This window comes from Molothrus ater, chromosome 16 (genome assembly GCF_012460135.2).
Source record: "Molothrus ater isolate BHLD 08-10-18 breed brown headed cowbird chromosome 16, BPBGC_Mater_1.1, whole genome shotgun sequence".
NCBI lineage: Eukaryota > Metazoa > Chordata > Aves > Passeriformes > Icteridae > Molothrus > Molothrus ater.
Window position 1 is genome coordinate 9841210 of NC_050493.2, and position 288358 is coordinate 10129567.

At 39.8% G+C, this 288358-nt stretch overlaps 9 protein-coding genes across 20 annotated transcripts; 5 read left to right on the top strand and 4 right to left on the bottom strand.

The window, feature by feature from the left end:
* Nucleotides 1–6446: 6446 nt before the first annotated feature.
* On the bottom strand, nt 6447–48231 carry PARN (poly(A)-specific ribonuclease). Of its 3 annotated transcripts, none has more exons than XM_036392084.1 (24): nt 48161–48231; nt 47805–47882; nt 46883–46962; nt 46463–46530; nt 46295–46376; nt 45589–45649; nt 45120–45285; nt 44850–44915; nt 44060–44098; nt 42209–42251; nt 41499–41579; nt 39643–39699; nt 38732–38809; nt 37603–37646; nt 37073–37115; nt 35322–35397; nt 34134–34244; nt 33979–34048; nt 28382–28437; nt 25632–25718; nt 20893–20967; nt 15211–15400; nt 8886–9079; nt 6447–7344 (listed from the first exon to the last, which is right to left on the bottom strand). In XM_036392084.1, the coding sequence occupies exons 1-24, from the start codon at nt 48177–48179 to the stop codon at nt 7292–7294; spliced, it is 1917 nt and encodes a 638-aa protein (XP_036247977.1). In that variant the 5' UTR covers nt 48180–48231; the 3' UTR covers nt 6447–7291. The 3 variants fall into 3 exon arrangements, with proteins under 3 accessions (XP_036247977.1, XP_036247978.1, XP_036247979.1); XM_036392085.1 differs by having other exon boundaries at nt 48174–48191; XM_036392086.1 differs by lacking the exon at nt 48161–48231 and having other exon boundaries at nt 46902–46962.
* Nucleotides 48232–48349: 118 nt separating this feature from the next.
* Nucleotides 48350–57735, top strand: BFAR (bifunctional apoptosis regulator). 7 transcript variants are annotated; one of them, XM_036392088.2, is made up of 8 exons: nt 48350–48887; nt 52035–52364; nt 53174–53372; nt 53713–53882; nt 54507–54651; nt 54909–55079; nt 55528–55730; nt 56546–57735. In XM_036392088.2, the coding sequence occupies exons 2-8, from the start codon at nt 52099–52101 to the stop codon at nt 56736–56738; spliced, it is 1347 nt and encodes a 448-aa protein (XP_036247981.1). In that variant the 5' UTR covers nt 48350–48887; nt 52035–52098; the 3' UTR covers nt 56739–57735. The 7 variants fall into 7 exon arrangements, with proteins under 7 accessions (XP_036247981.1, XP_036247983.1, XP_036247982.1 ...); XM_036392090.2 differs by having other exon boundaries at nt 52087–52364; XM_036392089.2 differs by having other exon boundaries at nt 48350–48729.
* Nucleotides 57736–58385: 650 nt separating this feature from the next.
* PLA2G10 (phospholipase A2 group X) lies at nt 58386–67953 on the bottom strand. The gene is made up of 4 exons (XM_036392093.2): nt 67568–67953; nt 63013–63178; nt 61396–61502; nt 58386–58979 (listed from the first exon to the last, which is right to left on the bottom strand). The coding sequence occupies exons 1-4, from the start codon at nt 67614–67616 to the stop codon at nt 58819–58821; spliced, it is 483 nt and encodes a 160-aa protein (XP_036247986.1). The 5' UTR covers nt 67617–67953; the 3' UTR covers nt 58386–58818.
* Nucleotides 67954–87512: 19559 nt separating this feature from the next.
* On the top strand, nt 87513–115353 carry ZC3H7A (zinc finger CCCH-type containing 7A). 2 transcript variants are annotated; one of them, XM_036392557.2, is made up of 24 exons: nt 87575–87593; nt 88575–88610; nt 93744–93847; nt 95029–95068; nt 95833–96030; nt 96568–96726; nt 98357–98437; nt 98524–98565; nt 99382–99409; nt 99919–100199; nt 101867–102074; nt 103041–103105; nt 103851–104043; nt 105686–105847; nt 106476–106672; nt 106908–107005; nt 108013–108194; nt 108710–108786; nt 109346–109479; nt 109873–109978; nt 110442–110550; nt 111423–111556; nt 111892–112055; nt 113373–115353. In XM_036392557.2, exons 3-24 carry the CDS (start codon nt 93780–93782, stop codon nt 113560–113562), a joined length of 2916 nt encoding a protein of 971 aa, XP_036248450.1. In that variant the 5' UTR covers nt 87575–87593; nt 88575–88610; nt 93744–93779; the 3' UTR covers nt 113563–115353. The 2 variants fall into 2 exon arrangements, with proteins under 2 accessions (XP_036248451.1, XP_036248450.1); XM_036392558.1 differs by lacking the exon at nt 88575–88610 and having other exon boundaries at nt 87513–87593.
* A 341-nt stretch (nt 115354–115694) lies between these two features.
* Nucleotides 115695–143782, top strand: TXNDC11 (thioredoxin domain containing 11). Of its 2 annotated transcripts, XM_036392553.2 has the most exons (12): nt 115695–115848; nt 120282–120498; nt 121220–121317; nt 123193–123322; nt 129438–129531; nt 130634–130746; nt 131693–131893; nt 134332–135115; nt 137562–137707; nt 138366–138475; nt 139931–140011; nt 142701–143782. In XM_036392553.2, exons 1-12 carry the CDS (start codon nt 115703–115705, stop codon nt 143326–143328), a joined length of 2748 nt encoding a protein of 915 aa, XP_036248446.1. In that variant the 5' UTR covers nt 115695–115702; the 3' UTR covers nt 143329–143782. The 2 variants fall into 2 exon arrangements, with proteins under 2 accessions (XP_036248446.1, XP_054372494.1); XM_054516519.1 differs by lacking the exons at nt 115695–115848; nt 123193–123322 and having other exon boundaries at nt 120417–120498.
* Nucleotides 143358–152044, bottom strand: SNN (stannin). Of its 2 annotated transcripts, none has more exons than XM_036392555.1 (3): nt 151970–152044; nt 150982–151102; nt 143358–146060 (listed from the first exon to the last, which is right to left on the bottom strand). In XM_036392555.1, the coding sequence occupies exon 3, from the start codon at nt 145984–145986 to the stop codon at nt 145723–145725; it is 264 nt and encodes an 87-aa protein (XP_036248448.1). In that variant the 5' UTR covers nt 145987–146060; nt 150982–151102; nt 151970–152044; the 3' UTR covers nt 143358–145722. The 2 variants fall into 2 exon arrangements, with proteins under 2 accessions (XP_036248448.1, XP_036248449.1); XM_036392556.2 differs by lacking the exon at nt 151970–152044 and adding an exon at nt 151492–151652.
* Nucleotides 152045–189707: 37663 nt separating this feature from the next.
* Nucleotides 189708–197493, top strand: LITAF (lipopolysaccharide induced TNF factor). The gene is made up of 4 exons (XM_036392862.1): nt 189708–189772; nt 193819–193998; nt 194386–194542; nt 194847–197493. Exons 2-4 carry the CDS (start codon nt 193821–193823, stop codon nt 194953–194955), a joined length of 444 nt encoding a protein of 147 aa, XP_036248755.1. The 5' UTR covers nt 189708–189772; nt 193819–193820; the 3' UTR covers nt 194956–197493.
* Nucleotides 197494–198553: 1060 nt separating this feature from the next.
* On the top strand, nt 198554–271403 carry LOC118692613 (uncharacterized). Its single transcript, XM_054516598.1, has 68 exons — nt 198554–198584; nt 201820–201870; nt 202496–202656; nt 203637–203707; nt 205647–205812; nt 206371–206508; nt 207296–207485; nt 208501–208628; nt 213511–213614; nt 214921–215086; nt 215318–215500; nt 216217–216369; nt 217622–217766; nt 219207–219365; nt 220104–220222; nt 221223–221504; nt 222525–222680; nt 223124–223308; nt 224059–224241; nt 224376–224467; nt 224649–224818; nt 225086–225245; nt 225589–225668; nt 226209–226389; nt 227060–227215; nt 228419–228552; nt 228662–228820; nt 229402–229582; nt 230051–230262; nt 230788–230976; nt 231855–231994; nt 233271–233433; nt 233545–233631; nt 234656–234775; nt 235297–235514; nt 237170–237363; nt 238558–238860; nt 239574–239803; nt 240817–240969; nt 241638–241988; nt 243889–244239; nt 244731–244862; nt 245504–245653; nt 246123–246239; nt 246896–247069; nt 247766–247973; nt 249017–249183; nt 251772–251909; nt 252562–252724; nt 253393–253514; nt 254885–255025; nt 255910–256023; nt 256406–256534; nt 256962–257123; nt 258780–258944; nt 259860–260025; nt 261305–261489; nt 262027–262119; nt 262393–262597; nt 263428–263615; nt 264297–264394; nt 264721–264905; nt 265965–266167; nt 266590–266779; nt 267425–267534; nt 267745–267752; nt 269905–270045; nt 271301–271403. Exons 1-68 carry the CDS (start codon nt 198554–198556, stop codon nt 271314–271316), a joined length of 10665 nt encoding a protein of 3554 aa, XP_054372573.1. The 3' UTR covers nt 271317–271403.
* Nucleotides 271404–275810: 4407 nt separating this feature from the next.
* Nucleotides 275811–277720, bottom strand: RMI2 (RecQ mediated genome instability 2). The gene is given in 4 exon segments (XM_036392455.2): nt 275811–276220; nt 276757–277046; nt 277048–277213; nt 277450–277720. Coding segments are annotated over 4 exon segments (876 nt in total). The 3' UTR covers nt 275811–276071.
* Nucleotides 277721–288358: the final 10638 nt, after the last annotated feature.

The following is a 288358-nucleotide window of genomic DNA, read 5'->3' on the forward strand; positions in this document are numbered from 1 at the left end:
GTTTGACAATGTACAGCTCTCAGACTGTCAGATGAGCTGTTTGTCAGTGCCCCCAGCCTTCCTGCTTGCAGGAATCCCTTTCAGCAGCATGGCTGAACACAATCCTTGCAGTACGTTAACAGTCATCATGCCAGATTATTCATTTTATCTTCCACTTCTCATAAATACTCTGCACATGGAAATGTGGTGCTCTACCCATGAACACACTGAGATTACACAGGTTGCCTGAGTCATACAACAGCCTGTGAGAGGTAAAGAGACTGCAGTTTTAAACACAGTGATAATTTCAGTTCTTGCAGAGAGAAACAACGTGAAACCTATTTGTCAAAATGAGTAATGGAGCAATAAATACTGATTACAGTTCACAAATCTACCTTAAACTGTGCGACTGCATTTGAAATTGTACTCCATTATCAATTCACAGCAGAATTTTTATGCCAATAATTTATTCCCAAAAGGTAAAATAGACACAAGCAAAACACATTTGCATGTAATGCAAACATTCAACATTTTTCAAAGCTTTTTTTACTGCATTTTCAAATGCTGTGTTTATGTGTGTGCTTGCTTTCAGAAATGTATTCAAGAAATTAAAAAGTGGTTCATTTAACATAAGCAAGCATTTTGTATAGAGAAATAGATGAGAGTGTGATAGCCACCTTGAAATTTGTTGTGCATTACCTTAAATAGTTGAGATATGCTTGGGATGGAAGGCAGGGAAGTACCTTTATTTAAGAAACTGGAATTCAGAACTTTTCATAATTCTTGTCTTGTCTGAACTCCTGTAGAAGCAGAACACAGAACGTTCCAAATTCCTTCTATGAACTGAGAAAACATCTTAAAATTGAAAATTTATTAATATATCTTATTAAATTGAAAAGCATCTACTGAGAGAAAATCTGTTTCACCAAAATCCACAGACCTGAGTGCCTGTTTTGGCAAGCCAGAATAAGAAAGTCTGTGCTTTTTAAGATGCTGGAACCCATGCACAAAAGCTTCGAGCTCTTGCTCATAACACACATACCCTAAGATTAGGCATCATATATATAAAAAACCCCAGACAAGGATCCTTCAAATATGAGTTTGTACATTCAGCAAGTCTTTGAAAACTGCCAGACTATACTGGGAATCCTCCCAGAACACTGAAGCCTTTTTTTGCCATGACAAATAGTGCACTTTCCTCAGAAAATGCTACTTTTTACTGTTGCTTATTAGACCTATTTTATATGTTGGAGTAGCAATTTCAGATGCATGTCTTTCACAGATTACTTTCAAAGTAAAAAACAGCTCCACCCTGCTAATATTTGAGTGCAACTAGTATGGAAATATATTAAATTGAGCATCATTCTATTCTTTGGTCTTCTTAGAAATCCAACAGTTTTGTAAGAGTTTGTATAGCTGCTGCTATATTTTTTTCAGGATAAACTACATTAATTTAGATTTTGTTATGAACTAGTACTCATATGGAATTGACTTACTGCTACTGTCATCATAAGGGTTTCAAAATATCTTCCAGAGTGGTTGTAAGGAAAAGAGGTGTTTGATAAAACCATCAGTCTAAAATGTTTTCATATTTAGTTTATATTTAGTCTAATTCTTCTAGTTCTTTCTTCAAAAAGCAAAAAGAAGGCATAAAAAGACCAAAAGGTATTAAACAAGTGATTCTGCCACTAAATCTCCATTTTACTTTAGACATATCCTCATCCTTAATTTCATATTAGACATGAATTAAATGAGCAATTAGATTTTAAACTCCTGTTCTTGGACGTGATTACAACCAAAGGTCTGAGTCTCAAAAATTCTTTGGCACATAATTGCAAATATCTGTTAGAAATTATTATTAAATGTTATAACCACTTTAGATCACCTTAGAGCTGCATCCTCTACAAGACAGAAGAATTTGCTTCAATGAAGGAACATGACTGAAGTACTAAAAATACAGTGATCTGTTCTCTGAGAATGGAATATTAAACACTTCAAGCAACACCTCATTTACATCCTAAAATTTGCCGGTTCCCATTAACTTCTTCACAGACCCAGCATTTGGTAGACCATCTTTTAATCTGTTATAACAATTTCAATAAAAGCCCAGGGGAGTATGGCACAGCCCAGCAGAAAGGGTTACCAGTCTATGGTGAGGGAGTCCAGTAATACTGAGGGGAAATTCTCTGGCAAATCATCTCTTTGCAACACTGCATTATTCATTGAAGACAGCGTGCTCAGCACGGGAGCAAACATCTGAACTATGATTTCCACTTTCAGCAGTTCTACACCATTGCAGCAACTTTCTGATGGTAACTGGCAGCTTCTCAACAGCACATCAAAAATTGGATAACTGAAATTAAATCGAGCATATGAGAGAATTGGAAGGGAAGGCTGAAGCATAGACCTTTTCTAAACAGAATGGAGGGTTTCAACTTTAAATTGCTGTGGGAATGTTAGCAAACATGTATCAGTTATTTATTGCAAATGAGGCAAGCAACTTCCCCTAATGCAAAGATTTTAAATTTTAGACACATGCATATGCTTGGAGCAGACTTATTTTTGAAGTAAGAAGCATCCTACAATTAAGTCACCTAATATCTAATAAAAAACAGAACAACAAATTAAAAAAAAACCCCACCCCTGAGTATATACATGAACTAAACATGTTCAGTCATCATTAAACATTCTAAGTTTAAAATCCCATCTGAAAGAAATATTCAAAGTTATAATACATATTTAGAATCAAATAAAACAGCCATTCTTACCTCAGGAACAGTGCAAAGCTTTTGAGGCTAATAAAAGGAATTGGTAACTTCAAAAGGGTTTTTTTAAGCAATCAGCTTTAATACAATTGTATTTTCAGTCATTTGATGGGTTGAAAACCCATTAGATTAGGGTTCAAGTGGCTCAGCTCAGCCACAACCTCCAGACATTCATGTTCAGCTGCACACCACTACCTACCCCATCATCCAGGGTCACTCTGGTAATAAACCACAACAAACTTGTTTTGTTTGCAAAACTTGCAGACTGTAGACTGCTCATGTACAACTACAAGTATCATCTCTTTTAAGAAATTCATATAAGTGCAGGGAAATCTAACTTTTCCCAGTTTGGCTGAATGTTTTCTATACTGCATTTCTGAATAGATGTGTTCCATACGAGTTTGCCTTGAGCTGGGACTGACCTGTGCTCTGCTATAGCACTCAAGGAAGCACATAGCTGCCAATAATTACCCTGATGGAAAAAAAACATTTTAAAAATGAGCTTCCTGCATACCTATTGCAGCAAAAAGAACATCCTAAATATGAATACATTGACAAAACTCAGTCTAACCCACCATCCATTGCTCCTCATCCAATGAACACGTAGCAGTATATCTGTAAAGCACACATGCAGTGTTAGTTTAGTGTAAGTTTAAAGCTGTAACAGTACAATACAAACAAGCAAATGTTTATTCATTTACTAAATGAATACTGTGCAGTAACTTGAGGAATCTTCTTCAATGTACACATCTGCTCAGCTGGCAGTAGTCTAAACACATTGGAAGCCAAGAACTTTTGATTGTCAGGAGTCTTTAGGCTCCGACGCTGAATTGCAGAGGACATTTTTGTCTGCATTACACTTACTATGATTTAAAGACAGTGAACACATCCAGGGTACCAGACATTTTCTGGGCACCATGACAGAACTTAAAAGTTTAAAGAAAGAAAGAATTACAACATTTACTTTCTCCCACAATCACCAGAAGTTTTAGCTTGTTAGCTCTCTCTTGGTTTTACCACTGGTTCCAGAATAAAATTTAGGTCTCCATCTAAATCATCTGAAGCTTTTAACTTTTTGCTCCAAACCATAAGCTCAAATCAGAGACCAAGAACGGGCTGTTGCATTCACAGCAATCTTAATTTCATATAAAATTCATTCAGTCTCTTACCTGTCCCCACTCAAAGCCATGCTTTAGGGACACTGACACTCTTCCCTTACTCTACATGTTACAATTCTCTATTTCTATTTACCAGCAACTTCCTACATCCTGTGCTGCAATCCTGGGCATTTTGACTCATTAACACTTCCTGCCCATAAATACTTGAGATGAATTCGAAAATTATTATATCAAATACAGTTTAGTGTGCTTTCTGAGGTGAGCAATGAAGTAATCCATTGCAACAGATAAATTATCACTGTCAAGTCTAAGTTCCAGCCAAATAAGCCAATTCTCGTTGCTGTGCAGTGGCAGGGTTTCAGCTCACCTCCCTCACGTTTCTCCACACCATTTCGTCAGATACTCCCATGTTCAGGCCTACACTTCCAAGTGTCTTTTTTTAAACACTTCTTACAAAATTCCGTCATTTTCTCAAGGCAATTCCTCAATCCTCTCAACACCTACTTCCAGCACTTCTATCCATTGTTGCTTGTTGCTTCCTACACCCTCCTCAGCGTTCCCCAGCTCCGTCCCCTCAGAGCCGGCGGTGAGGACCGGCCGCTCCTGAGCCTGCCCCAGGCGGGCACGCGGGGAACCCACCGCCGCCCGGCTGCTGAGGAAAATGTTCCACCTCAGCACTACCGAGGGCAAGGACATGTCGGCTCCTTCAGTCAGAGGGAAGGCACAAGCACAATTCCTGAGGGCGGCTGCAGCCCGCAGCCCCACACGGCCGGCGGGGAGGGGAGAGGCGGCGGCCGCGCCGCCAGCGCCCGCCCGGCCCTGAGGGGAGCGGAGCAGCCGAGGGCGAGAGGCGCCGGGACAACGCCGGGCCAGCGCCCTCAGGCACACGGCGGAGCTCGGGGCTGGCCGGTGCAGGGCCAGGAGCGGGACTCGACGATCCTCAGGATATTGTGTGATTCACTGACCTCTGGAGTCAGCAACAGCACAAACCCCCAGCGACCAGGAAGCCCCAGAGCCATCACAACTAGTGATGACAGCTTTGCTTTCCCAAAACAAATTCTATGCACGTATTTTAAACATACATTATGAAATAAATGTGGATCTAATTTAAGCTACATTCTTTCCCTCCTAGAATTAATGATTTCATTTAAGGCACAGGGAAGCGGACCAAGCTCCACACAACAGCAGGGTCTGGTGCAGGATGAGCGGCGTCAGCCCCTGCTCAGGACACCACCAGCCCTGAGCTCTGACACTCATCCAGCCACATTTAGTGTCAGAAATATTACAGGCCCATCCAGCACCGTTCAGCAGCTTACCCAGGTGTCAACCGGTAAAATCAAACACACGTGTAAAGACTAGGGCATGCAACAATCCTGTTTTCTTAAGTGGTATTAATTACTGATAGAGATCAATAGCATCCAGCTTCTCAAAATGACACCTGACAGGAGGTGCACAGAAATAGTGGGTACAGCTGTTAACCTTTGTAGTGTAGCCTACTCTGAAGAAACAAGTTTTAGGGGATTGGATTGTAATGTAATTAAGACTTACGTATTCCCTGCAGGTACGTAAGCATTGCTGTTCAAGAGCAAAGATCCTAAAGGCCTCAGGGTACAGACTCCAGGTGGATTCTCTGTGACACTGTTGCCCTCTGTGTCTCTTGAGCAGCTAATGCCTTGCCCATTAACCTGTACTTCTGACAATCCCCTTAAATGCTTCTGTGCTCTTTTGTCATCATGACTCGAGCTCTGTCCCAAATCATGCCAAGCCAATTCTTTAGGATATACAGTTAATAACTCACTCCAACATTTGGATAGAACACCATGTGATTTACCTGAATCACCTCAAGGAGAGATGAAGACTCCATTTGACTGTTACTAGGTGTTGCACATATTCTGAGAACTAAATTTACAATTGGTTTGGATACTCAAGGTGAAAGTGATTTAAGTATTTAGTTCCAAGATCGTGAGTCTTGGGGAAGAAAAGTCTCTGGATTCTGGAGAGCACAAGAGTTCAGTTACTAATTTTCCCTTGCATCACTAATAACAAGTCTCCTTTCCCACATTTTAGTGTGAGAATGTGATGATAGAACTGCTATTAAACAATTTAATTACAGTACTTCTGGGAGCATTCTAAGGTTAGAAATGCAACATTTCACATTTAACATCTTGAAATTATTTTTCCTCTTGGCAATGCAAGTTCACAATCATTTAAAAACCCACAAATTTTGACATACCTTCAAACAGGTTATTCCATGTTTAACAGACAGTGGTTCCCACTCTAGTGTAAATATAAGATAATGAAGCCTTCTTAATATTCCACTCTTCCACAGGAATGGTTCTGAATTTGCTGATTTGTAGAATTCTTTTGTTTTCACCCCTCCAAGGGAAACACATAGCAATTTAAATCTTATGACAATAGGCTTGCTTTTCTTGGTTACGTTTCACAAATATCTTGAAAATAGTCAATGGAATAAAAGGGTCTGCTACTCACAGGATGACAAAAAATTGTTATATTAGGAAGAAGGAAAACAAAAAGAAGATCTCACTCAAACCATTTCAGACGCTAATAAATAAAAACAAACCAGTTCCTAAGAAAATGTCTTTAATTTTCATGTTATGGAAATACATATTTTGGTTTTATTTCCATGATACAAAAATTTAAATATCAAACATTTTCTGAAATCTACCAATGCAGATCATTTTTAAACAAATAAAGGGCTGGTGCAGTTAGCAGGTTTATCACATTTACCAAAAACGTTTTTTACAGAGTCAGGATTTAAAAGTGGGAACAACAGATGTGAAAACAAAGAAAAACTACCTCCCACCAGGAAATTAATGTTTGAGAAACTTTTAAGTTACAGTTTTTTGAAAGGGTAGGTATGTGTAAGGCTGGTATTTAGATGAATACCACCTGCACTGGAGGTGGGGGTAGAGAACAGAAATTCAGAAAATGTTCCTGGATAAAGTAACAGGTAGAAAGCAATAAGTAAAACTGCAGTTTTACCTGTTTCCAGAATGCTGACAGCATACTGAAGCTGCCTGAAAAAACAGTTAAATATTAGGAGAGATGTGGAAACTCCCCAAGCAAAGGAAACAGCCTAGCACAAAATCACAGAGTGCCAGTTCTTGTACAGTTCACAGCCAGCATGCCAAGGGAGGTGACCAAAGGACATTGAGTCTTGCTTCTTAAACCTAACATCAGTTACAACAGCAAGGATTTCACAGGATCAACGACAAGTCATATACTAGGTGATGTACACACGAGTAAAATTGACAGTGATTGTTCAAGAAACAGTTTAAAATAATTAAACTGATTTTCAGGACACATACTGCTTTGTTAACACCACTTTATTTAAATAAAGTATGGCTTCCAAGAGGTGTATTCTCTCAACTGCTTTCAATCAATTCCACTTTTTAAGGCAGTTGTTTCCTACCATGTTTCAGGGACCTCAAAAATTCCAGTGGAACTAGTTGTGAGGCTTCCTAGAAGACAGAATCATGGAATAAAAATTACATCAAGATTTTGTCGTTGTTGTTGTTCTTTCAGAGGATATTAAGACACATTTTCCTAAAGAGGGAGGCTCTAGATACATTACTGGCAAGTCAATATTTACAAAGAGGAACCAAGAGACTGTTTATGAATAGGTACTTTTAAAAAAAAGGGGAAAAAGTAAAGGTTAATTTCAAGTTTCTTACATAAATGGTAAATAATGTATTTTTAACCCTAGTAATTAGGTAATTTTGGTTTTGCAATTACTGGGATGATAAAGTTCAATACTATTTTCCCAAGTGTGCTTGTCATTATTTTTATTTAGGCTGTTAAGACAGGGAAGAATATTTCCATCCCAAATTAACTGGAGAATAAAGATGAATCATTAATACCGATAACATATATTCCCATAATGCCAAATAAGAACCTGAAATTTATACTCAGAATTACAGACACTCTTGTCATTTTGCATATGCTTACAGGCCCCAACTGCCCTACTGAACAAAAAGAAGAAAATAATTTCCAAGCACAGCTTTTGAATCAGCTAAGATTTTACTCTACCAAGTTGGGAGAAAGGATGTCTGGTACACAGTACTGCTTTCTGGATAAAAGCTGCTAGTACAGTTATTGAAACAAAGTTTTAATTATGAATATTTGAATATACTTCAATAAGGCAGTGCTCCAGATGACTAATATGGTATGGTCATCTGGACCAAATTAAAATATGATTTAATTTTTATTATAGTCCAATTTCTGCAAGAAATTGCTAACAAACATTGAAATAGAATCAACAAGAAATAGATCAATAAAATTAAAATATTTTCATGTTTAAATTCATGTGATCGAAGGATAGTTATTTACTTTTTTTGCACAAGCTGCACTAACTCACAAAACAGCAAAAATTACAAGGTGAAACATAATCATCTGATTGTAACCTGTCTGCATTTAGTCAGATGTTCAGTTCAAAGTATTTTGGCCAAAAAAAAAAAAATAGGTATTAAAATCTGAAAACACCCACCTTCACATCAACCCTAGGTGAAAAGTTTTCAGTCAAATGAAGCCAAATAAAAATTATGGTTACAAACATCACACAGAACACTGAATGAATTAATGCATACATCAAAACAGAGTGCCTTCAATTTTGCTTACAATGCAAAACACGTTTAGTAACCTTATCTACAAAGTCACATTAAAAAAAAAGAATACCTAAAAAATATTCAAAAAGCTTTATTTTAAGGAAGAAAGCAAGCAAAAGTAATAAATCAACTACATTCTGATTCCTTTGGTTGGTTGTGAGTTTTTTGGTTTGGGCTGAGTTCTTTGCTTTTTGATGTTGTTTTGAGTTTGTTTGTTGAGTTTTTTTACAATTTTTATGTGATGCAGTCTTCAGTTTCAAGAAGAACTTTGAATGTAATGGAGTAAGTTACTGCTAGAAGCAATGACTTTCAAGAAAAGAATTTCAGTTCTGTTCAGGCCTAGAACATTTCCAAACAGAACAGAAAACCAAGTGCATTAACATGGTTCCAGCACTTACCTGCTGGAATTTGTTCTGTCTTGATCTTTTTCAACTTTTTGGCTCTCTTCTTGCCATCTGGAAGGGACTCTGCACAGGAGTCTGTCTGATCATTTTCTGGATCTTGGCCTTCTCCCTCTTCCATATCATCAGAAACAGTTTCTTCCTCAATAGGACTCATGCTTCTCTTTCCCACTGTACTGGTACCTGTAAAACTGGAACATAGAAGAAAGATGATTGTGAAAAAGTCAAGAAGACATAGGTACACAGGTACACACTGCTGTACGTGAAGGTAGAAGAATGAACTGTCCTAAGTGGTGTACCATGAAATTACATTATCTGAAAGATTTGGCCTAACTATAAAATTCCTCAAATTTGCTATCTAATCTGATCTTCTGTAGATCAAGGTATTCATTTCTGTACTACTGATGTCTCAGCTACTATTCTGATGAGATCACTCATCTGAAATGTAATTAATCAGTTCTCTATCCCTGCACAGTTTTACATTTTATTCTCATAGTTAAGCAAGCTCTTTAAAGCACTGTCAATAGACACCAAATCATGCACAACTGAAGCCTCAAAACCACATCTTGAAATTGAAGGAGTCTACAGGCTCACTTCACCTCTCTCCTGGAACTACAGTAGTTTTAAAAGCATTTCTATATAAAGGTAGAGGAAAATATCAAGCTCCACATATAAAATTTAAATCTGGCTTTCAAGTGCAGAGTCCTGTTATTCATGGGACCAGTAAAATAAAGAGCACAAAAAACTGCACACTCATTTAATTAGCAGCATTTGAATGAAGTCTGACTAACAGAGTATAAAGATGAACTCAGAGCTCCACTCCATTCAGCACATACTGAAATAACCTTGTGTAGGCTTTTGTTCCACTGCAATGCTATTGTTAAATTTCCTTAAAAGACAACTGACAATATTAAAATCAAATTAGCATGAGTATAAAACAGAATGAGGTAGCAAAGGGGCTAATTAAAAAGCAATTCCCATTATAAACTTCTAGATATGTAAACACCAGCTAATTAAATGTCTAATATAATGCTTTTAGAACAACCAATTTTATAAAGGGTAGTTTTAGATTTATGAACTTTTATTTTTTAATTAGAACTACACAACATGGCTGTATGCATCTAAGCCATGTTCTATTCTGTGAGTTAAATAAATCTTAATACTAAGTTATAAAGTAAAGCTTTACAAGGTATTTTTTTTCTTTTCAATCAACAGCAGGGAATTGCAGTGTTTCAGTATGGTTTCAGCTAAAGGAAGAACTGTTAAATTTTGCAGTATACTTTTGGCTTTGAAATGGAATTTCTTCAGCTGAACATTTTGCAACATAAAACAGAGTCTGTCTGGGATGTCCAAAGGCAATAAACAAAGATGAAACATATGATTACGTCTCATGCTCTTACATCCACTTTAGGAGCACAAACACCATTTACTTTGATGAATAGCTGGTTTTTCCTCCAAACATTCACACACAGAAGGCCTTCTTGCATGATTTCTTACAAATCATCATTTTGAGTCATACCATAACCACCACCAATAAAAAGCTGGATAGAACTGTTAATCCTATGTACACACTTCAAGATTGCAAAACAGGCAAAAACTAGGGTTGGAAAGAAAAAAAACTAGGGAAGAAGTAGCATTAGGAAATGAAAAACTACTATTTTTTTAAAAATAAAGTTTAGAAAAGCTTGTAAGAATTCTACTTTGGGGAAAGCCATTCTGAAAAATACATTAGGAAGAAAAATCTCAGGAACCACAAATTATGATCGCAGGATTTCTTCAGCACTTGGCTCTCAGAAGGGAACTTGCACTCACTGTAGGAAGAAGATCCCTTCTTGAATGGTCTTATGGCTGAATTTAAGTTTTTCCAACATGAGACTCCTGTGAAGTTATTGCAAATAAAGAGAAACAAATTCTTGACCTTCAGTGCCCATTTAGCTGCGTACCAAAGAACAACATAAAAATTAATTTTAGGCCTTATGGTCCACCTGCAGATACCTTATGGGGAAAAAAAAAGCCCACCACCAAAAAGGGGCAGCACAAAATACAAAATAAACATATTTTATAATGAAGAACCATTGTCTTCCTTTCTCCCAAATAATTTTATTTGCTATTCATTCATTGATTGCATGGCTTCTGGAGGGGAAAGAGTTAATTTTTTTATGTCTTGTTTTTCTTTAACCTTAAATAAGATTTAAGATTACAGCAACATTATTTATGTACCTAGCAGTAAATGAGTATGGTTGCATATACGAGTTAGAGCACTACTCCAAGTTCAGTTTTCTACTTAGAACAGTTATTTTGGACGTGTCCACATTTCTGCCTCAACTTCTTCATTCAGCTGAGAAACAACTGAACAAAGTTAAAGACTGGAACACAATAATAGCTTTCAGTCATTGCCCAATGCAGACAGACTTCTTCTATGATCCTTATGACCATTTAGAGACACAGATTTACACCATCCTCTAACCATGTAACACTCAGGTTTCAAAACACACCTGTACAACAGCTGTCCAGGCAATAACTCATTTTATTTTCTAGAGAAGATATTTCAAGATGTACTAAATAGCAGCAATCCAAATAGTACTATGGTAATTAAATTGAAAGAATCAGCATGTGGAGGGGAGCAAAATGTAGGAAAACAATTATGATGATGTAGCATTTAGCATTTTCTGTTTTGGAAAAGCATGTCTGTTTTTTCAAAGAAACACTTCATCACAATGAGGTATTTGTAACTGGCCTGGATATATGAGTTCCTACAATTTCAAATAAATTTCATTTACACAAAACTAAGTTCTCTTGACACTTGAAACAACATTGAGGGGTGGGAGTAGATACTGATCCATCATAAAAATCAGTCATTTCAGCTGAAGAGCAGGTGAATTCACCTAAAATAACACTACAAGCAGGAACACTATAATAATTTACTTGCAGTATTTGTTATCTATACCCTTAATACCTCAGCTTTTGCAATTCCTATTCCTTAGCAGGTAATAAACCACTGTAAACAACCATTTCTGTAATAAACCAAAAGAATCATCATCAATAAACCAAGTAGAAACACTTGCACATTTCAAGAATTATATATCTTTGGCAAAATGAAGACATTCAATGAAGTGGTGCTACAAACAGCACCCTGACTTGACAGAAGATGCATCACTCACAGTTTTAGGCAGAATATTGTATCCTTTCCTTGTACACTGTCTTTTGCCATTGCCCTTACTCTTCCTTACTCTTTCCAGATGATGATCAGGAGAATAAGTAAGTACAAACAGGGCAGGGTACCTAGTTTTCCATAGAGCAAACCTATTTGACTTTTCCTGCTATGGTTTAACACTGTTTTGCTAAGGAAAAGCTCTTAAAGCCATGCATGTAACAGTCATGGCAGAGCTGGCAGGCAGTCCTTTGCTAAGCACAACACAGCCAGTTCCATCTGTTTCCTATGTGTGTTCTGAATAGCAACAGTCTGGACAAGGGGATCTTATTTACTACTTGAAGTTTTGTCAAATGCAGCAGTTTTTCATCAACTTCTCCATCTTACATTAATAATTAGGCATATTTCCATTGAAATAAATTTTTCTATTTAAGGGTAGTATTAAGTTATATGCAAGGGATACATATTAATTATAAATTATTTTACCTTGTGACAGCTATTAATACTATTAAACTTTATTTTCTGAAGAGAAGTTCCTCTACAATATAGAACTACTGTTTTATCAACAAGACAAGAATTAAAGAACCTTTGTTACATATTTATCAATCTGTCAATTTAAGACAAAAGTTCCTTACAAGAAATACTCAACAACTTCCTTACTGAATGAAAAAGTAACCAGGACACATTGTCATCATGGAGACAAACTGCTATCCTGCAGCTGTGCTCCTTGGCAGAAGCTGATGCAGCAAGCTCATTAAATAATAAATAAATAAAGGATGCAGTAACATGAAGCTATTATAAGGGATCAGCTGCTGGATACTTCACAGTATCCAGCTCAGTTGAGTGCTCAGCTACGTAAGACTTCAGCTAATCTGGATAAATATACATGCATTCATACATAATTGTCCCAATTGTTTATATAAATATTGATATTGCATTTTATATTAAAATTATTGTATATAATAGATAAAATAGAAATATTTTATATACCTTTAGATAGAAATATTTTTATATACCTTCTTCTGGAAAACAAAGAGTTCATCTTGAGTGAAATCAAAGATCATGGTTTGCAGTTCCATGTTCTATCTAAACAGGTTATACTTCAGAGGAAGCATTTACAAAACATAAACTGACAAAAGAATTTAATAAAACCAGTAAAAAATAAAACTAAATGAAGAAAAACATGTCAAAAGACCTGCATGAGAGGCAATGTGGGAGAGAACCAAATCACTTTACTAATGGAATAATAAGAGAACAAAAAATTATGTAACATCAATTATAAGAGATCTGTCAGCAAAATAAAGGCTGCTATCCAAGGCTATCAAGTTGTTGATCATGTGAAACAAAAAGCTACTTCTTCTAGAATTTTACAACACTAGGTGAAAAAAAGGTATTAAAAAATTTCAAGGAGAATAAGTGCTTAGACAGATAACTCACTGGGCTATGTCAACTTTTAGTGAATTTACTGAAAATTTTGTTCAGCAGTTTTCCAAATGACACATTTGCGGTGCGTCGTAAACTTCTGTGCAAGAGATCAGCAAATCAGCTTTCTGCACTTCCTGCTCTTCATGAGCTGCCATCGTTACCATCTGCCTGCAACCTGAGAGGTACCCAAACCCCAGCACTCATTGAGAGGAGGCACTTCCTCTGGCAGGAGCAAAACTAGAACTTAGTGTTTCTTTGCAGCAAACTCAAGGTGTAGTAAGTACTTCCAGACTATTAAATAGTCTACCACCTTAGTTACAGAGCTAAGCCTTAGCCACGTGCAGGCTGGTGCCAGGAGAAACCTTAGAGCTCCTCATCTCCACAGCATGGGCTCCCCAGGATCCCTGAGTACTACAGTTCCATTAACCTAACTTCATTTGATATGGATTGTATCATCATTCCTCCATATGTTTTTTTGAATCAAACACGTCTATAACACATTTAGAATACCCAGCATGACAAAAGTCATGAACATCGGACAGCTTGCCAAAATACACACCTGCAAAATTATAAGGTTGAGAAAAGAACAGAACAATTTTAGTGAATTTGTTACTCGACAGATTAACATTTACAGGAAGATATAATGAGAACTAGAACTTAATGTAGCATTCCAAGAAAGATAAAGCAGAAATACCTCAGCACTGGTTTTATTACCACCAAATTTGGTTTGTGTAACCACAGGGCAGGGAGGAGAAGAGACAAAATCCCCCCAAAAAAAACCAAAACATCTGCTTAGAGAAGTGTAACTTACACACTCCATTCAAACTTATTCTCATGCAGAATTCATAGAATTGGGGGGACAGTGCAGGAGAAGGGAGGGCGAAGAATGGCAATAACTTGGTAAATTATTTATACAATTATATTAACACTAAAAATCTCTTCACATGCTCAGCTACACAGATGACTGAGAAAGAAGCTGACTGTTACCATCATATCCAAAACCTGTCATTAATATCAGCAGATAAATATGGAACAAGAAATACACACAGCAACACAGGGAACATACTGTACCAGAACCAAAAGCATCATGTCCTGACTTAATTTTGTCCTTAAATAATGAACCTAAGCCCTTTTCAAGCTTTATACTAAAAGCTTAATGCCATGCAAGTATCATCATTTGCCATCCTATTTCTGAAGCATAAGGACAACTTCATCAGGACTGCTCTAGAAGAGAATTTATACCATTCTTTGTGGCACTATTATTACCATGGAATTTATACCATTCTTTGTGGCACTATTATTACCATGGAATTTATACCATTCTTTGTGGCACTATGATCACCAGCCCAAAACCAACATGGTCTTTAAAAGGATATATGATGACAACTAAGCGTCCACGTGACACAAGCCATTCACAAGTGTCATAAAACTAAAGAAAATAATTTCGAAATTTTGGTTATAAGATATTATGCTGCTACATCAAGCTCAGAAGCTGTGATGTGACCTGCCCTCAAGATCCCAGCATTTAAAAGTCTGATCACATTTGGTATTCATCATTATTATATGATGAAATTCCTTCTGTTGCTTTACCTATCATCTTGTGACTGCTGATGTACCACTGCTGATTTATATGGAAAGAAATACCTACAGAAAAAATGTCCTGGATTAGTTAAGAAGTACCTGAAAATGGCTTGGTTTTGGATAGAAATGCAGTGAGAACACGAGCTGGCAGCACAGACATCTCACCTGTTAACACAGTAGTATCGACTCTGGGAAACGTAAGGTGTGCACTGGGTTTTTAACCTCTTCCTCTCCATCTCCTTCCAACTATCTTCTGTACATTTTCTCTTGGCCTGTTTTTCTTCATGTTTTTTCTCCACATATTCTGCATATGTCTGGATCCTATAACTTTCAGCATACCGGCTGGTGTTTACAGCTATGGAGGAGGAGAATGATATTATATACAAAACACTTAAATGACAGCATGCCCTCTACTGAAATAACTTATTTTGAAAAGCAGAAGGCTGCAAGCTATTTGTTCTGTTCATAAAACAATTTCTAGTTCCATTGTTAGCAATTAAAAAAACATAACAAAACAAACCCAAAATGCCATATTCTCTAGAAGTCACAATGTCTGAACTAGATGCTCAAAGCTCTTCTCAAAGTCAGACTTTGTGCAAAAAGAGTTAAATCTACTTAAGACATTTCTTTTAAATTAGAAACTATCAATTCTTCAGTCATAACCCTCTTCCAGATTGCTTGTTGGCAAGAAAAGATTTCCTGGATTTTTTCCCTTTTAGTCTCATTACTTAACCCAGCAGGTTTATTTTGCAAGCCTGCCAGGAAAAGACGACATTTGCAAAGCCTTTGCCAAAACTCTGTTGATTGCTGTGAAACATAAGCTTATTTGAGCTGCATTTTTGGTTGCACAAGATATCCATGGAAGAAGCACTTAACTAACAGCCAGCTGTTCCATCCTTGTATCTTTCTAATGTCTGATCTCCCTTTAACCGAAAAACACTTCGAGTTCAAGGTAGAAAGATTTCTGTCAATGCAAAATTAGAAGCACTTTAAAACTAAAGAAAAAAACTTTCACTGCCTCCACTCAGTAACAATTTAACAACATTCCTTCAAGCCCCAGCTCTTCACAGCTCTCAGCCTTTAGTCTGCGAGCCAAGCTCTGGCCTGACGCCATCCCTGTAACAGATGAATCAGCAAATTAAACTGACTGTCAACTGGTGTCTTCTGCTGCTTTCAGCCTAGCTCTCTGAAAGAAAGTATTGTAAACCAAGCAGTAAACCAGTTTAAATGTAAACAAAACAAAATAACCCCCCCCTTCCAACCTCAGATTGTTTTTCTGCACATTTTAAAATACTGCCATTGTAGTGGAGACAAAAATCCTGATTTTATTATCTACTTCCCATTTTTTAGAACCATTTCAGATGCATATCCCACTTTGGGATTCTAGCTGAGCTGTTATAAATACAGGTATTCTGTGCTACCTCTGGTGCAAGCACTAGAGATGGCAAGCTCCAACACCAAATTTCAGAAAAGGTGAGGAAGATGGGTGGATGCGTTTTTTTCTCCTCTTTCAGGACAGATCATCCACTTTGCTGTGTAACAGTGAAATATTTGCTGTATAACAGTGAAATGAGATATCTATAATACCTGTCATGGTATACAGATGCTGCTGCTGCAACATACATAAGACCAGGCAGGAGTGTTGACTATTTAATTTTAATCCCAAGTACAGACAGCAGTAGTCTGTATTATTAACAGCCCCATGAGATAGTTGCACTAACCAGCAAGTGTCAGACATACCTCCTTTCATCTCCCTTATATTTGTTTTGAGCTTTGAAGGATCTGTTTGTAAGAATTAGGACAATATTTATTGCCCATGAAGTTATGGGGCAGGCATCATGAATGAATTAATAAGGCTCACTGGAGTTTGCTGCATGCCGGCCAACATTCTTCGGGGGAAAATTTGTTTAGTTAAACTCAAGCGTGTTTTTACTTGCTAAAATCAAGCACAAAGTTACCATGGATCATCTGATACATACTCATTTGTTAAAACACAATAACATTATTTGTTTTGCTACAAGATATGAGCCAAAGTTATGGGTCTGCCATTTAATTCCTTGATAAACTCAGCCCTTTCTCAGGGAAGAAAAACAAATCATTTGAGGCCTAAATATAATTCTAAAATAAATCTGTGCAAGAGTCAGTATTTTTGTACAAAGTCAAGTCTACTTTCTTGAAATAAGGCATGTATTTTACAGCAAACCATTCATATGGTACATAAACACAAATATATGTATATACATATATAGCATATATACTTAATATAAAATGTTACATGCTGAATATTTTACTTCATCATTGAAAAACTGAAATGAAGCCATATGGAGAAGTCTAAGGAGCCACAGAGATAAAACAATATTGCATGGTCTTAAATTGAAGAGCAGCTCCTCTGATGCTTTTTTGATGGATGCTGTCCATATTGCCAACAAAGCAAATACAGTCAGGTCGTTCTGCACTCCCAACAGAAGAAATGCACTGCTAGAATGCTCTGTGAATTCTAAAAAACTAAAGAGAACTCAGGGGGGCTATTTATTTATTTCTTTAAATTTTAAGAGATGAGACAAATCTTTCTGTGACAAACCTGACCAAGTAACCAACACCATGTGGCTGCATTTCACATTAAGTGCAGCCCCAAAGTTTCTGTCTCATAGCAGAGTAAGAGTAATTGCAAATTATTTTAGGAAAAGCATTTCTAGAAGATGGCACCTTCCCTCTTTACTAGGGAAGACATCAAACAGGCTGACTGCCATTGAGTGGTCAAGAGGAATGTTTACAAAGACACCTTTTTGTCAAGTCCTTGCTTTTATGCAGAGCAACATCCTGACAGATGGCCACTGATAATATTAAGCCTCTTAATAAAAAGACAAATATGTTGGTGAACCGTGTAGGTAAAAGAAAAGCCACAATACACAAATACAATAAACACACAGAGCTATAGAGATTAAGGCTGCAATTCTAAACACTTAAGCTTATGAAAGACTTCAGTAAAATTTCACCTGTGAAGCCTTTAAGTGATGCTGCATTAACCTTATCTGATCGTGTTCTCCTCAAAACATGGGAGCACTGCCTCAGCCACAGCAACAGTATGCACTTATGAGTAGCTAAGGTGGCATTTTGTTTTACTCTCAATACTCACCATATGGTTCCACAGCCTTATTTATTGACTACTAGGGCTATTCATGCCACATGTAACAATCCAGAAGTTTGCCATGATGACAAAAGTGCACATGCATAGTCCAGTATTTCAAAGTAAAACTCAGGAATGGAAGCAGCAGTGCTGTGTGCCTATTTTATCAACAGAAAGCAGAAGACTCAACATCCCAAAGCAGAAGGCATCTTTTAAATTAACCTAAATGGAATTAAATTGTCCCCTACACAACATTCAGGGCTGAGTTCTTCCACAGCAAATGTACAAACTTACTCCCAGAGAAGCCATAAATCCTAAAGAAACATGTACATGATGATGTAACCATGGACATTACCAAGATGTAAGCACAATTCAACTATATTTTGTTAAATATTAGTCTAACTTTCAATGTAACATTAATGGCCCCTTTTGTTAACCTATATACAGTTTTCAGTCTTTCAAGCATACCTGGACAATTTCTGCTGCAAGGCATTAAAATGTTAACATATGTGACTGATTAGCTGACCAGAGTATCTCAAGTATATTTGATAAGAGCAACTATCTGCAGGCTGTACCCAAACTGGTAACACCAATTGGTACATGGTGCTGCCCATCCCTTTGTTCTCCTCTCCTGTATCAGCTTAAGATAGAAGGTGCCTATACAGATTCTAAATAGCACCTCAAAATCAGAAACCTCTTCAAGAGATAAGCACAGAAGTACACCCACAGGAACATCTTGCCTTGTATTCATATTGTTTCACAGTCCTCCAAGGCTTTTTACAAAGTCCAGAAGATGCAGACATTTATAGGAACAGGTTAAAAACCAGGTCAACATTATAGTTTTTCCTAGGTTCTTCACTTAAGCATATCTCACTAGATCACAAGTACAAATAGTGACTTTTATTACTAAAACAATTCATTAAAGAATTTAAGATGAGGGAATAGAACAGAATTCATTTTAAAATGCATTTATTACAGAAAAAAGCAACAGCTCCCAAACCAACAAAATACCAAGAATTTTAAGCAATTTTACAGTACAAATCACACAATTTTTGATAACTGAGGTTGCTTTAATTTATCAGCTTGGTTGACTCACTGCTTTCAGTATATGAATTTCTATTAACCTGATTTCATGAAAATCTATGAAAGACTATAATCACCTGAGCTTTCAAACAAATAACATTTCCCAGCATGTAGGCCACAGAACAAGCCTCCTTGCTTGTCCAAGCACAAAAAAAAAGACACAGAGCAGTGCCAGAAAGATTCAATTTCAATAATTCAGTTCTTCCCAAAATATGTACTTGCTATAACCAAAACAGAACAAAAAAACCAAAACCAAACCTAACAACAACTACAAAAAGTAGTGGTGATCATGTATATGCCAAGCATTTACACAATGGATAAGTAACTGAGGTGACAGCAGTGGGGAATTTACTGCAGCAGCATCTAGGAAGGCTTTAATTGACATAATTCTTTATCTGGAACTTCTCATTAGAAGTTATTTCATTCTTATATATCTATATATGGATGAAGAAACAATGGCTCTTGCTGCTATGGAGCAATTGCTATAAGGAGGCTGCTGGTGAACCCTCAATATCCTCTGCAGAGCTATGAGTGTATGAGGAAGTATGAAAGACACTCCCAGGATGTTCATAAGGAATTACAGAAATGCACTGATTGTACATCCAGGCCCTGAAAGCTTCTTTAGTTGGGCTTAGTAAGGATAGATGATGTAAACTCAATGGGGTTTTCTAATCTGTTTTATTTCTTTTTTTTATTTGTGGGAATTCTGTCTGAATAGCTCTTAAGTGCAACAAAATTTTAGCCAGTTAATCAGAAGTGTTACTTATACTGCTGATCTCACTGGCCACACAGCATTTGATGCAAGCATTTCAGTAAATGGGGGTGAAAGTACCAGAACATATCCCAAATGATCATCTATAATGGCTACTTCAGCCATTGTTCCCTGAAGTAAGGTCATGGGTCAGAACTCAAATAAATGCCCAAAAGAACCAGAGAAATCACTAAGAGCTTCTGGATTCAGCTACAATCAATCAAAAATCTTTTTAAAATTCCACCCCAAAGCCACCCCCAAAACAACATAAAATCTCCAAACCACAAACAAACCCAACCTAAAACCCAACACACCAAGAAGACTGTTTTTCCACATAACTACCAGCAATATTTTCAAATATTCAAATAAAAATTTTAAAACTTATGTCTGGAGAGACTGCACATTGCTCATACACGGAGTGTAGGCACGTTAACAGTCCAAGTTCTTTGGACAACTGTTCTTTTGTGTGTGCTCTACAATGCACCAAAAGGCTTCTCACTGCATTTATTCCTTGTAAATGTAAACCAAACCAAACGTGCAGCAGTCCAAAGGGTACTTAGAGGTGAAGACCACAAAGTCTTTGACAGTTATACTCTGTGCAAAGTAACAGTAAATAGCCTCAATAAATACTGCACCAAGTGAAGAAACCAGCACTATTCTACATACAGCTTTAAGTACTGGGAGGATCATGGAATGAAACACAAAACTCTCAAGCAAGTCCAGTTTGGGCTTGTCTTTGCTGCCACACACGTGCTGCTGCTGCCATGGAAGTCCAGTTCCTCCAAGCAAGTCAGTGGTTTTGCCATTAGAATCAAGACCCTGCTGGCTCAGAGCATTTTGCAGGAGCCAGTTAAAATCTTAATGCTGAAGCAAACCCAACACTCACCTATTTGTACTTGCTCTGGCTGGCTCAGTGAGACAAATGCTGATGTATCATCAATCCATGAAACCTGAATGTTACCTAGAAAAGCAAAAGAAATTTTTATGACTATTTTTATTTTAGACTCAGTCACAGATTTTTATCTGATATGCCAAGACATAAAAAAGCCAAATAAGAGTAACTGCACTTGAGAAGGCTTTTGTCCACTGTACAGGTGTGTAGCTCATACCCAGTTGCACAAGGGCCTGGAACTGTTCAGAAAGTCAGGGCAGCATGAGCACCCTGTACACCCCAGACCCTCACATCCTCCCTTTGTGGCTTCTACATGAGTCTATGAAATAAACTGAAATGATTTTCTAGGAATTGCAGCCCTTTATTCAAATAAATAACAGCACTTTGAGTGATGATAAATTCCAGTCGAAAGGGGTAAGTGGAGGATTGATCACACCAATGGAGAACTCCACTGTTGAGATACTAAATTTTCAAACTCTGATTTGTTTGAATCCCACTATACATAATTTCCTGGATGTGAACTAAAAACTTAATTTGAGTCAATATGAGGACAAATGCACAAAATCATGGACCTCATTTGGAAGCTGTTACAATGGAACAGTGACTGGAAATGAGTCCCCCTATTCATCAAGCAGTTAGTGCATTTTCTATGTGAATGGCTTAAAATGTCACATTAGCACTAAAAGAGCTCATAATCAAGCAAAAGCAGAGGAAAGGATTCCCATTCCAGACACAAGGTCTTATTATAGTCTGAAATCCATTTACATCTCCTGTCCTTATCTAAGTGCTTTACTGTTAGTACAATTCAGATATTGAAAACTGGTGCCTTTTTTTCACGTAGACTAGAAAATCAAGTTATATATAATATTACACCACCATTTAACCTTCAGACATTACAAGGTTAAAAACAACGATGCAAAATGGCTTAAAATACATTTATTCTCAGTTGTTTAATCTATTGAAATCTAATTTAGTCTATGGGTTACAAGGTTATAGAAATCTCTTCTGAAATCCAGCCAGATTATAAACAGATTTTCTAATTATAAAAAAATAAAAGCCTAGCTAGATTTCATTCGCATGCTATACATTTGAGTAGCCAGCTATTTAGGAGTTTAAGTTATAATCATTTTGATCACTGCCAAAACCCTAATTAATTCAGTATGGTTTCTGACATCTCCCTGTACTGAAGGGCTAAGGTTGCTATTAAGATGAGCCTACACCGTGAAGTTAGAATTTCTTTAAACATATTTTAGGGCACATAAATTCAATTTCTAATAATTTTGCCTTTGAAGAATTTTGCTGCCTATGGGTAAGGCTCTTTGGTGTAGGGAGAACATCCTTTTGGCAGGACACAAACATTTCACAACACAAGCAAGGCCTGAGCTGTGACTGCAGCTCAGAACTGCAGTGCAATTTGGTATATAACCGACATGCAGTTTCCTTTAAAGGACAGAAATTACTGTACAAATTCATATTGCTCTACATGCATTGGTAAGTCTTTGCTCTAAAATTATTTGTGTATAACATTCTCCAATTTTGTATTACTGATTACAAAATTTGCTAAACAATCATTTCAGACATCCGAGACCATATTCTGTTGTAACTCTGGAACACAGAAATGCTGTCCAGATTGTGTCCTTTTCCTATATATACAGTTTATTAATTTCAACCTACCCGAGCAGACTGAAAGATAGATCAGAAAGAAAAATTCTCCTGAATACCTTGCAATTGTGCCCTCAGTATAAAATAAGATCAGTGATAGACAAAAAAAATTTCCTAAAGGAATTCAGCTATTATTCAGAGTGGACTTCAGAATCCATATTTTCACTAAGTGCCAAATGAAAATAAATTAATAAAAATCCAACCTATTGGTGGCACATAATTTCAGTATCAGATCCTTATTTATTGTTGCAGAAGGGTTGATGCATTCCATTTGACTTCTGACTTTGTATTTTTAGCTAATAAAGGGTTTCAACACCTGCCAACATATCTTGCTTTTATACTCAGATTTATACATTTTAAATACAGAATTTAAACAAAGTCAAACATTAAATAGCAGACACTGAGTTCCAATCTGAAGCAAACCTCAACAAATGCTCTTATGCAACTCTCCATGCTTAAGAAATGCTCTCTTCAGACTGCCACATTTCATCATTATTAAGAAGTAAGAATTTAGGAGAGATAAGATTAATAAATTAAATCATTCAGCAATACTGCTAAGCACTCAGTAAATATTGTGCATTTCAGAAGTATGGTGAAATGCAAATAAAGATCTGGAAAGCAAATGCAGCTGCAGTACAATATTTAGCAATCACCAGAGCCCTGTGCCAGCTCACTGCAAGGCCAGTGCAGATAAGCCATGGACAGTAATGTAATGGAACACCAACCCTAGAGAAATAAACCAGGAAATTTCTCTCTCTGCACTTCTAGAATACATCAAGTCTTCAATACTTTGAAGAATGCCACTGGTGGACTATGACATGAAGGTGCAAGTAAAATGTATTTCTTCTATAAAGAAATTTGAAAATTCTCCATTTTTTGAGTATTAACTCAAACATGCAAATAAGATTAAATCCACAGAATAAAATCATACTGATGGATCACATCATTGAAACATTTTCCTTTTTATACTCTGTTCTTGTACATTTCCTACATGACTTCTACTGGTAATTAAGCAGTAGCCTTTATAATACTTCGATAGTATGAGTTTTAATCAAAAGCCCAAAGACATTAATTTAAGTAGAACTTAAGGCTATACACTAAAGCTGTATTCCAGCAAGTCCTGTTTTAATGACTTTCCATTTCACATCAGCATGACCAAATAAACAATGCAAATTTAAGAATCTAAAGTCTTCTAAGAGACTGCATAGTGCTGCAAGTACTTGTACAGTGAAACTACATTCACCCCTGAGACTATAAAAACATCTTGCATGAACAGGTGTCCACTTGGTATGCAGGCAGTCCTGAAGGATTTCAGAATCATGAACACCCCCTTCTAGAGTAGCAAATGCAAACCAGTTCCAAGTGTGACACTGCAGCCCTTTCAGCTGTTTCACCATATTTTGTTAGAAGCTCCATGGAAGATTATAACTCTGCTTGTCTTCATTCTAAAATAATTTTTCTGTAAAATTCGACTAATACTGCTTGATTTCAAGATACTTTGTTTTAACTGATGTAATGCCTTAGGATAATTCATGTCTGCTACTGCCTTTTTTTTTTTTTTTTTTGTAGCTTTTGGCAAATCACTCAACCTCACGCTGTACCACTCTGCCCCCACCCACCTACAACTGGAAAACCATGGGTACTTCTGTATTCCAGAATTTTGGAAGGAATAATCTGCAGTTTGTTTTGAGATACCATGGCAAGAATACTTTAAAAATATAGATTAATTAATTAATTACCGAACCTAAAGTTTTTAAATAGCAATATTAAAACATTCAGCTCTAAAATCTGCACAAGTGCGGGAATTGGCAAGTCCCAAAGCGAGCCTTGAGCTGTGTGTGAGCGCGCCCCCTGGCGGCCGTGCCCGTCCCACGCACGGCAAGCGCCGGCAATGAGGGCACAAACCGCCGGGAACCGAGGGGAGGAAACCGGGAGCTGAGGGCACAAACCGCCGGGAACCGAGGGGACGAAACCGGGAGCTGAGGGCACAAACCGCCGGGAGCCGAGGGGAGGAAACCGGGAGCTGAGGGCACAAACCGCCGGGAGCCGAGGGGAGGAAACCGGGAGCTGAGGGCACAAACCGCCGGGAGCCGAGGGGAGGAAACCGGGAGCTGAGGGCACAAAGCGCCGGGAACCGAGGGGCACAAAGCGCCGGGAGCCGAGGGGCACAAAGCGCCGGGAACCGAGGGGCACAAAGCGCCGGGAGCCGAGGGGCACAAAGCGCCGGGAACCGAGGGGCACAAAGCGCCGGGAACCGAGGCCAAACCGCGTTCCTCACCCCGAACAGCAGCTCCGCGAGGATCCTGCCATTTCTACATTCTCTCTTCCTACATCTCCCAGTCGGGGCTATTAAATCCTAGCCACTCCACTGACCCCTGCTGCAGTGAAGACCGAATGCTCACAAGGAACTGAGGGAGCTGGATGCAGCTCCAGAGAACCTGCACAGACAGAGTGCCAAGCCACAAGAGATAAGGTCTCTTCTTCCACATCATCTATTAGCTCAGCTGTCCAGGTACCTACATTTCATACTTAGTAGAGCAACAACAGGACTACTGGTCCAGTTATTAACTACCCTTTTTGCTGTTTCTTCTCACTTAGATGGTTCACAATCTGGAAATCAACTTGGCTATTTTCAAGCTTAATTGCTCGCCTAGACTCACATGCTGGAGTTTGGCTTTACACTGACTGCAGGATGAACCTTGTTCCTAAAGCCTCCATCTGTCCCACACCAATCCCCATTCTGTTTTTCCACCTATATAAATTCTTGCTTCCTATCAGGAGAGACTGTAAATAAAAGGATAAAAGATCCACAATATTCAACAAGCACCAAACTAAAGATTTCCAAAGAGCAGTTAATAAGAACAGTAATTTTCAGCACATCATTACAAAGTCCACAAGACATGAAATTCAAAAATTACACAAAGAGATTCATCATTACCTATACCAGGAATAAGTCTGCACCCACAGACTAAAAATAACAAAACAAACCAGAAGTTTACCTTATTAATAATAACAAAAAAAACCAAACAAAAACCAGCACCACCACCACCAAGACAGACCACATCACTCACCAAAGGCACTGAAAAGCTGGTATAGGTCACTAGTCTTCCACTCTTTGGGAAAAGTAACATGAAGAACATGATCTCGTTTGGGCTGCACTACAAAACAAAAACGCTTTTGTTAAAATAAGAGTCACTGCTAGGATCTTTAGAATATCCTAAAACAGTCATCTAATGTGGTCCTGTAGCTTTTTTCTTCCCTTTCCTTTTTAAATACGATAACAGGCCAAGATTTATGAAACTGCATCAGGTACAGTGAGAATGTGCCTGCACTTAGGCATGAGAGATATACTAAATCCTACTAGCTCATCTGCTTAAGAAATTGAAACAGCATTTCCTGCAGTGGGAAATGTCCACAAGTGTAGTCCTCCTCATCCCTTGCACCAAACCAAGTTCCAGGACAGAACTTTTCTAGTTTCTGATCTCCTCAGCTTTCAGCATTAAAACAGGAGAGCTTTCCAAGGTGCATCTCATTCATAGAGCAGGTGTCCAAAATCAGACCATCAGCCACTTGTTATTGTTAAGTGTTTTAATCTGTTTCACCTAAACAAGTGGATTATTCTGAGTTGACCAGAAACTCCCTAATGATAAATTACAGGTGTACATGAGCACTGAGGGTGCAGTCAGGCTGGACAGAGACACAAATAGTTAAAGGAAAGCAGTCCCTTCATGAGCACAGGTGAAATCCTGTTCCCTAAGTCTGCTACTTAATCAAAAAGGACACAACTTTTTTAAGGACTAAAATTCAATTTTTTTGCACTATACAAGTGAAACAGCAAAACCCCACAAGCAACTGATTGATTCATCACTGTACAGCTTACTGAACAGAGGGAAATTCATAGTTAAATTATTTGTATTCCAGTAGTAGAAAGTCATGGCATGAACAATTCCACTTTCAGATATTACAGCCCTTTTATATTGATTAGAGAAAATAAAATATTCCTAACTTTCTTGTATCCGTTTATTCTTAAATTCACAGTGAATCTGCTCTTAAAATCTCTAACCTCTCCTTACTCAGGTGAAAAATATTTGCTTAGTTTTCTTTTTTTCCAGTAATTTTTTGCAGCAACTTCATTCTTTTAAATGAGTTTTTAACACACAGTACGATGCAAGTCACATTCACATATTCAATACTAGTTAACTTAGCACATGTTACTGAAATCCATTATTTCAGGAAAAATTGCACAAACTTGCTATTTCACTACCTGACAAACAGAAACACACAAATTACAACAGTCACCTAGTCAGTTGTGCCTCATCTCTTTTTTAAGAACACAGACCCCAAGTGCACCTCTCACAGAAACCTGGCTGTACTCTTTAGGTGCCTTTGCTTCTGTGCAAAACGGTCCCCCAAAAACAACCACCAGACTGCTTCCTCAACCCACATTGGGGTTTCCATCTCAGAACAGCAACTGAAGTGGCTAAACCAGCCAGCCCAACGTGCCAACCCTGCAATGCTTTCTGTTTTGAGCCTTAGAGAGCCTCCTTGGCTCAGGTTCTCCTAGAATATCTGCATCAGGCTGTTCTACAGGAGTGGCTTTCAGATAAAAGAGACAGACTTTCAGAGGCAGACTCTTTTTTGGCAACCCTTCTTGGCAAAGTATCAAAACAATCCTGTAAGTTGGCCAGCAAGTGGAAGTAGCATCTTTACAAATTAGTAGCTTTGGCACTCTCTCAATGACCCAAAGTATTTAGCCATTCTTCCACTCAGTATCAAACAGTTGGGGAAGGAAGATGCAATGTAATTAGATTACCATTCCAGCAGAGCCAGAGCTCAGTGATCTGACCACCTAACTGAATTTAAAATTAAATTTATGCCCTTACAGCATGTACTTTCCAACAGTTACTTCCATCTCTCTACAACTGCATTCTGTTACTATTACACTGGCATCTAATAGAGTCACCCTCCAGTCAAGCTTTCCAGTGCAAGGAGTGGAAAATGTGTCCACATCAGGACTGCTTCCAAATGGGTATCATTTGCAAGACACTGTGTATCTGACTCCTCAATATAAAAGTAAGCTTTTATCTAATGCAGGACCAGACTGACCTCCAGGGCCTCACATTTTCCTAAGTGAAGGCATCAGTGGGAGCCCTCATCCAAAGTTTTCCCCCTCATAATGAAACATCCCCTAACAGTAAGGACATTTACGTTAGTATTTAAATGTATTATCAACTAATTACAGCTCCAGGTCTGTAAATTGAAAAAACCAGAAAGGTAAAAATGTTTTAAATCATATTTTTCCATTATCATAATCCCATGTGGCTAAAGGATCCTGATGTTCAGGCTGAAGTTAAGGAGAGGTACTACTGCACAGCAATTGAGAAGCAAAGTGGCCACAAGATTTTCAGAACCATTTGCTACTCACTAGTTTGCATTTTTTATTTACTGCTGGGGTGAGGGGACAGTGTGAAGATCCCATTTTTTATGTGATATGGTACATAAGAATAGTAACCCAAAACAACAATAAAGCTGTTAATTTCAAACTCTCATTTAGTTACATTAACTTAATTTGTTCTCTTCAGTCCCCTTTATAATGCAGATTCTCTGGTCAAAGTTGAAGAATTTCTGGGTTTAGTATTTTGTTAAAGGAAAACAAGGGAGCAGACACATTTAAATCATTTCATAAGTAGCTAATAACCTAAACACAGCTGATAAATATGCTGATATCCTTGCTTTAGACATACACAATTAATCTTTACACTTCCTTCTCCAGGAAGGGTGTCAGAATGGTACTACTTTTACAATGAGAGAAGCTACTTACAGTCTGGTCCTTCCAAATTGAGATATGGTATGTCCATTACTCTCATAAGAAAGAGCCTAGAAAGCAAAATGGAAAAGAATCATTAGCAAATTTCTGCCCGAAGACCTCTTCCTTTTTATAGTTTTTTTACATGTTTCTTCTAAAGAAGCAGAATAACCATCCCAAACTTATCCTAAAGTACATTAAAACAAAACAGACCCTCTAAGCCCAATCTCTTATCTAACAACCCGATTCAAATTACTTGGCATCATGCCAGGAATTTTACTTATTCAAGAAAACAAAGGCAAAAAGGCCCAATTTGTTACTGCTAAAACCAATAAGGACAAGTGAGGACGGGACATTTGACAAGTGGCAGCTCTGTGCAGTAAGAGCCCCTTGCACAGTGGGTGGTGCAAACATTGCCATCATTCCAAATACACACAAATCTCCCCATTTTCTGAACACTTCAACATGCTTTAGACAGAACGGATCTTAAAACCCTAAAACTGCAAAAGCCATCATGACTTCTTTGGAGATAACTGGAATGAGTCTTTTCCTCTCTGACATGTATCTGAAGAGTTTCTCAGAACATTCAAGAAATGCTTTCAAGAAAAGCTCTTACTCAGCTCTGAAAACTATTTCCTTCCACAGTAAGATGAACAGCTTAAAATCCTGTCACAGGTACAGATGCCACTTTGATGTTACAAAACATTTGCTGTGTATAGTGTTCACTGGAAGGCTAAAATAAATAACTTTTTCATAACTTTAAAAAGCTTCTAAAATGCTTTTCAGATTGCAGTTACAGCATTCAACTAAGTACTAACTGATGTGAACAGACATAATTCTGTTCTGTAATTCCCTAGAGATTCTTTGTATCACACCACAGTCACTAGTAGCTCCTAACAGTTTGAATATCATGCCCTTATGATTCCCTGTATCACTGATAAGTCTACTGGAATGCAGTTGTTACCTTGGTTTTGCTACCAACAGAAGAAAGAAAAAAAAAAGCAAACACTGGGGTAAAATGTACTGTATGGCAGCTTTACAGGTGAGCCACAGGGTGTGAGAACTGGCACCACTTGTGCCACACACTGGCCCACCTAATTTATCCTCTGAGTCTCAACAAAAGTGGGAGGTTTTATTTAAAAAAAAGGGGTTTTTTTAAGCTGACTTATTATTATCTGAACAAACTTTTGCCAATTTCTCGGAATCTACTACTTTTGAAAGCACTCAAATAGTTAGTTGAGTACCTTTTCATAAAAATAAAGATGAAGTCTACTAAAAACACAACAAACACTTCTGGGGAGAAGACTAGTTAAGCTTCCCTCCCTCAGGTTTTATCATATTGAGGAAAGCAATACAGTGGCCAACTGCAAGAACACACTTATGCCAAAAAATACATTTACCTGAAATTAATTAGGATTAATTTTTTATTCCCTGAGACAAATCTACATTTATTTGTTTGGCCAAACAATTATGTCACTAAACAGCACATACACACACACTCCCTGCAGCCTAAATACTGATTTTAGTGCACTTCAGGTGTGGAACAGAAGTAGCTGCAGCTTGCAGCACTAACTTACACCCCATGGATTATGAACACTGAGCTCCAATAGAATCCATAATTAAGTATCCATAACTCTAAGATTCCTCATCTATCTGCAGAACATTTAAATTGATAAGACTTTTCTGTATGACACCATGAGCTCTATATTAAATTAGCTGGATTCATGAAGTTGTGAGTTAGTGCTGTGAGAATCAGTGCCATAGCTATACTTCTTTAAAAGCTAAGCAGACCAAGCTAAAAAATGTTATTTCCTACACTGTTTAGGGGCTACAGCCAGATCACACAGGCAGAGGACAGAAATCCATTTCTCAGTAAGAACTCTGGGTATTTTGAGGGAGCCACTTGGAAAACAGTTGTTTCTGTGGCAAGTCAAAGAGAATGAGGAGAGGAAGGCCATCATTGCCAGTCACAGCAGTGCATAAACAGTCTCAAGGAGTCACCATTGCTCCTCTGCACTGAGCTAGGATGAAAGCTTTCACAGGTGTGTGGTGAACTGTGCACACAAACAGATCTAGCTGAAAAAAGAAAAGAGATTTTTTTTTAACCCAGCTCAGTTTACCACTCCAGGTCAGTGACTACTTCAGCCACACGTGGCTGCAAGCACAAGAACAGCAACTCTTTATTCCAACAGTGAGAGTGGGAACTCATTGGTCAAACTACACAAAAACACACCAATCTCTTTTTGCAGTAATTTTGCAAAGAAAAGTAAATTAATATAGAAAAGCTGAGGGATTTCCAGTACATGCCAGAGAACACAGCTCTCTATGAGAAACTCTCTACAAATATAGCACAAACCCAAGTGATTTGCACGGATTTTGGTTTCTGGTATCCATTGTATAAAAACATTTCTAAGCTAATTTCTATTTCTACAGACCATGATGCTATTCATCTCAATAAAACATGGTGTTCTCATTTCTCTACACCTCTTCCACCCCCTGCCTCCAGCTACATCAAAAGAATAAACAGCATTCAAACAACCCAAGGAGATACAAAAGAACATTGTCATTAAAAGTTTGTGGGGCTTGTGGGTGGGGGCAGGAAGAAATGGAAGAGCCATTGACCTAAACCAGTCAAAAAATTTCAAACCAACTCGAAAGTATGAGAGACAATAACAGTATCCAAATTATACACATAAGAGTTTAGATACTGCAATAAAGAGTCCCATCATCTCAACTCATAAATGTTCATTGGGGATTACTCACAGCAGACAAACAGGATTTTTCAAAGATGTTGTATATACAATAAAGCATAAAGATTACAGAAATGCATCTCTGGAATTCCTGCTTTATTGAGCTGTTTATCATATAACTTACTGCATTATGCCTAAAAGAGCCAAACAACCCTAAGGGAAAGTCTGTTTTTAATCAGTTCCACTCTCACAAAAGCCCTAAAACTAAAGATTTTACCTATGTTCATCATTAGTCTATATGAACATTAACATATATCCTGGCCATCATTGTTGAACAGCCAGCCAGGAAGTTCCATAATTTTGCTGACATAATGAAAGTTTTTCAAGAGTAATTTTGATGTCCATTACCTTCATTTGAAAGCTAAGTTCATAAAAATCAAAGCTTGATTTTTTAATTTTAAATTTACTAATTTAAATCACATTAGTGACAAGCCCATTCAAACAGGAAACATTTCCAACGTCCTAGCAATGACGTGAAAGTTTAATCACTAAACTATACTTAAGTATTAACATCTAATACACAGCTGTCTTGAAATTAAGACTTTATACACAACCCAAAAAATCATGGTCTATTTTAAAAAGTTCAAACTGAGAACACTGCTTCTAAACAGCTGCCTTACACTAAACTCCTCTGCTCAGCTTCTTTCAGGAAAAACTTGTGTCACAAGGTATAACTGTCATTTGTTCACCTTACTGTTTGCATGTTGTAGTTTGTGTTTTGCTTGAAGAATGTGACTACAGCACAAAGGAAAAGCTTTCCTTGTTCTGACTGCTGCCCACAGCATCAGGTAGAACTTCTGGAGGAAGGAGGAAGATAGTTTTTTGTCTCCCCAGCAGGAAGAGCATGCTCAGCGGGGGAAAGAGGCTAGACCATAAACTGGAGCCAAGTAGGTCCACAGGAGCTGGCTGGCAGCCCAGAGCACACCTGCCAAAAAGCCCCAGGAGCAGCACACTCACCAAGGGGTATCAGGGAACTCTGAAGTGCAGAGCCCTGGGTGCTACTACAGGGGCTAAAAACACCACGTGCTGCACACAGAGCCCTGCAAGGACTGACTGAACAGAGCAAAAGACTTGTTCATTTAAACACCCCACAGCTCTGACTTCTGACATGTACTTAAACATTCTTTATCTAAACCAAAAAAAGAAAAAAAAGAGTTGTCTTATTCTGGTTTGCTAGTTTTACATTCTAGGAGAAAGACAACTAGCTTGAAAAGTACAAGCCTTGGTCTGTTCACTGTAAGGAAAAGGTGAGAGAGTCTCACCTCTAGGCTCTGACTTAGGTGATGTGGCAGATGTTAGTTAGAATATGGCAAAGCTTCTAAAATTATGTGAAGGTAAGACATGGTAAGTCTTCCAAGTTTCCATGATTTAAAAATAATACACAGCTTTTCTAAAACAAGAAGCTACAAGTTCTCAATAATGGCAGAATGGACAAACACTCTTTTCTTGCAAACAGTAATTTTCATTTCTTGCTTAAAAAAGAAAAAAAAAAAAAAGGGGGAGCTGTTCTCCCTACAGTTTGTTAACTCTTCCTTTCTTTACAGTCAGGCAGTTAACCCTGAAGCCAGAACAGACACAGCAGGCTTCCTCTCACTCACTCTCACAACTTTGAAATGCCACTCCTAGAGGAATGTCACACTTCAAGAAAACAATTAATTTGAAAAGCTTAAATTGAATGTACTATTGTGACAGCTCTAGAAGTTGCTGTTTGTACTTGTTGCAAATATGCATTTCTAGGAAGAATTTTGGTTTCTTACTTAAACCAAAAATTATCCTGCTCAATTGGCACTTACTACTTGGCATGTGTGTACCAAAAACCTAGTGACAAATCCCATCCTAAAATGAAATTGTGCTGATCAATTCTATCTTCACCCTCACATTCAAATCAAGCAGTCACTGTGGGTCCCTGTTTCATCTAGGGAATATTTGTAGCATCTGCTAAAATATATGCAGTTGCTGACTCACATGTCTCAGTGTCAAGAGAATCACAGAGCTGCTGTCACTATAAAGATATGATTTTCAGAACAGTGAAAGGTGAAAGCCACTGATCACAATTATTTTCTCATATGTGTGGGCCATCTGAAGCTAAAATAATTAATTTTGCCAACTCTTGTATTACAGGTTTGAAAGGATGGAATTTCTCCTGAATTTAAACAGAGTAAGCACTAGAATCTTTTTAATTTCAAGTCTTTTTTCTTTATGTGACAGATTGCAGCATCTTTAGAAGTTTCCTAGGGTAAAATCTACAGATTAATTACGTAAAGGATTGACTCTGTGAATAAAGAATTCTAGATTCCCCAAGTCTTACTTCAATTTGTTCAAGGAGTTTGCAAGAAGATTCAATTCAAAAGCAAAATACTGCTTACAGCATCATCCCATAAATCATACATGTATATTTCTTATGCCATCTTAAAAATGGGTTACCCAACAATGTCAATACCAATGCTTTGTGTTATTTGGACTGACATTACCATAGGGATATTTTAGTTTTTCCAGCCTGATGAGCACACTCAGTTTTCACCAGTTACTGAGGGTCCTACAACATAAAGAACACCTGACCAGTTTTTCTTCAGTTCCACCACTTCCAAAGTTTACTCCAGAAATAATGGCAAAGCCATTAAAGCAGTCCAGGTACTCTTCTAAGTTTCCTTTCACAGGTCAGCAGAAAGTAAACCATCCTCCTCAAAAGAAGAGGTATTTATTTCATAGCCTCTCCAGCATTACCAGGATGAATCAGAAAACCAAAAAAACTTCAGTTTAAAGAAAAATGCAGCTAGCTATTGATTCCATGGCTAGAGGTAGATCTGCTGCAGCTGGTGGTGTACTTCCTTGTTTTAGCAGGTTTTTCATACAACTACTTACTTGTTAAAAAAAGGTTCAATGAGTTTTGATCTAGCAGACACATGGTTTTTCGGAGGACTGAGGAATGAACCTGATGAATGAAGAATAAATTCAGTATGTAATATGCAGCTACAGAGAGCACCAGGAAGAAGGTTTGGAAAAGATTTCACATGTACCTAGGAAATTAGCCATGGAAATGAAGCACAGTCCAGTAATGTAAGCATCATATCCTGCTTCATGGAGTTGTTCAGATGCTGTATCGTAACTTGGAAATCCTTCTGCACTTTCTGAGGGGAAAAAGGCATTTATAAATAACTGTAAGAGAAGATAAAGCCAGCCCTGTATGCTTACCCACAGGCTTATTTTGTTAGAGCATAACATCACTTGGGGAAATTTATACAACTTGCGGAATCTTTGAATATTCTTAAGTTCGTAAAAAAACAGCTTTGTTTGGCATTTTAAAATTAGAATAGGTTCATAAGATGGAAAGTCCTTCCTATTAAAAAGCCCTTAATCCCCAGACCTGCTCAGCCAAAATGGAGCATTAATTGTAAGACAGTGACAGCAGAATTCCCCACAAAGAGTCTCTTTTTTCCTGACTTGCATTTAAGAGAACAGTCTAATTAAAAGCTTCACTATTAACCAGATAGATAGGTCAGATTTTTCAAGATATTTAAATGAAGACTAAAAGGAGTGATTTAAAGATGTCTTTATTGACAAATGCACTTGGTGTTTATGCTCTGCACATTCAGCAATATAAAAAAGTACTGCTCATCATGATTTTGATCAAGCATTGAAACTTTCCCTTTCAGCATACTCCACTCTACAGTATTGCTCTCCCTTTTCTAAATTAGCAGCTTTAGAAAAATTCCAGACCCTTGAGCTAAGCTTGCCCTTTGATTAAATATCCTTCTGTTCACCTCAAGGCAAAACCCCCTTTTTCCTACTAAAAGAACTTTAGTAATTTCTAGAACACACACAACTGGTTGCTGCTGTAGAAGTTTTCTTATTTTTGTTTGTTCAAGTGCCTCCTATAGTGCTCTGGCTTTGATCTAAAGGACAACCATCAAATGAAAGTTTTAAACAAATTTCAAATTAATCCCCAAAAATCAACCTAAAAGAAAACAAATCCATCATTAAAAGATGATGAAATTGCTGTTCACTGAACTCATCCATTCTTTTCTGTCTAGATTCCTATTAAGTTCCAGGTATACTTCTAAATATAATTGCATTGTACGTACAGTGCCTTCATTTAAAGTCCCTTCCTCAAAACACTGAGTATTAGCAGGGAATTTATAATTCAGATCAAGAACAAAAATCATCAAAACATTTCAGAAATAAAGAGCATTTTGATATATCCTTACCAACTTTAGGAGGGCTGAATGGAACCTCTTTTAAACGTTTTTCCAGTTCTGCAAGTGATGTATTATTAATGAGCTCCTGCAAGAAAAGCCATCATTAATTGCCAATGCCAAGCACATTTTCCCTGGAAACTGAAATCAAACAGGATCAAACGAGAATTTACTGCTGCCACCTGGTGTTCTCTAAGGATTTGCACACAGCCCTATTTCAATGCACCAGAGGTGTGGCAAGACAAATTTCAGTTACCTTGCCTCACTTGCATCATAAACATTTATTAATGCTGCTCAGAATTATTGAGGGATTATGCCAAAGTAGTATTTCTATTTGTATCTGGTTTCATGCAGGGTACATGTGACAAGGGAAAAGGCAGCACAAACAGCAGGGCAAGCATTCTAAACACTGATCATAATGGTTAAGGTATTCAAGGTGAGTATTGAAATGTGCTTGCTGACTGGACATTCTTGAATAGTTTTAGAAGTGTAAATACTGCTGATTTAAAGTAATACAGACAGTGAAAGGAGTCTGACAATCAGAAATTTGCTCCTACACATCAACTTAGTTGAGCAGCATTCGTGAATCTACTGATGAATTATATGCATAGAATAAAGAGCCACAAAGATGTATTACAGATGAATTCCTTACTGAAGTTCTTAATCAAATATATGTTGTCAATCAGTACAACAGAAACATGAAGAATCAACAGCCAGAGAAAGCAGAACATCTCACACAATCTTTCCTAAAGTTGTCTGAGATCTATGAGGACCAGATTTCCTTTGGTTCTCAATCAAGCGTAGCTGTTTACACTCATCAAGTCTGCAGACTGAAAAGTTATCAAGAGCTATGTACAATGAACAAGCTCCAATGATGCATTCATTTGGCATCATTTGGCAAGCAGGGTTTCATAACAGCAGGCTAAAATCCCAAGTATCTGCTGTAGAATCACAATATCACATAGCTGTACCAAACATAAAACTTGTGGAGGTTTCTTACTTTTCAGAATGCCAAACCTCTATTCTTACCACAGCAGTGTGCAACACAAACCTGACAATACCTACAAGTGCATTTAATAGCACTTCTTTATGCAATGCTCTGGAGTCACAGAGCTATGCACAAAGAGAGATGCTGCTTCCTCAGCATGTTTTTTAATTAATTCAAGGGCACCTGGGAAAACAAGAGCTTATGAACACTTATCTCAATACTTCTTTAGAGGAATAAAACTCAGGCTGTAAGAGATTTTAAGAGAAACCTGTAATTTTTTTTCCTCCTGCTGCCTGCCCACTGAGCAAAGGCCACAAGAGAACCTAATGATGATAAAGCATTTTTCCAGACAAATCTAAGTCAGCATTCACAGTACTCTAAGGCTTTGAATATACAAGCAGCTTCCAGATCCTATTTGTTCATGAACAGCATTTTTTATCTCCTGAGGGGACATGCTACTTAACAAGAAGAAAATAATCTACCAATCACATTTTACCTAGCAAAAACTTGACATATTTTGGAATTCAAAGCTGCCAAGTTACCATAATGCTTCAAACAAAATTGACAAAAGCCACTAGTAGGAAAGTAAAAATTTGCATTCTATAAATTCTGTAAGTTTAGATAAGGGGTAAAGAAAAATCATTTGTCTACAATAAAAGGAGTGTCACAGAAAATATTATTCAACATCTTTCTCCACAAAGAAGTACCGTTTGTTTCAATACACATGTATTAATGCAATTTTGTATCTTCAAATCATTCTATAATATTAACTTACCTTAAAAGGTTGTGTACTTGCCATCAGTTTAGTATCCAGTAACCTAGAAACAAAATAAGAGCTAAATAGGTTGTAACAGAAGAATGCCCATTTTGCCAAACCCTCAAAAAATGTTTTAGTGTGTTAGCTGGGAAACAGCAGATACACCCTACTGAAAATTACTGTTGGATTTGGAACAGCCAAAACATTCCTTGGCTTTGTTCAGCATGAAAAAGGAGAGCAACCAAGGAACAGCAAGGGATGCAAACAACCAGTAGCAAATAAATCTTGTTCCAAATGAAGCGTAGATTCAAAACACCAAACATGATGCCAAACCCAGGGGAACAGCAAGGGTGCATCTACTGCCAAGAAGTGAACCAACAACACTGCTTTTCTGGAAAAAAACTGCTCAAAATTACTTTAAAAATTGTATTTATCTAGCTTGATCCCAATTTCTTTTCCAGTAACAGCTAGGGTACAGGGCTAGGACAAAAAACATCAGCTTGCTACAACTATACTGAAATGGATGAAAGTTTGAACTAAGAACTTACCGGGGAAAGACACACGATGTTACTTCCTTGAACTCACTTAGGTCCTAATTTAACATTAAACCAGAAGATAAAATCCAAGTCAGTGAACTGTTTGCAGTCTCAGGAGGACAGAGAGCAGTAGCTACAATTACCCAACCAGCCTCTAAAAGTGAACTACAGTTACTGAATTCTCACTGTAAGAGATGTATTTGTCAGCACTACCATAGACACCACCTGCAATTACACACCAGTACAGACTAAGTATTTCTGATTTGTCTGTCATTAGTAATAAAATGTTCTCTCACTGCCAACACCTTATCCTGTTTTATACCTAGACTACTTCTGATTCCAGCCCAGTTAACTGTTCTAAGTGTTCCCAGCATTTTGTATTTCAATGGAATATCAGCAGCCACACCAGGTATGCAGGGACTGCCTACAGGTTTAGATCTGCCAAGGGTCAAAAACACAGCAACTACTGACAACTGTTTACATTCCAACAACATCCACGCTGGTCCCAATCATCTTTTTCCCATCTTATGATCAAGTCTTTCCCCAAACACCATGTGAGCCATCCTTCTAATAAGACCTTTGGCTTCCTCAGACAATGCTTTTGGTGCCAATACACTGCTTAGTTTAACTGAATAGTCCAGTCATGAACTGTTAGAACAGCCCTGCTGCAGTCTAAGTGTGCTCCCTCTAATTATTCTGACATTATAACTCTTCATCCCAGTGAACATCATCCTGCTACAAGACTGCTTATCACTTTAGAAAGTGTACTGTATTATTTAAAACCACACATTTCCATTTTGTAAACTACAAAGGAGAAAATGCCACATAATTGTGCTGAAGCTCCATACCAGTATCTTATAACACATCAGTCAAATATACCTGACATAAGCAAAAACCACAATTCTACTATCTGATCTGAACATTTTAAAAATGCAAAGGAGAACAATCCATCTAAACTTTCTACATAAATATTTATGACAATAAGGCCAGAAGTACCAAACAGATTTTTTTAAAAGACTTTTCGACACTTGTTCACAGGCTGACCAATTCTTCCATTCAGAAGAAAGCGTGCAGATAATATTAAAAGACAAATACATTAAGGCACTTATTTCATCATCTGAACACTCAAAAGATTACTTACATCAGGTAGGGGGCAATAGAACTGATGTATGGTGTGCATAACATCCAGCAGCATGTTGTGCCCAATAACAAGCTTGCCCTGTGAAAATAACATTAAATGCCTGGTTTACACAGGGCATCTGTGAAAACCTCTATCCCAGATGCCAGCCAAGGGCACATGGGAACAAGAACACATCAAACCTCCCCATTTGCTCTCTGCCTGCCCCACACACTCCTTCATTCTCTCAGAGCAGCCACTCCTTTTTCCTCTACCCCACCATTTATCACAGGCTTTCACAGCACCTTCATATGTTGAGAAGATGCACTAGAAGAGCTACTTGGTTTCCAAATGTCATCTATTTAAGATTGAAGTCAAGGCATTTCTCTGTCCATTACCTTTTAATTTACTTATACAACAACACACAATATATTCCTTATGGTTATAACATGCAATAGTTATTAAGGGTATGGTCTGGCTTCTCACAGTGCAGAACCTTTCGTGCCATATGTTGTACAAGCAAGCTCTTTGAAAAAGCTCAAGCAGTTTTTTAAAATGTTAACTTTCATTCATTTGACATAACAGTCCTTCTTTGACAGCCTTTAACTGCCAAGAAAAAAAAAAAGGAAAAAAACACCAAAATCTTTTCAGAACAGAGAAAGAAAAATCCACCAAAGCTCATTTACCTCAGAGCTCTAAGAAATTGCTATTCTTGACTCTTACAGATACTAAGATTCTTCATGTCATTCTTTAGTTTGAGCTTACTTAACCTACTACACTCAACCGCTGTAAGAAATGAAACAACATAAACTTAAAATGCCACTTTAACTAATATTTCATCTTCTCCTCCAAAATGTAACAGCAAAAGAATCCTTTCTTTAAATTATTTATTTTTTCTCACAAACAAAGGTAGTTTAAAAATCACATTAACTTACAGAATTAGCAATGGCATGAACAACTCTGGAAAATCCTACAGCGTCATTCAACTCTTCCTGTAAGAAAGAATCTGACATTAGCGAGACACAAATACAAATACTGCTACAACTGTACCTGCAAACTGCCAGAAGCCCCCAGTTTGCCTCAAACAGACCAAGAACAGACATGAAGGAAGTATCAATATTTGGAAGACACAAAAGGTTAAAGCAGGATGCTGCTCACAGAATTTCCATTTTACATGTAGCTCTAGTTCACTGTCAAGTAGGATGAGTCACAAGCTGCTGTCCTGGGTTGCCCCAAGCAGCCACTCTGCCCTTTGCTCACTCCCCTCACCTGAAATTCAAAAGCAGACAATAAGATTTGTGGATATGGATAAGGAGAGGCCATCCCCTCCAGCCTCCTTGCTCCTGGGGGAGGGTGGGAGGGAAAGCCTTGGCACCGTGCAAGTGCTGTTCAGCAGCAGACAAAACACACGGATGATATCACTGGTGTTTTAGCCACAAAGCAAAATACAGCAAAATAAAGGCTGCTGCAAGGAAGGGAAACCTCTCCCCAGCCAGAGCAGCAACAGCTGCAGTCAGTTCATTGTCAGCACACGATCTCCAATAGTGCTCAGCAGCTGTGACACTGCAAGCAGCTCCCAAGGAATTAAAATTAACCTAGGTACTTTCAGCTGTACTTTTTACATACATTGTTACATATGCAACAGGGTGAATCCTGATTGTCACTCCTATTAAATCAGCCCATACTTTTACACTACCACAGATTGAGGAAGAAACATTCTTCATTATTTATATAAACAAAACCAAGGAGAAAAATTAAAATGTGCAACTCACATTATATAATGCTGTAGTTGTATAGACTGACTTTTGATTAATTTGGGAGGTTCTGACTACAGCACAAACTGCTCTGTAACAGATTTTTCCTTCTCAGGTCTAGGGAAGCAATTTCTGCCTTGTGTTATCTGTCTTTATTCAACCAGAACTAAAATTCAATAAAAACATTCACTGTTACTTTAGTTCAGCTCTGAATGCTGCTGTTTGAGCAAGTAATACCCCCACTAAAAACCCTACTGTAGTGGTAAATTGCTCCCAACCTGCCTTCTGGATAAAGAGATGTCATATTAGTTAATGTCTCTTTAGAGATCTCTTTTCCTCTTAAAAGGATATCTGCAGAGAAGTATTGTTTGCTCCACCCAAACTGATTTTATCACAAATCACAGGAGTTTGATCAGGAACTCCCACAATTCAAGTCTTATGACCTCCTGAAATCTGCATCACTCAGTAAGCAAAATAAAAGTCTAATAAGCAGTGAGAGTGTCTGAATACACCAGGGGTGACCTCCTGGTCAGTTTGTTACCACAGCAGTGTGGTTCTATCAGGAAAAGGCACATTCACTGTAAAGGACACTAACTCAGCCAGCCAAGAGCAAGCAAGCTTTGTAAGAGAAGGGGAGACTCTGAATCCAAACCATGTAACAACTTGCTCAAGAATTTCTGCAAGAAACTGGTGTTTCCTCTTACTGAGACACACTTCTGTGAGAGCAGAGAGTCATATAAGGAGGTAGTCACAACTCCAGAATACTCATTCAGTATTCCACAAATTCTGATTTCAAAAAAAAAACTTGAGGTTTTTTTTAAAAAAAAAAAAAACAAAAACTTGAGTCTTGCAACTCTTTTTGCTCTGTTGCAAGGCCTCAGTTATCTAGTAGAATTTATAAAATCAAATTCAGCCAGCCACAGCGAACTAAAGGGAAACAATACCAAACCCTATCCTGCATTTTTGCATTGCTGAGTGAAGTCAGATATTCTCACCCTTCCTCTCTCACACAAACTAATGGCATTGAATTTATTTACCTGTTCTTTTGCTTGTTTCTGCTGCTCTCTTCTTTTTCGTTCCTCTTCATCTACCTTAGTAATAACAATATATCTCTCCTTCTAAAACAAAAAATGTATAGTTTGAGGAATGACTCTGAGAAGTTCAGATTTAAGGCTGCTGCAAGTTTCTGTAAATTTACATTGTAAAGAAAACTGTCATACCTCAGCAGCAGTTACTTGGCAACACAGCTGTTTCTATTGTGGGCACCACATTATCACCTACTCCCAGAAGCCTATTTCAGAAAGCTCTATTTGCTTCATCCACCAAACCTAATTTTTCCTAAACCCACTTTTTACTTCTCAAAAAAGATTATCAGCATTTCCTTGTAAATAGTTTGTTTCAAATACCTTTTGAAGCAGAGATCTATGCTGGGAAGTGAGGACACAGCACATGATGCTGCTGGTTTTCCTCTGAGATCACAACCTGAACTAATACTGCACATCAGACCCACTGTATTTTAAAACACCTTTTAGTATCCATTTAAAAAGTAGTATTAAGCCACACAAATAGATGCCCACACTCCATATGTTGGTCAGATAGAAACTAGTTCACTGTGTTCAATTTCAAATGCTTTGAATTTGCATAAAAAAGCTCAAGTTAGATCTAAAAATCAGGAGAGATGGTGAAACTGAGAATACAATTTCCTTTCAACAGAACAAATGTTAGAGGCAGTAACAGGCCTAGCTACCTTATCTGACTCCAGAGTTTCCACGTGGATACCTTTTGGATACCTACATCAAAACAAATGAAAAGTAAATATTAATAGTTATTCACTTGGCATTTAGCATATTGAAACCACAACAGTAATTTAGTAATTTCATGTTTAATTATTTCTGTAAGTCTTAGGCATAAAAGAACTATTACACGTTTCTCTTTAATTTTAATTGTGCAAACTTTGAAGCAATAGGCTAGTTTAACTGGCCTCCTTACATTACCTAACAGCAACTGGCACTTACACAATTTCCCATGCTATTGTGGAACCTGTAATTTCTTATTTTGGTGATATTAAGTAAATATCATATAGATATTTCATTACAATCTAGAATCTTTGCTTTCAAGAAATCCAAAACAAGAATGCTTTCATTTACTTGCAACTCCAAGACAGCTTCTTTGAAGACGGCATCTCTTTACTACATCACTTATTTGAGGACTTATTAACAACCCTGAACTTTCTGCTACCAGTAGATTTTAGTAGGAATTATTAACTCAAATGTCATCACCTCTGCTACAGGGTTGCATCACACCACTACAATCACATTTAATTTCCAAATAACACCATACACAGAGCATCCAACTGATAGCAAAAGTAAGAGAATATTGCCTCTTCCTGCTTAACCAGTAGCAATTACTCTCATAATCTCATTATAATGAACTAACCACAACTGCACAACCACTTCAGAACCAGCAAGTTTCCCTGGCCTCTGGCTACTCCCAGATTTAGTACTGGAGAGCACATTCCAAACACTGTTGTGTCCTTTCCACCCTGACTCCTCACACAGTTTTGATCTCCATCTCATTTATGAGCTGCCTCATGCCACAAACCTTGGATGCATCAAAACGCTGATGCACAAGAGAATACTTCAATAGGGAAAACGACCTGTGAAGAGGCCAGGACACAAGGGCAATCAATAACTTCATTCTTCTGCTTTAATTAGCTCCATGCTACCTGCACAGCTTGGCTTTCTCTCTCCAACACACACACACAGTGTACACAGCTGTGCTCTCAGAAAGCAACACTGCTGAATGTTAAAAAAGCACAAGAACACATTCTTCCATCCACTCAGAGAAGATGTAATGATAAGTATCAGACAAACAAAACTACATGCTACAGGAAGCTATAGACATGGTAAATGACACTGAAAAATTGTTGAAAACACAACTGCTTTTTTCAGATTAGTTCTCGAGCTCACTTCTTGAGATCCTATTTTCTAGAGATAAGCTTTATTTTATCTGCTTCCAGTGTAAGTATCAGAGTGGCAGATTCAGTGCTGAAACACTGAATTAACTAAATATACAAAAAAAGACTTGCATATTTTCCACATCTTACTACTGCAGTCAGAAGAGTGAAAATCTTACTCTAAAGCCTTGGAGTTTCCCCTAAGGCCTTAAGAGATACATTCAGGCAATATACAAAGTTATCAGAAGTGTTTATGCTTGGCATCCAACAGAAAACTATAACCATACCAGTACCTACCACAGAAGTGCTATTTTTTCAGTTAAAGCCCACAATCTATATAAGCACATGCACTTTCTGCTCACTAAAAACCTAGCATGCTGCATTTGTTACATAATTCTAGGCTGTGCTGGTCTATTCAGAGATTTTACATAGGATAAAACAAATACTAAGCTTTAATATCTAAATTAATCATTACAAATAATTTAATGTAATTCATCTTCAGAACATTACAGAAGTCTTCTTTTAAAGGGAAAAATAAAGTGTAAATCAATCACATCAAGGTTACGTAGATATATATCTTACCCAGATTTCTTATCAAAAGTACTAAAAATATACAGCAAGGCAGTATTACCAGTAACTTACTTCCAGCTCAAGGTCTGATAAATTAATTTCCTTTGAAATCTAAAACCAAAAGACAATCATGTTACTAACAATCCTTTTACAGAGTGTCTCCTAGCAACAATTTCCAGTTTAAGCTGCTAGTGTTCATTTGTAGAAAGTTTTTTCAAGCAAGAGTCACTGCTAGCAGAACTATAGGCTAGGAAGAAATGGACTGAATTCTGATGTTCAGCTACCAAACTGTACAAGCATTTACATCATGTTTTAAGGTCAGCCATGTATCCTCTCATCAGAGAGTATTCTGTAGTCATGATCACTCAGTACAGATACAGTGATGGTACCTTATCCCCAGCTTCACCATGTTCTACTATTCCTAAATTAGTTTTTAACTTTTTTTTTTAAATAATCATACTCTCCAAATATCTAGTTTCCAAAGCTAAATAGAATTTTGGGAAGGAAACCTACTTAAAACAGTCACACACTGCCAACTGTGAACAACCAATAGCTCAATAGGTTTTAAAAGTTTCTTTATAAAATGCATCTGGATCACTTCAGCAGTAACAAAAGGCAGCTCACACATAAAAGACATTTCTTGACTATACTTAAGTATTTTGCCACTACATGCAGAAATTACAGCTCAAAATAAATTACAACACCTGTACACATTATCACATGTTCTTAACATTCAAAAATTAGTCAAATGTAGATTTTGCTACAGTTAACCCAAGTAAACATATTCTTCCCTGTCACTCCCCTAATTCCATATGACCAAAATAAAAAAATTTTTAGAAGAAATGCAATTTCAGAAACTCACCCTGTACATGGCTCCAGTTCCAAACTTTCACTTTCTTCATTCTTTAATAAGTCTTCTATCTGTTCCCTGGAAGAAACAGATTATTTGCTTCTGCATCTACTACTCTATTTTTTGGAAGTTTACAGCTCTCTCCAAAAGACAAGAAATAGCAAAAAGAGCAGCATTTTACAAACAGTCAGATAAGAGACATGGCTTCAACATGTGAAAATATCACCACGGTTCACATTTTAATTTTAACAACATCAGAAGATATTAAATAGGGCTACTTACACTACTTTCTCTACAAATTTTTTCTGATCTTCAGGAATTGTTACAGGGCACTTTGTGGAATTAGGAGAAATGTATGACAGAGATCCTGCACCATTGGCTTGAGAACGTTTTTCATCATACTGTTCCCTTAGCTGTCTCTCTTCTTCCTGGTTTAAATACGGAATTCCTAACAAAAACAAAGGAAAAGCTCATCATAATTAGAGACTAATTAGAGATGTACAGGGATTGAAGCATTTGCCTCTGTTACACCCCTGCAGACTGAAAGCAAACCTTCCCTTTCAGTGATTCTTGGAAAGGGAGTCACCATTGGCACAACAGTAGACTGGATAAGAATAATTCAAGAACTTCATTACGTGTTAAGACAGTATCATGGATGGCAGCCTTTTTTCTTTTGCAGAAAACAATGAAAGGTGTCATCACAAATTTTGCAGGCATTGAAAGAAATTGAAAACAAACCAAAACAACTCACCGTTGCGAAAAACTTTATTAAAATCAAATCCTTGGTTTGCTAAAAAATCTATACTTGAACTCTGCAACAAGAGAAAAAGGCTTTACAATTGGTAAAAGTAGCTGTGGCATCACTTAAGTTATTTTCACACTTTTAAAGAAATTATACAAAGTCCAAAGCCAAGAACAACCAAGTTTGTGACCCTAAAGAAGCCACTGAGAGTTTAGGCTCTGCTACTTTTCTTATTGATTTTCAACTTCCATAAGGTACAAGAACCATGAATATGGTAAAGAATAAAGATGAAAGAACAAACTATGTGGAGAGAGGAAACAAAAGAAAGCAAAATGTGGTTCAGGAGAACAAATCTGAGACCAGAAAAATGTTGGCAATTGCCTAGGAAGCAATGAAAGCAAGATAAGCAGATGAGAATAAAGGATTAAAAAAGCAAGGAAACTGGAAGTTCAATGAGAAGAGGGAAAAAAATAGAATCGTCTTGCCAAGTTGGAACATTATCTCAAATTCCAGAAATCACACATAACAAGTTTTAAAAACCGAAGTCAAGGATATTCCCTTCAAGCTCTCATTTTTGGGATTGCTCTTAACTGATGCTTATTTATTTTATAAGGAAAAAAACCCAACCCAGAAACTTACATTTTTCTACCTTTTAAGCTGAAGTTTGTTTCAGGTATACCTTAACCAAATAAAATTAAACTGCTTTTCTACTAACCTGACAGACAAACTTGACATCTGGTGAATTTCTGTTAAAGGGTTTTGGAAAAATATAGAAATTAAATGACTTCATTATATACCTGTAGAAAAGATGAGTTACATGTCAATACAGCTTTACTTTAGAAAATCCTCAATTAAGAAAACAAGAAATAAGAGAATAACATACTTTTCTTCTGTGTCATCATATTTAAAAGTGCAAAGGCCAAACTGAAAGAGCAAAAAATCCATGGAATGCTGTAAAATGAAAGAAAAATTTTGCATGAGAATAAAACATGTACACATTTAAATATTACCAGGGTGCATCCAAATATGATTTCTCTCCATTTCAAAATAAAGTGAATCTTCTTAACCAACGTTTATTTTGCTGGTAATTTGAAAGTAGATACACCAGAGTTTTTCTGCTAGTTTTCATCCCCATTTAATCATCTTCCTATTGGCCCAAGATAACTTTAGTATGCAGCTCCATTCCACAAAGAGACAAGAACTGAGGGAAGTTCCATCTCTCTTTCCTCCTGTTGGTCATACAAACAAGATGCTGCACCCACAGCAGCTTCAGTTTTCATTTTAGTCCATGCAAAGACTTTACCTTTTTAAGTTTCTGATACCTTTCTTCTGGAGTGTCAAAGCCATTTGTTAATGCACTAACTGAAGGCCCATCACTGATCCCTGAAAAAGCAGAACATATTTTGCTTTGGGTAAGCTTTTCAAAATTAACCACAGCAAAGAAATGCAACAACTGGCAATTGCTTTCACTTAAAGCATGTATTGCGATTATTTAATTTGAGAAAAATACTACTGCAATAAGCCACTCATTTTAATAGGGGCATTCTAGAATTAAAACTCTTCTGCAAAAGCTCTCTATTCTGGCTCCTATTCAACATGTCAGTAGCAGCCAAGACCTACTAGTACCTTAATGTAAATGGGCTTCACAACACAATGCAGGATCAAAGCCAAACTAAAAATGGGAAGAGTGTTACCCAGAGATTTATTGAATAACTTAGTCACCTGAAGCACTATGCAACAACTGTACTTCCACAAACACCACACGTAACAAAACCTAGTCTCATCAGTGAACTGAACTCTGCATCCCAAAAGTGAAGTACCGACTAAAGCATCTCTCTGCTGCCCATACTCTCACGGTTTCACAAGCACACACCTTCTTAGTGCTGCCTTTCCCTGTCCTAACACTTGCGGGATCTCCCTCACTTATCCCAGTCCCAACGTGTGCTTTCATGGCACACATAACACCTTCTGGTTTTGTTACCTTGAGCTGCAACAACTATCAGTTGCCATGCGGAAAGATTTCTGTGGGAGCACAAGTATGACATTTATCTGACCAAATCCTTGCTATTGCACATGTAACAGGTGGTTTAATCACTTTGTGGTAGCTCAGCTTTTTCAAGCCAACCCTGAGACACATCACAGGAGTGAACTCAGGCAGCGAGGTCAAACCACCTCCCCTCAGAGACTGCCAACAGTTCACAGTGACAAAACAGGTGCAACTGTACCTGAAAACTCTCCATCGATGGCCAGGAAGTCCGACTCTTCAATGGCTTCATACACTTTGTTTAGGTTATCCTTAAAATCTGCGGGTAAAGGGTTAAAACACACTTGAGACTACAACCGACATCCTCCGGGAGCCCGGCGCCCCTCAGGGCCTGCCCGCCGCCCCCCCAGCCTCGGGGCCGCGCCTCCCCGCCCAGGGCTGCGCCTCATGGGTGAGCGGGGTAATGGGGACCCCTTCGCCATGAAGGAGAGGCTGAGGCCGGAGCGGCCGCCAGCCCAGGGCAGGGACACCGGGACACCGGGACAGCACAGCGCCAGCGGCACAGAGCTGGGGACGCAGGGCCGGGTTGTCACTCACTGCTCCTGATCACCTCCATCCCGCGCCCCCGCCCGCCGGAGCTCGGCCCGGCACCGCCCGCCGCCGCCGCCGAGCGCTTCCGGGGCCGCCCCGCGCGCCGCACGTGAGCGCGCACGTGAGCCCGGGCCGCCGCCATTTCCTACCGGGGCGGAGCCCTCAGGGCCGCCCCGCCCTGTCCGCCCGCGGGCTCGGCGCCTTCAGTAGCTTGGCCTGTGCTCTGAGCGGGCCGCAGGACCGGAGCGGCCGCAGCAGGGCTGCCGGGGGATAGGAAGTCTTACACCAGCCGTGGTTCTGTGGTGAAATGTCACGGATGTGGGCCTCGCCCTCAAAACGAAACTAGCAGCAGCCAGGAGGAAGGCATGGGACTCTGCCTAGGAGACACCGGCAGGACGGTGGAGAACTGCTAGCGATGGTGCCTTAAGGATGATAATTCCAGCGGAACTGGAGGTATTGCCGTATTACAGAAGGAGCGTTCTCCTGTTAGAAGCGGCACTTTGAGAGCTCGCTGCAGAAGAGGAGCAGGATGGGCCCGCAGCAGCGCCGTGCAGGGAAGAGCTGCCCCGGAGCAGGTGCTGCACAGGGACACAGGGCAGGAGCTGTGGGCACTGGCGCCAGAAGAGTTCAGAGGTTGTGCTGCAGGGCTGCAGTTCACATGGCTCATAAATCATCTTTTCCAGAATTCCGGCATAATGGAAACAAATGAAAAATTCTCCACAAATTGTGCGGGGTAATTTCTGCATACAGAAAAAGATAAATAATTATGCAGGATGTAATGGAGAGAGCTTTTAAAGATTCTTCAATATTAAGCTTTGCCTTTTCAGTATAAGCAATTTATTCAACCGACATTCCCAGCAATTCATCTAGTATGATTACATGACTCGCAGTAAGGTGTTAGTTAAAATGGTAGAGAAGTTTTTATTTTGCAGTAAATTGGCTGAAGCCTAAAATTTTTATGTTACTCCTCAGTTTTTTAAGATGCATTTCTGCACTTTCTAATTAAAGTGTTTATGGCACTTTAAAGTGGTTGATGGCTGTTTTAGAAGCCTGACATTTTCCCACAAGTAGCTGACAAATCTGGGAACTCTTTGCTTCCCTCACCCACAAAATAAACTGCAAGTCAAACAGTAATATACTGTAATTAAGTACTTCAATAGGAGTTGAAGTACTGTGTCTTACAGATTAGACATTTTTTACTTCAACATGTATGCATTGTTATGTAAGTGGAAGGAGCACCTAAAAATGAGAGCACAATATAAGCAGTTAGTTCAAGATTCCATGGCCTTTTATATGTCAAAAGTTTTATAAACTGGAACAGAAAGGCCATGTTTTCACATCATTCAAGTCTGCTGCACAGACTATCAAACATTTGTATGCTCTTTTACTTCACTGAACATTGAATGTGAAACTAAGTGAAAAGACACAAAGAAGTAGTAAAAAACTATATTCTAGAACAAGTATTCTGGGCCGCATTTTCATCTTGCATACTAGGCTAGATCTAGATGCACTTCCTCACATCTAGAAGAGGTTGAATTCTTTCATGCTAGAGTAGTTTAAAGATCTGTTGATTGGTTCTCTAGAAAAAATCTGGATAATATGAGAGAGAAAACAATGAGAGACTATTTTCTTTCTTGAAATAGGCTGGAATAATTAAATGTCATTTGAACTGGGCTTGTAGTTTGTATCAAACTGAAACAGAATCTTAAAATGTCACTTTTGACAGTTGAAAAAATACATCTCAGAGGAATACTTTAAAAAATCACAGAGTCAATTAGATTGGAAAAAACCTCTGGGATCATTGAGTCCCACCAGGGACCAAACACCACCATTTAGACCGTGGCACTCAGTGCTTTGTCCAGTCCTTAAACGCCTCCAGGGACGGTGATTCCACCACCTCCCAGTGCAGCCCATTCCAATATCTGGTACCCTTCTTAATGCCTAACCTAAACCTGCCCTGGTGCAGAGTAAAGCAAGTCCGGTCACTCATTCCCTGGGAGAAGAGGTCCATCCCCACCTGGCTACAACCTCCCGTCAGGGTGTTGTAGAGAGTGAATCAAATTTTTTGGACTAGTAAAAAGAATTTCAGTAAGGGAGCAGAGACTGATAGAAGTAATTGTGCATGTGTAGATTGACTCTTACGTGGTAAGAATAGTCTCTGTGCACGATGCGTTAGCACTGCAGTAAAACTAGCACCTGAAAGTCTCATTTACTCCTAAGATTACACCTCGAATCTCTACCGTAAAATCAACCTTGAATAATTTCTGCGAAGGAATGCTGTCTGGGTGCGCAGTGTACAGTAAGCAAGCGTACCTCAGTTCTCACGAATACAGAAGTGTGTGTATTCCCAGAAATGGAGCGTAGCAGCGCTCATGTCCGCTGATAACGCCTGAAATAAAAGGCGAGCGGCGGCGGTGTTGGCCGGCGGCCGTGCCGAGGGAGGAGCGGCGCTGCCGCCGTGCTCGCGGGGCGGAAGCGGCGGGGCGGGCCCGGCCCCTCCTCGGCCCGGGGCTGCAGCTGGAGCGCCGCGGGGCCCGAGCGTGTGCCGGGCATCGGGCTGGGGCCGCCCCGCCGGTCCGACCGGGAAACGCCGCGGGCCCGGACCCGGACCCGGACCCGGACCCGCAGTGCTGTGCCTGAAGAAGCAGCGCGGGGTGCAGAAACTGGAGCTGGGAAGAGACAGGAGAGGAGCTGGGAATCATTCTGCTGCTGCCTCTTACTTGGCGCAGACTGAGCGGTGAAATATTTTTCCTGTATTTTCCACAGAAATTCTCTTGCCTCTTTCAGGAAAACTAAAAGGATGTTTTTAGGGGCAAAATCTTGTCCTTATTTCTCCTCTTAAAAGTGCCGTTTCAGTTTTTAGAAAGCAAACAGCCCGTGCTTTGCCATGAAAATACAGATTTGGAAGTCTAAGGATTCTGATTTCACTATCGGTTTCTGTTTTTGAACTTGTGCTTTTTTCGTAATTTCTGTTTTTTACCTGCTTGCGTGTTTACCTCTTCGTGTTTGATCTGGGTGACAAGTTGGTAATTTAGTGGTAAGCAGGAGCCACAAGGTGGAGAGTGTAATCATGTTTTGGTTTGGTAGTGTCTGAGAAGAAAATTGTCTAGTTCTTGGTGTCTTCTAACATATCATGAGTGATGAGTGAATGATCTGGATCAGTGTTTTTCTTAAGAAATATACTGCTGACTAAGAGAATGGAGTAGGAACATCAAGCAAATATATTTTTTGTAAACTTGCAACCGTCTTAAACTCTTATCTGTGCATTTTCTGTAATGTTAACAAAGTAACTACAAGTAAAGTTAATGTGGAGTTTAGACCTTGGCTGACAAGGTGTGCAGGTCAATCCCTTATGATTATGAAGCATATGACTTGGTGGATCAAACTTTTTTTTTTTTTTTAACATTGCCCAGCAATGTCTAGCATTGACCTCTGTTAGTAATGTTTTATTCCATATGCTCTGAAAGAAGAGGGATGAAGTGAATTAGATCATTACATTATACTGGTATTTTATTTTTGTATCCTGATTATACTTTTAAATTATATTTTCTTTGACTGGTTTCTTTTACTAAAACTTTGATTAAAGCTACTGTCAAAAGTCATAGTGAATCATAGTGAATTATTTTGTTTCACTTTCATTTTATAACATGGGAGAAGAAAGCATAGGGAGATTGAGCCCAGCTATTTACATCTAGAATCTGCTTTTGATTGTAGTTGGCAATGAATATATTGTTGAAAAAGTAGATCATGTTTTATTTTGGGGAGGGCTGAGTTACTTAGAAAATTTAAAACCATCCGAGTGTCAAAAGCGGTGCAATGATAAATCACATTGCTCACAATTCTAAACTTCTGTAATAGCTGTTTTCATGTTGCTTTGCAGAAGTAGTGCCTTATCTGGTTTGAAGATCTAAGAGAGCTTTCTGTTGTGTAAGGCATAAAGGAAAATGGAAGAAGGTGAGACTTTACGAGGGGAAACAGAGAGGGCAAAAGTTGAACCATGTGCTACTCCTGGCCTGGGCCGGCAGATATCAGTCAGTGAGTTCCTGTGCCACTGCTGCTACGACATTCTGATCAATCCCACCACCCTGAACTGTGGGCACAGCTTCTGCAGGCATTGCTTGGCCTTGTGGTGGGTGTCGTCCAAGAAGAATGAATGCCCGGAATGCAGAGAAAAATGGGAAGGATTCCCCAAAGTCAACATCCTCCTCAGGTGAGGGAACTATTTTGTGAATGTCTTTTTTCCATAAATGAAACCACAGAAATTAGCTGTCTGGTTTCCTCAGTTTGCTGCAGATACAGATAACTGGTAATCTGAACTGTCACAAAGAAATTTAAATCCTAAAGACTTTCAGATTGTGCACTTGTAATGAACTGTTCAAGCACATGGAATTAAGGGGTGTGGTTGCTTGGTTTTGTTTTCAGGTTTGTTTTGGGGAGGGCTTTCCCCCTCCCTTCTACATTTTTTGGGAGATGGAGAGGCGGGAACCTCAGTCTTCTAATATAGCTGGTTGTTTTCTAGTAATTCTGAGTTAGATTGATCTTGGGTAATTGTGTAGTAATTTCTGTAATTGGAATTGTTTTTTGGAAGAAGTGTGATATTGCAGAACAAAACTAGAAACATCTACTTGCTGTCTTGAATTACTCACAAGTTGTTTTGTTAATAATACTTTTTCTGGGGTTAATAATGTTTAAATAAATAGATGGTAGGATTGATTGTAGGTTTTTATGTTGTCTTTTGTTTAGCATTTTTTAATAATTGAGGCTTGCCAGTAGCACACAGAATTCTAATTTTATATAAGAAATAACTTGGGAGTTATGTGATATTTAACTTTAGAAGCTAAGGAAATGGTTTTTTGGCAGTGATTGATAAAATTCTAAGTTAACTAAGCTTTAATAACTAATTTTTTCTTGCTTTTAAGTCTTTATTAAAGGCTGGAAAACAAAAATCCAAAAATTACTCTGTTTTCTGAATATTAAGCCTCAATGGTTACAGTATAATGACAAATTTTTTTCTATCAGGGATGTTATTGAAAAGCTATTTTCTGATGCCATTGAACAAAGAAAAGAAGATATTCAACAGAACAGTGATGTAGCACGCAGCTTAGCAACTTTCCAAAAGCATGGGAACGACCAGATGCCTACAGTTCCAAACACAGGAAGAATTAATCCTCGAGGAGGGTTTTTCTCAGGCGTTCTGACAGCTTTAACTTGTGTAGCAGTAAGTTTCATCTGGTTGGTTTTCCCTATTTGCTTCCTTAAGCATGCAATCAAATATTCTTGAATTACATGCACAGTAAAAACATTGTGAGCACAGAAGAGACTCCAGCTGGGCAGAGTAAGTAAAGTGGCCTTCAGAGCTGTCTGTCAGGAACTACAACTGCAGTGTACAGCAAATGGAAGTTAGTGGGTAAAACTTCAAAATACTTTCTTAAAACCTGAGTGTTCTAGTCTCCATGAAATGGAAGACTCTACGTGTGGAGCCTCTTATTGTGTGTTTATTTATATCATTCATGTATTTGCTTTGCAAGTAAAGAAGCTTTGTTTATTTCTCTTTGTAGGTGGTTCTACTTGGCTATCACTGGAGTAGCAGAGAATTTGAAGATGATCTTCTTGTCCACAAGCCTGTTGCTAAGTGGACTGCTGAGGAAGTGATACTGTGGCTGGAGCAGCTGGGCCCGTGGGCTTCACATTACAAAGAAGGATTTTTACTGGAGAAAGTGAATGGAAGGTGAGAGGCCTTGTGGTCAAGGACAGCTATTATGTGATTGGACTGTGACAGATTCATTAGGGGTGTCTTGTTGTGAAATGACCATACTGTGTGACATAGATTGTGGGAACATTCTGTTGATGTATCAGAATAAATTTCAGAAGAAATTTTAACAGTTGCTGTTGAAAACTTTTAGTAGTAGATACTTAGCAAGCTACCTGAAAAATTTCTAAGAACTTGTTAAAATGCTGACAATGCAGACTGAAATGATACCAAGAGTAAATCTACTGATGTATTATCCACCCCTTGCACCTTTCCTTTCTTGTGGAAATGTGCATGTGCTATATATGCATATGTATTCCACCCAAGAGCCGTGCTGAAAGCAGGCAAGAGGAAACTGGAAAAGAATGAAATTTAAAACCCAGGCTCTGAGATGCAGTTGGCATAGAACACTTGATAGGCAATGTAATGATGATCTTTTAAAGTCCCAAAGTTTGCCAACCCAAAGTATTCTCTGATTCTTTAACCCAAAAGGTGCTACCTTGTATCAGTAGCTTATTGTTTCAGTATGCAGTTGTGTATTTGTTAGTCATCTTTTTTGGTGAATAGGCACTGTTTACATTCTTAATTCTTCTGCTTTTGTAGACTCCTCCTAACACTGACTGAAGAGGATTTCACCAAAGAGCCTTACAGTATAGAGAACAGTAACCACAGGAGAGCTATTATAGCAGAACTGGAATGTGTGAAAACTTTAGGTGTTAAACCACCACAGAACCTTTGGGAATATAAGGTAAATTTTATATAAAGGGTGTCATGTCATGTATATTAATTATTTTTAAAGTAATACCTTTAAAAGAAGATTCTCTTAAAACCAGGAGGAGTGTTAAAGTAATGGAATTACCTGTGTAAAAAGTGCTAAGTTTACTGACCTGTTGTATTTGAAAAAAAAAAAACCCTTTGAAAAATGATTGTCAGAAAATCTAAATGGCATGTCCCTTTCATGTTATTATTTTACTGATTGAAACTTAATAATTTGATATCTTTTAGGCCGTAAACCCTGGAAAATCACTCTTTCTTCTGTATGCACTGAAGAGTTCTCCAAGACTCAGTATGTTATACCTGTATTTGTTTGATTACACAGAAGCTTTCCTACCTTTCATCCACACAATTTGTCCTATGCAAGAAGACAAGTATGAAGATACTGTCACAAAACTAGTTGTAAGTATTCAAAGCATTAAATATGCTACTTGCTTTAGTTATAAGCATTTTAAGACTAGCAGCATAAAAACACATGATGTAATTATTCATCATTTCATCTCTACACTATGACTTTAAAAACAACAGATCTACAGAGTAAGTGGTTCTTTGATTTTATTGTATGCAATCACCAGTGTTGCAACCATTATCTTTAATAGGATTGATTTTAGGCTTTTAAGACTTTAAATGTGTGAAACTGATTCTTCTCAACCTCACATGAGTACAGAAAGTGATGTTCTAATCTAATGGAAATTATTGCATTACAGTATTGCCTACTAGCAGGTATAATGAATTACTGCTTTCAGTGTATAAAACCCCCAGCTTTTCAATAAAAGACTAGTGAAAATAAGCCAGTATTAAGTAAGTTTAATAGAAAATTGATTAACAGTCTCTTTATTCTAATTTACAGGACCTTAAAGATCCTTCTTGGAGGCAATGGAGAGAATTCACTGTAAAGTATTTATTTTTGCCATACCAGCTGATAGCTGAATTTGCTTGGGATTGGCTAGATGTGCATTACTGGACCTCAAGATTTATAATTGTAAATGCCATGTTGCTTTCTGTTCTGGAATTATTCTCCTTTTGGAGGCTGTGGTCAAGAAGAGAATTGAAGTAAGTCTTACAAAGCTTGTGGAAGAGGGTGGAAGTACACAGCCTTAGAAAGTAACAGCTTTACAATTTCACAGTTGCTCACTGGAATATCTTTATTTCTGTGCATGCTTCCAAGGGTTTCTTAGAGGTGGTTTTACTCATCAGATGTAGCAAATATGGAAACAGCAACAAGCATGTTCTTAACCACTGGGAGATATTAAACCTTACCTTGAGAACTACCTCTTATGGTGCCTTAAACCTTACCTTGAGAACTGCCTCTTATGGTATTAGCTGTCAGCTGAGAACTAAATAAATTAGAATTTAGTCATGAGACAGTGTAGTTATTATGGGATGAGTCCTCAGAATCATAAATAAATTCAGTTATGCTGACACTAGTTCTGATAATTTATCAGAATTTCTGTTTTCTGTTCCTACTTCAGTCTTAATTCAAACGTATTAACATTCATAGTTGGTGTGATACTTGGAAATGGTATGGGAGAAATTCTTGTTTTGGTGTGCACTGGGTTTTCCCTTTGCCAGCCAGTAGAGGGCAGAGCGTGCCCAGAGCGGGAGCAGGGGACAGCCTGCGGCTGAGCTGTGGTGGGAACTGGAACCTGCTGGCTTTGGGGTCTAAGTGCACTGACACTGCTTCCTCCTCAGATCTGCTGCTACTGGGTTCTAGGGAAGCTTTTCCTGGAGTGCAAAATGGTGTTTTTTACAGCTACCCGAGGACAGGCTAAGTAATGCAAAGCTGTAGCACCTGTTAGGTTTTCTTACAGCTGGGTAAAAACAAACCAGAAAAGTTCCTCTAAGCCTTTCCCTTTCCTTTTTCACAGGACTATTCCTCACAGAATGTGGAGACATTTCTGGAAAGTCTCAACCCAGGGACTTTTTGTTGCCATTTTTTGGCCTTTTATTCCTCAGTTTGTCTGCAATTGTTTGTTTTACTGGGCCTTGTATTTTAACCCAGTTATAAACATTGATCTTGTGGTTACAGAAATAAGGCGTCTGGAGACACAAGTGCAGTGATTGATTGGCATTGGAACTCTTGAGCTGTTTAGCTTCTAAAAATGGACATTTTGAATAAACTTTGCTTTTCTTCTTTATGTATGTGGCAGTGAAAATCGTGGATTATGTTATTTTAAACATATGAAAAAGCTTTAAGATAAGTTACTCTTAAACCAGCTGATTCCAAATTGGAGGATGAAGGAAAAATTAAATTTCTGTTGGAAAAAAAAAAAAAGCACATTCCTGTATAGCCATGTAAAACTCATACAGTCATCTCATATCTCACCCTATGTGTATCAGATAAATTTCTTTATTCTGTCCTGAGCATTCTGTGTATTTTCAAGCCTGCCTTAAAGTCAGTGTCTTCTGCACTGCTACAGTGATTTTTCTTTTTCTTTTTAAACTTAGCATTTCATACCAGCAGTGTGTTCCTCAACTTCAGTTTGCCAAAGGAATGCCCTTCCTGGATAGGCTTGATTTGAAAGAACTTCATTTATCTCAGTCTCCTTTACATGTAGCACTGTGACTGCCCTATACAGTCTCACAGTAGAGCTTGTTCCAAAATTCCTGCAATTGAAGGCAAAGGCTACTTGAATTTTCTTGTGTCTTGGAAAATGTGATAATTACCATGGAAATTTTTTATTCAGCTCAGTTAGACTTCATCAAAGTTCCTTTCATTCTCTCTTCTTGAATTCTGTTGCTAATTCTTAAATATCTCACAAAAAAGGATTATTTTGGAAAAGTGACCTGACACTGTAATTACTTATGGCAATATAATGTGTGTATCTATGTCTGTGAGCAAGTATTGACTGGAAGGTTATTTGTGTAAGCAGGATTGACATTTGTAAATGTATGTTCCTTTGACTGAATCAAAAGGTAAGATTTTTTTTTCAAGAACTTTGTGCCCCTGTAGTCTGCATTGGTTTGGTTTTTTTGTTTATTTTGTTTGTGTCAGTAATGTGAACTAAATTTGCCTATGAATATTTTTCATGATTAAAGATGTCTCTTGAAATCTTCACTATTCCTATAGAGAATTTGGGTTTTGATTTTTGTTTGGGTTTTGATTTTATTTATTTCTTTTAATATTGAAGTACACGTCATTAGCTTTGACTTGTGCAAACTTGTTCTTTAGCCCTGCATCTTTGAGTAAGTTGAGGTGGGTGAAAGTAGACATAAAACATTCCTGGATCTATAAATCTTCAAATCAGCAGGTACAAAACAGTGTATTATTTATCAGTTCAGGATACTGATTTCTCTTCCCAAAGGGTTAAAGGGTTAAAAATATCTGAAGTGACCCTAGCTAGAATCAGCTTTACATCCTGATGAGGTGTATGTAATTCTGAGCTTCATAAACTCTTGCTGTGCAGGATCAAACACTTGTGAGAAAGCCACTTGGTCCCAGCAACTTCTACATTTTTTTCATGTTTCTGTTTTGGTGATGATTTGCATTTGCATTTTAAAATCTGGCTCTAAAGTTCTAGGGGTAGAATTCCTCCCTGTGCTTGCAGGAAATTCAGGGTGTACATAGAGTAAGGAGTCTGAGCCTTATGAAATAATCAGCTGTTTAGAAAACTCAATTTAAAAAGTAAATGCTAGGAAAAAACCCCAATCATATGATTCTTCAATGCAGGTAGCATTACTCCAGGTGAATGAAATTCAACACTTAAATTAGGCTTTGTAGTAAGTGTTTAATGTAGATGAGAGGGCTCTTTGTGCTGACACTGCCACTTCATGAACTTTTTCCAGTCAGTTCAAAGTTAACAAATGCTAAGATTTGTTAGTGGAGAAGTTTGATTTGTATCTTATAGCCAGTGGAGGGGGGATAAAAAGTTGATAGTGAATGATATTATCAATCTGAAAAATCTGTGAATCTGAATTAAACAAAAATTAACATTGTCAGTTACTCCTTAAGCTGATAAACTCAGATTTCTATTTAGTCAATGATAAGTGTGTGGGAGAAAGTAAATAACAGGAAAAATGTTTACTTTGCCCGTTTTGAGGTGGAGAGGCTGAGATGGAATGAAGGAGTATCAAGAAAGGGGAAAATCATTTCTTGTCATTACTGTGGCCAAAAAAAAAGTCATTTTAGATTTAAATATATTCAATAGTCATGTATCTGATACCTGCACAAAGGCTGAATCTCACCACACAAAAAGTCTGGCCACAAAAGGTATTTTCTGTGGTAGGGAGCTTTAGAAAAACATCTGGCAGCTTCACGGTCACATTCACATGCCATTTTTTGACATTTATCTTCTAGTGAGTCTGAAAGAAAACACAGTGAGTTTGATATTAGTCTGAAGAAATTAAAAATCCCCAATGGAATACCAAGAATTGCTCCCTCGTGTTCCATATTTGCAGTACAAATGCCTTACATTTCAAGTGCAATAGGAACTGAGCTTTGGTAAGACTGAGAATCAGTCCTAGTGCATCAGTCACTAATCACTGATCCTGGCAGGTGAAATTACAACAGCCAGATAAAGTCTTAAATACTCTTCTTACAGTTTTTTAATAAAGGAACTCTGATAATTGATCTCTCTTTAGAAAGTGGTATGGGATCCTCCCTGCCTTTCCTCTTGCTCTAGTGAAACTTGATTTTGGGAAGATATTCCATTCACATACCCTTTATAATCTACTCTAGGATATAGCATTAAAAATAATACATGGGATAGATACATGGCATGCAAAGGTGTTCCATGTCCAGCCTAAACTGCCCACCTTTTTTATTAAGGGGTTCAGTAAGAAGTTAGGGAAACTGTGTTTGTGTGATTAATCCATGTCTTGTCATGTTTGTTTTATAATTGTAGTGTTGTAACTTAACAGATTTCTTGGCATGAGTGTTTCTTCTTGGCATGAACATTTTCTTCTACAGCAATGTATTTTGGGTTCAGTGTGCCAACCCAGAAGTGTGTGGTTTTTTTCTCTCTGTAACTGTCTGTAAACTGAAGAATCCTTGATTACATTTTGTCTGAGTGTTTACCATTTTAAAAGCTTAGCCAAATCACTGCTTGAGATTTGTCCAGGAGCAGAACAAGTGTTCAGTTTGTGAATGAACTCAAATTCTGCCATGAAAGGGAAGTATTCTTAATGTAAATGTGTTTATGCTGCAGCTAGCTACTCAGTAGCACAGGTGGCATGAGCAACATGACAGGATAAAAAATGAAAACATGTTAACTGAGAACTATTGCTTCTTTCTTCTCCTGGTATTGCTCCAGACTTTATCTTCTCCATGCTATGCCAGGGACTTGGTTTCCTGACCCCATGCCTCATATCTTGGCCAGTATTTTGAATATTGTCAGGAGCAAAATCTTTACAGCCAAATCAGGGTGGACTGTAATGAGATTAATTAGTGTGAGACAAGATGTTTTGTCCATCTGGGGCAGGGCAAGATTTGAGCAAGTAGAGATTCTGAGTGAGGTAGACACTTGGGCAAAGCAAAGATTGAATATGAAAGAGGAAAGGAAGTAATGTCCAAACTTTCATTTGTTTTCAGGTCAGGAAAATTCTAAATTGAGTATGAAATGAGAGTTTTGTGTTCTCTGTAAATGGCCAACTGTTGCCTTTAAAACATGGTAGTCAGAAACTCAGACTTGTTTTAAACAAGTTTATGTAAGGGCTTTTGCATTTCTGTAGTGCAGATAATAACCAATTTTTAAGCGCATTTGCATTCTAGGTAGAAGCATAAAATTATATCCAAAGTAACTGACTGAGCATCTGATTTTAAAAACAAAACAAGCAAACAAAATCCCAAACAGCACACAAACAAAAAACCAATATAAAAATGTAGCAAGCAAAAAACCCTGTAAATATTGGGGGCTTGTGAGAAGCTACAGTTTTAATGAGTCTTTAAATATATTGAAAAGCATTTGCTAAAACTTTGGGAGTTATGAACAAATAATGCAAAAGAAAAGCTGCTTTTTCCTGTTAACCATTTTTTGGAGTTTTTCTTTCTTTGTGATTTCTTTGTCCTTCCCTTACCTCAGCATGGCAAGTATATTTTGGAACAATCCAACAAAATTTATCAGGATGTGGTCAGCAATCTGTTGCAATTTGTACACTTGTGTTATGTAGATATTTTCAAATTAATATTTGTTAATTTAAATTCCAGAAATAAACATACTCATCAAATATTTTATTACCTCATTGTTTGAAACTGTAACCTATAATTAGCAATTCATCAGTGCAACTGATCAAGGATAAATATGCCAAAAACATGTCCATTATAAACTTACAAATAGTGGGGAATATTTTCTGCTAAGTAGGGAAAACATCCTTTTTAAACTGTTACAATTTTCCTGTCTCCTGTTTGTAGTTGCTCTCCAGCTGGAGACTTGCAGGGAGTTGCATAACATGGGTTCCTCAGCAAATGTAAATGCTGAGTAAAAGGATGGTTGTGGTTGTGTTTTCTGAAAAGGCAATAGATGCTTGCAGCTCACAGTTTTGTTTGCTTATGTCAGTCAGAGGGAGGATTAAGAAAAAGAAACTGCATTCAGTTGATTGGTTTAGCTGTGCTTTCTGGAGGCACAGTATATCCTGGCAAAAAAAGTCACAAAAGGAAGGATGGTAAACTAAGAGTTTTACAGTTAATTAAGAAAATACCTTTCTAAAGAGATAATTAGTAGAACTAAGAAACAACCAAACGAAACCAATAACACCAAAAAACTCCCAAGTGCTCACTCACCACACACAGCAGAATTGTCTTTGCATTCCCAGTGGTAACTTTCAGTCTTTGGCTGACACCCTGCTTGTTCTGCCCTCCCATAGCAGCAGTCGTGGTGAAAGCAGCACCTGAGAGGAACAGAGATGGTGATTTATGGTCACACAGTCTGGTGGGGTTTATCAGTGGGTTACTACAGCTGTGGAATAATAAAACACTCAACATCAGTGAGTGTACAAGCATTACCTGCTCAAGAACCAAACCAGGGTAATGGTTTAATAGATCACCTGGAAAAAATTACTACTTTTTCATGTAATAAGTGATGAGAAAAATGTCTGATATACATTGAGCTATTTGAATCCACAGAGCATTCTCAGTTACATGTGAGAATGCTTTTCTCCTAGCCCCTTCCACAAAATGAACTGTTAGCTCATTATCATCAGAAAATTTGGAAAGATGCTCAAAATTATTGTTTCGAAATTGTTCTTGTCATAATTGGCACAAAGAATTTTTAGGCTTTCTATTGACATTGTGAAACTGAACAGTACAGGTAAGAATTAATGGCATTTAATGCTTAAAAAAGGCATTAAAATATGCTGGTGTAGTGTCTCTGCTGTGGAATCACTGCAAGCCCAGAAAAGCAAGTAGAGGACCTGTAATGATGCAGCTTGTAAGTTTTTGCTGCAAACTAATGACATCCTTTCTTTTTGACTTGCTGGAAGAACTGGAGTTATCCACAAAGGGATTCATTCATTCATTCACTCTTCATTCATTCATTCATTCATTCATTCATTCATTCACTCATTCAGTTTCCTCCTGACAGACTAAAACCATCAGATTATGTTAGGTAGATGGTGTTTAGGTTGCCTGAGGAACTTGTGTCTGCAAAAGGAAAAGTTAATGCTGTGAGCTCTCACTTTGCAATTACTATTTTTCCTGTGCTTATTAAGTAATTACTTGGTCATTCCCCACAAATCATTGTGTAAAGATCCTGTGGTACAAAACAGTTGAACAAGACAGCTCAGTAAATCCATTTCATGCATAGAAATTTTTAAAAAACCCCAAACCACACAACAACAAAACCAGAACAAAACCCAAAATCATCTTCTTGTCAGTTAATGTTCAATTATAAGTTACATTGATGATAGTCAGTATGCTATGATTTAGTACTAAATGGAAAGGTTTGGGTTTTAGAATTATTTTTCAGCAGGTTGAATTTTGCATAATTCTTATGTATTATTTTGAATACTAATAATGGAATGGAACTGTCTAATCTAATGGAAGATAGTAAAATCAAAAGATTTTTTATTGCCTTTGTTTTTTGATTTTTACTTTAGATAGCTTCAATGTTTGAACTTTAAAGCTTCTCCAACAAGACTAGTTATTTAACTCTTTGCTGAAACACAACAGCAAAGAAAGTCAGTTGTACTGTGAATCCTGTACTAATGCAATAAGAATTTGAATTCAAGGCAAGATCGTGTAGATCTACAGCAACACAATTTGGATGCCTCAGAATTTCTTAGCAATCTGAGCTGTGTTTAAACTTCGTTCCCTCTCTCAGATAGGCCTAATTTATATTTTAGTCCTTTCACTTGCCATCTGCATTCAGCACCGAATCGTTCAGATAAATGGTTGTCTCACCAGTCCACTCTGTCCATGGGCCATCCCTTTCCCCCCAGGCCGCAGTAGCAGCCGTAGCGCAGGTAGGCGAAGGGCGAGCGCCCCGTGCTGCACCGGATGGCCCCGGCCAGCTCCAGGATTCCCCTTCGGCTTCTCACACGGCCTTCCCCAACAGTGCCCTTAGAAACTGCAAGAAAAACTGTTATTCAATCCAACATGCAAATATAAAATAGTTGGGATCGTTTGGGTTTTTAAAGAGTTGATAAGAAATGACAGTACTTGAAAATAATCCAGTTTTATTTTTGACACTTTGGGGCCACGCTGCATGACCCAGTCCATAGTGAGCAGAATACTGAACCCTGAGAACAGCTGCAGTGGTTTCCTGCCATGGAGGCAGTGTACAATGGCAGACCAGTCATTTCCAGCTGCTGAGGGCCAACGTGTGTTCTGTGGCCCAGGCCCACCCAGTTGCTAAGATTAGCTGCTCCAGTGTTTTCTCTTTTACATAATGTGCAGTTTTGCCTATATTATTTTGTAGAATGTAGTGCTTTACATTGGAAGGAAATGGTCCTTTATGATAGGGTTTTGGTTTTCCTCATTTTTAGACAAATAACTGGTGGGGATGGTGTGGTGGATGTAAGGCAGGGAAATAGATGGGTGCTTGGAGTTTTTTCCAGAGAAATGAGAAAGGTGGGGTTTAGTTATTTTCCTGTTTACTTTTCTTTGGGGTTGTTGTTGAAGTGATTCTCACTGCTATTTCTCCGGAACAAAATTTACTTTAGGAACTCTATTTTAACCATCCCATATCAGTACTAAAGCAAGAGATCCCAAGCAGCAGAAAACTGTTGAGACTCTGGGTGACATTTTTAGGGGTTCATGTCATGCTGAGAGATTGAACTAACACACTGAAGACCCCAATGGTGATGGGCAGCCTTTCCTTGCAGTGCAGGCTCCAAGCTATTTACAGCAAATTTTAAGAAGCTGAATGGCTACAAAACAAATTCATTTTAGAAGGCTTCAGATTAGAGTTTCTTATTAATTAAACTAATTACATATTTTGGTATGGGGAGAACAGTTTATAAACCTAAACTCCAGTACTGGTTACAGATTACAAAAGGCATTAAGATTTAATAATTGATAATACCTGTGATGGAGACAGACAGCAGAAAAAAATAGATTTCATTGTTGAAGGCTTTGATAGTTACTTTCCTACAAAATAACTATATGATTATGCAGTTTTTATATAATCTGCATAAGCACATAATCTATTATAATAGCATAATAGAGTAATCTTTTGTAATAGATTATATCATAATAGATTATATGATTAACTATAATCAGTTAATGGAAAATATGACAGAAAAAATACCGGTCCCAGCACAGTTGAGTAACTTGAAGTGTGTGGGATGCTGGTGACCTCTGACACTTGTAATGTCATGAAACAGTGGAATTTAAACACCTCATGAAATCACCTCAGTAAGAAATTCAATTGGTTTGTGTGTGAGAATGGTAAAAAGACCACTTTAGGAAGAATCTGAGGCGGCATCACTTTCCTGACTGGTGACCACTCCCAGATCTTGTCTCTCCTGCTTTCTGGGCATGTGATCTAGGGGCAGAAGTGTTGAAACAAGGGTGTTTAAACTTGCACATGCAGCTTTGGCCATTGATTAAAAGCAATCATATCCTGAGGAATTAAGAAAAGCTTCCTTGCTATGTAGTTGATTACAGTTTCATTTCAAAACTGCTGGGTTGGCACTGAACTTCCTTGCTGAGACAGTCCACAGGATCTGTTGTGCATGGCTCCTGTTCCTAAACATTACCTGTATGTTTAGTGGGAACTTTTGGTTCTGGGTAGCAGAAGCATCCATTTGGTTATAAACAGATTTGTTTTATGATAGCATTGAGAGTGTTATCTTCATTGTCAGTACAAGTTCAGTAAACTCTGAGCTGAAAACCCTGCAATAAGGCCACAGCATTACAAGTGACAATTGGTTATGCTCTTCAATGTCAGTAATGGTTACTCTTGTAGACAGCCAGTAATGTCTGGAGGAACCATGGTTAATGGCAGAGCTGTGTTTGCTCTGCATGATCTTGGAGATTCTGAAAAAAGTGAAGAATTTTTGTGTCTTAGTTCCTGGTAACTGGGGAAGGATGGTGTAGGAGAGATACACAAGTCATTAAGAAGAAAATAAGAATTTCCAAATCCTATTCCTGGTTTCATCAGAGAATTGTTTGCTAACCTGGGACAATTCCCAGTCCCTTGATTTAAATCCATGACAAGTAGAAGTGATGAACTCTCTGACCTGAGGAGCTCAAGTATAATATGTCATGTGTCTTAAAGGACAGGACATAAACTTTTTGTCCTTGTAATATATTTGTGTCACAGTATCTGGACATCCAGTTGTAAACCAGCATGGCATAGATACTCTGAATGTGATACTCTGTTTCAACAGCTTTATGAGCTGAGTTAATAAAAGCAATGAAATACCATCTGTTTCCATGCACAGAGCTATGGAAACAATCAGAGTATCAATATGTTGATGATGATAGTATATATGCTGTTTTGTGGATTTAAAAAGAATTTTTAAGCCATTCTTTCAAAGACTGAGGGTACAGAAACATTTTTTATGGTAAATATGTGTAAAAATTCCTTTAGGGATATCTCTATGCAGTCATAGTGCTCCAGTAGTTCTCAACTTGATACTTGGGAATAAGCAGACTTTCTGATGCATTTCCAAAATCTTGCAAAAAATAACTGTATGCCTTATAGAAACCTTAGGTTTTGCTTATCTTTTTACCTCTTGTTTCATAAGCCATCAGGAATGGCCTTTTTCACCTCATTTTATTGCCCACACAACTTACATGCTATCTCCACAAATTCTGGTCACATGTAAATTTTCTGAAAGGTTAAATTTGCCTGTCTTGATACTTTGGACCAGTTGGGAAACAGGTGAATTGCATTTCCCGTGCTCCTGACTGCCCACGGAGTGGGTGATTGAGGTGCCTGACTCAGAGCTATCGGAGCGCAGCCAGGCTCTGTAATGAGCACTCCAGGCTGGCAGAAACAGCAATTTCATTGCTTTCCTTACTATTCTTCTGGGGTTTGTCCCATGCAGAGGAGGAAGTCTGGAGGATGATCAAAATGCAGAAGGAATCAAAGGGGCAATCTGAGGTCAGGAGTAGAATTGGGGCAGGGAGCTTGGTGGGCCCTAAGTTGGCCCCATTATGCAAGCACCTTACCTTATGGGCTTTAATCACAGGACTGCCTTCCCCCAGACCCTGCTCCATTCTGTGCCCAGAATCTGTTCTAGGAATTAATTGAGGCTCTTTAGGGTCCTGCTATTTGCAAGATTTGGTGTGGTGAATTTGCAAACTGTGTAGGAATGTATAAGAAAACCTGCAAGAGAATCTTTTACTTAAGACAGTTGATTGCTATTCTGGAAGACAGGATTTTATCCTTACAGCTGTCACAAAGGTTCAGCATGAAGTTAATTTAATCACTTTAAAACAATGCCTATTGATGTTTACAAATAGTAGGCTCCCAACCTGCTGAATATCCCGGGGTTGGAGTACCAAGCTACCACAGCACTCAGTGAGAACCAGGCTTTGAGTAGTTGGAGTTCCACATCATTTTATGTAGTTGTAAGTTAAATTGGGTTCTACCATGTCACCATGGGAACCTAAAATTAGAGGATGCTTTTTTGTGTCAGCCCACATACCTATCTGAAAAAGAGGGATGATAATATAGTTTCAGAGAAATTAGTACAATCAGATAGTGTACTGATGAATACCTCAGAAAACCTATGAGGAAATGGACTGTGAATTGTTACAACCAGTCTTTAACACTGATTAATAAATAGGATGTAGGAAACAAAAAAATAATTAAATATTTGCAAAGTGACTAATTGGCTGTGTGAAGGTGTGAGGCAGGGGTCCTTTAATTATATTCTCACATCATAACTCATTCATGAAGACTGATTCATTGTTCAGAATAACCCAGTTAGGGTTTTGTAGGCAATCTCAGTCCTAGCAATTCCTGCTTCTGAACTGCTTAGTAACTCAAGTGCTCCGTGGCAGCTCACTCCAATACCCAGAGAAGAGCAGGGGTAAAGCTACTGACTTTATAGAAATATTGTCATTGCACGTGCAAGCTGCAATCTGATTTGAAACACGGAATTTCGTTAGCGGAGTTGAACATTACCGATGAACTTTTACAGAAGTCATGTGCGCCCCTCTAGCCCCGCTGCCGTGTGCAGGTGCGGTCTGAGCATCGGCCGGGCTGTCGGGGCGGCTCCGGCCGCCGCTGGCAGCGGCCAACCGGGGGTTCCCTTGGGCGAGTCCCACCCTGCTGTGCCCGAGCGCTGGCCACCTGTCACAGGGGCTGCTCTCCCTGGAACACCGGCACCTGCCGGGAGCGTTCCTCCCAACACTCCTTTCTGTACCCGTCTTCCCACCTGCCATCCCCATCCGGCCGGGTCCGGCCAAGGGAGCGCATCCAGCAGAGCCCGCGGCCGCTGCCCTGGCGGGCAGGACCGTGTGGGTGCCGAGCTCCGGCCCGGGGCCCGGCTCTACTCACCGGCCGCCGGCAGCAGCAGCAGCAGCAGGAGCGGGGGCAGCGGCGCCATGGGCAGCGACGGGCGGGGGCGCGGGTCCCGGCAGCGGCGCTGCGCTCGGCGGCGCAGTGTGTAGGTGTGAGCCGCAGCCCGGCGGGCCGGCTATAAAAGGCGGCTTTCTGCCCCGAGCCGGGTCCCCCCGAGCCCAGGTCCGGGCTGTGCTGTCCATCTGGCCAGAAGGGAGGAGCTGCCGCTGGCGGGAGCTGGGAGCTGTCACTCGGGCAGCGGAGCGCGGTGCAGGCACGGGGATCACACCCCGCAGGTCTCTGATGGGGCCGCCTCTCCGCTCCTCCACACCTTCCTGCTCTGGCAGCTGTATTTTCTTTTTGAATTACAGCAGTTCCTTGGTAATTTAATCCAGATCTAGAAGAGGAAAGCAGGAACTGTGTTGTAAGTTAGTCTAGTGGTTAATTATAACCAGGGCTGAAGACGTGCTCTATCTGGAGTCTGCATCAGCCAGACTTCATCTACTGATTGCTCCTTTCCTTGGATGACTAAAGGACAACCAACTCCTAAACCGGTTGCGGGTATTTGTAGCTTGATAAAAACTTTTTAATTGTACTGCAAACAAAATAAACTCTCAAAGTGAGTAATTTTTTTATACATTGTATATTTGCATATTTTTCCATTCCCTTTCCAACTCTTGTATTACTTTGTAAAACATACAACTAGGTGTCTTATTACAAGCAGTTTCATTGCTTCTCTCAACACACAGACAGTACCACTTGCTTTTGTGTGATTTTTTTTTCTGTGTTCATACTTTCCAACTATTTCTTCAGTCCTTTTATTATTACACTGAAACCAGTGCATTTCCTGTCAGTTGTTCAAGCAATCAGGAGCCCTGAAATTTAGAGTATTGATTTTGTGTGCATGTGTTTTGTCTTGTGGTGCTTATACTTTTTCTTGTTTTATTGGCATTATTATATTCCACGATATTACCCCCATAGGATCCCATTGAGGCCTACACTGCTAGGATATGGAAAGAGAAATAAAACCAGTTTTATTTATGGAACTTACAAAGAATTTTTTATTTGTCATGTCATCTCACTATTGGAGAGAAGCTGGCAGTTTGGTGGGGGGGTTTTGTGTATGGTATTTTCATCAAAGAAATGAAATAGTTTTTTTCATGCACATACGGAGGAATAATTCTAATTTTGCATTAAAATGCTATGACTTCTGCATTATAACATTTGTCTTTATTCAGGAGAGGTAGAAGATCATATGTGATATGATTCCAAGAAACAAAAAGCATGCACAGACAGATCAGATTTGTTTTTGTAACGCTCTCATTAATCCAAGCTCTCTGAAATGTTTGTGTTGGCACTGAAGTGAGGGTAGCATGGGATAAATGTGGAACATTGATTGGAGGCAGGATGTTGATATGCCATTGAACACCTAGTGGGCCTTTGTGCAACCCCTGCAGAACACCAGGCAAGGTGTGGCAGCTCAGCCAGGACTGTGCATGGCACTTTGCAAGGCGGAGGGTGCCTGTGGGAACTCCACACAGCAGAAACAAGCAGGATTCCCACGCAGGGTTCTCTGCTGGTGTTCTGCAGGGAGGGGAAGGTTGCTGGAGGCTTCCCTGATGCCTGCAGATCTGTACCAAGCAGCCACAGGTGCTGTGTGCTGGGACAATGCTGCCAGCCCGTCCCTCTCCTTCCACCCCTGTGCCTGGCTCTGGCCAGCATGGGGAGCACAACTGTCACTGTGTGCCCCAACACAGCTGGAGTGGAACAAGAGTGAAGTGGCTTGTGCGGCAACCAGAAAGGTGCTCATGAGCCTTGTAAGTGCTGGTAGAAAACCCATCTATTGGGGATTTTTTTTTTTTACCTTTTTTAAAGATTTCATTGCTATTGCCATCAAGTGGGTCAGGACAATTTTGCTATTACTCATGGAGTCACATCGCTAATTACTGTTACCCTGGTCTGGCACTGTCACTTACACCTCATTTGTTTACCCACTCTTCCGGTCAATAAGTCACACCTATTAGAACACTTCAGTGTGTCCGAGAGCTGCCTAATGAAACTTCCACTTGAACACTGTCCCATCCAGCATACCATTGCATATGACAATGAAAACAGTATCCAAGGGAGCAAGATGAATAACATTTCATCTTGTTCTTCAGGACGCTGACTGATGCAATGGGTTAGTGCAGCTGATATGTTTTTCTCTGAAGAAAGGAAAGTAGCCTTAGAACCACTGAAAAATCAAATGAGACTGAAATGCTCAAACTACACGGAAAGTACATAAAGTTGTGTAGGGACTGAAACTGTATATAGTGATGAAGTAAGGAATGCAAGTCATGAGTTCTGATTCCTGTGAGTATAGTAAAAGTTCAAAGGAGAACACCCAGTGAAACTGGTGAGAGAGGAGGAAATCTGATAGAAGGAAATACTTTTATTGAGGCAGAGCTAGATTGTCCAGTTAATTGCCAGGCATATGGCTAAGAAAATATACCAGTAACAGACTGGAAGTTCCTATGGATTACAATGATTGAGTCATATTTTTAAAATTAGATTTTGTTCTCTTTAAATTTCTTAATTAAAAACTTATGTAGCAGTGTAGACCTGTCATATTTCTTTTTTGCAGTGTTTCTTTTCTTCTATTTGAAGCACTTGGAAACTGGCCTAAGTCCTATGTGACAAATGGCATTTTCCCTCTCACTGATGAATTCTTTCTGTCTGTCAACTGGAGCTGTGCAGAGGCGGGGAGAAGTGTTTGCTTTTCAAATATACTTTCTCAAAAAAGGCTGCATGAGCCTTTTGACTGCTTTAATTGTTTTTAAATCTGAGAAATAGATTAATCTAATTGTGTACTGAGGAACATTCTCACAGCATAACGCTGTTATAGGGAAACTTGTTAAATGAGTTCTAAAAGCCTCATTTCTCAGGGTGCAGGATTATGTACATGCAGGAAAATGACAGAATAGAATAACCCAAAATGTTAAAATGTTCATGAAAAGTGCTACAATGGTCTAAAATATAGTTAATGTAAGTGCAAGTTATCCACTACCCTCTGATCAGGTGAAGGTAGTGATCTTAGGAGAAGTGTAACAGTAGATTTACTGCTGACTTAACAGCTGAAAAGCTGTATTTTTGTATTAATAATAGTTCCTTTAAAATTTTTTATTTAGTAACAGCAGTTATTTTTCCTGAGTAATGAAATAGCATGGCACCTACCTTGGTCAAATTTATAAATACTCTGCATTTAGCTTGTTGTGAACCAATGTAAAGTTGCTGCTGATGAGTACAGAAGTACTAGGGTCTGTAGGTGTCCAAGCAAAGTCCTAAAAAATGCCTAGAGCATTTTTTAGCATATAGCACATAGCATTTAAGCCATCAGGCATACCTGCTGCCTCACTGAATCAATGAACTAATAAAGAATGGTGAAAGAAATTATTTTCCCATTTTTAGAGATGGGAATGGAGGCAGGATGAGTTGCTTAAGGTGCTTTATGATGTCTGTAGCAGAGCTGGAAAACAGGAATTTGATGTTTTGCATCCCATGTTAAGTCCCAGATTAGGTTCTTCTGTGGCACTGTCTCCTGGAGGAAAATAAGGAAAGAAGCACATGCCTTACTGTGAGGGTATCAGAATAATTAGAACTGAAGAGTTGCTTCCCAGCAGTTAAGTCAAATGACTGTGTTTACTTGTTGCTATACTTGGCAAATGCCTCAGAGTTATCCCACATTTCTTAAACATTGGACTGGGACACAGGTTTTGCCTGGAATATGTCCTTTACAAGTGTATGTTCCCTCAGATATTGAATGTCCATGTAGTACACAACTTCTTTATCATTGTTGTCTTCGGAAAAAAACCCAAACCAAACAGCCTTAATTATCTGAGTGTTTGGAAACATTCAGTGCTTTTGTTCCCGTTTTTGGAGGTTTGGCTGGGTTTCCTCACTTTCATGTCCTTTCATCTTCTCTTAATTCCTTTTCACAACCAATGCTTCCTGTTTACCAATGTTTTCTTCAGCTCATGTTGTTAGAAATGTTGTCCCAAAGCATACAAGAGTTATAAAGCCAAGTTTGGAGAGACAAGCTCCATGTGGAAGATTAGAAAACATTCTGCTGAGCCATTTTATAGTATTTTGCACTGTAAATGTATTATCTCAAATCCAGTTCTAGCATACACAACAAAATCCAACTTTAAGACTCTACCAGCCTATAGCATAACTTGTAATGTCTCTGGTAACAGTAAGTCTCTGAGTGGCACATTATGTCCCAAGAGAATTTTGGGGATCATGTCTGTAGTGTTGTCCTTTCCTACCCTTTGGCAGCAGTGTCACTCTGTCCATGCTGCAAAAACACCATGCAGTGTGTCACTGCCCATAACAGACAGCTGTGTGCTGGAAAGGCTCTTATTACAGAATGTTCTTGAAACTGCTATAATGTCTGCAGAGGAGCTGAATTACTCCTACAGTTTTCTTCTCTCTTCCTTCTAGTTTTGTTTTTCTCCTGCTCCCCATTCTCCCCTCTGCTCCTTTAGTACAAGAGCTGCTAGCACAGAGTCCATTCCATCCATCCAACCACCCAGGCAAGCAGTGAGATTGCAAGAACACCCTCAGAGCATCACCTATTTACCAATGCAGTTCTGTCCATTTTTATGGCATGGAAATACATTGCCTATCTTTGAGCAAAGGCACACACTGGGGATGCTGGGGACTCTATAAATAACTTGCAGCTTGCTTAGCTCTTAGGTTCTGACAGTCATCTCTGCCTTCCAGAAGATTTGCACTCTCGAGTAAGTTCTACATTCAGCATTTGGATCCAAAAAAAGACTCATGGCCTGCTTCTTGTGGAACCCAAGGCTACTTCTTATTTTTATATCTTGAGAAAAAGACTTGGCAATGCAATGTGTGCATGTTTCTAAAACAAAATTTGAAGTCTCCAGCATATCTCTGGAAGGATATTTGACTTGCTTTCTTTATATAGGTTACATCAACTTGGATTCTTGAAATGGCTGATGTAATGACCAGGATGATGGGATAGAGTGACCTCTCAGCACATTTGTAGGTGATACCAAATTGGGGGGAGTGGCTGATACACTGCAAGGCAGGGCTGCTACTCAGACAGACCTAGTCAGACTGGAAAAATGAGCTTTTGGGGACCTCATGAAGTTCAGCAAAGGCAAATGCAAAGCCCTGCAGCTGGGTTGGCATAACCCCCCAAGTGCCACAGGCTGACTGGATGGAGAACAGCTTTGTAGAAAAAGAGCTGAGGGTTGTGGTGGACAAGCTGAATGTGAGTCAGCTGTGTGCTCTTGGAGCTAATGTGCCCAGCTGGCAACTGGGCTGAGTACCACTGGTAGGTTTGGAGGGAACTGATTCTTCCCCTCCATCTGACATTTGTGACACCACATCTGGAGCACTGTGTCTCATTTTAAGAAAGCCACTGACACACTAAAGCAAGACTACCAAACTGCTCAGGCAGCTGCAGATCATGACATACAAGAAGATGAGAGAGCTGGATTTGCCCAGGATTAAAGAAGATGGTGAGTGGAGATCATCGTGCTGTGAAGCACTTTGTAATGGAAGGGTGTAGAAGAGATGCACATTCTTGAGCACATTTTTCCCAAAGGTGCTCAAGAAGCAATGAGCACAACCTCAGAAATTCAATATGGGAAACAATTTATTTTTTTCAGGATCAAATACTGAAGCAATTTGCCCTGAAAGGCTATGGCAACTCCATCTTTTGAGATACACATAACTCATTTGAATTGACTAAAAGCAACCTGCTTTAATGGGACCTGCCACAAGGAGAAAGTTGGACTACACAACTTGCAGCAGTCCCTTGTCACCTACACAATTCTGATATTGTGATGTGATAGAGATACCTTCAAATTAGCAGTTCCACCCTGCCAGGGAAGGAGACTCAAATATCACTTCCTTTTGCCTAAAGGTTTTTATGAAACCATGGCCTGTAGGCAGGGAAGGCAGTAGGCCTGTTCTGCAGTAACAAATTAATTGATACTAATTTTTTCCATATATCACCAAGTAAAAGATGCAAATGCAATGGGGAAATCATCTGTGCTGAATTCAAAGAGACTTGAGATTTTGCCTGCTTTTATTATCTAGACAGCTTTGTCACAAACAGAAGCAGTGCCCTTTTCATACTTTCCTACCATTTTAACTCACTGTTATGAAATCCCTTTTCTATGCCTTTGTCCCTGTTGACCATTTCTGAATCTTCTTCCAGTTCTATTTTTACTGAGGCTGGGGGGAGGCTGCAGAATTGAATGCAGTATCCAGGGTAGAGACAGAACATGGACTTATAGAGACTGCAGACTATATTTCACTATATTCAAATGAAAAGGAATTCACAGTTCTGTGTAACTTTTACCATGTCTACTGGCTTTTTCATTGTCTCTAAATGTTTTAAACTGCTTGAAAATAAAATTAAGATATTTTCATTACCTGTTTATTTGTTCACTTCTTAGTTGTTTTGTTCCTCACCCTGTTAACAGTGAACACCCTATTGGTCTGGGCTGCTTGTCTTGCAGCTTTCTTTCAGGAGCATCTGTGCAGTTTTATGGCAACTGAACCCATCAAGATAAAATCCCTAAATAATATGTTCCATCAAAGGAATGTAGGCCTTGATTGTTCCAGGTTAATCTGCACAAGAGCCCTCTGTGTTTAAACACCATCCAGACTATTTTGGGAACTGGGAAATTACTGAATTTATTGTTGAGGGTCAAAAAATCCCTGGAAGTACTGAGGGGTAGGGAACACGGGGATTAGCTAGAGAATTTAGGAGTAGGAGAACAGTGAGTATAGGAAAACCTGTATCTTAAGACATGTAAGATCAAAAAGGTGCTGGATAGTGCTGAAGAACTGAGTATGTGTCACTTGTCAAGTAGGTCCTGAATCTCTCATCTCCAGGTCTCTGTGGGATGGAGCCCAACTTTTATTCTTTACTTTTGCAGAGTGGTTTGGATGAGGAGTAAGTGAAGCAGAGAACTGTCAGCACCAACATAATGATTTGCTATATCTGAATAAACCAGATACTTCAAATCAGCCACAAGATGCAAGAGTCATTTGCTGAGAGCAGGCACAGAGTGCCAGTGCACAACAGGAAGGCTAATGCTCAATAAAATGTTGTTTAGGCACCAGGAGGTGCTTGATTTTCAGTGAGAAGTGGGGACTCAGTATTGCATTGGAATGCAACAAATGCCATGGGTACTATACAATATAAACAAATTAGAACAATTTATATAACCTATAATTATAAAGAGTTAAGCTTATGCTTCTTTGGAGTATTAATTACTGTCTTAAGAATACAGTTTCCGAAAACAAAGAAAGATTTTATAATTCTATAGACTTTGTATTTCCTTTAAAAAGATCAGTTATGGACAAAAGAAGACATATTCAGGACACTTATGAGCAAATGACTTGCAGACTCATTGCCACAAGGAGCTAAGGAAACAGTGGAGTGTGAAGGAAGCTGCTGAATTGAAATCCCAGTACCTTCTACATGTGACAGTGCTCAGGGAAGATGATATTTAACTCATCATCAATCTTCAATGACAAATAGAACTGTTGCATAATTTCCATAGTACAGACTGAAAACCAGCACACCAATGGGCATGGGAGTCTTCAGATTTGGTCATTCTTTTTGATTTTATTTTAATACAAGGAGGATGATCGTCTGGTGACCGAGCACCAGAACAGATTGCCCAGAGTGATTGCAGAATTTCCCTCACTGGAGATATTCCAGAACCAGCTGGATGCAATCCTGTGCCACGTGCTCCAGGATGACCCTGTTTGAGCAGGGGAGTTAGACTGGATGGCCCACTGCAGTCCCCTCCAACCTTACCCATTCTGTGAGTCTCTGACCTGATCCAAATACATAAATTGCTTCCTTGGTTTAATATAAAACAAGTTCCTCATGGTGATACTATATTTACAGAATTTCATCATGAGCCATCTAGAAAAACTCTTATCTATAGATCCTGTGACTAATAAAGTTCATAGCAACCTAAACAAGTAGAACTGCATTCTTTCAAATAACATCTATGAAGACTATTGTTCCTACATATAAAGGAGAAAAGGTTTTAATTGCATATGAAATGCCATTATAAAATGAAGAGAGCAAATGCCATGAAATGGCAATATACCAAACAGAAAATGCCTCCTTGCATTTACTGCATAGAATGAGGGAGTTTGCTGTACTGTGTGTACCAGGCCTTGCTGACTGACATCAGGATGTGCAAGACAGAAAGAAAAAAGGGAGTGAGGAACCAGTCCCAGGAAAGCTTTAAAATTAGTTTTTTTATCTTCAGCTGTTAGAGGTGTGAATCTTACTAAACAGATTTAAATTCTTCTGTAGTACTTATCCTACAATACATATATGTAGCATCCAATCAAGGGTGATCTCAAACCAGCAGTCAAAAAGTGGCTGTTGGTTTTACAAAGTAAAGTTCACTCCTCTGACTCCTTTGGTAGCTTTCTAGTTTCAAGCCTTCACTGAATAGCCTTTTAAATAAACAGACATTTTCCTAAATTGCCATATAGCAGTCTTCAGAAAAGTCTTTCAGATGGTAGGCACTAAATACATTTTTACCTTTTTAGGGTGTAAACCAGCACATTTTAATTGTGTCTCAATTACTTAACCAAAAGTATCTTCATCTAAATTATACTGAATAATAAAAATTTTATCTAGCTTCTTTTTGTGGCTATGATACCTCAAAAATAGGAGTAATATGGTACATACAAAATTTTATGCTGACCATATTCAGATTACCTTTTAAAATAAACAGCTTATGCATACTTGACATTTTTACTTCACAGAGCAAAACAGTTCTGTGTACATGGAGTATTCAGAATTTTGTGTGTCTGCACATAGCATCTGCATACTGAAACGTAATGGTGATTTGATGCTGCTGTGAGGCTCACAACCATCTAATTTCCTAATTCTGTTTGCAATTCTTTAATGCCACATTAATGTTTTAAAGTTCCTCTAGTTATCTCCCCTCTCAGAAAGAAGAAAAGATAAACCCTTATTAGTTTATGCACCATGTAATCCCTAGGAAGGATTTGCCTGGGACAGATAATCTTCACTTATGCTGAAGTCTTATTTAGAATGGAGGGTCAACTTAATTATATAAACAGGCCTAATTTTTATTCTATAAAATACTAGATTGAATTTTTGTTTAGATTGGTTCTTTCTGACAGCCACACAAAAAATACCTGTATAGTTTTTATCAAAAAACCCAACAGCCAATAGTGCACATCACTCTTCCAAATGCAGGGACATTCACAGTAGAGATGCTACTGAACATCCCTTTTCTTACCATCAACTGGGCTTTTTCATTTACTTATTTTTGTTGAAGCAACACATAGTTTGTCTATGGATGTGTGCAAACATGTTTTGTATTTTCATACAATAAAGTTGAATTCAAATGTAAAGCAATGTAAAGCAGTAAATTCTCTGCAATGACTTAATTCCTGTTCCTAGGGGAGAGAATGCATCTTAAGATCTAAATAATACAAGCACTAAAAGATCATTCCTTTCATGTATGGAGAGAAACATTTTCTACCATAGCACACCTATTGCATCCCCCCTCGCTCGGTTTTCTGTAATCTGCATAGTTCGCTGATTACTGCACAACTGGAAGGACTGGAATTACGTGGGTCCTTTTATGATCATTATGACAGCAAGTTGAAGGAAGAGGAGGAGCTGCAGCAGTCCTAATTTTACTTGAAATACTGGACTTAGAAACCTATGTGAGAACACCAAGCATCACAATCCCTTGGAGAAGGGTTGGCCTTGAAACAAGTGTCACTGCTTACTGCTGTGCTGCTCCTTTCAAGGTTTTGGTCTTTGAATTTTGTTTTTCATCACTTTTTTTTTTTCTGGCCTCTGCCCATCATTTTTTTATCTTTGGCTTCTTAAGTCCCTTGTCATTTGTTCAAGGAGCTGAAGGTCAGATCATTTAATCTGACTTGTATGCCACAGGCCCTGAAATTTCTTATACTAGCCCAAGTCATTTCTCTTTGAGCAAGGCATATTTTCTACCTGCTTAAAGCATATAATTAAATTTGGAGTCACACAACATTAGAAGATAAAGAACTTCCTCTTCTGTTATCAGAAGAGCATCTTGTAAGGGGCCTGTGTCTGGAAAAAGGCTGAATGGAGTAGGCACCAAAGGCAGACAGGCCAACCTAATTAGGGAAAAATTTATTTAAAACTGATTGACTTACAGTAAAATGGGACTACAGACATTCAGAGTGTGTCATATTTTTATAGTAAAAAAAGAAAAAATAATAAATACAACTTTTTTAACCCCTCAGAAAAAAGGCAGGCTGTTAATTGAAATATTTGCTCTAAACAATGATTTGGACCTTTGAGAAAAGGAAGCCATGGTAGTAAGTTCAATACTAAAATGTTTCAACTGACAGTCAGAGAAGGTTTAGTCTTCAGAAAATATAAACAGCATTTGTTACAGGTTAGGTTCTGACCTCAGTTAAACCAGTACATACCTAAAAAGTAACAAAAATGTATAAAATTATCTAATGCCTGAGATTCAGCAGTTTACAGAAGAAAGTACATTTTAAATTAAATAAATAATCACAGCTGCATAAGTCCCATCTTACAAATTTAAGTAGTGAGACTCAGGATAACTGAAATTCTCTACAAAGTCAGTGGCAAGCTGAAAATGTGAAGAGCCCAGCTGCTTATCAATTTCTGTGCTAAATTGTGCTAGTTCTGCTTATTGATCTAGAATAACAAGGCTGGGTTTTAAAGAAAGGCTGACATGCCCAGACTACATGAATATAGAAAAGCCTCAGAAGGCAGGGAATATTTCCTTTTAAAATAGCTTCTAACAATGCTTTAGCATAATTACACATGCTCCAGACTGAGGTTTGGAAGAACGTTAACTCTCCTGTCAATCAAAAACCTCCTTTTTATGCAGCCCGTGGGTGGGGTGCCATATTTGAGAGTGCAGCATTCAAGTTAAAACCTCAACCATCCAAGGTTTGTTTTGAGTCTTACAGCACACAAACTCAAACCTTAAATTTTGTGAAAGCCTACAATGTTAGAAACACAAAAATGGATTTATAAAACATATTTCAAAAGCATGTAAAAAGTGAAAAATTGATTAGAGTGAAGTATGAGAAACAGCAGGGCTCTGCCTGTTGTAGCAACTTCAATCTTAATGGCAGAGCAATTGTGTTGCAACTACAATTGTTCTTGAAAACATGACTCCACATACCTATGTGCTACCTTGCAATAGCTGTGGGCACTAAGAGTGTGTGAAAGGTCTTTGCTGCTCCATCTGTGCCATTATGGGTAATGGCTGCTGTAAGCTCTGTGTGCCTCTGGATTCTCTTCCATACTTCAGAATTAGAACTCCATGGGCCATGGGTACTGAGCTAGTCTGTCAGTCCACTGTCATGGAACTCTCATCACTTCTGATAATGCCAGTTTGTAGGAGTAATCTGTATATTCTGGGATGCTTCCAATCCAGCTGACAGCTGCAGTTATGTCGGCACTACTAAATTAGGCAGTGCTAAAACAGTAGTTCACACTTGCTTCCCAAAAGTCTTGGGCAGTGTGCTTACTAGGGAATACTGACTATTTCAAAGAAGAGGAAAAAATGCTAACTTTATTTTTAGATATATTAATTTCTTCAGAATAATTCTCTGAGGAACGACTAATTTCCAAGCATTGTGTTGCTTATATGGCAAATCAATTTTAGCCTGAGATTTTATCATTTTAGGCTCATATTGGTTTGAATGCAGGACAGGGGGATGTGATGCACAATTCTTTATGGAAAATACTTTCCTAGGATATCTATGGCAGCATTCATAGGGTCATAGAATGGTTTGGGTTGGAAGGAACCTTAAAGATTATCTTGTTCCAACCCCCTCTGTCACAGGCAGGGACACATTCCACTAGCACAGGTTGCTTTAGGGATGCATTCAAAGAATTCTCATGTTTTCCTACTCTACTTACGTGATTTCCTTAACTTTCTTTAAAAAAGTTTCCTAATACTAGAAGGATGCTAATCCTTCTAGTTTAACAAATTACAGTTAAAATACTCTTTACCCTTTTTGTATTTTAAAACACTTATTTGCCCAAGAAGAGTAAAGAATTGAAATGAAGATTGCCAGGAAGGAATGAAAGGTGAATTCTACAAAGAAGTTTAATCTGGAGAAGTGTGAGTGTTTTAGAAGGGTGGGAGGACTCTTTTTGCCCCTGCCCTCTGAAGAAGATGCATTTTGAATCCTGTATTTTGGTAACGATTGTAAAGAAAACAAAGAAAGCTCTTATCAGTTTGATGCTCAGCAATATAAAACCAGAAGTAAGTACATTGAATGCATCAGCTAACTTCATTCTCCTGGTGTTTTTGCAGAGGTATTTTCTTTGAAAGATCCTAGTCAAGTCCGTCCACTCCTTATTTAAAGTTTTATTTAGATTCAGAATTATTCAGTATATATATAAAATTGTTAGTTTTGTAGCATGGCTTTTGTTTCACCACATTTCAGGAGACATTATTAATTTTTTTTCAGTATTTCTGCAACATAAGAAAGCAAAAAACAAATATTACTGTTAGGGACTTCAAACTCCAATTGCTTGCAAAGTGTCAGAAGTGAAGCTGAAGAATTCCTTAAGTATGTTTTTATACACAGACAGCTTGAAGATACTTTGCCATTTGGACGACTCTTTGACCTTTTGGAATAAGTATGACAGTTAAGATAAGCTGATGAAGAAATGCTTATCCTGTTTGCAGGAATTAGGGTATTGGTCTATAACTGAGCATCATGGTGCCATTCTCTATAGAAGGCCTGAGCTTCCTCCATCGCACATGGAGAGAGTTGAGAATTCAGAAGAGCCAATATGATCGTTGGGAAATTTCTGGTTTAGCCACATGGCTATGGTTAAGCGAGGAAGAGAGGTGTAACATTCGGCCTCTTTGACCTAAGACTGCAGCAGATTCAGTGCTGATGTGTTAAGAGCTTTCAGGATACGAGAGAAACAGTTTAGAGGCTTTGAAGATGTTTAACCTACTTAGCTCACCTACGAAAAGGATAATCTGCTTGCCAGCTTCAAGAGGATTATAAGCAACCCTTAGCAGTCTCCTGCAAAACTTGCTTCAGAGAGATCACTCATGCTCAGAGCAATCCATCTCACCAAGTGTGTGATTTAGCACTTCATTGTGGCTCACAACTGAGCCAAACTGATTGTCCTGGTGCACTGTGCTTTGGTTTGTTTGATGGAGCTCTCTCAGAGCATGGGACTCCTTTGGGGAATAAGACAGGAAGGTGTCCTCCAACCATGACATTCAATCTGTGTGTTCACACTAAAGCTGTTCCAAAGTTAACCCCTGAAATGTGCATTGAGGCTGAGCATTCAACAGCTATACAACATTTACTTTACAAAAAGGCTTGATTTGGATGAGTCTGCTTGCACACAGGCATGAGCACGTGCAAAACCAGCAGCACCAACACACACCTTCCTCTCTGGTCTCCCTTGGACTGCTTGTACTAAATATACACTCCTAAAAGGCACACTAACTTTCCTTTGACATTACCAAGAGATTGAGATCTTCTAGATCCTGGCAAAGCTAAAACCAAAGAAAGGTTAATTCTGGCAGGGAACTCCCTGTGGAGAGAGGTATTCCTCAGTTCTGCTGTGTTACTTGGCAAAGCACAATTCTTTAACTGAATTAGACAACAAACCATTGGTTCCCCCTCCCCATCTTCTTTATGGGCAGATTTAAATCTTATATATAACCTGTGATAGAAAAGAGATCAATTCACTTTACCCCTATTCCATCTTTCTAGTTATAGCAGAGTTCTCTAGCATTAAAGACCTGCTGTAGTTAACCTCTAAATAGAAAGCAAAGCAATATGGATGAGGTCAGGTGAAAAATCAAGATATTGAAAGTAACTAAAACATAGCTCTAAAGTATGGCTGCATGAGCATTATGCATTGAATAAAACACTTCCTGAGTTTCATGCTAGCAGTGGATGCAGTGACAGTCTCTGTCTTCCAAAGGAAGTAATCAGACACACCTTATATTGTTAAATTAGTTAGTGCAGCCACAGTTACAGAAAAGCAAATGTTAAAATTGAGACATGATGTAAACAGCTGAAGCTCATGATAATGGGTTAGCTAGTTACAACAGTGAGTAAATATTATATTAGCAAACAGGTCAGAAAATAGGTGTAATTTTCCTCACCTTAATCTCTAAAGCCTGTTTATTACATACAAATAAGACAGCACCTCTGAGAAAATGGAATAGAACAAAATAATCAAATAACATAGGACATAGATTGCTACGTTTAATCATTCCTAACAATAATAAATGACAAGGAAAGAAGGATTCTTTTTAAAGGGTAGGAAAAGTTCCAGTTTTTCTTTTTTTAGAGAAACTGAAAGACTAACATAATATTAACAAACTGAGAAGTGTCTCTGAAAGAAGAGTTGACAAACTAAAAACAACATTATGTGCTTATCCTGCACTTTCAGAAAGGTTCTTTATCTCACTGGACATGAAGTGAGAACTGCTCACAGAACTATCTGAACTTCTGATTGCTCATTACCTGTAATAGCTAGGATAAGTAAGTTATTGTTAAATCAAGAATTGAAGCAAGGTATATATGATTCCTATTGAAATACAGCCTTTTTGTCCACACAGCTACATTTCTCCAATTGTAAGAAATTTTGCACAAGTATGACTCTCTTAAGCAAATAGTAAAGCACTTTAAAAGATTTATGGATCTTCAGAGTATGCAATGTCAAGGCTCAGTAAGGTAGAAAACTGAATTTAATTTTCAAAGTTCTCTGTCTGTATGGCTCTGCAAATGAATCTTGAATTTCATAGTCCAGCAAAAAGCTTTATTTGCAAATTTTTACATACTTTGGACAACTAATGCTTAGGAAGGCTATCTTAGCTAGGCACCTTGAGTGTGACAATTAAAATACTAACTACTGCATTTCTAGAACAGTGTGCTGGAAGAGATGGTTTGGCTATTTGCTGTAGAGACATTTTCAGGAATGGTTTCAGTTTTGCCCCTCTCCAAGTGTGTGTGTCACCATCAGGAGACAATCTAAGCTGTAACACCACCCACAGCCAAACAATTCTGTCTCTTATCCTCCCCCCTGCCAAAGTGAGATGGTGCAGTTTGATTTGCTGCCAAACATACTGAGAGGTTTGAGTAACTTAGACACCTCAGAGAGTAAAGCTAGCTGGGGAAAAAAACATGGATCCATCTCCTACCTGGCCATTATAATTGTTACCACCCTTGAGAGAAGATTTAAACACAGAGACTGGCAGTACCCCACACCCTTTTTGTTTTATTTCTGGCTAACAGAAGATCTCTAACCAGTCACCCATTTGAAAAATGGTTTTGTGTTCTTTCTGCTCACATTAGAGCAGTCATCCATGACTTTGTCACAATGCAACGTATTTTACTCATGACTCTCTCTGAGGCTGTCCTGAGGCCTGAAACTAATGCTCCTGCTGGTGGCTGGCATTCACATCCCAGCTTAGCCCCGCTCAGTATGTCTGCTTTCTGTGCTCAAACACTGCACTGAAACGGCTTGACTCTTTTATTATTATTATTATTATTTTAAATTCAAGCCATCCTTTTGAACGTTGCACCTTCCAGCGCAGAGGAATGGTTGTTCCCGTCCTGCCGTGGGCCGGCTCAGACGCGCCCCGGGCGGGACTCGCTCCCCCTGCTGGCCCGTGGCAGAGAATTTCCCCTTGGATCCACTGAGACAATCCCGGCGAGGCGGTACCGAGTGGCTCTTTAAGGGGGTTCATTTTTGCTGCGGATTACGATTGAGACATTGGAATCAATCCAAGATATTATCTGTTGTAAAAAACCTACAGGTGTTTCAGTGGCTTCCACCAATTCCAACAAAATTTTAACGTGCGAGAAATCTTAATTTAATGTTAAAAATGCTAAATAGTTTCCCAAGGAAACTAAAGGTTCAGTGCAACCTCGGGTTCATACCACAAAAGTTACAGTTTAACTTGTCCTGTGACTGTTGTCAAACATTCTGCTCCCCCTCCACCACGGTCAGTCTCCCAGCGACAGCAGAAATCAGTCTCTGCCAGGGCGAGAATGGTATGGAAAAAGCAACTGAACTTCAATGGTTGTTAGACTGACAAGTCACAAGCACAGCTTTGCAGCATCCATTTGTGTAGCTGGAAGATTCTGATACACTGTTTAGCTCAAGTCTGAGGGTAACCAAGTTATACTATATAGAGGTTTATGAAAGAATAATCAAAAAAGTAAAAAAAAAACCACCACAACCTCTTCATTCATACACAGGTAAGTGTTGTCTGCTATAGGATATTTTTTCTTGCATGGATTTAGAAAAACATATAGACTGATGTAGTTCTGATGTAGTTTTTAGACAGTAAAAGCTGTCCTATTTTCATGGCTCAAACCCATAATTTGACTGTAAGTGCTGGAAATTATAATGTATAATTTCAATAGCATTTAAAAAGAAAAACCTGTTGCTGTTCCAGTGATGCAGTGGGTCAAGGTTTTCAAAAGCATGGTATGCACATGAGAGAACAAATAAAGTACCACAAAGAGCATAACTTGCATGCTATACTCAATTTTTTTATCACAGAGATATTAAGAACCCATCACTACCAACAAAAAAGCAGACACAAACCCTAATCCTGGCAGCACCTTTAGTGAGAGTCCTCCTCCATATGCTGACCAGCCACAAGAATGTGCCACAGATCCTCCTGTTCTGCACAGAGAAATGCTCACTCACCTCTGGGCATCCTAAGCAAAGAGCTGTGTCAAGTGGTGGCAGCAAACCGAACGACAGCCACTGCAAATTGACTTTTAGAATGGATTACACTAGAACTATATTTAATATACACATGATTACCTTGACTAAACAGCAGTATTTCAGTTAAGTGACCATTGGAAGAGAACTGTGCATACTCCAATTTAGTTCAGTTAAATTTTGCAGGTTTCTCTTCTCATAAAGTTTTCATATGGTTTAAGTATTTCACTTTGGTTAATTCAGGTCAGTACCCCCAAGTATGACTTTGCCAAAGGGGTTTTCCTTTTCATACTCTCATTTTGTATAAAGCTCTGTTTTGGTGAAATTTATAGACTGTATACATTCTTTGTTGTGGAATATTTCCTTGGGTAGTAGTTATAACATAAATTCATGTCTGATCACATCTGACTCTTTTTAGACATGTTTAAAGGAAAAAAATGGAAATTTGCAGCTTTAATTATTCAAGGAGATTTTTTTTACCTCCCCATGACACATGCAGAGCTAGAATAACCATATATTCCATAACCACTGTTGGAGGAAAGAGAGCAATGTCACCATCCATATATTTAGTATGTAATTCTGAGCCTGGGAAAGATCAAGAAATCGATTCAAATTGAAAAAAAATTGGAACAGCAAAATCAAAAGTATTTTGAAGGGAGTACATTCCTCAAATTATCTCCACACATAAATATTATTCACATCAGAAATTCCAGTGAACTGTAATCCTCATGTCATGATAAGGACTTCCCATGCTGCAGATTAAGGAATACACTGGAAAAATGTTCTTGTCTTCCACTCATCTGGAACTATCATTCACACAAATGTAATCCTCTTGAGCAGCGAGCACATAATAAGTATGGGTTCCAAAACAATTTATAATACTTGAATCATAAAAAGTCAGACTGGTTTTGTCTCCTCTCCAAAAGTTTGTTTAGAGTTCAAGAGAAGGTCCTTTGCTTGCTTTGTTTCATAAATTTATTCCAGATTTTATGGAATGTAACTTTTAAAGTCAGATACTTGTTCAATAACCTCCTAATTCTAACCCAAAATTTATTTTGTTTTCTAACAGTTTGAAAGGCAGCATATTTATATAGACATTTTAGTAATTGAACTTTACCGGATGTGATTTTCAAGCTCACATTTGCAGTCTGTATTACATCTGAAATATTCCCAAAGCAGTCAGGAATTCCCAACAGGCCATTCTCTCCAGATGAATAATATGCAGCAAATCTCACAGCAGTCTTGGAAAAATCAGCAGCAAGATTTATGTAATACCTATAAATCAAAAGGATTAACAGCTAAGATTAATATTTTCATTGAGTTACTACCAGCCAAAAGGTTTTGCCTCAGCAGTGGTTTGTTGTTCTGGATGAGAATGATCACACTGCTTGCTTTCTTAAGCTGCTTAGTGTTTAAACAATTGCAATTTGGAATTGGATAAGCCTTCTTACCATTTTTATGGTCTATTTCATGGTTTATGATCCATGGATATAACTGTTCTTCTATGCATGATCTTTTTTTTCTGTTTCTCTCATGTCCCTTTAGATCCTGCAGTAAGCAAAGGGCCAATGACTCTCACTCACCATGACTCTCAGGGATCTGTTAAATGCCATACCATACACTTAAGCACTACAATTAATACACTTAAGCACTACAATTTAATATTTGACTGCTGTGATTGAATTGTCACAGTCTCAAGAATCACTGGAGGATCAGCAGGAGGTAATTCACCCTTTGGAGCTGAGAAAAGCCTCAAGGCGAAGCTTCAACACTTTGGACACAGTTCCTCTAGGATAATTAGACTGGAACAATGTTTAATACATTAATTTATTAATAATTAATGTTTTAGGCCTCACAAGATCAACAAACTTTCCATCAGCATAACTTCACCTGATAAACTACAAATTGGCTGCATTCCTTTCTGTCTTGATTAGTGGCAGTTTAATCTTCATACTATACTGGTTAGAACTTCTAAAGCAATCCTACCATACAGGTCACATCAGTTACCACAGTATTTGTGGGGGTATCTGTACAAGACTGGTCAACTGCACTACTGACATTGCCATCACTAATGCTGAATAAAATGAAACAGAATCAGAAAATCCTTAGTTGTAAAGAACCCATAAAAATCACTGAGTTCAGCTCCTGGTCCTACACAGGACAGCCCCAAGAATCCCACCATGGGCCTGAGAGCCCTGTCCAAACATTCCTTGAGCTCTGTCAGGTTTGGGGAGCATTTTCAGTGCCCAATTACCCTCTGGGGGAGAACCTTTTCCTTCTATCCAACCTAAACTTCCCCTGACACAACTTCAGCCATTCCCTTGAGTGCCACCACGGGTCACCAGAGCAGAGATCAGTGTCTGCCCCTCCATTGGCCCTCATGAAGAAGCTCCAAGACCACACTAATGCCTGACTTCAGTCTCCTCCAGGCTGAACAAGCCAAGACACCTCAGGTACTCCTCAAACGGCTTCTTCTCCAGAAGCCTTGTGCTCCCTCAGGGACTTTAATCGGGCAAAGGCATTTTCATTTTGTGGGTTCCACCATGAGAAACCCCAGGTCACAGCAAGCCCCGGGGCTCACTCGCGCTCCTCTCAGCTGAGCGCGGCTCCGCCGCTTCACCGCGCTGAGGGCAGCGGGGCGCGCACGGCGGGCGCGCACGGCGGAACGCGCACGCGCAGCACTCTGCCAGCCAGGAGTGACGTCACTGGGCGGAAGAAATCCCGCCAGCTGCTCACGTCAGGCGACTTCCGGGAGAGCCAACAGGGGCCTTAAAGGGGCGCAGCGGCTCCGGATAGTGGCGGCCCCAGGCTCGGTCGTACCGGTGTCTACACAACCGGTCAGACGGCACCGCCCGCACAGGGCCACAAACCGGGCGGGGTGGGCTCCGGCCCGCTGAAGGGAAAGAAGCGCGGGGGCGGGGCGGCAGGCAGCCAACCAATCAGCAGCCAAGAGCTTCCCAGGCGCCCCCAATCAGAAGTAGCGCTTCCCAAAACAATCGTGGCGAGCCAATGGGAAGCCCTGCGCCGCTCGCGCTCGGCTCAGGCCATCCCCGGGCTGTGCCCGCGGCCTCCCGGCAGCAGGGGGCGCGCGGGGGCGGCGGCGCTGCGCGGGCGGCGCGGAGGAGGCGCTGCCGCCGCTCTCGGTGTCGTTATCGCCGTCGCCGCCGTCGCGCCCGTCCCGCCGGCCCCGCCTCCCGCTGCGCTCCCGCGGCCTCACAGCAGGTACGGGCGGGGGGAGGGACAGACACACCGCATCCCGGTGCCCCCGCGGCACCCTCCGCCCGAGGAAGGAGCGCCCAGCCGCGGCCGGCCCTGTTGCCGTTCCGCCCCGCTCCGGGCGCGGGGAGCCGGTCCCGCCCGTCCCTTCCCACCCCCCGGGGCCGCCGCTCCCCGCCGAGGCGGAGCCGCTGCTTCGCCGCGCCCCTCCCGCCGGGGGTCGCGTATCCTCCCGGCCGTGGCCGCTGTCGGTCCCGCCGGAGCCGCGGCCGGGCCGGGCCCCCCGGAGGGCTCTCCCCCGCTGCCGGAGCCGCTCGGCGCGAACAAAGACGGCGGGCGGGCGGGAGGGAGCGCTGGGGCAGCACAGCCCGCGGGTGGGAGCTCTCCTGTTGCGCCGTGACCGGAACAAACCCCGCGGAGCGCTGACAGTGCCCGGCCCGGGCCCGTCCTCTGCCCGCGGCCCCCCGGGAGGAGTTTCGGGGCTTTCCGCGCTGACAGGTGCGGGTGACCTGTGCCGTTCCTGCAGCCCGGGCACGGTGCTGGTGCCTCCGGTGTGCCGGGCAGCCCCGGCAGGCAGCGTTGGAAGTTCTGTTACCGAAAGTCAGAACTGTCTTACGGGAAGTGGGAAAGAAACCCCAAACCAACCCCACAACCAAAACCAGCAACGAAACTCGAATATTGTCGATTGTAGTGACCAAAATCGAGTATCAAAGTTTATCTTGGTTTAAATGCTGTTGATAAATCTGGATTTATTGGTGAGATGCTCTTCCTGCGGTTAGGTTTTTAGATCTGTTCTTTACTGAAGTATCTGAGAGAGCTGTAAACCGAAGTATTCAAGCTCTGCTTCTTAATCTCCTAGGGAAGTGAAATGACTTCACAAAGCGTTTTTGTTCTCTCCTGTTTCTAACATGGATTTAAAAAAAAATGTAGCAAATCAGTGAAAATAGAAAATAAATCTTGAAAACTATCTTATTATTTTGTGGATAGGGAAGAAGTGGGAGGAGATGCAACTAAATACCGAAGGTAAGTAAAGAGTGGGAAATTAATAGGTCTTAATTTACTGCTATATGTTCTGTTTTCTTTTATTCAGATATTTCGTTTTGATTACAGTCAAGTTCACTTTTTAGAAATAAAAGGTGGAACTGTGTGATGTCTGTGTTAGGTGTTTTTTTGAGCTGACATAACAGGATTCTGTGATTGTGGCCAGAAGTGCTAGATTAAGCAGAGAAGTTGGGACTATTGAAATGTGTGTTGTGTAATGTGTTTCCTGTTTCTCCCCCAGCATCTTGCATGTTTGAAATATCTCATAGAAAAGCTCAATGATGTGTAAACATGAACATAAACTCTTTTGTGCTTTTGCTGTCTGAGGAACACATTTATTTTGTACAGATTTTGTATTAAGGTCTCTATTTTCCCTTCCTTATTTTGATGCCACTCCAAGTCTGATGAGCAGTTTACAATCTCTGTCAGGCATGCTTTAGTTTGCACTGTCGTTTATTATCTGTAATTATGCTTTTAATCTGTAGATGATTGGGATGGGCAATAAAAGGGCTTTGACAAGTCTGCTTTCTGGCAAGGTTTATTCTGTGTGCTCCATGTCCAGCTGGACCCTTGGCTGGGCTAGAGCTGGGGGTACTGGAGATGTTTGTGTGGGTGGCATCTCTTGAGGAAGCGATTTGGGTGTGGCTGTTGATGCCGCTTCTCATTGGCTCTGTCGAGGCAGAGTTCTGCTTTCCTGTGCCCCTGGGGTGGGAATTACCCCTGTGTAGCTTTTGGATCCAAATGCCTGAGTGTATTGTGCTTGTTGCTGCTGTTAGTGGTGCAGGAGGTAGCGGCAGAGATAGGCTTTGCTTCTAGTAGGTGAGAGGGATTTATATTGCCTGCCTCTTAGTCATATCTTCACTCCTGCTGTTCTGTTTCAGTCTTGCTCTTCTCTTTGCAGCATTCCCTTCATTCTAGGGTTTAACTTCTCTCCTTTGGAGTAGTTTTCCTATATGGAAACAGTGAACTGTTGTTGGTGTTGTTTTATAGACAGGCTTCTGGTTTCACAGATTCTGACTGAAGTTTTGACATATGATGGTGTAGATGATGAGTTCATTTCTGTCAGAGCTGAGGGGGAGAAGGCTGATGCTAGGATACAGAAGGGGTCTCTTCACTTGGTGTAATTTTATTCGCTAATTCAGCTGAACCACTGAGGCTGGTGGAGATCTATCAACTGCAGTAATGACAAAATTTTCCATGTGCTTTGTACTATAGAAATTTGAGATTCCTGTCACCCAGTAAATGTGTGAATAGTGAACTCTGTGATACATGGCAGGAGGATATTCTCCTGTAATTTAAAAGACACATCTATGCTCTATCCTTGCTTTGTAAATTTTAGTTCTGTGGAGAGAGAAGTGAAGCAAGGATCACTGACTTCCAGTTGTTTTCAGCATTTAGGCCTGAAGGGGCAAAGAATACTTACTTGAAGTATTTATAATAGCCAGAGCCATAAATATCTACAACAAAAAATAACGGAATTATTTGGTCAGCTGAAGGTCATTCATTCCCAGAGGGAGTTGTTCTGGTCCCCAGATGATGTTATGCATTTTCACAGCATTCTCCATTCATCTCTAAAGAAGCAATGTGCAAAACTCTGTGCAAGAGGAGAAAGGATCAGTCCTTCCCAGTTTTCTGTCCTGTGGGACTAAATTTTCAACTGGGGGAACTTGTGTGCATGGCCAACTGTAGATAGTTGTTCTCTGGTCCTGCAGTTTAGAAATGGAAAGGCTCAATTCTCTGCAGTTTTACACAGTGGGACCTTCCTTTTTACAATAGCCAAGGCTTTTGCTCTTTCTACAGAAAAACTAAATTTCTGCATTCTGTATGTATTAATTCACTTGTGTTGCAGAGATTTACTTTGCAGAGATAGTCTGGCTATTGTACTCAACACCCTTGTGCCTGAAAATGGCACCTGGTATGTGCTAGATAATGGGAATGTCCTTTAAAATGTAACTGGAATGCCTTAAAAGTGCTAAAATACAGAAAAGAAAAAACCTATCTTGCCATGTGCTGGAAGGAAGGCAAATAGCCAGTAAGAGCCATAAGTGGCTTTGTGACAAAGAGAAGTGGAGGTGTTCCCCTGCCTGCTCTGGCACAGACCTGTGTCCTTCCTATCTGCTGCTTGCATGGGTGGACCAGCATCTGTCCCTGGCTCCTGGCAGAGTCCTTTCTGTCACTTGGCTTCTGCTTCTGAGAAACAGCATGAGTTAAAGCCTGTGATGAAGATAAAAAAGGATAAATTGTTCTTTAAAATGTCTAGGAAGCTTTTTTTTTTTTTCTTTACTACATTTAGTAAATTGATCTTGTATAGCTCCATTCTCTCATGGCAGCAGTCATAGCAATACTGCATTTAATGCAACAATTAGTTCTGCCTGTGGTGTTAATCAGTGATATATTAGCCTGCTTTTTTTTTCAGCTCTTGTACTACTTTTTTCTTTATTTTAGGTTGTTTCTCTCAGAGAATTGCACAAAGAGTAAAACAAAAGTACAGGTTTTGCTTTTCTTGTAATTTTTCAAGCAACAAACCAACATTTAGACTGTTTAAATGTATGTAAGTTTATTTTTCTTTAAATTCTGTCCCTGCAAATGGGGAAGGGCTGTTGCTATATAGATAGGGTTTTCATCTTGGAAAGTGGATGGATGACATTAAAAGGCAAGACATGATTGTCATTTGCCTTGTATATAACTGAGCCTTAATGTGTTTCTGGATGTTTCAGAGGATATAAGGAAAATTTGGGGGGAAGAGATACTGTTAAAGGTGCTATCTGAAATTATTTTAAATCCTCTGCAAAATCATCAAATATTGGGGCAATTTAATTGTCAGAGTATTCTAAGAAAAGATAATTTTTGCCTGAATATCTTGTATGCAAATGAGTAGGGAAAAAATAGAAAACTGCTTTGAATAATAAATTTCAGCACTCACATATGTTCATCATTTGCTAGCTATTCTTATGTATGCAATGCCAGTTTGTAACATTTCCATTAACTTTATTGCTGTGGAGAAATGGGATCTGCACATCCTCAGGTTCAATATATCATTCTTTAATGTTCTGTTAGAGGTGATAAATAAATCCAGGTGTCACCGTGTTGGACTTTCCTTGTGTCATTGCAAGTTGGGGTGAAATACTGGGATTTCTTAAAATTAGTAAAGCTGAATTTAATTTTGCCCAGATTGTGACATATGCAAGACTCTTGTGTAGCAAGGTATTACATTGTCAGCTATAATTCACAGGACTAAAATGTGTTTTTCAAAGCTTACTTCTGAGGGAAAACGTGCTACTATTCCTACATTCTTTGGTTAGTGTGGTAATTTCTTATTCTTACAAGACTTTGTTTGAATTCTAAAACCTAATCCATGACTGAGTAAATAAAAACTATTCTTTAGGCATTTTAATTTCTTCGTGGATATGCTGTTTTTTATTAAAACCTTTATCATATAGCAAAAGCATAGTATATATTATTAACTTATGGAAGAAAAGGTGATGCATAAAATGACATGAAAAACAGTTAGTTCCTCTCTGGAAAATAGATTACTGAGGGCTGTTTATATACCCAAGCAAGCAGTAGCTGAGAAATTCCTGTTAGGGAACTATCAGAGCAGTCCATGATATTCATCTAAAACCTGAGTTTTAGTTTCATGCTTTTTTTTAAAGCTTGCCCTTTCTGAGGTCACAGTGGGAAGTGCGCTGAAATGGGGACCTTGGAGTGCTTCCAATAATTTGTTTAGTGACCTTAAGAAAATTATTCATTTTTATGCTCATTTTAGGAATGTATTACAATAGGAATAACTTGTAATGACTTGAAGTGGTCTAGACTTCATGCATTCGTTAAAGGGGCTTTGAAAAGGTTTGTAAACATTATTAGAGCTGAAGATTCTTCAATTTGTTTCCTTATTCCAAGTCATTCAGAGAAAGTAGGGTATCTTCTGCAGCATGTTCCTGTCCTCAGCTGGGATTTTTTGGAGTTTGCTGGGGTTAGTTTGCTTCTCATTTTACTTTGTTTTCATTCTTCTGCCACTGATGTGAAACGGCAACCTGGCACAAAATACTGGCTTTTTTTAACTTAGTTTCAAGACTACCAGACTTGTACTGCGTGTAGTTCAGGTTCTTTTAACTATAAATTCCTACGAAAAGTAATTTTCTTCACAAAACATACATAGTTCCTCTAGCTAAAAGCCTTTTTCTGAACTTGAGTATTTTCAGACTAAAACTTTATCCTACTGGTAGTTTTTTGGAAAAATGAGTTGTATTCTTACATCACAATTGGGCATAACCAAGTACAATTGTGACAGCCTTCAAATAGCCTCATATTGAAGGCTATGCAGATCATTTTAGCTTGTTTAACTTGAGCATTTGTAAATCCAGTCAATTAAAGACACAAACTGGAAAAAAAAACCCAATGATTGAAACAAATTGAATTGAAATGTCAAGCTGATGATGTGGAATTACCTTGAAGTAGTTCAGTTTTTCAAGTGAAGTAGGTAATATTTGCTACTGGTAAAGTATCCAAGGTTCTCCCCTTGGCTGACTGGTGGATATTCATAAAGCAGCAGTGTTTGCTTCTAATTTCACCTTAGTGCTTGGGGGATGATGAGATGCTGTAGAACCAGACTTCATGGTAGCTTTCTCATCAGTTTGGTTTTTATTAATAAAGATACCAAGAACTTGAGTTTATTTCCACTTCAACAAGCAAATAAAAGAGGTGTAAAGCTCTTACAAGGGGGCAGTGTGGACCTGAAGCTCAGTTCAGCAGTAACCCCTGCAAAGATGGGCTTGTAGCTTGGTGAGTTACACTGACAGGACTCTGCATCCTCTGGAGGAAGTGAGTGGGAACCAAGGATAAATTAGAAACTGGAAGAAAGGTTCTCTGCAGCAATATTGAATATTGTGTAAGTGGGCACTGATGGGGGGGACGTTGGTTGTGACCTGGGGTTTCTCTCTCTGTTGCTCTGGGTGCCTCAGCTGTGTCAGGAGTTTCTGCAGTGGTCTCTGAAGCTTGGTGCAGAATCACCTTTGTTCAATGTACATCTTAGTGTTGATGTGAGAGTGGCTCCTTCTGGGCCAGGTGCACATGGGGACACATTCTAACAGCCGTTTATCTCTGTTCCTTTTTGAGGAGTGGCATATCCCAAAAGTGGATGTTCAGGATAACATGTCCAATGTCTCGGAAGAGAGAAGCACTAGACAACAGGACATTAAGAAAGGACTCCAGTTTATAGAGTATGATTTTGTGGTTTTTATTCTTGCATTTTCATGTACATGTTTATATATATTTCTATGAGATGGATGGCTCTGGAAAAGGCCTTTTGTGCTTTTCCTCAGAATGTTTGCTAGCACTAACATGTTAAACAGGGAGCAGCTTTAAAGAAAAGACAGCACTTCTCTTTGTTCCTAAACAGAGCAAATGCAAGGTGAGAGGTTATTCCTTTCCTGCCTTTGAGGAAAAAATAGCATTTAATCTTTTTTTGTGGGTAGAAAATGTTGGTAGCCTGATAATCCACCTTAAGAGTAACTACTCCTAAAACTAGGTTGCTACTGAGAGGGAGGGGTTTGCTCACCACTACCTAAATATTTTAACTTTCTGGAGCTAAAATTTAAGCTATTGAGAAATCATTGAGTAATTTTCATTTGGGTCAATGCCAACTTTTTTTTGAAGATCCTGGCTATCTTAAAATCATTTTGAAATTTCATGCTTGTTCGCTGCTCATATATGGCATTCTTAGAAAACAAAAACAAACAAAAAAATCAACCAACCAACAAAAAACCCAACAAAACTTTCCCTCCCCAAACTCCTGACCATTTAAAAACTGTTTAAAAACAGAATCTCAGTTAACCTGTATGCAGAGGGAAAGGATTTTTGCTTTTCTTCCTGGAAATGTAGAAGTAAAGGTCTCCTTTCTGTCCTAGAGAAAATCTCTGTTGCATGTCATACAGAAGGACTCTTAAAATTCCTGTTGTGTCATTGGTATGATTTAATTAAAATTGATGTGGGTTTTTGATAGATAATTTGTCATTTTATAGTACTTATCAGAAGATTGCAGTTCTCCTCATATATAACATGGTTCTGCAGAGGAGAGGAGAGGAAGGATTGCTCTTAAACAAAGAGCAGTGATGTCTAAAATTCTCAAAGCATTCAAAACCTTAACACATTTTGAACAGCAGAGTTCAGATTGACCATGTAACTTCAAAAGAAAGTAAGCCATTAGTAATAAGACAGCTCAGTTTTTTTAATCAAAACTCATCTACAGCACTTTTCCTTGTTCAGTGCAAGCTATGGGCAATATTCAGAGATTTGCCTGTTACAGAAGCAAGGCTGCTTTTACTAAGAACCAGCATTCCTCAGTGTGATTGTCTTTTAAGCAATATGTATAATAAGTGAAGATTGTAATTTTTTTTTCTAGATCCACTTTGCCCTATCCAGGGACGCAAGAACAGTATGAGGTAATGATATTACTTTTTAATTTCTAGACTGGTTTTTAAATTGATCTGTGTTATTATAGTTAATCTTGGTTTTAGTCATCATTTAGGTGATGATATAATATGAATGGTAATTTTAAAAGTCTTAAAATTGAAACTGGACAACTACTAACATTATGATGCAGGTATTCAGATATTTGGGTGTCCTCAATTTACTCATACAGCAGTTGAGATGAAGTATTTCTCTACTGGTACTGTGGATGAATTTGGGGCATTAATTGAATATAACAATGTGCTATTCTGAGTAAAGCTCAGAGTAGCAGAGCAAAAGTAAAATAAAAGGATTTCAGTACAGAAACCCTCAGAATATATTTTATTTCTGTATGTGTTATGATTTTGCATAATTTTGGCTTGTATTTTCAGATTTGTCTTTTTAGTTCTTTTTCCGGTGGTAGGTGATTTCATTGGATTTCAGAACATATTAGATAAAAATGCTGCCATTCACATTTTGATGAAAAAACCCTTTTTGCAAAGCAGCTTTTGTGTTCTCCTGATTTGTCAGTTGCTATGGCTGCTGCTTGCTGAAAGAATATATAGAAAATATATATACAGCTTTGAGATTGTCTTGGAAAAATGTCATACCAAAAACACTAATGTAGACAAAAGTTTTGCATTTCACTCGATTTCCATGGAGTTACAAGTACAAATTTTGTATTTAAAATTTTCCTTGGGGGTATGGAAGATAAACAAGAACTGCTGTTGATGAGTTTTTCCTTTCTTTGTTGCAGTTATTTATACGAGATCTTGTTAGAAATCTTTTTCATGAAGGAAATGATGTATATCGAGAAGGTGATTGGAGAGGATCACTGAGCCATTATACAGAAGCTATAAACATAGCTGATTATGCTAATTCAGAAGAAATCCATGTTTCTGATGATGTTTTAGAGAAGCTGCATGTGAACAGGATCGCCTGTTATTCAAATATGGTAAGCTTCTGTTTAAACTAGGATTTCTCCTGAACAGGATGCAAACAGGGTATGAAGACACAAAGTCTAGTGAGTGAAAAGCTTTTGATTGCAGTTTGAAGATTGACACGTTCCAAATCATCTCTTTGGCACGTTCTTGAAAAGCTTTTTACATGTATAATTGAGGTATTTTAGTTACTAATCTAGAATTAACATAAAAGAGTCATACTGGGCTTGGAATTTGATGGAATTGTATTTTTATCCATTTACACTGCTGACTGCACTGAGTTGGCTGCTTTTGCTCTCTGTGGAACAAGATGGCTCTTGTGAAAGAGCTACATTTTCTTTGTGACTTTTACTGGGTTTTATGTAATGATGGCACTGCTTGTTTTTAGTTGCCCAATTTGGTGACTTAGCAAAACTTACAAATGCACCGTGCAGTGGCCTTGGGGAGTGTTTTGATAGTGTTTCAATACCTTCATCCAATGCAGTTCAAATTCACTATTTCCATGGTAAGAGGTCCGATTAGTGGCTTTTTTTTCTTTTTGCTCCTCCTAGGGTTTGCATGACAAAGTTCTAGAGGACTGTGAGGTAGCATTAAGATTGAATGAAAACAATTTCAGAGCTCTCTATCGCAAAGCCAAAGCTTTGAATGAGCTGGGAAGCTATAAGAAGGCTTATGATGCTGTAGCAAAATGTTCTCTTGCTGTGCCACAGGTGGGTAAATTGTGTATTGGTGATTATTTTTAAAGTTTTGAAACATACACTTATTTCAAGACCAACGTTGTTTCTTCTGGTTTGGGGTTTTTTAATACAATAAAATATTTTTTATTCTTCTAAGCTTTTTTTTTTTTTTTTTTGTGGAAGTACAGACTGGGCAGTGATTACAGTCCCCAAGCTCAGTTTATTGTGTTAACTTTCAGCAGAGGAAATGCAGCAGGGGTCAAGTGCCATGAATGTTTGCAATAAGAACTAGAACTACTGAATTAATTGTTAAAGATTCTCTATGACGTGAAGAGAACCCCACCATAATTATAATATACATTTATGCTTTTGATAACTGCATTTTAGATTGCCAAGTGTTTATTAACATTGCTACCAGTGCATTGTTCTCTCTGTGAATCACTTGCTGTGCACCCTGACTCTTGGGCTCTGTATGTGTTAGCAGGCACTGGGTGGTGGAGGAGATGCTCTGTAGACTGAATGCTGGTCCTGAGGATCTGCTTTCCATGATTGTTTGTGTGGTGGGGTTGTGGTTTTTTATTTGTTTGGGTTTTTTAGGAGCTGCAGTGCATCAAGTGCTTTCCTACAGGGCTTTAGTTGTATCCAAACCCAGTTTGGTTCTCTGGGACTCTTCATAATGCAAACTAAAATGCCGTGAGTGAGGATGGTTAAGAGATTTCACTTCAGAAATGCATTTCTGATTTGAACTTACATGCTTATGGAATCTTTACGTGCTTTGCTCAAAGTAGACTGATCTGATAAAATACTGGCTTGCTGCATACTCACCTTGCTGCATCAAAATCACAGTGAGACACTAGACAAAGTGTTGGGCATAGGTTTGCCTCTTGATAGAGAGAAGGTTTCAATTGTCTTTCCAAAAACATAAACAGTTCATCTGAATGTGTAACTTTGGACTTTGGATCCTCACTTTGCACCTCCAGATCTGAATGTTTTTGCTTAAGGTTGATATGCCTTTATGTAAGTTTTATAAATAGCTTTTTCTAGCTGTAGGACGTGATCTGAATACTAAATCTTAAAATATTTTAAATAGGTAGTTATAACTCTAGGACAGAGGGAAATACAATGACATTTTTAATTCTAGTAGTATGATGCAATGCCTCCTGAAATATAGAGTGCTCATTAAATATTCATCAGTGTTATGTACTAGCTCATATGCTAATCAGGAATATGGTTCTCAATTTGTGTAAAAGCAAAACAACAAAATAAACCCCCATCCCCTTAAAGAACAAATGCCCTCCTCAAATAAACAAACAAAAAATGCCCACCCACAAAAAAAACCCAGAAACAAACAAAACAAAAACACCCAAAAAACCCCAACAAAACACTTACTTGAATTTCTCTGGCTTTGGAAAGCCTTTATATTATTTTAAATCCAGATAAAAGGAGAAGGAGGATACTGTCCATTTGCTGTCAACATAGTTTTTGCTTGAGGGTAGCTGTATTTTCAGATATAGGTTTCAGTTCTGTGTTTGTGAAAGAATAAAGCTGCATTTTCAGACATCCTGCATGTAGGGATCTTGCAGAGTACAGACTGAGATATAAACAGGTGTCTTTGCTTGATGACAGTACATGTAAATTATGAAATTTTATTTATGTCTTTTAGGATGAAAGTGTGATTAAGCTTACTCAAGAACTAGCTCAAAAACTAGGGTTAAAAATAAGGAAAGCATATGTTAGAGCAAAGGTAAGATTTTATTTTAACGTTTTTTGTTAAGGTTTCCCTCTTTTGATATCGAGTTTGTATTTAATGAAAGTATCTTTTCTTTGTAGCCACCCTCGTCAAATTCAGTTTCTAGTGATGTATCAACTCAGGTAAGGTTTTACATGTTCCAAGTGCAAGCTGCCTGTAAATTACAGGGAATAATTGTTTCATCATTTCCTGATGATAAAGGGACAGTGATGATAAATTGACAGTTTATATGAGAGGCTGTTATTTGGGCCTTAGGGGCTCTGTTCTGTTCAGTTTTGCTGGACACGTATGGCAGACTAGGACATAAGATGATTTATTCAAGTTATCTTTGTTGAATAAATGCTAGCTAAAAGAGCAAATCCAGTGCAATGCATATGTGTATTTTTCATGTCCTGAGGCAAGAACAAAGTTAATGGTTGTTTTTTTTTATTTTATTTAGTTGACAATTTTCAAAATGAAGGGTGCTGGGATAAAATCCCTTTTACTTATATGCATTTGTCCAAATTTGATCTTCACTAGCAGCTGAACTTGCATTTATCTTGCTCTTTGGAATGTGTCTGAATAGCAGTAGTGAAGAGGAGTTCATCTTTATCTTACAGACTTCTTTCACAGAATTATAGCAAATTTAGCTGTAAAGGGATGAGGAAATGAAGGAACAGTTCATTTAAGATACCATTTACACTCTTTCATTCCCTAAAGTGTCACTTTTGCTTTGGTTGGTTGGTTGCAAATTTTTAGTGATACCATGAGTGGAATTCAGTCTGCAAATGGATGCTTTATCTAAAAAAAATAGTTGACCTTTACATTACATTAGACTTTGTAAATTTGAGATTTTATAAAATCTAAATTTGAGAGGGCTTAGATTCTTTGTCTGTAAATATGTATTTGAAAACTTTAATGGCTCTTGTGGCTGAGAGGTATTTTTTTCTCATTTACAGAATTCTTCTGTAGAAGATATTGAGTTAGGTGAGTCTTGTGTTACATTACTAATGCTAGGAAGCTAGATATGCCCTACATATCTCATTGTATTAGGAAAATTTGGATGAAAATTCATCTGGTCACTTGAAAGTACTTAGTCTGATCTGTTTATCTCTAAAACTGCATAATTCAGTGGCTGAGCAGATTTCACTTTGGCCTTCTCAACCTGATATGGTTGTGACTGCTCCTGTAGTGATTGTCTCCATACTGTCCTCTTTAGCTTGAAAAAACAGGGAGGGGAGAATATACCAAAGATTTAATAAAGTATCAGGTCTGTAACTGTTTCTGTCTTAGCTTGAGTAATAAATAAACATTGAGATAAAGATACACATAATTTGGAAGCTGATGGAAGCTGAAAACGTTTAATCTGGTTTTGTTTAAACATTCTTCACGTTTCTTCACTCTCTCACCTTCCACATTGTCGGAGTAAAAGTAATGCAAGAACTTCTCACATCTTTGAACAAAGGTTCCAGTCATTCCCATCTTACCTATTTCAGATTTATCTGACCAGAAACAAGAGATGGTTTCTGCTTCTTCTTCATCAAACTTTGTTTCTGAAGTGTCCAAAGTGTCACCAGTACCTGTAGCACCTTTACCTACTGTTATGCCTCTTCAGATGGAAAAGGTTCCTTTGCCTTCTGCAGTGTTGGCAAATGGAGGGAATGTTTCTTTCTCTGTGCCAGAAGCATGTTTAGATTGTGGAGATGGAGATATAATTATTGGAGAAGAACTTGATGAGTTACTTGATTCTGTGCCTGATCCAGAAGAAAGTGTAATGGTAAGACTTTTTTGTCTGTTTTCTTTCTTGAAAGACTCTCTTTAGGAGTGGGATCACATATTTTTATCAGGTGGGCTAGTGGTGATGTTTGTTACCTTTCCTAGTTACACTGAGCTATCTTTGGGCATAGTCAGGTTGATTTTTTTTCAGGTTCAGATTCTTGTAAATGTGGCTGTAAAGATAGCAGGACTACTTCAGAAATACTGTTATGCTACTACCAACGCTACTTAGAAGAAGTACTGTGAAAAGTGAATTGGACATTTGAAGTCTGGGCTAGCATGGTGTTTGGGAGGTTTTTTGTGCAAATAAACCCTCTTAGAACATGAACAGTGTGTTGAAATGCTCACCCTCTAGGTGTAGAAACCATGGTTAAACATAAACAAAAAGCTTTGCAGCAGAGTAGTACTTGGGCTGTGGCCTTCTGGGGATGCTCAGTGGTGTCTCTGCAATCAGAACTTGGTCCAGATCCACCACCTGGCTGGACAACAGACCATTGTGAGTCTGACTTTTTGTATTTTTAGAAGAGGTATTAGAGAAATGCGGTTCTATGATGTGTTGTTCCTACTTACACCATTATGCTAGATCTAGAGCAGACTGTGAAGCCTCCAGAGTTTCAGTTTTTAGTCAAAATGAGAGCTCTGATTGATAAGCAGAGCTGAACCTATTACCAAAGTTACTGACTCCCTGCTCTGGCCCTGCCAGTCATTTGGAGTATTTATTTTGTATTGCATTTGTATTGCAGTGTTAAATGAGGCTGTGGCACATTCAGTTCTGCAGTTGTGATTTTAATTCCTCATTCAACTCTGATTTACAGTTGCAAATCTTTAAATCAAAAATGCTTGAGTTTCTGATTTTCTATTTTATGCACTTCATGTTTTAGAAAATGTGTCAGAAATAGAGAAAGTAATTCTTTTTAAGAGATCCTAGGATGTTTGCCATAGTGAAAGCCAGGAGAAAATACAGTCTTCCAAGAGAGACTGCAGTCTCATGGAGTGAATTGCAGGCTGATAACTGGGGAACATGGAGTTTCCCACTGGGCAGACTCTACTCACTCAACATCCAGACAAGGAGGGAGGTCCTAGGGATGACCGGCAGGGAGGGGAAACTCCCCCACTTGATTTATCCTTTATAGAAATGTACAGAGGGATATGTTGTTGCTTTCCATGGGAGGAAGGAATGTGACCTGGCCTTTGCAGAATGTGTTATCATTTGATTGATCTGAGGACTTACCTCAAAGCCAACCCATACCTCTTTTGCTGTACTACAGTTTGAATTGCATTCTCTTTATTTAGAGACAAATCCTGTTGATATCTGACTCTTCCTACTCTTCCTTGGTGTCTGTTTTTAACATAACTTTGAAATTCAGCCATAGTTATCTGATTTTCTATCTAATGGAAAGAAAAATCCAGATCTCTTACTAATTTAGTGTCTGGTAACTGAACCTTTAAATGTTTGCTCAGTGGATAATGCCTTGCAGCTGGGGCATCATTTAGGGCTTGGTTACTGCAGCTCTGTGCAGGACTGTGATGTACCCATCTTTGATGTTTTTCAGTAGGTTTACAAAAACTTTGCAGAAACTTGACTAAAAGAAATACTGTGGTAGATTATGTTCCTGAGGCCTTTCTTGCTTGGTCTGAACATTCTTTTTAAATTTATATTTTTTCCAGCAAACTACAGGAGCCAGAGGACCCATTCCTGCAGGGAGTGTAGCTCCTAGTGTACCTTTCTCTGCCTCTTTGCTGGGGACGTTGCCAGTTACTGCAGGATTTGTTCCTTCAGCTTCTCTTTCAGAAATCTTTTCACAGCCTTTGGCTTCGTCGCTGGAAAACTTCTGTTCACCATTAAGCACTTTTTCAATCAGTGACCCAAAAAGAGGTAAGAAATGAGTCTTGATATGTAACCTTTAATGATGATGAGAGTTGTGCATGAGCCAAGTGATTTTCCTTTTTAACAAATTAGTTTTCACAGCTATTAGTTATATTTAACATGTAACATTTGAGCTGTGCTAATAGTTTTTGAGTGTTGGTTATATATAAGAATTCATAAATAAAGTATTTGTTTCCTTGGGGTCTGCATAAGCATGCTCCAAGCTCCCTCTGTGTAGTTTTTCTGTATCCATTATCTAAATTTATTTGTTTCAAGTGAATAAGTTTAAAGAAGAAATACTATTCCCTCAGACTTTTTTTAAACAATGTTGCTCTTACAACTCTAACCATTTGTCATGATTTGGCAATAAACAAGAATTCTAAAAGGGTAATGTAACTGTGTACTCTAAAACGGTGCGTACATGCTTGGATTCAAACTGCACATACTGTAATTATGTAGTGAAATCAGGTATGTGAAATAAGAAGATACAAGTAACAAACTACAAAAGATACAATAGAGTTTTGTCTTTAATTATCAGTGTTACAGGACTATGCTGTCTTTGGAACACAGCCAGATATACAAAATAAAATAAAAAGTTGAAGAATCCTCTTACCCCTCTTTCATCTCCTCATTTTTTCATGGTCAGATATTGTTTATCTTGCTGCCCTTTTTGTACTGAGCAAGTATTTTCATGTTGCTTCAGTATCTGCCTGTGAATCTGCCTTCAGTATCTGCCAGTACTGCTGGTGGTAACCAGGTGTATATTTTGAAGATGATTGCCTAATAACTTTTCAGCCCAGATGTTTACAAGGGACTTTTACATAATGAAAAAAAAACTTATTGTAGCAAACAAAAAGAAGGTTGGTGTTTGTCAAAAAACCCAAACCTCTGATATTTCTCAGGAATGATAAATTATTTTTTGCATGGGATGTTCTTGGGAACTCATTTAACTAAAATATCTTTTTATTCCTTTAGACATCTCGAGTTCAGCTTCTAGAGATGGAACACCAACACTTAACAGCAATAATTCCCCATTGTTTGTACGTATTTTTCGTGTTTTTGCTCACACCAGTTCAGATGTTATCACCTTGGAGGCTTTACACAGATCTGCATTTTTACAGCTGAAGTTTCTATTTTTAGAAGAATAGCACTTCTACCACTAAAAGTGGGTTCTGGCTGTGGGAACTTACAGGAACAGTAACAAAAGAAAAAAAATTATGGAGGTTGTTTTATGTATGGAAATTTTGACTGATGCCACAACCATTATTCTATTTTGAGGAACTCGCTGTAAAATACTGTTGAATTGTAAAATAATATAAAATCCCTTATGATCTGAGTACCAGGCACTAGGGATGCTGAAGAGCTGTCCTAGTACAGGAACAGAGCAGATGCCCCTGTGTGTCTGAGGATCTGGCTGCTGTCTGTTCTGCAGTCATGCTGTGCATTTTCAGCCACGCTGCTGGCACTGATTGCATGGGGAAGGGTGGGATGAAGGATTGCATCCTCAGGAGGCAGCCAGCCAAAACTAATTATTACTATTAATTATAATAATTAATAGTAATAATTAGCCTCACAAAGGCTGCTGTTCTGCCTGTACCTGGCTGGCTCTTGTTTTATGCTTAGTTTGTGCTGTGTGTGTGGCCTGTGTAAAATCTCCATGTCCTTTCTCAGACTTGTCTTTGAAGTTCATATTATGGCTATGAAGAAAAATTTCAGTAGGTTTTAAATTTCAATTGTAGATAAATACATTCTATGTATCAAGCAAAATATGCTTTCTTTCAACAGATAAATGGTCCTAGTAGTTTGTTTGGATCTGAAAATTACATGGGAATTGCAGGCCAAACTAGAAATGACTTTTCCAATGTTTTTAGCAGTACAACTGCTAATATACCTGTATCTCCAGCACTGGCGGGAAGGAACCCACTGGAAGGCACACATGAGCTAAGGCAGGCCTGCCAGTTATGCTTTGTCAAAAAAGGTAAGGAGCTGTTGGACTTGATGGGGTTGATTTTTTTTTTCTTTTAATTTAAAAGCATACATTTAAAATATTCATGTTCCTAATTTAACACTGTTGGCTTCTAAACCATGTTAATCCTGACTTGTTCTTTGCAGATGTAGCACGATCTTATGATTGGTGAAATATTTCAACCACTGTTTTATCTTCTTTCCTCTTGTCTTTTTTTCTTGTCCTAATAGATTTCTTGATTTCTAAACCCAGCACAAATCACCCCTTGCTTTCCCTGTGTGTAAGGTCATTCACATTCTGTATCCCCTTTCCTCCCAAACCCCAGGGTACTGTGAAGAATGACACCTTTGCTCAAGACTAAATAAAACTTGCAATACTCTCTCTGATTGGCCATGGGGAATTGAACTGCAGTTCAAAATACCTGGTAACCTTCACATCCCATCTGTTTTATTGTTCTTTCAAACTAATTCTAAATCATAATCATGAGGCTTCCAAACCTTAGTAATAATTAACTCCACCGTATTGACTTAAAGGAGCTTAACCAGTATTGGTCATTAATATAACTAATCTTTTAGGCCTGAGCTGTTGCTGTTAAACAGAGCCATATTTTAAAGGCAATAGCTTCTATTAAAACTAATCTTAAAAATAAGCATTGTGTTTGAAGTTACAGGTATCATTGATGTCGATATACTAATAAAGAATTTTATTGAGACCTTTAGGGGATGACTATTGTACCCTTAAGAACTTCTATACTAGTTCAAAATTATTTTTACTAGAAAAATCCACAAAGTGACATTTGAAAAACCATAGAACATGTTCTGCTAAAGCTGGAGTTATAACATATTGGTGAGAATACTTAGCATGTTCCTAGCTTCACTTTTTGTGTCGATGCATCTGCTTCCTCTGTTTCTTTCCATCTCTGTCAAAGCCTTGAAGTGTCTCCTGCTTTTACTGCCTTTTGCAATTACACTGTTCCATCATCTTCTTGTCCAGAGAAAACTGGGTCATGCTCTTGTTTTCTCATGAGTAGCAAAATTCACTGAGCCTTGCTCATCTTCAGATGCTCTTCCTGATGTCTTCTTTTAGTACCATCCTAAAGAGAGTTTGAAGCTAGGTGTATTTTTGTTTCCAAAATCACAAAGTTCTGGGGTTGGCATTTATCTTTTTGGCACGCGTGAACTTCTACTGAGTGTGTTTTGTCCCTGAGCATAGTACCACTCCTGATAAAATAAATGTTGAAGGTTAAGAGAGCCATTTATTGATCACTGGAATTTTCCTGTATTGACTTACTATACATAAGCAATTTAAGTTTTAAACTAGTGTTATTGGAATGGATACTTTGTAATATGAAAAAAATGCAGCAATTTTAGAAACCTTAGGTTGGAACACAGCATCCCTCCCCAAATAAAAAATAACTTGTGGGTTTTTTCTTGCTGAGACTGGCTTTTGTAAGTATTTGTTTGTTTTTTTTTTCTATTTTCCTCAACATGGTGGGTAATGACTTTGGGTTCTTCAGAGGTGCTGGTGCAAGTAGGAATTCTATACACTGTGTTTGTGTACTTTGCTTTTGGGCTTCTGTGCCAATGTGTGTATTGACATGTTCATGTTTGATGCAATTTATGCCAATACAAGCAATTTTCTGTGCTTGTTTCAGGTCCTAAATTATTGGATTATGCTTACCATCCCAATTTAGAACATAAATGTAAGAAGGATATTTTAATTGGCAGAATAAAAAACTCTGAAGATAAATCATGGAAAAAAATACGTCCAAGACCAACAAAGACACAGTATGTGGGACCATATCATATATGTAAAGGTAGGTGTTACACAGGGTAACCTGGTAATGCCTATGCTCAAAGTAATACAATTTAGCTTTTCCATAGGGAAGTATAGAAGGAATTTTTATTTATGCTTATGGGAGGTGGAGAAGGAAGTTCTGGGTTGTTTATAATTTCAAAGGGGGTAAGGAGAACCATATCTTGACCACTACTATGATTATTCAGAGAACAGGCAGTGTACTTCTGTACTGTTCTCCATCAAGAATAATTTTGCTTTTGACTGTTGGATGATTACTGTTAAACACAGCAAAAAGAAGCATTTTTGTTTGCAATGTGAACCTCTAATTAGGATGTAAGCAAGATGACTTGTGGGTTAATGAGCAGCTTTATTTGAGCAGAGGGTATTCTGGGTTCTTGGCATCGTTGCCCTAGATTAGTGCAGGATAATTGATACAAGTGTGCATTAGCTGTTTTGAGAAGTTTTACATTGTCAGCAAGTCATTCAGCATAATGTTTTAGTTCTGTTAGATTTAAGTGACAAATTTACAACAGCTCTCTGTAACTTCTTTATTAAAAGTATTTGAAACTGATATAGTGGAAATTTTAAGATGAATTTCCAAGAAAAGTTGTGTAAAAGCAATGCTGTGTTTGATGCTGTCCTTTGAGATGTGGCTGCTGAGGAGGAGTGCAGGTACCCAGGGCACTGCACCTTTGCCTACTGCCAGGAGGAGATTGATGTGTGGACGCTGGAGCGCAAGGGAGCCTTCAGCAGAGAAGCTCTTTTTGGAGGACCTGGGAAGATCAACTTGACTGTGTCCCAACTTCTTCAAGAATACCATGGATTATTTATGTTTCTTTGTGAGGTGCTGCTTTATTTCTTGTAACACAATAAAAATGGTAATAGATAATTAAAATATGTGGAAAGAAATGCTTTGGTTCATGCATGACTGTTTTGTAACTTTTGAAACAGATTTCAGTAATTATCTGGCTGCCTTTAGATTAGAGACTAAATGAAGTATCTGTTAAAATCTTTAGGGCAAGGTACATTTTAAATTGTTTAAAATATATACTGTAAAATTACTTTTTTTTCTATTCCAGAAATGTTTTGATCACAAGCCCAGAATAATAAGCAAAAGAAACAAAGATAACTCATCTTCTTGTTCTCACCCTGCTATGCATGACTTTGAAGATAACAAGTACGTTTGAAATACCATCTCTATAAGCTGCAATTTAAAAGCAAGGGCAGTTTTTAATACTGACTTTGGTTTCTTACCTGTTAGTCAACTTCTCTTCCCTGTTGACTCTTATGCTTTGGCAGTATAGGCAAGACAGACTAAAAGAGCAAAGTTTGACAAATGTAACCAAGTAAAAGTGAGCTATTTCTTTATCAATCATTCAAAATTAGTGGTGTCTACCCTCATCTTTGACTCTTATGTGATTTGGTGTCAGGTTGTTAATAGCTTATCTTCCTGGTGAGCTGTATTGCTCTAAATAGATGTATAATGTTAAATTAAAACAGGAACTTCTAAGTTGCTCTTTCTTTGATATGTTTTGCTAATTTTGCTGTAGTTTTAACTCTGGTTTACCTTAATTACAGTTTATAAAATAGACCATTGTCCTTACTAACTCAGTTGATAAAGAAAGTATGAGGAGTATCTTTAATTATTCTTTGGAAGTTTAAAAAGTTTTTATTGTTGTAATTAGTATAAAATGAGTTTTGGAGAATTAAGAGACTTTTTCCTTTGTATGATGTAAAAGTAAGTGGGAGCACTGGAATTTCTTTGTTTGTGTTGCAGTTCCCTGTATTGAGGAAGCACTGCTGCTGCTAGAGCTAGGCTGTTACTGTTCTGCATCACCTCTTCCTTAAATGGTGCTCTATAAATACTCCTTTATAGTACGTGGGTTAGTAATTAGATCAGGAGATGTACTTGAAAGTGGGCATGATCTGCTTTGCTTCTTGGAAGCCAGTGATCCAGCTGGATTGAATTCAGTAATGCTTTGCAGAAGAGGGACTCTGGGTTCCCAAGAGTACTGTGTGGTGCTGTTTAGTGTGTTTTCTCAGCCTTGAAACAATGCTTAGATGTGACCTCCTTCTGGGAACTTTCCTTTCTGATTTCAAGAAAAAAATGTTTAAAGGATATTTGAACAAGCTGTGGTGAAGGATGGTTATTTTAAAGAATATCTAAAACTGTTTTCAAATCAGGTGCCTTGTCCACATTTTGCGAGAGACTATGGTGAAGTATTCCAAAATCCGCCCCTTCCAAGTTCGGTGTCAGCTTGACCTGTGCAGACATGAGGTGAACTATGGCTGCTTACGAGAGGATAAATGCTTTTATGCTCACAGTCTGGTAGAGCTTAAAGTCTGGATAATGCAAAAGGAATCAGGTATGTTTAGTAAAATGTTCATTTCACTCTTCATTGTATTGCTACCCCTTCCTTTTGTTGACTCCCTCTGAAATTAGCAGCTTTGGATCAGTGCAGGAAGCAAGCAGGAGCAACCTGGTGCCTCTCAGCTTGCATTTTGGAGAGGTACAAACAGTGTAGATTTTATAATTACATTGGCATTAGAGCTCTAGTACATTATGTTTAAATACTGAAACATGCACCTTGACTTATATGAGCAGTCTGTAACTTAAAAACCTTGTATGCTTTCCATTGGGATGATCAGGCAACATTTCTGGTTTGAATGCCTCACAGTGTTCTTAAATGTGTGTGTGTGTGTGGACATAGCATCATATCTGTGATGTAAGTGCATACCATGTATATCACACATGTGTGAACACTTACACAAAAAGACAAATGGATCGAAGATTTGGGGCTTCAGTAACATTCCAGTTTGAGCCTGTCTGTAAGGCTGCAACAGTCCTAAGTACTCAAAGACTGTTTCCCTTCCTTTACAGGTATTTCACATGATACTATAGTTCAAGAATCAAAGAAGTACTGGCAGAACATGGAAGCTAGTGCACATGGATCACAGGTATTTTCAGTTTTCCATTCAAATAATTTTGCAGTGACTGTGGTAATAATACTTTTTTTAATGTGTGTATATAATGTAGCTTATTATAGAAATTACTTTTTTAATGATTTCCAAATAATCTCTTTCAGTATAGGCTTTCTTCAGCTTGCTCACTTGGACTAAAATGCCTGCTTTGTTGCTGTGCAACTCCTTTTTTTACTTTGCTTGTTCTGTCCCAGGTGGAACATAAAATGTAAATATAAGTTCAAAGTCAGCTGCTCCAGGGCAATTAATTACCTTTTCAATATGTAGCACTTTTATGTGTTTAGTTTGTACACATTATCACAACTTCAGGGTACATGTACCTAAGTCAGAAATAAGTTCAATGAAAAAATGCATTTGTTTAGAAATGTCTAGTTTGAAATGACAAGCTGAGCTATTACAAGATATGCAGTGTATATCTGCTTCCCAACATGGGTTGGAATCTCTGCCATAGGGGGTAATTAACAATTATGTATGGATATCTTTGCAGATAAAAAAATACCTTTTATTGTTGTTGGGTTTTTTTTTTTTGCTTAAGGTTCTTGGGAACCAAATGAAATATGGATCGCTTAATTTGAAGATGAAGTTTGTTTGTGGGCAGTGCTGGAGAAATGGTCAAGTTAGTGAGCCAGACAGAAACAAAAAATACTGTAGTGCAAAGGCAAGACACCCGTAAGTAAGATCAGTGAAAATTCTACTGCTTTGTCAGCCATTTAAAACCACTTCTGGAAAGCTGCTGCTTCTTAGGAAAGAGTCATACAAGGAATTAAAAACCCCAAACATACTGATGTAAAACAGAGTTATCTCTTCTGTGGTATACTAATAATTGGTACTGAGAGAACACTTTGATGGCTACCAAAGTGTTTGTGTTTTGGTTTTGGAGGGGTTTTTTTTGTATTAAGAGTTTTGGTCAAGTTTCTATAGAACTTCTTTAAATCTTAAATACATGGTGAAAGCGTTAAAAATAAACTGTCTGAGCTTTCCTGGTTATGCTTCTGTGCAGAAATTGTGTTGTGGTTTTTTTTTTAATAGTATTTTCTTTGATTGAATGCTTGTGGTTTCCAGATGGAGCAAGGATCGCCGTGTGGTGCTGGTGATGTCTAATGAACGTAAGAAGTGGATGACCATTCGTCCTCTGCCTGCAAAGAAACAAGTGCCTCTGCAGTTTGATGTATGTTAACTTAAAACTAGTATTTTGGTTAAGAAAATAGATAATAGCCACTGGAAAATGCTGGCAATTGGGCTGGTTTCATCAGTTCTGTAGAAATTCCCATGGGAGTTGGTAGGAAAATGTTCATAGTGTTCCTACAGTGTTCAGCCTTAGGAAAGCACTGATCTCATGTTACTACTGAAGTCCTTACTTGTCAGTGGAAGAAAATATTTCTGAAATTATTTATACATATCTGGGGTCCGGTAGTGTGGTTGGAGGCAAAAAGCACTCATAGTACTTGCTTCCAGGAGTTCTCTTTTTCTAACTATAAATGAGGCTTTTTGTAAAATAAACATTTTATTTTTCACATTATATAAATGTTTGGGAGGGGAAACACTATCCAAGACTGAAAAAAAATACACAAATTCTACTAGCATCCATTCTGCTTTATATTCTTAAAGATTTCTTTAAATTCCTGTTCCAGTTGTGCAATCATATTGCTTCAGGCAAGAAATGTCAGTATGATGGAAACTGCTCATTTGCTCACAGTCCTGAGGAGAGAGAGATGTGGACTTATATGAAGGAGAACAACAGTAAGTAGAGGACTAAATCTAACATGTTGTAAATCCAACTGTTCTTTTCATTCTTGTACTTAATTGCTTTATAATCTAATTTCTTTCATTATCTCTCGTAGTAAACCTTGCAGGTGCCCTTGTCTTTGAAATTAAATAAACCCAGACCAGGCATTCAAAAATAGTATTAAATAAAAATAGTATTAAATAAATAGTATTAAATAAAAATAGCTGTATTGTGTATTCACTGCTTGATGGGTTTTCTAACAATAAAGTAGCCCATGTTGTTTTTTTAGGTGTTTTAGAAATATTGATCCTTGCAGCAATATTGGTTGGTGTTTGTATGGCCCTGTGCACACACATGGATTCAAGAATTTCATATGGGAGAAACTATTTGCAGAACAATCCCCCCAATGTATTTACTGGGAATTGCCATTCACTTTTTGTGGCTGACTTTACTATCCCATCAGTGTTACTAGGGAGAAAGCGTCAAAAATCAGAAGTAATAAATGACATAAATTATCAGATCATGGTCTGCAAGAAAGCAAACTAAATTTACCAAAAGCTGTAGCACACATGAGATTAGTTCTTTGAAATTCAGTATTGATATGCAGCAGCAGAGTTGCTGTCTGTACTTTGGGTGCCCATTCAGAAACCTGTAATCTCTTGCTGTCCCCTCAAGAGACACAGAGGGCTTTTGGTAAGTAGCCAGGGATGCCTCTTCCCCTGCTCTTAATCTCTGAACTGTGTAACTGTCAACATTTGTTTCCTTCCCTTTTTCTTCTTAGAATAGGTGGGGATTGAATTATGCTCACAAACTCAGTCGTTTATCTAGTGTTCTCAAACTCTTGCCTTAATTGCTAATTACTTATTTTAGCTTCTGCTCTCATTAGTTCAAGACTTGGAGCAGTTGTACGACATATGGCTAAAAACTCAAAAACCAGAAAAAGGAGATGATACAGCTGCTCAGGCAAGCAGAGAAAATGGGAAGCAAATTCATATGCCAACTGACTATGCTGAAGTTACAGTAAGTAATCATGGGTACAATTCAAATCCAAGCAGGTGGGGGTTTGTTGGGCTTTTTTTTTTTCCCAGTCAGTAATTTAGGTTGTTTCCCTTATTTTCTTGGGGCTTCCTTAAGCCATAGATAACTACACTAAATGTAACTGACACTGTGCATCAGTTCTTCTAAAGCCAGTGGAGATTATAAACTTCAGGTGATTGTTTAAATAATTGTGTCTGTTTAAGTAAGCAATATCCTGCTGGCCAACATAAAGAAAACATTCAACATGTATTAGGAGAAGTTCTGTCCTTACAGTATTGAATTTGCAATGTTTTGTTTTCAAATTCCTTGTAAAACAGGTGGATTTTCACTGTTGGATGTGTGGGAAGAACTGTAATAGTGAGAAGCAGTGGCAGGGTCACATTTCTTCTGAAAAGCATAAGGAGAAGGTTTTCCACACTGAGGATGATCAGAACTGCTGGCAGTATCGCTTTCCAACTGGATATTTTAGCATTTGTGATAGGTATGTAAGATGGCAAAAATGCTAAAAAACGACAGTTCATAGTTTAAATAATTAAGGCACTTACTAGTTCTGACAAAGTTTCGAGTATTTCTTGATTTGCATACATCTTTCAACAAGGAATTAAGTAATTAACAGTATTTTAACATCATAGAACTCAGGGAGTGACAAGGTGCCTAATTTTGGAACAAAATTAACTGCCTGTGTGATGTTAATGAGTGGTAGCAAGTTCATTGCAGCAGTGTGAAGTGAATATTGTTGGTATTATTGCAAGTTTCCTTAGGCATCTGTGTATTAATTAGCCCAAGAATAGTGCCTAGCTGGACAGTGATACTGGAGCTTTATGGCAAGTAAAAATATTGTTAGCATCAAACCAAATTTGTTACTAAATTGAGTATTTGTTACTAGAAAGTATTTATGAATAAGTGGAAGAGGACTTCCAAGATCTGTTGGTTTTTCCCAGAACTGGTTGTATGTTTTGCTGCTCCCTTTAGTTCTTAAGTGCAGCCTGTTTTACCTGACTTCATTAGATGAGGTTTTTTTGTTTGTTTGTTTTGGTTTAGTTTGTTTTTTTGGGGTTTTTTTTGGTAAATCTGTTGAAAATTCCTTCACTGTCGGAATCCTTTTGGAAGGCTAAAAACTTTGGAATCAAGCATTCTGGAGTTTAAGGCTCAGTTTGCTGGTGCAGATACCTTTGTTACTCCATTTTCAGCTGAAGATTTTGAGTGTCTTGGAAATCTTGAGAAACTGCATTGCAGAGAAAGCAAGTTATTTTTCATTTGCAGTCTTTGCATGGAAACATACATGTCCCTTTACTAAATTTTTAAGTAGAATTCTAAATGTATTTGCTTTGAACATAAGAGACCTTGGATATGCAGCATAAAGTGAATACAAACTGGCATGTTAAGGTGTTCTGAATATTCGAACCTCAAATTTAGTTAACAAGGGTAATTAATTAGTTGGATTTTTTAAACAGTAGTCATTCTTTAGCTTAGTGAGTTAAATGATTGAGGTATTCAATAACATGATGAACTTGATGGTTTCAAGCATTAAGTGTCTCAGTCTAAGTAGGAACATGAAGAATAGAAAGAAAAGAGCCATCTGTTATCCTCTATATATATTTGTCAGCTGGGAAACAAAAATACAACCAAATGCTAAACAGAGTTAGTGTCATCTAACTTTTCCAAGTATATACTCTTCTAATCTTTTTTTTGGTCCTTACTATGCAGTTTATTTGAAAAACATAACCTGAAGAAAATATAGACACAGTAGTGCTCATGGTAATTCTATGAAAACACTGTTCAAAATCTGTCTTAACAGATATATGGCTGGTACTTGCACTGAAGGAAACAACTGTAAATTTGCCCATGGAAATGCTGAACTCCGTGAGTGGGAAGAACGAAGACAAGTTTTAAGAATGAAACTCAGCAAAGCAAGAAAAGACCACTTGATTGCTCCCAGTGATAATGACTTTGGAAAATATAGTTTTTTGTTTAAAGATTTAAACTAATACTGAGATGACACATACATGTTATCAGCTGGAAGCATAAACCAGAAAATTTGACAATAATCAAAAGCATGTGACAGAAAAGCTGCAGGTTTTCTGCTTTTATTGGCATACATTGTTCCTCCTGAACAGCAAATATGGTAGATTTAGGGGGATGGAGCAGACCTGTGTATGCTCTCATGAAACAGAGTGGTGATTAAAAAAATCTGAAGTATTATGTGCTTACTCACCTCCTGTTGGACAGAAAGTTAGGAAATAGAAGGGGGAAGAGTGGTTATAATACCTAGGAAGCCCCCTAGTCTCAGACCTTCAGTTGAAAAACTTCAAGGTATCAAGGTATTGCAAAAGAGAGTGTTAGTGGGCTAAGAAAATGATGGATGAAAATTCTTCAGATCTTTTAATGGAGAGGAGTTGTTTAAAACAAAGTTTGCTACTTATCTATATGTAGGTTGCTAAAAATGATTTTCTTATTAAAGATTTTAAACAAAATAGCCATTTAACTACAATATACGTTGAATGGGTATTTTTTCTCTATTTGTATGTTTCAATATAATTTACTGAAAAAGGATCTTGAGAGGAAAAAAGTATTAATTTTTGAAAATGAAGTAGTTAAAATTCTGTTTCTTGGTCTTTGCTGTTTAAATGATGATTTTGAAAGATTACACTTGTATGTCAGTATTGTGTATTATTGTATGGACTAATGTTGCCTGTAATAAAGAGAACTTTACACAAAGCTGTTTTCTGCATGTAGCCTCTCAGGATTGAGATTTTGTAAAAACAATGATTTGCCAGTTAGCAAAAGCTTGGGCACCTGTAGCTAAACATTCACTGAGTTGGTATTTGTGTCGCTAGTGGCTCGTTTGCAGTTCTGTATTGTCATTAGCTCATGGCATCGCTCAAGTTACAGAAATGGCCAGTAAGTTGTGATATAGGCAAGCAGTTGGGAGCTACGTGGTGCTGGGACACGTTTTCAGCCTTGGACATGGACATGAACACATGAACCACTGCCTCACCTGCACGGTGGATGGTGCTTCCCATTGCCTTTCCTGCAGAGCACAGGAAATGGAAACAAGTTGCAGGCTGAGGTGACTCCTGACTGCTGAGCCTTTGGGCTTTCCAGTCACTGGAGCTTCTGTTGTGTTTTGGCTTCTCTGCAGATCCTGCTTTCTGCTTTCTTTGTGTTTGCTTATTTCCTTTTTTTTTATTTTTCCCCAACTAAGTTTCTTTCAGCCATTCATTCAAAGTAACTAAAACTAGGTTTCTTCCCTTCCTTCTCCCCCCCCCGTTACTTTTCTCTGTTCCTTACATAATTAGAAGAGCTTTAACAATGACCTCAGTAGTTGGAATGTAGTCATTGGGCATACATTGGCTGTGTAAAAAGTGGTGAACCAAAGTTCAGTGATAACCCATACATGACATGGATGCTGTGTCCCTTTCACTTCACAAAAGCACAACAAATTTGAAACCAACACCTCATGTGTGCTTCAGCCTTAGCTTGGGGCTCTTGCGAAGTGACTGCTCCTCCCAGGCTGGGTTCGGGACACTGGAGTAGGACACGAGCTTGGTGCTGGAAATGCCACCTGCTGCAGTGCTGATTTTTTACATTGTTTGTAATAAAGTGAGTGTGAGACAGAGTACTGTGGACCCTGTTATTTGTGTGACAAAACCTGATTGTATCGTGTGCCTTTCTGAATTGTTTTCTCAATTTTATGCTTTCATTGTTTAATGTAAGTGCTCTGTAAATCACTGGAAGTAATTCTAGACAAAACTAAACATGACATTCTTGTTCTCTAAGGCCGGTGTGAAATCTTTCCTGCTGCGGGGCGGGGCTGCTGGGGAATAGCTGCCGGGGGGTCGGGGATTACCCAGGGGCTGATCCCGGCCAGGGGCCCGGTACCGGTGCCGATGCCGAGAGCAGGAGGCGAGCACATCACTCCCCGTCCCGCTTTGCCCGGTGCCGCGGGCAGCACCCGGAGCGCCGGGCGGGCTGTGCGCCTGCTCGGGCGGGCGGACGTGGCGGCGGCGGGTTGGCGGGCGGAGCGGCCGCCCCGCCCGGCCCGGCGCGCCTCACGGGCGGGCGGTGGGAGACGTGTGCGAGCGGGAGCGGCCCGGGGCCCGCGGCCCTGCCCCCCTCGGCCGGGCCATGTCGGTGTGCGGCGGCCCCGGCGACGCGGCGGCTCCGCGACTGCGGCCCCGCGCCGCCCTGATGGCGCGGCGGCCCGAGCTGCTGTGCGGCGCGGCCATCGTGCTGGGCTGCGCCTTCCTCATCGCCCTCAAAGTCACCTGCAGGTACCGGCGGGGGAGCGGGCGGACCCGGGGCTCGGCCGGGGGGTGAGCGGCCGCCGGTCCGTCGCCGTTCCCAGAGGCGGTGCCCCTCCGGGGCCTGGGGCAGAGCGGCCGGCGGGGCCTGGAGGGCCGGGGTTGCCCAGCGGCGCCGTGTACACGCTGCGGCCGGGCCGCTTCGGGCACGGGCATCCCCGGGCTGGGGGACGGATCCTCCTCCCGGGCCCCACCACATGCGGTCACCAGGGCAAGTGCGACCGGTCGCGTGTCGGGGGACGCCGTGTCTCCCTCGGCGGGATGGCAGCGGGGCGGGCAGGGGCGATAAGAACGTGGGTGGGGAGGGAGCGGAGTGTTTTAGGAGACTTCTGCCCACCGCGGGTGTCGTGCTGTGGCGGCAGATTCGTGGGGCACCCATTTCTGAGGGCAGTATCAGAGTATGCAGGGCGGTGTCTGAGGGTGTACCAGGCTCTCTGCTCGGTGGGGCTCAGGAATGTGACAGGAGGCAATGGGCAGGAACTGATGCCCAGGAAATTCCACCTGAACATGAAGAAGAACTTGTTCCGTTAGTGACCGGGCCCTGGGACAGATTGTACAGTGAGCCTGTGGAGTCTCCCTCTCTGGAGATACTCCGGAACCATTTGGACGTAATCCTCTGCCATGTGCTCTGGAATGACCCTGCCTGAGCGGGGAGGTGGAACCAAAGGACCTACTGTGGTCTCTTCCAACCTGACCCGTGCTGTGGCCCTGGGACAGGCACGTTGTTGAGATGGAGCTGCTTTTGCTCATCTCCGGAGGTACCTGGGACCTCGCGCTGCCGCCGAGCGGCCGAGGGGGCTCTGGGCTGCAGCCCCTGCCCTCAGCATCGGCCGGGCCAAACGAGTCTGCCCTGGCTCAGGTGTTGATGTCTCATCATCCCTTTGCCTGCACCTGCTTCGGACACGAAGATGTTTCGTGGTTTCCTTCCCAGTCTGGTGGTGCTGCTCTTGGGAGCTGGAACTTCCTTCTTTGCCAAGGGCTCTGCAGTTCCTGTTTGCCCGGAGCTGGTGGACGTGGAGCCAGGGCATGTTTGTACTGGAGGGCGGGGAGCAGCGGCAATGAGCGGTGGGCACAGGCTCGGTTCTGGAGCCTAAACCAGGCTCTAAATCTTCTGGATGAGTTTTAGGTCAAGGTGACTGTTACATGCTCCAGGTCATACTATATTAAGAACATCTACTGCACTTGGGGTTTAATTTTGAGATTAGGAGAAGGCTATGAGGTGCTGATTATGTCCCTGTTCCCCAGCATCTGACAAATTTTGTTCCACAAAACACTTGATTCACAGGTAATGCGTCTGAAAAAGGCTAAGGCTTTCTTTGCTTACCTGTCCACAAAGGGTGTATTACTTGAATCAGAGTGAATTATAAGTCTGTGAATGAGTGCCTCAGAGTAGCTGTGCCTCCATTCTAGGAGGCTGTATTTCACAGTGACGAGATAATGTAGATGAAATTGTAAAGTTCTTGCCATATTTCAGAATGTGTGGTGAAGGATTTCTGAACATAATCACCTCCCTGGTGTTACATTACTAAGAAAATAATACTTTTTTTTGTACTTACAATGATGCTTCCTGCTCTCCTGTATTCAAAACCTGCATATTCCTTTCATTTTACTGCTAGCTGTGATTGAAAGCTCACCAATGGAATGTGATTGGAATGTGGTTCTCACTACTCAGTAATCTAGAAGTTTGATTAAAGAGGTTCAGCTTTTCAGATTGTGGTTAAATAGACTAATATCAGTTAGGTATTCCCTGTTTGGTTGCTGTCAGAAATATAGAAAATGAAGGTGTAAACGTTCCTGGTGAAGTTCGGAGCATGGTTAATTGCACATGTTAACTATAAATACAGGACATAGTTTCTCACCACATGTCAGTATGATTTACGAGCAAGACACAGCACTAGGGCATAGGTCCTACCACTGCTCTTGCAAAATATAACTTTTGATATCAATGGATAAAAAGTACAGAAAGGGAAAATTCCTGTACTGCAAGGCAGTCCATTAGTGGGATTTGATGTCTTGTGAGTTTAGAGTGACTCAAGGAATAGCCAAATGAGACCTGACCTAGCATGTGTTGGTATGAAAGCCTGTGGTCTAGAACCTGAATTATTTCTGGCACTATGCAAATGTCTTTAAAACAAGCCCACTCTCAGGATTGTGCAATCAAAGGGGCTGCTGGTCCTGTTGGCACTTGAATATGCTTCCCTTTATTACCAGGGTGTTATCACATAGAAAGTTTAAGATTTTGTAGGCTCTGGCAGCAGCTAAGTAACACAACCAGAGTTTTAATAAACAGTTTGTGCTTATTATGTTTGTGTAATTGTTTCTTATGTAATCCTCAGTTTATATGTGTGTAAATTTTAGGGGTTTTCTTAGGGCAATTAGTCAAGGTATTCTATTATATGTTTGGTATTGCAGAGGAAGACACTACTTCGCAAATCTCCTTAAGCAGCTGTTGCCTATTGATTTGTTATGTTTTGGTTTTTAATAGTTACTGGAGTTTTTGTCATATTTGAAGGTAGTCATGTATTTTCTGACTCACTCCTGTCACGGGACTTCTGCTGATGTGTTCTACCCATTCTTAAAATTTGGAGCCAATTCATTATCTAATTTTTAAGTCTTACGCTGTAATTCTTGAACCAATCATCCTCTTTCTGTTTAATTCAGTAGAGGAAGCAGAGATTTTTAACATATTGAGGTTGTCTGTTTTCATTAAACTAGATGGAGAGGAGAATTCTAGCTGCTGTCTCTGAAGAAGTGTTGTGCTTTCAGCAGCTGATCAGCCTGTGTGTGCCAGAGCTCACGCTGGAGCTGTGTCCTGTCCAGCTGGCAGGCAGAAATCATGGGAAGAAGCTGAAGTTTGGATAAGCATGGGGTGCAGGAATGGCAGGGAGCCAGAGGTGTTGGTTGTGAGGTGACTGAAGAACGTGAGGGTTGGGAAGGAGGTGCTGAGATGGTGGCTGGGGGAGAAGGGAAGGAACAGTCCATAGAAGAAAGCAGATTTTTGATAATCTGTGTAAAAACGTAATATTGTGACTGGATAAATTAATGAATTATAAACAGGAGGAACCATTTAAAATTTTCAAAATTCTGATTTTGAAGATTTGATTTTGAGGCAATTTTATATACAAATTAAGAATTTTTATAACTTGTGATATATACTGAGGGCAATTCTAAAATGTTAAAGTGAGTAGCCTGGAAATGAGAGACAAGCTACAATACAGTTTTTTGCTGTGTTATAAAGACAAAGGTACTTCTTAAAAACTAGGTAGATTGTAAAGTTTGAAGGTGTGGAAGAGTTTTTAGGAGGTTGCTTAATATATGAGTTTGATAGTGTTCAGGGCTCAATAATTTTATCACAATTAATAAAATTTTAACCTGACATGGATTAAATATCAGATAATAAGATAATAAAATTTTTGTATTAGCTTTTTATTGCAAAAAAGTAAAAGAAATGCACACAAAGTAAAGAAATACACAATCTTTCCTAAAACTTCCAGTCCTCTTATGAACCATGGCAAAATTGAGCATGACAGTGTTGTCCAGTTTTCATTCTGGCTTACTTTAGTGTAAATATAGCTAGGGAAAAAATTTAAAATTAAGACTATCTAAAAAGAGAGTATGACCATTCACTTGCATTTCAGGCAGATTATACCATGGCAACTTCTGAACACCTGGGAAGTCCCACATTCTGGATTGTTTGATTGCTGATTGGATAGAAAGGGTTTCTTGAGTATTTGGTTTATTTCTTCGTATTACTTACTGGCCAATCTAATTTCTCTTAAAAAATCTTCATCTGTCATAATCTCTTTAAATTTAGACTATTTGTTGGTACTGTTCTTACATTGATGTGCCCTGAGCAGTTTGCAGTCCCTGCTCTGATCACTAAAATAAACTAGTGCACATTTATGTATCTTTTCCTAATACAATCTAAAACAAAGGGAGTATAGAATACTGTAAAACAAAGCATAAGGCAGGATAATAGGCTCTGTTTATATAAAGAACACATCACAAAACTTTATGACCAGTATGTCTTTTCTTATCAGGCTGCTGTTACCTAAAGTACAAGTGTTAAAAGAGGATGAGGCCAGGGAAGAAATCAAAAGAAATCACTGAAAATCTTCCTGGTAATTTTATGCTCTACAGCATCCAGTCATAAGAGTGTGACCTAACATTCCCATAAGCACAGTGCATGGTATCAGAGTGTGACTTTCTGAAGCTTGTGAAGGGTGATCTTTAGATTTTTATAGGATTTCATGAAACTAACTCCGATAACATAAATCGTAGTCATTCTGCATCAATTTTGTCATTGTGTGACTTTTGCTAAGGATAAAACTAAGGGCTTTGGGCACCCTTTTTTAACTGCTGCTGTACAATCTCAATAACCACTCTTAATTTTCTTTCTGCAGCCGAGCAAAAGATGTAACAATGCCAGCAAAGCTTCCAGTGAATTTTTTCTCCACGAGATCTCCAGTGATTGATCTTTTCCGGGGGCAGCTGGACTATGCGGATCAGCTCCGCCAGGACTCAGAAATTGTGCTGTATTTCTTCTACGCGCCGTGGTGCGGGCAGTCCATTGCAGCCAGAGGAGAAATAGAACATGTGGCCAGCAGATTGTCAGACCAGGTAACTCCAGGGAAAATACCAATCTTAAACATGACCTGGTGGCTTTTCAGTGTCCAAGCTGATCCTGATTTCTGTCTTTTCATGAGTAGGACTTGAACGCTCACATTTTAGGGAAACTCATCGGTCACCTTAAATTTAATTTAGCATACAGAGTGGTAGAATAAATGGAGACAGCTTGTGGTTCCTGCTCAGTTGTCTGTTATTTCTGCTATTAAGTGGGGAAGCCTACAACTTTCTTGTTGTAAAGTGTTTTCAGATTTGTTCACCTGCCTTCAGACAGAAATTCCCTGGAGTTTGCTTCCAGTTCTGGGATCCTTGGAGACACTGGTAATCATATAAATATTGTGCACCATAGCAGTGCTTTCAAACAGTTGAGTGCCTGTGAATCTTTCACAGGTACAGCTGTCCTAAACCTCCACTTGTTGAGCGCCACTCTGCAGAAAAAGTAATTAATATGGGTTATGATTAAATTAATAAATTTGGAGGATTTAGATTAAGAGGCATAAAAGCTAGAAAGAACAGTGACCAAAAGGATTGCTGTCACAAAATGACAAAAAGAATTAAAAAAAAAGTCTGTCTGTGACAGATATGGAATACTGATTTGAAAAAACCCTGAAAATATCAGATGAAATGGATTGGAAAAAGTACATCAAGTACATCTTGGATAAAGTAGGTCACAGAAATATACTTTGTTAGCTGTGAATTTTTACCTGCTTTGCAGGTGCTGTTTGTGGCTGTAAATTGCTGGTGGAACCAGGGGAAATGCAGGAAGCAGAAGCATTTCTTTTATTTTCCTGTGATACACTTGTACCATCAGAGGTAAGATTTCATATGTACAGTCTAGGTTTTTTATTGTTCTCTTGGGAAACAGGGGTATCATATAAAGTGCTGCATTTTGAAAATGTTACATTTCTGGCTTCAGTAAATAGTTTTTGGGTAGATTCTTGGTGAGCTCATCCTGTATGCTACTCAAGTGCCAGGTAGGGCTGTAACTGTCAGTTAAATGACTTGCTGGGCAATTCTTCATCCTTATGGAAATTTTGGGTTGCCTGTGCATCTCCTGGAACTTCTGCCTCCAGTGAAAAGAATTCACTGTTACTTATTCATTTCAGATGTCTGCTTGCTCTCTGGATGGATTATAACAACTGGTCCTAATTTATGACAGCATTAAAGAATGTACCTAAGGATTGTTGAAGTTAGTGCAATTTAAGTGCATATTTAAATTGCACTACATAGTGAAGACCTTGTTCTAATTTTGAATTTTGCACTCACTTTTTTATCCCCCGGAAGTTAAGATATCATTGTATAAAATTTTATATACCCTCGCTTTTATTTTTTAGTATGTGTATGTATTATCTGGTTTTTTTTCTCTGTGTGGAGCAGAAGGTAAGGAAACACAGTTTCTAAAACTACATAAAAGTATTTATCCCTTGTATTTTACTTTTTATTTTATTAGTCTTGAACTGCAGCTCTCTTTCATTGCAGAGGCTGATTTTGTTTTTTGGGGGGAATTTATGCATTGAGGAGGAGCAGTCCTGGTCTTTGTTAGCTGAACGTGTAATAGACACGAGACACTGGCATAATTCAAGCTGTAATAAAAGAACCCTACAATCCCACTTGGATGTACTTTGACTGAAACTTACTTGACCTTGAAATTATGACACAGTAGATGGATGCACTTGGTATCATCAGTAACCTTAAACAGAGCTGTAACAAGATGAGGTGCAAATCCCTATTGATGCTTCATAGAATCCTGAAGGGCAGTGCACCCCTCATGCCTCAGATACTAAACCTCACATGTGGTGCCCTGGGCATGTGACATGCTGAGCACTGAGTATTGCTGTGAGCACAAAGGTTTGTAATAAACTGATGTAGGATGTAGAATGATCTAGTGGGCTCTAGGAGACCATTTTGAAGCTCCTCAATACAGGTATCTCAGTGTGAGTTGGGTATTTTCCAGTGTATCTGTATGTACAAGCTATATTAAAAATGCCTCACATTAAATTCTTCAGTGGAAATGGACTAACTCTTTATGCTCTTTGTGTTTGATTTAATGTGGGACAGTAATGCTTTGTCCAATCCATTTATAATTAGGAGGAGGAACTCTGGAATTCACAGCTGCAATCTCCAGCCCACCTTATGTGTTAGCACTAACGTTGTGTGAGCTGTTTTATCATATGGCTGGGGGGGAAACTGGAGCTTTGCTGAGTCTGTTCATCAGCAGTGCAACTGAATTTGTCCCTGCTTTACTGATTGCTGCTCATAAAAGCCTGTGTAAAAATATTGCACCTTTTCAGACTGATACTGTTTGAGACACTGAAAAAACAAGGGGAAATAGTGATGTTCTCAGATCTGTAGTTTTAAGTCTCATGTGTTTACTTCAGAAAAAGTGGAAAGATAAATATATATATATGGTCATGTAATTTATATCTGAGTTTTACCAAGTTCTTTAATGGGACTCAGAAGTGGTCTCCATCCCTCCAAGCTCACCAACACTCTGCCCCTTCCACAGATACTCTGGAGCTTCCCTCTGGTAACACAACTCCCTCCCCACTTACAGCAGCCCCTGGTAAAACAGAGAGCAATTCCTAGAGGCTGAGCATGCTGTCTGTATAACTCCTATCTGCCACCCCCAGGAGGGACTCTCTACTGTTCATTTAAGTCTTAATGTTCTATTATTTTTTTTGGTACTAGTTTTGGACCAATTGAATACAAAGGCCCTATGAGTGCTGTTTATATTGAAAAGTTTGTTCGCCGGGTGATGACACCACTACTCTACATCTCGTCTCGATCAAAATTACTAGATTTCCTCTCAAATTATGAGGTACTTGTCTCTCTTCTCTAGCTTTACCACTGTGGTTCAGAAAGAGTTTGACTTGTTTAAGGATTACATTTGATCTGCTCCAAAGTAATAGTTTATTTTCAGGATCCTGAAATCAGTGCCCTATAATTTTGTTAAAATCATTAAAATATGAAATGACAAATTCACAATGTTGATTCCCTGTATAGTTACTATTATGATCTAGTGATGCTCTTAATTTACATTACTTTAGTATGTAAAGACAACAAAATTGTTATCTCACCAAACTGTTACATACAAACAAGAAAGAAGGGAGAAATCTTTTCACAAAAATCTTGCAGTCTAAGTTGGCACAGCATTTGAGGAATATATAATCATTAATTTTTAAAGAATAGTAAGCTTTTCTAGTAGGATAAATCTTTTAACTGAGAACAAATATGAAACCAGTTGAAGCAAGGGCTCCTAATCATTTTGTATGTGGTAACTTGATGATTTTAATCCACTGGTACATGTTGTTTTATTCATTTTTGTCTCTTGTGTTCAGGGGTGATGAGATTGGTAGCAATACTGGTGGAATAATAACTTCCAGTCAGACAAAATATGCTTACAACAGAGCCATTTAAAATCCCTTTATAACTGTTGATTCTTGCAGTGCAGAGTGCAGAAATACCATAATCTTACTAAAGCCCAAGCTGTGAGAGCAGTGGCGAAAAGCTGATCAACACATGAGTGCTGTGGCAGTGGGCAGAGCACGGGAGGGACCCTGCATGGCTGGGGCTGGAGCAGATCCTGTGTGAGCGCTGCTCGCTGCAGTGCCTGCTTGGCTGCAGGACGGAGCATGGCCTGTGCTGTCCAGTGGCAGTGCCACAGCCTAGGGGACACACACTGGGAGTTCCCCTGGGTGGGTGCTGCGCTGTTCATGCCAGGAACTGCCACTGGCTTTGCTTTTCCAGTGTTTTAATGGGGGACTGAGTTGGGAGTAGTGAGTTGTAGCCTGTCTCTGGTGCTGGTACTTTCTGTGATCATGAGCAATTCTGTTGTCCTTCCATTGCTTCAGTGTTGCTATTCTAAAATTCTAAAACATTTCTTTGCCTCTTACGGAGATTTGAAGAAAGCCACGCTTGGTTTTTGGTTTGTGTTATGTTATTTCTTGGTAGATTGCAGAAGGTTACCAATGAGCATATTGACATTAAGCTTAAATTTGCTTTGCAGTTAGAGGTGCACTTCCACTGTACAAACACTAAGATAAAAGACAAATTTAGGAGCAACAAAGATATTTTTAAGTACTGCTTAGCAGTTGAACAGATATTTTTGTTTCTGCATTCAGATTTTCCCCCCTTCCTGTGCTTGAAATTCCAAGTGCTGAGTTGCTGTTTATGCTCAGCATTTGTTGGTTGTTTATTTTTTTCTGAGATGGCCCAAGAGCAGAGGCTGTTTCTGTTCATGTTGCCCCACAGTCATCGCTGCCTGACATTCTGTCCCAGACCGTGGCTCATGGTGCTCAATGTCTTTCTTGCCTCTGTAAAGTTATGCAAGAGGGAAAGGAGGGGATACAAAAGTAACAGATACAGATAAGATGAAAGAAACGTAATTGTTTATGAAGAAGGATGCAGAGAAAACCATAGACACAAAGGAAAAGTTAGTTTTAAACTGGAAATAAACAGGTTGTTTCATCACTTCATTCAGAAATGAGAAGAACATTTTACAATGTTTTCCCTGCGAGTTTAGAAATTGATACCTCTTGTAGGAGAAGATACAATCCAGGGGTTAGTCCTGTGTTTAAGAAGTGAGAAAGTTTGGGGAATAGAGTAGATTATGGGTGATTGGGACATGTATGGCACAAACTAATTGCTATTTTGAGACCCTTGGCTAGTGTCTTCCTTTGACTTTTAATCTTCTCTGTATAAAAAAACCTAATTTTAGCCGAAGGGAAAGGACAGAAGACTGTCAAGGATTGCTATTGGGCACTTTAGCAACTCTCTGCTGGTGGATCGTGTTTTTATGATTTCACTGAAAAGCTAATTAATTTCAAGCTCAAAATAATTTGCAAGATTTGTCATCATCACTATCTAATTTTTAGTCCTGTGTTCTGATAGCAAAAGGATTCTGCAGACTAGAGGAGTTACTGATGAACAGAATCCAGTTAAATGTAAGAGCCGGTGGTGTTCGTTACTCGCTCTTTGGTCGCTTCCTCGACCTAATCACGACTGTCGTGACATGCCAGGTGCTCTCCCTAGAGGGCGCTCAATCCCCGTGAAAAAAAAAACCTGGTTGAGGACTCAAAAGTTGAGCTCCTGCATTCTCTGATGCTATTGAAGGTTGGTTTCTCTGGGGTTGTGGAATGACACTAGTGTAAAACTAGACATGGATAAGAACTCATTTTTGAGAGCAAGGAAAATGTGCCATTTGGAAAGCAGTTAAAATCTTGAGCAGGAAGATGTGCAGTTTCTGCCATAACTCAAGGTATCTGTGAGTACCTGGAATCAAATTTCTTTTGTTTTCTTAACTGCAGAGATGTAACAGTTTCATTTTAATCCAAACTGGCAGGTCTCATTCCTCATCTGACTGCCCCAGCTGCTAGAAATGGCCTCAGCCTCCTGAGGCACAGAGCAGGAAACAGGAAGCCACTGTAGTTAGACAAAAAACTTCACTCATTTATGAATATCAAATGTGCTCAGGGAATTCATAATTTTCTGGCTTCAGGAGCAGTAGGAGAGGAGTTGGTCTCTCTGGGAGGTGGCTGCTGTGTCTCTTAATGTGATGTCAGCTTTCTGCTTTGCTCTCTTTGTGTAGGAATGCTTCCTGAGCATCAGCAGCTGGGTAGATCTGACACAGAGAGAGATTCAGCTGGCTTTTATGTGGTGCCAGTGTTAAATGATGGTGTGAAAATTTGCTTTCAGGTCTGGGTACACAATGATTTTAACATCATTGGAAAATGATGTTAAATGTAAATTTAATTAATCTCAGTCAACAGTTTCTTTGCTAAAGTGCTTATGGAAATACTGAACTGCCTGAGTATCAGTACCCATCCTGGCTGGCTATCTTTGGCTGCTGAAAAACATTAATTTCTAAGTGTTTTTTGTCTTTTCTACTTTCCTAATCTGGAAAAGGGCCTTCCATGTTATTTCTTATCACCTTAGTTTCATCAAGAGTGGTTGGTAACTTCTCCTAGACTTAGGGAATTACAGCATGCTGCATGGAGTCATCTACATGCTTGCTTATTCCTTCTAAAAGTTGTGATAGCTTTGAGGCATGGTTCAGTAATAACACTGCTAGCTTTTCTCCAATAGAAATTACTCATCTGAAAATCTCTGTTCATTCTTAAAGTTTCCATGAGCTTGCTGTTTGGTAATTGTTGAGATGCTTGGTAAGTCTGTTAGTTGATTTAACTGTATCCTACATCACTTTCCATTCCTTGGTGTAGGGACCAAGCAAGAAATAGGCTTCCCTACAATTGTATTTTGTATTTCCATATATGAGTTTCATGAGGAGATAGCACTAAGAACTCTTCACTAATGGACATCCTCAGGTTTGCTCCAAAGCCTTTCCTACAGACACTTGGTTTGAGACAGGGACAGAAAATCATTTCCTGGAAAGAAAAGCTGCAGCCAGCTCTGCTCTAGCAGTGCCCATGCTCCTAATGCTCCTAAGCACCCCTGTGTCACATGTCAGTGTTCATTCCTCTGGCTGAGACAGCAGCAGCTTCAGCTGATGGCTCCTGAGTGCTCACATGAAGATGGGTACCCAGAACTGCGCCCCGGTGGGAGCAGCTGCTCCTCAGTAACACTTTGGGTGTAGATTCCTCCTGAACTGTTTGCAAGCAGCTGTTCCTGAGTTTTGGAGGCTCTTACATGAAAGAAGGTGGGAGTTGTTGCTGTACAGCTCTTCCAGCTCTTCTTGGCCTGCTTGTATTCCAAACCAAGAGCTTCTTGTTCACATTGAGATACCTCTTCTGTGAGACTTGAACCTCACTTGTACAGAGCAAGAATTGTTATTAGTTGCAATACCTGGAAGCATTGTCTTGTTAAAAACTTCATTCTTACAGGCAGGAAAACTTTCTTGGTACTTGAGAAGAAATACAGTAATTCAGTCCCTTTACTCCTGTGAATAATTGCACCCAGTAACAGGACAAAAGCTTTAACTGGTCGGGGATGATGATTAAAAGGACTTTATTGAACCAGATTACTGATTAGGCATAGAGCATTAGTAAGTACTAGTATATATAGTAGTGTATAGTAGCAGATATTCTTCAACTACAATTTTTTTTTTTAAATTGAAAAAACACTTTACAAAAATTATCTTTTGGGAAACATTATTCACAATCTGGAAATCTTAAGCTTCTGTTAGTGTAAAGCAGAACTGGCACTCTGAATCAGAATGTTACCTTTTAAATAGCATTATAAATACTTCTGCATCTGACTTCTGGCTTCTTGCCATATTTTACTGTCACTTTTGACTTTCCTTTCATTCACTGTTTGGTGTCCTAAATTCACTTGGTACAGGATTAGTATTCAAAAATTGTCCTAGGAAATGGGAAGCTAAATTATTGATTATCTTATCTGGCTCCTTATTTTTGTTCAGTTGAATGCTTTCAAAGTCTTTTAGAAGGGATTGTTTCTTTTTACTGTCTTAGTTTGGAACTAAGAGAAAAAGATGATCATTAATTACTAATCTGTATGTTGTTTAAAAAACAACAGTAAGTGCTATTATTTTGCTGTGTTTTTTCGCTACTATTTTATTTCTGTTTTTATTTTCTACTTGGTAATTACTGTTGCAGACATTTCCCTAATTGCTTGTAACTCATTTTTGTTATTGATAAATTTTTGGGGTACCTTACAAAGAATCTTTATGAACAAGGGGTTTATGCCTAGCATTCATCCAGGAAAGAGGATTCCTGCCTAAAAAGAGAAGTCATGAGTGGAATGGGCAATGTTGTTATTGGTGAACATCTTCAAGATTGCTGATTGTACTGAATTAGATCAGTGTGTTAGGCTGATATGAATAAATGAATTCATATTAATAATAACAAGTAAATGTATGTTCATGTTTTAAAAAGAGATTAAATATTTTATATGTAAAGCTCAAAAAAAATAAAGCAGTCTCTGAAGTAGCAAATGAAAATCCTCATGTGAGGATGTATTTGCCACACAAATGGGTGTCAGGTGGGTGTGGAATCTTCTGTTCCACAATAGTCCCTGGAGTGCTCTTGCTTTGTGTGTCAAATGCCTTCTGTATGCATTGGTGGAAATGAGGAACAAATAACACCAAATAACTAAATGCCATCACTTACTCTGTCCTGATAGTTTTAAGCCCATTTGAGTGATGAGTCAAAAACATAATTCAACGTAATTTTTAATGTATTATATTTCTAAAAATTTAAAACCAAAGCTTAACTGAAATATTTTTCCAAGTCAGCTTCTCCCAGATTCTTTCCTGAGTTTATTAGGAAGTCATTCACCTGGAAAAATCAGTAGGCCTGTTCTGGGATGAGTCTTAAATTTGGAATTGTCTGTCTGGCAATTTGAAGAGCTTTATGGATATGCAGGTGGGATATGGAGTTCTCAAGATTTTTGTGCAGTTGGTCTCTCACTGAATCTTTAGGATATACTGAAAGGATTTACAGTGGCTGTAGCTTAAAGATGGGATAATCACTTACCTTAGCAGGTCAGGTATTGGCACACTGAATCTGTGAATTCATGTGTAAATACTAATTATGTGCAACATAAACAATTCAAGGGTTACTGCTTAAGCCCTTTTTACTCTGAAAAACTGTATTTGATATTCCAATTCTAAAAATCTTTATGATGCTTATGCTTCTTACCTTGGTGCTGGAACTGGTTCAAAATATAGTTGCATAGCAAATAGTAATTGTTTTTGGTGAACTTCAGCATGGGAAATACCATTAGAGATGTAGCATCCATAAAGCCCCTCTCTCCTACATAAGCTTTTGAATGACAGCTTCATTCTTTCAATGAGAACTGATTTCCATTCAGTCTTATAATATTCAAATTTTTGTTGCAGCATAAAGTGACTGCTCTTCAGTAAATGTTGTTGTCTTTTAGAGTCTGTTGTGTTTACTGTAGTCCCATATATTTATACTTAAAAATAGCTTAATTAACTCTAATTCTTATTGTTTCAGCCTGGAGTTGTGGGATTTTTTGAATTCAATGCTTCACCTCAACCACCTGGTTATTTAACATTCTTCACATCAGCATTACATTCATTAAAGAAAGGTAAAAGCTCCATTTCCATAATTTAAAGTATTTTTTGCACTATTTTGTAACTTAGGAATTAATCCCTTCTGAGTGTTTCTTGGTGTTGATCTAACTGTGGGACTGTCTCATTACAGTTGAGGACTGCTTACATTAAAAGCTTAGGATGTGATCAGCCTGGTTTACACCAGGGAGAGAGTTCCCTCAAAGCCCCACGTGTATCCAGGGCCATAATCAGACTGGCACTTGGTCAAAGTGATCCAGGAGTCTTTGTCTTGTGCAGTGTCAGAGGCACTGGGATGGACTGGACTGTGTCAGCCCTTGGAAACTGAATTCAGTGATGGGTGGAGTTACAGAGCTGCTGCAAGGCAGCCTGAGAAGGCCTTTCTCCCCCTCTTATTTTGCACTGATAATCTAAAATGATTTGACTGTGTTTAAACATGCAGATTTTGTGATGATTGATACCTCATTTTTGGGTCATGAATTTGGGATAGACCCTTTTTAAAGTTAAAAATTAACATGTTTTTTGAATTTTCCTTCCTGTCAGCAAATGAAGGAGAGTCATACTTTTTTTTTTCTTACACATACATATTCATTCTTATTTTTTACTGTGCCACTGATGTGATAAAGAGCCTGTTGTATATTTTGTTCTGTGATTTTCACATTTTTACGTGGTATTAGTTCTTTGCAACATACAGATAAGCAGTCTGTCTTTATGTGTACATATTTATAAGTGTAGAATATATATTTATAAATTATATATGTTTACTGTAAATGTGCATCACTTAATGGTCATGCCTTTCCGTTACGTGAATCATCTTGGCTTTTGAGATGCCATAAACCACAGCAAGGTGCATCTGTGATACCAGATTCTGTATTTCCTAAGCAAATGGAGAATTTGGACAATTGAGGTTACACAGACAGGTCTCTATACCTGGAGTGCAGGTGGGGAACATGTTTGTGCTTCTTGCCATCCTTCTTCTGCCATAATCACCAGTGTTGGCAGTAGCTCTTCACAGATTTCTGTGCCTTTACCCAGCACTGTTGTGTGTTCTGGTTTGAGGGTGGTGGTGCAGGGGAGGTCAGTGTGTGTGATTGTTTTCAAAGATTGCAAACCTTTCAGATTACCTTGGCACGATCCGCTTTGGCGTGGTCACGGACAAGCGCGTGGCAGAGGAGATCTCCCTGGTGCGCTCTGGCAGTGTGTATTTGCACAGACACGCCAACACGTCTCTTGTGAGTATTGCTGTGTGCTGCAGGGACTCTGATGTGGTACAGGCATGCTCAGGGATCAGAATTAGAAAATAACTTGAATGAGGATATTGACAAAGATTTTGTGGAGGGATAGTAGGAACAGTGAAAACTTCCATTTTGGCTTAAAGGTATAACATGGCACTGATTAGAAAAATCACATAAATTAAATTGATTTATAATGACTCTTAATCCATGTGCCCTGCTCTTTGAAAAGTTAAGGCTGAAAATACTAACTTTCAGATTTACTATTTGGCATAGAGACACTACCTACCCACACTGGCACCATGAGTGTAAAACAGGTATTGTGAGGTGTACTTTATTCAATTGAGACTATGGAAAACAGGGGTTTGGGTGAAATTGCATAGAATACATAAAAAATTACTTTTTTGTGCTAATTACTTAAGATAAACTTGCCTGAATATATTAAAATTGATCCTAGAACCTGTGAGCACCTTTTATTATATATTTCTTCCCTTTGCAGTCAGGAATGAGAAATACCAGTTTTAAATGCAGCATTGATGTTTGAGTCTTAAAAGGCTAATTTAAAATGAGTTAATATGGTGACTGAATAGTGGGAAGAATGTTCTAACTTTACATATATTAAAATAGATGATGATACCAGCTTAAAGCTCTTTCACTTACAAAGAAAATTTATACTATTGAGAAAAGTTAAGATTATAAAGATGTAGTAAAAGAAAGAGGAGCTTCCCTGGTAGAATCCTTTTTTGCTTGTGGATGTTACTATAATCCGACGAGTATTTGGAAAGCTTTCCCAAAGGGAAAGCTTGTATGAAATGCTGAAGTTTGCTGACACTTACTGCATTTAGAAAGGAAGCTCTAATCACTACAGTAACAACTCATCCCATACTGAAGAACTGCATTTGTTACTAAATCAAGTGAGGACAAAACTGTTTTTTCCCCCTCCAAGATCTATCCAAAAGACATCATGAACTTCACTGCTGAGAACATTTGCAAGTGGGCTCTGGAAAATCGGGAGATGCTCATCCGCTGGCTGAGACCACATGGTGGGAAAAGCCTTCTTCTAAACAATGAGCTGAAGAAAGGACCAGCACTTCTCATATTTATACCTTATAATCCCCTAGCAGAAATTCATCCTCTTTTAGATGAAGTAAGTGAAATTTTTTTTTTTATTTCAAAAATGCTAAAACATGAGAGCTGTGGTCAGGGGTCTGAGGTTAATTGTGACAGATAGCTCATTTTAGCTCACTGTTCCAAGTATCTGGTTTTGTTTAGAAGCACTTTTTCAAGCTGTATTATCACAGCTCCCTTACACTGGTTTGCATCTCACACAACATGCCTTTGTCTCACTCATCAACTGTTCAGAACAAGCATCTAACTCTTCCTTGACCTCCTGCTTTTTGTGGTGGGTGGAGTGTAAGAGATGCAGATCTTTCCCAGCTAGAACTGAAGAGTTTTGTGTTTTGTCCATCCCATTCTATTTCCCCTCTCCTGTCCTTCCAGAGATGCTTGTGCAATGAAGAATGGATTTTTTGTAAAACCAGACAGTGTTATTTGAAATACCAATCAAACTACTCAGAGCCAATTTGATTTTTATATCCTGTGTGTTCCTCAGTCACCTTCCAATTTTCTCTTCCTCTGAACTGCCTAGGACAGGAGTTTGTGGAGCTGTGCAGAAATGAGACAGGGAAATGAACTTGGATGAAAACTAGTTTTTTTGTCCCTGGGCTATTTTTCAGCTGGAACTCATCATCCCATTTAGTATAACACAAAGCTGCACATCCCAGTGTGATCATGTAGCTCTAAGCAGTGTGGAACAGACAAGCATTTGTGAAAGTCCAAAAGCAGGGCTGAGTTTTTGTGACAGTGCTGATTTACTTACATGGCATCTGTGTCCAGGAATGTGTAGCTTCCACAAGGAGGCCTAATTAATATTGCAGTGTCTGAAACAATAAGGAAAAAATTAAAGTAACTTATTATACAATATTTAGCCAAGCTAAATAGACACAATAAAAGGTACACATGCTAAGAAATAGGGTTGGGGAGGTCTCTGCCTGGAGAAGAACTGCCATTACTCTTGTAGTAACCTGTCTTCTGTTTGGCAGGCTCTGTTCAGTGGTGCTTGTCACTGATGAAACATTCTAGTAACAGGTACCACTTATTTCTACCAAATCAGTGCAGCATAAGGTGGATGTTCCATTTCAAATTTCATTCTGCTAAATAACAGTGTTTATCAAAATGTGAAATGAGATACAAAATAATCCCGTTGTCTTTGTATAGCTTCACTTTGACAGGGAGATATTATGCAACTTGTTTACCCTGGGAAGAGCTGTTTATTGCAGCCAGCCTGTGGGTTTCATCAAGCAGTGAAACCACTTGACTGTAAGGCAATTGCAGAGAACAAGGCTCTCAAGTTCAATGTCGAAAAATCTCACAGCAAAACTTTTTTTCTGATCACAGCTCACTGAAATGAGATTTCTTACTGCACATCTGGGTTTTTGTTCATAATCTCTTCTCCAGCTTCTTTAGGCAGTCCAGATCTCCAGGCTAGGTTACAGTGTGAGGGGCCAAGTCTTTTTTAAGTATTCAGTTAAGCCTTTTCAGGATGAAAATTTCTAACAGCTAATTCTAGAAGACTGTAACAAAGCATTGCTGTAGACCACATTAATACTGAGGTCCTGTGACACAACAGCCCTCTGGGATGTGACATTTCAACATTTATCCCTTTGATAATTTTAATGGTTTCTGTCAAAGTGTTCTCCTGTAAGCAGTGTGTGTATGCTCTGTATTTTATTTAGTGTGCTAATAGGAATGATAGGAAACTTCCTCTCTCATTTTTCTTCCTTGCATGTTCTGTTACTTGTCTCCCAGAAAGGGAATTCCTTATATGGTCCCTACATGTCCCTTTTTCTCTGCTTGTTTACCCCTGGTTATGAAAAGCAAACTGGTGATGTAGCATAGAAATGTTTGCATGGAGGGACAGGTTGGTCTTTTTTTCTGTTTTTCCTTCTTCTCCCAGTAAGTTACAATATGCAGAGTATACTTGGAGTATTATAACCATATGCCCATAGTTGGGAGAGTACAAACATTGCTTCAACACTCTCAGTGATTGTTACAAAATCCATGTACCACCTATGCCAGAAGAAATCTCTATTCCCTTTTCATATGGGAATGCTTTCATGTATTTTCTCCTCCTATTGGAAAATGAATGAAATTCAGGAACCTTTACTCAGTAATGCTTTGTGTACTGTGGTTTAGCCATAAAATGTAGTGTTATTGCACTGTAAGTAAATATGTTGCATGGAGAACCTTACAATCAGTGTGGTGGACTGAATAATATTTTAAATTTACTTCGTTGTTCTATATATTCAATGTTTATATGCTGAAATATCTGAAAATTCAACTTTGTTGTTAAGTCAGAGCCCCCTGTAATTTTTTGAAAGAACAAAGATTAGTCACTTTAGTGTTTCTGAAGTTCCATCTCTAATTGCATATAATGTTGTTAAACTGCAAAAGATAACTGCATTTGGGTGAACTATGGACAGTTAATCTTGATTTTTTTTCTCTCTCTTTTATTCCCACCCACAGATTACCAAAGTGGCCTTGGAATACCACAAGTGTAATAAAAGCCAGGCAGCTGAGGCAGACCTTCAGCATGCAGGAGACTCTGATTCACCAGCTTTTGATTCCTCAGTGACAGATGCACAGCTGCAGCTCTCTGAAACGTTTCCCATAGCCAAGTACCCGTGCTGTAACACGGTGGTGCTTCCACAGTGGCACTCCATCTCCAGAACTCACAACGTCTGTGAGCTCTGCGTTAACCAGACCCTTGGTGTCAAACCAAATAAAGTCCATGTGCCACACTGTAACTTTTTAGAGATAGAAGCAGCTTTGGACTCTTTCTACCTCCAGGAACATACTTTTTTTCAAGTAATATCAAATACCATAGAATGCAGCAATTTCTTAAGTTTCTATAGTCCCTTTAGCTATTACACTGCATGTTGCAGGACAGTAAACAGGCATTTTTTAAGTTTCATGAGTTCTGAGAAGACCATCTTTCAGACCCCCAAAGTAGCATTTTCTTCCCATGGGAAGAAAGATAGCACTCAATTTTCTATTCCTCACATTGAGGATAGGAATTGTTTTATTCCTGACCTTAATATTAGTAGCACGAACATTACTGGTCTGAGCTGCAGGACCAACAAAACCTTGAATCTCTATCTACTGGATTCAAATCTTTTTTGGATATATGCAGAGAGACTAGGAGCATCAAGATCTACTCATCTTAAGGAATTTGCTGCCATTGTTGACCTGAAAGAGGAAGTGCACTATGTCCTGGACCAGAATCAGTCACTTGTTGGACCTACCCTGGGTACAGTATTCACTATACAAATGCTTGCATTCAGAAAATTGTGTTTCCAAGCAGGAATGGAAAACTTAATGCCATTTTAAAAGTGAGGCTACTTTGTGAAGTTAAGGTTGTGAAATGTAATTTATTCTATTCTATTTAGTAGTTAACCAAGTATTTATGGATGATTCTGTTGGCTAGAACAGAATCATATTCTAGGTGACATAAAAGCTAAGTTCCTTATACCATAAGTAATTTGCTTTATAAGAATTGAACCTTAAAATGTGTGATTCTTGACTGCATGCTTTGGTGGAATTGGTAAAATTTAAATTAACTTGTGTGTGGAAAAAAATTTCTGTTCATCTAAAATAATTGATTACAGAAGACGCTTGTGTATTAATGGTGGTGTTGGTGTTTGCTCAGCTGTTCTGTGTTCTAAAATATCACAGAATTTTGGGAGATACTGACCACTTAGCAGCAGAGACTTCCCCATCCTCTCGTCCTCTGAAACCAACTTAAATTGCTTTAAATTTATTTTGAAAAGTGCGTCTGTTCTCAAGGTAACAAGGTAGAGCTCTGAAGTGGTTGTGGCCAAATCTGCCAATTATTGTTATTTCCTGTCTGAACTGGAGGAGAAAAAAAAAATCCAGAAAAACAAACAAGGCAAAAAAAACTCCTGACAAAACAACTCAAGGATTGCAGTTTTGATTTATTTGCAAGTTTGTGAATAAGATAAAATATTCCTAACTGTGTGTACTTTGCTTGTCATGCCGATGTGCAAAACTGAGTGTACCTTCAGAAAAGACTGGGTTTCCTAGTGTTGGCTATGTAAGTAAACATGGAAGAAAATTCAGCTATTAAAATAAATTGCTCAAGAACATATATCACTATCATTCTTATAGCACCAATTGCATTTCCTTTTTGCCATAAATCTCAGTACAAAAAGATGCACAACATAGAATAAATAACTAGCCATGTTCTTATTAAGGATCACATGCAGCCCTGTATCCTGTCTCTATCCCAACCCAGGAAAAGACTCTGCAAAAACAAGCAAAAACCTCAGTGACCATAAAAGGATACTTAGGAAATATTAAGATCAGAATGAGGACATAGAAATTTCCTTCCCCTTTGTGCTCCCAGTACTTTCTGTCTCAAACATTTTTTAGGTCACAGGATTTCCTGAGCATGATGAGGGTTTCTCTGCAGAGTAAGATTCAGTACATTGCGGTTCCATCATTTGAACATACAAAAAACTTCTGCTTCTACATATTTTTATCAATGAGTTTCTGATTTATGATTGGGTTTTGTGCTTTTTATTTTAATTCCTTAAGATTTTAACCTAATATTTCATAATATCAAAACAAATTGATGGGTGCTTAATACCCTTGTCAGATCTCAGTCTTTATAGATGGTTTCTAGAAATTCAGGAATACTTATTTTATTTTAATTAATCCCTTTCTTTCATTACTATTTTATCATGCTTACATATTCCAAGTCTGGAGATCTAAAAGAAAAAAAAGCCTCTTTTGGCCTGGTGTGAGAATTAAATGCTGAATAGTAAATAAGGAACTAAATGTACTGCTGATCACATTTCAGAGATAAACTTGATGATCTGGTAGTTTGTATGTCTGTACAAAAGTGCCAGTTTTACTTGGGTCTAGTTTTTATGCTGGAAATACAAGCACAAAGTTGTTTCTCTTTCATAAAACAATTCTTTTTAATGTTTTTTCATATTTTACCTTTTTTTCTTGATAATTAAATATGCTTATTCCTTAATGCACAGAATAATACTTCTCTATCCAAGTTGAAAAGAAGGATATTGCTGATACCTTGCAGCAATTTTGAGAATGTAGTTCAGGCTCAGAGTAGTGTAGCTGAAGGTAATTGAGGGCCTTGGAGCTTACTTTAAATTTTTACCAGTGGCTAGCTACTTGCTAAATATCTTAAAATTAAGGAGAAAGTAGAACAAAGAGGAAGGTGGTCACTGGTAGACAAAAGGGGATTGGTGATATTGGCATGGAAATAGCAGATATATAAAGGTCAAAAGAAAATAATTACAGAGAAAGTAATTAAAACTGGAAGAAAAAATGCAAATAAATGTGGAACTAATTGGAACCTTTCAATATATATAGAAGTTTAAAAATGGAGAGGTTACTGTTTATAATTTAGCAGGTGTGTGTTTAGGAGAATAGAATGTTATTATTATGGCACATTGATACAAGATTAAAGTCCAGTGTGGCAACCGACAAGATTGTAATGAGCAAAATAAAAACAAACAGTGAAGCTTTATCCTGTTTTCACATCAGTTGTGGTTACCCAAGAGTTGATAGCAAACTGTGAGAAATTAATGATGTGAAACCAGATTTCATCTGTATTTTCTCTGTAAGTTCTTCTGAATTCTAAAGCAAAAAGTGCCAAATCACGTCTGCAAAACCAAAGTAACTATTGATATGTATCAATTTCATTTCAGAGAACTTCATTAAAAATTTCAGCGTTCTCTACAGTCCCTTGAAAAGGCATCTGGTTGATGACCCTTCAGTCCATTTTGCTGAAGAGCATGTGGTGACTGAAGTGACCACGAGCACCTTCCAGCAGACCGTGTTCCTGAGTGCCAAGGTAACCCCTCGTCACTCTGCAGCTTCTCCCAGATCAGGGCACGGATTTTAGGGAGGGAGTGTTTAATACTGATATGCTTTCTTACTTACAGCATAAAATACAGTGTTCTGTAAGAATTCAAAAGCTTTCCAATTGCGTGCTATGAAAACAGACGTTATCCTGAGTACAGTTAAATTGCCTTGATTTTGTAAAATATGTGATAGTAAGGAAAATCCATTGTCATTTGAGCCTGCAGTGAATGTCTGCATCTCCAGTTGGTTTCCAGCAGCCCCCAGCCCTGCTTTGCTAGTTAGAGGCAGAAAGCAGAAGTCAGGACATCATTTTTGCCCCCATATGAAGTGTACAGTCAATGTTAGATAAATAGGAATTTAAGATTGCAAAAGAATCTTGGGAAGTGTAGCAATCTTTGGTGCATTTTCACTTAAAGGGAATGGTCCTAAACTAAATGTCTTTTCTTTTTGACTTTATGGAAAAAATCAATTTTTGTGTATTAACTCAGAGAGCAGCAGTGAATAACTTACAATAAAGTTCATTAATATTAGGAAAAAATTGCTTTCACATTTCAAGAGTTCCCATGCTAGGTGGTGTGAAAACTAGTCCTCCTTTCTGCAGATTACCTCCAACAGATAATCAAACTCTTCTCCATTTCATTTTCCAGAATGTCTTGCTGCTGTATTACGCACAGTGGTGTGGATTCTGTGCTTCTCTTAATCACATCTTTATTCAGCTTGCTCGGCTTTTGCCTCCTGACAGTTTCACTGTGGCAAGGTAAAAAGATTCTAATTTCATCTTTCCAGAATAATTTAAGATCATTGAGGTCATCAGCCTAGAAAATAAATACTTTTTTTCCCTCTACAGCCGTGCAATATAGATGTGAATGTCATCTGCTTCATTTCTCTTTGAATGCATTGTTTGTTTTCCTTTTTATATATTTGGTGGTTTTCAGTCTCACTGCAGTAGTTATCCACTTTCATTAAAATTAATTTTTAAACCATGCAATTAACCTTGAAACTTCCTAATTTCAGGCAGTGAATCCATAATTTTGTGGTGATTTGTAGCAAATAGTAATATGCTATTTGTGTGTGTATGTGTATATATATATTTGTTAGCAACATCATTTGCATCACAAATCTAAAATGGCAGTCTACATCCTATGATAAAGAAAATTAACTCTACCCCAGCCAAACCAGTTTACATAAATATATTTATATCTATATATGCATGTGTGTAATGTACATTTTTTATATATATGTTAAGTACATAGTATATGTAAAAAACCCCATTGTTTTCTTTGGTGTTTCCAGGGTTATTAATATTTCAGTGCAACTGAAACATTCTGGTTCATGTATGTGATAATAATACCTAAATACTTAAAACATCTGCTCTGATTGCATCTTTATTTGATTCTGACTGAACTTACTCCAGGAGACAGCATGAGATGTAGAGAAAAAATAAATCAATTAAAAATCTGGGGTTTTATCCCCTGTTTGTATTGTGGCTTTATTGCCACAGATGTGATGCTGTTCCCAAGGCTACATTCATTCTCTTGCCTGACTTTGAAGTTCTCTCCTTTGCTCCATTATTTTCACAGCAGTATTACTGATGTGATTGTCTGTTTTACTCTATAATAATTTGTAATTAATAAGAAATTTATTTGTGAAAAGAAGCCCTAAAATTCTGAAGAAAACAGTAACAAACAGTTGAACCATGGGTTCCTTTCTACTCATAGTTCCTTTCTACACATAGGGAAAAAAGGGCCTTTAAGCATGTGCTTATCCTTGGAAGAAGCAAAATAATTTACTCCCAAAACTACCCGAGGGGACAATATTAAGAGATGTACTTGAGGAACAAATTAGGGACTAAAAATAACTTGTCTCATGTTTGGTGTGTCTGTCTCAGAAGGAAGATGTGTACATAATGTGTGCCCTGTGTGTACACAGAGAGCAACTGGGGTTTAATTGCTGAGAGCTGTTGCAGAATTGAACATTCTATTCTAGAGAAAAACCCACACAGATATTTGTTAAACTGAGAGTCAGCAGCTTGAGTATTGGTAATTAATTCTGCTGACTCATATGCACAATGTATTTCTGGCAGAACACATTTAGACTTAATTTCACAGATACTTAAGATTTCCTTCTTCCCAATCCCTACAATGGCATTTTACAAGAAAATGCAGATTGTTCATCTGCCTGTTCTCTTCATCAGTGTGTCTTTTCCTCACAGAATTGATGTGACTCGAAATGACCTTCCCTGGGAATTTATGACAGACCGTCTCCCTACCATTTTATTTTTTCCTCATCAGAGGTAAAGTAATTCTTGTCCCTGTGGTTTTTTAACTTCTGTTTTACTGAGCTGCAGTAATTATCTGGTATCTGGTACGTGTCTTAGTAGAGAAAAAAGCCAAAGAGTCATTAATTTTTTTATGTGCATTCTTACCACATGCATATTTTAATGAAAAAAAACACCACGAAAACAACAAAATAACCCAACCAGCACTCCCAGATTTCCACCCTTCTCCCTCAAGGGCTCTTACCATCAGCAAATGGGAATTCAGTCTACTGGTACTGGGCAGCTACATACCACAAAATCTCTGAATCTCTGTCTTAAATTTTGCCATTGATGTTTTAATCCAGTACAGAGTGAGTTTTGTTTATATCAGTTCTGAGCCACCCCAACTGCTCAGTTTCCTGTTTATTTTTTAGGTACTCATTTTGTCTCTGTAATGCTCTAGACAGTCTCTGGAGGGACAGACTGAGTACTTTTATTAAGATTATTTTTGTAATGTTCCACCTGGCTTTATAAAGGTACCTTACCTCTAGTCATTGCTTTCACTCTTGCTTTCCTCTCCAGTGTTTTTTATATTTTGCTGCATGTGGGTAATCAAGAAAATTAGGATCTGATAGTATTTGTAGTACCTGTAGGACTACTAGAGTAGCCACATATTCATTTTGGATATAAAGGTACCTCATATTAGGGCTTTTTAATGCAGCTTCTTATCCATTTGCCTTATGAGACAATTTTTGCAAATTAACTCTGTTCTCAATTTCTTTCCACCACATGCTGTTAATATTTTGTTCTGCTATTTGTTTTAAATAGCCTTTTAGCTTCTTTGATACATGCTGTGGTTTTGATCAATAAAAATGGATGATGATGTAATAAAACATTACCACAATATAGTGAGTCAATTTTGATTTAGCATAGGCTATTTTTTGCCTAAATTATGTCATGATTCTTTAATCTGGGATGGGAGCTGATAGTCAGCTGAGCAAGCTCCTGATGGTAATTACAAGAGTAACTTGGTTCATCATCAGGAATCTGCAGGGGAGGAAAACTCATGGTGCTCACTCTGCCAGAAATAGCTTAATCTTGATGAGCAGGAGCCTCATCTGACTGAAGTTCTTGAATTATTGATAAAAGATGGTATCTGTCTTCTACCCACTGTACAGTAAGTGGTTTTCAGTAAATGAAATGAGATGGTTTTATATCCCCCATGTTTATGAGTTGGATTTTACAGAAGGCATTTTTGAGGGAAGTGTAATTGTAAGGAAGGAACTCCCCTGTTCCAGATGCACATTGTAACCAATTCAGGACATGATGTCACACACAAGGGGACATAAAGAGTTCTCTGTGGTTTGTGTTGTACAGGAGCACCAGGAGGCTCTAGGCTTTATACTTGAATCTGGCTTTCTTGCTTTGCAATCATTTTTGTTTGGGCTTATTCTCTGTCCTTTTTCTCACTTACATAATTAACCCATATCTGAATGTATGCTACTTACCATTACTCCAGTCATCAATTTGACAGCCAGATGGAAGCAAACTAAGCTTTTCTTCCTTGTTTTGATGGCTGCCTCAGGAAAGAGAGAATACACTGCTGACTGGCAAAGCTGGAGCAGACCCAAAGTGATAAACTATTAGCTGGCTTCCCAGTTGTCCAGGGTGAGGTGGAAGTGGCTGTGCTGCAGGAGGAAGTGAATTTGTGTTATACTGGAACATGCTGAGTGAAGAAGGGCTGAAGGTGGAACTGGTTCAGACAGAAGAGCAAGAGCGAGTTCCAGTCTAGTCCTTGGAGGACAGTTAGCCTCACATGTGTGCACAGGCTTCACAAAGGGCAGTAATTGTAACATTTGTCACAGCTGGATGGAGCTGGTGTTTTTTAGTGGCTGATAGTCTTGAGGAAGAAATTTGGTACTTGCTGTTCTTGGCCTTTCTTGTAACAGTTTCTGCTGTTGTTGAAGGCAGGGAGGTTTACCTGCTCCATAGGCTGGGCTTAGTATTCACAGCTTCAGGGGGGGAAAACACCAATAGAAACCAAGAGAAAAACCTTGTGTGGTTTGCTTCCTTCATCACCTATGACATGAAGACAAAGCAGTAAAAGGAACAAGTAAAGAGATTTATTTTTGACAGGGCCTTATTTCTGACTAAAGTGACTTACTGTTTAAAAGTAGACTGCTCCCTCCCTTGCCATGCATTTCAGGTGCTGGAACTCATTAAGCTACTTCCAGGAAAACAGATTCAAAAGAGTGATTTTATATATCTTTATAGCTTTATATATCTGGACTTAAATTCTAAATAATATATATAGACTTAAGAACATTTAAACATCATCCTTCAACTTACAAATACTAATGGCACTGTACTCTGATCATACAGTGATATTTCCCTGTGTACTTGAAGCTCATGACCCATGATCATGAATATTTCTTTTTTGAGAATGAAATCTGTCTTCTGAGATTTAACAGAATTTTTTCTTCAAATACCAGTCCCATGCAGAGATGCTTAAAGCACTCAGACTGGAACACAGGGAAAAGTGAACATCAAAAGAAAATCTGTGTGATCTGTCTCTATTACATGAGTTTAGGTTTCTCTTAGCTGCTGTACTAACCATACTTGATAAAAAGTAAGGTATCAAGTTGGAGTTCAACAGCAGATGCTTAGGTAAAATTATGCTTAACCTTCCAGAGTACTTTACTATTCACTTGTTATGTCCTTCTAGGAAGGAGCAAAGTGTGAAGTTCCCTGAAGACTTTTCAGTTAACCTTCCTAATCTCCTGAAATTTGTTTTACATCACTCAAGTCTTTCTTCGTCAGAGCCCTGTACCAAAGAATGCCTACACAAAGAGTCGGTTCTACAGCAAGGACACATCTCACACTTGGAGAGAGAAATTCAGAAATTAAGATCAGAAATCAGTGCCCTTCATCAGGCCCATGACCAGCTTGAAGCACAGCTCTCTGAAGCCAGGAGGGAGGAACAGAGACTACAGCAGCAAAAACACACACTGGAAAAGCAGCACAAGACTCTGCAGCTCCACAGTGAGCAATTACAGGCCACATATGACCAGAAGAATCAAGAACTGTTAGAAATGGCTGAAAAGCTTCAAGAATTAGCTGATGCATCAGAAAACCTCCTTAAAGAAAATGCTTTACTGAGAATTCTGGTAGCATCAAGGGGAGGAAAGCTACAGAGCAAAGATGAAATTGAAGAACCCCTTCAATCTGAGCAAACATTTCCTGAAGATAATGATATATCACTTTCAACAGCTACTGCTGCTTTAGAGGAAAAAAGGATTGATAATATTGATACCATAGAGACAGAGGACAGTAGTGGAAATAGGACAGAATAATTGCTTACACAAAGTCAAGTGATGCAGTATTGGGTAGGTATTTATGCAAATTTTATTGACATTCATTGTAAATAAAGACTTCCCCCACATGATCTAGAAAAAGAAAAATCAAATGGAATATTTTTGTATACTTGAACAACTTATTAGATACCCCCATCTTAAGAGAAGAGGAAAATGGAAAACACTTTCTGCACTTTACTATTGCACTAACTTGCAAACACCTATCCATTGAAATGAAAGATACTGGTTTGTAGGGGCAGCAGTGTGCAGCACCTCTGACTAAGGACCAGTTACTTTTCACTGGCTTTCTCTTACAGCTGCTAGGAGGGAAATCAGACCTTTGATTTATACTTTTCCATAATTTCTGAAATTTGCCCTTTACACTGCATTCTCTTTGCTGAATTAAAATAGATACTTTATCTGTGTAATCAGTAAACTTGAATGGACAAAGTCATCTTGCTACAACTGTTCTGTTCTCAAACTTCAGCACTTTGTATCACTTTTGTATACTGGTATTCTGATTGTCTGGAAACCACAAGAGCCATGTGTGAACTGTTCTCTACAGAAAACTAGAGGAAGTCTTACTGAATTAATCCTTTTTTTCTTTGCTTTTTAGAGGTCTCAAATACAGCTATTTAAGTGGACTGGTCTGACTATACATGCAGGTCTCTTGAGAGCAGTATTTTAAAAAGCATGTGTCAGGGTAAGAACATTATCAGCTATACCCCCTGTGTTGTATTCAAGAGGCAACAGCAGGAACTTTTTACTACTGACAGTATTTTTTTGCTTCAAATTACAGCTTTCAATTTTAAAAAGGCAAATGTAGCACTAACAAAGCAATTCAACATCATAGTGTAGAAGAAGGGGACAACTTTTTGTCCTGGCCATTCTTGCCTTGCATATAGTTAAAATTCTCAAGCAAGCTTGCTAGGCCTTAAGTTATTCCATATGTACAAGTACAAGAAGCAAGTCTAATGCTTCCTCTGGAGCTGAATTAAGGCTAGGCAATTAAGTATTTAAAAACATCAGTATGCAAAGGAGGCCATGTATAAAGTAATAGAAAACACGCCAGTGACCTCTAAGCATGTGTGCCTACATGAAGAATTTTAGAATACATAAGCTGCCAGTGGCTGCTCAGTGTTGTTCCTTCTCTCCCCAAACCTTTGCGGTCCAGAACTTTCCATTTAATACCTTTTTACAGTTCCTATAGCTGAACTCCAGCACAGAGCAGGAAATGTGTTGTTACCTGGAAGGACTTGGCCATTGCTTGCTAAAAACTGCTACAAACTGACCAGCAATAACCCTTGCCCCTGTCAACAGTAGAAAAGACTGAAACTTCTCCTGTTGTAGTACAGCTATACTACAATCAAAAGTTATATACAAGATGCATTAACTGAATTCTACAGTTGTCTGGCTGCATGTATTACAAAATGCCTTTTTGTAACAGGCTGATAACATACACCCTAAGTACACAAACCATGGTTCTAGGAAGAATTTATACTAGTTACACTTAAGCCAGTTTTGCTAAGTAACCACTTAAGCAGTCTCAGCACACAGACCTATGGAAGACAGAAGCCTGCTCTACTGCCATTTCAAACACCTGGAAACCATCTGGACTTTCCCTGAGGGTTCAGTATCCATCATAAGTTCCCAGGCTGGAACCCATCAAAATGGCAGTTTCCTTGCAGTAACTATATAGAGAACTTAGTTCTAGCAGCCAAAAGTTTAACCAACATAGCTGCAGCTAAAGCAACTTTTCCTTTCTTGCTCCTGTGTTTCCTACTTCAGCACATTACTGAAGGCTTATCCCTTCTTTTTAAATGAAGTACTCTGCATCAGTCCAATAAACTGTTCAAAGGAGGAGTTCTGGCTGCACACTCCCATCTAGTAGCAGAAGCAAGCTGTAACTGCAGATCTGGTTTGGAAGGTCTGGAGTCCCATCCATGGTAGTGGTTCAGGAGTCCCTGTGTATTATATACAGTTGCATCATATGCTACAGAACACAAAGCACGAAGTCTCCGGCAGCCTATTTACAGTTAGTTCACAGTTGTAAAGTAGTTCACATTACAGTAGTAGCTCCATCAAAATAGGCTCAGCTAAACGTTCAAGTAACAAAGAACAGTAGTAGTGTCTTCACAGCAGTATAGCACTGTGCCCATTGCCGGCAATGGACATTACACCAGGCCAGTCATCTCCTGCCACAGAGGAATTAGGATACACAGCTGATGCAAAGTGCAACTTCTCAGTGCATGCAGTTGCAACCAAAGCTTATTTAATTCTCATCAGGATGTTTTCTGATGAGTACTGTGCACGAGACCAGGTTCTTCACAGTATTGAGATGCTTCTGCTGGTTACACATCATGAGCACAGCCCATCTGCAGTTGTTGCTCTGAGTTAGCTGTGTACTTCTGGGCCATTTGGAGTTAGCTTAGCTTTCCTCTCCACACAGGGTCCTTTAGCAGAGTACTGCACCAGCAGAAAGGGCTCTTTGGTTTCTCCCTCACCCACAATGCTTTCCTCATCCTCAGACTGGCTGAGCTTCTGCAGGCGCAGGTAGCACCAGCAGCCCAGAATCAGAGCTCCCAGAGCCGCAATAGCGATCAGGGTAACGATGACAGTCACCACTCCCGTGCTGGGGCTGTGATCTGTGATGGACATGGCCAACAGTTCAGGCTCTGCTCTTCTTCAGATTTTTCTGTCCTCACTATTAGTCTTGATGCATCTTCAAACTCCTGCAGGATTAAAAATAAATAATGAATTTGTGCAGTTTTACTGCACTCAGCAAGATTATATTTATGGCTGATATTGTCCACAAGGACATGTGATCCTCTTGCACTGCAGTGCTTTGTGCTGCTCAGTCACAGAATCACAGAACCATGTTTTGGCTCCTGATATGCTTGAGATAGCACATGGTCAACCTACTAAGAGGTAACAATTTTCACAAGGAGGTACAAGACAAGACTGAAAGCTCTATGGAATTATAGTTTAGCACAGGGAGATTTAAGACTGTTCAAACAAATGCTGTATCACAAATCTGTGACAAGGTAGCAATTCAGCTGCCTTTAGTTTTCCTCAAGGATTACTACAGAAATAGTACATTTGAGTGTCTGGCCTTTTTTAAAATCTAATTTACAAACATCCTTCTTATATACTAACAGTTCCAGGACTGGTAAGCTAATTGTTAAGATAATTGCAGTGCTAATGCATTACTATAAGTCTGTCCATACCACTGGTCTGCTTACAAGGGCTGGGTACATGGTAATTAATTGTTTGTTCATTGAGCACATAAAACAGTTGTTGCTATTTTCATAAAAAGCATGTAGAGCTGTATTTAAAACTAACAAAGCACAATGGAAGATTCTGCTCCTCTTAGTGGCTTTAAAACCACAAGAGAAACATAGTCCATTAGGACTGCAGCTGGAATTGGAAGAGAGGCAGCAGCAGGAAACTGGAAGAGCTCCAAGACTTCCTCACTTTGATGTAGTGTGAGCAGTAAAAAATATACAGGTAATGTCTTTTGCTACTTCTTCCAAATTCACACCCCTATTTTTAAAAGTCATGTGAGCCTTGTCTTTAGTATTCAAAGTTACTGTTTACAAAGGTGACAGCTTCACTTTCCTTCCTTCAACTAGGACATAAAAGTTAATGAATGAATAACTTTGCTTCTTTCCTACTACCCTAGCTCTTTAACAAAACACAAACTCATGCAAGACTATAGTAGAGATCAGAGCCAGGAACATCTTACCTCTGTACTACTGTAAAAATCAGGTTAGGGCTCAATGCTGCCATTTCAGGTACAAAAGGTGCAGTCCTTAGAGGCTCTAAGGCCAGCTCCAAGTGCTCACGTGCCTTTCTCTGGACCTGTACCCACTGACTGGCAGTAACAGGAGTTTCTTCTGGCTGCCAGTCCATTGAGGGTCACATACACTTATCCAGGAAAGGCTCCTCACCATCACTGCTGCAGTCTCAGCTGCAAGTACAGCATCTTCACACAAAAACCCCTCAGAAGGAGTCAGTCTTAACCCACCCTACCCAGGACCACTGGGTTACAGTGAGTGTCACCCACCTGCACCAAAATCTCACCTGCATTTCAACACGAGTCAAGGCGATTACAGTGCAGGATCCTTACCAAGACAGCTCAAGCCAGAGACCAAGTTTGCTCCTTGACGTGTCATGGAATAACAGAGCCATGTGTATCACCATTTCAACAAGGACACCACTACAGAGTTTAACACGTGCCATTAGAATCCAGTGTCACATAGCTTGCAGACACTCTGGTTACATTTCCAGCCCTGTAAACTACAGCAATCAATAGCTTGTAGTGGATCTGATACAACCAGCCAAGTTCTGCAGACCCAGTTTTGCCTAAGTAAAAAACCAAACCTGACCACACCACACACCCTCAGCAGGGCTGTGTGCCCACTGCAGCCAGAGAATTCTATGATTTTCAATAATCACCTTGGTTCTGCAATGCTTATTCAACACAGGGTGATCAGCTGAGGGTGATTAAGAGTGACTTTCATGTAGTTCATTTTCCTCAGGGCATGTCTGAAGAGCAGCACTGTTTGATCCAGCCAAAACAGTACAGCATCAGCATAAAAGATAGTTTACCTTGCTTCACATGCAGACACTGCATAGCCACACTGAGGCTTCTTTTGCAGCTTGCACTATTATGACAGCCTACTGTTCCTCTACAGCAGTTTGGATCAGCACATAGCCCTTACATTAAGCAGTTACTGTCACCTAGAAAATAGCTTTTCACAGTGGAAACTATTGCAGATGCTACCCCTCCACCAGTCTTTGAGTAGACAGCATCAACTATTATCAAGTATGAAACTAACTGTTCACATCACCAGCCTCTCTAGCACCAGGATTTTCTGGCAATCTTGTTTCAGGATGCACAAGATTGATTTATGATGACTTGACAATTTTGAGTCCAACACAGCAACTTACAGATTCCTCTTAAAGATCTTTCTTGGCCAAATCCATAGGTTACCTTTAAAATTCCACATGTTTTCTATTTGATTGAGAATTCAAAGAACTTCACCTCTCGATGACAAAGTGCAGGCATCCTTCCTTCAGGCATATCCTATTCCCACTCAGGGACTTGAGAGCTAGCACCTTCTATGAAGTCAGGCATTAAGCATCTATACAGATATCACAAACAACTAGTTTGTGGTTAGTAGTGTGTGACAGTAGCTTTAGATAGTTTGGAAGCTATAGTGTTGTTGCTAGCTCACACTTCTATTTTTCTGGCTTTAGGTCATTGTACAGCTAGAACTAAAGCTCTCCTGCAGTCTTAGTTCTACCCTGAGCACAGTACATTTGCATGTTGTAACTATATCAGCAAGAACTTTCACAGAAGCCTTGGCATTGTGTTGTTTTCTGGACACACAACTCCAACCTTGCTGTTCTTTCCACCAGCAACTAAGTGGAATCCAGATTAAGCTGTCTCTCTACTCCCCTTCTTCATAGGGGAAATACTGCATTTTGTAGATCCCCTTGAAGTGATTTAAAGGCCACAAATTGTTCAGACTCACTTTCTCCTTAAAGCCTACCTGAGCTAAAAGCCCCTATGAGCATACTAGGAGCACTTTTACTGGAAGATATTAGAGGCTGTAAATTCCTGATCTTCAAAGGGATTGCCATAACCATCCATATATTTGGTGGCACTTGTAGAGCTACGTCCCTTCCCACCACACTTGCTGTCAAATCAAGCATCTAAGCATATTTACTCATTAGCAAGATTAGTCAGATGACTGGTGTGAACTGCAAATAGCCTATTTTAGTTCTTACAGCAATCAAGCAGTGAAAACATCAGCTAGAAATCATTTTTCCATAATTAACTTGCTTTTCTTTTTTGCCTAATACCAGCTTCTACTCAGAAATTCGTTTGTGAATTTTTATTATCCAATTCAGAAGCTGTAACTAAAGGACAAACAGAAAGGCAGTCTGAACTGCAGAAGGCTGCTAGGGGACAAATGCAGTGCAGGACTGAAATTAGTTCCTAAACCAAGTTTTTCATTATGCCAGGTATTATGCTACTAAGGTCACTATTTTTAATGCCCACAGGCATGTTTCACTGCTACCATTCAAGCCAAAGCTGTAGGGAGAGGCTTCAAAAGCAAGTTTACTATAGTTCACTAGATATACTGAAGTCCTCATCAAGCAGTTATGTTCAAGGTTCAAGTATTAAGTATTTTGCCTTTTTTTGGGGGGGGGGGGGGGGTGGGGAGGTGTCAGGGAGAGGAGGAGGTGGGAACTACTGTATTATGGTATTCCACCTAAAGTAAGTTAAATGGGGCATAGTAAAGAAGTGAAAATAAAACTATAAAAGTGACCTTCAGCTTAATTTTCTTAAAAAAAATCAGAACTGTTTCCTTAAAAAAATCAGAACTGTTTCCTTAAAAGCCTCCAACAACAGGTTCTAAATCAACATGCTTTCTCCTGCTTCTCTAGTAAAATCCCTTTTGAGGAATGCTGCATACTCATCACAGTAACACCCTTCTTGCCAATGGAAGACAAGGGGAGAACCCACTGGGAAGATCAGTGCTGTACGTTTACCGCTGGTACACAAGTGTGTATGGCACCCACACTACCCATAGAATGCAAGGCTTTTAAAATACAGGAGTGCTCAGGCTTCACCACTTGCACATAAAAAAATGCCATCACTGTTATTCTTCATTAACTCCAGTTAATACCACCTTGTGATAATGCCAAGTTACCTTGCACAAGCTGGGGCTTGGCCAGAGGCTATTTTAGAAGCAGGGAGCTGTTTAGTAGAAAGTTTCAATGCAAATCATCTGTTCCCACCCTTAGTATAGTTTTGATGAGGAATAGAAGAACAGAGCTTTTCTGTGGCTAATTAGCTGTGGACAGAATTCCAAGAACTTAGCATTCAGGCAATTGTTAGAACAAAAGCCAATACCTAACAGCATTAGCTGGAACAGCAGTTAGTTCCCACATGAGGTGTAGTGGTACCTAAAGCTTAATCGAGATTCACTTTTAAAGCTGTGCACCAAGCTAAACCACACAGAAGTTGGTAGTTTACAGAAGACAGCAAGATGGAGAGATGAGAGAGCAGTAGTCTAATATGTTTTCCAGACATGACAACAGTTGAAAGAGCAGACAGACTTTCTCAGCAGCACAGTAAGTGGAGGAGGTTTATGCTGTAACTGCCTGTCAGGCAAGTCAGCCAGTTAATGCAGAACTGGAAACAGGCTTACAGTGTTAAAACCATGGTGACTTCAGAGGCAATTGCATGGCTGGCAAAACATCTGTCAGTGTCACAGCCACATGGTGCTCTAATGAAAAGTCTGTCCTGACACGGTAAGAGTCACTTATGACATTCCATTACCAGAAGTACTATGTTGCATATATCCCCTGGCAAAGCTTAATCCTTGATATATTAGAAAAATATATCCTTAATATATTAGAAAAATACTGAGATCCCAACATTAAGTTTGCTGATAAAAACAAGGTTTTTTTTATTTAGATTCAAGGTAGCTCTCCAAATGTATCATTTTGGGGTTTTTTTTAATGGCTTTGTGTAACAGCAGGTACACACAGCACCTGATGTTTCTGACAGTCAAACCATTTTTATACACAGCTCAAATCTTTAGACAGCAAGTATGCCAGGAGTCAGTCACATACCTGCAGGAAGCAGCTCTGGCTAGGAGTCCTCTACACACACAGTTTCTGAATCACCTTATTAAAGGCGAAGGTCACACTGGTTTTGGATCTTGTCTGGCAAGTCTTCCTTCTTGCTCTTCCCCTGTGGAGAGTGATCACACTGGTCTCTAGCTGCTCTGCATTCGGAGTGCCTTCACTTCTAGCTTTCCAGTGACATAATCATGTTTAACTACTAGCCAATCTGGCACTGCTGTCAGGGAAAGATCCCTTACTGTTTCACCTACCTGCTAAGCAAGGTAACAGTCTCACAAGTGGTTTCAAGTTCTTTAGGTTTATTCAAAAGCAGTATCTACTGACAAATGTAATGTCTACACCTACACTTGTGTCAGGAAAAGGAAGAGCACAAGATGCCACGGTACATTGCAGATACTCAGAGGAAGGAACAAGACTCAGTTTGAGCAACTTGCGTTACCGAAAACTCCCGGACTGTCACTACAAAGGTCGCTTTGGACATAACCCTTCAGCACGTACCGAACTCCTCGCACTGGACGAGCAGGGACGAGCCTCTCCAGTCGAGAGGAGCCCGGCGCCCACCCCGAGCAGGCGCCGACGATCCGTGAGGCATCGCCTTGTGACTGCAGCACGGCAGGGCGGCTGCAAAGCGCCGGGAGACGGGGCCGAGCCCCGGGCCGGGGGAGCCCCCAGTCACCCACGGGGCCCACGCGAGGCCTGCGGGGCGCTCAGCACCGCTCGGAACCCGGTAGGGCCGGGCGCGGACACAAAGAGCGAGAAGGGGCGGCCCCGGCCCAGGGCGGGGGAACTCGGGGGGAACTCTGGCGGCCCCGACCCCGGCGCGGGTCCCTGCCCGCTTCACCAGCCCCCCGCTCCGGCTCACAGCATGGCGAGTCCGCCCGCCCACCCCCGCCCCGCAAGGAACCGAGCCGCGCCTCCCCCCGCCCCCGGATCCTTCGCCCGCGGTCACCATCCCGCCGCAGCCCAAGGCACCCACCAGCCTCGCCGCGGCAGCTCCTTCCCCGCCCGCGCCTCCGCCTTATAGCGGGGGCCGGGCGGCGCCGCGCGGCACCAATCGGAGCCCGGGCAGCAACAGCTGACGGGCGGGCCGCCCGCGGCCCTTCCCTCCCTTTCCGTGACAGCCGCGGCGGGTCCCGCCCCGCGCCGCGAGGGGTGAGAATGGAATTACAGAAGAGAATCGCGGAGTCGGAGAATCATAGAGGCATGGAATCGTGGAATCATCGAGGTTGGAAAAGATCTTTAATACCGTATAGTAGAACCGTCAATCCAGCACCATCAGAATCACCCCAAAATCTCTAAACCACATCAGCCAGCGCCACATCCAGACGCCTTTTCCTCTTAAACATCACCGGGGACAGCCCCGCCACCACCGCCCTGGGCAACCTGTTCCATTGCCTGGCTACCCGAACAGCCGCCGTCTCAGCTTAAAGCCATTTCCTCTGGTCCCCTCACTGTGGGCACGGCAGAAGAGGCCGGCCCCCAGCCCACTACAACCTCCTGTCAGGCAGTTGTAGAGAGTGATGAGGTCCACCCGGAGCCTCGTCAGGACTAAACAAACCCAGCTCCCTCAGCCACTTTCCACAGGACAGGTTTTCTAGACGTTGCTTGGCGGGTCTCGGCGCCGCCGGCCCTTGGAAGGCTGAAGGGCTCCCTTGAAGGTTCGCGCTCCTTCCCCTCGCTGCCTCAGCCCTGAGCCCCGCACGCCGAGGGCGTGAGGGCACAGCCACCCCTGCCAGGGACTGAGGGCGTCGGATGTCGCTGACCAGCCCCAGCGCTCTTCTCGCCAGCCCCGCCGGCCTAAAAGCCCTCTGACACCTCTGTGACCCCGCAAGAGGCGCCTTCTGGTTTCACCGGGCAGCAGCTGGACATGGGCGCTGTTAGCGGAGGCCACGCCTGAGCCGCCGCGGTGTTGGTGGCACTGAGGGCCCCGCCGGGCCCGGCCAGCCCTTCTTCCGTGGCCCCGAGCAAACGGCGCCGGCCTCCCTGAGGGCGTCTGCCTCAAACTTACAGAAAGGTCGCATTCCCTCTATACCAATTTTACTCGGTAATTCATGCCATGGAGCTGCAGTTTGGAAGTTGCCCAATACAGGGATTTGTCACCCTTCTGCTGAAGTTAGTCGTTACTGGACTAGAAAAGAATATCGCGACTCTTCTGGTCGCGATATATATGTGGTATAGTTACTGGTAACAGAGATCCCAACTTGTCTGAGGCTCATCTGAAATCTGGCAGAATGAGTTTTGAGGGAATAGACTGTGACAGAAGATCAAGTTTGGAAGTCACAATGACTTACAGAAAAACTTGTTTTACAACACAGTTTATATCGTGGTTTAACCCCAGTCAGCAAACAGCTTCCCGTTAGCAGGATGGGGGAAAGAATCAGATGACTACATTTTATTATTCACTTTTAATTATCAACCCTGCTTTCAAGGAAGATCCAAAATATAGCCCTACACCAGCTACTATGAAGAAAACTCACTCTATTCTAATCAAAACCAGCACAACTGCAAAATTTTCTATGGGGTAAGATTAATATTTCCTTTCTTAAATGCAGTCTCCACCATAAGCATGAAACAAGGTGTGTGGTCTCTTTCCATTCTCATTCAGTGGAAAGCTAAATATGGCCCAGTACCCCCACAGATGTCTCACCTCCTCTACTTGCTCTCTAAGCTATCCAGACACAAGTCATCTTTTGCCTGCCCCCTTACATATGTTGGTGTGTCAGGAGACCTTCCTAAGATGACAGGTAACTCTGGACTGCTCTCAAATCCTATCTAGCCAGTTTATAGCATTACCAGAGCAGCTGTTTCATGGTACACTCTGCCCCAAGCACACCATCCTTTATTTTGGTTAATCAAAAATGTGTGGTGGCATGGAATATCTGAGATACCACAGCCAGTTAAGAACATTTTTATAGAAGTCATTGTTTAATGTAAGATTAACAGTTTAAGCCTTGGATCTAATAAGTGTAGTGCAGCATCAGTTTCTACTGTCTTTATGACTCAACTACCATAGAAAAGATGATAAAACACTACTAAACCTTAAAAGCTCATAATCTTTTTTGAAAGAAGTGTAAGAGTAAGCACAGACACTGTTTACTTCCACTGGCAGTAGCTAATGGTCTGAATAGTCTGGCAAAGGACTATTGGCCATGGCTGTAACCTGCTGTGAGGGGAGCAGATGCAGAGGTAGCCTTTGGGCCAGTAATTTAATAAGATATCTAAATCTCATTTTGATACTTGAATCTCCCCTGTGATTCCTGTTTCACTTACATAACCATGGATGGAGTCTCCACTGTCCATAAGTGTCCCAATCCATTTCAGGGAGAAGGGTCATACCCTTTTGTACAGAAATCATGAATGCAATTACCACAAAGCTGACTGGTAGAAGCCATCCAATAATAGCACAGCCTTAAGAGAAGAAGACTGGCAATCTTTTTTGGTATAATTTGAAAACTTTTTGCCTTTGAGAAAGTTTTAATAGTCATTTTGTATCTCATATTTAGTAAATGGCACGGAGAACAAAGTGGGTTCATTCACATCAGTTTCTTATCTTTGGAAATGAGCTGCTTGCTCTGTGCAGGCTTGGATGGGAAATTTCTAGTCTGTTGTGGGGAAAGTACAGGGCTGATAATCCTTCAAAACTGCTTTAAAAGCTCCTCTTACTTCCCACCTTCACCCATCCCCAGTTAACGCTTAGGGCTTTTGGCAGGGGCAAGGCTCTAATGATCTCAGATCCACACATGGGGAGCAAAGAACCACTGTGTGCTTCACCAGGAGCTGCTGAAGCAGACTCAGTTAAAGCCATTGAGTAATATGGTTTTCAGTTGTGCTAAGGATGAGGAATTAAGAGTTTTCTCTCATTTATTTACTGTTGCTCCTTAGCTGTGCACAAGTAATGTACAGCTGTAAACATGCAACATGCTACTACAGGAGATATTTTTCTCTTCCTTGGAGAAGAATTACAAGTTTATCACTACAGTTTCTTCCTCAATATTCTTAACTTACATAAAGAGATTTGACAATTTTCCAAATTTATGCAGTCATTTAAAGCACACACTTCTGCTTTGATGTTTTCATATCACAAGCACTCAAGAGTTTAAACCATTACATGTGCTTATAAATTTCACTGGGATTATCCACAGAACAATTCTGGGGTCACTTGTGGTTGCCACTGTGACAGCTACTCTGACTCAAGCATAGTTTCCAGCAGTGTTGATTTTAAGTGTTACTCGTAATACAGATTCTTTTGTTTCTCTTCAGGGAAACAAAATAATCTCTATAACTAGTCATAACTCTATAATCTCTATACCACTGTCATAGAAGTAAATGACTAGGTTATGATATGCCTGTATATTTTTTTTTGTTAGAAATAAATTGTTTCCATTGTTGCAAATTTACATCACACACTCCTTGTCTGCTAATGTGGCTATTCTAAAAGTACTTGTTTTTGGAGTTTCCTTCTGTCAGTTATATCCTGTCCCTCTAAGTGTAATCTTTGTATATTCATTATGCTTAAATTTTGAACAATTACTGTCAATATTTGTTCCTTTAATTAGTGGCATATGTTGTATTACTTCTGAGATGGTGGCCAGTAAAATAAATAATCTATTTCTGCTCCCTCTATTTCCACTGGGAAAGACAGAGAATATGCAGCAGATGCATATTACACCTAAACTATCTGTTCCACTTCCTGTTGTTCTGTAGCACTCCTTGGTGTAAAATGTGTTCAGTAATCATTGTGCACTCTAGAAAGTTTATCAGGGAAAGAGACCACAGAACAGTTTTGCAGGTCTGTAGGGGATTGTTAAAAAGGACAAACTGCTGCTGTCTGTATTTGAGGAGGTGTAAATAACATCTTGCACCTTTACTTACAGGTCACTGGAGAGCACCTACACAGAAAATGGGACCAAGCTGACCCTCTCCAGCAACTTGAGCAGGTTTTATATTTTCTTATTTCGACCTGGAAAAAAAATGCATGAGAAATTATTATTCCAGCTCTGTGCATGAAGAGAAATGAAAGTATATGAAGAGTTTGTATAGGTCAAAGTTTAATTATTTTTAAGTTTTGCAAAACCTCAGGGTAATACTAAACCAGGATTTAGTATTTAGATCCTCTACCAGAGCATGTTGTACATGCCCCCAAATATTTTCTTGCATTTTTCTGCTGTGGAACCCTACCAGCTTTCCTTAGCCTTCTGCTTAAGAAAGCATTGTTGGGTTTTTTACTCAGCTATTTGTAATTATGGGTATGACTCATGAAGTGGAAAAGCACTTTTCAGATTAGTGTGAGAACAGACTCACTGTATATCTGAAGAGTAGAATCAATCCAGGTCTGCATTAGTGCTAGGAACACCTACCACACCTATTTAAAAGAAAAGCCTCAAAAGATAGATAATTTTTATATGACAGCATAATTGAATGATGCATTCTCTAATTCTGATTAGTGCTGTAAGTGGTACTTCATGATGAGAGACTGTGAATCCAGGCCAGGAAAAATGGATTGTTTAAAAGCCACCTGAGCATAAGCTTTAATTTAGGATTCTGAAGGCTGTAGCCCTTTTTTGGCATAGAACCTAAGTTGGGACAAGAGGTGTTTCTGCTTGGATGCCTTGCATTCTGCCCTGAAAATACAGCTTTTATATGTAACTCCATAGATGATAAAAGGTGAAAACAGTTCTATACATCATATTCACAATGAAAAGAATAATCTTTGTTTTGCTGCAGGACTAGGAGATAGCTGCAGCTATCTCCTATTCACTTCCACGGCTTCAAAATATGTAAAAATATGAATTTGCTGTGTTGAACATCTTAGTCTCATGCTTTGGAGGCTGTTTTTGTACTTGAAAACTGATGAACAAGGTACAAAGCATTTCCTTTGTGCAGCAGTTATTTCTAAAGCTCTCTGCCAGAGTTGTGAAGCCTACTGAGAAAAGGCATCTGGTGAGAGTGCCAGCATCTCAGGCTCACTCCGTGGACCTGGGTGCAGTCAGTTCCCCATCCCTCCAGGTTATTACTTAGCATCCAGCAATCATTAAAAACATGTTATTTTAAACTTGAGAACAGACAGGTTTTAGCAAAATCAAATGTTGCTCTGTAATTAGGCTGCAGGCCCAGTCTGTAGGAGACAGGAGAGGGGATGGTTTCCTAGTTAAGAGATTTGGCAGTGTAACAAACTTCACTTTACAGGAAGAGTGTTTGCTTGGCACTATAGGTAACTCTGTTATGCTGAAAAACAGATTCCTTGATATGCATTTGGAAAGCACATTTGTTAGAGTGGTTCAGCATTTCCTTCAATTTAACTTGCCACAAAGAGATTTACAACAAGGCTATTCCATGTTGCAAGACTGGAAGCAGAGGCTAAAAGTTTTTATTTTCATTCCTTCTCTCATCCATGGATAAAACCCCACGTATTTTATGTTCCTGTGTGCAGCAGCCTTTTCCTACTCTGGATGAACTTAGAATGCTCTTATTTCCTTCTGTCATCAGTAGTGTGGCCCAGAATATGTTTTTTTTCCTTTGGCAAAGCAGTCTCTTAGAAGGAACAGTCTGCAATCAGCTTCTGACTGGTTTCTTAGTAGGAAGCTGAACAGCTGCAAAAATGGAAGATTAGATAAGCACAAGCTTAGGAACCTTCATAGCCTGCAGATAGTCCAGAGGAGCAGGGACCAAAATATAAAAGTTGTCTTTAAAAATGGCATTGCTAACCATTATGCGTGTGGTTGGATTTTTTGTTTTCTTTATTTTATGAAGAAACATTTAATGAAAAATTGAGTGATTTAGTGACTTTCTGGAAGAGTTGGGCACATGAACTAGTTTTATTAAGTAACTTCTTTCTTCCAGGTATTAAAATTCCAATTGTAAAGAAGTCTTTAGTGTTTCTGTATGGATCTTGTTAGACCTTGGCCGATTTACAGACATGGATAAGTAAGCACTCTATCCTGTACATTGGAACTGAAGCTTTCTTTTTCAAGTTTACCATTTTAAGTGAATTTGATCAAATAAACAAAAAGTGCCTCTGAACATTACCAGATTTTTAGCCTTCTCCTTGTTTCCTGCTTCCTCTACTGGAGCCATATTTCCTGTCTTCAAGACATGTATTGGATGTGTTAGCTGGGAAAACCCAAAGAAAATCTGCTCAGGTTGCAAATTTGAGTGTTTACAACATTCAGATTGGAGTAGGATTGTTTTGAGACTGAGTAGGCAAACGTTTAGTAACTTCTTGACAGTCTTATTAGACTTTATCACCATAGTCCTGCTTTTTACAGCAAGTGCTTCCTGAAACAGTGTAAGAGCAGTGACACAAATCAGTGTCCCCAGTGCATTGCATTTACTGTGACAGATTGCATTGCAGTGAAACATCTCTCCAGATAAAGCCAAGTTTGAACCTTCCCTACTGTAGCAAAGAGAAAAAGAAATCCCTTGTTATCTCAACATTTGTGCCAATTTGCCTGACTTAGCTTTGAATTTTAGGAGCACTTCTGCAAACAAATCACAGTAAACAGCTCAAACTGGAAGTGTCAGCTCTTGGGGAGACCAGAAGACACTACATGGCTGATACCTACCCAGAATAGAAATCTAATGAAACATTTGCTTCTGCACTTTAGGATGAACTGCCTGGTGCTGGGAGAGAAGGTAGGGATGGTTTAGAGACAGAATGGGGGTTTGAGTGATGTAAAAAGGGAAGATGGAAATAATCTGAAAAACTAAACCCAAACTGACAAATCAACTCAGCTTCATCTAGTCTCTTGATAACTCTGGTCATCTTTTTTTTTTTTGCAAGTTTCCTGATAAATTTTGCCTGGATGTTGTTTACACCTCCTGTTTTCCTGGGAGTAAACACAACCTATGAAACCAGGATAGGAATATTGCACCAGAGCAATCAGAACATTTAATATAAGCAATATTTAACACATGAAGGAGCTGTTTTATCTACTACTAGGGAAGACTATTACAGCAGTCTGATTATGAGTAATTGTTTGAGTTGCAATTAAGATCTTCAGATTAATTTCCTGAATACCAGCAATTACTCACTATACTGCAGGCTGAGCCATAAACTGTTCTGATGGTGCTGTTTAAAGGTGTTCACTCTCCTTCAGATTCCTGCAACTTAATCTATCTGTAACTTTCCCCTCTTCCATTTACTTCCATTGTTTCAAGTGTCAAGTAAAGATTTTTTTCCTCTTCATTAGGATTAGGTGTACTCTCCCTCTCAATATCTGCAGCTGGACATAATTTGGGTTGATTCTGCTACAGTAGCTGCATTATGCTGTGTCAAATCCTAAATGTCAGAGTATGTGCTTTTTGCTACATTTTAATTGTTGGTAGCATTCTGTGACCAGTTTAGACAGGGGTAGCAGAGATGAAGAGGGTATGAAATGGAAGTTTGTAGGGTAGAGAATGCACTGGTCACCGTGTGAGGATCACATCTGAAGAAGGCCACAAAGCTGCAAGGATCAGAGTTCAGGGTGTGCATCTTGGGGGAGTACCACAGCTAGCAACATATGCAAATCCTTAGGGAAGGGGGACTTTGAAGACCAAGGAATTCAAGGTGTTAACTCTGCATGGTGAGCAGTGCACAAGAAGTGCATTGGTGCTTGAGTAGTTTGCAAGTAAAATTTTACATCCTTGTTTCATCAGCTACAATGCCTATTTGAGCAGTGCCAAGTCCCTCCTGGGAGGGCAGAGTTATGAGTGCCTGTAGACTGTGGAAGGATCAGAACAGCCTTTTCTCTAGTGACCTGACTGTTTTGTTGACTCAGCTTTTAGAAAATTCTGGTTTTATAATTTTTTATCCTGAGAAATGTGGGTTAAGTTGTATATGTCAAAAGTTCAGTATAAATATGATTTTTGTGGTGCTTTTGTTTGGAATAGCTCTAGTTTAGAAAACTTTATTGCAGAATTTATGCAATGCTAAAGCTGTTCCTACAAAACAGTTTACAGTAGCTGTCAGCATCAGCTGAAGCAAAACCAAATCTGCATTTGTATTCTGATTACATAATACATAGCCTAATAAAAATAAACACCACCACCTGTCACTGTCTACACAGCAGCAGCCATTGACAGAAACTGTGGCCCACACTCATGTGTTAGCTAATTTGCTGTACTGAAAAAGAAAATCCATTGGTGGAAGTCATGAGAGGGTATTCCAGTGAAATATTTAAAACTAGCTAGTATAAACCTGGTTTTCTTTCTGTCTTTCCCCAACCCCCTCCTTTTTCCCTTTCCTTAACCAAAACCTTTGCCCTGACTTTGTGAGGCTAAGGTAATGGTGGCCATGCAAACAGTAGAAAGAATTCAAAGCTTGTTTGACTGAGGAGCAGTGGGTTTTTTGCTCTCACTTTTGCACTGTCTAGGTCACTGCTTGTGGCCCAGTTTTGTTCAGCTCGAGGTGCTGAACGTGATGCTGCTTCAGGTGGTGTGTGCAGTGCTCTCTAAACCCCAGCTGCCAACTGGAACCTTGGAGCTATGTTTAAGTAAAGCTGCAACCAAGAGATTCCTTAGCAGCATGGAAGAGTCAGCTTGAAACACTTTAGCTGCACTTACTATGCAGCCAGCCATCCTAGCCTGGTGTACCCAGAAATTTATACACTTTTATCAGTTCATTTAGGGTGTTTTTGTGAAAATTAAACTCTTCTGTAGGAGGAAGCTTGCTCCTACTCTGTTGCACTCTTTTCAGGGCATATTTATGTTCTAAATGAGTTTTTTTGCCCTCTTTAATTTCCAAGTTCTAAAGGGACTTTGTCATGCCAATGCACTTAAGGCATTTTCACTCTTTGCAGACATTACATACATTTGCCTTTCCTTCCAGTTTTTGCATCACTTCTCCCTTCCAATACGCAGAGAAGTGCCTATAAAAAAAAGGGAAAGAGCTGTAATTAGGACACCAAATTACTGGATACACTTAACAGCAGAATTAGAGATCAAGAACTTGGCACCTTAAATCCATCTTGGCTCAGCTTTCTTGGTTGTTGCTGAATCAGCTTAGGGCACAGCTTTAAAATTCAATCAGCACCCTTATTATTATAAAAGGGAAATTTTATTGGGCTTTTCGTTTGGTGTTCCCTCACAAAGACCCATCTCTTCTGGAAAATACCTTGTACAACACCCACATTTTCTGCTCTTGATGTGTTCTTTATGAACAGTTCTTTTGTGAGCTAAAGGAGTCACATGAACTGTACCAATGGCTGGAATCATCACAACTTTACAAAGCAGTGCTGGCAGAACTTGTCAGAAAGTCTTCAAATGCTTGTTTCTCCTCACAGCATGAAAGACTCTGCATGATGTGACCCATTCAAATACAGATGATAACTGGGTTTTTTGCATAAAATAACAGAAATATCCAACTTCCATGTCCTGTAACAGTGACCTTGCCTTTACCTTGTGCCAAATGTTAAAGGTGTCCAAGCTTCTCTGTGAAAAACTTTAGTGATTTGCTGCTACAGGAACTTGAAATAACTCAGCCATTTCCAGCCATGAGTGCATCACCAGAGTCTGGAGTGGTGACACAGGCAGAACAAAGAGGTGAGAGAGGAGAGCATATCAGGACTAAGTGCAGTGACAGGAGTTCCCTTTGGGATCCAGAGACTTCAAAGAGGGATTTGCCAACTCAAGACTCAGATTCAGATCATAGTGTGGAACCCTCAGTTCAGTTATTATTGCACAGATTCATATGAATGAAATGGCTTGACTGTTTAATTCTACAGACCCCAACCCTCTTCATTTTTGGAGCTGCTGAGCTCTCTTAGCTGCCCAGGCAGCTGCTGAGATCTCTGTGTGCTCAAATCTTCTAGAAATCCATCCCACTGCAATATAATTCTAAACCAGAATACATCTCTGTTCTGCATGATATCAGTTGTTTTGCCTCAACTAGAAGAATACACACAAAACTGTCCCAGCCATTGCCCTTTTTTACATCTTCAAAGCAAGTTATTTTTCTTCTCTAACATGGAGCATAAAAATAACACTGAACTCTCTCATATGCTACTAAAAAGAGTGAGAGAGAAGATTAAATGTAAGGAAAGTAATTGGCTCCATAGGAAATGCCTCAATTCCTACAGCATGACAGGCCTTGCACAATCAGGAAAGCAAACACCAACATACAGAGGGAAAAAAGTTGAAAACCAAGATTAGTATTTTGTGGAGGGGAGGGAAATGCAACTTACTGTTTTCATTTCACCACAGTTGTTTAAACAAAATGGAAACACAAAGAAACTGTGAAATTTTTATATTTCTAAAATGTGCAATAGGATTCAAAGTGAATAGTGTCAGATTACTATCATGAGGAATGAACTTGTGTGCTGCTGTGCCTCACAGATATGGTAGACTGCTGACATCAAACGAAGAAATGCAGTGAAAATATAGCATTTATGTGCTGGATGAAAAATGATTAATTTATGACTCTGCAGCTTTGAATGTCCTGACTCTCTTTGAACTGTCAGTTTTCAAAATGCTTTCCAGAGTGCCTCTTTTATTTATCCTCTCTGCACTGAGCAGAGTGTGGAAGTGCTTTCCCTTTTCCCTGTAACTTGCATCTGATTGGAGGTGTGAAGACCAAAGAGAAGCAAAACTGTTTGAAAGAGTCTGTAGCAGCCCGGGAAATGCCACAAGGGCACTTCAGACACTTCTGCAACCTCTTCATCCTGATAAGCCAAAGAAGAAAAGCCAACTCAGAAGCTTTAAATTCAAACTTTTCAATCTATCTTTCTCTTCATGTAAATAATTGTTTCTTGACACTTCTACCCAGTAGTCTGGATTTACCTCCACAGACAGCTCAAAATAAGTTTATAGTTCTTAAGCACCTTATTTCAAAATAACCTAGATAGTGGAACAATGCAGAGGCATTGTCTTCCATATGATGACCAAATTATTTTTTCTCATCATTTGATATCTACATAACAAAAGGACAGATTTCAGAAAACTTGTAGTGTTTGGATTTGGTTTAGATTGAATCTCTTTTCAGGTGGAAGCAGCAGAACAGGGCATTTTAGGGTATCCTCAGTGACATAATGCAGCAGACTGTATATATAAAAGAGTATCATAAATCAAACATTGGAGGTGGTTCCTGCACTCAATAACAGACATAGAGTGGCAATCATTCATGCTGTGAGGTAGCTCAGAAAGTCTCTGGTCCAATCCACTGCTGAGAGCAGGGCACATTGCTCAAGGCCTTGTCCAGTCAAATTTTGAATATCTGCCAGGCTGGAGATTGCACAGCCTCACTTTTAATATGTTCCAATGTTTCCCCCTCACTGTGAAAAATTCTTTTTAATGATTTAACAGAAATTTTCCTTGCTGCAACTTGTTAATTCTTATATATCTGTTTTTTCAGCCACTCTCACAGCTGAATGGAGTGGTTTACCTTGGTAGCATGTCACAGCTCTGTGACATAAGTAGCTCTGTGCAAGCAAGCAGCCTATCTCCAGGTAATATGTGCACTGCAAACCCTTAATTTTTATTAATCTTACTTACCATGATCCTTTAAAAGAATGCAAAACAGGAGGGAATAATGGACTCAATAGGTTTTCAGAAGTCTGCTAATTCATTTCAAAGACTGAGTATGGCAGTTATTATTTTGACAGATGTTTCCTTGTTTTGTCCCAGACTAACCATTTGATTGCTAATTTTAAAAGATTCTCAAGTTAATAGCGTGCTGACAACCTCAAGGGAGGAAGTGAGAATTGTGCTTTCTTTTTCTTTGACAGGAAATTAGTCAAGGTTGACACACTGGCAGTTCAATATGGCACATGTTGTGGCTAAAAATTGCTGCTTATTTCTGTTTCTCCTTTGCATGCCTCTGTAAAAGGCCCCAGCAAGTATACAACACTGATGTTCTCAATAACCCTGCAGTTATTAGTAAGCATTTAACTGATTTGGCTCCCTCTTTGGAAGTGAAGTACACATTTATGAGAATAATTTGGAGGTTTGAACTCTTGTTCAGCTGTCTCTGAACTCAGGTGGAAAGGCAGAAGAAGCTGGTTTGAGATTCTGTTCAAAAGCATGTCTTGTTTAATCTAATATTAACTTCTTCTGTACCAAGAAGTAATAGCAGGGTTATTCTGTCCTGCTAATAGTGTTATTTGCTGTGTTTCTGGTGGCTTCAGAAGGTCCAGACATGAATCTTAAGTGCTGTAAACTCATGGCTGCCCCAGCTTCTTGAAGGCAGGAGGCAACAGAGGATGGTGAGAAAAGAAAGATCAGTGCAATAGGCAGTGGTGAGTGCAACAGCAGCAGCTGTATAGACTGGCTGTGGTTTAAAACCACATGTTAGAATTTTAAGTAAATGTTTGGCAATATCCATTGAAGAATTTTTTAAGAATCCTTTCTGTTCATGATAAACACAATGAAGGAAACAGCAGGCTGCAGAGGTGAACAGTGAAACTTGCTGAACAGCTCAATATGAGCAAACTGCAGATCAGCTCTAGGAGCACATAAATTGAGAGTATGAGCTGAAAATAAGGTAGGGGTAGATTAGGAAATGGTTTGGAGAATGAAGGGAGGAGAATCAAAAAAAGATCTTTCAGGCAGGTTTTGACTGAATCATTTAAAAGATAACCAGGGTAAAAAGTGTTGTTGAAGGAAGTCAGTAGCATAAAGAGACTGAAATTACAGTTTTAATTATACCCCTAATATTACGGGAAAAACAAAAGTAAAGAAAAATTCTGTAAATAAACTAAGTCCAGAATGTTTTAAGACCACTGTACATGGGAAGTTTTTATAGTGCTGCTACAAGGGACAGGAAAAGAAAGTGGGAGAAATGAAAACATTTGGAGCAAGGCGATTTCAGTGTCATGGGTTTATCAGTAGGAGCTGAATAGTGAGATCACCTTAGAGAAACTGTGGAAGCTCCTGTAGCAACAAAACAACTGCTAGAAGCAATTGAAAATGAAATTGATTGCACAGAAAAAAAAATCAATGCACAGAAGAAGGACTGAGTAGTGAGGGGGGAAAAATCTACACATTCCTCTAGACCTCATTAATAAATTTCCTTCTTTGAGTTATACACATAAAATGTTATGCACTTTTCTCTAGGGCTGTAGCAGTGCTTGCTGAAGGAAATAAAGGCAGCATCTGGCCTTGTATATCCAACACTCGTGGTGGTGTATAAGGGAGTACTGAAGAAAACTTGTTTACCAGCATTTCATCTCCCTTTCCATTACCTTTTTTTCCCCAGGAGGTAAGTCAGTGTAAGTTTGACCTTTCTTCTCAGTGGCTGGTTCCAGCCAGTCCACCACAGGAGTTGGAGTGCTTTCATGATTTCCTGCTGAACAATACCTGGTGATCTGATTACCAAGTATCCAAAGCAATCTGATTAACATGTATCAAAATTAGCAATTTTGAATGATAAACAAGTAATAGCCAATACAAAAACATTCACTGCCAACAATTCTAATATTATCTTTGAAGCCTGAAGAATTTCCTCAAGATTTAAATTTATTAATGACATTTCTTTCTGCTGATCCAACTGGATTCAGTTTGTCATGATCAAAGCTCTCTGGGTAAAAAGAGAATGAAAAATGAAGAGAAGCAAGCAAACACTTTTTCTTTCCAGAAATCTGATCTATGTATCTAATTTGTTTAATGTATCCTTCAAAAATGTTTATAGGCTTTTCTCATTCCCCTCTGTAGACTTTTTACAGTGAAGGATTTCTCTGTCCTTATTAAAATAACAGCAAATTTATTTAAAAAAATAGGAAAGTCTTCAGGGGGAGCAGACTTATCCTAGGAAAAGCAGCTGCTTTGCAATCTGTACATCATCATCAGAAAGGCAGAAATTTATTGTATGAACAGCGAAGTTTTGTCTAGAAAAATATACTATGTCAGAGTATCTGAGTGTTATTTCTGGTCAGAGTCTTCTGAGAGTGTAGGATTTCTCTGGACACTTCCTCTACACTGAGGGAGGGTAATGAGAGGCTCTTCTCTTAAATAATGCCGTTCACTGGTTTGATCAGGTTTTTGCTTTCTTTAATTTGGGTTGTAGTGGACACTGTAGAAACTGCATGCTTGGGTCAGACAGGGTGAAGCAATGAGGACTTCAGGTCCAATGAGTGCTTATGCAGGATTTTGGCTGCTGGTCCCAGGCTGCTGGTGTTTGTGCAGAGACACTGCCAGGATCCCCCAAACACACACAGAGAACACAAAAGCATGAGGCATTAGCTCTACATTCCACGTGCTCCACTAAGAAATCCTGAGCTCAAACTGCTCAGGTCAGTCCCTATGTGCAGCAGGAGTCAGGTTTGGAAAAGCCCAGGGAAAATGATTTCCCAAAGGACCAATGGTTTGGGTACCTCTGTTTCCAGAAGTGAATGTGTTGTACCTGAAAGGAACTCATCTTTCAGCACAGCATTCCTCATCCCTGGCCACAGGCACTGGGGGTTATGGTATTGACCCAGGCAGGGTCACTGTGGAAGCCTGGGTGGCCCACAGAGGTGTGGATCTCACACCTGGATTTCAGAGGATGCTTTCCTGAGGAGTGTGTGTGAATTCCCTTGGGTCCAGTGGGCTCAGCCATCCCCTCCCAAGTCCCTGTGCACCCACAGCTTCCTCACTGGTGAGGAGGTACAAGAATAGAAAAGATTGTTGCTCCTGCTGTAATGTTGGAGAACAGTGTGATCCTTCCTTGGGGCCTGAAATAAATGTGGAAGTAGGTCACTTCTCTTCATTTGGATAGCTACTCATAGGCACATTATCCAATTAAATTATTCTCTTATTAAATATTTCCAGAAATTGTGACCTAAATGGGTCTCATTCATAGATAACTGGCAAAAAAGCCTCCCTTTTGATGTATCCAAGAGATGTTTTAACTTGACTCTCTTACAAGTGTGGCAAAAGGCAAGGAAATCCCCTTCCCTTCTGCTGGAGGCATCACTCTTGGCTCTTGTCTAACACTGAGGCAGAACAGGTGTTCTCATTTTGCTCCTAACACAATCTCTATGTGACCATCCATGAATTTAGCTGAAATCAGGTGATCCATCAGTGCTGCCCTTTCCTGGAGTTGTTGTGAGGTGTTAGTAAACAGGTATGTTTATTTGCATTGAAATTAGAAATTGCAAAACACTTTGTTAAAATATACTGATGATAAAATAATGCTTTTTTTCAAAGTTTCAGATTAAAAGTACAAAGTATAGGTTTACTGGTTTTGTCTTGTCAGTCCAACAACACTAACAGATGCATGAAATGTGAAAGGTGTATTTCTACTGCTTTACAGTAATATCAGTGAACGTGTATCTGGTGTTTCTTGTGTATCTTAAGAATATCTTGAAACTCAAATGCTGATTTCATAGGTATCATGAGGTAACATGCTCTTATGAGCACATAATGACCATTATGACCACATAAAATGTGAATAATCTAAATTGTTGTAAGCATCAGAACACTCTTATTCCTTAATGATCAGCAGATCTGAATAAATGTATTATATTGAGCAGCTCTTTATTATAAGCCTACCTATGGGAATTAAAACCCAAGGTGAATAGAGGAAAAATGTCATCCAAATAGATGTGAAGATAATAGTTCAGTCCTGAGCACAGTAGATTCATATTTGTTAAATATTCTGCCTTATAATGCATCATTTCATTTGTTTTTAAGCCAATTGCACTTCAGTTTTTCAGAATATTGGGTGCAAGAAGGGAACTGGATTGGACTTGGAATCCAATAAATATTGAGCTGTGCTGTTCTAATGTGCTTTCTGGTTGTATTCCCTCTACCCTACACACAGAGGGTAGGCCAAGCTATATTGGCTCTACCAATATAGATATTGTGCTCAATAGACCATGCACTCAGGCAATGGAGAGGTTTTTAATTAAAACATATGATGATTCAAATCAAAGATAAACTTGTAAAATAAAATGCAAATTTCAAACACAATTCTGTAGTTTTGTTAGTTCTTTTTCAAGAATGTATTTTAATTCCATCTTTTACAGGACTTTGCCTTTTTGAACAACATATCTCAAAGGTTAACTATTTTTCCTTTTCCTCTCTTGTCTATATAATGTTTAATTCCAAATGTACTGAGAAGTCCAGATCACAAAGAACTTGTATGAGATCTAAAATTCTGTAATTTACTGAAAAATAACTACTTGCTTCCTAATGCTTAGATCTACCCCTCCTGTCATATTATCCTTCAGTTGTAAAGATTTATTTTGCCTGAACCAGTTCCAAACTAAACCTTAGTGCTGCAGTCTCAACAGATGCTGATATTTTCAAATAAAAATGATTAATTTATATTTTTAGAGAGCATCTATCTCTAGATTTAATATCTAAGTTTGTAAATTTGGAAGGAAGACTTATGATGATAAGTTTCTAAAATACTGCACTGGATCTGACAATTCATTTGCAGAGTGCAGCTCTTGGTCATTCGGGTCAGGTCAGAACTGTAAATACAATCTGCACTAACACAGTGAAAGAGCAGATCTGAACCATTGTTAATCAGTCTGTGACTGAAGACAGTCATCACTACCTTAAACTTGATGGAGGGGAGGGGAGGGCAGCAGAAAGGAGGGGAAGGAGCAACATGGAATCTACTGCTAACATTGTCTATGTGACACAGGAAAAAGTCTGATTGTTCCATAAGATTCCTAGAAAATTTGGACTTGGTCAGTGTAAAAGAATTGGCTTTCCTGTGAAGGGCATTACTTGCCAGACTAACCTTAAAATATGTATCAAACCCAAAAGAAGTTACAAAAAAATAGGTGTGAAAGAAAAAAGATTTCATTTTTTAAATTTATCTACAGAACTTTTTAAAGCCTGCTGTATGTCACTTTCACCTTTCAAGGACTGGGATAATAAAGCTATTTTTATTGTCTTGCCTCTCTCCTCCACTGCCTAAAATATCCCAGCCAGCAATGGATTAGCATTTTCTGCTCCACAGAACTCGATAAGAGAGCGTTCGGTCTGCAGAAGGTACTGAGAACTTGCCTGGCCCTGCTTTACAGGAATCAGAAGTTTAGGGCTAGGGGATTAGGCAGCAGAATCAATCTATTTGTTCTATTTTTGCCATGCTATAGAGGACTCTAGAGTCTTTTAAATCAAGGGGAAAATTTGCCATATATTTTTGGTACTATCACTGTGTAGTTTGCTTTCTGTGGAAAGTAACATCAGCCCTGCACTTTGCTTTCAGTCAGTGCCTAAAGGGACAATATCTTCATCTGCTCCTTTCTATTTATGGCATTGCCAAGGGCAGCCCTTTGACCACTTGCCAAATTGTTTCTAAAGATCACAAAAGACCTGCTCAGCTTGTTGAAGTTTCATTTATGAGTTTCTAATTTTTTGAGATGTGGAAAGAAAATTTAAAATTGAGTCCACTGTATTATATCTTCAGCGAAATAACTTCTTGGGGTAGATTTTCAACATTTTTTCCATTAAAACCATTTTAAAAGTATCTTTTCATTTAAATGAGGCTTTCATTTTTAAATTATGTGCATAAATCCATCATCATATGTGTTGCTTTTAAAAAGTTAACTTCTCAGGACATGCCACCTGTAATGGTGCTTCCGGTGCAAATGGACTTAGGAGCTTGCCAAGGTATATCCAGGATGGGCGTCTGCTTGAGAGCCTGTGGCATTCAAACTGGGAAGTGTTTGGAGGCTGTTTTGGGACACAGTACCTGGAGTAAAGATAAATGCACACTGAGTTTGGAAAGCCTCATCTCCAGTCTGACTGTCCAAGATCAGGGTGAAGCCATCTTGAACTTCAGATTTCTGACAAAACTTTTATAAATGATGAGTAGATATCAGAAGTGCTGGTGCATTATGGTATCAACTTCATTGACATTTGAAATATTTTTGCATCCAAACGATCATAGCCAGGTTGTTGTGCTTAAAGTATAAATATGAACCATCTTAAAATAGATGTATTGATATCAATTTACTCCTCAGATAAAATGAAGAACCACAGCTCATTTAATGCACGAGAGAAAAATGAATTGGTAGTTCTTTATGGCTCCCAAGTGGCAGCTAATTTCAGCTGATGCAAGCAGATAGGGGTATCTCACAGATGGGCAAAGGATATGAAAGTTGCTTCCCCTTTTGAAGAGGATAACCCTCACACTCACAGCTGGAAATAACTAACTTTTGGCATTGCTTTATTTCAGTGAATAAATCTTTGTAGGAATGCAACAGACCAAATCACAATGAACAACTCTAAATTAGACACTTTGTACTCTACACTGAACATGTAATTACAAATAATAACTCTGCTGCTGTTTGAATCTTTCTCTGATAATGTGCATGTGCACACATTGTCATGGGATAATTACATATAACATTGTAAATGGCAGCTGCTTGAGGGATATTCTTCCATTTTCCAGTCTGTTTCTCCTCAATCTCCACCAAAAACTTCAGTTTACCTGTGGTACAAGCATGTTATGCAGCATCTGTACACAGCCAATGCCACTTTGGCCATCTTGTACTGTGGAGAATATATTTCACTGCTTTGGTTTATCCACTACTCTGTGGGGAAAAATGTAAAGCCAGAAAAAAAATAGCATTTGCCCTTGAATACAATTCTTACACTTCCTTTGTATATGGAAAACTGCATTTCAGGCTGGGTAAAACAATTGTCTTAGTTTCGTAATTATCTTGAACTGATTGCAACATTGTTTAAATTAAAGTGTAGTTGCTTTTCTTCATTTTTTTAAGTGTCCTTGTTCCACTTCTAGAGGGAGATTTTCTTTTCTCAACAAGCCTTAAAAAAACTATTTCCAGAATAGGATTGTAGAAGATAACCAGTAAATGGCAGCGTGTGTAGCTGCAGCCTGCAGTGCCCAGGGAGCCCAGGCTGCTGTGTTTGTGCTGCACTCACAGACTGCCTGAGGCAGAAGCACAATTGTCTCTTTGACCCAAAGACTAGATTAGTTTTTCATTTTCTATCCTGCCTATTTTTGCTGTCTGGCACTAGCCCCAATGGCTGGAGCAGTTTATCATCACAATGTCTCAAACTCAGGTTCTGATGTTAGTTCTCAGCACTTTTAAAATCTTCTGCCTCCTGAGTTTGTCACTTCTTCCTGTATTTGCATCAACATTCTGGAGTTACTGCACAGATCATGAGGCACATAGCTAGCTGCCTCCTTTAGGCAGGGCAAAGTTTATCTTGTGCTGGCAGGTCTGATGCTGGCTGCAGCTGCAGATTTGGCTCTTGTCTTCAAGAGAAGGAATCCTGAGTACAATTTATAATAATAATTTCTGAAGCACGAGAATCTACCAGCTGGTGTAGTGCAATAAGGTCTGTGCTCACAAGATTTTGTTAATCTCTTAAAGACTGCATTAGCATTCTGTTCTAGTGTGTGAGGACTTTCACCTGACAGGTACTGAAAGTGCTTTGTCAGAGTAAAACCAAATTAAAGGGGAAAGAGGGGAAGCTCTGTCAACTTCACCTGTACTTAGTGTGAAGCTTCTAAAGCTTCTTGCTTGGAAAGAAATTAAGAAAAACTCCACAAACATAAGGATAAAATGATATCAAACAGCTAAGTGCAGGGGATGAAAGTTCATTAGTTTTTTCAAAGCATTTTGAAGGAACTCTGAGGCAGGCTGCCTCTAATACCATCTCTTTGCTAATACTCCTGTCATTATGGCATCAAGCTGAAGATCTGAGCAGTTGTGCAGGAGCTCCTCAGGGAGAGGAGGTGCAAGACCCCATTTCCCAGCCTCTCTTTTCAACAGGTAGCAGAGATTGAGGCTTAATTTAGTGCACATTGTCATTGAACTAAACTGCTGGTTTAGTACTGAATTCAGTGGAGCAAAAGAAGGCCTAGCAGTTCTGACTGCAGTTATAATATATGGAAACAGAATAGATACAGCTGAGGGCAAAATTAATTCCACTATTTGGAGAGAGGGAGAAAGTTGTACATTTGCAATTACGAGGAACCAAAACTATTTTGAATTCGTCACAGGACATTCGATAGCACAATTTAAGACTCTAACATAAATAAACTCTGCTTGTTCAGAAATTTGTATGCAAGACAGCAGTAAATAGGCTGAGCTAGCAGTCCTGTAGAAATATTTGCATTCCCACCAGTTTCAAAGCATCAGTCTTCTACCATTATGTGCTTGTAATAAACCACTATTGAAGGCTGAATTTGAAAAATAAAGTAGATGATTATTTCACTGCTGATGCAGGACTAGTTGTTTATCCAAAACAACATCTACTTTCTGTAAGTGCATCAAGTATCACTGCTTTAGTAAGAAAGGTATAGAGAAGTTTGGTACTTTGAGCAAACCCTCAGCAGCATTCCATGGCTGATTTCTGCTTTTGTCATACACTTTCAAGCACAAGATGCAAGAAATACTTCTGAATTCAAAAGTACCCTTATCAGAAGAGAGCCGTGTTTGTTCTATTCATCACACAGTTCTTATGTAAGGGGAAAACTCATGCTGCAGTTTTGTGGAGCTCCAAACACAATTATTTGAGAAAACTATTCCCAGCATAGTGACTTTCTTGCACAGAACTGATGTTTATTTATTTACTTTTATGATTTTGTAGATATTCAAAATTTCTGCAATTTTGAAAGAGCTCCAAGCTATTTCTCCAATTTTTCAATCGCAATCTCTACATTTAGGCACTAATGCTTAATTGAGCATCTTGTGGTGGTACTTCAGAGATTTAAATAATTCACACAGATTGTCAGCATGCTGCAATTGCTTTGAAATTCACTTCCCATTAATGTTTTTGCAGCTAAATAGAGTTCTTGGTCTTGCATTTGTATTCGAAGGACACACAGTCTTCCTATAGCTTGTGACATAGAACTCCAGCTGAATAGTCAAGGAATTATTTAAAAATAATTATTTGAGCAATCCATTGTATGATGGAGCACAAAATAGGATCAGATCAAGAACTGAATGTGCAGTTCCCCAGTGTCCTGAGAGCCCTAACTACCAGCAATTAGAAACTCTGGCAGCAGCAAATTGCAAATGTGATTAACCTTAAATGGAAACAATTTTATTAAACTAAAGATCTGATTAACAACTGAACTGCACAATGCAGATTTTCCAGCAGGGGTTACAATACTACCAAAACCTACAATTTAATGCTGATATGAGTTAATTTGTTTCTTTGCATAAGTGCTGTGGTAAAGAAATTTTTTTTTTAAACCAGACATGTCCATCCTTAAAATAATTCCTAGAGGATCTATTGTTGCTAGTCAGTGGGCTGTGTTGGAAATGACTTACAGACCATTAGAAAAAAAAGGAAGATGTGAACTTCTTCCCACTGATAGGCATCTCTTGCTTTCTGGGGCAGGTATAGCAACAGGTATTGCTGCCTCCCTTCCACTCTCTGTAGTGATACTACAAAATGTCCACAGTTTATTTCCAGCATCTTTCCTTTCTGCCCAGCAGAATAAGGGAACAGTCCCTGTTTGAAAGCTGTAAGAAATTCTGAGGTGATGTACAATACTGTTCCATAAATTCCTTGCCTTGTTTTTTATAAAGCCGTTTTTACATTCAGAACTACCCAGCCAAAGTGTGAAAAACAGAGAGAGAGAATATCTTAGCCAATGTCTAGTGCACTCATTGCTTTTATTTGTTCAGTCTGTATATTAGGCTTCTCCAGAGAACTCATGACACACCTGGAATCAAGATTTTATGTAAGAATCCCTACAGATCTAAACCCGCCATGCTCAGTTTTATGGAACAGGGAATGAAGGCACAGCTCGTGGGCAGGGGAACACCACAGTCTATGTATAAATACCAGTAAGAGGAGACCACCTTCATTTGTAATTTCTAGGGATGTTATTCAAGTCTTCTTCCTAATAGCCATCTTCTATACAGTTGAAGAACTCTAAAAAGAAAAGATTTTACCATAAATTGGTACATCCTCACTTTTCCTATAGCATTTGGCCAGTTTTCTGTGGAGTTTAGGTAGCACAACATTACCAGTGTTTATGAATGTGTGTGTGTGGGTGGAAGCAAAGTCCTGTTTAGCATTTCATGTAGAAAGTGAAATCTTTCTGCAATCCATCAGCAGAATAAAATGTATGTGCCTTTTGATACTTCAAGGCTTGTTATCACAGTGCAGTGATGTAGATTTTGACATACACTGAGCTTTTCTTGTGGGGAATCCAATTTTTGTTTTGTGTCTGGGTGAGAGTAGTTGATTCCTTCCAGAGGAATGAATGGAGCACTGTGTGTGTGGTGCAGGGATGTCCAATCCTCACTTGTGAGACTTCTGGCATTATAAGAGCCTCTTTTGTGAGGGGAACAATGTCCCTGTGCCACTGCTTTCCCAGTCCCCTGGGCAGTGCTGCAGTCCATGCAGTCCTCCTGCCACTGCTGCCATGTGTCTGCTGCCTCTCCACTCCCCAGCTTTTTCTATGGGAAAGGAATCTTGTTCCTCATTCAGAAAGCTGGGAATGCAGCTCATTAGAATCTTGGCAGCATGAATGAAGCTTGTCATTTAACATCAGATCTCATTATGGCTCAACAGAAGATATAAATTGTCAGATAGGGAGCAAACCCAGAACATTATGGATTTAGTAGTCTCTTTTTTTTCTCCTATTTTAATCTTTGGATATGAAATAGAAGAGCTTAAACCTCTCACTGAAGTGTTTTTGAAAGTGATCTAATTTCTTCTAGATCTCCAACATTACTGTGCTGCCCTCTTTCTGCCAGAGAATCCAAAGGGCTTAAGGAAATTAAGTGCTACAGATATGATGCAAGAGTTGCTGAATAGCAACTCCCTTAACTCCCTTAAGGAGAAATGAGTAATATTTATACATTTTCCTTCAATTCTCAGAGAGTGTGTCCTGGACATCACATAAAGGATGCCACACTTCCTACCAATTCTGGGATGAAATTCTTTGAGCCTTAAGTATTGTGCAAAATCCTCCTGCCAAAATCCTGTGCACATTCTGGAAAAAGGTACAATTTGCTCACTTCCCAACTGATAATCCTCTCTAGCATGTTACTGTTGAATTCCTTAGATTTTGAATTATTCCATGTTATAGTTTTAGGCCTGTTTTACACCTCTGTGTGATGTCATCCCTACCCACATACTCCCAATCCTGTAGTCAGACTTGCTGCTCTACTTCTTTTTTGCCATCTTTTCTAAAGGCACACATTCTCTGTATATATAACTATATATATTCTCTGTATATATAACTATATATATATGCAGTTACAGTTGGAGAAAATGCTTTGTTGGCTTCTGTGTAGTACTTCTTCCTGATGAAAGCTAAGAAGACTGCAGTTGGGTGAGATATTGTTCCTGGCAGAAGATTCTTATTCATTCCCTTCCTCAATCCATGCAGATCTCCAGGACAGGCTGGCCCTCATTCCCCAACAATTCCTGCCTCTGCTGGGGGCAGGCAGCTACTGCCTTGCATGAGTCCTGCACATGGGAGGGAAGGTCTTTTGGGCATTCCTTTAGTCTTCAAGGCCTTGCAGGGGGAAATCTGCAGTAATACTGCCAGTACTAGGAGAGCTATCATTGCACATTGATGCAATCAGGCACAATCTTTCTCTTCATTCCCAAAATGAAGGAATGAGGAGAGAAAAGAATCCTGACACAATCTGCTATGACCATTAGGCACTGGTAGAAGGAAGAAGGTGCTCACTACCCCTTTTAGTCTCTGTTGTAGTCAGTTCACTGAGTTTTAATTAATATGAAGAAACAAAATCAGAATCAAGTAAAAACCAAAAACATGGTGAAAACTAGCAAGCTGAGGTTATATTAGAGAGAGAGAAGCTTTATCCCCACAGTTCAAGTTGCAGATACAGCTATGTCATCTATATATAGATTTTAATTTCCTGTTAACTGTGTCCATTTCTGCAATACCTTCTATTTTAATAGGTATTCTTCTGCAATTATGCTGTATATGAGGTGTACTCATGTCATCCATACTCACAGGGGCAAAGTTCAGCTTTCACAGTAAATTGAAATACTGAATGTCTGTGAGTCAAGTGACAGAGCTTCACTAGATGTGTTTAAGCCAGTGTTGTCAGAAAAACTGGAAGATCTTTTAATGAAAAAACACCAGTTATGATTTTAGTTATTACAAGGAATAAGCTGTTTACACTTGTTCAGCTTGTAATTTTTGAGCATTTTGAGTACCAGAAGGTGTATTGATATCTATAGCTTAGAATAAATAGAATTTTGAAATTACTCAAATCATACTGAAATAAAATTTTTAAGACTCTGAAGCAGCTTTTAATGTTTAACCATGAGTATCTGCAGTAGCTGGGCTGCAATGAGACAATCTGTAGAAATTAAATTTGTATCCTTGAAGTGATTTCCACTGATTTAACTAGATTGGATATGATTCATTTTGTTTTAATTAAAACTGCACTTTAGACTCTGTAGCTTTCCTGTGTGAGTGAGGCCTCAGAACTGAAGGTACACCAGAATGCAATCTCACCCAGCCCAGACATTCAACATCACTTGTTTTTAAATCTCATCATTCTTCTTACAGGATGAGGAGGTGTTAAAGAAGTGCCAAGTCACAACACAAGACCCATGGTTAAGTCATCTCTACAGTCCTGCAGGACTGAAACTGGCAGTGTCATCTGTCTTGCTCTGTTTCTTGCAGACACACTCTGGTTTTTCCCTGAAGCAAACTGTGCTCTGAGCATAAGGCTGGCTGTGCTCTCTTCAGGGCACCTGTGTTTTGTTGGAGCACAGACTTCAAGTGCTTTTCACACCTGCCAGTCATTAATTAATGCAGTAAGTTGTGACTGCAAAGAATGGAACTGCTGTAGAAAGGTGTGGCTTCCCTCCTTTATTAAACAAAACACAGAAGAACAGAGTTTGTTAAAGGAAATAACAAATTACAAAACCGAGCACTTGCTACAGGATCCTGTCTCTGGGCACCTGTTCTGTGTAGTTTGGGTGATTGTATTAACAGTTCAGATGCCTTAGATGCCTGAAATTAGGTGGGATGAATAGGGGTCTAAACCTGTTTCAGCCAATGACCTGATTTGCTATGGCTTCTGCAGCTATTAACACATAAAATAACTGTAGCAAAGAGAGAAGCTCCAACAAATAAGCCAACGCTTAGGGTTTATGTCAAATCAAGAGTCACTGCCATTTTCCCTGCATGCTGGATCATTGCCTGAGGTCCAAGTGTTGGTGCAGTGTGAGCACTGCAGCAATTTCTGTACTGTCAGCACTGATTGCTGTGCAAGGGGAATGAACAGTGAGTTCTGACTGAACAGATACTTGAACTGGCTGAGGAGGGAAGCAGAGCCCTGCCATTACCATGGGTTCTGTAAGTAGGTAAGTAAGTACTGGTGCTTTATACAAGTGCCTGTACTTACAGCAGAACTCAATCTATCTTTGCAGTGGTGGTGGTTGTGTGAATGGGGACTGACATCAGAAAAGCTTCACCCTTTTTATGAAAAGCTTAAGTAATTTCTCTAATCTGAAAAGTACACCAAGCCACTAATGCAGCCTTGTGATTTCATTATATACCATGCTGCCTAGCTATTTTGGGCAGAATCAAAAATGTTTGCAGGCCATAACTATGACGTGGTTTATACAAATAATCTGATCATTAAAAAAATATCTGTAAGACTTAAATTGATTTCATCAATGGTGGTCCAAGCTGAATTGCCATCATCTGTTTTTGTTAGAACATCACTAAAAAAGCCATGCCAGTAATTCCCTATGGTCACCAACCACTTAGTAGAAAGGCTAGGTTATTAGAAGAGGTTATTTTAGCTATTTAGGCTTGGGTACTGGGTTTGGAAGGGAAGCTCTTCCTTCTGCTTTCAAATGTTTTGTTGGGCTGTTTCATGGAGTATTAGTATTCTCTAACTCCTGTGTTCAGAAAATGCATATGAAAACGTTCATTTTATGACTAAACCTCTAGAAAGGGTAAGGTATTAACCTGTATACAACCAGCCTAGTTGTATGAAACATAACAGAGAGGTATATGAGATGTCTCTGTAGTGTTCTTTCTGGTTTTTGTATTTGACAGTGTCAGCTGAGTGCTATGGGTATGAAAAGAAACAACTCTTCAGGGCTTTGAAGTTCTTTTTGAAAATTTTGTCAAGTTTTCCTAATACCAAGCAAGCCTAGTAGCAGATGTTGCTTTTCTAGGCTAATACATATCCAGTGTACATTTTTGTCACTACTGATGGCAGCAGAGATCCCTCGTGGTGTGCTGCTTTCAGTGAGGTAGGGACAAAGGACAGGATCTGATAGCCCTGCTGTAGGGTTGACTCATCCACACTCCTTGAGGTCCTGGAGATTTCTGCCCTGGGATTTGCTAGCACAGCTCATTCAATCCAGTGTTGTCTCCTGTGGGAGGAAAGCAACGCAGGATCTGAAATTTAACATATCCACTATAACATATTCAGAGGAAAGATATTTGCCAATGTTTTGGTAAATTTCAAAGAGATTGTGGCTCTCTGGAATTTTAAGTTTAAAGAGGCTTTTAAAACATTAAGCCTAGTTTTCACATTGTGGAGGGGTTTAAATGTTATTTAAAACATTGCTAAGCAATTATGTCCTAGATACAAACTACCCAGATCTCCCCCTGCATGTAAGCTCAGCAAAGCTCAGTATGTTGTGGTGCTGCTGGCTGCAAGGCATTATCTGGGCATGTTTGATGGGGAATTACACGCCCTAGAAAGAAAATTAATAAAGATATCTGCTCTCAACTCCTAAATTCTCTATCTACTTCTTCCAGTGATTAAAAAGCACATATTTCAATATATGCAATCCTAACACTTAAGATGACACAGTCCATTTTTTTTGTTGTGTCCAGGACTTCAACAACTCAAGCAATTCATGGGAGAGTGGCAACATTTGTATTATCTCTTCCAGATGAGCTGAAGCAGAGTAAATAGGCTGTACCCAGCTCTGAGAAAGCAGCTCGTGTCAAAGGGGTCCTTTCAGCTGCAGGCCATTATGTCATCCCCTCTGAAGAGCTGCCCAGGCCTGCAGCTCTGGGGGAGCTCAGAGTGTGTCCTGGGCTGGCTGCACAGACTCCAGGGTTTGCCTGCAGCTTAGACTGCTGGGTCAGTGGCACATTCACACTGGAGCTGCAGGTGAGAAGCAGAATTGTTAGAGATGCTGGCAAGGTGGCTGTGAAAAAAAGCATTTCTATTGCATCCTTTAAGAATTCAAGGTGGTTTTATGCAGCTGTTCTTTGTGGCAATACAAACAAAGTTCCATAGAATGCTGTGTTCTTGTGACTCGAAATGCATCTCCTGCAGTCATTTGGCTGAGGACTCACCACTGGAGTGTAAAGCTTGCTAATATTAAGATCTGTGATGAAATGTTACTTCCGTTACTTTTGATACATGGGCTTCATCCGCTTTGTTCACTGTGGCATGGTACTGGTAAACATCCATCTGTGTCTGATACACAAATTCCTTCCTAATTGCAAAATATGCAGAAGCAAACTTAAGGATTTTTCACCCCTATGTTTCTTAACCCTTTCTTGTATCTCTTTGAGTAAAACTTGCTTTTTTTTTCATGAGCATCTTTTTTCATCTTCATTTTAACTGGTGATTTCTCTTTCATCTACTACTGTTATGTGGCACTTCCATAATAATTTTAAGGTTCAAAACATTAGCAATTTTTTTTTCTTTTGGACAAAAGTTTAGTTTATGAGAATGTGTAATTTTAGTATCTCTTTAACAATGAAGTTTCTCCAAATTGCTGTGTCTGTGGGTCTGGTGTCCAGACTACCCTATAGACTTCTAAAGGGAAAGAAGGAGGAAGATATTTGTAGGTGGTTTCAGGAGAATCTAAGTAAAAGATTAACAAACTGAGATTGAATGCCCTTGGTAAACAACTGGGCACTACCATGGTTAAGCCTACTTGTGACTATGTTACATTCCCTTTCAAACTACTTCTTTTTTATCTGCTGGAGGTTAATCACTGAATTAATGTTCAGTTATATGCTAATGAAGAGAAAAGCAAGGCTATAAATTAGCACTGAGTTTAGATATGGTCAAGCAGCATGCTGAATTACTCAGAAGCATTATCTGATGAGCTTCAACCACTTTGGAGGATAACATTCTGTATTACTGGCAATCCCGAATGCCTTAGTGTGTTTATATATATATATATAATTTCATGGTCTTAAAGCAGGTCTTGAACTTTGGTGTATTTAGTGTCACTTTGAGAGAAGACTGGGGAGCTGTCAGAGTAATTACTGTGCAGGAGTCACACAGTAATTTTCTGCAAATAGGTTCTTTAACTTGCAACCTGTGAAAATCCTGTTGACAGCAGGGATCCTTGAAAGCATAAATTCCCTTCAGAGCACGCATTTAATGGTTTGAAGAAACAACAGTACCTTGTGTAGCTCAGGGCAGGCCCTGTGTAATGGAAACAGAAGATTGGTGCTGTGAGATGAAGCAGAACAAGGCTGCAGAGCCAGAGGCTGTCCCTCCTGTGGTCCCACAGCTCTCCCACAGCCAGCCAGGGAAGAGCTGCTGTGCTTCCAGAGGTGGGATGGCATGGAAGCACAAAGTGGAAGAGAAAGATGACTGGAGAAGCTGGAGTTGATGAAAGATCTTGTCAGGAGTAGGAATAATATCTCATGGATAGTGAAAGCACTGAAGTGGAATTAGGTTCACTTTTCTTGCCATAGTCTAATTATTAATGGTTGTTATACACTTGTGTCTGATTAATAAAGGAGCTAAAGAGGGTGATGGTAGTTCTGCCATGCTGATGCAGATGGAAAGAAGGAAAACATAACCAAGTTCACATAGAGGGAATAGCTTGGAACATCTGGAATTACTCTATTTGTAGAAGTTTAAAAGATCAAAAAGGAGCATGGATGATATGGAGGAGAACAATGTTTTGCAGCAAGGTAGCTATAAATTGCTCTTGCTGCTGTGGAAAAACATAGATCACATTCAACTTGGAAAGGAGAGAGAAATTGATTTTAAGAGTAATGTGTGTAGTAAAGAAATAGTTGCAGGAGTCCAATGAAATACTGTCTGTCCTAATAAATCTTTGCTGTCTATAGGTAGTATTTTGTTTGTCTTTCTTTTGGAAGTTCATTTCAAATGCAGAAATAACTGCAAGTTTCTGTTATGAAATGAACTTTTGCCCTTTTCTGGTGCTTTTTAAAATTTTTTTTTGTGAACCTGAAAAACCTGGATCTATTTCCCAGTTTCCTTTTGCACAGCTGCTGGAAGAGCAGAATTGCAACTGCAGCATTGTCAGTTACAATCCTGGCAGGGTTGTTATCACCCATCCAGCTTTCCCTGTGTAATTGGGAATTCAGTGCAGCTCTTGCTGAAGAAAGTTGGAGTTTTTTGAGTTTCATTGAGATTTCACAGGTGCTTCAGATAATCACTGCTAAAAGCATCCAGTGTGCTTGTACTGAAGCAAAGACAAGCAGATTTTTCCCTTTTTTCAGGTCAGTGGTCCCCAGAATAATAATGTATGAACACACAGTCTCAATTCCAGAAGGATGACATTGCAAGCTTGAATGTCTGCTGTTGAATTCTAGCCTCAAATAAACAAATTCTAGCCTGCACATAGGGTTTGAACTGGAATAAATGCAATATTTTGGTCTATGCCTTGCATTCAGAACCTGAAAATTGATTCATTACTATAATAAAAAGATAAGCTTTAATTTCTTAGAATGTTCATTGTAGGGCACTGAGAATAAAAATTAAATGTCAGCAGGAGTTTAACCAATTTGCCCACTGTAATTCCATTTTATTGGGTATATTTGACATTCATAACTTATCTGAAAAATATCGACAGGCTGACATTTAATTAAAAAGTTGTCACATTCCTCTGCATGGGCAAATTAGATGCTGATTTCACACTGATTTAGCATTGCTCTTCTAGGCTGCTCTTGCTGCTGACACTTGTGTATTCCTCTGGGTATCCAAACCCAGTGTCTGAACCAATCAGCAATGGCTGAACATTTAATAGTTTCTTCTGGAGTGCTATTAATTTTATCTTCCTATGAAGCACTGTTGCCTTCACTCTGAGTTTTTCAGGTTTGGTCAGTCCTTTAAACCCTCAGCCCTTTCCACTCTTGCCTGCTTCTCCTGGGCAGTAGGCTGGTAAAAACCAGATGTTTGGTAAGGTTGTAATATTTCTCCCTGCAATGCCTTTGCCTCTTATGTGTGACTTAACCTGGCTCCAGCCACCTGAAATCTCAAAGAGAAAAAGGAGTTCCCCTGGATGACAGGCATTTTCTGTTTTCTATCTAAACTGAAATCTGCTTATCTCTGAAGCAAGCAGATTTTTGGATTATATAAACAAACCAAGAAAATAATTACAGACATGTTTTCTTCTGTGCTTGCCTAGAAGGACAAAGAAATTAAGAAGGATAATTACCATGAAGGTTTTTTGCCCCACAGATGTTACAAAGCACATTTCTGTGTCTGCATCTTCTGGACACAGTGCCTGCCCTCTTGTGGACAAGCCACACTCTGAATCCTTGAGATGAATATTTAAAGACCATAATATTTTGTGTATGTGATATTTATAGCTCCATGCAAACAATCTTTCTTCCTGGGGACTTATTTTTCAGTTGAAGTTACTTGAGTTTGCTTGGTTCCCTTACTTTTGAGGATGCTTGATTTCCTCTGCTCCACTTGTTAAAACTATCAAATGTAAAATTCTCTGCAGTTTTCTATTTAAGTAAGTTTGAGTCAATAACCTAAAATTTTTACCTGAGAACCAATCAGAAGTAATTCTGAGAAATCTATCAAAGCAGCATAATTGCTACATGCCAACAATAAGGAGAAAATAATTTTAGAAATTCCCTTGCTTCAAATCTGAAAGCAAAAATATTCCTCTTACTACAGACATAAACAACTTGTACAAATATTATTTGAAATTAAGATATCTATATTCTTTATTGACCTCTTCTAGCTTGATATTTTCTTGGTAGAATTCAAGTGACAACTCTTACATCATTCTTTAGTGAGTGAAAAATCCTTTCCAAATGCAATAAGGATTCATTTTATGGGGAAGGCTCTAAAACCCCCAGTATTTGTCAAAATATTATGCTTGCTGAATGAGATAATTTCCCTTTTGTAAAAGTCCTTTGGAGACAGCCCACTGCCTGTTTTTCTAAAATTTGTGGTAAACATTCCCAAAAACAAGTAGGCAAAAGTTTAAAAAAATTGTTACAAAGGTGATGCTTTTGCTGTTAGATTGAAAGTACAGTTCTTACAAGAAACAGCTTCAGCTGTTGGTCTGACTTAAAATCTAATTTGGACTCAATTTTTTGTTTAAAATAAAAAATACTGTAATTCAAATTTGATTAAATGAATAAAAGTTAGTGGATGGATTGTCACTATTGTCACTCCCATCTGATTAAAGAAACATTAAGGTTCATTGTGCTGGTAGCTGTGTCTGCCCTGCAGGTGGTCAGAGCCATTCCTGGCTTTAGGGCAGATTTCTGAATGCAGTTCTGAACTGCTCTTGCAGAGACACTGGCAAGTGGCTGATTGCCAAGCCCTCCCAGCACCCAGGTGTAACAGAATTAGTGCCACAGAGGTGGCAGCTCCTTACAATGGATTTGTGAGGCAGCTCTGGGGTGCTGAAAGCTATCGAGGAAGTGGTAAAGCAGCTGGGTCAGATAGAGAAATGAGGGTAACACAAGCTGCTCAGAGAACTGATGACTTACTAAACAATCATCTGGGACTAAACGCATGTGTTGCAAGTGTTTGAAGGTTCTAAAAGAGCTGGCTCTAATGACAATTCATGAGGCTGTGGACAATGTGATAATCATAAGAAACTGTGTTTGCTGACCAGTGCTGGACAGTTATTTATAAGCTGGACTAAATTGAGCCATAAATTTGCAGAGAAGCAGTTTATTTTTAGTTACTGTAGATTCTGTTGTGATTGTGTCACAGACCACATGATTTTGCTGCAGGGCAAATTCAAGAGGAGCTGTGCATACAATCAAGACTTGGAAATCTCTGCACCCAGCAGATCAGCCCGCTCTCCTCAGCCTACCTGAGGCTTTCTACTTCACTTATCTTTATTCCAAGTCTTTGTAAGCATGTTCAGTTGTTTACTGATTGCTTTGTTCATCACAAAGGATCAGTCTGAAAAGACAAAGGTTTCATTTCAAACAAGGCGTGTCAGGAACATTTGGCATCCAGTGTAACAAGCCACCCAAGGCTGCGCAGCAAATTTGGAGAACTGTTTTCTTACTGAGTAGCAATGGCTGCCGAGATTGCATTTCACCAAGATTAGTCATCTGTTTGGTAAATGGCTGTCAATGCTCACACTGCTGTTGCTGTTTGAGCTCTGTAGCTGTGACATTTGTACCCAGATGATGATAAGCTTCCTGGCTTGCTGCTTCCTACAGACAATCAAGTGACAAGATACAACATATAATGTGTGAGCTTCTGAAACAGGAACTGAGCCTTTCCAAGCTAAGACTTGAGAGATTCACTGAAGTGGCTTCAATGAAGGCAGTCCTGCAGAGGTGGGCAACTGAAATGCTAAACACGATGTCAAACCTATCCTTAAATCATAGAACCTAGTAAAAATAAGACATTATACCCCAATACATAAATCAGTATCGATAACTCATAAAGTGAGCGAAGCGCAAGAAAATAAATGCTTACAGGCATCTGGCTTTGCACATAATGTGTGAGGGATGCTAGAAACAGACTTTAAGAGAAGGGGGTATTTGAGGCCTGAAGGAAAGCCTTATTGGATAACTATGAATTTTTAGTAATATGGTCTCAATCTTTATGCATATTTCGGTATTTCTTGCCTATATCCCAACTAGATCACAATAATCCTGGATTCCAGACAACAGCTGTGTGAATATTCTATCAGAATTAAGGACAAGAGAATACTGTATCACTCCTTACTCACCTTACATCCACAGAGCTGGATCAAAGCACTTCATGAAAACATGTCTGGCTGCTGCCTCAAGCAAAATAGCAGGAAGCTTCACTGTAAGATTTAGATCAGCGATTTCAGTGTCAGATACAAGAGCTGGCAAGGCTGATTTATGCCAAGATTATACCACAGCTTGGCCAAACAGCAGGTCAGGCATTATTCTGGAGGAAGGGTAAGAAGAAAGGATTTTTTCACCACTTCATTCAGCAATGACATCAGAGCAGTGGAAATCATGTTTCAGTTCTGTCTACAGGAAAAATGATCAGACAGCTTTAGTTTTTAAATCACATCATTCCTGTACCCTGTCAAGGGAGTAGGAAGATGAATTTGAAGGGTAAATGGTAGGAGAATCATAATTTTCCTCTCTGTTTCGTCATGGCATTAATAGATAATCCATCAAATAATGGATAACTTAATCAAGACAGACCTGCTGTTTTTAAAGCTGAAGCTTTTCTATCATAACCATTTCTTTTTGGTTGTTCATACTAGGAGAACCGTTACTGGCAGTGAGTGGTTATTCTCCTCACAGTCCTTTACACGAAGTGCCAAGTGTTCTGAGAAAAAGAAATCTATCATTACCTCTTTTGACACCACACTTCTGTCTCACTGTCTAGGGGAGATAATATGATTTACATACTTAAATATTTTGCTGTTGTTTTGCAGTCTGGCAAACTATGTTTTGGCAAACTATGCAAAACTATGTTTTGCAGTCTGGCAGCTGATATCAGTTGTTATGATGGTCAAATAATGCTACAGGAGTTGGTAATTAAGAAGGAAGCAGTACTAGAAGGACAGCAAAGTACTAATATTCAGGTTTGGATTAATTTCACAATTCTGTCAATCAATTGCATTCCTGGGAAATCATCTGCAGTTTTAGACTAGATATACTGCTTCTGTTTAATGTGATAAACGACACTGATGTGTGGGATCCTGTTGTCATCTTTGAGGTTTCTCATGTGAACTTCAACACTTGTATCATTGTACCAACTGTTGAAATTGTGGTGGAGTTTTTGTTCTGTTTGCTTAGCAACTTGAATCAGCCATCGCAGCAGTGAAGAAAAAAACAAACATGCTTTCAGATTATTTGACTTGATATAGCTACCTTCCTTCTCTTTAAATCTCTCTTTGTAGATTGATTATTGCTCTGAAATTGCATTCTAGTACAACTCCATAAGTATCTAGTATTGCTGAAATGATCAAAAGTCATAGAAATTCTTATCTACCTTCAACAAATCAGTATATGCAAAATGGCATACGCACATAAAAAAAGATTTATTTGTATGTGTGCAAGTCCCGTGATTTCCAGGCAGGAGAAATTAAAGGTGAGATGAAGGTTTACTTATTTTACACATTATTGAGACCATATTATAGTATGTAAAATATGGGTAGCAGGCTTTTAAATGTACATCAACTTTTAAACTTCAATTAGCTTCATTTACAGAAGCCTACTGCTGTAAAAGCAAAGGCTAGTAAATCCAGCATGCAATTATTTCTGGGGTTAAACTGACATCTGCTGGTGTTCTGCAACAGTGTGTGTGCAGTCAGTGTGATGACAAAACATCCACTACATGCTTTGTACATTTCCACGGTGCTGTTAGCAGCCCTGGTGATGACTCAGTACAGCAGAGAGAAGCTGAACAGTGAATAGAGCAGGTGGGGCTGCTGATCACACCGTGCCACGGGACTGGGATGGAGCAGAACTCTCGTGGTTACATCCTGCTGCATTTGTGTGTCAGGCTTCTGAAACTGCCACGGGGCCCTTTTTACTTAGGATTTTTTAAAAACAAGTTATGTTTATAATCTTCAGGTACACAGCTCATGGGGAAGCCGGGCTGGGGGTGAGATAAAAAGCTGTATCAGTTTCTAGCCACATTTCCTCCTGCATGCCTTGAGCGGGCACTGGCCGTGTCCCCCCCAGTCACCCAGTGTGCCACAGGAAGGGATCTTCTGTGGGTGCCAACACACAGGCACAGCAGCTTTAGGGGAGCTCTGTGGGCTTCCTGGGCCTCACCCAGGTTGGTTGTTGGGCTGCACTTCTGTTCCATTAGACTATGAAATTTGGCACAAAATAACCCCACTTGTGTTGGAGATCAGAGGGGCTGAACGCAGCTGGCCTTAATTTCTGATTATTATCAATTTGGCATTCTAGTCTGGTTGTGTTTAATAAGAACATCCACAATCACAGATTCACGAATAGTGCTACTTATTGAAGCAACAGGAATACAGATTTGGGATTGCTGTTGATAAATGCTGTTAGTGCACTAGCACCAGCCAATGGTTAATTAAGCTAAATTAGCTTCAAGCTAAATTAAAAATTCCGTTTTTCATTACATTTCACAGTTATTTAAGCTTAGTTTCACCCATGTATGGTCTGACACAGAAACATGAAACTTACTAAAGAGGCATCTCTCCTTTGGGGAGGAGAGAGGAGCAAAACCATCCACTTGTCTATGAATGGGGTCATATTCTCATCCTCTACATGGAGAACTCCAAATATCAATTTTATATTTTCAGATAAATAGAGGTGAGACTGTAGTCAAATATAATTGGTTACCTGTTGCTTCCATCTTAGATAGTGGGGAGGAAGGCACTTTCTCAGTTGCATGCTGGTGGATGTTTCATAGCTAAATGAGGGATAATGAGGATTTCAGTTACCTTTGGTCAGGCTGAGTGAGGATTAATGGTTGAATCAAAGGCAGAACAGAGGCATGATATTTCAGTATTGCTTCCTCCTCCACTCAGCTGAGGCAGCAGTAAAGGTCATCCCACCTTTGCTTGATCATCTTCATTCCCATCAGCATTTTACAACTGCACATCATCATCACAGAATCATAGAACAGTGTGGGTTGGAAGGGACCTTTAAATATCATTTAAAGTCCAAGGCCCCTGCAATGAGCCTGCATCTTTCAGTAGACCAGGTTGCTCAGAGCCCTGTCCAACCTGGCCTTGAACTGTGACAATTGTTTACCACCCACATTATAAGTCTCCTTTTTTAATATCTAATCTAAACTGACCCCTCCTTCCATTTAAAATCATAATGTCTTTTCCTGTTGCAACAGGCCCTGCTAAAGTTTGTCTCCAATTTTCTTATAGGTCCCCTTCAAGTACTGAAGTAACAGTAAAGCCACTCTGAAGCCTTCTCCAGGCTGAACATCTCCAGCTCTCCCAGCCTGTCTCCACAGCAGAGGTGCTGCAGCCCTTGGCACATCTTCATGGCCACCTCTGGACGTGCTTCAGCAGCTCCATGCCCTTGTTCTGCTGGGGGCCACAGACCTGAATGCAGCCCTGCAGGTGGAGTTTCATGAGAGTGGAGCAGGAGACAGAATCCCCTTCCTTGACCAGCTGGCCACACATCTCCTCACAGGACCAGACTTCTACTGCTAATACAGCCTGCTGTGTGTGGATAAGGGGGCTGAGGCCCTGTCTCCATACCATGTGTGAGTACACTCTCTAGTTCACTGAGGCACTGGGCTGGGAGCTCTACACTTTAGCCCAGACACCATGAAGGGCTTAAGCCTCACTCAAGTCAGGTGTAATATAAGCAAGTGCCTCAGTTCATCCTTGCCCAACCAGCCTCATCAATTCTCCATAGCAAACCTGCCAATTTTCCACAAGCTTGTCACTGAGAATCAGGAATAAAACTCCTTAACACCAATGTAGTATTAAGAGGCAGGGCTTTACTTTTGGTACCTGATGGACAGGATAACTCTGCCTAAGGTGCACGCTTGGCTCAAGGTGGTACAAGTATTTATTAGCAAGGATATACATATTCCTCAGGAAAGCGTTACAGTTTGTTACTTTAGGTGGCCACAGAGCCCATTACTCAGGTTCTGCTCCTGAGAAAAAATAATGTATTATGTGATTTCTTGGAAATGGTGTAAATTTATTCACCTCTATGTCTAGTTCTAATCTCAGTGCTGGTGAATCACACTCCACACTCGTGTCCCTAAATCGGGGGGATTGGAGCATTCATGCCCTCAATACTCTCAACATCTGATGACATCCCCAAGCACCCATACTTGCAGGTGAATCAATAGATTACTGTGACTGCAGAGTTTCCTGTTGGGTTTATTGTCACTTTGGGTAAACTTTCATCCTATAAAACCTGACTCCTTGCTCCAGGATTTGAATTGAAGTTTTATGCGTGTTCCTTAGGGCAAGGTTCAAGAAGAGATTTAAATACAAAACTAGGACTTTGATGGATTTTGGATGTTTTCAGCCAAAAGGCCTTATGAACTGTCCCTGCTGATAACCCGCAGAGGTTATCAAGTCCCTTCAGTCTAAGGTAGATTCACACAAACCAGCGTGTGAAGCAGTCCCTTTTGAAGCCCTTTTAGGGATCTGGCCATAATTTACTTTTGTGTTATCCTGGAGCTGGATAGAGGAAGGATTGACATACTCTCGTGTGTTCCAAAGACTGAATCCAATTCAATTGCTTGTAAAGGCACTACCTAAAATCACTGAATCTTGAACTTGAAAGTTTTGTTCATCATTTTATGTGTTCTTGTATGTTGTCTGAAATATCTGATCTGGTAAGGTAAACGGCACTGTAGAATTAGTGATTTCCTTGCCGTGTTACAGAACGCGGTGCTTGGCTGCGCTGCTGACGGGGCAGTTGAAGATGACTGGTTTAATCTGAGCGAGCTCTTGGCGAAAGCCGCGGAGTTCCCGATGGCCGTGACTGCGAAATGCGCCAGGAGTGCCTGTACTTCCACAGGCTTTCCCCGTTCCCTTCCCGTCCTGCCCAGACACGCCGCTGCCGGGAGCCGATGGCTCGGGGGAAGCGGCCGAAGCGGCTGCCGGGCAGGGCCCGGCCGGCGCCAGCGGAGCGCCCTTCGGAGCAACCCCCGCGGCGCCTGCTCGCGGCTCTAGGGGGAAGGGGAGGAGGAAACGCGGGTGGGGACGGGACGGGACAAGCCCTGCTGACGGTGGCCGCGCCCGGGCGAGCGGAGACGAGCGGAGAGGCGAGGAGGGCTGGCGGGCACGGCTCGGCACGGTAAGGGCTGCCCGGAGCCTGGCGGTGCAGCGGGCAGGGCAGAGCGGGGCGCCGGGGGGGCTTTGCTGCTCCGCCGGGGCCGCTCCCGGGCCCGAGCGCTGCCCTCCCCGGGCCGCTCCCAGTGCTCCGGTGCTCCGGCCCGGCTGCGGGGAGGGGGAGAAGCCGCGGCTCTGAGGCTGGTCCCGCCCCGCAGGAGCCCCCGGGGCACCGAGGGCAGGTTGGGGCTTCGCGGGCCAGCCATGTCCCGAGCGGTGCAGTCCCGGTCTCGGTCCCGGGACGGTCCGGGAGAGGCCGTGGGCGACTCCTCCTGCCCTCGGCGATGCGGGCGGGGGCCGAGCGAGGCCGGAGTTTCGCTTTCCCGAGTGTGGCAGGCGGAAGGTGGCCCTTTCCTTAGGGAATGCTCCTCTCGGAGCGGCCCTGCCCTGCCCCGTCCCGGGGAGGGGGTTACTCACAGGATGAAGCCACTCGCAGCATTATTCCAAAACTATTGATTACTTGATCAAAGTAATACTCTAGCCTCTGAAATCGCTCCTGCCGGTGGAACACACCGTGCTTCTTCTTTTACTACTTTACTTCTACTTTTATTACTGTACTTCGCCAGTATAGAATTCAATGTGACCACAGTGCCGTTGGTTCTTCCTGAAATAATATGTCATAGTCTTTTTTTGTTGTGATTACTGGATTTTATTCTCTCAGAAATGACTGGGAGATTTAAACAACTTTGAGATAGTATTTCTCAGCAGGTTGATAAACTCGGAAGTTGTCCATAGTTCAGACGAAGTTGGTGGTCCAAGAAGGTGCTGTGTTAGGGCTTTGCACTGCAAATATCCGAGTGCTCTGATAAACCTGTATATCCTGTTGGGTTGTTAAAAGCTTCAACCTGTATTTCATTCTCGGTGTTGCTGACCGGTAGCTGTCTTAGACTCTGATGTGCAGGGAGCCCTCTAAACCACCCCTGATGTTGGAGGGCAGCTTGGGATTTCTAGTGAAGAGGACTGAGTAGGAATTGTTTAATTTAAGGATTAAATTATGTCAAATTTTAGCAAGAGATTAAGGGAAGAGCATCAACAGATTTGTTTGGCCAGACTAGGTTAGGATAGCTGTAATTGTAAGCAGTTTTTTACTGGTGGGGTTTTTGGTTGGTTGGTTGGTTTTTTACATACCAAGCAGAGAGGTGGGCTATTATCTTCTTTTTCCCTTGTCCCCTGCCTAATTTTCCAGACCTGGAGTGTGAAACACACTTGCACATTTGCACCGGCTGTATGAAGTGATGGTTCAAATATCTCTTCAGAGTTGACATTTAAAGCAGAAGGGATATTAAAAAAATGAAATTGAAAAGCTGAAGTTGTGGTTACATCTACAATATTCAGTAATTTGAAGAGGCTTTTTTGTAGTCCCAATGTCATCTTGATGTTTATTAGGAATTTTTGTTTCAATAGGTAACTTCAAGGAATTCATACATGATTTTAGTTTTTTACCATTCACTGTAGTACATTTTACATGTTATTTGTGCTACAGATGTGAAACTTTGAAAAAAAAAAGAAAAGGGATTCCACAAAGTGCTGTGAGGACCTGAAACCTGTTCATGTTTGCCTACAGAAATAGGAAAAAAAAAAGTGAAAGTGCAGAAAAAGCACTGTGATCGCTTTTAAACTGAAATGGTTGTTCAAAACCATTTGGTGGTAAGAAATGAGCATGCAATGTAATTTTAAAATCAGTAAATATCAAGACTTGAAGTGTTCATGCTGGAAGTTATATAATTTTGAAATCTGTGAAAGGGCATCATTCAATTTCTTACAACTTGCTTGTCAGTGAAGCAGAGCTGAGCAGCTGAAGTAGCTGTGTGTTTAACCCCACCTGGCAACTGAGCACCACACAGCTGCTCACTCACTGCACCCCTGAAGAAACTGGATGGCTGTGAGAAAACTCATGGGTTGAGATAAGAACTGTTACATAATTGAAATAAAGTAATAAGAAAAGTAATAATTTAATAGTTGTAATGAAGAGGAAACTAACAGAGAGAAATACAATCCAGCAAGTGAAGCAAATGAGAGCAATTGCTCACCAGCAACCAACCACTGCCCAGCCAGTCCCTGAGTCGTATTTCCCTCCCAAAAACCTTCCCAGTTTTATTGCTGAGTGTGATGCTTTATGGTCTGGAATATCCCTTTGGTCAGCTGTTCTGGCAGTGTCCCCTCCTGGCCTCCTGTACACCCCCAGCCAACACCAGCACACCAAGTGGGGCCAGTGGATTGTGATTCAGCTCGGTAGTTTAGTCACAAGGAGAAAACTTCTCTTTTCTAAAGAAATCAGATCAGTTTTTTTTAAAGGTATAGCTGTGAAATACTTGTTGCTACAAAAACTTACTGAGTTTCAACACCTTGGACTGCTGTCCTGTTTCCTCTTCATTCTGCCAAAGCTGCAGTGTGAGTATGAGAAAAGTGGGAAGGAGCAATGTTTGTCCCAGGCTTAGCACAGTTACTGCTCCAGCACCTCTTGGCATGTCTGTTCTTCTGTACCACTCCTGGCCACAGGGCTGTAATACCCACACTTGATTGAGTACACAATTCCCTTTGTAATACACCTTTCCACATTTCTTCTCAATCTGCTGGGAAGACTGTGGGACTCCTGAAATATATAAACATTGGTGTTTGCTGGTGTATCCCCATGCCTCCAGTGCAGCTGATTAGTCCTGTGTAACCTGGAAGAGTGAACAAACCTGTGACAAGTTCTTTATGGAAGAGTTTATAGACTTCACTGAAATCCTGATGAAAGCTGTATTGTGGGAGGAAGGTAATCAACAGTATTCCAGGACTTTTCCATGCTCTGGGAGAGTGGAATGGCTTGTGTCATTGTTGGGGACTTGTGTGTTGGGTCTCACCCAAGCTTTGTGTGGATGGAGTGACACCAGTCCTAAACAGACACACCCGAAATTCTTTCTCTTTGCATATTGTCTTTCATACCTGCAAATTGCATCAATGCAATTTCCCTTCTTTTATTCATAGTAGTAGTGCTGTGGGTAATTGGAGCTCCTATATAACTTTCATAGCACCATAGAATTAATATTCCAAGTACAGGTTGCCCTTTCCCAGACAGTACTAAGTGAAAAGACCGGCATGTGTCCAGAGGGATCGTGTGTGCAGCAACAGAATGGAGTGTGGCTCTTGGAGACTTGTCTGATGGTCCTTAGGAGGAAGGGGGAAAGGGAGATGCTTGCTCAGCCTTGATGCCATGAGACCTTGTTCCACAAAGAAAATGGTGGGCAGGCTACAGGAAGTGGGTAGGTGGGGAGGAGGAGAGGAAGTCTGCATTGAACCCACAGTAGTTTCTTGGCAGTGGTCAGCAGTCCTATCCTCTGCAACAACATAACAATTGGTGGAGGAAAATTTGCCCTACAAACTCATTAAAACATTGCTAAGAAGCAAAAGTGGCAAGGGTGGATATATTAGATATATTTAATGGTTGTAAAAGCTTTGAGTTCAGTTGGATATGCTTAATTGTTTGGGTTTTTTTTTTCCTTCAGAATAATTACTTCTTTCAAATTACAGCAGAGGTAAATGGTATTTTTTAAATATTGAAGTTTCACCACAAACCAGGCTCATGTTGGTTAGCAACTACCATGTGGCCTATCATACTGCTCTGTTTTTCAGGTGAACAAGAGAGATTAGAAATCGTGTTCTTGGAGAATTATGAGACTTAGATTGTTTAGTATACTAATAAAGATGCCCCACCTCCCTGCTTTGGTAACTAATAAAGATGCCCCACCTCCCTGCTTTGGTATTTTTAATTTACAAAGGAAGAATTGGTGTTGGGGCAAAGTGTAAAAAATTCCCAGTGAAAAAGAATTGGGAAGTAGGCAACAACAACAGTGAAATCAAGATTAACATTTAATACTATCAGAAACAAATACCAGCCAATAATTTTATGCTGGTAAAAGTCCCTTTTAATCTAGTTATCTTCTTGCTGTTGAGTTGAGCCTCATTATTTGTCAATTGCCATCAATAAATAATACCTTTTGTTATGATTTTCTCTCTTTTATGTTTTAGATATGTCTGCTGCCAGTGCCAATCCTGTCCCATCTGCACCACCTTCTTATGAGGAAGCTTTAGGAATCAATGTGAACTATCCTCAGCCCTATCCTGTCCCTGGCCCGGGACAGAAGCCAGATGGGAAGGGAACGAACCTTCCCCCACACGTGGGACAGCCTCCACCAGCAAATAACCCCAGTAAGCCTCCAGAACTCTTCTGTACCTCATGTTAAGGTGGTGTCAAAGTGGTTGAATAATAGGTGTTGTTAGAAGAAGAAAAATTGGGGTTCGCAGGTGTTCAATGCCTGCCAAAAGTACTTTTGAAGAGAATAAGATGAATCAATTATTGTGAATCCCTCAGTGTGCAGTGATATCAGTAACATAATTTGGCTTTCTGCAGTTTTTAGTGCAGCTTTATTTTTAAGACAGTGTATTTCTGCATTAGGAAATGCCATGGTTATTTCTGTCATTGTGTATTTCATTGTTCTGAGCCCTGAATATTTCAGTTATAGATGGTTTAGAGGAAGTTGATTGCTACTCTTTTTTCCTGTTCCTCGTGGAGTAACCAGCCATTCCTCTGCTCAGTTACTGTTCAGACGGTGTACGTGCAGCAGCCAGTAGTGTTCTATGACCGCCCAGTTCAGATGGTCTGCCCTTCCTGTAACCAGGTGATAGTGACACGTCTCTCGTACGACTCAGGAGCTTTGACCTGGCTGTCATGTGGTGGCCTCTGCCTGCTGGGGTAAGTCAACTCCAATTTGCCCTTTTACCTTGACTTTTTTTTAGCTCTAACATGTAACAGAGCTCTGAGCTTTTCTTTCTCTGTGTGAGACCTGAGCCTTCAATTAGCCTACATCTGCATCTGTGTCCCATCGGCCCTTAAAGCAGTTCTGGAACATTACAGTAATGGGCTCCATAGCCATGTGTGTTCTTCCCAAAGCTAATGGCACCAGTTGTACTGATTGCTTTTGAACAAAATACATTTTACCTTCTTGTGTGTAGAAAAAGTGGTAAAGCAGTGTTTTTCTCTTTTTTTGCCTTTGCAGGTGTATAGCAGGCTGCTGCTTAATTCCCTTCTGCATTGATGCCCTAAAGGATGTGGATCACACCTGTCCGAAATGCAGTGCTCTTGTTGGCTCTTACAAACGTTTATAGCCAGAGTTTGTACATTGATTGATGAAGTTGTTTAGCACCTCTACAAGCCCTCTCTGAAGCTTTATGGAGACTTTCCATTTTTCTGTGCATCCTGTCACTGGAAAAGAATAAAAATAATGTTTATTGCTAGATGGTTTGAATACACAATTGCTTGAGAGGAGTCTCACTTAGGTCTGTGTAAAGCATACCTAATCTGTATGGGCCACTCAGTCCAGCACCAGTGGAGAGCAATGGAGTGTTTCCCTTTTTGCTTAATACAGAACAGGTTGGTGATATTCTTCAGTTAATCTTGTCTCGGGCATGATGCACATTGTGCTTGCATTGAGACTGTAAAGTCTCAGCACAGAAGAAGAGGACATGTATGGAGAACTATTTAGGCTCATGCTTTGGCAGCAGCACTGTTTACAAACTTGCAGGGAGTTGCCTCAGGGACAGGTGTTCCTCTTTGAAAAAGAAATCTTTTGTTGTCATCTTTTCATGAGCACTAGCATTCATTTTAAAACTTTTGTAGTTTGAAGAGAACCAAACCTGAAGGCTTCTTCCTTCTTGGAGGTAGCTTTTCCAAATGGACAATTCAGGTGGTTGTGCAAAAACAGTGAATGAATCTAGTATCTGAATTTTCTTGCCAGTTTCAATTCTACTCATGTTTCTAATCTGAAGTAAAGATGTTCATATAGAAGATATTTGTTCAGTGGTTTTTGTTAGGCTGGAGGCTTTCTTACTGCTGATTGAAAGTGTGTGAAGTGTTTTCTTCACACCAGTGGAATTGCCCAGAGAGCCTTGGTTAGAGCATTGGAAAACTTCCTTGTACATTTACGTAAGTCAGCTGACTGACCATAAACAAACCTCAGCCTTATCTTAAGGCTCAAATTCCACCTGAAACACATAAATAAAACACAGACTTTTAGTTGTTGATCTGCTCATTAATTATTCTTTCTTTATTAAGAAGGTAAAGTGTGTGATAAGGAGTTTCTCTGATTTTTCTAAATTAAATGAAAGATGAGTTCTGCTTTTAGAAACTTAAGCTGGATATGCTTATTTAAGATGATAATCACAAAAAATTAGGGAATGAGGCTCTGAGGGTTATAGTAATTTCTGTGTTATAAGCAACTGGATCAAACAATATTTTGATGCATATCACAGAATCCAAACTACAAAATCAACTGGGTTAGAAAAGACCTTTGAGGTCATCATATCCAACCTGTGTCCTAATGCCACCTTATCAACCATACTGTGGTGCTGGATACCACACACAAGCTTTTCTGAAATACCTCCAGGGACAGTGACCCCACCATCTCCCTAGGCAGCCCATTCCAAAGTCTGATCACCCTTTCTGGAAAAATCTTCTTCCTAATGTCCAACCTAAATGATACCTGTCCAGAAAAGGCAGACAGGTGTTTAAACAAGGCTGTGTTGGTATTAATAGCTGTAAAAGTAAAAAACTAAAATAAATACAAATAAAAAATACTGCAATTACTGTTCTTGCCAAACTGTGCCTTCTGTATATATTTGGTATAAGTTAGCTTTTCAAAAGTCTTTCAACACTTTATGTTTGAAATCCAGTAATTCTGTAGATCGTGTACAATCTCTAGTCCTTGTCTTAATTAGGTTTTGTAAACTGATGCTGCTTGTGAGCCAGTCTGCAAGTGATTTAAGAGCTTCCCTGTGTATTTGGAAAAGGTTTCTGGTCTCCTCATGCCATAAGAATGTACATCAGGAGCTACTCACTGGCAAGAGTATGATGGAGATAAAAAGCTGGTGGTTTTGTAGCTTTCCATGCTGATGATGTGGTACCAACAAGTGCTTTTGTCTGCTGGTGCACCACCATAGTGCTCACTCTCTGTATTCTGAAGGGCTTGGGTGATGCTACATTGAATTTTCTGTTCTGGTGACATGAGCAAGTCCTGTGCCTTACTGGGTGTCACAGAAAATGTGCTTCTTGTCAGTTTATTGTCAGAGCAACACAGAAAGAAGCAGTGAAGCTCGCAGTGTTTCCAAAATTGGGATTTGCTTGCAAGGTGGAAAGGATTTTTAATTCTTTTAGTACCTTGTCAGTCTGATCTGGATAATCCTGCTATATATTCATTTGGCAAGTCTTCCAGTTGTTATTACCTTAGCTCCCCTTTTCTCTTCAAAGTGATGATTGGAAAATCTGAGGTGGTGGCACCAGAATGCAAAACACCAAAAAAAAAATTTTTTGATTTATGTGGACGGTCCATTGATTCTCTTTAAGTTCCTTGTATGGATTGAGAATAGGACACACAATGTTGGCAGCTCTTCCTTCCAATTCAGCATTTTGCAAGGCTTTCTGCTGCCCCTTCTGTAGCTGTGTTTCCTTAAATGCAAAGCCTGTGTTTGTTCTCTTGTGTATGAAATAATCTACAGACTGTGCCAAAGTAACCTGCTTTGTTAAACCTACCTTGGACAAACAAATGCAGGATATAACTTGCTTTGTGTGAAAGCACTTTGTGTTTGATTATGTTGAAATTACAGTTTATTTTTAAAACTGACTCTAAAATAAAAGCTTTGTCTTTCCTATCTAGTGCTTGTAATTGGAAAATTATAATATTTGGAATGTTTCCAAACACATGGATGGCTGAAATGTTAAAAGAAGAAACGTAATTACAGGGAGAAATTTTTCAGAGTCTCACCTGGGCCAAGTCTCTGATAAATGGCACCATGTGCCGTGCAGACCAACTGTCCCACACAGAGCCACACTGAAAATGTGTTGTTTTCCTGCAACTCGGGCCTAGAAATATTTTTTCAATTAAAACTTTTGGGTAAAACTTCCACTTGCAATGCTGAGATTGCAAGCTGAGAGGGCAAGGTCGCTCCTGAGACTCCCTTTTCTCCAGGCTGAGGCCCCCCAGCTCCCTCAGCTGTTGCTCATCAGAGTTGATGATGAGCTCCACTGCACGTCTTGGTCAGCAGCAGCAGCAGCTCAACGTCCTTCTTGGTGCGAGAGGTCCGAAACTGGACAGCGGACTGGAGGTGCGGCTCCATCACCCCGTTTCCCCGCAGCCATCCCTGACCCATTCGCTCTGCCCGGCTGTGCCTCGGGCTCCTCGGCTGCTCCTCGGAGCTCGGAGGGCGAGTTTGGGGCCGGTCCGCCGGGGAGCGGCCGCTGCCAGAGCCCTGGGGCGGACAGGTGGCCCCTCCATCGCTTAACTGCGGCTGGGAAAGCGCCCTGGAAAGTGGTGGTGCCTCGCAGCGCTTCGCGGCGTTTTGCCCACAGGGGTGGGGGGCGTTCGTGCTGCTGCCTCAGGCCGTGCCCGGCGCTGTGAGGGGCCCCTGGCCGCGGGCTCCAGGCGGTGCCCGGTGCTGTGAGGGGGCTCAGGGACACACCCGGCGCTGTGAGGGGCCCCTGGCCGCGGGCTCCAGGCGGTGCCCGGTGCTGTGAGGGGGCTCAGGGACACACCCGGCGCTGTGAGGGGGGCCCCCGGCCGTGGGCTCCAGGCGGTGCCCGGTGCTGTCGGGGGGGCTCTGGGGCGTGCCCGGCGCTGTGAGGGGCCCCTGGCCGCGGGCTCCCGGCGGTGCCCGGCGCTGTGAGGGCTCCGCGGGCTCGGTTCGGGGCCGTAACCAGGCGGAGCTCCCGGCCATGGGAGGGCTGCGAGCGCAGGGAGGCGGAGGTGCGGCGAGCACACAGGTGGGTGTGGGACCCTGGCCAAGGGCACTTCCCTCCTGCTTTCGGCTTTTAGGGCTAACGTCAGTGTTACAATAGTATTAATTTAATATTATTTGTGGGGCTTATGCAAAGCGGACTTTTCCAGTTTGTTGTAAAAGCTCAGGCTTTCTTGGCAATAATGGTGAACAGTTCTCTGGTGTCCAGGACAGGCTTACCTTGTTGTGTGACTGATGGTACTTTTTATTAAATTCATTTTCCAAACTTGAGTACCGTATCCATTAAAATGAATGAATACTTTTCTGAGACTTACAGCCAGAGTGGGTCTCTAGTGTGTCATAAAACCAGTGTGTTTCCAGCACGTGTCAGATTTTCTTCCATTTTTTACGATTATCTAGGACAGTAATGTGCTGGAAATTTCTCTTCAGGAGGTTCTTTTTCTGCGTGTTTTGGGGGTGGTGTTTTGATTTTTTAGAAAAGCTCACCTGGTGTTAGGTAGGAAAAAATCCTTACAAGATGTTGAATCTTGGGCTCCATCCTGCACTTGCCAATCACTACATGAGGGATGTCACCTGAGTCAAGTGCACAGGACACTTATGTGATATTTTATCTTGAAGGTTTGACTTCAGTGTTCATTTAGATCCTAGCTGCTATTCAGGCATTTTATTCCATATTTAGATGTTTCAATAAAAACTGCCCTAAATCTGTGATCTGCTGAAAACAGCTGTTTGAAATATTTTTATCAAAAAAGCCTTAGAGTTTTGTTTGTAAATTTCTTTGTTCTTGGGCCTATGAAATCATCAAGATTCAAGCAAGCTCAAACTTATAAATTCTTGACTGTTCTCATAGTCCTCCCATAAGATATTTTTCTTCTATTTTTATTAGTATAGTTTCTTCCCTAAGAAATGGGAAGCTACAAAGCTAAAACTTGAGATTAAAATGTAAATTAGTTTATTTTAGAAAGCCCAAGTTGCTCTCTGCACTGGAACCAGTGTCAAGATGAAGCAGAAATTCTCTTTAATTTCAGTGTTGATGTTCCTAGTGAGTTTGATGAAAATTTTATGCTTTAAAGGTTTTTTTTTTCAATAGCTATGTGAAATATGTTGAAAAATCTTATTATATACAGTTAAAAGTCAGACTGGTGTGGAAACTGGGTAATAGTAGTGATTCAAGAAAAGAATTGTCACAATATAGCAATTTTCTGGTAAATTCATCATGTTTTTATGTTCCTGCCCAGTTATTAACTTTCCTGCTTCTATCCTTATTGCTGATAGTAGACCAAGAGCTAGATGACTGCTTACATGGAGTACATATTATGCCCAGAGGAGATGTAGTCCTACATTAAACATTAGAATGAGTACCAGACTGAGTAGCTTAGCAGAGTAAAAATGGCAAACTCAGCAAGTAAATTTCCACAAATAAATCTCTGAAGCAGTTTAAGAAGAAGAATATTCTGAAAAATCACTGTGAAGGCAGAGGAATGCTTTCAGTTAGTGCTTTGGGCTGGTTCTAGGAAATTTGAGCTGCTGTGTGAAATACGTAGAGTTTTGGTTTTGTTTTGTTTTTTTTTTTTTATTTTTCAATTGAGTTTCAAACCTAGACTGACTCTGACTTTAGCATTTGGCAGGTCAGGGACTTTGATAGAGGGGCCCAGATTACATCATGGAGTACTTTATTAACTCTTTAGACTGGAGTTGCTCGCTCTCACCTTCTTTAGTAATTGATATTTGCAAAGCATGCTTGAGAAGTTCCTTTCCCTTTAACATTTGTAAGCATTTCAAGAGCAAATGTTACATGATGGAGGAGCAAGTGCAGGCAAGAGGATGTAGAAGCACAAACCTAGCGGGGGAGAGTAGTGCCAGTGACTGGGATTATTATTGAAATTTCTCCTTGTGACTCTGGCTGGCAGGGAGCAGTAGCTCAGCCTAGACCAGAGGGTTTGCAGCAGGAAGGAAGGAGCATTTGCCTGCCCACAGGCTTTCCTTGGGAGGGGCAGGCACACAGGCACAGCTGAGCTGTGGCCGTGGCTCAGGGCTGCGTGGGCTCAGAGTGCATGGGCAGTGTGGGAAGAGCCCTGGGCCAGGAAGAGGGGTCTGCCTGGGAGGCCTGTGTCTGATGTGTTCTACCAACCTGATTGGTACCAGAAGGATGGTGGTTCTGTGGTTTTGTGTTATTCACACAGTTTCACTCATTTGAGGTTTGGGACTTGGCGGGATGAGCTGCCTCCAATGAACTTGCTTGCTCCCAATGGAAACACCTTCCCTTTACTCCCAAAGCTATGGCTTTCATCCTATGTGCTTTTTGATTGATTAATTGTCAAGAGTGATTGCTAGGGTGGCTTTTACATTTGTTAATTTAGTTTAAACTCACTGCATGGGATTGTTCTGAGCATTTGCTCCATTATGATGCCATATACCTATTTTATTTTCCTTGCAGTTTTGTGGGATTTCTAATAGATTAACTTCTCTTTCTCTTCTTTTGCAAAAAGGCTGAAATGCTGTTGGGGATGGGATCAATGGTGATGTATCTGTCTCTGCCCCTTACCACAACCTCCCCCTCCCCTCTGCAGGCTGCCCCTGCCAGAGCCCCTCCTCTGGCAGGAAGGGGAGTTGAAATAGTCAGCTCCTGCTTTGTGAAGGAAATTTTCTTTCAGTGCCTTGCTCAGAGGTGCCTTTGAGAGCAGAACTGATGTGTTTTTGTTTACTTCTGGTCTGAGGAGGTGATTTCGATGGCCACAGGGCTGCTCGCCATCATTTTACTCTGTGCTGTTGTGGCTGGAGCTTCAGGGAGTAAGTAGAAGAATTTTTTTTCCTCTGCTAAGATTGATCTCACAATGCAGAATACTTCTACTAAGAAATGTTCTCACTGGCAAAACTTCAGAGAATTATGTTACAGCTTGTAGGTTTGTAGTAATTCTTGTAGCAGCTTTGTCTGGATTTTGAGTGTAGTGTAGCAGTTTGCTTTGCTGAGCTCTGTGGGTGGTACTGGGCAGGTGGGAGAGCACCCTCCTTGGAGAGGATGCATTAAATAGTGCACCTTCCCCAAGCATTCTGGGGAAAGCAACAGAAACAGTGAGATTGTGTCAGTCTCTATACTTGATAGAAAAACTCTCTTGGATTTATTAATTTTTTTGAGGACCATGCTTTGATTTCAGTAATTTCACTGAAGTTCAGAAGCAGCAGGTCTGTGTTGAGCTGCACACAAATTTGCAGCACTTCTCTGTTCTGTTACTGTCATTGCAGGATCCTCAGAGAGGTTAAGTTATGGAGCTTCCTGTTTTGCAGAATGTCCAGGTGAGTAAAACAAGATAAGAAAGAGGAATTTGAAAACTTGCACAGGGATATTATGTTCTGAGAAGAATGATATTTATCTCTGAGTGATCAGCATTCATGGAAGTAGCAGAGAAGTTCCACCAAGGTTTACCAGGTCCACACCTGCCTGTAGTTTGCATTCTGTGAACTCTGAAAAACTCCTAAGCATTAGAGCTGAGCAAAGGACTAAACCAGTGTGGGACTAAGCCCAGCCATGAGTGTGAAGAGCAGATCTATTTCATCCTGCTGTGGTGAAGGTCCTGCTTTGCTGCTCTCTGAAAGGTGCTGGAAGAGCATCGTGCTGTAAATGCTTTACATTTCTGCTCTGCCCTTGGAAATCAACTTCTTGCCTTGAAGGAAATTGTGAGGTTAGTGCTTGGGAGAGGGGAAGTCCTTTCACCCTCTCTACAGGAGCTATGGCTGGCAGGCAGGGTGTTTTCAGAAACCCAGTTCTTTCAATTGAAAGTGCAAGTGGGAGCAATCTACATATCCATCCCTTTACTTAGCTGATTTCCATGGCTGAAAGATTAAAAGATAGAAAAAAAATAGAAAGAGGGGGAAGTTTAATAGGCTAAAATAACACCCCCTTTTTTTGTTTATTTCCTAGGACACAGTGCATTATACTTCCACAAAAGAGGTAGATACAGCTACAGGTATTCAGCAGTCACCAACACATTCCTACAGGGAAATAGTTACAAAAGCAGTGGCATCTCTCTGGACAGCACAGTGATCATTGAAGTATTGGGGAATTGCCAGATGGTTTTGAAAGTAAGTATTGTCATAATTGTTTGAGTGATTGAAATAAACTGATGTGGAATCTTATTTTTCTTTGGGATTATTGCTACATTTCAAACATTTGTTTTTCTTGTAATTAAAAGCCAGTTTGATTCTGGATCTCATAATTAGAGTTGCAGTATTTCTTTGATGCACCACAACTTGAAATTAGGTATTTGCCAGTTTTAAAAGGCAGATTAAGAAATAATTGTTTTCTTTTCTAAGTGATACAACAGTTTCACAGTTTTGTTATATGAAGTACAGAACTGGAGGTGAAGCCAATCCTTGAAAGGAACTTGGTTTACTTTAAAGCACTTTGATATCTGTAGGAATAATTTTAAAATAGCAAGCATTTTAAAGAGAACTTGAGAAACTTTTATGATGTGCTGGATTGGTGCCATTCCTAGCCCAGTGTAAAATTCAGTCTTGTACCACTCCATTCCTCACAACAGGAGATCTGTCTCCCAGTGACAAGAGCAGCAGGAGTTTCAAACTGCAGAGCTTCTCCTAGGGTTAGCCCTGTGGTAGGCCAGGTGGAGAACTATAGGGGCAGCAGGGAAAATCAACTTCTCAGCTGCCTGGGTTTTCCTTCAGGTTAACAGAGGGGGTAATTCACTGGTTTTGCTGGGGGCTTGACATGTGTCTACTAAATACATGCACGTGAGGCCAACAAAGAAGAGCACAGTTATCCCTGTCCTAGCACATGGATAAAAATTAACTGGTTAGTGATTTGATGGTAAAAGGGATATAACACTGCTGTATAAAATGGGTTTAATAGTGAATGAAACTTCTTCACAGAAGAACTTTCTGGAAACTGCCTCAGATATGCCACCTGAAGATAGGGCTAATGCAGTTTGGTTGCAGCACTGAACCTTTGTTCATAGTCTGTGATGTTTGGTGTGGATATCGCGATGTGATAAATCCACAAGTTCCTCTTGACAATGAAATATGTTGCCTATAATCTTTGCTTCTAGGTGCAAGATGTACAGATTAAGAAAAGTTTTGCATCCAGAGAGGAGTCTCTGATGGAAATGGACAGTCTAAGGTAGAAAACCTTCTAATTGGTCTGTTTTTTGGGGTTTTTTGAAACTATGTGGCTTAGGAGCAGCTTGACTGGACGCTGCTCACTCTACTTTGTACTCTGCTTAGTTTTAGGGGTTTTCTTTTTTTTTTTTTTTAGATGAGGATCCAGATATGAGCACCATAAGCAAAAATGAGAGAATGAGAGGCATTGGTGCAAACAGGTTTTTCTTCAGCATAACTTTCATCCCTTTGTTCCAATTATTTTGAGTGCAAATTACTAGGCCTCTAGCAGCATGTGTGGATCACAGCTCTCAGAGCTGGAGATGTTACTTCTACAGGCTCTAGAGTGTTGTAGTACATTTCAGAAGTTCTTGGTTTAAAAGATTCCTGTAAGGCAAAACTTTGTGTTTTTTTCTTCCAAGGTATTTATAGTTCATTTATTTGTCTAATGAGATTTTCTTCCTTTTCTGTTTTTGGGTTTAGTAGCTCATTCATAACATATGTCAATGTTTCTCATTGACTTGCCAAGGTATAGTCTCTAGTATAGATGGCTATACAAAAAGATCTCAAACTGTGGAAGTCTGGCATTTTCCCAGAGAGCTGATGCTTCTTGTCTCATCAAAAAAAAAGCAGTTCTGTTGTCTGATTAAGCTCAGCCTTGTAATCTTCCTCTTTGTCCTGCCACTTGGATTCTCAGCCTTTAAAGAACACTGAGAGCTGAGGTAATTGACTCAATTCAAAGGGTCAAAAAGAGCAAGCTTGGGGTAAATGCATTGCTTTTTATATTCATCAGGAAGAACTTTGTGTTCTCCCTATGGGCAGTGGTATCAGAGCTCAAATGAGTGTACAGGCACATCTTCTGTCAAGTTATTTGCAAGATTTTCATAGCAGTAAGAGCAGTTGTGTATTGTTTGCAGAGAAGCCAAAAAAGAGAGGTAGCAAAGAAAGCATTCAGTGAAGCTTGGCTATTCAGAATAATTATTCAGACAAGTGAGCCTTATTAGCATTTGCCTCAGCCTATTGTGAATATACAGTAGTCTAGCTTGTCCTCTGAACATGCATGTAATCTCCACAGATAGTAGCAAAAACAGGCTCAGTTGCCTGGGAGTTCAGAAACCCTTATCTTACATGCCCAGTCTCTTCTGGAAGGACTTTATCCAGATGTTGTATATTAAAGTTTTACTTTGTGACTGATTGACTAGATGAACAGTTAGTGTCCCAGTTAATGTGCTGATGAACTGTCTGGCTCCTTGTATGGGAGCTGACCATTGGGCTACAATAAAATTCTTCCTTTGGATGTTTTTTTTCCCCATTTAGAGGGAATATATATGACTAAAGTATGTTACATTAGGAGTGAAAATCAATGTTAAAAAGTGATCCCTTGCAAAGGTAGAAAATACTGTACTCTCAATCTGGGATAGTAAAAGCCATTAGGAAGTGTACTAACAGCAGGGATTGGGGAATAAGTTTGGGATAGAGCCTGAGTATTCACACCTAGCAGAGCAGGAAGACATGGGTTAATTGGGAAGCAAAGTTCTTGTGTGCATCACAGCTGAAGAGGCGTGGTGCAGTTACTTTGCAATTCCGACATGCCTACCAAAGCTAAAGGCACTTTAAATAATAAAATGGATTTTCTCTCTTAATTAAACAAGAATCATTGCCATTAAGTACATTTACTTATAAATAATTTGCCAGGACTGCTATTATTACGCGTTGCAGTGATTTTGAGAATGATGTAATTATCTTGAGCAGATTTGTTTTTAGGGTTTCACAGGGTTTTTTTAAGGACTCCTTGGGTTAGGCTGAGTTTATGAAGAATAGAGGCTTGCTGTAAAGAATAGAGATACAGAGTGAGACAGATGCATTGTGGAAGAACAGCTCTGTTGAGGAAAATCTGAGTCTAATGTCACAAATCGACTCGCACTCTTTGAAGCAAGAAATGATAAACTTTTTCATCACAGAGAAATACTGGAACAGCATCCTCTTCATTTTTCTTTCCATGATGGGAAAGTTCTGAAGCTCTGTCCTGTGAGGACTGAACAGACCTGGGCACTGAACATCAAGCGAGGCATTCTCAGTGTGCTGCAGACAGCACCAGAATTCTCTGCTGGTGCTGTTGTTGAGGAGGTGAGTCTGTCAGTCATGCTCTGAGGTGACTTCTAGCTCTTGTACATGTTAAGTCTACTCCACTTGTAAATAAATGAAGGGTTTTGTCACTTGGTTCAGCAGATAGTGGCAGTCATCTGATTGCTTCTTGTGACTGTTCTAAAATTATCTCGGGCTACTGCTGCGTGTCAGTGCTTAGAGATGTTCTATAGCAGGGCTTGGCACACCCATACATAATTGAAGTTACTCTGCCTAGTAATGCTCTTCTGAATTAATGCTTCCCTGCATGCCCACAACATTTTAAATGGAAAAGCATATGTCTGTAATTGTCTGATTCAGAATAATGCAGTGAAAGTAAACAAACCAATAGAGCCTGGCTACTACAGACTTGACCAAGGCCTTTAAAATTATTTCCCTTTTCATGGCTTTTGTGACAAAACTAGTCTTCTGCAATGGAGAATTTAGATCTCTGTTGTTATTACAAAAAAGGTAATTATTAAAACTAATTGCAATAACCTACACTATCTCCTTGTATTTTCTGTGTGCATGTGTGACTCAACAGTGTATGTTTGTTACTAGGTGGATGTCCTGGGAATATGCCCAACCAGGTATCAGCAAAAGGGTCCCATTCTTGTAAAGACAAAGGACTTAAACCTCTGCTCCCATCGCTCTTCTGGTTTGACTTCTGTGCAGTCTGTTGTTCTTCCTCATGTGTCAGTAAGTTTTGGAGAATGACACTGACTCTTGCTTTTGACTCATTTGAAGAGAGTGTCTGCCCAAACTCGGGTTCTTAGCAAAGAAATGATGAATATTATTTTCCCTGTAATGTCTGTTATTCACAGAATTTGTTTCAATGCAAATTTGCATTGTAGTTGATGAATGTTAAAGTATAAATGCAAGAGGCTGTTAGCACCTGAGTTAAACTCTCATTAGACTACTTTACAGTGGTAAACTGAAAATAGTCTGTGGAAGGGAGGAATTGAGAGCTGTAAGAAAAAATACATCAGAAAAATAAGGTTATTATTTGTAGAAAACTTTGGAAAAATAGAAGATTTTCTAAATATCAGACTGCAACTTTCCACTGCGGACAGAAAATACAGTCAATGTTTGGATCTTGTGCTATTTTTGTTAGGTGAATATCACCTGTTTCTTGTGTTGTAGTAGCTATTCATAATTTATCAGACTTTTACTTTTTTCTACTTTGCTGACCAAAAATCTCTGATTAACTTTGAGGCTTTGTGAATTGAAATGAATTGACACCATTTGATCCTGGTGTCAATTAACAGCAGTTAAAAAACTTCTTAATAGCAGTTTTTTTCAGTGTTGAAAAACTAGGCTAAAATTAGGAGTGCATTAACCTCCACAGGCTGGGCATTGTCACAGGTGTGGACAAGAGACTTCCCACTATCCCACTACTGGAATCCTCTGTGTAGTTGGGAGAGGAAGGCTTGGGTAGGCTGACACAGGTCATCAAAAATCTTCCTGAAGTATCTGTTTTTCTCAGTCTGAACAGCAGATTGTGTCCTCCCAGCTGGAATGTGTCCAGAGCATTAGGGATGGGGTCCTGGAGGAGGCCAAATGCACCGAGTCCGACCGCGCGACGCTGCTCCCTCAGCAGGGCAGCGGGGCAGAGACACAGACCCGGTGTGCACTCAAACTCTTGCACGTGGAAACAGAGACACTCTACAGTAAAGGTAACTGTGCTTCTGCTAAAGTAAAGTAAATTCTTTTCCTAGAAAAATATTGTGACTTTGTCTTGCCTGTGAGAACTCTTTGCACCCATGATTTTCACCTTTAATGGATTAAACTGCTTTAATGAGGATGCTTTTACAGGCTGGCCTGAGCTGTCCCTTCTTTGGGGGCTTGGGCCTGCCATAACAAAACTGTGTGATCTCCAAAACTGGGTAGGTTTCCAGCAGCGATGGTCTGTACTGGCTAGCTCCCCGTTACCTGCTTTACATACCTAGTCCCCTTGTATGCAGAGCATCAGCCTTCCCAGGTCTGTGGACAATTCCTAGTTTTTATATAAATGGAGACTAAATAATTTTAAGTCCTAATGGAACTAAGGACATGCTATGTCTGAGAACTGTTTTAATTTTTGCTCCTTCTTTGCCCTATATGTTTCTCCTTAGGAAAATTATTTTACTGAAGTCAACAAGTAGCTTGCCTGAGGAATGATTTCCAAGTTGAACTCTAAATGTTGAGGAACATGTCTTTTGTCTGTTTCTAAATAATTGCTTGGTTCTTTTTTTAAAGGAACCCCCAAATTTCCAGAACAGTTTGTTTGTAATTATACAAACGTAAGATGATAGAATTTTTCCTCAGGAAGAGGTTCAGAGCCAAGCCATTTATTTTTCTTTGCATTTAGATCTCCTGTTCACTTTTTGGGGGGTTGAAGTGTGGGACTAATGATTAGATGATGTTGGAAAAGGTGACAAATGTCAAGGCCATAATAAGAGATGGATGGGTGAAAAATAGGGCTTTTTTTAATGTGTATCTTTGTCTTGTTTCCCTCACTCTTTCTTTTGGGTTACACTTGTCTTTGTTTTGTTGTGTTCTTAAATTCAAGCTGACTGCACTCATGTTAATATTCATACAGGGAGAAATAAAGGCTCAGAGAGGAAGTTTCCCCTTGCATAAAGGGTTAATGATAGCAAATGGCCAGCAATCACCAGAGATGGGATTTTTCCTTTATGTTCCTTATTCCAGGGGACTCTGAGGATCTGTATGTGACTGACATTCTCTATGAAAGGGAGGTAACTAAGAGGGAGGTCACTGGAGCAGAAGTGACTGAACTGGTGTGGAAGCTTTGCTTAGCACACAGTGCAAGTTATGAGGTAAGCTGTACAGCCTCTGCTTCCTTGGGAGGCTCTTTGTGGGCTGAGAATTCTCCTGCACAGATAAGAGGTGACCAGGAGAGCAGCAATTTTCAAATACTGAAGCCTTCCATTGTTTTGGACATTTTTAAATGTGGAATTAGAAAAGAGAAAATGCTTTGAAATGTTGCTTTCTTATATAAACAGTAAATCACACTGAGGAGTTAAAACATACTGTAGCCCTCTGATTAGGCAAAAGCAATTTTGACCTATATTCTAAATGAATCTGAAGGAAAATGTCCCAAATTTTTGTTTTGCTGTGAAAAAACAAAAGCATAGAAAGTATCTGGTTTGGGTTGTCACTGGCGGTTTTGATACTTTATAGTAATACACATCTTTTACAGCTTTGGTGTGTAATACTGCCCCTGGCAGTGCTGTTGTTCCATGTTTGTTGGAGTTCTGCCATCCTTATATTGCCTCATCCCCTCAAAACAGTTGGCACATGAAGCCCTTGCCTCTTGGTCTTGGCTGGCAGGTTCCTTGTGCTTCTGATGAACTCTGCTAACAACCATGGTGTTTTCTGGGGCTGCTGCTTGGGTCCAGAGGGAATCTCTGCCCCCTTGACCATTTTCATTGGTGAATGCTGCTAAGATAGGGTGGAATCTTCTGGTCATGTGGAACAGGCAGTGGCTTAAATATTTTTCATGATGACCATCATTCTAGATGAGGGTCTGCCTGTCTCCTTAGCTCACTTGGGTGTTGTATTTGGCAGCAGCTGAATCAGTCAGTAATTTTCTCTGTGTTTGAAATGAAGATCCCCATCTCTGAAATTCAGAGGTTATTAAGAACACCTGCTATGTACAATACAGAAAGATCAATGGATGATGGTGCTTAATCACTGTTCACCTGAGATCAGCTGAGGGCAAACACAGGACACTTCAAATCCCATATCCTTCAAATAGAGTGGTTCTTGCTAGTAGTAAAGCTCCTACAGAGAAAAATAAGGGAAAAAATGTAAATGTGAAAACAGAAGAAAACACTCTTTAAGTAATTTTTGGTCAGGATATTACTAGAAAAGAGGTATGGTCTAATGGTAAAGGCACTAAACAGGGCATTGATGGCTCCATGAATTTGCCACTGATAAGTTTAGTCATCTCATTGCTGATATATTTCCTGTCCTCTGAGCTTCTTGTCAGACTGTTTTACTTTGGAGCAGGGTTATTTCCTGTGCAGAGAGACTGAGATCTCTCCTGTGAATGCACATAGGTACAAGTGATGTTAACAGAAACCTTCAGACCCAGCATGGAAGGCACTCACCTTCCTTGTTTAGATAAATCCTATGTCAAAGAACAGAAGCTCTTCCTGTCATTCCCCGGGCTGGACACAGATACTGAGGGATGGAGGAGAGGCTTTATGGGGACTGGAGACAAGTGCAGTGCTGGATTGCAGCTCTGCAGTGATGTCCTGGGTGTGTTCATCCTTCTCTTAGTGTCCCCTGTGATTCATGAGCACAGGTAGGTGTTCATGTTTTGTGTGTGAGACTTCAGGGCAAGGCACAGGGTGGAGCAGGATAAGTCACAGTTGCTGAAACCATCACCTTCAATCAGCTGTGATAAATTCCAGCCCCAGACCTTACTCCCAATGTCTTAGGAGTTGGGAGTAAGGTCATAGCTGACCTGGTATCACAGCCTGACTAGAGCCTGGGCATGGGGCTGAGCAGAAAGCAGCAGGTGGCCTTTGTGGGTGTTGCAATATTTGGGATAAGCTTTTGTCTCTGACTTATAAGCAGGTCTGCCATCTCTTTTAGCTGCATGCTGTGGAGACTGGGGCTGTGGAGGGCTAAGAGAGTCATACAATAATGGTTGGTGCTAATATAGAATAAGAGCAGACCTTCCTCTTGGGAAAGGATAATGCTTAATTCCATGTGATTGTCACTGTACAGCAGTATGAAATAGCATTTAGGCACAGACTAGAAGGTCTAGTCACATACTGCCTGGAAAATGTTGAAGAAAGAAATTACTCCTGGAGATCTGAGAAACTGTGTAAATCCTACCTTCTATGGAACATTCCTAATTCAGTGTCTCTGAAAGAATGGGAGATGATTTTCCCCAGTAACAGTGGGATGTCACTTCTGCCTCCAGAAAGGCTGACTGGCTTCATGTGTGGGAAATTTGGTTTTTCAGTCACTAAGATTAGCACAAGTGGCTGCTGTCTGTGCCACTGCCTAAAAGAGAAGTGAATTATTCATCATGTGCCTGTCCCAGCACAGGGTTTGATTGGTTGTCAACCATTTTCACTGTTTCAGGGTGTTCTTTCTGTGTGACCAGACATTTCAAAGAGAATCTTTATCATCCCTCATTTCAACCAATGAAATGTCCTTTGGGCCAAGAAAGAAGTTATGGGAATGCCCACAGTGTTGCTTGGGAGACAGCTGCACTGTTATGCATGTAGAGCTTGTTTGTCCCTTTATTGTTTGACTCTGAATGAGATGAGATTATGCATTTCTTTCAGGACACAAAACCAAGAATAAATGGAAGGGAAAACCTCCAACTCTGGGGAAAACAGTGAAGGGATGAGAAAATGGAGGTGGAGATGGTGTCAGTTCCAAGGAAGCAAAGTTGTTGTTTAATTTTTTAATGCTATTATGAGACAAGATTGAATTTCAGTGTGGATGTAGATTAGCTAATGGACCATTAAGTGAACAAGCTGCCTGCTGACAAAGAATGGAAAAAGAGATGGGGAGAAGGGACCCTCTTGAGAGAGGCTGGAGAGAAGCCTGTCGCACCACTTCTGCAGGGGCTGCATTTCCAGTGCCTGGCTGGGATTTGGTGCTTGGTCAGTAGCTCTGGTGAATGTGGCTGTGTATGCAAGAGTATGTCAGATTTGCTTTGCCTTGCTCCTGGACCCCAGACTGACCCAAAAAAGTTTACTCTCAGGGCATGATCTTTCATTTTTGTTTGGTTCTGGTTTTTGGGGTTTTTTCCTTGTAGGGCATTCTAACTGCTTGCTTTTACCTAGTTTATTATTTTAAAATACAGCAGGTCTGAAGGTAGAAGGATAATCAAGCTTCTATGTAGAATAAAAGCCAGGCTTTCTTATGTTTCTTTCAGAGGTGGGAACAGGAGTCAGATTTGAACGTAGTTTGTTATTATGATACTACAAAGAGAGGAATTTGCAATGACAGCTCAATTTCAATGCAGCCAACCTTAAAAAATGAAAACAGCCCACCTGGTCAGAGAGTTCATTCTAAAGATTTATTAATAGAGAGTAAAAATAGCTGCTTCTCTGCAAAATTTTGCATGGAGTTATTAGATGAGAGCTTGTCTAGTCAGCAGGTGTGAAGCAGAATGAAGTCAGTTTACAGTCCAAAATTGTATCACCTGAAAGTAAATCAGTCTGGCAGTTTTATCTTGACCTGTGCTGCAGCTCCAGCTGATGGGCCACCTGGGCTCAGCAACAGCAGCTGCACACACAGCTCCTTGTGATGAGATCTGTGGGGATCCCCTGCCCCCCAGTAGATTTGCCTGTGGAAAAATGCACATAGGGCCCATGCTTTAGAAATGCTTTCAAAAATTATTATTATTATAATTCACTAGCTCCATAGTGTCCAGGCTTGGAATACATAGGTGGGGCTTCACATACAAGAACAGGTGTTAATTTGATTAAATTATATATTATTTCTAAGAATAATATAAATCCTAAAAGAATAAAAACATAAACTATATCTTTATTGGAATCTGACAAATTGCTCCCTCAGCCTATCAAACGAAACAGTAAGAAATTACTCAGCCTTCTTACTGAAAGACAGCTTCTTGTTACTGAAAATGGCATGGCAGTCTTAAATTAAGATTGAATGCTGGCACTGGGTTATTCCATGTTTTCATTGTTTTTGGGAGTGGCTCCTGGAAGGAAGTTCAGAAGGTGAAATTAGGTCTGTCCCCAAACCTTTGGAAATGTGACTAGTGAAATTAGACTTTGTATGATTTTTATGTAAAGAAAAATGTTTTCTTTGGAACCATAAATTTAGTCCTATGTCTAGGCCTTTCACATCTGAGGTGAATAAAGCATTGAAGTGAATCTGACATGGATCATGTTTAAAACTTCCACATTATAAAGTTCAGTTAACATGAACATACAGGATATTCTATTGAACATTCTGCTAATTTTTCAAGTAATGAGACCCTATCTTCTTTCTTCAACTTTGGATCAGGTCTCAGAGGAATACATCCATGAGCTATTTGGCATTTAAAATGCCAGGAAAAATAGCTGCTGTATGATGTAACAATTCCTCTTAGTGAGAAAGAACAGTTTTTCTGTCTCTATTTTTTCAGCTAATTCTATGCTGCCTGCAGAGGTAAGGACACTTCTGCCTGGGCTTTTCCCCAGTAAGATGGAATCATTTCTCACAGCCCAAGGGTTCTCAACTGAAACTCCTAAGTGTTGCCCAAACCTCAGTTAAATGATCTTTCACATAAACCTAAGATTAATATACAGTTAGCTTGACCATTTTTTCATTTGTGTCAAAGCTGTCAGCAGTTGCGGTCATAAATCAGGATCTTGCCATACAGTCTCAGAGAAGATTGACTTTCTCTTCTGGATTGTAGCCACACTGTTGCATTTTGGCTTATTATTAATTTGTATGCCAGTGGTTTGTGTGGTGGTCACTGAGAGCTGTTGTCTGAGGGACTGACTGACGTCCAAAGCAAAAGCCCTTCTCCATATACATTTGCAGTCTGGAGAGAAAAGCAAATGAGGAAGGATTGTAAGGACACAGGGAAGGAAGAGGGTTCAGTCTCAGGTTACATTGCAAATCAATGGCAATGCCAGCATAACCTCGTGCTCTGTTCTCTGAAGCTGGTTTCTGCACAGCAGGAATATTACACTTGTTGTTGTGCACTTACAGACTGCAGACCTTTTCATGACTCTCGTGTTTGAGCTTCGACACCTTTCTCTTGAGGCCTTAAGAGCACTATGGCAAAGATCATCATTCAAGTGCAGAGACAATTGGTAAGTCTTCTTTAGTAATTGCATTCAAAAACATACAGGAAAAAAATGTTTTGCAAATATTTAAATGTTTTTAATCTGTGCCCAAATGTTGGATTTAAATTTGAAGCATTTTAAAGGAATAATTTGTATTGCAGATCTTGTTTCTGTGGTGGGATGACATTCTCTCCTCACTGAACGAATGTTATGCACAAAATAGATTTGTCTATTCCCACAGCCAGATTTCCTGTTTCCGAAGCAATGTGAATGGGAAAACCTGAGTCATGGCTTGGATGGCAATTGCAGAACTGTGGCTTTGAAGATCAAGACCTGACTCCTCTGCCTAGTCAGGAATAGTTCTGATCTAATGATTTGAGATTATCAGAAATACTAATCCAGTATTATTAAAATCAGTACATTCCCTTCATAAAATTGAAAATAATGCTGCAATTCTTTTACTTGGTTTCAGAACAAAATGTCATCAGCCTGTTTGAAATTAATCTAATGCGAAGGTTTATGTTCACTACAATATCTTTACTTGATGCACAAGGAGCAAATTTTATTTTGGGTTAGGTTTATTATCATCCTTTGATAAATAGTCAAGCTAATGTTCTTCAGTATTAGATAGTAATTAAACTACTTTGCCTCTTTTATATTACCTTTAGACTAATTTTACTCAGGACATGGTTATTAAATTTAGGAGTGAAAGAGAATCCCATGCAGATCCCACTCTGATTCTTCTACCCCATCTCGTTTAACTACTTTCTAGTTAATGCAAAAGTGTCCTTCCATCAGTATAGGAGGCAGGTACAGAATATTTACAGAAGGACTCTTAAGACCTGAAATATATATTGTCTGTCATGCTGGTGGAAGCTTTCCCCTTAGATAAGGTCTGAAAAAGCTCAGGAAGTAAAAGCTGGTCAATTCAGTTTTAATGTTTTAATATTTTAATTTGTTACTTATGCTACAGAAGAAATGAAAGGTAAAAACCACCTTAATAAAAAGTCAGTGCTTTAAGGTACCTCAGTCTTTAGAAGTCAAAGCTGGGATATGATGTGGCTTAATTCTCAGGGAAAGAAACTGAATATTTTCTTGAAAATCTGGTTAGGTACTATTGAAACACCAATGCACTTCCATCACATCCTGTCTGAAACATATTTCTATAAGGCCACTATACCAGAAGTTAATTTTGATTTCTGTGGAATCTGGAATTTGCTAAGCCACTGGACACTTATTTACTTTGAAAGAAGCCCATCTCAATGTACTTGTTATGTGATTCTTAAGTATTTTGGTCATTTTAAGTTTCCTGTACTTTTTTCTTGTGTTACAGGCAACCATTAATAGATGCTCTCCCATCTTGTGCCACAGAGGCATGTGTTGTCCTAATGAAAGACCTCATAGCTTCTGGAGAAGTTGAAGAAGACAAAGTAGAATATTTCTTCTGGTCATTTGCATTCATTCCTAATCCCACCTCGGGCATGATTGAATCTCTTGCTGTGAGTGGATGTTGTTTTTTCAATTTGTAATTACTCTAGGTGACTCATAGTTTTTGTGTTTTACAGGAACAGTCTTTTTCACAGATTTATACAAAGCTCTGTCCGGGTAATTTTGTTGAGGTTGAATTTGAGTATGTAAATATTTTGATACATTTATAATCTGTGGTATGTCACAATAGTCATTCTTATTATTTTTCTGAAACACCTTGTTCTTTTTGTGGTTGTTTACAGCCTTTGCTGAAGTCACCTAGAGCAAGCCAGAGCTGCTTCTTGGGAGTAACTGCTCTTGTACATCGGTTTTGTTCAGCTCACAGCTCCTGTGGTGTTGTACCTGCTGTGCAGAGTGTAATGAGGACTCTTGGGAAATTTTTGGGAGGAAACTGTACTGTGCAAGATGCAGAACATCTCAGCAAGGTATTGGTTGTACAGAGGCACATGATAAAGGGCTTTACTTTTCTGTTCCCTTTATGGTCTAGAACCTGTTTGATGAAAATGGTATTCATTGGATTTCCAGACAGCCATGAATACAAGCTTAGTAAATGAATATTCCTTGCTAGAATGAGCTGATAAAACTTTGTAATCTGACAAGTAGAACGTATCAGTATGGGTATTCTTGTGTGTGGAAATAAAGAAAAGCCTTGGATTTCCTGATGAAGCAAACTTCATACCATTGAGCAATGTGAAGAACACATATCTGTTGACAAATTATTATTTTAATTTAATTATTCTGTCCAGAATTCTATGTTGAATCACTAAAATGTCAAAGTATCTGTGATCAAAAGGGACAAAATATCAAAGTACTTGAAAAACCTTTCCAGTATGTAAAATTTGTGACTTTTGCTTTTCTGTTGCAAAATATTTAAAAAATATTTTTGTATTCCCCCAGGTCTAAGGCAGGTTCTACTTACCAGTGCCACATGGTGTCAGAATAGAACTGTGGTCCATATGGGTCTTGTCCTCCCAGCAAAGCCAGGGTATAGGTGGTACAATAGGGGCTGCAGTAAACTCCCCAAATCACTATTAATCATTTTAAACAGATTTTTGCACAGAAAATGCTAGTGCCATGAAATTCAATGTACAGCTGCCAGCACTTGCAGAGCTCTCTGTTCTACCTTGCTCTGCATTTCCAGATGCAGCTGGTGTTGAAAGCCATCGGGAATGCGGGGCTGGCAGCGGCTGCGCTGGCTCCTGCTCTGAGCTCGTGCGCTGCCCTCAGGAGCCATCCCATGGAAATCCGCCTCGCCGCTGTCCAGGCCTTCCGGCGCATTCCCTGCTCGCTCAGGGTGAGTGATTTACTGCCACACGTTTGGGACTTGTTGGAATAGTTACAAAATGCACAGATGGACAAGGAACAAGTGTAGACATGTTCCAGCAGAGCCCCTCTGCTGTTGGAGAAGAGGGTAGAACCACCCAGATGAGCAAACCTATAACGAGCTTTGCTACAGTTGAGGTAACACATCCAGTGTTTGGGACTTCTTAATTAGGCACTGCAGTTGGGTGCCTTCTGTCTGCAAGGATTATGGCTGAGAACCCACAGGACTAGATTTTCCCCATAGTCTGTTTCACTGTTTCATTCTCTGAAACATAAAGTATTAATGTGAGAAGCTCGTTGTGATTTGCAATACACTGCCATAGTTAGAACATTTTGTTAAGTGGTTTAATGGAAGAAAGTTCAAGACTCGTTTATCTCTAATACCTTGATACTTCCAAGAATGGCAATGCCAGGAGTGCTGGCCTGGGCAAAGTGGGCAGCCCTGCTCCAGAAGAACAAGAAGCTCCACATGGACTTGCACTTGGAGAAGCACCTTTCTATGGCTTTTCAAAATTTAATTTCAACATGGATTGGTGCGATTCACTTGTTCTGCTGTTATGAAGCTTGGTGTTGCTCATTAGACATGTTCAAAGTATCAAGTCTGTATGTTGTCATATACCCCCACCATTGTCTAGCTGAACTGAGTGGACTGGGGCTGTTAAATGCTAATAAACATGTTAGTAGTATCAGTCACTGATTTCTTAATTCCTGGCAGTTCACAAAAGAAGTTATCTTGGTTGATACTGGGGAAATATTGAACAGAATAAATTTGTTGCTAGCCTGCTCTTTGATTGAGACCAAAAATAATGATCTTCATAGACTGTGAACAAGGCCATGGCCATTGTTGTCTGTGTATTGGCTGTAGCATGAGAGATACAACAGACGGGTCTCCCATGTGGTGGAATGAAACCAGCCTTAACAGTTGTGCTTGCAGGGGAGGCTCTATGTTGCAGAGTCCTGTATAGATTTGTCTGTGTAGGATCCAAGGTCATAATGACAATTTATTCAGGAAATTTATTTTGTGGATAAGGTAGTATAGGCAATATGTACATACATTTGTATCCATGTTACACAAAGTGGCTTTGTCAGATATGAGGCTGTTTAAGGTATAAATGTAGCAATAACTCATTGAGAACAAAAAACCCACCAGGACCTGAAAGTGCATGAGGTGTTGCAGGGGAGTGAATCATAATTGTCTTTATCTTTTTGTATTTTTCTCTTAGAATGCTATATTAGTTCAGCTGTATCAAGCAACCAGTGAAGATGTGGAAATAAGAATTGCTGCTTATTATATAGCAATGAAATGTCCACATGAAGAGTTATTTAAAGAAGTACAAAAGACTTTGCTGAAAGAAACATCCAGCCAAGGTCAGCCAAGCATTTTCTGAAGTCTTACATGTTCCTAATTGATACTTCAATGTGACATTCACTTTGCAGGTGTAATGGTACCAATCTGTGTCAATTTTTATTTAATCTCAATGCTTTGTAGATTGTTTCTAAATAATTGTTTGTATGATTGTGACATTTTATATTGAAATTGTGATACTGGTGGTTTAGAAATAGTAAGGACTGACTTTTCATAGAATTAGTTCCTTCTACTGGCAACATTTTATTCACTGAAGGCTCCTGAGGAGGATGTATGGATGCTCAGTGCATTAGAAATACAAATTCATGACTGCAAATTGCATTTTGTTGAGAAAGAATCAAGTGGCATAAAAAAAATGTTATGATATTCTAAAATGGTATCACCACGTTCAGTGAAGGGTACCTCTAGAATAATCCTTGCATTTACATCTGTCAAGAAGGAGCAAACATGAGAAGGGTATCTGTAAGATTGTTTGCAAGCAGATGAAAGCAGGCTCTGTCTGCACTGTGTCTGGATCCTGGCCAGCTCTGCCTTGGAGCTGGGATCCAATTCCCAGGATGTTATGTCCAGACCTGTGTCTCCTGCAGTGATTGTGAGTTCAGGCTCAGCATTGTGTTCACCTGCTGATGTGGCTTGTGGTTTGGAGGGCACTCATTCCTCTCTGTTCAGAGAGAGAGATATTGCATCCACCTCCAAAATCCTGTCAAGGTGTACCCTCAGTGACTCCTCCTGGTGACTTCATGCAGAAAATTTAATTTGTGTGATTTATGAAGGAGCTGTACAAGTCCATCCAAAATGTTGTGTATTTCAAACAATTTAATGCAGTACTCATGAATATTCTTAATTTCCTTCCTTTGTCTTTTGTTGATGTGACAGCTAAATAATTTATATAATAAACTTTTGAATAAAGTTTCTATAATATAAATAATAAATAATATCCAGTGCTTTTGAAGGCATGGGGCACATGTTAGCTTTTAGTTCCACATTCAGAAAATGAAATTTGAAAAGATGTTGTGTTGTGAAAAATGCAGTTACATCAGTATTCAGTGTCTGTGCATTGAACTACCACTGGAGCCTAATATCTTTTATCCTTGGGAGACAAAAAAGCGTCTATTTAGGAACCACACTCTAGAACATATGGGAAATATTTGCCCCCATGACACAGCACATACATGGCCGAGCTGGGACTCCACAGTGTCATACAGAAATACTAATTCTGAATCACAATTGTTTGATTGTATGTGCCTTTTTTTATTTAAGGGGCTGTTGGAATAGATGCATCAGACTGATTTTAATCATGCTGAAAATGAATGGATTCTGTTGTGGTCAGGGGAATGGCTTAGAATTAATGGTGGTATATATATAAAAAATTCCTGTATCTGTTTTTAAGACTCCTGTAATTTTTCTCTGATTTCCACATCCTTTTCTTTGTTGAATTTTAGTGGGCTCCTTTGTTTGGAGTCATCTCTCTCAGCTCCTGGAGACAGATGACCCATTGAAGGAGCACCTTCGAGATTCTATTCCTGATGAAATCCTTAGCAAAGATTTTGACTGGGAGACATGGAAATACTCCTCATACTCTGATGTCACATTTCACTCAGGTATGTGGAGTTTTAGAACTTAATACTTTGTAGCATATGGATTGTTAACATCCCACATGGCTTTTCTGACCCTTTACATATTGTTCCAGAGAACTTTGATTTTTATGATTTAATACTATCCAAATATGCAAATGTAAGCTTGATTCTGTTTGACCGTAATTGGAGCATATGAAATATATTTCCTGCAAACCAGATACCATACACCTTTGCATCTTGTGAGAGAGGAGACTAAGAACCAATGAACACTTAAGATTATTTTTGTGAACATCAACTTTTAATTCCTTCCTAAGTTAACTTCCTTTGCAGCAACAGGGGACTGGGATGTTTTTTCTTCTCCTGATCCATGTGCTGTCTTTGGTATAAGAAAAGAGTCAAACACTAGTTCCTTTCTGTTTTACTATCTGTTCATTTATTTTTAGTGCAAATGCTAGATGATGTTTTTCAGAGTTACGTTTTGATTTTCTGTCCATTTCCTCCAGTGCATTATAGATACTTTCCTTTTGATGTTAATGAGATAATACCCAGTAATATCCAGTAAATATGGAATTCCAATAACTGGAAGTTACTTACAGTAATGCCTTTGCTTTATTAAAAAGTTAAATATTTTCACCTGTTGACAATGTTTCATTCACCATCTTCTTATTTAGTGGAGTAACAGTTTTCCAAAGAATTATGAATTTTGCAAAATATTTGAGAACAGCTGATCTCCAGCTGACAGACATCTATTTTCCATTGCAGCTGGTGCAGGTGCAAATATGGAAGCATCAGTGGTCTTTTCTCCTACATCTTTTCTACCACGATCAGTCATGACAAATTTGACTGTTCACTTCATGGGACAGGCTATAAATCTCCTGGAGGCAAGTTTATGGATTTTTTAATTGTGGGAGTTTTTTATCCCCCTCCTCAAGTGACACTTGGAATATTGAAGTACAAAGAATTTTCTGCTTTCCTGTTGTAGTTCCTTTAGCAAAATGTGCTTTTCACTGCTGTAGCACAGTTGCCTCAGACTGGTGAGTCCTTTGTGTAATGGGCTTAGTCAAAATAAAAGCACTATTTGCTAGTGCCATGCACTAGGAAAGTGACTAATACTCAGCTCCTGTTGATTCAAATGAAACATTAAAGTCAGTGCTTCCTGAGACACTGCTCCTGTTTAGGATGGTAAGATTTCTTTTCCTGATGTACAGTGGAAAATGGATTGCCTTGGGACACCATTGCTTTAACAGATAGATACAATTGTACTTAGCTGAAGTTACTGTTCTAGTGCCATTGACCTTCCAGTGCTTGGCACCTTTCAATGAGCTGCCTGCGACCTCATCATCTTTACCTGCTGTGCCAGGTAACAATGTGCACATGAAAGAAAGAAAGTATTTAATGTAGCCTGCAGGTCTCAAGTTTAAGCTTGCAAGAGAACAAAACTTTTTTTCAGTGCCACATACCCTGGATTTATGTATGTTAGTCATTCTGTTTTAAGCAAACTTCCAAACAGAATCTTATTTCAGAGCATGAAAAGGATGTGTTAGTGTTTTCCAGCCAAAATACAGTTTTTAACATGCCAAAATAGCAGTATCCCCTTTTGGCCCATTATGGTGTAAATGGACCTCAATACCTGAAGGAAAAAGGATTTTTATTTTGGACTAAGCTTTACATATCTAATTTTTTGGGGAAGATTTAATACTGGAATATCCAGTATTGAATGCTGAAGGAGGAAGAATGCCAAACTTCGTAGGCTGTGATCTTGCTTGGCAAATCTTTTGTGTTGGTTATATCTGGTTGTATATTTGATTTTTCTGCTTTAGAACTGGCCATGGCCTGTACGTGTCACTGTTAGGCTTTTCACTGCTGCATGCTTTTCACTAGGTTGGTGTACGATTGGAGAATGCTGAAACTCTTATAGAGAAGGGTTTTGGGCCGAAATCTTCTACTTTCAGTGACTATTTTTTTGGAAATGCTAATGAAGGAAACCACAAGTCAGAAACTCCAGTGGAGACAGCAGAGAAAGTCAAGCAGAGGAACCCGACTTTGAAGCAATATAGCCCCAGTGATCATCTTGTGAACAAGTCTGGCAAGCCAAAGCTGAGAAAAACAAGCCAAAACTGTCTTGGTAGAAAATACAGTAGGATGAATGAGTTAGTCAAAAAGGTAACTGAATCTATAGGTCTTGGAAAAATTAATGACATTTCCCAGTCTAACACAGGGCCCCATCTCACATCAGACAAGTGCTCTGGATTACTGTGACTCCTTTCCATAAGCACATGTAACTCGTTCTGCTTACTTGCAGAGAACTTAACAGCTGCAGAAAGTATGGAGCAGCAAAGAGCCAGATCTTTAGGGTTTTTTCAGATTGTTTTATTGTCTCAAAACAATGACAGTCAGCCATGGGATTATATTGCCTGTGTTTTGGGCTTCCTCTCATTATTTTGAGCTCTGCTCCCTTTATGCTGATGTCCTTTTGTCAATTGACTGCTGTGGCACTGTAAACAGCTGCTTGATGTTGAGTTCCTGAGTCCTGTTATTTGCAATCTGACTTCCCAGTTTGATCTCAGATGTTACATTGACACCTTGTGAATTTACTCATTTTTGGAGAGAGCTCTGTTTTATGTACACAACAGGGAAGCTCTGAGAATTGACTTCAGTTGTTGATGTATTAGCTGGAAAAATCAGGGACTGTGATTCATTTAGTTTGTCTTAGATCATCTCTCTTCTTGGACTCATCTTCATAGGGTTTCTTCTTAGAGAGTAAGCTCATGATACTGTGTTGCTGTGCTATCATAGAATTGTAAGGACAGAAAATGTGAAAGTTTTACATCCTAGCAGTTTATTTAGCAATCAAGGCATCCCTAATGTTGTTTTGAGATTGTATTTTTCAAAGCTTCATCTGTTTGTGGGTATGTATTGTAATACTTCTCCTTTGGATGTCCTCTTAAGACTGGACATGACCAGTGTTCATAGTGGCAGGCAGCTTGTGTGCTGTGGAGCTGAAGTGTAGCTGGAAAGAACAGCTACTAATCCAGGCTCTTAAGTGGTCTCCAAAGTACTTGTAGAAGGGAGCATAATGTTTCTTTACTGATAGCATAGGCTGCATTGAGGAATTGTTAATTGTGAGTTTGAAAGGAAATTATAACACCCTTCCTTTTGATTTCTTTTTTTTTATCATGTCAGTTCACTGAGAGAACAGTAAGAAAGGAGGCGTTGAAATGTGAGCTAAGCATGAAAATCTTTGGAAATGAACTTAGCTTCTTAAATTGTGAGGATTTCAGAAAACAAATGAAACATTATTCCTTAAATCTGGCTGAGTTGGCCGTCAAACTTCTGAAGGTAAAAGGAACCTTTTTTCTATCTGACAGTAAATATCTTGAGAAACTGCCTTCTGACAGATATGTTAAAGATAAAAAATATTACTTGTTATTTCTCTAAATTGAACTCTAAAAGACACCAGCGTATATTTGGTTTAAACAGCATTCAGTACATTAGGCCAAAATTTGTTCTGCTGTTTAATGGTTCTTACTTCTCTCATTCAAATCCATCCATGCTTAAATGCAAATTCTTTTTTTAACTAGAGTAGGACTGGTGTCTGACTCATGCCATGGCCATAGCCAGGCTTTGGGCTGCTTTCTTCTTTATGTCCCAGATCAGCTCAGGTAAAAACATTTCTACAATAGACAGATGCAGTCAAAAGTTATATCTGACAAATTTATTGAATGCTAACTCTATTATGCAAAATAATATTCTGGGTTTTGTTTGGGTTTTGTTCACCACAGGGTCAGGAGGTCCAGTTTAATAAAAGGATGAGCTTGGCCACTGAAGAGCTGCAGTTTCCAGCAATTTCAGGCTTTCCTGTTCAACTGGCAGTCAATGCCTCAGCAGCAATCAACATAAAAATCAAAGGGAATGCCGATTTCAAACAACAGTCCAACTTCTTTCTAAATGGATATATCAAGCCAAGGTATTAAATGCTGCAAATGTGTCCCTTTCACATGTCCCTGATGTAAAGTAGCAATTCCTGATGTGAAAGTTTTGTGCATATTAATTAATTAGGAGATTCCTGAAGAACAAAAGCAGTCATCATCTTTCTGTTGCTGAATGGTTGCCATGGTGTAAGGGCAGCAGTGCTTTCCTGTCCTGCCTGTCTGATTTTGAACTCTCACTGTGTTATTCCAGTACTGGTTTAAGCTGACTATTCCTCTCTGTCTCTAGATCAAACTCCTGAATTGCTGCATGCAAATGATTTTTTGGAATGTTCTACATGTGACAAATGGATTTTTCTTGGGATCAAATAATGCTGTTACAGGTTATGGATGCACAAACCAGTGGAGGATTTAACCCTGTGTTTCCTTACATGGCTATTTTAGCTTTTATACATACTGAATAGGTTACTAAACTTTACTAAGTGCTGTACAGACAGAGAGAAACTTGCCCTGTGATACTCAGTTCTAATTGTTTTCCCTTCCTTAATATTTCATGCTGAAAGCTGCATTCCAATCCCCTCCTTATGAGACACAGTAAAACCATAATCCATGTTTAAAGTGTGTGTTGGTGTACATGCAATCTTTTCAGTTATTTCCTGAAAAAAATAGTTCATGATTTTAATCATAGAATATACTGTGTTACAGCATCAAATGCTGTATTTATTAAAAGGTTTAAATTAAGCGCTTTAAAAAGAAACTGCATTTCATGTACATGAATCTTTCAACAGTGCATTTGTTCAGCTTTCTGTCCAAATGGGAATTGTGGGGACTCTGGGACAAGCTGGCCTAAAGTGGTTAACAGGAATGAGGACATCTACTAGTCTTGATGGGGGGATCCAGGTGAAGAAAGGGAAAGAGCTCAAAATTTTCTTGAACACTCCAGAAGAATCTATGGAGATAATTAATTTCAGGTAAGATTAAGCACAGGCATCATCAAAAACAGTAACTGTTAACTTTCTTGAATATAACTGACAATTTTGTTTAAATATTGCTGTAACTTCAGCATAATTGCTTTTAAGTTATTGTTCAAAATTCTTGGTTGTAGCTCTAAACTCTACTTCAGAATTGTGGATGAGACAGAAGATATAGATGTCTTCCAAGACCACACAGAGACCAGGTCTTGCACTTGGGAGGAAGGTGAGTCCAGCTATTATGTTTTTCTTACAAAGACATTCTGAAATATCCATAACAGATTGTTTTATTCACTAGAGTTTCTTTTTTCACATATTATTTCTAAAAGGTCTACAGTGCAATGCTCATTTTCGTGTTTCCTTTGTTTGCTTTTCTAATTGAATGTTCAACTGTTGTCTTCCACTAGTATCTGAGATTATTGGCTGGCAGCTGTGTTCTGCAATGTCCTATCCTGACCCAGCCAGTGGTTTGGTTTTCCCCCTCAGTGGACCTTTGAGAGTGGCTGTGACATTAACTAAGCAAGACAGAGGCCTGCAGCAGTACGTGGTGGAAGCTGCCTATGACCACATAGCTCAGGTACCACTGGCACGTTGGACTCTGCAGTTTGCTATTCTGGTGGATCTCAGCACTGCACATTCAACCCTCTGCATTCCAAGCTCTGTGTTATTATTCATTCCATTCCCAATATATGGGAAGATGGATACAAGTTACTGATGCTGATAGGAGGTGTATACTCTTTTTATCTACAAAACAGCACACACAAACAATCTGTTGTCTCAGTGTGAGAGATTGTTTTGTAAATGGTGTGCCAATGAATAATGTGATTATCTTTTTTTCTTTCAGGAGAATTCATGGATCCCTAGTGAAGCTGTCTTTCACTTCTTCCTTGGGACTCCAAAGTCAGACTTGAAAAGAGATATTGGTGTTGACCTAAGTTTTAGTGTCCCACAGAAGAAATTCAGAATCCAATTTATACAACCTAAGAAAAAAATTGAGATCGATGGTAGGTTTTTAACTAAGAGCCTGATCATCAGCTAATGTCAGTTAGGAGAACTTCATTACAATTAACTGAGAAGTATCAGCATATTTCACTCACTAATCTAATGCTGGAACTGCATTATTATGTGATAACTGTCAGCTTGCTGTTTCAGGTAGCAGCCATTCCCAATGGGGTTTGCATCTTGGTTTAGACTATATTTTGCACAGTCAGAGGTTGAGCTGATATTTATGTTTTTAATCTCTCTGTATCTATTGTTTATAACAAGAAGAGCTATCATTTCAAGTACAGTCTTATGAAGCATCACTGAACAGTAAAGAAAATGTAAAGAGTTTTCTTTTTCTCCAAGGGAGGATTGAGTTTTCTAAAAATTCCCGAGTTGGACACCTGGAGCTGATAGTGGATGAGCGAGATGTGTATTACATTAAGGTATGTTTGCATTTCATGAGGCCTCCTTGCAGCATGAATACTTACATAAAAGCACAGAAAAGAAAGGCAGGGAAAATACACAGATTGAAAAACAGTTTTGTGGGCAATCCATCAGAGGAATTACCAGTTCTCCTTATTACATATTTTTGAGATAGACTCAGTGCTAAATTTCAACCTAAATCTCTGTGAGACTGCCAGTATTTTCAGTAACACCCTATTAATTTCTGGCCTGGTATTGTAACATTCATAGTGATTTCAGTCCTAAAACCAGCAGAAGCTGAAGGAAGTAGCATCTTGCACCACTGTGACCTCTGTGTAACTGGAAAAACAAATCCATCCTTCCTCTCCAGTATTTATCAATAGCAAGTTTTAGGCTTTGTGGGGTGTGGGAAGGTTTAATGTTAGATGTATAGGAAAACATGTCTTTTCTTCCTCCTCTCATCTCATTTCTGACACACCCAAGTCTATACTATTGCTTTCTTAAAACTTATGTTGCTGAGCAGCTTGGGGTTTGCTTTTTGTTTTGTTTGTTTGTTCTAGGGAGTGGCAGATTTGCAGATGCTGAGTGGAGAGCAGAGATACATGACCCAGCTGGAGGTAAAGCTGATAAAGCAAAGCAGTCCTATCGTTTTGTCAGGAAACATCACTAAGCAGCTTGGCAAGAAGATAGCTTTTTCAGTGTCTCTGAATAATTTGTTGAAGGATGCTGCCTTTCTTTCAGGTTAGAGGACAGTAAGTATTTGCCATATAAATGCAAGTTCTGGAGCTGTTATTTGTTAAGGTTGAATGGTTTTGGACATTTATTCCTTCAATTTCTTTCAAGTCCATAAAGACTGCTTTTTAAAATTACTGTCCTGCATAAATTAATACAAATATATGTATTTCAGGATAAAAGAAATTTTAAAATAAGTCTGTTTGGAATTACTGTTGGAAAGGGTAGAGGAAATAAGATGAAAGGAATTACTTGATAAAAACATGCCAAAAAATAACAGCTGTTTTTCACTTTTGTTAGTACAAAACAATGCAGACACATATTTGTAGCTGAATGTCTCTTAAGACCTGATGTTCAAAAAATCTTGAAGACTTTTTTCATAAATGAGCTGAGGAAAATACAAGAGAAAGTATCAGAAAGAGAGCCTTAATATTTGTATAATATCACTACATTAAAATTAAAATAATACAGTGAAATGAACCAGTAATTTATGTCGAAAGCTCTCATTTTTGACTGAAATGTATAGGGTTACATAGTACTTTCAAACAGAACTAACTAACAGAACTAAGAAATGCAGAAGGCAGTTTGACCTTTTGGTTTCCCCACTGTAGTATTCCTTTAACTAGCTGAAGTAACTTCAAGTTCTATCACTGCATAATCATTTATCTTCTTTCTGTAGCACTTCTGGAGAAAAAGGTTGATGATAAGGTGAGACAATACTCGTTGGAAGGGGAGACTCACCTGCCAGGTGTTCTTGGAGCTCACACCGTCGCTCTTCTCCAGCAGCGTGAGGGATTGTGGTCCCATGGTCTGCAGATTAAATATGGACTCCTAGGTACACTGAAAAACAGGGAAAGTAAAAGTACTCTGTATTACTCATTTTTCCTACAAGATTTGCCTCTGTGTTTAGAACACAGTAGAAAGAGCTCAGTTAATTTTTAAACTGTGATCTGAAATTTGGAACAAGTTGCTTTTTTCAGTTGGATATACTTTACTCTTTGAGTCTGCATATAAAAACATATATTTTTAATGGGCTTTTCACAAGCATATCCATCATTAGATTAAAAATCACTTTTTCAGTGAGAATTGCTCCTAATTAATTTGTGTTTTCAGATTGCATGCATGCACTCAATAATATGAGGGGTGGTTTCTAGGAAGCAGCTGGCTTTGCTCCCTTGGTTGCAATGTAGGAATTGTGTTAATTCTGTGAGACAAAGCAGGTGGCCATCAGTGCAGTTATATCAAAGTATTGAATCCTTGTATTAGCTAATCATGCTAAATGTGATAGGGGGATTGTTTATGCTAACTCTGTTGCACCTTCAGAGAGTATGTAGCAATATGAGTAATAAAGTTTTCTTAAACCTATGCAGGCATGACCCCATAATTTTGCTAAAAATGGCATGCTGATCACAATGTTTTATAAACAGCAATCAAAACATACCTGAACACTTGAACACAACCTTAAGATGCCTGGCTATAGCTATGTAATTGTGCAGTTAGATACTTGGAGCATAGTTACACTTCACTTTAAACCTAGTTTGACAGCTATTCCACCTGAAGTGTTCAGCAAATACTTCCTTGCACAAGTACTGGATTTTTCATTTTAAAAAGTGTTCCTACTTATTAGTTGGAACTTCAAATTCATTATTTTAATTTTCTTCTCAGTGTCCAGAAGGGCTGGAAGTTTTGGGGTTTTTTAAGATGAAATGTCATGTAATGTCATGATGTTGGGAGCTAGGTGGTAACAGAAAATCATCAAATATTGTGTGATACCAAGAAAGCTGCAAAGCTTGATCGTGAGTAGTTTGTAGTTCTTTTACTTCAACCAGGTAAAATTCTGCTTAAGTAATGAAGTTTGTGCTTTCCTTTGGATTTATAGGATAAATCAACAAGTGCATGGCTGTAAAAATAAACAAATCTCACTTTGATGTCTGAAAAGTAGAAGTCTTGAAGCCAGTGCCAGATTTATACTATTAACATTTTGAAGGATTAATTCTGATTTACTTGAATAAGTAACTTTGTGATTTAACCTGAGCAGCAGAGGCAAAAACCCCTTGCCACGAGTGCAGCACGCAGCAGAAAGTTCAAGTGGAGACAGGAGCACGGGGCTTCTACAGCCTGGAGCTGGGCCATGAGTTTCACTGTGTGCAGGCTCCCTCCTACAGCCACCAGGTGGGTGCTGAGCCAGGCTCTCTGTGCTGGGCACCCCTGTGGCACCTGTGCTCAGGGCTCTCAACATGAGCAAGAGATCACAGCAAAAAAGCAATGCTCTCCTCTTTAGGTTCACCTGAAACATGAAGTGACTGCGTCTTGGATTTCCTCCCAGATGGAAGTGAACTATGGGAAACATTGGGATGAAATAAACAACAGGAAGAAAGTGCTGATCAGCCAAGCCTTTAAGAACAGTTCCAGTTCATCTGTAGTCAGCTATTTCATGGAGGTAATAGTGATGGTTTTAAAGTAAGAACTTCACTTCAAATATTTAACAGACAGACAAAGAATAAATTTTGATTTTTTTTTTATTACAACCTTTTTTTTTGTAAGTATGATGTGTACTAATAATATAAGGCAAGTACCCAAACCTAATAATTTTGAGCTAGGTGAGGTCTTAGCTCAGAGACACTCAATCTCTGACATTTGCTAGAAGATAAATTTTGCAAATACTGGAAAAGTTGGGGTGTAATTTGCTCTGAGGTTTTTGCATTATTAACTCATATAAAATGATTGTAGAGATTTATGAAAGCTGCTTTGGTGACACAATGTGGAAGGAGGGCACAGGTTATAACAACTCAGAATATTACAGCATTTTTCTTTTTTAATCTCCTGTAGTTGTAACAAATGCATATTAAAGAAACCTCAGTCTATAATTGGTGAGAATGCATGAAAATCCATAGAGTGAATGGCAAATGTGCAAAGGCAGAAGCTGTGACCTTCCTGCTTCTGTGTGTGTGTGTGAGTAACTTATACAGCCCTGAAAATGGGATCTTGTTTTTATTTAAATTTGCTTCACTTCTTTTCCAGTTTACCATGCAAGTCCTGGAAAAACAGATGAATTACAGAACCCAGCTGCAGCACTTGCACACCTCTCAGGTGTATTTGCAGAGCAGCACCAACTTTGAGGTGCAGTATAATGACCATGTACCATTTGTGGCTGGGCTGCAGTGGAAGGATGCATCCAGAAATGGCCTGAAGAAGTGGGAAGGTGAAGTACCACAAACCATTTCCAGTCTGTGATTAGAAAAGCAGGCATTGGAAGCTGCTGCCCGGTTTTTCTGAGCAGTTTTGCGTGAGTGCAACAGAATGATAAAGATATTTGTTGGAAGAGAGAGACCCTGGAGATTGTCCAGCCCAGCTTCCTGCTCCAGTCAGGACTGTCTCTAGCAGTAGATCACATCTGTTGTGGCTTTGTCTAGCTGAGTTTTCAAAATCTCCAATTTATCACAGCCTGGCTGGCTGGCTGGCCTCTTCTAGCAGTTCCATTTACACTAGTGAAGCACATTAATTTCATTATATCCAACCCAGAGATTTTAGCAAATGGAAGAGAAAGGGTTGATAGTAGCATTTTAGCTTCATTGTGGAACCCCTGGATCTTATCATCCTTGAAGTGGAGTTAGAATCCAGGTAGTTTGAATCTCATGTTTCTGTCAGCTTTAATATATGTCCCTTGCAGGTGGGTTCAGTATAGACACCCCGTGGCTCTACCTGTACACAGCTCACAAACTGCACCAACCTCAGCATTCTGCTTATTCACTGACATCCCAGCTGACAGCTGCAAGAGCTCTCTCCATTAAAGACCTTGTACTGGATCTATTCTATAAAGATCAAGGCAATGAGAAGGAAGGAAAAGTTCACATCTACACACCAGCTACCACATACCTGCAGGTGGGTGACATGGTGCACAGGGTGTATGGCTTTGGGGACAGGGCTCTGTGTATCACTATGCCCTGACTCTGTGGTTTCTAAGCTTCCTCCTAATTTATTTTAGACTGTGCTATGCAGTAGAGGTTTAAAACTGATTTAATCATAATTGCTGTTCATTAGGCAATGTGGTAGACTTCTGTCACTATGCAATTTGACTTATGTTTATGATTAGAATGTTCCTTTATCAGCTTTTCCTCCTTAGGTCACTACTGCTTCAGGCACAGTCATGGAGAAATGTCAGAAACATTCTCGAATGAGAAAAATGTGTTCATCAACTATTTAGCTTTTTGTCTCTCCCTTTTTTGGAGGAGATAAAATAAACTTTGAACTCTGTATAGGTAATTTGGAGTATTTTGATAATGGAAAAGATGGCACACATTTCTAATAGTTCTTGTAAATGATCGTTCTGTCCCCTCTGTGCTGTGCTGCTGCACAGTGGAATGCTGTCTGTCCTGGCTCAGCCAGACTAATGTCTTTGTTTTTCAGGCATCCACAGTTAATCATCTTGGGAGGAATGTTCTGCATAGCTATAGTGAAATGGTCTCTCTGTGGAATCAGCTCGTGAAGAATGAGATTCATTTGGAGAATAACGAACGAGCCAAACTTCTCTGCTTTAAGATAAAGAGTACGAAACAGGAATTTAACTTCACAGCCAGCTATCAGAATCTGCCAATGGTGAGAAAGAGAAACAAAAGCAATTTTTTTGACTCAGCACTCTCTTCCTGAAAGATGTTATTGCTAGTGTTGAAACTTAAACCCTTCCAGTACTGCATTTATTTCTGTCTGTTTTGAGAGGCTGCAGTGTAAATCTAGGTTCAAAAAGAAAACAAAAACTTGTGTGGCATAGTTTGGGGTACTTCTCACCTATTAGAGAGCCCAGACAGTCAGGGAGGAGAGGGTGAAGAGAGACAGTGTGACTAAAAAGAGAGCTGGAGATGTGGTTGCTCTCAACTTGCTGAAGATGTATGAGAGGTGTAGAAGATTCTACTGTCCTGGAGAATCAGAATCTCTTGCCTGCTAGTGAGCATGGTAACAACCCAGGTTTATAAGCTATTTTAATCTCTACATCCCTTCTAGTCTTAAAATAATTTTTGCTTTGCTTGATGTCTGTGGCACAGGAAGGATAATCAGCAGTTTCTCCTCAAAAGAGGTTCTTTGATCAGTTACTTTGGTCCATTCACACCTTACAGGAAGTCTTAAAAAGTTTTTTTCTAAACATAGCTTTGAAAATACTTTTTCCATGCTTTGAAAATCCAGTTCTGTTTTTTATGTGCCAGAGCTTGCTTATGTTGCAAGTAGGTGCCACTCAAGTGACACATTAATGGGCATTTGTCTTCTGCTGGAGTCAGTTTTCTACTGATGGCATTTTTGATCCTCTGAGAGATTAATGGAGACCTGGACTTAAACTGCAGCAGAAATGGTTTGTCTGTGAAGTGACAGCCTTGCTGCAGCTTGTTGAACAACATGGTTTCCATATTGAGGTTCCTGAATATGAATGCAGTCCATCTGATGCAATTGTCCTTTCCTGTTCTGGTCTCATGATCTGAGTGCAGCCTAAGAAGACAAACTTTTCTGTGAAGATTGTATGGAGAGATTATAAAAGTCTGCCTGTTGTACTGCACTGTGAAGGTCAGATAAAAGAGCTGAGGAAGGAGAAGATGCTCTATCAAAAACGTGCAACACTCCATTTCAGGTTTAGTATTCTTATTTCTATCTTTTAAGAATGTTTTGGCCTAAATTTAATGTGCATCTTGATGCTCTTAGGAAATGTTGTGGGCTTTACAAAGTGAGAGTGCCACATGGACAGAGTCTGTTCTTTGTCCCATTTGGTTCCCTGAACTTGCTCAAATACAGCAGCTTCATGGGCTGTTTTTTTGCATCCATTAGATTTTGGTCTCTGTTGAAATGACAGTGAACAAAGCTGTCTCAGGCAACAGCCCATGTGTGCTGTGACATGTTTGCTGGCAGGTCAGCCAGGCATATAGCCTCCTTTCCTGAAAACAGCAGGATTTATGGTGTGTCCAAACTTGTATGTGGTGAGAAGTTCCAAAATCCATATCTGATTCTCTGGGCCATCCATGTGCCTTTTTCCTAGTCCTTAGGTGTTATGTAGTCATTCTAAAGCCAGAGGTAGCCTCTTAAAACATGAAACAAATGGTCTTGTTTAGATTCTGGAGCATATTTCCATTTTCTGATGAGAATGAGTATGCTGCTCCTACATATTGGCTGTCCCTGAAATTTCTCTCTTCATTATCCATTACTAAATCCCAGCCTGAAGGCCTCAGTAAAAACGTGTGCTCAGATTAGAGATATCTGGATAATTTCTGGGGAAATCTCAGCTTTCTTAAGGCAAGAGCTGTACCAGGTATTCTAATATGTATAAAGGTTGTTCAGTGTCTGCTTATAAAGGTTTGTGCATGCTTCCAAGAGGTCTAAGTAAAAGTGCAGAAATATTTAATAAAGTTCATAAACCATTACACTGAAGTAGTAAACTACACCTAGAGCTGTGGAGTGCTGAACATCTGTTGCACAGGATTCTTGGCATGAATATTACTGTTTCTACAGAAAGCATAAAATGTGGACAGGTGAGATTTTCAAACCTGCCAGGAGCTTTTGGACACTCCCTATTTGAAATGAAGTCTTGGCCATGCAGGTATAGAAGGTGTATGTGCTGCTTATGCATGTCAGAACTTTATAGAGCAGCACCTTCTCCCATGCTCTTCCAAGCATTTACCCAGTCCAGGATAGAAACTCTATCAAAAATTCAGGTTAGTGTGTGGAGTTTGTATCAAGTTGTCGTTATGCTTTGTAGTTTCCTAAATGTCCAGTCCCATGTGTTTTGCGTCTGTACCTGACACCCTGGTGGTAACTGATAATTTTGGAGTTCAAGCTGAACTCCACATGATTTCTTTTTGTAGTTGTCTATTAAGATCTTTTACACCTATGTTTATTTCTTGGGTTTTTTCCAGGCATCCTTTTAAAGTGCCTTTTCTGCAGAGCTTCTTTCTGCAGGAGACATTTACTGTTGACAAAAAGCAAAAGCACTATTTCATGGAAACAAAAGTTTTGATAAATGGTCTGGAGGAAACAGTTCAGACTCTCATACTTGGTTACCAACCTGAAAACCCCTATGTGAGTTATCCAAAAACTTCCTTTAGTCTCATATACCAAAACAACCTGCAAATGAGTGGTTTACTGCATATTACTTATGTTCCTTGCATTTTCTCTCAAACTTCTTTTTAGATTTGTGCTGGCTTAACTCATCCTTATAACCACAGGATGTTTCCCAAAGATGTTGAAATGTGTGTTTTAACTCTAAGTCATCAAAATGTGAGTAAATTTCCCATTAGATTCAGTTAGGAGGCATTCATTACCTGTTTATTTACACTTTATTGTCTTTTCAGACCTCACTTGCTATAGGTCTTTAGTTTCTCACCACAGAACTGCTGCAACCAAAATGTTCAGAGGGTGATTATGTCCTTGGTACCTCCTTAATTCTGTATAATAATATGTTGTGTAGTAATCCGTGATAAGAATACTTCGTATATTATTTTTTAGATTATTATTATGCATGACTGTTAATAATAAAACAAGTACTGGGACAGAATGGATTCAGGGTTCTCACCCTTATCTAGCTGTATCTATTCATCTTTCTTACCAAATGTAGCTGTTTTTCCTCATTCTCTTGTTTTTCATTCTGAGCCAAAATGTAATAGCTTGAAACTCTTTCATTTTTCGTGATGTGCAGGGATGACTTCTCTGATCTTTCATTATACACAGGGTTAATACTCAGTGCACTTTGCTTACTCCCATTCTTAACACACAGGTGAAGCATGAACTTGAGACTGTCTTAAAGGTGAATAAGGAAGATGTTCTCAGTTTTCTAGGCAGATATCAGGACAAATCCAGTGAGGCAGATTTTAGACATCTTTTACACATGGATGTGACACACTCATTCCAGGTACTGGGTGGGTTTAATTTTTGGTATTTTTAATGTCTTGCTGACTGTTTTACTGTGTTGTCTTTAGAATTATAATTGTTTGATGCTGGTAAATGTCCTAATCCAATCAAGTCCTGGCCCTGACAAATAACTGTAGGTACCTCAGCAGGTTCAGTTATGTATTAATAATTTGTGTCAATAATGCCTTGTAAGGCACACATTGACCTTTTTCATGCTTTTTTTTTACTGCTTTCAATATATTTTTCAGTATCCTGGGATATAACTGGTAAAATTTGATACACACATTTGCTTATATGCATCACCCACTTCATGCTAGAAGTTCAGACATTAAATCACATGAGGCAGCTGGGGGGAGTGCAATGTTCTGTTCTGATACTTTACTTTGTCAAATAGCTTGAGTTTCCACAAGCAATGGCCCTAAGTGGGGAGCTGTTCTCCAGGCAGACTAAACTGGAACACTTGGACTGTGGTGCGAGTGTAAAAGTCATCACCAACAAGAACATGACTTCACAGGTCAGTCCCCTGTCATCACAGTCTTGTTGCTTGAAGCTTTTGCAGTTTGTACACTCAATGACTATAGTGGAGAGGTGTAAATTGTTAGGGGAACAGTTGACTTTTGATGGTTAGATTTTGTTCTGGCTAGATAGCTACATGGGGTTGGAATAGTTGGCTTGTATTTTGGCTGAAATTCAGAAAACTCTTAATGTCTAATTAAATTGTACTTAAAATTCAATGTAGCTCATATTTTGTTTTGACAGGGTTGGGATAAAAACAGGGAGATCACTTACCCATTACCTTCATAGACAAAACAGGCTCAACTTGGGCAATATTAATTTAATTTATTGCCAAATAAAATTAGTTAAATTATGAGAAACAAAGATGAGAACTAAAGGCTCTTTTCCCCCTTTGCTCCCCTCTCTGCTTTTGTCCAGTCCCAACTTGTCTGCAGCCTCATTGCTCAGACTGATGTTTCAGTATTGTGTATGATAATCTGAGATCCTTAATGTCCTGCTCTCCTTTTTCTCTGTGTGCAGGCCCAGGCAGCCCTGAAGAGTGATGGTGAAAACAATGTCAATGGCTCCCTTCACCTTCATTCCAATGGAAGGGAAATGCTGATGCTGGAGGTTGATGTGAACAATGAAAAGAGGAGGAATGCCAGAATTGTTGAATTGAGGGCTTTTCTCCATCAGACAGTCCTGACAAATCCAGAATCAGTACAGTTCCAGCTCGTGGGCAAAATATTTCCATCAAGGTAGAGAAATTGGAATGTTGGTTAACTGGGGAACTGAGGAGTGTTCTGGGATACAAATTTAAATGTAATTACTTTCCTATGGCTGCAGCAAGGCTACCGAGTAATTGCCAGTTCATTTGTTACCCCTATTATTGAAATACTTCTGCTCCTTATGTTTCATAAGTTGGTATAAGTTGTGTTAACGTGTTCTAGATGCTTTTGAAGGACTTTGTATAGAGAACTTTGAGTGAACAGATAGTACAAGTTATGCCAGTGGAAAAGGGAACTTCCCAGTGTTTATTATAAGATTTTTAAAGTATTGGACAAACCTCTGAGCTGGCAGAGATGGGAAATAGAAATTTGGCCCTCCAAGTTTCAGCTGATTTTTCAAATTTCACAAATATGAAAGCATGCAATGAAGAATTTTAGAATTTCTGCAGAGGTCCCAGTGTTTACCAATTGGATGGGATAAGGAGAATGAGAAAATAAGAGTTAAAGAAATCAGAAGTTACTACAATTTAGATGAAGGACATTAGATTTACTAGTAATACTAAAAATAGATAAAATATTCCAAGAAGGGTATTTCATGTTGTTCTGCAGTATGCTTGCAGTTCTGGGCTTCCAAAAGTGCATTAATTTGTTTAAATACCAGAGTAAGCCATATGAGAGAAATTTATTGCAGTTCACAGGAAAGAAAACAGAGCGCTTAAAATTTTTGGAATGACAGTTTGTTTAGGGTTTGTTTTACAGGGAGAATACAAACAAAAATAAACTGTTAAATGTTTCTGGAGAACAGCTAAAAGGGTGCAATCTGTACAGACTTCAGTTGCTGACTGATGGAATGAATCTTACTTCCCTGAACTATGTAGTTTTGTTCTTCCCATGGAGTGGATTTTCACTGAAGTTTTACTTGTCATCAGTCTTCCAACAGGGTTCCAATTTCTAGGAGGGATGTCTAACACTATGAAAATAGGAGTGATTGCCTCACTTTTAGGTATTTTGTGTACTATACTTGAGTCTAGAAAGTCAGGAAGTTTAGTGGATATTTTGTTGAAGGCCATGTGAAAATTGTGTCTCAGTCTTATACTTACAACACTGAAAATGGAGCTTTTTGTTGCTCCAGCAGGTTTCCCTGAAAAGCTGTGCATATTTCTCCAACACTGTTCAATTCAGGGCCAAGATGCAAAGAAATATTGTTGGTTCATTTACCAAACTCAAATGATGGTGACACTTATAATTATTTTTAAACTGAATTCTCAAATGCTGCTTTTAAATCAGCACCAAAGAGATATTTCATATTGTGACAGAGAAGGCTTCATTTCCAACTCAAAGTCTCTTCAGCTCTTTCTTTTATTAGGAACCATAACCAAAGCATTCAAGAAATTTAAAGAAAAATTAGTCTGCCAATCTGTGAACCTTTACTGAGGAATTTATAAAACATCTGGTGGATAGTGTGTGCTGACTGCAAGGCTTCTGATTGCCTGATTCACAGCACTGGAACGAGTGTCCAGAGAGTCTGTGGAGTCTCCATCCTTGGAGATACTCCAAACCTGACCACACACACTCCTGAGCACCCTGCTCTCATTGATCCTGCTTTGAGTGAGGAGGGGTGTCTTGACAATCCTGAATCAAACATAAAAATATCTTACTAGTGATTTTTATGTCTGTCTTTTTAGACTTCTGTTGTCTTCTGACTTGAAGCTTAATGAAAATAGTCTTCACATGGATTTCATGGGAGCCAGGGAGCAGAAAGTTGGTTTTGTTTTGTCCCTAAATGGAAGAGTCCAACACACTTTTACCGGATTAAAGGCCATACCTCATCTCCTTTCTCTGGATGGATTGCTGAAGTGCAAAAGCAACGTTCACGATGGTACTCTTTTCCTTTGTGTTTTGTTCTAACCTGCAGCTATCTAAGGATGCTGTTTAATTTTAATGGAATCCTTCCTGGGCTGCACAATGTATTCAGCTCTGGGGCCCCCAACAGAAGAGCAATGTGTGCCTGTGTACCACAGAGATGATCAGAGGGCTGGAGCCCCTCTGCTCTGCAGCCAGGCTGGAGAGTTGAGGTTGTCAGCCTGGAGAAGAAAAGGCTCCAGGGAGACCTTAGAGCTCTTCCAGTACCTAAAGGGGCTCCAAGAGAGCTGGAGAAGCACTTTGGACAAGGGGGAATATCTTCAAACTGACAGATTGGATATTAGAAAGAAATTAGGTTTAGATTGGATATTAGAAAGAAATTCTTGTGTGGATGATCAGACAATGGAACAGGTTGCCCTGAGAAGCTGTGGATGCCCCATCCCTGGAAGTGCTCAGGGCCAGGCTGGACAGGGCTTTGAACAACCTGGGACAGTGGAAGGTGTCCCTGCCCATGGCAGAGGGGTTGGAACAAGATGGGCTTAAAGCTCTCTTCTATCCTGAACCATTCTGTGATTCTGTATAATGCAGAGCAGAGTACTTAGCTCTGCATTATTATTTCATTCATCATTCATTTCATTATTATTTCATTTCATGCAAAATGAACCATGGGTCATTGGGTTGAGAGTATTTTTCAGTGAACTAACATAATTTGGATTTTTCATGTTTTCCTGGATTGAAGGAAATAGTGGGTGGCCACTTTCCTCTTCTGAAATGTGGGGGCTGACTTGAGAGTTCCACTCCTTTGAATGGCTCCATGGGTGGAGTAGGTCACTGCAGAGCTCTGGAGGGATTGTTTAGCCTGCAATTACACAAGTACTAGGTCACAATCCATCTGTAAATTTTCCTTCAGAGGGAGTGCAGTATAGTACAGGGCCTAAGGGCACAAGAAGCTTGGTGAATAAAAAGGAACAGCTGCCAGAAATACTACAATGCAATTTATTTTAAACACAGACACTCACTAGTAGAAAAACCCTCAACACTGAACTGCTTTGCTCTCTAGCTTAGGCAAAATAATCTAGTGTAATAAATGGAAATTTTTCTACTTCCTCCTGGTATTAAAGTAATGGTTAATTTATACATTACTTCTAAAACTGTGACTATTTCTGGCCCAAGAATCTCTCTCCACAGTAATAATTTCTGCCTGTTACAGGTAACATCAATGTGATGGTCAACCAAAGACTGTATGGACTGCATGTCAGGAACAGGAATGTGTTTGGGAATACCACTGTGCACAATCTCACTGTTGCCATGGTTCAGAATGGCAGTCAGGCAATCCCAGGGGAGGCAAGGCTGAAAGGACACCTGGAACTGAGTAAAGAGAAGAAAAGAGGGCTAGCTAGCTTCCAGGTGGATGAGAAGGCTCTTTCTGTAGATTTTTTCAATATCATGGATCATGGGCACAGCAGAGTCAGCGGGACTTTCACACATAATATCGACTTTTTAAAAGTTGCAGGTAGGAACAAAATCTGACTTGATGGTGTGGTCTAACAAGGTGAATTTATCTAAAAGACTTCTGATCAGTGGAAACAGATGAGTTGTGTTTGCTCACACCAGAACAAAATGTGTTCTGGACTTAGCAGCATTCTCTTTAATGTTGTTGATAAAATACCATAAAATGGACATAGAAATATTTCAAAGAGTTTTGAAATACTTCAGAGTAAATTATTTCTCTCTTGTACATCTGTGTTCTTGCACAGCATCTAAGCTGACCAGTTCCTCTAAGTGTAGTTTTATGCCAAGTGTTGTTTCCTAAGCAAAGCTGTTGATTTTCATAAACTGAAGTTATCAGTAATTTTGCATGGGTTCCTTTGGACAGAATAATGCATGGGTTCCTTTGGACAGAATAAATATTTTCTGAATTTTCTGACAGCTGACTACTGGAGTTGGACACAATACCAACTGGTAAATATCCTTTATTAAGAAAAGAAAACTTCTTGATTTCCAGAGTGCATGCCACATTTTAATTTAGCAATCCCTTTTTAATATGATTTTCACCTGATTGGTAATAAACTTCTATAAATATCAGTAAAGTGATCATGCTTTATATAAAGGTGTCTTTTCTCATGAAAAATTACAGAAGGCTTCTTTTGATCTGTAATAGATTTTTGTAGTCTGTAATGACAACCCAGAAGTGCTGAGTTGATTTTACTTCCTCCCTGTCAATAGGGTTGCCTTTGGACGGCATTCTTACAGCCACGTGTGAGCATGGCACAGGAAATCACACCATTGCCATAGCCCTGCAGAGTGGCAGTGAAAGGATGGTTGCTGTGTTTGAGGGGCACAGAGTGGCCACAGAGCCTCCAACATCCCAGCTGTCTGTGAGCTTAAAGCACAACATCTCAAAGATAAAGGAACATGGGATCCCTTTTGTTTTAGAAGCTGCTGGCTATTATGAGGTAAGAAGAGTTCTGCCTGTGAAAGTTTAATTTCTGGCAGGACCATTTGTGTATATATAATAACTCTAGGCTTTTCCTGTGCACTCTATATATTTATTTTAGAAGCTGCTCTGTTTTTGAGATGTACTAAATTACTGAGTGAAAGAAAGTTATTGTCTGGCTCCTTGTCATACTGTGGACCTCTCATCTGAGCTCTTAGAGCTGAATCTAGACTAAATGAGATACTCCATTCAGTTCTCATTTACGTGAAATGCTTTGCTGCATATGAACATATGTCTTGTCCAATTTTATCTTTCCCCTATAAATGGGAAGTTGACCAGCAGGCCTAAGGCTTGCATCTGGTACTGGATTTAACTGGTCCTGGTGTCATCCTTTGGATGGCTGCTAAAGAGCAGAACAGTGTTTAACATGGCTTTCCCTTTGGAAATTCCTACCCACAGAAGCATTGTGGACCATGATTCCTGATACAGTGTTGCTTGGCCACTGTTCTCTGTATCTGCATTTCTGCTATAGATCTGTGAATGTTACAGCTCTCTTGCATTACAGATTATCTTTTCATAAAAGAAGGGTTCAAATACTTTGCTATCTCAGACATCCTCTGAAAGGCTCAAGTCACTCACATGCTTATATTTGGGTGGCTTCAACCACTGTGGTAGGGTGAGACACAGAGGTGTGCAAAGAATTCTAAAGAGTTCCTTTGCCTTGCTTTTTAATAGTTCCAGTGCTTTAATTGTGCCTGAGGGGTCAAATCCTTCAGGGTGCTGAATGCTCTCAATATGTTTTGGAGCCAGAAGGAATTACTGATACACTGCATTTAGAAGGTCTGGCATAACACTACAATCTCTATTTGAAATGAGGCTGCCTTGATGAATTTGCACTTTTATTTTACCAGTGCTGCCTCCCTGACACGGGCTGTGACGTTTAAGCACAGTGTAACACATTCTGCCTTTCCCAGTTGTTGCTGGGATGTTGTTGTTTGTTTCTTTCCATGATTTGGTTTCTTTTGTGCCTAGAATTTCTCCAGAAAGATTGCTGCAGGGATAACAACCACAGTGGAGACAGAGCAGCTCAAGATTGAAATAGAGAAGGAAACCACTGACACTGCTATGGAAATTTCTCTTTCACTTCACCATGACGTGGGAGGACTGATGGACATTGTTCCACATGTACTAGAGGTTTGCAGAAATCCTGCCATTTATTGTAATGTATTTAGTGCACTAAACACTAAACTGGTTATCTTTTTGAAACAGAACTCTAACTTTTAATCTATGTTTTGGTGCCTTCATCCATTTGATCCTTAAAGCAGCCTTGTAACTTGCTCCTTTGAATTTTAGTCCTACCTGCTTTTCTTCATTTTCTGAATGTGCTTTGTTGTGCTTTGTTGACAACATCAACAGGTTGCTTGCAGTGGAGAATCTGCTAACAAACAACTTTCTGGCCTTTGCAATGGTGCAATTGCATTTCATCATTTTGAGGTATTTGCTTCATTTATAAACTTTGCTCTCAACAGCATAGTGTCTTAACTACTATGGAAGGAATAAGTACTGAAAGTGTCAGATATGTAGAAATGGATTTGAGCTTCCTGGAAGTTTTGTGTGCACTTTCAAATATTTTCATTAATAAGTGCTTTGGGTTTTCCTCCTGTTATTTCTATTATGGAACTCCAAAATAAAGATTTGAGTCCATCTCTCTGTTGGTTTCAGCATTTATAATTATGTAAGATGAATACAAAGTGGTGTAGGGAACAGTTCTCTTCAAGTAATATGAGCTTTTAAAAACAGTATGTGACCTGACAGGAAAGCAAACTTGACCACAGTTTTCTGTAATTTTTCAGACTCCAGCAAGAATTTCACTGAATGGGTCAATATTTACCAGCAACTTTACTGTCATCCTCTTTGGACATGTTTCCTTTCATGGTATATTTGCCTGCCTACAACTCTATGGCACCAGTAACACCCATCCTCATTTAGAAATCGACTTCCAGCATTCTTTGCCTTCACTTCATTCTCTGGGAATTGCCAGAGAGAACCAACTGAAGGTGTCAGCCATGAGAAGTGACAAGTACAAGGGCATCCTTGGTATTGTCCTTGGGCCTTGCACTTTGGAAGCTGATGGGGAAGTGAGCCTGGCAGGCAATGAGACAGGATGGGCACTTGCCTTTACAAACAAGTGCGTCAGTCTAGAGGTAAGCCCAGATTGTTGTTTTCTGCATGCCCTTCCAGTCTGTGTATTTCAGATCACTGAGTCACAGAAAACTGTCTCCTGATACATTTATGGATAGGCCAAATTTGGTCATTAAAGTTCTTACAGAGCAATGAGTCAGAGCATTTGCAGGGGGAAGTGGTAATTTGGAGTAATACAGTGGTAGGTGTTGCCATCAAAATGTTGCTTAATAATAGTTTATTAATTAAAAAAAACTTTTGTCCTAAAATCTAGTGAAACACATGTCCTTTCAGTTTGGAATTGTGGAGGTTAAGATTTTTCTTCTACATTAGTTATGAGAAGATTATTTGAGGATTTATTCTTCTTTCCCCCCTCCCCCCATTTAGCTTTTTTTCAGATTTTTCACAGAGAAATTTCTGATTTCTCTCTGAATCAAGCTGTCTTGTATGGTCCTTTCCAAACACAGATTGTTTCAGAAAGAAGGAATGCTTTCTCATGAATTAGGAACAAATGAGCAGACAGTTGCTTTGCTTTTTGTGTTTTAAATTGTGTAATCTTTTCTGTTGCAGAGGGTGGGATTGCCTCGTGCTGCAATCTTGGGGGGCTCATTTCAACAGAACATCTGCAACGTGGGCTTGTTAATGAACCTGCAGTGTGATGGCAGAGCAGTGGATGTGCAGATAGACACCTCCTGCCAGCATGAATACACACTCCAAGGGATGCTCAGGCATTCATTTCCCTGGCTCAGCCAGCTTGGGCTGCCTTCTGAAAACTCAGTCCTGTTCTCTGCAGCCACAGACTCCACCACAGAGGGCATTTTCCTGCTGCAGGCTGGCAGATGCAGACTGAGGGCTAGAGGAGATCTCTGTATTCAGAATAAAGCTGACTGGACACTGGAAACAGAAACAGAATGTCAACTTCTGCAGGTAGCTCTGGGAAGCTTTTAAAGAGAGTTTGGGGATCAAATGAAAGCCCTGTGGGTTTTAGCTAACATGGCACTGCTGGAGTGTTGGGAAGGCACTCTAAGGGCACGCCTGTCCCACAGCATTAGGCAAAGGCAGTGCCACACATCCTGCTCCAGGTGCTCTCTGGGACTGAGATCCGTTCAGCCTTTGCTGATTGTTGCCTTGGCAGGCCGACACTGCCCTCTAAGGCTGAACAGTAATATCAGCCTGAACTCTGCCAGAAATACATTCCCTGGTCTGTGAGCATTCTATCAAAAGAGAACTTCCTTGGTTTTTACAGTTAGCCTCACTGACTACATTGGAAAGAATGACTATTGCAAAATCTGGGTTTTTTCCTAGATGTTCATAGGCATTTATATTTTGCTTTCAAATCCTCAAACTGAGTAACTTCCTCAACTACAAAGTGGCAACATAAAAATGACAGCAAAGTTGTTGAGAAAAGAATGAAAACCCCTTAAAGTATTAAAAATACTAGAATTTTCAGTGTTTGTAGAAATCCTTTGACAGAATGGGAAGAAACCTTTCATTTGGGATGTTGCACAAGACAAGCTGGAAGTTTAATTATTAAAAAAAACAAACCTTCTACAACCAGGTGCAAGAATGTCTGTTAGGCCTATGATTTTTTGTACATTAATTTGTTTGAAAACTGAGATTGGTGTGGTCTGGATGAAGCATAGAATGTTTAGTAAACTTTGCCAATCTGAAGAAACAGGTATTTTGTGGTTTTTTTGTAAATGTAAAACTTCATAAACATGCAGAAGTTGTGAATTCTGCAGGACAGTCCTTAAATCTTCCATCAGGTCCTATTCATGAAAAATCACCATCTTTCTTGTTTAGGGGGAGAAAAATGGCAGCTTGGGAGATTGTAGGTTTTGTCTCTGATATAGTATCATATAATATACACTTGTCTTAAAGTGTTTGTATATTGCAAAGGATTTTTTGTTTAAATCTTGATAGGATCTCAGTTTCCCAACTCAGTCCCGGCTCACAGGATCCATTCAGAAGGACAAGTGCCAGGCAGAGCTGCTCTCTGTCCTGGAAACAGGAGGCAAAACCGCCCGTCTTGAAGTGAGAGCAGAGTGCAAGCCAAAGCTGGCTCTGGAAATTCAGTTCAGGCATGACCTCCCCCAGCTGAGGGAAATCCCAAGGGAAAATGAGCTGTCCATCACTGCACGGAAACACTTAAAATATCTCATTGGAGCTGGAATGAAACTGGGGGCCTGTGAGCTTCAAATGAATGGGGACTTTGACCCTGAAAAGAACCTGCAGTGGAAAATGCTTATAGAAAACAAATGCCAAACAATTCAGGTATGGAAAAGAATTTTCTCCTTTAATGTTGAATTTATACATCTAAGCTAGTATAATGCTTTATATCTGCTAAAGTCAAAAGACAATAATCTAGGTACTTCAAAGATGTAGCAGAGAAATAATAAAAACATTGTCTTTAAATGTTGCATCTTACTTCTGGAGCCAGTCATTCACTGTTTTTTCATATGGCATAAACCAAATTTTCTGTTAATCGGTACCTGCAGATAATGGACTTTCTTGTACTAGCTCTGATGTATTTTCTAAAAGATGGTGGAGAACTCTGAAAGGTTTTTCTGTTCAGAAATTATGATTATTCAAAGCTGTCTCCCAAGATTTCTGAAACATCCTGTATCTATGCTGCCTGATATATTTGATTTTACAGCTAGGTGATTAAAGTTACTATTAGGAATTAAGTTTCAGAGCTATAATGCATTTGTAGTTAAGTGCTAAAGTGGTGATTTTTAAAAGTTTTTTTTTTCTTTCTTTTACAGGATCTTGGAGCACCAATGAAAATTGATGGCTCAGGCTATCTCTTGATGGATAAAATGAACCTAGACTCACAGACACTGATCACTGTTGATGAAAGTAAATTCCGAGGACTCTTTATACTAAAAGTCACTGATGTGAGTAACCTGCAGGCTGTTGGAGTGTGTGAACAAAGCACTCAGTAATGTACTCTAACCTGTGTTATTTGGAACAAAGAGTCAAGCCTAAGTAATAAATGCCAGAATAAAAATGAAATAATAAAATCTTTGAAAATCTGGCACCTTCAATGTGCAGTTACTGATGCATAGGATAATAGGATATAGGCTCTTCCTGAATAATTTCCTTGTTATGCTCTTTATGTGTAAATTTTTGTTGTTTGTATTCTACTGTTGGATGCTCTTTACATCACTGTGATTTAGCCTGCAAAATAATAGGCAGTGATTAATGGAGACACTGCTGTTTGTTTATTCAGTGAGACAGCAACACAGGGAAGGCTGTGAATCTCTTGCTTTTCTGTTGACAATTACAAGTTTGGATTCTTTTGTCATCAGAGCAAGAGAGCAGAGAACAACACAAGTACCTGTTTCCTCAGGTGCTTCACTTTCCTGCCATAACTGGTAATTCCTGCATGTTTCTGTGCCATAGAGAAACAGCATAGCTAGTGGGAGTTTAATTCATGTAAAATGTAGGACAGACAGATTTCTGGTCTGAGCTCTGTACTGCAGTGATCTTTGGGTTCTACATGTGCTTTGCTCTCTGTGCTGTGAAATGTTAACAGGAAAGGCAAGAGCTGGATGCAGTGCTAACCCATAACATCCAAGGAGCTGCTGACATTGGCATTCCCGTGAGGATGTTACTTGATGTGATATCAGAAAAAAACAGTGACTTCTATAAAGGATTTATTCATTTCTGTGTGAACAATAAGCAAGTAAGTGTCTTCTCCATATGAGTCATATGTGAAATAGAAGTTGAAGTGAGGTAATTGATTTGGTAAATATTGTTTCTGCAGACAATCCAAATGCAATACTTAGCTGGGGCTGGGTTAGTTCTAAAGGCTTTAATTAAATGAAGGCAGTATCTTTCAGCCAGTCCTTTTGTCCTTCTGTGCAATTGCTCCTTGCAACAAATTTGACATCAGCAATGATCCTTGACTCTCGTTCGTAAATGGTCTCAAACCTTCCTTATCAAGAATCTTCACTTGGTGCAGCATATTCCCTTTTACAGTATAAAGCTGTGACTTCTACAAAAATTAGATAATTCTTCACCATAAAGTTTTCATTGTTTTCGTAATTTTACTCTAATGTGTAATTAGTCCAATGATTATGGTTATTCAGAGAAGTCTCCATGTCAGAGATGTGCCACAGTTAACTTTTATCATATTTACTTGAACTGAGCAGATTACAGAAGAACTGAACTTTGTCCAGAAGTTGGATGTTGTGTCTCTTAACTACAAACTTACTCATAACATAGACACATTGAAGACTTTGCAAATAAAAGACAGGATTGAGTTGCAGGTAGGTTATGAACCTGGAGCCATGGCACGAGGGGGACAGCAGCTGGGGGAGTGAGATGGCAAAGGGCAGCAGGTGCAGATGGGACTTTACATGTTTGCTGTTTTGGTGAAGGGGAGTCCAGGTGCTCCCTTTGTTCTTGAGGGGAGTCCAGAAGCTCAGTTTGTTCTCATGGGAGAAAAGTTTAGACCAGGACTTTCCACAGGCCTGGGGCTGGAGGTTGCTCCCAGTGTGGAGTGAGAGGAGGGCACTGCATCTGTGGGTCTGACAGAGCTGCAGTGTCCCCTGGACACACAGGGCAGAGGGGAGCATTGCTGGGATTTCACTGGGTCCTTTCCAAATGGTATTTTCCTTCTGAAATTCCTATTACCATTGCCATTACCTGGCATATTTTCTAATCTGATAAACACAAGGCTTATTATCCATGTAACTGAATAGCATTAAAGCATGGCCATACTTGAGAATACATGTTAAATGGTTGAATTCTAAAATAAAAGAGACACTTATAACTATGTTGTGTTGTGTTATAAAATGATACAAGATGCATCTTTGACACCTCTTTGGGGTTATACTGTCTCAACCAAAGAAAGAACCCTGACCAGCAGGAGCTTTAACTTCTACAATTCTGTCTCTTCACAATTTACTTTTGTTGCATGCAGGCTATCTTGAACCTCAAAGTCACCAGGAGCTTTAGTTTAAAAGTGCTTTATGGTGCTCACCTAACAGCTCTTGAAGGACAAATTCAGGAGTTTGACACAAGTACCAATATAACAGGGAATTTCCATCACTCTTTGCCATGGCTGCTACAAGCCAGAGTCCCATCATCTTTACAGGTAATTTTGGGGTTTTGTTGTTTTGTTTGTTTGTTTTTAATTATAATTATTGTCTTGTATAAGGATGTAATTCAAGTTCATGGCTTGAATGAAAACTCCCATTTTGTATGGTACAGGATGGAAGCTGAGATTTTCTCATATTTACAAACTGTGGATGCCTAAAACCTGAACTACTTAAAAAGCAAGTTTCTCCTTGACTGCTTTCTGAACGAGATTCTTCCATTGTGATCAGTGGTAGTAGAGTGGGTACTGTTGATATTGTAACTCTACAGGACAGCTTGAGCACATTGCACCAGGGACTGGAGTATTGCTCCTGTGCTCTTTAATGGGAATTTTATACTGAAAGAAGTATTTCTTTGGGTGCTATTTTGAGAGAAGTATTGGAGTAGCTACTATCTGTAAATATTGTCACTAGGTGTATTTTAAGTATCCTTTATAAGAAGGAAGTTGTGTTTGTGGGATAAAAAAGAACTTAATGAAAATTTGCCATAGATCAGTAAGGCTGGCATGGCTTGACATTCATTCAGTTGAATGAGCTTCATACTTGAAAGATGATTAATGAAAGACCAAGAGACATTTTGTGAATGTAGACATAAGTGCAGACTAGACAGAACTTTCTTTCACTTCCATTTATTCCTGTCTTAAAACTAAATACTATATAAATATTGAGGACTTATATTTACATGTCATTTTTAGGTAGATGTGGTTTTTCAAGGGAGAAACACTACTCAAGAGAGATATGTGCACATTGCAGCTGGAGAAACATCAATCACATACATAATAAACTCCTATTATGTTGGCCACCAAGTGGATCTGTTCTGCCAGAGTGTGCACAGCAGTGAGGTACTCCAGGCTTCTGGCTACCCTAAGGCAATCAACTTGATTTTCAGTTTACAGAAATCAGGTGGGTACCTGCCATTCCTGGCTGGGTTTTTATTCTATAACAGCTCTATGAGGATGTTTCAGCTGTTCCTTCAACAGGTTACAGGCTGACTAAGATTTGCTGGTAGTACCTAAAAAGAGGCTTTATCTCGTTTGTAAGTGAACTTGTCATCCTGAAACTGCATCTGTGATTAGCTGATGGAGCCAGCCTACCCTCAAAGCTTGCCCTGGCATAAATCCTGTCTGCATATCTCTCTCACACTGTGATCAGATACCTTAAGTGCTCCCATAGGGAATATGGAATATATTCATGGGAGTATATTCATGTTGAAGAAAACAACTGTGAGAGCACCAAAGGGCAGGAATTACTGAGGTTATCAGGCACTGAATCAATACTGATGTGAGTGGCATCAGATCCTTTCACCCATTCAGAAAAAAACAACAGGACAAGAGGTTGTTCTCAGGACAGCCACAGTCACCATGGGATTTCCACCACAAACCCACCATTTCTGTGGGTTTTGTCTTACCTTAAAGAATTTACAGGGTTGCATGTCCCTTATCTCACTTTGATCTTTTAGCAGTTTTGTATTTTCCTTTTCAAAAATGAAAAGCTGGTAGGACAGTGGGGAAAGGTCTTCAGGTCATGCTCTTTGGGCATTGTTGAGCTGCTGCAGCTGGAACCAAAGGAGTCACTGGAGGTCAGAACAGCTCAGAGCTCTTCCCTGGAAGAAGCTGTTCCAGGCCAGGGATGCAGTTGGCTGTATGGATTAGTCAGCTCTAGCTGCACAAACACATTCCTGACAGGAACTAACTTGTCACTTAACACTGGATGTGGGTACACAAACTCTGTTACCACAAGACTTTGTAAGGACAAAGTTCAAGGACATCCAGAAAAACTCTGCCCTCCTCCAACCACTGGCTGAAGTTCTTATAATCCTGAATGATGACTTTGTTTTGATGAATGTATTAAGCTAAAAGCTGGCTGGGTTGATGTTATGCAGGCAGTACTGAAATTTCTCAAAAATTAGCTGCTCAAATTGGCACTATTTTGTCCCTTCTATATAGGAAACAAAGCCAAGACTGTCTGTGAAATCCAGTATGATGAGAAAGATATAACTGTGACTGTGGATGTTGACACAGACTTGGAACTCTTTGGTATATTTGTGTTCATGGCAGAGGTGAAGCATTCAATATCACTTCTCCATCACCTGGGACTTCCCTTCTTTTTTAAGGTAATGCACCTCAAAACTTTTGCTGTGCTTTGATGAAAGCTGTCACTTGAGTTACATTTGCATTAATCCAGAGCACTTCCAGTGGCCTCAGTGAAATTACTCCAGGTTTATATATAAGTGCAGCTGAGAGCTGACTTGGCCCAATTTATCTGAATCCTCATTTAACTTAAGTACAAAGCTAGTGGTCTGTTTCTAAGGAGCCTGGTCAGGTACCTGAAATCCCCATTTCCAGGGTTAATCATTTCAGGAAGGCATGTATTTACTGTCACTTTGCAGCTGATAGGGCTCATAAAAGTAGAAAGAACTTTTGGTAGAAAACATTTCTCCTCCATACCTAGAGAACTCCTTGCCTTGGCTAAACCACTTGTAGCACAAATACCTAAAATGCTTCAGTGTTGAATAAACAGAAGTAGATTTATATTCCAAACTACTTGATAGGATCAGCAAAGGCTGTGTCTGTTTATCCCTTGGGAAAAAGAAGCATTAGTTGAAATGTCCCCTTTCCTTGTGAAGGGTAGTACACAGAAAAACATTTCCAAGTGATCCACCACCTTCTCTTCAAATAACAGGACATGTAGTTAGGATGCAAGAGTAAAGGTCAACTTTCCTGAACATAAACATTAGATCAATATTAAACCTGCACATTAAGTATCAGTGTTTCAAGGGAATATTTACTGCCAACCTTTTATTGTAAGGTATAAGAAATTTTCACTGCTTCTTCCTCATTAATATTTAGTGAAATGTCTTTTCTCCTCTAAATGTTTGAATGAAAAAAAAGAAAAGCAGAGATGGTAATTTCTTGAGGTGCCTTATTCGTTTATGAGTATAACCCGGGGACTTCAGAAATTCCTGTTCCCACAGACTTTGGAAAATACCAGTGTTGCTATTGAAATGTGGGAAATGGTCCTCATCTCTCCCAGAGAAGTTCTTTAGCATTTTCACGATAAGGCTGCAGATGATGCAGCAGCTGTGGGAGGAATGCCCTGGAGCAAAAAAAAATGCTGGAGCCTGATCTGTTTATTTAAGAAGAAAATAAGCACAATTTCTTTCTGGTAGATGAAACATGAGATTATGGGAGACATAAACAAGAACATAAACAAGCTTTAGACTTAAACCAGATAAGGGTACATCAAAAGTAACACTAATATTTGTCAATAATGCAAATGAGTAGCTATGGAAACACACACAAAAAAAGGAAAACCTCTCATGAGGCTCTTGGTTTCCATCTAGGAAGCATCCAGAAGGCCTGTCTGGAAGATAAACTTCAGTCAAGATGATGGTTTTGAGTCAAGACATTGTGCTCAGTTGAATGATGGGTAGAAGTTATGGCATGTGATTTGTTTATTTTCCCCTTCCACAGATGACAATTCAAGAAGTCATGACTGAGAATGAAACTGAGGGTGCTCTGAGGCTGACCTATGAACAAAACAAAAACTTCTCCTTTTCCATCAGTAGAAAAAAAGACCAGCAAGGGTAAAAGGGTCATTCTGAGCACTATAAAAATGTCATTAGGCCACTGGTTTCCATGGAATACAGTTATTGTATTCATCACCAAATCACTGATGAAATGGGTAACAAAACTTGGATAAAGTGAGTAGTCACACCAAACACTCTGTAAACCTCAGGGAGTTTCTGAAGGGCAGCAGACAGATTCTTCCCCTCCCAGCTTGGGACCTCTCTCTGCCTGCCCACACAGAATCCAAGTAGCAGACAGTGAAAGAGTCATAAAACTCTAGGCCTGGACCAGACAAGTACTTAAAAATATAACTTAACTTGACATAAATATTTAAATCTTATTAAATTGTCTTGGCACAGTTGAAACTTGTAAAATTATGTTGACTTGGTTTTCTAAGTTGGTGTCAGTATGGCTGTATCTGCACAAGATTGTAGGCTTTTAAGGGTGTTTAGAGGTGTGATATTTTGAGCCTTGGGGTATTTCATATTTTTCTTAAGTTTCTAGCAAAAGACCTTTGCACTGAAAAGTCTTGTAAGTTCTGTTAAAATCTGTAATCATTGTAAATTCTAAGTTTATAAACCGTGACAGTGCTTGCAAAGTCAGATTCCAAAATCCATTTCTCATTTTTAAAAAGCTGATGAATTTGCTATGGCAAAATGATTTCTGGCTCATTTTGTGTGAATGTATCAAAAACTGGGAGCTGGGTAAGTGTTCAGTGGCAGGTGCTGCCGTTTTAACTCTAAAAGCTGTGGCAGACTTGGATGAACTAACTCAGATGAACTTGTGCTGCCAGCAAGAGTGGATTTTGTAAAATATTGTTGAACAAGAAAACATTTCTTCCCTTTAGTGAAGAGTTGAATATAAAAGCACTCCAGACTCATCCCTTCTTTCTACAGTACTTCCCCTGTGCAGCACAACTGTCTTCTAAGGTAACTATCTGCAAGTAATCCCTTGCATACATCACTGCAAAGTAGACTTGTCTAATGTGTTAGGAGTCAAGCTGCTTCATTTCTAGTACTAGTATCTCTAACATTTTTTTATTATTGAGGATGTTCCTGTTTTTAAAGATGTCAACAATTCCAGTCTTTCCTTTTTCTTTTTTTTTTTTTTAATTTAATGGGAACTTGAAAAGGTAAATTATGATATGAGTGAAGCAAAAGGCAAACTCTCCGTCAGGATGGAAAAAAGGGATTTCAACGTTTCAGCAAAGCTAACTTTGACTGGAAGCAGCTACACCAATGCCATTGAGGTGGCACAGACCATGGCCCAGGTTGGTACCATCCACTGCTAGCAAAGCAGGCTGTGACAGGAGGGCACTCAGGGGGTGGCTGCCAAGCAGGGAAGGACAAATGCAGCTCCTGCTGTGTGAGGTGTTCTGCCCTTCAGTAGCATGAGCAAACATTTGACTGTGGATTACTTTGAGTTTATATTTGTTTGCTCCTATAGATGGAGCACTCGTATAGGATTTATAGGAAATAAGAAAAATAATGTGCTACAAACTGAACCAGTTTTTGTAATGCAGGTACCACACATCTCTTTCTCTAAATAAGAAAAGACATCACAAGTACCTATTGTTGTTTGTGCTATCTGCTGGATTTATTTTGTAATAGTAGGACTCTTGATGGTTTATTCTGTGACATACAAGAAAATCAAACTGAATAATAATCAAAGACTGTTGTAAAGGGAATACTCAGCTGTTTATGTATGTTCCATTATTTGCAAAGACAATTTTCTGTAGAAATGAAGACAAATAGAAATGAATAGTTTCTTGTACAAGAGCAGTGGGCTTAGAGTATCATTGTACTAGACCTTTAAAAACACATTCCTACAGACCCCATAGGACTTTGGGGTACCAAAATTACACTCAGATTTTACCTTCTCAGAGAAACTGGGGTTTAATGTTTGCCCTCTTTTAATTTTAGTTAAAAATTCTTCCAAGGCAACTTGTGTTTATGACAATTTACCAAAAAGGCAACAGAACTCATCTGCTGAGGCACATTGCCCTGTGGGATGGCAAAGAGATGAAGCTAACAGGCACTTACACTGGACTCTTCCCAAAGCTGCCTGGAGGCCATGGCATTCAGGGTAGGTTTCTCAAGTCTTTTACAAATGTTCAAAGCAGACTATAAAATAAACTACATAAATCTGATTTCAAAATGCATGTCCAAAGGGTTTCAATCCTGGTTTCAATTTAGGTCTTCTAAGGTCTTATTTGCTTTAAATTCTTTATAAGTCTGGCTGTTAGAAATATCCACTTCAGAATTCTCTTTCTGCTTTGTAAATATGGAACATAAAATTTGAGTACTGGGTGCTGGAGGGAGCACTGGTCAGACTGGCTGCTACCTTGAGGTGTTAAACCTTTATGTTGAGACTTGATGATGTGAAAATAGAGAAGATAACTGCACTTACCTGTTAGAGTGCTGTAAGCTGTTCCTCTTCCAGTGTAAGGCCATCTCAGTTTCACACAGATTATTTCCCTGGTGGTTGTTGCTGAAGTTGCTCTGGGTGTAGCTGTCAGTCTTTTGCAGGTAACCACTGTTCTGCTGGTCAATAGAGAGAGGATTCTGTTCTCACATTTCCTCATGTTGAGCACACATCAGCACACTGAATTCCCTGTGGCTGCTGGGTAGGGGTGTGTGTGTGAGCAGAGACCACATTTTCCTGGGAGCCAAGGGATGTCCTGCTGCTTGTGGGAAAATGTCCTGGGAAGGGTCATGATTCCTGGTGGGAAATGTTGTTTGTTTTCCTTGTAGTGGAACTTCTCCATCCTCTCTCCATCCCTTTTCCACGGCATGCTTGGGCCAACTTATATGTGAAACATTCAGCACGCAGTCACCAGGATGTCCTTACTGTCATTTGGAATGAGAAGGACAAGGTACAGTGGCCCAGAGCAAATAAATGTCAGGAGGGTATCAAGAGGGTTTTTTGGTTTTTTGGGGTTTTTTGTTTTTTAATTAAAAAAGGCACTAAGCAAGCCAGGGAACTTGACTATAAGGCAAACTGTCCCCCTTCTTGGATGTATAAAAAGTTCTGCCTGTGAAAGCTGAGTAGCTGATATTCTTGTAGGAAGTATTTTCAGGCCACAGATTTTTTTGTTTGCAGTAACTCCACACCTTGCTGCTTAACCAAAGGTAATGAAATGCATCAACTTCAAAGCACTGGGTGAGGGCCTCTGAGAGTAAGTGGGAATAATAGCACAAATGTCATGCTTAAAGCAGCTTATGGACAAAGAAATAAAATCTAGGACAAGTGAGCAAGTGTGAGCATTAGTTGAGATTGAGAAGGATGAAGAACTCCTTGCATGAGTATAATACTGGGTTTACCCACACAGAAGAGGACACATACATTGCTTAGCATTTTCAGCTTTATTGATTCAGTCAAAGCTCTTTTGTATTTCATTCTTTCACTCTCCTCCTTATTAGCAAGACTTACAAATGTGGAACAGTTGTAACCAGTCTCTGTTATCATAAAGTAAGTCATCACTATTTTTTAAAAATATAAAAAGTGAAAAAAAAAAAGAACTTGGAGAACATAGGGTAGGTTGATTTCCAGATGTAGTTAATTTGGGACACTTTCCTGACTTGCTGCTAACTGTGCTATCTTTATATGTACATCTGAAATGCAACAACTTGGCTGAGTATTACATTATTTTCTGAATAATGGAAAGATAGAAGACAATGTATAAAGTATGCTACCACACATAAATGTGCCTGCAAAGAGCACAGAATTTTTTGATTTCTTTAATAAATGTTAAAATTCCAAAATTTACTTTAGCAGTTGTACAGAATATATTTTTTTACTACTTCTTAAATTACCACAACTATTAAAATCCCACCGCTATCTAAATTACCACAAAAATATTTTGCTCTGAAAAACATAGCAGAATTTAGTTCCTGATGAAGCAAATGCTTTTTCTTGGGCTTTAACTTTGCAAGCCATGTCCAATGATTCTGTGGCAGTGCAGCCTGCAGTGCCTAAAGATGAGATCAAAATTAAGCTTCAACAAACTTAAGCATTGTTCATTATTCTAGTAAAATACAGAGAGTAGTTCTGCTTTGAATTCAAGCAGCAAAAATGGTTCTAATTTTACCATTAATTTGCCTCACTTCTTCAGAAAGGACTTTACTGTGCATGTAATTAATCTGAGGACAAGGTACAGGGAAATCTGACTGGGTGCATGTTTGAGGTCAGTATGTGAGAGGTGTTTCATTTGACAAGTTCCTTTCCATCTGTTACGTGGAGCAGATATCAGTGTCATCTTCTCTGAAGATTGGAAGGCACCGGACAAGCTACAGAGCCACTGTTGCCCACCCATTTAATTACACTCTGAAGGAACTGGAGGTGCATTCCCTGTCAGAAAGAAGGGGCAGAAAGTACAACCAGCAGGTGAGATCATGAGGCTGGGCTGCAAAACTCACAGCTGTGATACTGCATTGACTGTGAGTGTGCCTTTCATCCCTGAGAACTGCAGAACCACCAATCATCCTGAAAAATGTAGAGAGCACTGAGTTCTGTTATCTCCTTGTGTCCAAACCAGCAGCATTGTTTCCTAGCCAACAGTCTTGCACTTTTAGTATTGACTCATTTTGGATGGGAGGAACCCAGAAGTGCCCAGGAACCTGCCAAGCAATGAAAATGACGCAATTTTTGTCCATAAAGCAATGAACAAACTTCTATTGTGCACATACAAGAAAAACAAAACAAAAAACCCCCAACCTTTACAATAAAACCAAACCAGAAACCCTTTGATACCCCTGTGAAGAAAATGTAAATTTTTACATTGTATAGGAAATTGCAACACGAATGTAAAAATGTGCAAGACTAGAAAGGCTTTAAACTATAGTTTTGAAATGCACTTGCAAAGCATATATAGGGAAAAAGAGGAGGAACAACTCCACAAATCATCCTTCCAGATCAAATGCTACAGTATAATTTCTGTCTGACAATGCACAATACTCAGTATGGTTCCAGAACCATATTCAGAGGAATAAATTCTCTTGTAGTGTCATTATTGCAGTTGTGCCATTGGTTGCTTGGCATGACAGACCCCAGGGAGCTTCCAGAGAGGGTGACAAAGCCTTCCATGGCCTTGGCTGTAGAAGTGCAGCTTCCCTGGGTTTGTCTCAGACCTGGAGCTTCCAGACCACTGAGTTCCACAGTCTGGACATGGCTCTGTGGCAGCTTTCACAGTGGCTCTGTTTGCCTCCATTTCATGGGGATCATTCTGCTGGTTCTAGTTTGCTGCTGGACAAATCCTTCTCTGCTTTCAGCTGCAGGTCTCAGGGAATGCTGGGCAGGCTGCTCACCTCCAGCTGGGGCTGGAGGATAAATCCAAGATGGACATCACCGCCTGGGGTGGCTGTGTGACACTCTCTGCAGGCCAGGTATGAGTTTTACATGCTGTGGAAGGGATGAGTGTAGCTGAATTTCTGTGTTTGATCCTTGATGATTTTTTTTCTGTACTTGTTACCATATGAAAGCCTTGAAGTAAACCTTTTTGTGTCTCAGAGGAAGAAAAATAAATGCTGTGAAAAATTCTGTTTCATGATGCCAGACATGGTTGTACTTGGACTGCAGCTTTCCCTCAGGACAGAGCTGTCGGCCCCTTGTGTTTCCTGGCAGAGCCTGAAGCAGGGTTTCATGGGTACAGACCATCCAGGGTTCTCACAGGGTGTGTTTCTGTCCAGGAAACCCGCTGCCCAAGGATATACTGAACACTTTTTTTAAAAAATTACTTATATGTGTCAATTTTTTCCACTTTTCCAGCTTCAGAGAATATTAAGCATGGACCACCTGCACGCATGTGGATCTCTAGAGCAAAGACCAACATTATTTAATGAATACCTAGATCTGAACTGGGATGACAAAAAATTCAAACACAATTTCACATATGAGGTAAGAGAAGGCAGTTGTATCTGTTGACTCACCAGTTTTGTGGAAGCCGTTCTCAGTAAATGAGGAATTATTCTGGTTTTAGATGTAATGTTGAGTGGATTTTAAGAAGAGTATCATTATTTTGCTTTACCTCTTACATTTTTCTCTACACAGGAAGAAAGCTAAATGGAGCATGGTTAAGAAAGAAAGGGTTCTTCCGAACTAGAGGCCTCACCTGTGCCCTAAATTTGCAAAACTTGTAGGATGGGGACTGGTAACAAGGCTGATAGGCCAAAACATTGTCAAATGGAAATTTTATGTTCTGGAAATGTTACATTAAAATCCTGAAACTACTGGAATAACAAAACCAGCCCAGGGATGGGATGAGTGGGCTCCAAGGAGTGTCTAAGATCTTGCTGTCATCTTTTGTTTTCTTGGTTCATTGCAGAGAAATCAACTCTTGTATCCTGATAAGTTTCAGTTAGAAGCTGTTCTGGAAAATATTTTCCTGACCCCATGTGCCAAACAGAAGATTCTGGGTAAAATAGAAACAAACTACTACTCTTGCCTGGATTACTATTCGAGCTTTAAGTTCTGTGACCTTCCACATGTAAGTCTGACTTAAACACACTGAACCTATTTCAGTTTAAATATAATTACTCATTTGGAAACTTAGTTCTCCTCAGCTGCAACTCTTCAGAAGACTTACCATACTTCTGTAGCTTAAATAAATAAACAGTGTCATTTGATGGACTGAGATAGACCGGTTCTGTTTGCTACTATAGTGTATTCTATAGGTCCTTTTATGGTTGTAAACTCTCACTTCCTCCATGTTCTTTCTTTCCTGTTCCTCTTTCAGAGGTATCTTAATTTTATGTTTCTGGAGAATACCAAAACAGGCTCATAAGTCATCAAAAAGGAGACTAGAGAGGAGTAAAAGTGCTTTCCTTCCCTTGTGGGTAAACGTCTGCTGCTTTTTATGATTGCTGTGCTGGTAGTGATGGATTTTTGAATCATAATGTAACCTTATTTTTCTATTACACACATAAAGTGAAGGCCCACCCATGATCTCCTTAGGTGCATGCTGGTCCTCACAGTTGCTTGTAGACACTCACACAGAACTTGGAACCTGCAATAAATGTCTCTCTCCAGTCCCCAGTGGCTGAAACACATCTTGGCTTCCTTATTTAGTGTCAGAGCAGCTCATGCTCTGTTAACAACAGGAAAACTTTTTCCCAGACCAAGGTGTGATAGAACCTGTTTACAATGCAAAGGATCTATATACCTGTCACTCCAAAAGCAGGTACCTCTGTACTTTTGGATCATTCTCTTCAAAGGTATCATGGTTTAAGCCTAGCTGGAAATTAAGCACCACAGCCACTCATTCAACTCCCTCTCTCCCTACCCTCTCCCTGTGCAATGGGGAGGACAATCAAAAGTAAAACTTGTAAGTTGAGATAAGAACAGTTTAATAATTGAAAACAAAGTAAAATACAATAATAATAGTTACTACTACTAGTGAAAAGGAAAAAAAAAACCTAAATGAAGTGATGCACAAAAGAATTGCTCATCACTCTCTGGCCAATGCCAGACCCCCCTTCCCAAACCCAGGTTTGCCCGTTCCAGGTAACTCCCCCCAGTTGATGTCCTGGACATTATGTTCTGGGGGGTGGAAAATCCCTTTGGCCATGTTGGGCCATCTGTCCCAGGTGGATTTTTGTGCACCTCCTCACTGGCACAGCAGGAGAGACACACACACACACACACACACACACGAAAGTCCTTGACTCAGGATAAACAACTGAGCAAAACCAAAACATCAGTGTGTAACCAACCCCATTCCCATTCCAAATCCCAAACTGTACCAGCTGTTGAGAAGAAATTAACTCTATCCCAGTAGAAACAGGACAGTATTCACCTCACTTCCCATGTATCCCCAGCTTTATCAAAATCTCTGGCTAGAGTAGCTGAGAAGTGTAGGAGGAAAAAAACATTGGACATTTTAACAAGACATAGTTCTCTGCAGCTGTTCCTCTGGTCTTGGGGTGTAGTCACTGAAATGCTTTGTTAGAGCACAGAAACTGAAGATGTAAGGAAGACAGTGCTGTGAGGAGCAGGGAGGTGTGCTGGTTTCTGAAACGACAAGTTCTGTTTGTGGTGTAATTTAATGAGAATGCTGCCACTGTACAACTTCTTGCTACACAAAGCAGAGTCCATTTGTTTGGAAGAATTTGGAAGCTTTAACACCTTTTTTGTGCATACATAGGTAATTGTTTTATCTGGAAAGCACCAGCTCAACAAAGATGACATCATTTTGCAGTCAGAGGGCAGATTCCACCTTGCTGATCATGGGAGAGATGAGGGGTTGATTGGAATATCCATAAAGAATCAGAGCACTGCTGATGTGAAGAACTATTCTCTGGAAATTGAAGTGAGTTTCTATTTTATTTTACTGGCACTGGGGTTTGGTTTTCAAAGGCCTGCTGCCATCTATTTCCCAAGGAGATCAGGTGCAGGCAGTGACTGTAAAACAGCAGGCAACAAAACACTCCCGGTTTCTGTAGTGCTCTCTAAAGGAGCAGTTCGGCAGCCTTCATGCAGTGTGACCGACAGACAAAGGAAGGCACCGACAGGAGTTCTCTGTAGAGCTGCCACAAATAAAGCAAGTGTGTTTCTAGTGGAGTGTGTCAATTTTAAGAGGCACAAAACAGCTCATATGATGCTCATTCTGAGACAAATCTCTTCTTTTTCTCTCCCCTCCCCCCAGTTTTGCATTTGCTTTTAATTTCCTATGAAATTAAAATGGTGGGGAGACAGATGGAGACAATGGAGTGAGGCAAAAAAACTAACGGGGTTGGGACCATCCTAACTCTTCATTAGTAGGAATGTAGGTAGTCAGGCACTGAGACAATAGATCATCCCTTAACAAAATTATGATGATGATTTAATCAGTAACAAATACTAAATTATTTTTCCGTTCCTCTCTCTTTAGAGAGGAGGGAGATAAAATGAGTATCAGCTGCTCTGCATGAGCTTGCTTCATTCTGTGCTTTGGAATAAATGGCACAAATCAGCAGCTTCACAGAGAACTGACTGGGACATTATGTTTCTTTCATTGCTTCCATTAAAATTTTGTCCACAAGTCTTGTGCTATCCAATCATCAGCTCCTGGGCCAATCACTCCTGTGCTTGTGCCTCTCTCAGTGAAACTCCTGCATAGTGCACAAGCATTGGGAAACATTTCCCTCACCACTTGTGGGAAGCACTGATATTTGAGCACCATCTCTGAATGATCATTAATTCTGTGTGGTGGCTTTGAATAAATGTTTTTCCTTTATGGCTGCAGTTAAAAGCCTTCGAAGATATTTGGCTAGGCCTGACAGGAACTGCTGCTTCCTCATCTGCCCAGAGCCAAATCCTGGTGGAGGGAATTATTGATCAGAAAGAGAAAGTAAAAGTAGCTGCTTCAAAAGGAAAGGAGTGTTTTCAGTACTACATGGGGTATCTGCAAGGTATGTACCTCACTGACCATGCTCTCAGCCACAGGACTTTGTTTTAGGCCATCCTGCAAACACAAACACCAGGGAGCTGGACTTGATGATCCTGCTGGGTCCTTTCCAATCTGCAACTCCCAGTGTCACTGCTCTGAAGAGACAGGAAGAAAGTCGTGTCTCTAGCACTGAGCTACTAATTTCATTCAAGCTATGGTCTTTCAGATAAAGAAAAGCTGAAGTTTAAAATTTGTTACAAAGCTCTCTGTGTGGGACACATTTTTGTACTATTAGAATAGATGGTAATAAAAGATAGAATTAATTTCATCTTGATTTAACCATCTTAAAGTTTTGTGCATTAAGATAATCATTGCATTCCAAATTCAATAAAGGAAATGAGAGAGGCACCTCCAGAGACAGACTGTACCACATGCTGTATGAACTGGGATGTGTGCGATCCCTGCCTGCAGGGGACTGAATCACAGCAGTCAGCTCTGACTGACAACAGAGAGGAAAAAAGGCTGTTGTTTCAAGTTATGCCTGAAATTTAGATGAGTAAAGTGAGCTGCAAGAGGTGAGGCTCATCCACATTTCAGCTGCAGTTAGAGTCGAGTGCAAACCAAATAGGTTTGGTGGTATCCCAGTTGTCTCAAACTCATGTCGCTGACAATCCCAGCCCTAGTTTCACTTATGGATTTGTTATTCCACACTTCTGCATGGGAGTTTCTCTCAGGTTCATGTCCTCACCTGTATGTGCTATGATGTTTTGGAGATTAGGACCATTAGTTTGTGAATCACTGAAGTCAGAAGTTTGTAGAAATGACTCAACTCATTTCTCTCAACCCAGATTCTACGTGTACCCTGCCAACCACTTGTTTATGCTCATTTTAGTGCTTCTGTAGAAACGACTTGTGTGTGGTGGGTGGAACTGACAGGCTTTCATTTAAGGGCTGAGCAGTTTTGAAACATCTGCAACAAAGGACACTAAAGTGAGGACTAAAGTAGAAAAAAAGGCCTTGCAAACCAGTATGACCGAGAGATTTAGATTTACATTAATCCAGTGCTTCCTTTGCAGTAGCAAATCTGTCTATGTAATTCATTAACAAGCACACAGAAGAGATCAAATCCTGACACTGATCTAATTGTCTCTTGTTTATCTCTTCTGTTTTGTTTTAGTTTTTTCCTCCACACCTAACACACTCAAGCTCTGATTGATCACCTAAGTAATTAAAAACTGGCTTTGAAACAATGTCTGTCAATGTCGTTCCTGTAAATGAAGGTTCTTTTTTCATTCCTTAAGGGGATTTGGAAGAAGGAGTGGAAATCAGTGCTTGTTCTGATGGGAAACAGGTGGCTGCCATTAACACCTATCTCAGCATCAATGGTAAAAGGCAGGAAAACGTGGGACAAGTAACTCTAGCAGCTGCTAATGGAAGCTTGAGTTTTCTGGCCCGTGGATGTGCGGATCCAGTTCTTAAGGCTGAGGTGAGACCCTTGAGTGGCTGTTAACTGCAGCGTGATTTTCCCAGAATTTTATTTGTTATTTTGATGGAGCACCTTCCATGCATGCGAGTTTAGTGAGTAACCAGGCAAAATTATGCTATGTTTTAATTATTTTCACGTTGATGTGAGAAGTTACCACGGTGAGAACTAAGAAATTCAGCCGTGCCTAGAGATAGAAAATACAGGACCCTCTTCTAACGGCGGATCCTCTGAGGAGGGTAAGTAAATCAAGTGAGAGCAGCAGTAACTGCTCAGCCTGTTGGTTACAGAACTAATGATCAGAATCCTGAACGTACTTTCATTTTTAGTATGGCAGGGTTTCACATACTCTCTGCTTGGGGAAGGCTTTTTACCGTTTGCCTTTTCTGTTCTCTTGTCTGCATTGAATAATGCAGAAGTAGTTTCTCCTAAGAAATGTGAGGCCACTGTGGGTGTTTGCCGGCCTTTAAACTAGTACAAACTTTGAATGATTTGGATCTCGCACAAGCAATTTTAAGTAATGAATTCAACTCCTCACAGAACAAGCTTAATGAAATTGGGAGCCTTTTGAAAGCCACACTGAGTGAGAAGATAAAGAAGTTTGATGGATACCTGTGGAGATTCAGGAGATCAGTAAGTATCTGTACATGAGCTGTGAAAACACCATGAAGTGTTCATGCAGTGTTAGTTAAACATTATGATATTGCCTGCAGCTGTTTTGTTTTGCTCATACATTTCAGTGATTACTCCTGTGCTGACCTGTACACAGAGACAAAAAGCGTTTAATGGTGGAGATCGTGTATCTCTGCACCAACCCTGCAGAGTCAGAATTGCCTCGCAATGAAGTCAAAACTTTGCTTGAGATCACTGTGTTTTTAAATTGCTTCTTTTTTGGAACCCCTGTAGGTGCAGCATGTTGGTTTCCTGTCTGAAGCAGCTGGCTGGCCTTCATTGGCCTTGCAAAGGGCAGCAGGATTCCTGCACAGCGGGGCTACAGCTGTCACCCAGGTGTGGAAGCAAAGTGGAATTGGGCACATTCTGAGAAGCAGGATCCCACTTTACCTGGAGAAAATTCAAGATGTTGTCCAGCAAATGCAGAATGAATTACAAAGTAAGCAAAACAGCGCAAAACAAGAAGAGGGACAATGTCAGAGCAGGTCAAACCAAACTTCAGTGCAAACTATAAAACATAGTGGATAACACAAAGGTTTCTATTTTGATCTAGCAAGAAGTGCTGAGCTTGGCTCTTAGTGTACAGAGTGGGAGCCTTGATGCAATAAGCTCTAAGAAGGCTCTCTGTGACCACCTTTCTAATGAAATCAGTGGTGAGGCTCTTTCTTGGTCACAGGAGGCTGGGTTCAGTTGGATGAGAAGAGAGTCCTTAATTCCTAAGCTGAAGTATTTCTGCTAACAGTTCCCTGGCAAGCCTTTCCTCCCAAAGGGCTGTTCATATCCCTCCTTGAGTTTTTAATGCTTGTACTAATTGGATTTCACTTGATCTGTTTTTTTCCAAGCCTATCCACTAGCCACTAATTCACTGTTCAGCTGGACTGTGGCCCATACTGAAACCTTTGAGAAATGTGGTCAGCTGGAATTAGCTGTGAGAACCTTCAGTTCTCACAAGGGTAAAACCTCACTTAGCCCTAGGCTATTCCCTCTCAGAAGTTGAATTTGGTTGATATACCATGCTTGAAATCAGTTGTGACCAAACTGTCCCGTTGCTCAGCAGCAATGTATTTATAAGGGGTCAGGGTCAGAGCTGAATGGCTCTTTCAGTTCACAGCTGTACAACGTGCCTGACTGCCTTGGAAACACAGCTGCCTCTTGTGCTTTTCTGTGCTCCCCCTTCACTTCTGCTGCAAGTTGGGTGGAAACAAACAAGCAAACAGCCACTTGGTACCAAACCAGCTAAGGTTTGTCTCATTAATGTGCTTGCTTCAGAGCCATTAGCAACTCTGAAAGACGCCTACTATGATGTAACCTTGAAGCCGCTGGATGAAGTCTGGAAAGAGAAGACAGAAGAGCATATGAAGAAAATCCTGGCTTTCTTACCCAAGATTGTAAAAGATGTGTGGCTAATGAAACCAATTCAGATGGCACTAAAGGTTGTGAAAGCAGGCTTGGATGTGGTTGGTATAACTCTGTTCTCCATTTCCAATTCAAGGCCTACAAATTTAAGTCTCAGCTTTGAACTATGGATACACAAAAATAGTTAACCATTTTTGTTTATGGAAATAGTGCAGTTGTCTTTCCACATAATAAGCTTGTGCACAGCTGATTTACTGTTCTTGCAGTATTTGTCCTGCTTTGAAAGAGTACTTTTCCAGCTAGAAGAGAGGTTGTTTTACTAATTCTGGTTGAAATCACAGCAGCAGTAATCTGTCATTCATGTAGCTTTTACTTTTCTTACATAGAGAGGAGGAATTGTGATTCCAATAAACAAGTGTACAAATATATCTAGGCTCTTCTAGTTGAAATGAAAAGCATAAAAGATATATCATGAGGCTAATTTATATTATTAAAGATACCAGTCCTTTCTAAACTACTGAAGCACATTAACTTAGTGAAGCATTGCTACACTTTAGTCATGTTATTTAGGAGGAATATATTTCTGTCCATTGGTGTTGTGACTAGAGTCTGTCCTCTGGATATTATTAACCTCTACATGACAAGAGGCTGTCAGACAGGAGGCAAATGCAAGAGACACTGTAGTAGTATTTTGCATTTCTTGATTTAAAACTCATTTGCAAGTACTGACCCTGCCCTGAAGTCACACTGAAATTGCTTTTACAATCTGTGACTCTCCACAGGCCACCCAGCAGGCGCTCAGGGGGGCAGAGGCCACGTTCTCCAGAGCTGTGAGCAAGATCCGGAAGCCCTTGCTGCACCTGTACAGTTTTTCACCCAGGTAACCGATGGCTCTGCAGGATCCCTGCTCTGGGCAGTGTTCTAAAAGGATGTGTGCATCTTCCTGTCAGTGTGCAGCTGAGGGTTCTGGACAGCCACCCAGCCACTCCTTGCTTTGGTCACATCACATCCTAATGTTTATTTCTGTTGGCTGCCAGACCCACTGTGTTTGAAGGGAGCTACAGCTCCTGACCAGAGGAGGGTTGTGTTTTGTTGTTCTAACCAGACTACAGTTCTTATGAATATTTCACTTCAACATTTCTAATAATAAAACAACAGCATTTCATCAGTTCAGCAGATAAGGAGTGTTCTCTTTGTATTCTACAGGAACTGTTCAGTGGCAGGAAAGCTGCCAGTACTACCTAAAGCAGACCTGTCCCTGCAGCTGGCAAATGTTACCACTTACCTCATTGGAGAAAAACTAATGAGGCCTCTGCAAGACCTCTATAATCTCAACATCCTTGCAGAGTACTATAGAATCAAAAGGAGGATGATGGAGAGCCCCTTTGAATGTAAGCCCTTTCAAATTGCTGCTTTGTTTTATACCTGGGTCTATTTCCACTGTATAGTACTGTATTCTAAAAATTGTATCTGGAATAGGAGTTTACATAGAGATGGTCACTAATTAATAATTTTCTTATCAACTTACATTTAGTCTTTCTTGTAAGATAGTGATGATATGTATAAGATCAACACTGGGCAAAGCTGGCATGCAGTAACACTGTTCTACATAATATTCATGCAAATTTTGTAACTCTACACCTCCTACTCTGGAGAGTGAAACAGCAGGTGGTATTTATCTGCCTTATCCATATGCTCTTGTGAGCTGATACTATGGTTCACTGCCACTCTCACCTGCTGGCTCTGTGTCCTTGGCACAAAGGCTTGGAAACTGGTGACTCCACCTCTGCTGCCTCTAGGATGAGCAAGCTCAGCCCTACCAAAGCTTCATCCACAGTACTGCCTGTAAAAGTATTGCTAAATGCTAAAGGAATGCACTAGCAGTCCTAACTGTCCCTTAGAGAGAATGGCTTTTCCAGAAATCCCTTTTTAATGGTTTCCTCCCAGTACAGGGAGACCCAACAAAGGCCTGTGAAAGCAGCTCCTAGTGACCCAATAATCTGAGTCATCTATCAGCAGGGTTTCCTGGATTGCAGCTGTTTGATGCACTGATTTGGAAGGGTCATTTTTGGAGACAATTTTTGAGAATTAATATTCTTGTGTTTTCTGCATAAGAATGTATAATGTGTGTTTATAAATATGACTGTCAAGTAGTACAATGACAAACCAAGATGAGCTCTGAATCCCAGTTCAAGTTTATCAGAGTTTTATGGTACTCAGGTAAATCTATAACAAAAAATTAATCATTAAATTGTTTTGTTTCTGAGAAAAGTCTTTTTGCAGAGCAACTACATTGTAACTAATTAAAATATAAGTGTAGTAATGTCACTGTAATAAGTTGAGAAATTATTTAAGAGTATGACAACAAGAAGCTGTGTGTTGCAGTATGTGCAGCCTTTACTGCTCTGTGGAAAACTCACTGATGTTTCTTCTGAAATACCATTCTCCAGTTCATGCTATGATAGTTGGGAGCAAGCATCTTGTGACTTTTGATGGAAAAATGTATGATTTGGCATCAAAGTGCAGTGTTCTTCTTGCCAAGGATTTTGTTCACAGTGCTTTCACTATAATACTAAATGAGGAAACTAGGAACTCAAGATCACTGTATGTGGAGATGAATCAGACTGTGATCACCATCTACCCACGACTAAAGGTAGGACGATCAAGTCAAACATTTTTTATTTTTGGCGAAAATTTTCTTCAACTGCCAAAAAAAGTTTTTAAAATATTAATGCTCAAAATATAGATCAGAAGCACTCTCAGCCAATGGCTTTAAAGTAACAGCTTCTTAAAAAGAAAATACCTCTCCAAAACAAAACCAGTTTACCTCAAGGGCTGCCTCTTTGCTCTCTGTATATGACAGAAACTTCTCAACTTTTCTCTGACATGGTCTAAGCGAATGGCACTGAGAGGGAGACTTTGTGCTTTTGCTCTTGCAGAAGTTTAACACTACCCTGTTCTTATTCCCTTAATTCTGGGCTAAGTAGGCCTCATTGCACCTGCAAATCCACTGTGCTTGCCTGTGACTGAACTTTCCCTGTGACAGGTGTGAAACTGCATTTTCATTTAAAACAGATATCCAAGATGTATAACTTCTCCTTTACGGAAGAGAACTGCCAAGTCCTGGATCAATCCCTTGAAAACAGTACCATGAATTCGAGGCAAGGAATCAACAAAATAGAAGTATCTGATCAGAAAGGAGTTTCTGTCTCTTGTGACTTTCAGTATGATCTCTGTACTGTCACTCTGGCTGGGTGGCACCATGGTGAGCATCAATCATGCAGCTGTTGTCAGCTGTTAGTCATTTTGCTATCTCTCTAAATTATCTGTATTACTGGTAGTACCAGCATCTGTGCTTTCACTTTTTTTTCCCCCCTCTTCATTTATAGACACCCTGGAAATGGCCCTAGGCATTCCCAGTAATTGCCAAATAGAGCATGGAATGCACCATTCCAGGGAGAAGAGCAAGTTCTGGGTTACTGTTGATTCAATGCTATAAGGCAGACAGAAATCAGAGGCAGAGGTACTGCAGTCAGCCCAGCCCCAAAATGTCACTGAAATCTGCTCTAGAGCAGGCTTAGCATGTCAGACCTGCAAGACAACTACAGAGGGAGGCCCAAAACCTCACAGAGGTTTTGGTATACTTGGAATGCATTCATGTAGCATCCATGTAGCCTACATTATTCTAAAATTCACCCTCCACAGATCAGCAGAGAATGGATGTGATGCTGTGATGTGCTCAGGAGCCCATGAGCAGCTGAGACTCGAGATGGCAATGCAGGCTGGGCAGCTTCCCCTCTTCCACAAGAGAGCTGAACCTGCTGGACAGAATAATCAGAGACAGCTGCTGTAATAGTCCTGCACCTACCCCTGACAATTCCTATTTTACTCCATTTCAATTTTCTCCCAGGTGTTTCAGCTGGGCTTTTTGGTACCAATGATAATGAAGCTGGGAATGAATGGATGGTGCCTAATGGTTCCCTCACTGACAACGTGAAAGAGTTCACGCAGAGCTGGCAGGTAAGGAGCTGAGGGGCTCCTGTGTGCAGGGCTGCTGCCAGAGGGCACTGTCTGACACGCTGGGCTGCCTTACATGAACCAAAGCTCGAGAGTGAAAACAGCAGCACACTCCATTGTTTTGCTGTGTCTAAGCAAGGAAAAGGTTGCACATATTTGCTAAAAACTTTTCAAGAAATCCCTATAAGTAGGCATTGAATATTTTTGGCCTAGGTGGTAAGGTAAAACATAGAGGTGGCTGTTGCTGATTTTAGAAGAAACTGTTATTGGAGCTAAGTATCTTTGATGTTTTCCTCCTTAGAGCACCTTTCCCTGGAATGCAAGGACAGGTGCTACTAGGTCTGGGCCAAATCTGTACCTTCATCACTGAAGATTTCTTTAGAGCTGTTAGTTCTAGCTGGGTATGTTGAGCCTCTTAATTTTCTTTGTTCTCATGCTTCACATCTCATCAATAAACAAAACTTTAGAAACAAATCTGTAAGTATTTGAAAGTAAATTTGTTCTCCATCCCCACAGCACTAAGTATTCAGACCTTTCTGGAAGGTTACCTGCTGCTGTCAGTTACTGACTTGCATAAAAAGACTCCTATAACTACCATAAATAAATGTTGTAACAATTTTATACCAGTACCGTTATAGCTCTGCTTAATTAATGTATTCTGTCATCAGCTGCAAATCATCTAAATACACAAATGTGCAGTTGTACAGAACCATTTGTGAGTGCAACCTACCAAGAAAAGTAGCCTTAACACACTCTCAAGCCATGTTGACAGGATGCTCTAAAGCCCTTCCAAATCCAATTTTAAGAATCTATTACCAAAAAGAAAAGGAACCAGCATCTTACTACCACAAAGATTTTGTGACTCTTCCATCTATCCTGTCTCACAGATGTCTGAGTTCTGGAAGCAGAAATCTCATTTTCAGTCAGTACCCTACTGTAAAACAGAGAATTGCTTCATGTATCTTCTTGCTGTTGCAGAGATACAATTAATGAGCTTGCAGCCTATATTTATGTTAATAATGGGGCAGGATCCCAATGTGACTGACCATAGGCACGATTTTCTTTATTGCTACAAATATTAACTTCTAATATACTCATAAAAATGCAAAACTCCCCAGAGACATTGAACAAAAGAATCAGTTAAAAGCAATAAATAAGAAACTTAGGGTGATACAGAAGTAGGGCAGTCCCGAGTGCCCTTTAGGGGCAGAATGGCTGCCCTTGCACTATTGATTGGAAGGGCTCACACTGAACTGTGAACTCTGACTGCAGCTTGTTCCCAGGAGCTTTATCACAGCCTTTGTCATGCACTGACCTTGCAAAGGACGTCAGCAGAGCTCCACCACCACAGGGCCAAGGCTGCACAACAGGAAGGGACAGTGTCTGACTCCTTCAGGATGAGGGTTAGCACAGTGTAAACTGCCAGTTCATTTTCCTTAGGAAGTAAAGTAACTACAGTTTACACTTGCTTAAAGAACTTCTTGGTGGTGTGGTTTTATTGTTCTTTTTTTTAAAGCCACCTTTACCTATGAATAATCCAGCAAGGGTATGAAGCTTTTCTTTTCTCCATGAGAAAGATCTAGTAAAAGCATAAGTTTGACCTGTCAGATCTATATAAAAGAGAACTAGCCAACTACCTGCTATGTCAGCAACTACACACCAAAATCCTTCAGTGAATAACAGAATCAATAGCAAAAGGAAACAAGATCTAATCTGTGAGGTGCCTCTCAATATTAATGAACAATAAACATTAGAGCAGGGTACTGAGCTGCCCATATTGCCCTTCAAACCAGCTCACACTGGAAATCTGAAGAACTCATCCTACCCTGATGTGCAAAAAAACCCCAAAATACACCAACTTCAGTAATTCTGTTTTCCCAGGTGAATAAGTGCAGTCTTGTACAGAAGAAAGAGAATCCATGCCCAATTACAGCTAAGCAAAACATCTGCAAAGTGTTCTTTGAAGAACCACATTCACTTCTTAGGAACTGCTTCAAAGTAGTAAGTAGAACTTCAGCCAGAAGCACTGTCTTAATTATGTGTCATACTTCCAAGGAGGTCCCATAACCATTGCAAGGATATAGAAGTTTAGTTGCAGAGAACTTTAGAAGTAATCGAAACAGCAATCCAGACAGAAAAGGTGTTTTTATCATCATAAATATAAATGGTGTTTTTTGGCATCCACAGAGTAGTGGCATGACTGCATTGCTCTTTAGGATACAGGTCTAGAATTTGGAAACAGAAATAACCTCTTCACCATTAGGAAGGAAATAAAGGTTTATGAATGGTCCTAACCAGGCAGGGGGGAGGGGACACAACCCAAACCTCTGGGTTTTCCTGCACATCCCCCCTAACCCCTCCCTTTGTGCCCAGGTGGAGCCCTGAGCCATTCTACACCATGTGCACACAGGACACCTGTGACTCCCCGGCCTTGGGGGCTGCCTGCAGCTTAGCAGCAGCTTTTGTTCATTTGTGCAACCGGAATTTTGTCCCCGTGGAAATCCCTCCACAGTGGTAAGTGTCATTTCTTTTACCACCCTGAATATTCTGACTGCATTGCTCCAGTACTTACATGTCTGTGACGCAAGAACACATGAGAAAATAAAACTAATTACCTGATTTCTTACCCATTAAGGAACGGACTAGTATTTGCAGATGGGTTTGTTGGCCATAAAATAAAAGCCTAGAATAAGAACACTCACTGTGTCTGTAAGTGCATCACATCACACTCCCACACACTGAAACAATGTTGGGTGTCAGTATCTGCCTGAGCTGTTCAGGTCACTCAGCTCTTAAGCAGTGGATGATCAGGACATTTCTGGGCAGTGTCTTGTAGGCAGCAAGTGGTTTTAGCTCCAGCAGTTACAAAAACTCTTCAACATATAAATATGAAATACTGAGACAAATTTTGTTAAATCTGACAGAATATTCAGTTGAAAATAAAGTTTTAGAATAGCTTGGTAGCTGAATGATTGCAGTCAGTGTGTGCTGCTAGTTTGCCTTATCCCATTTCTGAGGAAAAGGATTGGAATGAAGGTGGACCACAAGCTCAGTTGACGAGAACATGCTAATGAAGAAGCAAAATACATTGGGGACGTACACATGAATCACCATACTGAAGACAAGAAATACTTTTTATCTATTTAGCTAATTTTATATATCCAGTTTTGGACACCATGTTTTACTTAAATTGTGAACCAGTTGAGAACAGTCCTGGGGAAAAAACTGAAGGGTTGAGGAAAGACATGAGTTAAATCTCTAAACATGTAAACACTCTAAAGAGAAGGAAGTTGAACAGACCAAACTAAGGGAGAATTAGGTTTAACACAGTGAAAGAGTCTGGTTGGGTTACTCGCACACAATAACTGATAACCAGCAACAGTCATGCCAGCAAAACAGAAAGTGGCTGTCAGCAGAAACAACCTCTGCACTATTTCCTAGAAATTCATACTTGTCAAGGATCTTCCACTGAAACAGCTGAACTACTCAGCCCTCATAAACTTTAGAAATAATGCTGCCCTTTTCCTCCTAAATGTGAATTTATCAAACATGAGAGAACCTTACATCTCTATTTCGGTTTAGCGATCTAAGATAAAACCGCATCTAAAATGCTGGAGTACTTTCCCCACAGTGTTTTGATGTCATAAATATATCTGATGCTATTTTCCCTTCAGAGATTTTTTTGTATTTCACTGTAATGAGAGCTTGCATTACATGTGATTTGTACTTACTTATCACTTACCTGGAGCTCATCTCTTCTTCATTTCAGCTCGAGCCAGTTCTGAATGGCAGATAGCAGCCCTGAAGATGGAAGAACCCTTTCAGCACCCAAACCAGAACAGTTATTTTAGGCAGACAAGCTAGAGGCAAGAAGAGGGAGAGATCAGTAGAAGTGTGAATGCATTAGTGTTACCTGTGAATATAGTGAAGTATATATGGTATAAAAGGAAAGATTTCCACCCAGAACCCCTGAGGGCAAGAGGAATTATTTCAGTATATTGACAAGAAACTATAATCAACCAGAAGAAATCTGACAGGAAAGTATCAGTTACTTTAAAAAAATTCTCCCATTCGGTGGCAAAATTGCCTCTCCACAAGCCTTGAACCATAGCACAAATACACTGAAAAGCTGAGAAAAGCTCTCTTCCAGCTCAGATTAGTACAAGTGGACTACTTTGTAAAAGTAGCATCATCAGCTTAGAATCAGCAGAGATGCTGACTTCTTTTTTCTCCAGAAATGAAACTCCACTGTTCAGCAGTTCTGGAGAAAGTTATCTATCTTTTCCAGGGAAGTGCTCCAACACACAAGAAGGCTAAGATAGAAATAAGATGGGTAAATAATGGAAAGCAGTTAATATTTTTTTTATTTTTATGCTGGTTGATTTTTGTCTTATTAATGTACACACTGTTAAATGAGAAACAGCCTTCTTGGTTTCTGTGCACCAGTTTCACATTTTCCCTTTGTGTCTTTAGAAACCCCTTGTCAGCAGTGAGTTGATGTGTTGGGAAAAGGTGACCAATATCTACCCTACCCATGAAGTAACCTTAGGGTGTTATTGCTGCTGTTGTGTGAGTGTCTCACACATGATGAATCCCCTTCTGTGTTGTAGGTCACTTGATTTAAAAATTGCATCACCTTTCTCCACACAGTGCCTGGAATGCAGCTATTCCTTGGTGAAAGGTAACGCTGCAAATGCAATGTTTGTGTAATATGCAAACATTGAAATAATGGTGTTTGGTATGATGACATCATGCTAATAAACATTTGACTGCTTATTTTTACGCTGGAGTACATTTTTATTGATTATTTGTAACAACAAAGTTGCACTGACCTCTGCAGAGAGTTGGCAGTGGCTGGGTTTGGCTCACAGAAAAAGCAAGCAGCTGCCTCTTACCTCGTGTGTGCTGCTTGCAGCTGCACTCGCTTTCTGAACACTTACTCTCTAGCTTGGTACAAATGAAAACATGATTCCTACACTAGTCAGGAAAAAATCCTGCAATTTTTAGGATTCCCACACACATCAGATGCTAGAAATCAAATCTTCCTCTGTAATAATTTTATACCTGCACCCTTGTAAAAAGCCAAAATAGTAATAAATATTTCTGGAAGCTACAGAATATTTATACCAGTTACTGATTAAAAAAAACATATAATTTTCTCCCCAGTCACTGAATGTCACTTCACCCCCCCAGCTAAGCACAGCAAGAATCTCTGAAAAATGTCCTGTGGTGACAGTTTCAGAAATAAAAAAAAAAATATCAGCAAGTAGAGGAAAAGATTGAGAAAAGCTCAGTCAACAATACAGAAATACAGGAATTTAACTAAATGCTAACTGCTGATAACAACACTGAGCTGACTGCAGACACCAGATCTCTAAAAGCTGCTCTAAAAGTGATATAACTTATCACTGGTAATAAAGAAGCCATTTAACTACCAAAAAACATTTTTAACTGCAGCCATGTCACTCAGTCCAGTTGTTTGGTATCTCTGAGCTGTTCCTATGTTCTCCACATGCACAGTTCCTGTCTAGATACTCTTCAGAGTCAGGAACTTGTACAGGCCCTGGACACACCTCAAACCCTGAAGCTCAGCAGGAGCCAGACCCAGCCTCACTCCAACCCTAGAGCCACAGGCCAGCTGGAAACCCTGCTGACCCCTGGGCTGGGCTGGAGTCCCTGCTGACCCAGGGCACTTGCCTGCACACAGGGCATGTATGAGACACCACCGGAACTGAGCAGGGCTAACAGAGCCGCCATCAGGGGTGAGAGAAGAAGAAAAGAAAAAAAAAACTCCAAAAGACCCCACACTTAAATGAAGTGCTCAGGTCATGTTCATAATTGGAGTTTAGTACTGATTTATAGATGTCATGAATAAAACCTTATCTCCATGTTTCTGCACTGGCAGCTGTGCCTCTCCTCCCTGTCTGACTCTGCTGTTAATGCAAAGGCAAGGGCTCTGTCACACCTGTTCACCAAATACCTGCCACAAACACAGCAGTGTCACAGGCCACGAGGCTCTTCAACTGTGTAAACCTTTTCATGAACCACTAAAACCATCCATCCAGACTGTTTTTATGTATGCCTTATTTGCTGCATGGTAATGCCTCACCTGGGGAATTAAAAAATGGAGCCCACACATCACCCTCCTGCCTAACAGGGGAGAGAGAGATGGCAGCCCCTATCAGCAAACACAACAGCAGAGACAGGGGGCTTGGGGAAGCCCCTTCAAGGCGTCCCTGGAGGGAGGGACAGCAGTGCCTCGGCAGGGCAGTGTGCCAGCTCCACACCAAACAGCCCTCGGGCCAACTGAGACACCTTTGTGATTTCTCATGGATGAGAACCTCTGGAGAAGAATCACCTTGGAAAGGTTTGACTGAAGCATTTATCAGATCAATCCATCAGCTTCAGTACTTCAAAACTGGCTTTTATCTCTGCACTAGGCCTGGCTTTACCAGGAGTAACCTTTCAGTAGATAACTACTGGCAACACTGCACATTATTGAACACATTGACTGAAGTAATCCAAACTATGCACTGCATAGCTCAGGGGTCTCCCCACCACACCACACCCAGGAATTCCTGCCTGTAACTGCTGCTGTGAGGGCACTTTGAACACACCTGCCCACAGCAGCTGTCCCTGCAGAGCACACACAGCTTCAGTGGTGCTTCCCAGTGCAGTTTTAGTGCTTACAACTCACCTCCAAGATGTTCTTTAGAGAGAATCCCACAATCTATAAAGGTCACAGAATTTCTACATATTACACCAACCCCAAAACAGATGTAACAAGAGCTCAGCTTTGACCTCCTCCTCAACACAGGGCTACGGAAGCCCCTTATCCTCTAACTCCTCAGTTACATATTCTGCTATGTAACAACAACAAAAATCACAAACTCATGTTCTACCTGCAGAATTTGAGACACAAGGTGAGGAAAAGGAAGAATTCCCAGTACCCAGTAGAGCCCCACAATGCTTAACTGTGGAAACCCAGAAGCAAGGCCCTTCAGCCCAGCCTTAAAACAGCCACCATCAGCCTCTCATTAGGTGAAGTACAACAGAGCTGGGAGTCAAAGCAATCTCCAGCAGCCTATTAGTTTAGAAATACAACACTCACACTGGCTAAAAGAGTCTTTTGCTTTGAACTCCTAGGAAAATAATTTTAATATGAACTAGTTACCAGCCAATATGGCAGTCACATGGATTATTTCTAAAGGCTACAGCACTCCACAAACAGATTTTTTGCAGAATTACAAACAAGAAATAAACCCAGACTGCCAAAAGTCTTTATCTTTGTATGTCTTGGCATTTCATCAGCAGGATCTCAAAAGCACAGGACTTCCACTATCCAACTGCCTGTGATGTGGTCTGGTTTGGAACACCAAACTCAACACTGGAATTGCACTCTGAAATCCAGTCCTTAGTCTGCAAAGAACTCAAATCTTTAAAGGGTGCTAGTTAGTTTCCACATGTTTTGAAAACCTAGTCCCACAATTAAAAAATTTAATTACTACCATTTGATTTTCATCTTAAATTGTAGAGCATTCAATCAGAGAGGCTCTTCTCTTCCAATATGCATTCCTAATTAACATAACTCTATTGCTGGACAATACAGTCCCCAGTCACAAAGCCATTGCACACAGATATTGCAATGCATTTGTCAGGACCCAAATTCTCTTTAGACAAGATGGAAAATAAAGAGTAGTAACATTTCTACCTTTTAAGTTTCTTGATGTGATTTCATAGTTTGATTTTTTCAGAAAAGGAATTATAAGAATAGAATATAATTTAGAATTATTTAAACAATTAAAAATAGCATACACTGGAAGAAAAAAACCTTCAAAAAGAAAAATGCACTTAGGGACAGAACACTTGTTTCTGGAGGTAAAAAGTATTTACATCCTGCACCTGAAGAGCCTATTCCAAGGAATCCAGCATCACATCTTTTCATTAACTTCACTTCACTGGAACAGAGGGGTCATTACCACTTTCAGTATTTCAGAAACTAGAGAGGTATTTTAAGTACAAGACACTGCTAATTGTTACCAAGAGACACCTGTCTTACAAGCAGTTTACAACCACAGTAATTACTGAAATAGAAAACACAGGTGAAAACAATTATTTCCAAGCACAGCCTAAATGGATTGAAACACATTTTGCCTTGATGCCAGGTACTGAGTTCACCCTGATAACAGGGGTCCTGTGCAGCCCTTGCTGCCATGAACACCCTGCTGTAGAACAACTGCCTCAACATGAGCCCCCCTAAACAGCAGCTAACACACACAGAAACAAACATACAGGCTTTTTAATAGCATGGACATCTTAATCAAAACATCCAATAGGCACTGCTCAAACATGTTGGTATGAAAACACTGGGAGACATGAACTGTGATTATTGTCAGATAAGCATTGGTCCCTACGCTTCACTGAGCCCAACTTCTCACTTTGGTTTACTCCAGGAGTGGCTACACAGAATAGTCCAATGTTCTGCACCAAAAAGCAAAAGAAAACAAATTTCCAGTTCTTTTAGGCAGAAAGTAAAAGTATTAGGGGATGACTCTGTGCAAATCCTCCACTTCAAGGTTCCACATATTCTTATGAATGGGGTTTTCAGAGAGATCTGTCATCTTTATTGCTCGAAGAATGGGCTCGGGACTGCAGGACCGCACCACACCCATCACCATTACATACTTCCCTAAAAAACAAGTAAGCATTAAATTTAATTAACCTTTGTATTATCATTTAAATTCATAAACCAAATTACTTAAAGCCAAGTAAACAGTGCAAATTGAAGATGCTGATATTTGTATGAAAACTCAATGAATGAAGATTGCTTAGAACTAAATTTCAGAAAAAGGCTTCATTATCTGTACAGTCACTTCTACGGCATATTTAACTACATTTCCACATACAGTAAGAGCTAAACACAAAGTTGTCGTGCTGTGTGAGTGGACTGAGGATAGGTCAGAAGGCTGAAGTTTTAAGCAATGGGCCTTTTTTGTACTACAATTCCTGCAATACTGCAGACCAACACTTCTCCATTTGAACTGGCAGTTCTGATGAAGGGAAGAGAAGGAAAATAAAGCAAGAAAGTGAAAAGAAAAATCGGAGAAGAAATCTCTCTCCTGGTTCAGGGCCTCCTGCAGGGGGCCAGGCACGGCCGCGGGGCCTGGCCGGGCGAAGGGGATGAGCCGAACCACGTTAGAGCGGGGGTCCCCCCGCCCGCGGTACCTGCGCTGAGGCACGGCCGGCCCTGCGGCACCTGCTCCACGCCCAGCACGGTGAAGGCGCCGCTGCCGTCCTGCAGGCGGGCCGTGCCGCCTTCGGTGCCACGCTGCACCTCCAGCACGGTGCCCTGCATCCACACGGCCCGCAGGGACAGCGGTGCCCGGCCCGCCGCCGCCCGCCGCAGCTCCCAGGTGCCGCCCGCGCCGCGCTCCGCCCGCCGCAGCTGCGCTGCCAGCACCTTCACCGGCGGGCCCGGCGGGCCCAGCGCCGCCCCGGCCATGCTGAGGGCGCCTGAGGGCGCGCAGCCGCTGAGGGCGGGAAGCGCGCGGGCCGACCCGCCCCTGAGCGGCGGCAGCGCTGCAGCTGCGCGACGGCCTGCGCGGAACGGGAGCTGCCGGGCGGGGCGGGCGGCCCACGCACGGCGGGGCTGGGAGCGTGCGGAGCGCAGGCGGAGCCCCCGCTGGTTCAGCCGACCCGTCAGTGCAGAGCGCAGGGGGTGCCCCCGCTGGTTCAGCCGCCCGTCAGTGCAGAGCGCAGGGGGTGCCCCCGCTGGTTCAGCCGACCCGTCAGTGCGGAGCGCAGGGGGTGCCCCCGCTGGTTCAGCCGCCCGTCGCCCTCGGCTGCACCGTGTGCCAGCCCCCCGAGCCAGCGCCCCTCACCTGGATCAGCCCAGAGCCTGACTGGCCGTCATTTTACCTGGCTTTAGTTCAGGAGCGGCCCCTTTCGTGCAAAAGACCGTGTGAGCTGTGCTCGGTGCTCTGGTTCGAGCCGAGGGTGCCGCTGAGCGCTGCCCCTGGCCCCTGCCGGAGCCAGCCCGGCTCCCCCCCCTGCTTAGCGGCACCGGGACACGGTGCTCACTTGCGAGTTGATGGAGCTCCGGTTTCGTGAGAAAACAGGAAAATGCACATGCTGATTTTCCCAGGGATGCTCTTCTGGCGAAATCCGGAGCATAATGCACTGAAACCATGGGCAGTTTTAATATGGGAGACTTGAATTCCAAATCTTTAACCAATTTATATACTGTCTGTTTATATTACCGACAGGCTAGTTCACTTTGCTGTAGTCTGGTATTCTTGAAATGTTATGTTTTCTTTCGGGTGGGTGGGTTGATATTTAATGTAGAAAATAAGCCAAGAAATAAACTAATGAAGAAACAGGAGGATGGAGCAAAGACAAGAATCAGGAAAACCAAAGGCATGGGTTAATTACTTTCACAAGTCCTATTACCTACAAAAGTGCAGAATGGGTAAAAATACACTGATTGCAATCATTCTTCTTTAGAAGAGCTTTTGTTCTCCATTAAAATAGGCAGTTACTTTATTTTAAAAATCTGTTTTTTCCTGAGTAGCAAAATACATCAAAAGACCTTTTTACCTACTCACCCATCATGTTGTGAATTATTTATTCAGGTTTTTTTTTTTTCCAAATATATTTTCTGTTTGGAGACATTCTGTAAATGGGACCGTATTCTTTTTATAGTGTAAGGAAGCAGTTAATTTTTTGTTACCACTTACAGTAAGAATAAAACATAATATTGGTAATAACAATAAAAACACTGACATCTAAGCACAATACAGAACCATGTAATCTGGCAATCAAATCATATAGCTTACAGGAATAGAAAGACATTAGATGGTTACTGTATATGAATGCACGATTTGAGCAAGGCTCACAGGAGAATATTTGTAATTTATGCCCTTAAGCTGCAGTCACTGGACAGCATCAATATTTAGTTTCACATAAAAAAAATCAATTGTGCCAAATATTGATAAAAGTATTGTATTCCTATTTGTTACTGCATAATAGGAGTGTCTAATGCTTATTAAGCCATTAAATCTACAGATCAAGTCAAGACCCCTACAAGAGTGTAATCTTCAGGAGAGACTAAAAGGTCCCTTTTAAAAGATTTGCCTTCAAGAAATGGTGTTGTAAAAAGGGCAAAAGCACTGGCAACCTGCATCAAGAAATGGATTTGTTTTCCTAAACCAGAAAATCCTTATCTTTCAGTAAAATGCACAGTTATGCTGAATTATCTGCAAAGCTCTTCTCCAAGACCTGGTGCAGCTCAGCACAGACACATTCTGCAGCTGCAGGGAAAATGTCTGAGGCCTCAACAGACTGATCTGGAGGTGACCCCACAGTGTCATCCTCTGATTTAAGGATAGCAGAGGAAGCTCAGCACACACTTGGAAAAGGCACAGAGTTGGTGGCTGGCAGGCTCTAAATTACACTGGATTAAACATGAGAGCATGGAATGCGAGAGTTTTGGTTTGTATGGATTAAAAAAGAAGGAATCAATCTCCTGCCTGCTACTGCAATATGCACCTCACTTCAAAGCAATCTTCAAGGACATTATTCCTCAGGCTGACACACACAAGATGGTCACAGTGTGGGTGAAAAAAGGTCAGACTACACCTAGAGAGCACAGTCTAGATGGGAGCAGGAGTCAGGGCTCCCTCAATTACACTGGCAGGGTTTTGTTGGTATGGTGCCAAGAGAGCTTAGAAAAGAATTTGACCCCAGATCTCTGTGAAAAGAGATTTCCAAAGAAGCAGCAACTTGAAATTTTCTGTCGAGCTCAGACTTCTTTGTGCTGCCACTGACAGTACTACTTAAAATGGAAGCAATTCCCTGCTTCTCTCCCTAATTTTGGTAAAAGGCTGATATTACAGAAGCAGAAAAATCCTTCTTTCCCTTGGCCAGGAAGTCTGATCTTTTACAGCCTTTCATTCTACCTGAAAGAGTTTTTAAAAATCCTAGTCCATTGGCCAATGTGTACAGAACAGGTTCTTCAATTTTATTTCTCTTTCCTAGTACTGAGAAGTTACGATAATGGATTTCAAACAAATTTTAAATTTTTTTTCCCTAGGATTTGGAATCCAAGTAATCATAAAGTTGTTTTTTTTTTAAATTTTATTTAAAGTATTTTGTATGCTCTTGCTTTAGAAATAGATCTAGCTAGGAGCTCCACAGCTGACTGCAAGAAAAGTCACAAAGTGTGGAACTGAAAAATACATAGGTCATGGTTATGTCTGAATGGCCCATAAATATCCATAAAACAGACCTGTAAAAAAACCCTTGTCTCTGGTCAGCCCAGAAACTCCTAGGATTCACAGGATTCAGAACTCAGAGGATGTGATTGGAGCAGGTCAACACCTTCTCTATTCTGGCATCTCCAGCAACAATGCCTGCCCACAAGTCACAGAGTAAACTGCAAATTATATGATTGAGCCTTTCATATCCTCATGCAGAAAAAGGAAGCAGCACATGGGAGCTCAGCATCGCTGAAGGAAGATGTGAAAACAATCCTTTGCAATAATTACTCTGCAAGTGAGGGCCCTGAGACTGTCTTCCTTTCCCTGGTATTCATATTTGACCTTTAAGAGATCTGTCCTAATTTAGACTTATTTTCTTACATTGCACACAGAACAATACATCACAAACACAAGAATATAAAATTCCGTTGTTCCTGGTGTTTGTTTTGTATTGCATAAAAGATGCAGTGTGGACATATTGACTGAAGTCTGGAAAAACATCCTTCAAAGTTGTTTTTTCTTTAGACTATCTCATCATCACTGAATTTAATTAATGATTTGAAATTAATGGATCAATGAGTTGAAATTAATGGATTAATGGGTTGGAAGTCAGTCGTATTTACATCCCTAACATGAGCATCAGCTGCTTGTAATTTGTGCTTTGGGGCAGAGCAGTCTGGCAGATGGATACTAAATTGTGTTCGACCAGGAATTTCAAAAGACCTGGAGCCAGCAAAGGCATATGCTGAAACAGGAGAACTCTAGGTGCAACCTGCCAAGGTTTTAATTAGGAGGTGGCTCTGAATTAGTGGTATTTTAGATGTGACTTGGACAGGGCAGGTAAATGTGAGCAACAGACATCAGAACCCCACTACTTACAACAAGAAGAAGATTCTGGCCTCTCCCATGGTGTCATCAAGCCAAAACCTGCAGTTAGAGTGACAGAGGAATCACTCTAAGATATGGTGACCTAATTTTGTGGCAAATACCATCAACCAAAGCATTAGCAAGGCATCCCCAGTGCTCTTTTTCTTTGAGAACCTAATATAGATGCTCTGCATCACATGTGAGCTTGTGCTTAGTGGAATCTATGGAGGATTATGGCAAGAGACTTCCTGTAGCTGCCAGGAGCTGCCAGCTGCACCCAGTGTGTGGAGAGGAAAAACAGCATCTCCTCAGAGAGTGGGGGGGAAACCTCAGCTTGTACAGGCAGCCTTAGCATGAGAAATTATTTCACTGCTCCCACTGGCATGCAGACTTAGCCAGTTCCTGTCACTCACCACACGTCCCTGCCATGGGGCCTGCAGGCTGTAAAAAGGGCAATGCTGTCCTGCTTAGCTGACTCATTTCATTTACAAAGAACACTTAGAGGAAATAATTAGAGAACTGCAGTTGTGTTCTGCAGAAGTGGGTGTCACCTGTTGGTTTCTTTCCATGGTATATAAATGCTGGCGTGTAAATTAAATAAATCAGTGTTCTATGGAATAGGAATATAACATGATTAAAGAAAAAAATTAATGAATCAGTCTTTACTTTACCAGTATTGTTTGCTGCTCTGGAAATAGTCTGCAGTGCTGGCTTCCAGATGGGCTTATTCAAACTCCTGCACAAGAAAAAAGAACTCTTTAAACAGGAAACATGAATGGTATACAAAGCATTAGATCTTCATCCTGACTGAAGCTGGGCCAGTAACTAGGAGACTTCAGTCACTCACCTTTTTGACTGAATTTCACTTTTTAAAAGAATTGGATATTTAGCAAAAGTTTAACAAGACTGGAGAGTCCCTATAATCAGGGTAGGGGAACACGGATCACAGTGCCTTCCCTTGGCAGCTGCTGCTCTTGCACAAATACACCACACTGATTAGCATGGTCAGCATCCAGTTCATTCAGCAATGTGACAGAAGAACAGTAAGCAGCAGAGTGACATTTTACTTCCAGAAACTTAAAGTCTGAGTTGTCAAATAGAAATCTACATAGAAGCCAGTAAGGCTGAGAAGTTACAGCCATTCCATTGGCAGGAATCTGTAATAATCAAGGCAATATTCAAAAATCCATGAAATGAATTTCTGGTGCTTAGTAGGGAGACGCTTTTAACTAATAGTCAAATTTTCATGCAGGCAAGATCTTTCTCAGGTCCAGTCAAAAATACTGCCTCTCCCTATGAACTTTATCTTGTTTACACTAAAAACATCACAGCTACAGCACCACGTTGGATTCACAACAAACAACTAAATGACTGAAAAAGCAAAAACAATATAAAGAGGAAATCAACAGCAGTGAAACTTAGTTTGAAGCTGCTCAACAATAGCACTTACATGGTTTTGTGTACATAGCTGGATTGGGACCTAAAGCAGCTTGAGTTTCCCGTTTCTTATTATGATGTGCGTTCTGTAAGGCAAGATTCAAACCCAGAAGTGCTTACAAGCCTGGATGTAGAATGCATTTATTGCCATAGCCCCCACAAATAGCAGCCTGCTCCCCAACTACTGGCATGAGTGAATGAATGAATGAATGAACAAATGGTGACATGTTAATAGCAGTAATTTAGATGAAAGTCACATTAGTATATAAATATACAAGGCCTACTTATCTCTTAATAGTTCTAGGAGAAGATATAAAATGTCATGTTAAATCACAGAGTTCTTCCTAAATCAGAACACTTAGTGTATAATTGATGAAGTATGTTTTCACATTCTTAGGGTTCTTTAATTTATTAAAAAAGTCAAAAGACACAAGACTGCGTGAACCAATGGGAAGACATCTCATCAGTTCATTTTAGAAAGACCTCTACAAGCCATATAGAAATGTCATGTTTTAAAATACAATTTGACATTAAAATGTCACAAACTGCCTCCACCTCTTGATTTCAGTAATTTTAATCACAGGTTTTAGTTTGTACAGCACCTTATGTTAAGCACTATGCTGAAACTCTCTAATTTAGACCCCTCTCTTTCCCCTAAGCCCAGAATATGCAAGGTCAAATATGAATTTAATGGAATGAAGGTCAGAATTTTATTGCTGGCATTCGCTGTTATTGAACAGTCATCACTGGCATCTGATCCATGAGCATCTCAGTTCTCAGCTTTTGTGAAGGCAAATACTGGTGCTCCTAGATTTTAATCAGCGCCTCCAGTGAGACTTTAAAACCTCATGGTATGAACCAAACAGGGAAACGAACAAACCAGAGGAACATAGAAAGAAACTGTGAAAAGGACCTACTTCAAGGAGTAATATTAAAATAACTTTTTATATACAGGTAAGCTGACCTTTCTACTAAACTAAAGGTTGTGTGAAGTCTGCAGTGAGGCAACTATATATCTACCTGAATATATTTAAATATTTACTGATTCCTCATATGAAAATATTTGATTTTTATAGAAGGCTAGAAGATGGCATATAGTGTGCAACACAATGGTTGTATCTGAATGTAGCTCTATATAGGGCTGCCTTCCAAACTAAACAACAAAACTTGGACTTGAATTCAAATGCAACCAAAAAAATGACTCATCAGGGATCCAAATATATTGAAGCCAAAAACTTAGCAAGCTTTCATCTTGTCATGAAAAGCAGCAGTAAATGATAAATGCAGACCCAGTACACCTTATTTTCAAAACCTGACAAGCCCACAAAACCAGACTTGCAGTAGTGCACTCTATTGCAAAAGCCATCAGTGCTTGTTTGTTCAAAATAGAAACTGTCAATACTGTAAGAGCCAAGCAGGAGACATCAGTTCAGTGCAGATGGTGCCTCAGACTCATGCAAATGTCACAAAGTGTCCGTGCAGAGCTGGCAGGACACCATGTGCACATTTTTGGTTGCACCTTTGGAGTTTTGATGTTTCAAACATCAAGCATTTATATTCAAGTAATTTAAAATTTTACACAGGAGCATTTGAAAAGCTGAAGCTCTGCTACAATTTGAACAACTACAAACAGACAATAGATGAGATCAGACAATAGACACTTGAGAATGGAAAAAGGCAACACGTGACCTTGGATTTGCAAGGCAGATCTTGGGCTCCACTGCCGGTTACAGCTTCATTTATGAGAAATCATCTTGACGAAAGTGAAAGGCACATGGTTTTTGTTCTTATCTACAGATCTCTGATTTGCCAATACTTTATCTAGACTACTATAAAAATAATACTGTGATTACTAATAACCACAAGATGTGTGTTAGGTATTTTCATTTTTGTTCTTTTCATAGATTTTTAAGGCAGAGGGAGACTTGAACAGTTGACCCTACTGTTTGACACAGACCACTGGTTTATTTGCATTCTGGTACCTCTGGGTCTTCCTTTGCTGAGAATTCAGTGGTGTTTCAGTCCACTGCAGACCACAAGAGCTTCCAGCACTCACCAGTGGAGCTAAGGAGGCTGAAGCATACTCACTACTGCTTTCATGCTGCCATTTAATGGAATCACTTTTACATTCATTTCTGGCAAATGAAATACTTGAGTGTCTGGGGATAGCAAAAATAGTCTCCAGGCCCCTTTTTTTAAGTCCATCCAGATTTGTGAACAGCAGTTAAGCATATTGATGAAGGAATTAATACCTTTGGGCAGACATTTTGCAAATGCAACTGGGCTGGCTCCAATCACTCTCCATTTCCACTGCTCTTCCCTGCCTGGAAAAAAATAGGCATTCAGGTATGTAGGTTAGATTCAGAATACATAATGTGGATAGTTCACAAACCACTTTGGCTGGCCCAGTTAAATAACAGCATATACTGCTCATAAAACCAGTGCTGCTCAGTATCAATCACTGATTCTTCTGACTGAAGGGTGTATTCCCTGTTTTGATGGGTATACAGTGCCTTCTGAAAAATGCTCCACACTTCAGGCCTCCTGTGGTATCAGCCTGAGTAATGGTCACTAGCAACTTCCAAAATCAAGGCTGGGAGGAACAGTCCTTAAGAAAGTCTCTGAAGTTTACAGTCACAGGAATGTTCATTGACATAGTGCCACATTTTACTCAAAACTGGCAGTGTTTGATGAATGTCCCTTTTGCTTGTGGCAACTTTCCCTTCTGTTTCTTAGAAATGTCATTCTACTACCCTGGGTTCTGGCTGGACACATGATGTCTGGGGAAAACAAAAATTCCAGCCAAAGAAAACAGAACTGAAAGTAACTGGAGAATCTTTCTCATTCATCTTTTGAACTGTACAATAGATAGATGCATTTCCTTCTAAGGTCTGCCTTTCCCAGAGGTAAAGCAGTAAAGCTCCACCAGTACTTCTGCAATTTCCGTCACACAGCTGTGGAGTGTTGTGAACTAACATTTGTAAAGAGTAATTGTAAAGTCATAAAAAGAGCAGTGCCATGAAATTCTTACTCATAAACTGTGGTAAAAGTTTCTGTCCTTGAATTCCAAGCATTTTTCATGTTTTGCAATGTCCTCAAATTATAGTTTATGGTCTGTAATCTTACATGAAGCTTGGCTTAATTCCTGGTAGATGAGTAGGAAAGAGTGTATTTGTTTATTATTTCATCAGAAAAGCTGCCTTAGGAGCAATGCTTTCATCTTTCCTGGTATCTGTCTCTTGCAAGCTCATACTGAAGAACATGGTTTTCATTTGCTGCTTTTCAGTCACACATTTATATTGTCTATAAATGTCTGGATATGTAATGCCTCAGCTCAATAGCTCTCAAGTTGTATCTTCATGTTGCAGCTCTGCCTAAATGGGCAGACTGTGCATTTCAGATGGTAAGAAATGAACAGGCTCTGCATGAAAAGACCTCTGTAAAGAAAGAAGTTATCTCCTGGGTCAATCCCTGACCTACATCCCACTGAGTGGCAGGAGGGAACTTCTGCTTGTTTTTCCAGCACGTGTTCTAAGTGCTACAGCTTGGCTGGGCACACTTTGGCCTCTGGAAGCAGGTTAGCTCTGATCATGCAAGTACAAGAGTCCTGTGAAGGTGGGGTGAGACCCCTAAACTGCAGACCAGAAACTCTGCAGTGTACCCAAGCATGTCCATGCCTCGGCAGGACGGTGCTCCTGCTGTTGCAGAGCTGACCCTGGTTACCTACTGCTTGGGACAGAAGCACTTCCTGATACTTTTTTCCACCCTCCTTCCTCTCTTCTTCCTTTAGTGTACACAGACCCTGCAATAAAACTTTCTCAGTCAGAAGGAAAGGGAACTCTTTATTGCATTGAAATTATAAAGCAACAGATGACTTGCACCTGGGAGGTACTGCAGCTGCATTTCATCAGCCAGGAAATGTTGCATAGTCACAAAATGTTGCATACAGGAGAACTGAGACTACTTGTTTTTAACCCTCTGCCCTGTTGGGGCATCAGTTTCCAAAGACAGACTGGGTTTTCTTACTTCCCTAGAACTCAGGGCTACTTCTTTCTGGTCCAAACCTGTTGTTAATTCTAACATTTATTTGGCTACTGCAGCTAAGGCTGAATAGTCATTTAACCTCATACGTTGTGCTTAGAATATATTCTAGGAAACTTTAATTAGTTCATGCTTTCATCTGACATACACTTAAATTTTTAAAAGAATGTTTTTTAATATAGAACACCAATTCAGTATGGTTTTCCTTCCCTCAGTGTTGCTAGTTTAATGTTTATGGAACAATTGTCACTATTTTTTCCATCAGAATCTAGTAATAGAGGCTTGAAGTATTTCTCATCCCTTCAGAGACTTCATTAGAGACATTTTCTTAAAGAAGTATCATTATTTTTTCAACCTCCTCAGTTTTATCCAGCAGTTTACTAGTGAGATCTTTTGTGGGAATGTGGGTGCTTCAGGCTTCAGTTTGGGGAATCAGGCTCAAACCCCTTCCTGGCATGGACTCAAGGACATGCTTCTCAAGCTTATTTTGAAATTAAATTGAAATACCTCACACCACAAACCCATAGAAGGAAACATTCTCTGGTCTTCCTGTGAACTTGCTTAGTTCACAGAAAGGCTTTCAAGAGCCATTGACCTACAGAAAGAATGGGCCTTGCCTTTAGGCCTGCAGGCTGGGGCTTTGATTTAACAGAGTGAGCCTCTGACTTCTGTCTCAGCTTCAAATACCACTTCAGCAGCTTATCTAAGAACTGACTAATGTGCCCTAAGTTAACAGCTCTCGGAGGGGTCACCAGAATCCAGTGTTTCCCAGCCACAAGTGACTGCTCTAGATGTTAAGTTCCCAAATACTTAACAAATACTCCTCATTCCCTCTCAGTGAGAGGAGACTGCTACTTACTTGTTAGGACAACTGCAAGAAAAGGGAGAAACTGAAGTTTGACTGCTCTCTGCCAAGCAGGGGCACAAGTCTCACTTTTCCACATTCTGAGGAGGTCTGAGTACAAATCAGCTGCCCCAGCAATGTTCTCTTGGCTCGCTCCATTTTTAAAAGACTGCCTTTCTTCAGAAACCCATTTTTGAACACCTCAAGGGAGGAAAAGCTTCAGCTCTGTAGGCAATAGTTCCTTACTGGCTGCTTGCATGGCACACTGGCTGCTTTGGATCTCCTTTCAAAGAAACTCAGTGCTCTCAATGTACACCACAGAGGACCATAAACAGGTCCAACACTTTGTCTCAGAAACCTCCAACTTTTCTTGGGCAATGCTCAGTGTTGTGACACACTTCTTTTCTGGCTTTTAGCTTAATTAACTAGAACAAGTTCACCAGGCAGTGTGTTTCAGAGCAGGGCTGAAATCCATGTCCTCATTCAATACTGAAGCTGTTGGCTTGTCTTTCCTTGCTGTGCCTGTTTCCTGATCTGTAAGTGTAAAGCTGGTCCTTGTACAAGGGTTTGTCATACACAAATGACAAGTGTGGTTTAACCAGCACATCACCTTGTCTTTCACCCAGTGACCTGCTCTTGTCACACTTGAGACAAGCAGAGCAGTCAGAAAGACAAAGCACATCTCTGCAGTTTGGATTGCCTTGGAAAAGCCATGTGAGCTTCTTGCAGTCAAACCTTTCCTGTTTGCTGCATTATGTGAGTTCACTATAACAGAGTGTAATGATTGCTGACAAAGAATGTAAATAATACATACAAGAAATAGCAGAGGATGAAGAGGGTGGACACTGCTGAAAATAACCTGGATGATAAAAGAATCAATTGAGAAGATGAATATTCAACACACTGACTCATTCAGATGGAATAATTTGAACAAATTTGCAGTGATCATACAGACTCTTCTCTAAAACATAACTTATGACAGATAATGATAGATAATAATAGAAAGGTAGTAAAGATCTTTTGAACTCTGAGCCTGTAATTACTTGCACAGTAATAAGACGGAATGCTTTTAGATGTCTTCAGCATGCAGGGATGAAAACATAGTTTTTCCCTCCAGCAGAGGGGGCTTGGCAGTAAGTTTTCTAAACACAAAACCAAATGATTTCTTCAGAAATTGAGTAATACTAACATTGAACTGACTTTTGTAGGAACTTGTGTAGTATTATAGGTAAAAACAGAACTTCCTCCAAACGAGAGATTTAAATATAAACAGACACAATTCCAGTGAGTTTTTTTCTGGCTATCTTGGTTTGCCTTATTTCTCAGTGTGGCTTTTCTATTTCAGCAGAAAACCCTTGCAGTTACACCTGACTGGCAGTGT

Excerpts from the sequence above, each read along its gene's own strand:
- PARN (XM_036392084.1), bottom strand. Across the intron at positions 45,650-46,294 it reads ATGTCAAGTTTGTCTGTCAG|AGTTCAAGTATAGATTTTTT; the intron begins GTTAGTAGAAAA and ends CTCTTGTTGCAG. Across the intron at positions 7,345-8,885 it reads GACAGAACAAATTCCAGCAG|GAAGCCTCACAACTAGTTCC; the intron begins GTAAGTGCTGGA and ends TCTGTCTTCTAG.
- SNN (XM_036392555.1), bottom strand. The coding sequence starts at position 145,986 with ATGTCCATCACAGATCACAGCCCCAGCACGGGAGTGGTGACTGTCATC.
- BFAR (XM_036392088.2), top strand. The coding sequence starts at position 52,099 with ATGGAAGAAGGTGAGACTTTACGAGGGGAAACAGAGAGGGCAAAAGTT. Across the intron at positions 52,365-53,173 it reads AAAGTCAACATCCTCCTCAG|GGATGTTATTGAAAAGCTAT; the intron begins GTGAGGGAACTA and ends TTTTTCTATCAG. Across the intron at positions 53,373-53,712 it reads CAGCTTTAACTTGTGTAGCA|GTGGTTCTACTTGGCTATCA; the intron begins GTAAGTTTCATC and ends TTCTCTTTGTAG.
- LITAF (XM_036392862.1), top strand. The coding sequence starts at position 193,821 with ATGTCTGCTGCCAGTGCCAATCCTGTCCCATCTGCACCACCTTCTTAT. Across the intron at positions 193,999-194,385 it reads TCCACCAGCAAATAACCCCA|TTACTGTTCAGACGGTGTAC; the intron begins GTAAGCCTCCAG and ends TCCTCTGCTCAG. Across the intron at positions 194,543-194,846 it reads GGTGGCCTCTGCCTGCTGGG|GTGTATAGCAGGCTGCTGCT; the intron begins GTAAGTCAACTC and ends TTGCCTTTGCAG.
- TXNDC11 (XM_036392553.2), top strand. The coding sequence starts at position 115,703 with ATGTCGGTGTGCGGCGGCCCCGGCGACGCGGCGGCTCCGCGACTGCGG. Across the intron at positions 121,318-123,192 it reads ATACACTTGTACCATCAGAG|TTTTGGACCAATTGAATACA; the intron begins GTAAGATTTCAT and ends TTTTGGTACTAG. Across the intron at positions 137,708-138,365 it reads CCGTGTTCCTGAGTGCCAAG|AATGTCTTGCTGCTGTATTA; the intron begins GTAACCCCTCGT and ends TTCATTTTCCAG.
- LOC118692613 (XM_054516598.1), top strand. The coding sequence starts at position 198,554 with ATGGGAGGGCTGCGAGCGCAGGGAGGCGGAG. Across the intron at positions 221,505-222,524 it reads TGAATGAGTTAGTCAAAAAG|TTCACTGAGAGAACAGTAAG; the intron begins GTAACTGAATCT and ends TTATCATGTCAG. Across the intron at positions 247,974-249,016 it reads TTTCAGTTTACAGAAATCAG|GAAACAAAGCCAAGACTGTC; the intron begins GTGGGTACCTGC and ends CCTTCTATATAG.
- PLA2G10 (XM_036392093.2), bottom strand. The coding sequence starts at position 67,616 with ATGGCGCCGCTGCCCCCGCTCCTGCTGCTGCTGCTGCTGCCGGCGGCC. Across the intron at positions 61,503-63,012 it reads CCCATGGACAGAGTGGACTG|GTGCTGCTTTCACCACGACT; the intron begins GTGAGACAACCA and ends TGTTCCTCTCAG. Across the intron at positions 58,980-61,395 it reads AGACAATTCTGCTGTGTGTG|ACTCACTAGAAGATAAATGT; the intron begins GTGAGTGAGCAC and ends GTTTTCTTTCAG.
- ZC3H7A (XM_036392558.1), top strand. The coding sequence starts at position 93,780 with ATGTCCAATGTCTCGGAAGAGAGAAGCACTAGACAACAGGACATTAAG. Across the intron at positions 96,031-96,567 it reads TCGCCTGTTATTCAAATATG|GGTTTGCATGACAAAGTTCT; the intron begins GTAAGCTTCTGT and ends TGCTCCTCCTAG. Across the intron at positions 109,979-110,441 it reads AAGTGCCTCTGCAGTTTGAT|TTGTGCAATCATATTGCTTC; the intron begins GTATGTTAACTT and ends TTCCTGTTCCAG.